This window comes from Pleurodeles waltl, chromosome 4_1 (genome assembly GCF_031143425.1).
Source record: "Pleurodeles waltl isolate 20211129_DDA chromosome 4_1, aPleWal1.hap1.20221129, whole genome shotgun sequence".
Classification (NCBI taxonomy): domain Eukaryota; kingdom Metazoa; phylum Chordata; class Amphibia; order Caudata; family Salamandridae; genus Pleurodeles; species Pleurodeles waltl.
Genome location: NC_090442.1, coordinates 113,470,383 through 113,758,740, shown reverse-complemented (window position 1 = coordinate 113,758,740; position 288,358 = coordinate 113,470,383). Strand labels below are relative to the sequence as shown.

At 45.8% G+C, this 288,358-nt stretch overlaps 1 protein-coding gene across 2 annotated transcripts; it reads right to left on the bottom strand.

Annotated features, from left to right (window-relative positions):
• Nucleotides 1–71,805: 71,805 nt before the first annotated feature.
• Nucleotides 71,806–187,795, bottom strand: LOC138287441 (C-type lectin galactose-binding isoform-like). Of its 2 annotated transcripts, none has more exons than XM_069227865.1 (7): nucleotides 187,685–187,795; nucleotides 156,727–156,771; nucleotides 128,965–129,122; nucleotides 99,140–99,280; nucleotides 92,006–92,120; nucleotides 80,412–80,487; nucleotides 71,806–72,234 (listed from the first exon to the last, which is right to left on the bottom strand). In XM_069227865.1, exons 2-7 carry the CDS (start codon nucleotides 156,764–156,766, stop codon nucleotides 72,210–72,212), a joined length of 555 nt encoding a protein of 184 aa, XP_069083966.1. In that variant the 5' UTR covers nucleotides 156,767–156,771; nucleotides 187,685–187,795; the 3' UTR covers nucleotides 71,806–72,209. The 2 variants fall into 2 exon arrangements, with proteins under 2 accessions (XP_069083966.1, XP_069083965.1); XM_069227864.1 differs by having other exon boundaries at nucleotides 156,706–156,771; nucleotides 187,685–187,794.
• Nucleotides 187,796–288,358: the final 100,563 nt, after the last annotated feature.

Sequence of the window (288,358 nt, the reverse complement as noted above, 5' to 3'; positions counted from 1 at the left end):
GCCTGCGGGTGGAGGAGGGCCTCGAACACGCAAACAGAAGCGTGGTCAGGGGACAGAGGCAGGAGGCAGCAGGTTGGTGCTGCGGTCGTGGGGGGCGAGCTCAGGACCTGAAACAGGTCAGAGGTCGCTCACTTGCGACGCGCAGCGCCAGCCATTAAGAAGGGAGGGGGGAGGGAGGAGCAGCTGGGAGGCGGGAGGCGGGAGGGAGCGGCAAATGGGGGCGCAAGGGGGGCGGGGCCGCAGGGAGGCAGCGGCAGGGAACGGGGAGCGCACAAGGGGCAAAACACTGAAAACAAGCAAAATACAAGCAGTTACAATAAGAAAAGCACACAATCAGAAAAACAATAATGGCACAATATACGATCGGGGAGACAGCAATCAGGGGGGCACAAAGGGGGCAGAAGCGCCGGCGGCGAGGCGCTGGAAAAAGCGAAAAAAACTAAAAACACTTACGGGACGGCAGAAAGCAGCACACGGGTCAAGTGAAGCTAGTCAGAGCCCACTAGACCCCAGGGATGAGGCGCAGGAGGATGCCTGCGGGTGGAGGAGGGCCTCGAACACGCAAACAGCAGCGTGGTCAGGGGACAGAGGCAGGAGGCAGCAGGTTGGTGCTGCGGTCGTGGGGGGCGAGCTCACAGTTATTCACTACACAAGTATACACATTCAGGCCACAAACTATGAGCACTGGGGTCCTGGCTAGCAGGATCCCAGTGAGACAGGCAAAAACAAACTGACATACATGTAAAAATAGGGGTAACATGCCAGGCAAGATGGTACTTCCCTACAATCACATGTAGTTCAAGTAATAGCATGTGTCCCCCTACATAACCCAGTGTCTGTCCCTACATGTCAGCTATTAATACCACTTTGCTGCACATCATCCCTCATCATATCCATGTGATGGCTGTGTGCATGCATGCTGTACATCTCATATGTTCAAGTATCTTGTGATGTAATTAGCAAGTGTTAGCCAAAATGTATTCCTGGGTGATATTTTTGTAGCAAGCCGTTATGGGTAACACTACCAGAAGGTGGATTGTGTAATGAACTGTTGGATGACAACACTGTGCAGACATACATTTGGTCAAATTCAACTTCAATATTCTGGTAATACGACGGCGCAAAGGTATGACTATGTATCCAATATGGATAATGGGGCATTAGATGGCATTAGGAAGGCCTTTATCTGAATTACCATGTGTGGAATGCTGACATCAGTGCCAGCTACCCTTACCTATTCTGTCTTCACTGAGGTGTGAATCCTCACATCCTGTCTGGACTTACCATGCAAAATGTACATAGAATGCAATGTGAACGACTAAAGTAGAAATGTGCAACTGACATGCATTTGTAAGGTTAGCCATCCCAATCCATGTTCACCTACAAAATCTCTCCCATATACTTTAACAGACTGTAGCATTTTGGTCCTGGCTTCTCTGCCATCCCATTGATCATGTGGGCCTGCATAGATCGGCAATATATTCACATTGACATTAGTCACTATCTAATGCACATGCAACGTTGACCTATTTCATTTATGATGTCTGGAACAAATTATTTCAGTGGAATTAGAATGCTCTTTGATCACGCCATTGCAACCATTATCTAATATCAAACACAATCCTTGCACAACACAGTAATCATTTAGGTGACATTCATTGTTAGCATTCGGATCCTTAAAACTGTCCACCTCAGCCGTAGTGTAGGATTCAGGTCCACCTACAAGACATAACATGGTACATTGCACTGTGAATGTAGGACACATACACTGTGGACATAAGAAGCACAATATATTGAATTAGCAAATGTCCATGTAAGTCTGCACGTTGAACTTGAAGCATATGGCACAGTTGGCATGGCCTAATGACAGAGGTAAAGGAGGTTGAAGTGTTCACAGATACGATGTGCCTAATCAGGAATCAGGGGCACTAATTGTGGTCCAAGTACAGATACGTTACTCCTTGCAAAACAGTGTAAGGGTGCCTGCCTTTCATGGGTCTGTGACCCTAATGATTTGACATACCACACTCTGCAAGGCATTACATTAGCTGAGCTTTTCTCATATCTATACATGTCCATGACAATGCTCTACAGATCAGACAGTAGCCATGCTTGTTCCTTGCCTTCACTGAGCCTAGTACATGTCAATGCTGCACAGTAAATAGACATTGCCCATCCATACCCTGTACAGGCACAAGGAGGAAATGGGAACATCTGCACATCAACATGCATGAGAAGTGTTTAGACATGCCACAAACAGCCTGTCAAACATGTGGGCATAACTACATGAGTTGGTTCACCTGTGACATTCAATTTGCTTCATTTACAAGAGGCCTGTGCCGCTGGAGCATCACTTTTTATGATGCTTCGGTGGCGCAGGTCTCTCAATTATATCTATGAGGCAATGCAAAGCCACCCCGAGTGGCATGGCCTCATAGATATGGAGTAAGGCAAGGCAGCACAAAGCGCTACATCAAGGAAGCGTTCCATGGGCAGAGCGGTGCCTTTTCCCATGCAACACCGATGGGATTTGGCACATTCCCAGATTCACAAGAATCTGTAAACCTGGGAAGGCGTTATAACTGTGCACCTCCCTAAGGGAGGCGTAGCGAGGAGAAACAACGTTCTCATTTTTTTTTCCTATTTTTATGTATGCAGCATTCTGCAGCACACATAGCAAGAGGAAAACAACTCCATTGATTGTTTTTGTGCAGAAAGGTGCTCCTTCCTACACAAACAAATTGTGCTAACAACACAGACACCCTTGTACCGTGGTGCATGGGGGCTTGCGCTGGTATTAGGCACAAATTTGAGCATCTGTGCAGACTGAAAGGACAGGAATGCACCATATGCACCATTAGTATTGGGCATTCCTGCCCCTTCATTAGACACAAGAAGCCTTGCGGCTCTGCCCTGCGCCAAAAAGTTATCAATGAGGCCCATATTGTTTGGTACACACATTTGATAGTCAGTAATGACCTGGGATGCCCAGTGACAACACTACCTGCACAGTGCTGGTTGGGCAAGAATGACGTCTGGGGCTGGCATGCACTACATGTTCTGTGTGGACTAATGCCAGCCCAATGTGAAAATGTCTCGGTGGCATGCCTCTTCTTATCAATCAATCAATCAAACAATCATTTGTTAAGCGCGCTACTCACCCAATAGGGTCTCAAGGCGCTGGGGCGGAGGGGTGCTACTGCTCGAACAGCCAGGTCTTGAGACGCTTCCTGAAGGTCAGGAGGTCCTGGATCAGACGTAGGTTGACGGGGAGGGAGTTCCAGGTTTTGGTGGCGAGGTGGGAGAAGGATCTGCTGCCGGTAGTGGTCCAGTGGATGCAGGGGACGGTGGCGAGGGCGAGGTTGGCGGAGCGGAGCTTGCTGGTGGGGACGTGGAAGTTGAAACGCTTGTTGAGGTAGGCAGGGCCGGTGTTGTGGAGAGTCTTGAGAGCTTGGATCAGGAGTTTGAAGATGATCCTTTTGTTGACGGGGAGCCAGTGAAGGTCTCTGAGGTGGGCTGAGATATGTTTGTGGCGAGGGAGGTTAAGGATGAGGCGTGCTGAGGTGTTCTGAATGTGCTGAAGTTTTCCTCTGGAGCTTGGCCATTATACCCTCGTAGAATGCGTTGCCGTAGTACAGTCTACTGCTAACAAGAGCGTGGGTGACTATTCTTCTGCTTTCAATGGGGATCCATCTGAAGCTCTTGCGAAGCATGCCGAGGGTATTGAAACATGAGGATGAGATGGCGTTGACTTGCTGGGTCATAGTGAGCCATGAGTCCAGTATGAAGCCGAGGTTGCGTGCGTGGGTGGTAGGAGTTGGAGCGGCTCCTAGAGTGGCAGGCCACCAGGAGTCATCCCATGCTGATTTGTTGGAGCCGAGGATGACGATCTCGGTTTTATCTGAGTTCAGTTTGAGGTGGCTTCCCTCCATCCAGTTGGCAATGGCGTGAAGTCCGTTGTGGAGGTTGGACTTGGCGGTGGCGGGGTCTTCGTGAGTGAGAGGATCAGTTGTGTGTCATCCCCGTAGAAGACGATGTTAAAGCTGTGGGATCGGACGATGTTGGCGAGCCGCGCCATGTAGACGTTGAAAAGGATGGGGCTGAGACAGGAGGCTTGGGGTACTCCGCAGATGGTCTTTGTGGCTTTCAACATGAACGGAGGGAGGCGGACTCTCTGAGTTCGGCCGGAGAGGAAGGATGTGATCCAGTCCAGGGCCTTGGGGCGGATTCCAGCATCGTGGAGGCGTGTGCGAAGTGCGTGGTGACAGATGGTGTTGAAGGCTTCCGAGAGGTCAAGGAGGATGAGGGCCACGATTTCACCTTTGTTGAGCATGAGCCTGATGTCGTCAGTAGTGGTGATGAGAGTGGTCTCAGTGCTGTGGTTCTTGCGGAAGCCAGATTGGGAGATATCAAGCAGGCAGTTGTCCTCCAAGAAGCGTGATAGTTGGCTGTTGACTATCTTCTCGATGACCTTTGCTGAGAAGGGGAGTAGGGAGATGGGCTGGTAATTCTTGAGGTCTTCGAGGTCTGCCTTGGGTTTTTTGAGCAGGGCGTTGACTTCTGAGTGTTTCCAGCTCTCTGGGAAGGTGGCGGTCTCGAAGGAGCTGTTGATGATGGTACGGAGCTGGGGGGGTGATGATTTGGCTGGCTTTATTGAAGACATGGTGACGGCAGGGGTCGGCAGGTGATCCGGAGTGGATGGTGCTCATGGTCATTATGGTTTCCTTGTAGTTGGTGTGGGTCCAGGCAATCAGGAGGTTGGTGTGGTTGGGTGTGTTGGGGTTTGCGTTGGCAGCGGTGGTCGGGGGATCGGGGAGGCGAAACTGCTGTGGATGTCCGTGATCTTGCAGTGAAAAAAGGTGGTGAGGGAGTCGCAGAGGTCTTGCAGGCGGGGGGGTTCGGCGGAGTTGGTGAGTTCTTTGATGATGCTGAAGAGCTCCTTGCTATCGTGTGTGTTGTTGTCGATTTGTTCTTTGTAGAATGATCTTTTGGTGGTCCGGATGAGCTGGTGATGCTTGTGGATGGCAGTCTTGAGGGCGGCGTGGTTGTTCTCTGTTTGTTCTTGGCACCAAATCTTCTTGGTTTTCTGGCACTCCCGCTTGGAGGCCTGAAGGTCGGTGGTGAACCAGGGTGCTTTCTTGCTGGTGCGGGTGTTGGTTGATTTCCTAAGTGGAGCAAGGGCGTTGGCACAGTCGTCTAGCCATTGTTTGAGGTTGAGGCGTGGGCGAGGGTGGAGATCAGTTGGTCCTTTGAGATCGTGTTCCAGCTGTGGTGAGGGGTCCATTGCTGGTGCTGGTGAGCAGTGGGTTTCTGGAAGGTAAAGTGGACACGGCGGTGGTCGGTCCAGTGGAGTTCGGTGGTATGGGTGATGAGGATGTGGCTGCTGGCGGAGAAGATGGGGTAGAGCGTGTGGCCAGCTGAGTGGGTGGGCGTCGTGATGAGTTGTTTGAGACTGAGGATGTCGAGGTTGTTGAGCATGGCTGAGGAGTTGCTGTCGTCGGTGTTCTCCAGGTGAAAATCCAGGTCACCGAGGAGCATGTAGTCCATAGAGGCGAGGGCGTGGGCCCTGATTGTGTTGGCAATGGCATCACAGAACTGTAGACAGGGCCCTGGGGGTCTGTAGACAAGGGTTCCTGTCAGGGTGGTGTTGGTGTTGACGTAAATCTGGAAGTACAAGTGTTCGCCGGCATCAATGGTGTCATGGGTGTTGGTTGAGATCATGATGGAGCTCCTGTGGACTATGGTGATTCCTCCTTCCGGTTTGTTGGTGCGGCCTCTTCTGGCAATCTTGTAGCCTTCAGGGATGGTTATGGTGATATTGGGTTCCGAGGAGGGGTTCATCCAGGTTTCGGTGAGGAATGCGATGTCTGGGGCGGTTGAGGTGAGAAGGTCCCAGAGTTCGACGGCATGCTTGTGGACGGAGCAGGTGTTGAGGAGGATGCAGCTGAGGTGGCTGTTATGGGTGGAGCTGTTGTGGTGTTTGGTGGCTTGGGTGCAGGTGAAATTGCACATCTGGCAGGAGAAGGGTCCGTGGGTGTGCCTAGGGGAGGTCTGGACGCAGGTGGTGGGGCAGCCAGGGTTGAGCGCGTGGAGCTCCTTGGCAGTGTAACAGCATCTGGTGGTGTGGGTGGAGCGTGGGACAGGTGGACTGGCACTAGGCGTGGTCCAGACGCAGACGGGCTTGCCTCTGGCACGCGGCCGCCATTAAGAAGGGGAGGTGAGAGGGAGGAGGAGCTGGGGGACAGGGAGCGGTGGGCAAATGGTGGTGCGAGGGGGCGGGACTGCAGCCGACGCAGCAGCAGGAACGGGGAGAGCAAAAAGAGCAAAAAATTGACAAAATGGGCAAAAAGAGGAGGAGAGGCACAAAAAAGAGTCAGAGACCAGAAAAGCCAAAAAAGAGGAAACACAGCAGAATTAACAAAAAGACAGGTTACAGGACAGACACACAATACTTACGGCAACCACTAGACACCAGGGATGAGGCGCAGGCGGGTGCCTGCGGGTGGTGGAGGGTCTTGAACTCGCAGCAGCAGCGAGGGCGGGGTCGGGGGCATGGAGGCAGACAGGAGGAGCTGCGTGGCGTGTAGAGTGAAACCTAGCCTTAAATGAGGTCAGGGGTTACTCTGTGCACCGCACAGTGGCCACCATTAACAAGGGGAGGTGGGCGGGAGGAGCAGCTGGGATTTGGGAGGTGGGGAGCGGTGGGCAAATGGGGGCACGGGGGCGGGGACAGAGGGGACGTAGCGGCATGAACGGGGAGAGCAAATAATCTTCGAAAAGGGCAAAAAGACGAGGAAAGGCACAAAAAAGAATCAGGGAACAGAAAAGGCACAAAAAGAGCAAAACAGCACAATACTTACGGCAACCATTAGACACCCTGGATGAGGTGCAGGCGGGTGCCTGCGGGTGGTGGAGGGCCTCGAATTTGCAGCAGCAGCGAGTGTGGGGTCAGGGGCACGGAGGCAGACAGGAGGAGCTGCACAGCGTGTAGCATGAAACCTGGCCTTTAGGTTGAGGCCTGGTATTCTGACCATAAAACATAGTTTATCCTTAGAGTCATTGAAGCAATATCATACATTTGCAAAGTCCACTCAGCTATAAACTTACAGCCTATCTGTACTTAACAACAGCTACCCCCACTTCAAGTATGAGGTGATTGATGAGGTCAGCCTCACAGCTGACCACATCTGCCCAGTTATGCTTGAGCTGATGCATTGTGTAGTCCACCTTAAAAGTCCTGAGAATGAGCTGCCACACCTTCTCCCATACTTCTTCTGGTCCTGGGTTCGGATAGCCATGGATTACACAACCCCAATCATGTTACGGAGGACACCTGGTCGGACATGTTGCACACTCCCCCCCCCAGACATATCTCTTCCCGAAAAATAAATCCCCTTAAAAATAAATAAAGATCTCCCAACTACCCCTAATAACAAAACCCTGAAAAGACAGACACCCAACAATGCACTGGACTAAACAATACACATTGTAATTACAATATACAAAACAGACTTTTGGGACACAACAGAGACAGCACAGACACCACCAAGACCTATAAACAGCCCAACACTCTCCAGCAGCCACAATATACAACCTCATTTACACTTCTGTCTGTTTAAATTGATGCAATGGACCAAATGTGTGTTTTACAGTGCAGTGTATTGTGCAATGCATATAAACAATTCAAGGGATCAGTGTTAATTGTCTGTGAATTTATGGGGTGACATGCTTGATGTCTTCGAATGTGTTCCATGTGTATGTTGACAATGCACACGTGTGAATTATTGAATTACTGGAGCTCTATTATTCATAGGGTGCACTTTCTCTGTTTCTGCCAGGGCGCCCCTTACAAGAGGTGCACCCTATTATGTTGAATGCACTGCCCAAGTAATCCTGTGAACTTGCGTTGCCCTTCGGCAGAGCATTCAATGGTAAAATAGAGCTGCTGTTTTAAAGCGATTCCATGTTTCACTGTGCAGGCGGAAACCCGTCTGTACTTTTAAGGGGGATTTGAGATTCCCTTGCAGGCGGGAGCAGTGAGTAACTGCACCCACTTGCAAGGGGATGTCTGGGGGGGTCCAATAGACGCCCTATTGGACCCCCTTTCCTCCCTCCAGAGAGCTGACATCAAGAGGTGCACTGCCACCTTTCAGAGCCATCAGTGCTCCTCCTGACAGCTTTTTTGTCTCTGTGTCCGTATCTATGATAAGTTGCAGATGCAGAGGAAAGGGATCCTCCCATTTGCATATGGCCACACCCCCTGCAAACACCCCCTGGTGATAGTGCTTGCATTATATATGTGGGCCAGCACTATTGGTATAAAAGAAGGGACTGCACAAGTGTTGGTGGCCCCCTCTGTGATGCAAAAGTGCCCCGGGGGCACGCAAAGCAGGTGCAAATACCCTTTGTACACCCAGAGCACTTCTATAATATGGCCCCTGGTGTGAATACTGAGGTACACAAAGTAGCAATGCCTGGCATGTTAAGGGCCTATTAACAAAATGTTTATGCAATGCAGGGCAGCAAGCCAAGTTGATGTGCTGCATTGAGTGAAAGGGAGAGAGCAGAACTGCCCTATATTTATAAAGCAATGGAGCATTTCTGCTCTCTGTTTGATGCACTTCAGGCAGCCTAGCACCAAGACAAATTGATAGCTTTGTTTGGTGTATGTCTTCCCAATAGACATCCATTTGGCACAGGTTGTTGACATGCACACATTTGTGGATTAACAATATGTTCTCCAGTTGTGTTTGTTACATATTGCTACATACCTTTGATATCAGCCAATTACTAGCGTGTGTGATGTGAGTGTTTTAAGGTTTAAAGTGACTGTGAAGTAAGATTTTGTACAATTTTTATGTATTCCATATATTTGTGGCCATTGATGTGGCTCATGCATCTGCAAAAATAAGGGGCATATTTATACTCCGTCTGCGCCGAATGTGCGTCAAACATTTTGACACACATTCAGCGCAAACGTTGCCCTGTATTTAAACTTTGACGCCAGAGCCCGCGGACATCAAAATTCCGCCGTGTGCGTAATTTTTGGGATGCGGCAACCCGCCTTGCGTTAATGATATGCAAGGTAGGGGTTCCCGCCCAAAAAATGACTTAAACGGCCGTGCGTCGTATTTATGCTTTCGGGCAAAAATGACGCACAGGCAGGAGGCGGAGCCGGAAAATGACACACAGCCCGATTTGAGTCAAAATGTAACGCCTGGGTCAGGGCAGGCGTTAAAATGGGGCAAACACACCTGTATTTAATCAGAACACACAGAAGCAACAGCAGAGCAGCAGATCAGCAAAAGGGAGACATGGAGGTGATTCTTATCCAGCGTGCACGCAGAAGCAGAGCCCAGCAGCTACAACAGCAGTTACAACAACACCAGCAGGGACCCCAGAGGCAGCGCAGAAGGCAGGAGAGGATATTTCGCCCCAGAACAACCCTTCATGGCCTCAGGGAACACAACATCATCCAGAGGTACAGGTTGAACTGGCAGGCCATTCAGCAGCTGCTGCGAAACATTGAACCGCAGTTGACACCCACTTTGCTGACACCCCGCACCATCCCAACAGAAACCAAGCTGCTTGCCGTACTTCACATACTGGCAAGTGGCTCTTTTCAAACAACTGGTGCCCTGGTTGCCGGAATATCACAACCATCATTCTCTGCCTTTTTGCCCAAAGTACTGGATGCCATCATTGGACTTACACCCCGCCTCATCTGCTTCCCTAACACACTGCAGAAGCAGCAGGAAACAAAACAGGCGTTCTACCTCATTAGTGGCTTCCCACACGTCCTTGGTGCAATCGACTGCACACATGTACGCCTTGTGCCACCTGCTGCAACTGAACACCTCTACCACAATAGGAAGCACACACATTCCATCAATGTGCAGGCCATAGTCGATCACCAAGGATTGATCACCAACATCGTGGCTAAATATCCTGGGAGTGTCCATGACTCCTTCATCTTCCGTCACTGCACCATCAATGAACACTTCCAGGATGGACGGTATGGCAATGGACTACTTGTTGGTAAGTAAAAAAAACTACTTATATACACACTGCACAGCAACTCCTAGGACACACAACACATACACCACAACAGCAACATTTGAACAGGAACACACTGAGGTTGTGACATCCCTAGCCATGTTTCTTAGGTCACCATTGAACCTGTCACAAATCTGAAATTACTGTACAGCCTAATGTTAAGACGTCAAAGATCACAACGTGTGGAGTGGGTTGCCTAAATGTCACCTTGGAAATTGTAAGTGTCCCAATGACGTTTACATTAATCCATTGCATAAGTCTAAAGGTATGGGATGTCCAGGGTACATTGATATGAACGTGTTAACAACACTGTCAAAATTATTCTGTGTATGGAACTATCATCTCACCCCCAGTGAAGACACATGGACACCTGTATCACAAGTCACAATGCTAGGGAGGGCACACTGTACTGCAAATCCCAAAACATACTGCTGACCCACGGTCAGCAGCCAAACACTCGTTCAGCCAAGGAAACACCACAATGCAGATGGTACATCCTACAAGTCTAGGATGTAACATAATAACACAAAAGAGTCACAGACAACACAAGACAACTACTGCCATGAAAGGTCATTTCAATGGGGCTAGCTACATCAATATGATCCCATTCATTTTCTCTTGCAGCTGATCAGGAGTATGGCATCCAGCCATGGATAATGACACCTATTGGCAACCCAAGTACTGCAGCAGAGCGTGCCTACAACGACGCACATAGGAGAACAGGCACCATAGTCGAGAGGACCTTCGGCATCCTCAAGTCAAGGTTCCGGTGCCTCAACATCATGGTGGTAGCCTCCTATATTACCCTGAGATAGTCTGTAAGATCATCCTAACATGTGAAATATTGCACAACATTTGCATAAAAAGGACCATTCCCCTCCTGGAACCAGAGACACACATGCCAGAAGAGGAGGAAGAGGAGGATGCTGGCCTGCAACATGAGGGGGAACTACAGAACACGGCCGCTGGTATACGCAGGCACCAACATATTGTGAAAAATGTATTTTAAATATAATCACCATCACCACTTTAATTAACTAATTTATATAAACACCTATAATAATCACCATATCATGGTCTGGCTAAACATTTTTGCACACCTTCATCTCTAACTATCAGAATAAGAGTGTTGCCTCGTGGAGCATTGCTGATATGCTGATTAGGACACTGAAAATCCCAGAGCTAATGTGATGCGTAACATACAATGGTCACATACACACACACTGTAAATGACATATATCATGTACATTTCTCCTTTGAAGGCCAATAGCAGAGGACCACACTTATTTCACACATACATGTTGAAATCAAGGTCCAACGCAGCATATGGCACACAACTAAGACACCATCACTCAATAAGGGGAAAACAAGCCTCATACATGAGGCAGTCGATGTGGTTTCGCATCAGTAACAGGAATGTCTGACCAGACCCTTGACCGCAGTTATTCCAACTGTATCCAATATTTGCAAGGAATATCTGTGAACAGAGTTCCATAGAAGCTGTACATAGGCAGCACAAGTGCCACACATATGAGCAGCATTGTGCACATGACATTCCATGTACATGTGATTCCATTTACTAACTCCTGACACACCCGTGCACCTGGTCACAACCCACCTGTCTGACGAGGTCCCTGGAATACTAAGATGTGTACTGTGATATTCCCTCCTCTACACACATAGCCTATCAATAGCAATCCAGTGTGCTACACCCTTTCCTATGGTATGCCATTGTCATAAAACATCTGACTGCATGGAGGTCAGGTCAATTAATACACTGGCTTCTAGTTTCTAAGCCCTGTTAGCACCTGTAGATTGCTTCCCGTGTGAAAATGTCTGTTGGCCATTAGAATGCAAATCTCACCTACAGGACTTGTGAGAAACAGATGCAGCCCACACCTGTGATCACCTCCATGCACACCACCCATTTCAACAAGCACTGCCCCTGCTGATGCCTGGAACAGCATAGGAGTTGCCATTTTGTCAAATACACTTTTAAGTATTGATACTAATTAAGCCGTGTAACACAGCCCTTGGGTTCATTTGTCACCTTCAAAAACACAGGACTTACACAGTTTGACATGTCAACTCTCTAGTTCATCCTCCAAACAGTCTTAGTCAGAACACTGATTATGTAACTTGTCAAATTGCTGGATCCTGATTCACCCTGCATTCTGTCAGCCTGACTGTCATCTGTCTGTGCATCACACTAAAGTATCCCTGTGTCTACATATGTACCACACTTGCGTTAGCAAACCTCTCATTCATCAGGGGGTATTTGGGCCTGGGCTTCTTCAATGCATACCCAAATACGTTGTATAGCATCATCTGCCTTTTAACTGTACCATATGAGTTAAATCCTCTGTGAAAAGCAAAATTCATGGCCCATCCCTTGTCTGGGTCTCATTTATGAAAGAATGACAAAGTGTGACAGTGTCCCAGGGCCGTATGCAGGGATTGGGTACGGGGCCTTCAGCAGAACCAGCAACCTCTGATAATGTCCATGAAAAATCCACACATGTCAGGACCCTGACAGTTCACACACAGAATCACAGTGCTCACAACATATTGATGGCCCGTGTGTGGTGAATAGCTGCGAGAATAATCAGCACATAGGCTATGATGTTCCCAGATGCAGTGGGAATTGCAGAGGCTAACCTGTGTATAAATGTTGTAATGACACCTGCTGGAACATGACACCTGAGACATTATCTCACTCAGCACACCAAGGTTGTCCTGTTGACTGTCTCATTACACGTTTTTAGTGACAGGGTGGGACTATCCCCATGTAGGTTCTCATGTCCACATCCACTTTACTCACATTGATCAACAAAGGATACTCAGCAGATACAGGAATAGCTGCCACTGACTCATGATGTGTCCTGGACCGAACTGTGACAAATTACACCCCAAAAAATATACAGGATCAACATTGGACCACACACAGGAACAAGACACCTTTGTGCAATTGATCACTGGAAATATGTGGACATGTGCTGCCTCGTCTGCTGGTCCACCACAGCCACTTGAGAGTTGTGGCTCACTTCTATGACCTCAACTGTGGTGTCATCATACATTTGTGATTCACCTTTGTCTGTCTGCGCAAACAACATGGTACCCACTTCCTCGATGCATGTGTATGACTCACTGTGGGATTCACCAACTAGTGCCTAGGAAGCTGTTACCAAAACTCTAGGACATAGGATGTTGAAAATGTGGACCATTGACATGAACAAGCGTCTGCCATCTATCTGGTGCATGCTTTGTCATATGTGGTGTCTACGTTACCCTAAATCTTGGAAGTCCACATTACGGATGTTGCTACATGTATGACTAACACATGAGGAAGCATTATTCTGTCCAACACAGCATGATGGCGTATGGTTTCTCACTTCATCAGATATGTCCCTCAGGAAGGGCAGAGTATGATGCAATCATGGCCACTGTGCAGATTTATCTGACTACATAATATCAGGACAGTTGTATTGACAAGCTACATAATTTGACAGTAGGCACATTTCAGTTATCTACTGCACAGTTGATATGTCACATTACCCAGAGACAAATTTGTTGTGTAAGTGATATTTATTGAAAAGTGCTGTAGTGCTATCTGTACATTGTCCATGATTGTGAGTCCATTAGAGTGACATCTTACATTGTGATCCTACACAAGGCGTTACAGAAATGCTTTTGACATGTTGGGGTGATGTTTCAGACAGGGCAGAGGGACAGGATTTGCCAATGAGTAAGAGAGAGACAATCACTGGGCAGGTTGACAAGTTATACAGTGGTAAGCAGAACAGTCATTAAGTAGAGTTATTGCAAGACTGGCATGTTACAAAGCGCAGGACCTTGGTAATAGTTGGCCATGTGGCAGGGACTAGTGCTTCCGGGTACTTTTCTGTGTGAAGGTGATCTGTTCCGTGTCTTCTTCTTCTGATGTGTGTGTTGCCTCCTCTGTTCTTGGTGGTGGTGGTTGTGAAGGGGCAACACACACCTCAGTGTTAGAAGACGTGGAGTCAGACATCCCGGTCGCTGGTCCCTGTAAAGGTCTTAAGGGCGGTACTGCAGCAAGGAGGATCTGCTGGTTCTTGAAAATAGCAGCCACATCACGATGGTAGGCAGCCAGGTCAGCCTTGAGGGGTTCAATGTTGCATTCATGCACGCGTTGACAGGATTGCTGTTGTAGGTGTTGGGTCAACTGTTTTACATCTGTGCTGATTTCCTTCTGGGTTTTTTGCTGTTCCTGCAAGACAAATGTTAGGGCTTGCATAGCTGCTGCCTGATCTGCAGATGACATCATGCACAAAAGCACCCCCTCTAGGCTGGCTGCCATAGTTTGCATCCCCACCCGCACCTCCTTGGCCAGCTCCTGCTGTAACCTAACTACAGTTCTCTCAAAGCTGGAGCCTGTGTCGTCTGAGTCCTCAGCTGTATTGGAGCTGGCAGGTCTTACAATTGGGGTGGTGGGAGGATCCTCTGCGATGGCTGCTTGTTCTGTGCTCTTCCTTGTGACTGAAGGTGGGGTCTGGAGGGTTTCAAGGACCTTTATGGATAGTCTCCTGGAAAATGTTTATCAGCTCGTCATCCATGTCATCAGGGTAATCTGGGACAGGCATATCCGCAGGGGATCCATCTTTCTCTGCAATGAGACAGGGTTCAATTAGTGTGTCTGTGTTGTGGCATGAGTGATGTGACATGCCTGCCTTGTGATGAATTCACATTGTGATCTTGTTTCGTGTTCATAGCTCCAGTCCTTCAGATGGGCATTCTCTCAGGCCTTTGGCCCACCTGCATGTCACATGTATGTTATTAAGTTATTAGACTTGTCGGCATCATCTCTTCTAGGTTTTGGTTTTGGCCAAATAGTGAATTGCCACCTTCTTGTCCTACTCAACCCTCCTTCTACATCCATTCTCATGGTGAGACCTTTCACTGGCTGTGGGTGTTTTGATGGCACTGGCAGCACACTTTACAATCTGGACCTGTCCCAATCTCTGATCTTTCACATCCACTTAAATGTATTTGACATGTGGCATATCCTAAGCATAGCAATGTTGTGACACAATATGGATGTTGGTATTGGTAATGTGTACTGCTGATGTCGGGGAATGTGTGCTACATTGGATTGCTCTGATTGTTGTAGCAGTGTCTTATTTCTTCCTCTGACTGTGCAGGTGTATGTCAGTGACCAGTTACATGTGCCCCCGCCCCCCCCCAATGTTGTTGTCTGAGCAGTATGACATTTGGGATGTTACATTGTGACCCAGGCACAGGATGGACCCTGACATATGCAGCATGGGTATGTCCTTAGTGCTGTGTAGCTCCTATTGTTGTTGAAATTGGCTGATATTTGCAACAACTATGGGCATTGACATTTGACAGTACTGGGGCCTTTGTCTTTTTTCAGGGGATTGTTGAAGTTGTCATCCTCAACCCCCTAATTTAGGTGTGTATGATCCATGGGGAGGATACTGCCATTGGCTACTTGAGCTGCACACAGAGCGGAAGTGGTAGTGGCAACTGTTGTCGCACTTACATTCCAGTTGTCGGTATGGCTAGAGGTTGTTAAGAGGGCCCTGGTTAATGTGGGGGGTATGGTGGCTGACGTGTGCCGGGATGTCAGTTTGACGTTGTGGCCTTCCCTAATGGCGTGGATTTCCCTTTGCTCCATTGTTGGCATGACAGCATGCCCCCATGGGACTGTTGTTGGTGTAGTGTAATAGTGTCCCGCAGCTTCTGTCTGTGCAGGCCATGCCCCCATGCTGTGCCCCTTTACCCATGCCACTCCATGTATATGATGACTTACATGCAATGTGTAGTAGGTATTCCCCCCTCGGTTGCAGTTGACATTAGTGCATTTCAATTCCCCATGCATCTTACCCTGCATGTGCGTTGTCTCCTGGTATTCTGCGGTGTCCTGTCATTGAATCCCTGTGACGATCTCCTCAGGGATGACGGCTGCGACCATCTCCTCCATGTGGTCCAGGGCCTCCTGGTGTGCTTGACTCCCACCTCCAGTCTGCAGTGCTGCCTTCCTGTTCCTGGCCATCTTTTCCTTGGTCCTGCACTTGCAGTCATGCCAGCGTTTCTTGCACTCGATGACTGTTCTGCGTACTTCTGCCACACTGTTAATCTTGTCAACAATTTGTTGCCATATAGCCTCTCTCCTACTGATTGGCAACTTTGAGGTGACAAACAGTTGGTGCTGGTGTTCCGTCACCTCTTTAACCAGAATTTCGGGCTCCTCTGCACTGAAGCGACGCTTTCTTTTCTTCTTAAAAGTGTCCTGGTTCTTGTGTGGGTCCTCCTGGCTGGTTCCTGGTAATCTTCCTGGGGTCTGTAGTAGCATCTGGGATCCATTTTGGCTCTCCTCTGGTGAAATAGCATTGTCTGCTGGGTTTTTTGATGTTATTGCACCAAAAAACGGTGCATATCCGGTTTGCGGGCCGTAAATCAATCCACAGTCATTTCCGCTGCGTTAACGTCATTTTGCTTTACGACTTGACGCTACGGTGTGCGTAAAACAAAATTACTCCAACCTGAGGTTTGCGCCGCCGTGCATCAAAGTATAAATTTGACTCCTGCATGGCGCACCAAAATGTCATTAGCCGGCGCAGTTTTGCGTCAAAAAGTATAAATATGGCCCTAAGTTTGTACTATATCGTCTCTCCACCGTGTCCCAGCAATTGCAGGTACATTTTGGAGTTAACTACTACCATGGAGAGATAACTGAGTGCATATCAATGTGGGACGTGATAGTCTGCACATGGCAGTTCACTATGTCCACTATGTTGACATAACACAAGGGGAGAGGTATATGGAAGTTTCGCACTGTACAGTGCAACTGGTAAACTATCAACACTGCACTGCCTCACTGATTGAGGGCAGTGTAGGACATTTTTTCAACATGATTTAGTGTTGTGGGTTTGCAGCCCGCACTGGTAGGCCATGGACAGCATTGCACTAAGACAGGCACATTTTCTAAATGGTGAATGTGTGGCTGCCTGTCCTATGAGATGCATTTTGTGCATGTGGATCTACCTTGTTGCACAGTCTGAACCCTTGGAGGACTGATAAATAAATGGACTGTACATACTATGCCATTACTATGATGACTAATATAAATTTCAATGGTACACATGACCTGGAGAGGGCCAAATATTTGAAACTTTCTCAGTTTCACAGGATTTAGATACATGACATGCCTTGTGATCATGGGAATTACCTGTGGACACAGACAACAGAAATGGATGCCCTTCTTTCAACATGGTGTTGTTACATAACATTTTACAAAGTGTTGCATTGTGGAGGATCTTTCCACCATTTTGAGACACACACAGGGCCTCATTTATGTGTTGGTTCTGCAGGGCAGCACAGGAAGTCACTTAGCTGTGCTGCCTTGTGTGTTTGTGTTTTTGCCTCAATTGTTTTTATGCAGTAAAGGACACCTTCCTGAACAAAAACAAGCAATGGAAGCTTTTTTCTCTTCCTATGTGGGCTGCAGAATGTGGCGCCTAAACAAAGAGGAACGAACAAAGAGAAATAAAGTTGGTTCTCCTTGTTATGCCTCACCTGGGAAGGCTCACAATTTGACACATTTTCAGGTTTATGTAACACTTGTAAGTCTAGGAATCTGTCAGAACCCATTGGTGAGGCATGGGAACATCCACCACAAGGCCCATGGAACACATCCATTGCGCTGCCTAGCCTTACTATGAGGCTCCATATCTATGAGGCCAAGCAAAAGCACTCAGGGTGATTTTGCATTGCCACATAGAAACGATTGAGAGACCTTCTCCACCAGAGTGTAATGGAATTTAACACTCCAGCAGTGCAGGCCTCTTGTACAGGAGGCTCATAGAAGCTTAGCAGTCTTAAAATGAGTGACTTGGAAGGTTATATTGCACGATTGCCATGTAATATGGTGAAAGTATGAGGCCCACACTTGCTATGTATGCACTGTATCATTCACCCAACACTAATATGGCTATTTGATGGAAATGGCCTCTTTGAACGGTCACCCCAAAACCTTTTTTGCCTTTTTCATCTTCTTTTTCTGACCTCATTTTTGCTGGCCTTAGGATTCCGGACACTTTATCACTGCTCACCAGTGCTAAAGTGCATGTGTTCTCTCCCTAAAAACATATTAACATTGGCTCATACCCAATTGGCATATTTAATTTACTTGTAAGTTCCTAGTAAAGTGCACTATATGTGCCCAGGGCCTGGAAATTAAATGCTACTAGAGGGCCTGCAGCACTAACTGTGCCACCCAAATAAGTAGCCCTTTAACCATGTCTCAGGCCTGCCATTGCAAGGCCTGTGTGTGCAGTTTCACTGCCACTTCGACTTGGCATATAAAAGTGCTTGCCAAGCCTTATACTTCCCTTTTTCTACATATAGGTCACCCCAAAGGTAGGCCCTGGTAACCCATAGGTCAGGGTGCTATGTAGGTAAAAGGCAGGAAATGTATGTGTGTGTTTTATATGCCCTGGTAGTGAAAAATCCCTACATTTGTTTTCCACTACTGTGAGGCCTGCTCCTTTCATACACTAGCATTAGGACTGCTCTCATATACTTTTTGAGTGGTAGATTCTGATCTGAAAGGGGTAACCAGGTCACATTTAGTATGGCCTGCATGGTAATAGAAAATCCTGCTTATTGGTGAGGTTGGATTTTATAAAACTATTTTAGAAATGCCACTTTTTAGAAAGTGAGAATTTCTCTGCAGTCAAAACCATCTGTGCCTTACAGCCTGTCTCCAATCAACGTCTGGTCTGTGCTGGTTGACAGCTCCTCCAGACAAATACAAACACAGGACACTCAGGCCAAAATTTACTCTTTTACACGCAAAACTTTGTTAGCAAATTTTTGCGTGTAAAAGTATAGCGCCGGCTAGCGCCATTTCTGAACACCGGCCGGGAGCCGTATCTATGGAATGGCGCTAGCTGGCGGTAATGCCCAGTTAGCCTCATTGTAGATGACACTAACCGGGTGGGGGAGGCGTAGGGGGAACCGGAGGTTGTGCGCCGGATTATGGCGCTACACTGTTTAGAGGCAAACAAATGCCTCTAAGCAGTGTAACGCCATTTCCTGACGCACAACCCCAATGGACATGGCTCCTGTCCTACTAAAGAAAGGAGCCATGCCAACCACCCCTATGGCCATGACCAGGGGACAAATGTCCCCTGGTTATGGCCATTGGGGCCAGCGCCCGGAAAAGGTGTTACACTACTTAGAGGCATTTGTTTGAGGCTGGATTTTTATTGTGTTTTGTATTTAACTTATTTACTGTTTTGTGATTTTTAAACGCTTTACACATTTGTCTCCTAAGTTAAGCCTTGACGCTCGTTGCCAAGCTTCCAAGGGTTGGCTTCAGTTTGATTACTTGCCTGCCCTTACCAATAATCCATTTTCCAACATTTTTGGTGGCAGTGGTGGGATCCATTACTTATGTTTAACGTCACAATGCAGTTTTGAGTGAAATAAGTTAAACATTCCTCTAAGTTGATCTAGAGAAAAAGTTTTTTTGTTTTCTCAAATTTAGACTAACTTTTTTTAATTACTTCATTTTTGTTTTTTTCTAAATTGTTCTGATCAATTGGTGCCAAAGTTTTTTAAGTGACACAAAACTTAAGGAAGACCATGGAGCTCGATCTGGCCAGCCTACCACACTTACTGTAGCTGAGTTTAGGGTGTTGTGAGGAAAGAGGGGATTACCTGCTGCTAACAACCTTAGGAGGGCTTTGATGGTCAAGTTCCTTGAAGCCTGGGTAGTGCAGAAAAAGACAGAGAAAACTTCAGAAGTAGGAAGAAAAGAGAAGATGTCCTCTCCAACGTCCAGGAGGAGGAGGATGACTGCCTCACTCTAATCTCAGCAGCTAGGGCCCCATCCAGAGCTAATGGGAGGGGAGGGTCTGTGGCATCAGACCAACAAGATGCAGAACTGGACTACAGGGAAAGGGAACTTGAGGCCCAGGTCCCCCTCATAGCTTTGGAGGCAGAGAAGTTGGCCCTAGAGAAGGAGAAGTGGGCAAGAATTGAACAGAGAGATGGTGGCAGGGACAGAGAAGGTGAGGTGTCCTTTGGTGGGGAGTTTGCCCCAGATTACCCAAGAGGGTTGTTCCTTCCTATGTAGAGGGGGATTATATAGACAAGTGGCTGTGGGCCTTTGAGAGGGCCCTCCAGATGAGGAGAGTGAAGCCTCAGTACTGGAGTTCACTTCTATGGGCTTTGGTCCCCAACTCTGGGAGGGATAGGCTTCTGACCTTAAGTGGGGAGAAGGCAGATTCATACCCTAGTATGAAGAAGTGCTTAACTAAAATGTTTAGTCTGATCCCAGAGCAGTATAGGATGAAGTTTAGGGAAACCCAGAAGGTCAATACCCAGTCTTGGGTTTACTTTGTAGACACCTTGTTGAAGGCACTAGAGGGCTGGGTACATGGCAACAAAGTGAATACTTATGAGGGGTTATACAATTTGATCATGAGGGAGCACACCTCGACCAATTGTATCCAAGAAAGGTTACGCCAGCATCTATTGGACTCTAACTTGACTAACCCCAGAGAGCTGGGGGAGGCAGCTGATGAGTGGTTGGTGAGAACCAGGGTGGTTGTCAAGCCCCAGGGGGAGACTCCAAGAAGTGGGGGTCAGGTCCTCCGAAACCTAAGGAGGGAGGTGGTAAGAGACTCCCTCTGTACCCTGGAAAACTAAGAACGAGGGGAGTAAATCCCCATCCCACTCTGACAAGCAGAGACAGGCACACCCAGGGTTAAAAAAGCTATTGGAAAGTAAGGCTTGCTTTGACAGTCAGCAGACAGGTAGCTTCAGAGTATGTTTTTCTTGCTTTTGGGTTCCCTAATACTCAACACCTCATATGCTCTATACTTGGAGGGGTGGAATTCTTCAGAACTGTCTGCTTGCTGTTTATGAATGGAGTGGCCTTTGTAAGATACACTCTTTAGAGATCACAGAATCATTTGCCACTTTTTTCTGTAACCGCAAATATTGTAGTAGCCAAGCCCCAATGTTGCCAAAGAGGCAACAGTAGTACTTGGTACCTGTCTATACCAAGGTTATCCAGAGAAGCTAGCTGAATCCACAGTCTTGACAGTCTGGATAAATTAACTGCACAGGCCATTGAGGATATGGTGCCAGGAAAGGGCCCATTTGTGGACTGAATGGGCGCTTCCCTACTGGATATTGAAATCAACCACAATTATCAGCTTTCCATAAGGAAATGTACTGTATTTTCTGTATGAAAATTGGTAAAGAGCTCTACATTTCGCCCGCGTTGAATGAGATACAGGATCCATCCCAGAGGTGATAGGTAATGATAAGGATACATTAAGTTGGCTTTATACCCTACATGTTTGCCAATTTCCCTGTCAGATCTACCACAATGTGATTTGCTCAAGGATATGTGAGTTACGCTAGTGTAATTCCTCACCCAGGTTCATGCAGGAATGACTAGCACAGGAGGAGACTGGGCTGGGCTACCCCCCCAAAGTTTGGTTTTTTGATACTTGGTCCTGGTATAGAGGTCTCAGGAATGCCCTTTGCTCAGTTTGTTTAGTCTTACTTGACCACGAGCTTCACTTGGCACCAAAGGGGCCAGTGGAGCAAGTCCCTATTACTTCTCGCTTCTTGGGGTTTCTTTTCTTCCTGATACCATTCGTACCTGATAGTAGAAACCAGGGCTGGGCCATTCTTTTTTTTCAGACGTATTTGAAATTATTTAGCTGTGCCATTGGATAGTCGATATGGGGAAGAGGAAGGCCGATGATGTATCAGCACCCCAGTCTCGGGTTAAAAAACCCAAGAAACGTTCTGTTGGGAAAGTGGAGGGATGTTCTACTACAAATCTACAGCAATTCAAAACAATTGATTCATTGTTTGAAGAGGTTGAGGCTATACTGAGGAGCCCTTCTGTTGCTGGCCCTTCTATACCGGGTACCATTCCTCCCAAAAAAATTCCTGATCTCTTTAATAAAAAAATACAGACGCATAGAGTAGAGGTCAAGGCTGATTTACACCCTCCCCCCCACTCCCAGGGTGTAATTCCTTCACTCTTGGAGATTTCACCATCCTTGGTGGAAACAAATGGATGTTTACCTGTAGAAGGTGCACCTCACTTGAGGTGCACGTCTCCGCCTCCTATTATCATTCCTTGTTCAAATAGGTTTTCGGTTTTGTCCTCTAATTCTGTAAGTCCTGGACTTTTACAAACCTTACTTGTAGAAGGAACTGACAAAGACTCTCTGGATGGAAAGATGGGCAACAACGAAGCTTCTCAGTTGGATATCATTTCTCAGAAATTAGATGACGTTAAGGGGCATATTTATACTCCGTTTGCGCCGAATTAGCGTTGTTTTTTTTTACGCAAATTCGGCGCAAAACTAACGCCATATTTATACTTTGGCGTTAGACGCGTCTAGCGCCAAAGTATGAGGAAAGAGCGTCATTTTTTTGCGTGAACGCCTTCCTTGCGTTAATGAGATGCAAGGTAGGCGTTCCCGTCTAAAAAAAAGACTGCGCCGCAAATGCGTCGTATTTATACTCCCGGGCAAAAATGACGCCCGGGAGTGGGCGGGGCAAAAAAACCCGCATTTGCACCGGATTTTAGCGCCTGGGTCAGGGCAGGCGTTAAGGGACCTGTGGGCTCAAAATGAGCCCACAGCTGCCCTCCCATGCCCCCAGGGACCCCCCCTGCCACCCTTGCCCACCCCAGGAGGACACCCAAGGACAGAGGGACCCACCTCAGGGACATTCAGGTAAGTTCAGGTAAGTATAATTTTTTTTTTTTTTTATATTTTTTTTTTGGCATAGGGGGGCCTGATTTGTGCCCCCCTACATGCCTCAATGCCCAATGACCATGCCCAGGGGACATGGCCATTGGGCAAGGGGGCATGACTCCTGTCTTTACTAAGACAGGAGTCATGTAAATGGCGTCTGGGCGTCGTTAAAAATGGCGCAAATCGGGTGGAGGCGATTTTTTGCGTCAACCTGACTTGCACCATTTTTAAGACTCCCTAGCGCCATTTTTCCCTACGCCGGCGCTGCCTGGTGTACGAGTTTTTTTTCCACGCACACCAGGCAGCACCGGTCTGCTTGCGCCGGCTAACGCCATTCAATAAATACGGCGCCCGCATGGCGCTTCAGAATGGCGTTAGCCGGCGCAAGTTTTTTTTACGCTAAACTGCGTTAGCGCAGTTTAGCGTCAAAAAGTATAAATACGGGCCCAAGTGTCTGTTGATATCTTTGATGAACAAAATCGCTGGACTCTATGTTCAAAAGTCTGGTTGTAATTGCATTGTGCCATATGAGTCTGTTCCTTCCTCTGATTTATTGATGGAAACTAAAAAACCTAGTCCTCTTACCGTAGGTGATAAATTGATATCTTCTTCTACACATAACCTCGCTAAGGGAAGTAACGGTAGTTCCCCAAGGCATGGTAGGTCTGCCTGTCAGACCATGTCTTCTACCCAGGAGCAAGTTCCAAAACTAGGTGTAAACAAGTGTGGATCCATCTTTGGACGGGGGGACAAAGGTATTCCTCGCCCAAAAATTTCTCAGTTAAACCTAGGAGGAACGCCCTCTGCAGCAAGTTGTTGTGTTAGTCCCCGTTCAGCCACTCACCCTGATTATTTGACACTCTCGCAGACCTGTGACCTCAAGGGAAGGTTAAGAAGGAGGAGGGAAGATGCCATTATTTATTTGACTAGGGTGCCAAAACTACCTCAGGGTAACAGAGAGTCGAGTGACTCTCTAATTAATAAAGTCATTCATTGGATACGCTCCCAGAGGAACTGTCTCTCTGTTATCTGGTCTGATATACGTGAGGCCCATAGACATAATCAGTTAGGGTCGGAATTTGATTATATTTCGATTCTTTTTAATGATAGTAGTCTAGTTAATGATCTCCTGGCCTTTGATACATGGACAGGTATATTACGTACAGGTAGGGAATCGAATCTTAGACTTAGTAGTCAGCCGCCTGGGGCCCCGTTATGTAGAGGATGTTGTACATCTGGAACTGGGGTTATTTCTTCTTCAGATAACTCTGCTACATCTAAATCCGTGAATCTTTCCCCCTTACTTCCTGAATTAGACTGACTGATTGCCCCCTGCACAGTACTTCCTAAAATAGTAAATGATGAGTGTCAACTTACAGGGACTCCATCTCCTGCCCCCCTATTGAGAACTAAGTCAATATCTACGCCTCCCAAAATTAATATTATATCTTGGAATGTTGCAGGAATTAAGTCAAAGTTGGATGACCCGGATTGGGTGAGCCTTCTTAATAAACAAGATATCTGTCTTTTTCAGGAAACTTGGTCTGCAGAATAGTTATCCATACAAGGCTTTACAACCTATTTTTTGGCTGCCCAACCTGCCTCTGGTGGCTTTGGAAGACAGATAGGAGGGTTAATGATTTTATTGAACAATAGGCTAGAATGTGACCACTCCATGATAAAGTTTAATTCCTATGATCTGCTGGGTGTCCAACTCATATTCCGACCTGGATTCAGGATGATAGTTCTGAATACTTATGCAAGATCCGTTCTCCGTGAGTCAGAATCAATTGTTCTCACCCAGCTGATGGATTATATAGAGCTTCTGCACCCTTCAGTTCTTCTGATTATAGCAGGTGATTTTAATTGTTCTTTTGTGTTGGACAACACCATCAGCAATCTGACTACTGAGGAGGACGAATATTGGGGTATTCCCCAATCTAAGGAAACGGCGTTTATGCCCGCTTCCCGTGTTGCATCTCAGTTGTCTTCCCTTTGTCTGAAATATGGCCTGAGAGAATGTAAAGGCCGCACTAAATCTGACTCAGAGCGAGCCATCACTTTCAAGCGAGGGCTTTCCTTTAGTACTATTGATTATATTCTGGTGGACATTAGGCTATGGTCAAGTTCACTGGACATGGAAATCTTACCTTGCTTGGATAGCGATCATAATCCTCTGTGCCTTGTACTGACCAACCATGCATTTTTAAGAGTCCAGCACATAACGACCACTAATGTCCCACTCCCTTATCTGAATCATAGACGTTCTCGGGTCTGCTAGCCAAAGGTGGAATCCAACCCGTATTTGATTGGGGAAATATATTCATCATTTTTAAAACTCTTTGCAGATTATGAGGAACAAGAAGCCTCTGATATTCCCATTATGGCTATCCACAATAAATTGGTGGATTCCCTACAGGGTATCTTCTATAGGGAAATCCCTTCCAAACCGAGACCTGCTGACACCCCTCGTAGGGATTGGTATAATCAGGATTGTGTGCGAGCAAGATCTAATTTAAACAAGGCTGTAAAAAACTCTACATAAGTGGCTATTAAAGAGGCCCGACGTAGGTATGTTAATGTCCTGAAACAAGCAAAAAAAGACTGGGATAATGAGATATGGCAGAAGCTGCTTGCAGCAGTCAAATACAAAGATGATACTTCCTTTTGGCGGCTGTTGACCTCTAGTTCAAAAAGGGGCAATGATGACATTGGTATGTACATACAGCTCGAAAGATGGGTGTCCTATTTTTCTGGAATTTATGCTCTGCCTGCACCACAATCTCTGGAGGACCCTGGATATGATGAGTGTTGGGCTGTTAACAAGACCTCAACTGAGAGCATTGTTTTTACCTTAGCCGAAACAACAGCTGCAATTAATTCTTTGAGGCCAGCCAAAGCCCCTGGTCCAGATAAGATCCCAGGGGACCTGTTTAAATCAGAACCAAAGATATGGGCATGGTACATCAATTTATTGTCTAATGCCACAGCAGCTGGTAGCCCTATTCCAGATTCCTGGCGTGGCGCAGAAATAATACCGATTCACAAAAAGGGTGATGTAGGTTCACCTGTAAACTATCGACCAATCAGCCTAATTGATATCCTTCAGAAGACGTTTGTTAAGCAAGTCTTAGATAGGCTTACCGATTGGATCCAAGACAACCAAATTTTATCCCCCTTACAGGCCGGTTTTCGGCCTAAAACTCAAATCATTAAATCAAATCATTAACATTTATAAAGCGCGCTACTCACCCGTGCGGGTCTCAAGGCGCTAGGGGGGAAAGGGGGGGTTATCGCTGCTCGAACAGCCAAGTCTTTAGGAGTCTCCGGAAAGCGGAGTGGTCCTGGGTGGTCCTGAGGCTGGTGGGGAGGGAGTTCCAGGTCTTGGCCGCCAGGAAGGAGAAAGATCTCCCACCCGCCGTGGAGCGGCGGGTGCGAGGGACGGCAGCAAGTGCGAGGCCAGCGGAGCGGAGGGGGCGGGTGGGGACGTAGAAGCTGAGGCGTCTGTTGAGGTATTCCGGTCCCTTGTTGTGGAGGGCTTTGTGTGCGTGGGTGAGAAGACGGAAGGTGATCCTTTTGCTGACTGGGAGCCAATGCAGGTGTCTCAGGTGTGCGGAGATGTGGCTGTTGCGGGGTATGTCGAGGATGAGGCGGGCCGAGGCGTTTTGGATGCGTTGCAGGCGGTTTTGGAGTTTGGCGGTGGTCCCGGCGTAGAGGGTGTTGCCGTAGTCCAGGCGACTCGTGACAAGGGCGTGGGTCACGTTTTTTTTGGTGTCGGCGGGGATCCAGCGGAAGATCTTGCGGAGCATGCGGAGAGTGAGGAAGCAGGCGGAGGACACGGCGTTGACTTGCTTGGTCATGGTGAGAAGAGGGTCCAAGATGAAGCCGAGGTTGCGGGCGTGGTCTGCGGGGGTCGGTGCGGTGCCGAGGGCCGTGGGCCACCAGGAGTCGTCCCAGGCGGACGGGGTGTTGCCGAGGATGAGGACTTCCGTTTTTTCAGAGTTCAGCTTTAGGCGGCTGAGCCTCATCCAATCTGCGACGTCCTTCATACCCTCTTGTAGGTTGGTCTTGGCGCTGGCGGGGTCCTTGGTGAGGGAGAGTACAAGTTGGGTGTCGTCGGCGTAGGAGGTGATGATGATGTCGTGCTTGCGTACGATGTCGGCGAGGGGGCTCATGTAGACATTGAAGAGTGTCGGGCTGAGCGATGAGCCTTGAGGTACGCCGCAGATGATCTTGGTGGGTTCTGAGCGAAACGGAGGGAGGTAAACTCTTTGGGAGCGGTTAGCGAGGAAGGAGGCGATCCAGTCCAGGGCCTGGCCTTGGATCCCGGTGGAGCGTAGGCGGGTGATTAGGGTGCGGTGACAGACGGTGTCAAAGGCAGCCAAGAGGTCGAGGAGAATGAGGGCGACTGTTTCACCGTTGTCCATCAGGGTTCTGATGTCGTCTGTGACTGAGATGAGGGCGGTTTCCGTGCTGTGGTTGGTTCGGAATCCGGTTTGTGAAGGGTCGAGCAGGTTGTTGTCTTCCAGGAAGGTGGTCAGCTGTTTGTTGACGGTCTTTTCTATTACCTTGGCTGGGAAAGGTAGAAGAGAGATGGGGCGGAAGTTTTTCAGGTCGCTTGGGTCAGCCGTAGGTTTCTTTAGTAGGGCGTTGACTTCAGCGTGCTTCCAGCATTCGGGGAAGGTAGCAGAAGAAAAAGAAGAGTTGATGACGGTCTGGAGGTGCAGGGTGATGATGTCGTCGGCTTTGTTAAAGATGAAGTGCGGGCAGGGATCCGAAGGGGCGCCGGAGTGGATAGAGTTCATGATGGATTTGGTTTCTTCCGTGTTGATGTGGGTCCAGTTGTTGAGGGTGATGTCCGGGGAAGCGGGTTCAGTGGTGTATGGTTGGGTCTGGTGTCCGAAGCTGTCGTGGAGGTCGCTGATCTTGCGATGGAAGAAAGTGGCGAGGGATTCGCACAAATCCTGTGAGGGCGTGACGGCGTTGGCGCTGGCGCTGGGGTTGGAGAACTCTTTGACGATGCTAAAGAGTTCTCTGCTGTTGTGGCTGTTTTTGTCTAGTCTGTCGGTGAAAAAGTTCCTTTTGGCAGTGCGGATCAGGTGGTGGTGTTCGCGTGTAGCGTTCTTGAGGGCGGTCATGTTGTCAGCGGTGTGGTCCTTGCGCCAGGCCTTCTCAAGGGCACGACAAGTTTTCTTTGATTCTTTGAGGGTGTCAGAGAACCAGAGAGGTTTTTTGGTGTTGGTCTGTCGATGCGTGCGTTTGAGGGGAGCAAGGTTGTCAGCGCAGTTGGAGATCCAGTTTGTGAGGTTGAGAGCTGCGTCGTTGGGGTCGGTGGTGAGGGTGGGTTGGTTGGCGGCGAGAGCGGAGAAGAGTTGCTCTTCAGGGATCTTGTTCCACTGTCGACGAGGGATGGGTTGAGTGCGGAGGTGGGAGGTCTCGCGTCGGAATGTGAAGTGGACGCAGCTGTGGTCGGTCCAGTGTAGGGCAGAGGTGTGGCTGAAGAAGACGTGTTTGCTGGCGGAGAAGATAGGGTCGAGCGTGTGTCCGGCGATGTGGGTGGCGGTGTTCACCAGTTGTTTGAGGCCGAGGTTGGCGAGGTTGTCGAGCAGGGTGGTGGTGTTGGGGTCGTTGTTTTGTTCCAGATGGAAGTTGAGGTCGCCTAGGAGGATGTAGTCCGGTGAGGCGAGGGCGTGCGGGGAGATGAAGTCGGCGATGGCGTCGCTGAAAGAGGCGCGAGGTCCGGGAGGACGGTAGACGAGGGATCCTCTGAGGGTGGTCCTTGGGTCGGTGCGAATCTGAAAATGCAGGTGTTCAGCGGCGAGGGGGGGGTCTTTGGTGGAGGTGGTGACGCTGATGGAGTCTTTGAAGATGATGGCGACACCTCCTCCTACTTGGTTGGTGCGGTCTTTTCTGGAGATCTTGTAGCCTTCGGGGATGGCGGGTAGCGATGTCTGGAGCAGAGGAGGCGTTCATCCATGTCTCCGTGATGAAGGCGACGTCCGGGGCTGTGGAGTCCAGGAGGTCCCAAAGTTCAACGGCGTGCTTGTGGACGGAACGAGCGTTGATCAGGATGCACTTGAGGTGGTTGATGGCGCGTGGGCTTGTGGTCGTGGTAGTTGCGTGGTGGAAGATGCGTTTGCAGGAGTTGCAGGCGAAGGGTCCATGGGTGCGTTTGGGGTGAGCTAGGAAGCAGGTTTTGGAGCGCCCTGGGTTGAGGGCGTGGAGGGTGGTGGGGTCGTAGCGGATCAGCGGGGCTTGGGGGAGCTGGGGACCAGGGGTCGTGGCGCTGGGCGCGGGCCAGGCGCGGACGGGCGCAGACGGGCTTGCCTCTGGCGCGCCAGCGGCGTGCCTGCTGCGCGCGCCCGCTGCGCAGTCGCGCAGCGGCCGCCATAAGAGGTAGGAGGGGGGGGGGAGGGGTCAGCTGGGGGCGAATGGGAGCTGGGGGGCGGGGGCGTGCAGGAGGTCGCGGCGGGAAAGCGCGAGGGAGGGGGGGGACAGGTAGAGTGAGAGGAGCTGGGGGAGGGGGTTTAGGGTGGAGGAGGGTGAGTGTTAGGAGGTTTGGAGATTAGGGAGAGAGATAGGAGTAGGGTTGTGAAGATAGGGGAGGGGGGGTTGTAGAGGTGGGTGAGGGAGAGAGGTAGAGTGAGAGGATAGGGAGATAGGTAGTAGAGGGGGTGGCGGGAGGGGGGAGAGATAGAGAAATAGATAGAGAAAATAGATAGAGAAGTCGATAGATAGGGAAATAGATAGATAGACAGATAGGTAGGTAGGAGGAGGTGGAGAGTGGGGGAGTTAGATAGTGAGATAGGGAGCTAGAGAGATAGGAAGATAGGAGGAGTGAGGGAGGTAGATAGCGAACGGGTTAGCTAGGGGTGAGAGAGGGGGAGGCGAGTGAGGGAGGGGGATGAGGAAGGAGCAGGAGGGCAGGCTCGGGGGAAGAAGACGGAGGAGGTAGAAGAGCCGAAGACAGGAGAACAGAAGACAGAAGAACAGAAGACAGAAGAACAGAAGACCGGAAGAGCAGAAGACAGAAGAACAGAAGAACAGAAGAACAGAAGACAGAAGAACAGAAGAACAGAAGAACAGAAGCACAGAAGATCGGAAGAGCAGAAGAACAGAGAAGAACAGAGAAGAACAGAGAAGAACACAGAAGAACACAGAAGAACCGAGAAGAAGAACACAGAAGCACCGAGAAGAACAGAGAAGAAGAACACAGAAGACCGGAAGAACACAGAAGAACAGAAGGGAAGAACAGAAGAACAGAAGAGAAGAACAGAAGAACACAGAAGAAGATTGCAGAGGGGGAGCGAGGAGGAAGAGACAGAGAGGAGGAAAAGAAGCAGGAGCAGGAGAGAAGGTGAGTGGCGCGGGGCAGGGCGAGGGGCTGGGAGGAGGGGGGTACTTACAGTTAGGTGGGTCTCAGGAACACAGGAACTCGGGAACTTGGAGGAGCTGCAGCGGCAGGGGGAGCGACCTACCCTTGGGTCAAGGGTCGCTACCACTGTCGCGCAGCGGCCGCCATAAGAGGTAGGGGGGGGGAGGGGTCAGCTGGGGGCGAATGGGAGCTGGGGGGCGGGGCGTGCAGGAGGTCGCGGCGGGAAAGCGCGAGGGAGGGGGGGGGACAGGTAGAGTGAGAGGAGCTGGGGGAGGGGGTTTAGGGTGGAGGAGGGTGAGTGTTAGGAGGTTTGGAGATTAGGGAGAGAGATAGGAGTAGGGTTGTGAAGATAGGGGAGGGGGGGTTGTAGAGGTGGGTGAGGGAGAGAGGTAGAGTGAGAGGATAGGGAGATAGGTAGTAGAGGGGTGGCGGGAGGGGGGGAGAGATAGAGAAATAGATAGAGAAAATAGATAGAGAAGTCGATAGATAGGGAAATAGATAGATAGACAGATAGGTAGGTAGGAGGAGGTGGAGAGTGGGGGAGTTAGATAGTGAGATAGGGAGCTAGAGAGATAGGAAGATAGGAGGAGTGAGGGAGGTAGATAGCGAACGGGTTAGCTAGGGGTGAGAGAGGGGGAGGCGAGTGAGGGAGGGGGATGAGGAAGGAGCAGGAGGGCAGGCTCGGGGGAAGAAGACGGAGGAGGTAGAAGAGCCGAAGACAGGAGAACAGAAGACAGAAGAACAGAAGACAGAAGAACAGAAGACCGGAAGAGCAGAAGACAGAAGAACAGAAGAACAGAAGAACAGAAGACAGAAGAACAGAAGAACAGAAGCACAGAAGATCGGAAGAGCAGAAGAACAGAGAAGAACAGAGAAGAACACAGAAGAACACAGAAGAACACAGAAGAACCGAGAAGAAGAACACAGAAGCACCGAGAAGAACAGAGAAGAAGAACACAGAAGACCGGAAGAACACAGAAGAACAGAAGGGAAGAACAGAAGAACAGAAGAGAAGAACAGAAGAACACAGAAGAAGATTGCAGAGGGGGAGCGAGGAGGAAGAGACAGAGAGGAGGAAAAGAAGCAGGAGCAGGAGAGAAGGTGAGTGGCGCGGGGCAGGGCGAGGGGCTGGGAGGAGGGGGGTACTTACAGTTAGGTGGGTCTCAGGAACACAGGAACTCGGGAACTTGGAGGAGCTGCAGCGGCAGGGGGAGCGACCTACCCTTGGGTCAAGGGTCGCTACCACTGTCGCGCAGCGGCCGCCATAAGAGGTAGGAGGGGGGGGGGAGGGGTCAGCTGGGGGCGAATGGGAGCTGGGGGGCGGGGGCGTGCAGGAGGTCGCGGCGGGAAAGCGCGAGGGAGGGGGGGGGACAGGTAGAGTGAGAGGAGCTGGGGGAGGGGGTTTAGGGTGGAGGAGGGTGAGTGTTAGGAGGTTTGGAGATTAGGGAGAGAGATAGGAGTAGGGTTGTGAAGATAGGGGAGGGGGGGTTGTAGAGGTGGGTGAGGGAGAGAGGTAGAGTGAGAGGATAGGGAGATAGGTAGTAGAGGGGGTGGCGGGAGGGGGGGAGAGATAGAGAAATAGATAGAGAAAATAGATAGAGAAGTCAATAGATAGGGAAATAGATAGATAGACAGATAGGTAGGTAGGAGGAGGTGGAGAGTGGGGGAGTTAGATAGTGAGATAGGGAGCTAGAGAGATAGGAAGATAGGAGGAGTGAGGGAGGTAGATAGCGAACGGGTTAGCTAGGGGTGAGAGAGGGGGAGGCGAGTGAGGGAGGGGGATGAGGAAGGAGCAGGAGGGCAGGCTTGGGGGAAGAAGACGGAGGAGGTAGAAGAGCCGAAGACAGGAGAACAGAAGACAGAAGAACAGAAGACAGAAGAACAGAAGACCGGAAGAGCAGAAGACAGAAGAACAGAAGAACAGAAGAACAGAAGACAGAAGAACAGAAGAACAGAAGAACAGAAGAACAGAAGCACAGAAGATCGGAAGAGCAGAAGAACAGAGAAGAACAGAGAAGAACAGAGAAGAACACAGAAGAACACAGAAGAACACAGAAGAACCGAGAAGAAGAACACAGAAGCACCGAGAAGAACAGAGAAGAAGAACACAGAAGACCGGAAGAACACAGAAGAACAGAAGGGAAGAACAGAAGAACAGAAGAGAAGAACAGAAGAACACAGAAGAAGATTGCAGAGGGGGAGCGAGGAGGAAGAGACAGAGAGGAGGAAAAGAAGCAGGAGCAGGAGAGAAGGTGAGTGGCGCGGGGCAGGGCGAGGGGCTGGGAGGAGGGGGGTACTTACAGTTAGGTGGGTCTCAGGAACACAGGAACTCGGGAACTTGGAGGAGCTGCAGCGGCAGGGGGAGCGACCTACCCTTGGACCATGGACCAAGTCTTCAGGCTGTCATTACTATTTTGGAAGTATGTCACCCTATCTCAGCAAAAACTTTATGTTGCTTTCGTAGATCTAAGATGTGCATTCGATTTTGTCCCAAGAGAGAAACTATAGGGAGTATTAAATAAAACCGGTATCCCAGGAAATTTAGTGCATTTAATTCAAAGATTACATGAAAAAACATTTGCACAAGTCAGATGGGGTAAGCAGGGGGAACTCATCGACAAAATAGATATTAGGAGAGGAGTACGCCAGGGTTGTGTTCTTGCCCCAACGCTATTTACATTGTTTATCAACGAGGTGGCGCAAGTCGTTACCAACTGCCAAAATGATGCTCCATCCTTGAACAACCATAAAATTCCAATTTTGCTATTTGCTGATGACTCCCTCCTGATCTCCAGAACTCCTATGGGTCTCCAGGTACTTGTGGATAAGTTTAGTTTGTTTTGTGGTGACTATGGACTTGAACTCAACCATAGCAAAACTAAACTTATGACCCTGGGTTGTGGCCCCACTAAGAGATACTCAATTTTTTATAATGGTACCCCCCTAGGTATGGTAAACTCCATAGATTATTTGGGGGTGAGAATTAGCAACAATCTGCATTGTAGGGCCCAAATCGATAAAAGTTGAGCTATTCTGGCACAGAGATCTGGGGCCATTTTACGCTTTCACAAGTCTACTTCTGAGAGAGTGATTACTCCAACTATTAAAATTTACCGAGCAAAGGCACAGAGCGCTGCGGTCTACGGGTCTGAAATTTGGGGGTCCTCGAACACTGGCAAGCTTGCAGTGGGGGAAAACAACTTTGTAAGGTCAACTTTGGCCTGTCCTCCCAGTACCCCACTGCTGCCTATGTTCTGGGACCTTGGCCTTTCACGCATCTCTGATGTAATTGCCCTACGACCATTGCTTTTCTGGGTCCGTGTATGGACCACCCCAGAGCTATCCACATACAAGGAGTCTATTCAAGACATTCTAGATAGACCAAATGTACTTACCATTCCCTGGTTTAACCACATCTCAAAATGGTTTCACAGATTGGGTCTTAGTGAGTTTTGGAGTCATCCAGAAAGTATAAGGAAGGATCAGAAGAATCATTTGAAAATTGTTTACTGGATATATGTCAGGGAAAACTACCTGCTGTGCTCAACACACGGCAGATTGACTTCACAATTTTTTGATTTCAAATGGTACCCGTATATGGAACCATTTATGGATACAATTCTTGACCCATTAAGTAAGAGTCTATATATTCAGTTCAGATATGGTTGTCTGCCTCTTAAATCCTATGGCAGTACACGGAGTGCGACCCCAAGTCCTGATATTTGTCCGAGTTGTAATCACATTTCAGAATCTATTGTACATTTTATGTTTATATGCCCTGCTTATTTGATTGCGCGACGGAAGTGGTTACGACCTGTGTGCAGGAATATGGGGGTAAGACATTGTATTGTTGCCTTAAGAATCATGATGAGGGAAACTTCTCTCCCTCTATCTTGTGCGGTTAGCAAGTATATTGTAGCTGCTTGGCATATACGTACTAATTTTCTGGGGAAAAAATGATGATGAGGACCACATTTAAAAAAAAAAAAAGGGTTTTAGTTGCTAAATTTTAACTACACACCTAGACTGAAATAAAACCCCATGTTTATTTTAAATGTTAGGTATTAGGGGGTTAGGTGCTTTTTCTAAGGAAAATAATTTTATGTGTTTTAAGGCTGAAATATATGTTTTTATTTTTCTTATCCTTTTTTAACTTAATTCCTATTTCCTTTTTCATTCAATTGTTGGTAGTTTTGCTTTTATGGTTGAAAGTAACCGAATAAAGCTATGTGTTGATGATGACTAGCACAGTCATGCCCACCCAGATATACCATGCACAATCAATTGAGAATTATTCAGGCCTAACACCTGGTCCAGGTCCGCACACATGTAGAATCCAGATGTGGCTTAGAATTACTCATGTCAAATGTCCTAGCTATCTTCAACAAGAAGTTATTAGCTTAGACAGGTCCATCCAGATGTAAGATTCAGAGGGAGAGCAAAACACCCAGGCCCGTATTTATACTTTTTGACGCTAAACTGCGCTAACGCAGTTAATTTTTAATTTAATTTTTAATTTTTAACGCAGTTAAAAATGTTTTGTGAAAGCAGAGCTGTAGTATCTGTCAATTGTTCACATAGTGCTGTCCAAGCGATTTGTAAATATCTTAAACTTTCTTGTGAGAACTGTCTGCTGAAATGTAGAATACCATCTATGAATACATTTGCATTCTTGATGCATGAGAAGCGAATGCTCCCAGGCCTGGACAATGACCGCACTGACAGGAGTTATGATTGCAACTAAAAAGCTACCTGATGAAATTGGTGATGGGAACGGGAGAAGAGGAGCCAATCATCGAGATGTGAAAGACTGTCTAGTTATATCATAGATTAAGAAGTTAGTGTTTATTGGTTCTGCTGTGAATGTATGATATTCTGACCAATGACAACATTAGAAAATACTTTATGGAGTTTTAACTTAGTCTGTATGCACTTAGGAGGGCTAGCCATTTTCCCTGTCCTTTACCAGTCCAGTCCGAGGAACAAGGCAGTTCCAGATGTCTTTTCTTCCTTTCCATAGCCTCATCGCTTAATTACTGTTATTGATTGCAAATGCTATTAATGCTGTTTTCCATGGTTTTTACTTGTTTCGGTTAACTTAAAGCCCAACCGTGGCTGAGCCAAACCCCTTCACTGTCCCATTGCTGACGCTGACCAGTCAGATGTCCAACTGACGAAGAAGTCTATGCTTGCTGATCCATACAGGAGAGGTATAACAACTGCAAATGTCTTTTGTTGTAGATTTTGTTCTTTTCTCTTTAGGTACCAACTGCTATTTTCGTAGAGCCATAGTCAGATGTCTTCCAAATTAACTTTTGTCTAAATTACTTTTGCATGAAGCCCAAACATGTCATTTGAATTGGAGGGCTAGCTAGTGTGTCCTGTGTTAATAAATGTTATTAACAAAGAATTGATTTTGTTCACCTGTTGAATCTAGATGTATGCCATCTCTGTTGTTCAGTTATTTATGCTATTTATCCACACTGTAACCCTTGAATGTTTATTGATTAATGCTTTGATTAAATTGAGGTTATTCCACAGCTTTTGTCAGCCTGTGTTGTTTGTATATGCTTATCATTTGGTTTTGAGATGAGTATAGTTATACTAGCATTGTTAATCTAGGGAAATAAACATTCAAATTTTACTAAAACGTGTGGTTATTCATAGCCGTAAGGGTCATGGCGTGTAAAGATTATTGACTCCTGAATAAAGATGGTGTTTTATTGACTATGTTGTTATATTGCTGATAGAGGTTATGATCAATGGTGGAATGACTCTAAGCGTAGTCAAAAGTTCCATCGAACCTCTAATGCATCCCCTTCTAAATACATTTCTAAAGACCCAATAAGTTCAGAAACGCTCACAATACCAGGACAAAAACCATGAGCTTAAAGTTCATACTTAAAGTGCTGTTCAGTGAGAGAGTGCTTGGCTTGTTTATCACTTTTGATTTCTCAGTTAAGGCCTGTATAATACAGATTGTGCTATCAAGTATATTGCGTTTGTCCTTTTTTGACCAATTTGGAGGATAGTCAAAGTTTATATGGTGTTTTATATTTTGCACAGTAACTAAACAGTTTTATCATAGAGCAGACTCAAGCCACTGCTTTGAAACGAATGTGGCTTAGTACAAACACTTTTGACCCATTGTTTTAGAAAAATGCTTAAAACCTGTTTATGTACCCCTCCTAAAGGAGAGGTGTAATTCAGGTTTAACTCTGTTCCTGTTCCAGCTTTGGAAGGTCAAGGCGTCAAGATAGCTCTCCGTAGTACTCGCGGAGCGCGGCACGACTGATAGCAGGATACGCTCGCTTGTTTTTGAGGGGCATTCACATTAATATTAGTTTTGAAACAAACTCTAAGATCAAAATTTAATAGTCATCCAATAATCATCAGTCAAAATATGAATTCTTAAAATCGACATCATTCTAATTGGGATGGGAGGGTCCTGAGGAAGTCAAAGGGGTATTCCCCAGACGAAACACGTGTTGACTGGACGATGTGAAAGGATTGTGACATTAATATTCTTGGACACAAGAATTACTAAGAAGAATAAAGAACACTGTGATTTAATCTACGGATGAATATTTCTTTATGGACAGTTATAATTTATCCTAATATTTGTTATATGGGTGCCGCTCAATTTTAGTACTGTTCCTGTTCCAGCTTTTGAAGGTCAAGGCGCCATTGGCATTTGCGCGTTCTATAAAACTATCATCACTATCATCGCCCGTTTAATAGTACATGAGTACCTGTCAAGCATTGGTTATCGTGTTTGCCTTGCGATAAAGTTTCACGTGCTTTTACTGTTTTCTCAGCACAACTACAGTGAGAATAGTACACTCTGAGGCAATTACTGTGTACCTTCATGCATGCAGGCTGCACTCTTGCGAGGGAAGCCTTCATCTTTCCGTCATAAGTGCCGGACAGATCCAGGTGAGATATATGATGCCCTCTTTTGCAGACCCGCAAAGAGGGCACTCATCAAGTCGCTGCCATGGTGATAGATTAGATCCTAGTTGGGTGATTCCAAATCTGTTTCTCACAAACCTTAGCTTCAGTGAAAGTGAGTAGGTTTCTCCAAAATAGTGTTGTGCTTTTAATATTGTATAATTGCAGATAATCGTTCAAACGTGCAATCTCTTCGCAAACCGCGATCGCAGATGGATTGCAGCTGTAGCCTATCGGGTGTCATGAACGTCATTTCATCTAAATGCCAGGGGTAGCGGAAGTGACATCAGACGCCATTAGACCTTTACTTTCATTCACACAGGCATGGTAACATATACCCACATATTCACACATACACACCTTCCCTCTCACATAACCACTTTCACCCACAACCATGCACACAGCACACTTTTAAATCTAATTTTTACTTACCTCTGCTCCCAGGAATGGTCATATTCCAGCCAATTATGCTCCATTCTTTTATTACATTGATATAGAAAAATGTAGCATTATTCACTATTAGTGTAATAAAAAAGTGACAGAAAACAAGAAAAGTGGAAGCCCAACAATGCCAATAAGGACAAGCTGCCTATTTGTTACTGGCACTGATTTGACACCTCTGGGCAGGGGTCGCAAAGGCAGTGCAAGGGGCCACAAGGGGTAAACCAGGGATTACTGCTGCGACCACTGGAGACCTCTAAATTACGTCCATGTTAGCTGGGCCAAGAGGGTTTTCTTCTATATCTAACCATAGAATTTAATTTCAGCACTAGGTGCATTTGAATGGGTGATGAGTATTTTGGAACCTCATCTTTTTGTTCCTTAAAATAGCCCGTTCTATTGTGGTAGCACTGCGGTGGTGGACTGCCTCCGGCCCATGTGCCAGCGTTAGGGCGAGCTTGGCGGAGATCACTTTCAAAACTAGCAGCATGCTAGGGCCTTTCAGTGAGTGCCAGAGCAGCACCCTTCCTGGTTATATTTTGTTTATGTGTTGCTGCAAATGTTACTTTTGAGTCCATCACTACCTGAGATACATGTAGTTGGTTACATTCTCTAGTTGCTGATCCTTTAGTTACCACTTGTGCAGCACCAACTGTTTCCTTATTATTGACAGAATATTTGATTTGCAGGGGCTGATCTCCATCACATGAGCTTCTGCGTGGTATGATAGTGTGTTAATAAGCTGCTGTAGACAATCTCAGTTTGGGCTGACTAGGACTAGGCTGGCCACGAACACATGAATCACATACGGAGAAAGTGTGCAGCCTTGTTTTCATCGCACTGTTGGAATTCTTCTTGATATTCTGTCTCCATCTTCCAATGTTATTCTGATCCATGTCTTTATATAGAGAAGCTTGGCCAATGTTAGTAGTGGCACCGGTATACCCCACTTGTACAGTTTGTCCAAAAGGATGTTCTTAATAACTGCTTGAAATGCACACTCATAGCCCCCAAAACAAAGACGTAGATTCTCATGTTTGTCCCTCATCTTGTCAATTAGAATGGAGATGTTCATGTCCCTTTTACAAAGTCCGTCCGGTTTATAGGGACCAGTTTGTTATCCTAGTTGCTTAACTGGTAAGATGGATTGTAGAAAGGTATTTAGCTTTAGCAACTAACAAGGCCATCGCTCATTAATTCACGAGGACTGACTTATCTCCGCTCATAAATATTGGGTTAATTATTGATCAGCATCAGGTGTCCAGGATCACTTCTGCTTGCACTGAGTAATTAAATAAGCTACACATTTTTCCTGCCCAGAACTCAGGATTGTTTTAGTACAGAGCTTGAGGGACAGCATTGGGCCCAGGCGCTCCAACTCACTGCACTAAAGATATCACTGTGCTAATATCTGTCCATCAATTGGGTATAAATTCCATTAATGTTTCATCCACTTTGTTTAATATGACCCTAAATATTGTTTACCAGTGTGTTTAATTGTTTTCCTCCAAAGGATAATGTTAGGAACACAACTCGAGTGGCTGGGTTGTTCTGGTAGCACAGTTAACCATACTTAACAAGATGTTAGACGTTGGTATTTTAATTAACCCAGATTAATTTCTGCCAGTGCAAACTCTGGTGTTGTCTCATTTCTTCCCATAACATTTGTTTTGGATGACCTCCTCAGATCACGGAGTTTCACTAACTAACATTGTGATGTCCCCTTAACTCTTATAACCTGTTAGAAATGGGGTCTTTGGTTGGCAGTCAGGTTACCCCCTGTCCAAGCAAGGACCCTCATTCTAGTCAGGGCAAAGGAGAAACAAACCTAGTTAACTCCGCTCATCCCCTTGGTAGCTTGGCATGAGCAGAAATGCTTAACTCAGAAGCAATGTGTAAAGTATTTCTACCAACACACACAGTAATACAGTGAAACACTACAAACACTACAAAATGGACACCACACCAGTTTAGAAAAATAGGTAAATTTATGTAAATCAAACAAGACCAGAGCGACAAAAATCCAACATGCACAAGTTAAAATATGAATTTTCAAAAGAAACAATGGAAACATTGATTTTACACAAAGTACCTTGTTTGCGTAAAAAATAAAACCACATGGGTGAGCGTGCGTCAGAAAAGTAAACGATGCGTTGATTTCTTACTTGCAAGTGAGGCCGTGCGTCGTTTCTTCTCCGGTCGGGTTGGCGATGTGTAATTTTTTGCCCTCGCAAGAGAGCGATGCGTCGATTTGCAGACAGGGTACCTCAGATCCGCACAGCTTCACCATCATTTTGATGCCAGGGATGATGCGTGAGAAATCCAGTCGCACTATGTTAAAAAGCAGTGCTGTGTGGGATTTGCTTTGTTATCAGCAGCCGTGAGCGGGTGTTGCGTCAGTTCTCCAGCTGAGATGCATCGATCACCCAGCTGCGATGCAAGTGGAGGGTTGATTTCAGCCATGAAGTGGGTGGCGCGTCGTTTATCAGCGACGTTGCAGATGGTGTGTTGAAAATTTCCCTGCATGGTGTTCTGTGCGTGGATTTCAGTCTTGATTCTGCCAGCTTCACCTCCCTAGGGCCCAGGGACTGGATAGGCACCACCTGGCAGGGCAGGAGACTCAGCAGAGAGTCCAGGTGCTGGCAGTGTCGTAGTTTCGACTCTTGCTCTGAGCAAGACTGCTGGTTTAAGGATGACAGTACTTTTGTTTGTAGGCGACTGCATCTTTCCTACAACAAGTCGCAACTGTTGTCCCAACCTTACCGGCTCACTAGCAGCACCTCACCAGAAACACAATAGTAAAAGGTGATTTATGGCAGCCATTTACACATGGACTCGAAAATAAGATATCTCAGGGAGTGTCGTGGTTAAACGGAGATTACCCTTTTTTCACAGATATATTATGTCTCATACAAACACAGGCAATGACACAGATGCAGTAAAGTTACAATAGTTTTTATTTAACATAACTGCAATTTGCGATAAGTTGCATGGGCTGCAATGATTAGGATAATGAATAAAGCAAGAAACAGTATTGTGAAGACGAGAGTCATTATTACAAAGACCCCACCATCTTGTAATACATAGAAAAGATATATGAGATGTAATATACCCTAATACCCTAATGTGAAAAGGCCTAACCTCCTACCTAAAGGAGAGCTGGGTTTGTTAAACCTAATCTGGCAGTGCCATGTCCATGAGAGGAGCCCCCAACCCTTGTTACCTTGGAGTGAGTTCTCTATCTCAGACTCGGCAGGGACACGAAGACTGGGTCAGCGTCAAGACTACTGCAGCATCAGTATTAGCGACGGTGGCGATGCCCTCTGGTCGGAATACCTCTGATTATCTGTCTAAAGTGTGATGTATTTATACAGATCTACAAGGTCCCCTGACGTAGGTGTGTTCCTAAACAATAGATAACAGACATGCTTGGGACGGCAACTAATATCAACAATCCCTCGAAAGTATAGAGAGGGAAAATCCCTAAGTGTGAACACCTACTGTTTGTTTGTCTTTGGTGCTTGATCTTGACGCCTTGGCGCGGTGACACTGATAATGTTACCCATAACAAGTGGCCTAACTATAAACAAGGCAGCCATCTTAGAAGAGATAAATAAATAAATGGGCTAAGACAGAGCAAGCTAAGTAGGTCAAAAGTCACTAGGTGACCGGGGCATGAGTCTACAAGCCAGAGGCTAAGCTAACTCCTGTTATCCCATTAAAACGAACTAGGAGTCACTACACCCTCCCCATTGCCGTAACAGGTATGACGAAGGTACAGGAACCCAAATGCTAAAACTTGCTTCTGAACTAAAAGCTAAAAGCAAAAAAACAAGCTAAAAAAGCTTTAGCATGTGTTAAAAGATATGTTAAAACAAATCTGTTAAAATACATACAGAGATCTTAATGTCAACTATGACAAGTATAGCGTGCAACAGCAAATGTCAATTTAAATGCATAATTTGGAATCGGGAATGACAAGTCAATTCATCAAATTATTTGTTATACGCATGATCTTGAAGAATGTCATCGAAGTCACCAACCAAGGACCTAAAAAATGAGTCAACGTCTTCTGATGTTAAGTCGAGTGCTGGGCGGACAAACGGATCCACAGAGCAGAAGTGAGCCTTATTTCCTGGTGTATCGTTATCCGTTCCAGTGTCCTCATCCATGGTAGATCTCAAAACGGAAGGCTCATAGGTGGCCTCACGGAGCAACCTCAGTCTCAAGGGGCATGACCGTGTATGAACCCTCATCGGGGACATCAGCAGTTCGTGGTCCACAGGAGATGTTGGTGCAACAGCAAGACAGACCATAGGCAGATGTTCAAAGAGACACCATATGCAGCGGAAGACTGGTTGTACGCACCAGAGAAGGGGCCGAAATGACAACGACCAGTCACGCTCCAGTTCCACCAGAAAAGGTGCACCGAAGATCCGAACCATGCGCTCACGGCACAGTGGAGTTGGTAGGAGCGGCTCCATTGCTCTGTGTTGCTGGAAAGAAACAACCACTGCGAATCAGAAGAAATAGCAGTAGCAGTCCGCCAATTAAAGCTAAAATAATCGGAAAGCCACCAAACACACTTGAAAAGAGAGAATGGATGGCTGATGGGATGACTCCGAAGACAGTCTGGAAGATGGACACGAAACCAGACCCGAAAGCCTTAAAGAGATGGACAATCCCAGTGGTGCTTGAAGCATTGAATATTCTGGATACCAGTTCTCCAAAGTGTTTGGGGAAATCGGTATATAAAAGGGATTGTATCTCGGCTGATGATCTCGCAATCTGGAGAGCATACGTCTCCTTTGCGGATGTCAAGGTGACCTGTTTTTGAAACAATATCGCCTTTAGCCTACTCATCTTGTCATAGTTCACATTAATAGTATCTATGTGGGGCCACATGTCAGATACTTTAATCTCTCATGTGGGTGGAAACAAAACATGTCCACAACACGTAACGTCCTTCGAGACCGAGATTGCGTAGGCAATTCCGGGTCGCATGCCGCAACAACTTTGATCGTTCAGTACAACATAACTTCCATTGGAAAGTACATGAAACACCGGACGAATCAAGGGGACGGCGGTACCCTTCAGAAAACAGGCCAAATTTGCGACCCCCGTATTGCAAAGACCGTGAAGAGACACCTGTTTGCATATCATAGAATGACGAACAGCAGTCTCACATTCGCTTCCGCTAAGAAAGACCTCCCTTTCGCCGTTCAGACATCTATAGTCAAAGGGCAACTCCCACTCTTCCTTAATAAAGCTATCCTAGTTGCTCGTATCGTCCCACTGCAAGATGTTTCAGGCAGCTCGAGAAACGAAAGGTCGAAATCGGTAAGAGCCAGATAGTTGAAGTACTCTCTGCTACCGTGAAGCGCAACTTATCTAATTTCTCTACTTGAAGCAGGGTGAAACTAGCCTCCCTTTTAGCCATTGTCTCTTGTTCCTTGGAAAAATGAAAAGCAGTGAAGAATTCACTCCCATTAATATACTTCCATGGAATGTGGCCACTTTTCAGTGTCTGTAATGTCCAACCTAGCTGCATGATGGTACGTAGCTGTGTTTGCCCATGATATAACCGGGACAAGTCTGTCTGAGTGATATCAATAGCAGACAACACTATATTTGATAGTGAATAAATCCTGTTGGACAGTGTATTCATGCCATTGTCGACAACAGATAATGTTTTTTCCAAATTTTCCTTATCTAGTTGCCTTAAACGCGCAGCAGCCTCAATTTGGGAAAGTTTCCAAATTTCATTGTACACAGCATATAAAAAACCTTTTCGAGCGCTGTTTTCTAGGACCCTGCAGAAAATCCTGCAAGTCTATATTTTCAGAAGGAGTGTTCAGGTGTTTCTTAACTGCGGCTAACGTGTTTGTTTGCATCCATTGCTGGCACAGTTTACCCCCACTGTATGTTGTAACTATACCTGTATGTTGATCCGATATAAAAACCCCTGAAGAGTTCAAAAAACGCCTTTGACACTCATTAGTGTCTGTGGGCCATACCAACCACCCGCCGGGACTGGAAAGTGAAGAATTATAGGTAACAGCCTTAACCATTGCATCTAGCCTTTCCTCTGTGATATTAAGGAAGTGTTGCCAATCTTTAAACCTTGCCGGAGTGAGTAGGGATACTGGGCGTGTTCAGATCTTTAATTTTTGCTAACCCCAGACAGGATGTCTACTCAATAGTGTCATTTAAGAAAATAATTTGCACAGGAATCAAGCATGCGCGAAACAAAGCCTCCCTACCCTGTATTTGCCAATCCTGTGTTCCCCATACGCTTTTCAAGTCAATAGTGCTCTTCCAGTATTCGTAACCCTCAATCGAGAGCCGGGAAACAAAGGAATCTGAATAAATCAGTTTTGTATCTGTTAGCAAAATTTTCCTAGTTTGTGCCAGGGGTATTTTAAAATAATATGACTCTGCTTTTCTTGTATCATGCCCAGAAAAGTATGTAAATTTATCGCTATAATACTTTGGACTCCCCTCCAGTGGTGTAGAACAGTGTTCCCACTGTGTGTAGTTCAAGAGAGGCCTGTATCTAGTGGCATGGTGTAGGTATTGATGTCCCCAATTGTTATAGCAGAACATTTCCCCATAATTCATTGTATAATCATATACATCATCACTTTCAAAAGCGGAATAGTCCTTCATTTCAGTTATCATGGAATCAACTGTTTGGACATCCCAATCATCAGAGACAACATCAGGTGTAATTACATCAGTCATTGAAATTTTGAACACATATGGTATTTGAATAATTTCTGTAGGCCCGTATATTTTGAATGGAACTTTGTCCTACACAATCCCATCAGTAATCGGTATCGCCGTAATATTTACAGGGGACAAATCCCTTCGGACCTTATGTGAAGAATGATGTGGTGTTAAAACTTCATCAACAGGCTCCACTGAGGAGCGATCGGGAATATAGTGACCATTTATGAGCAAAAAGAAAACAGTCACAAAACCAATCCATAAAAATAATGCAATAAATGTCAAACAGAACCACAAGTAGTTCCATGGGTATATCAAATAGTTCTTTTTAAGCCATCGATACAGCTTACTACTTTTTGAAATAACGTCAATCACTGTAGAGGATGAATCCGAAGAAAAATCATCAATGTCAATGAAATAGCCAGAGGTAGTCTCTGCAAACACAGGAGCCAGTGTATTCTGATCCACCGCACGTGGAGGCGCTTGGTAGACAACGTCATCCATCGGTGAAGTGTTCGTGTAAAATACAGCTAAATCTTGAACCAGGGTGGTCACTGAAGATGTGACTGGAACCAACAAGAGTTCATTTTCCGCCCTCCCCATGGTCGAGGACGTGTCCGGAACAGCAGTTGACATCGTTGCATAGCCTGTAGTAGTGATGTTCATCCTACTATGTAGATGGATGTCCTGTTGGGTAGTGAGAGGGGATCAGGAACCACCCAAGGGACCTCCTGGTCTATTGTGAAGGATCGGCCACATGGTGTAATTTGATGTCATCAATGAAGATGAATCTGTTCGTCTTAGAACCAGACAGTGGTGGTAAGATGCCATTCCTGGTGCCTTTTACTCCCAAGACCGGTACCGGTGCTCTGTATGATGGACCGAACTCCTTCTTCACAGCGATCTTCTCACGAACCAGATCCCCAACTTTAGGAATCCAGCCAGTTGCAGTTTTCGCCAATTCCCTTATTCCTAAGGTGGCAGCACTAGCAGATGATTTATCATCACAAAATTGTTGAAGGTCCTGTAAAACAGTGAGACGTTCTTTTATGTCAAACGGTGTTTCTGCTGCCACCATACCAGGGGCATCAAGATCTGGGACATACATAGGTATCCCAAAGAGAACCTCATATGGAGAACGTCCCCCCAAGGACCGTCTTGGCAGATTATTCAGTGCTCTCTGGACCCCATATAGGTGGTGTAACCAACTGCGGCCTGAACCTAATACTCGAGCTGTTATGGACTGCTTTAGATCACAATTCCGCCTCTCCACGACCGAATTTCCCTTGGGATGGTAGGGTGAGGAGTAATGAAGTTCAACACCCATCGTCCCCATGGTGTCCCTAAATGCCTTAGAGGCAAATGCAGGGCCCTGGTCCGAATGGAATGCTGCAACCGCATATGTACCGATAAAGATCAGCAAATCTTTTAGAACAGTCCGGGTGTCAGCCGACCGCTGTGGCCATACCCACAGGAATCTAGAACAGGAATCCACAGCCACTAAAATGTATTTGTATGCACCATCAGGCTGTAAGAGACCACAATGGTCTAGGTACACACACACTGAAGTGGCTTGTCGGACACTTAGAGGGATGTCTGCCATGGGCGTTTGATATTAGAGCCATTAATCTGCTGGCAAATGTCACAGCAAAAGACATACTGCTTTGTTCATCTGCATAGACCAAGCCACCAGTAGCGTTGCTGTAGAATTGTTATCGTGGCCTGTATACCAGCATGTGCAGAAGCAACACCCTCATGCGCTGCTGTAATCAGATCTAATCTCTGGACTTCATTGGGGATCACTCAATCTCCAACCCCAGGAATCGTTGTATAAGCAACATTCTGTGCACTGATATGGTAAGTATAGTTTGTAGGGTATCCTTTCGGAAGGGGCTTGCTTGCAGCCGAAGCTTTAACGGCAATCAATATTTCATTGTCCAATCTCGTCCGAGAACGAGTCACTGCAGCCACAGAAGCCGTAGCTACTGATGCTTTGGCCGCTTCATCAGCCAATGTATTACCGGCAATGTGTACTCCTACACGTTGGTGTCCTAATGTATGGACTACATGGACACACAGTAGCTTATCCTTAAGATCAGCCACCCTTCCCCACAATGTTTTGTGTTTAATGGTGTTCCCTTTAGAATCTCCAAACCCGCTCAGTTTCAAATGATTGAGATATTCATTGTATGACTGGACGAAGTAATATGAGTCACAGACTATCAAAGTCTGGCTTCCTGTCTCAGTATGTTCGAGCGCTAGAATAAGAGCTTTAAGCTCAGCCAACTGTGCTGTGCAGTCCCCCAAGGTCTGCGTGTGGGTATTGTGAGGGTGGAAAACTCCATCTTCCATCACTCCCCTCACGGCTGCGCAAGCTGCAGAGTATTGATGTTTAGTACCTACAGCCGGTTGTGCTGAACCGTCAGTGTATATGATAGTATGGTAGCTTTCTGGGTTTGTTAAAAGCTAATCTGCCAATGCCATGTCCATGAGAGGAGCCCCAACCCTTGTTACCTTGGAGTGAGGTCTGTATCTCAGACTACGCAGGGACACAAAGACTGGGTCAGCGTCAAGACGACTGCAGCATCGGTATCAGCGATGGTGGCAATGCCCTCTGGTCGGAATCCCTCTGATTATCTGTCTAAAGTGTGATGTATTTATACAGATCTACAAGGTCCCCTGACGTAGGAGTGTTCCTAAACAATAGATAACAGACATGCTTGGGATGCCATTTAATATCAACAATCCCTCGAAAGTATAGAGAGGGAAGATCCCTAAGTGTGAACACCTACTGTTTGGTTGTCTTTGGTGCTTGATCTTGACGCCTTGGCGTGGTGGCACTGATAATGTTACCCATAACAAGTGGCCTAACTATAAACAAGGCAGACATCTTAGAAGAGATAAATAATTAAATGGGCTAAGACAGAGCAAGCTAAGTAGGTTAAAAGTCACTAGGTGACGGGGGCACGAGTCTACAAGCTAGAGGCTAAGCTAACTCCTGTTATCCCATTAAAACAAACTAGGATTCACTACAGCAAAGGAAGCCTTTGATGGCCCTGGGACTTCAAAACACGAGGCAAGCTCAGTCCAAGCTCTTAGAGATTCTTCTCAAGCAGGAATGCACAACAAAGTCCAGTCTTTGTCCCCTTTCACAGGTAGAGGCAGCAATTGCAGGATAGCCCAACACAGCACAGGGGCAGCACTTCTCCTCAGCTCATTGGCAGAGGTTTGTCTTAGTTCCAGAAATGATCTAAAAGTCTGGGGTTTTGGGTCCACTACTTATACCCCTTTCTGCCTTTGAAGTAGGCAAACTTCAAAGGAAAGTCTCTGTTGTTCACAAGATCCTGCCTTGTCCAGGCCAGGCCCCGGACACACACCAAGGGGTTGCAGACTGCATTGTGTGGGGGCAGGCATAGCTCATTCAGGTGTACGTGACCACTCTTCCCTCCACTCTAGCTCAGATGACTCATCAGGATATGCAGGTTACACCACAGCTCCCTTTGTGTCACTGTCTAGAGGATATTCACAAACAGCCCAACCTAGGCCTAGGTCAGTCTGACCTAGACAGGAAATCCATAAACAGGCAGAGTCACATTATAGTTATAGCAAGAAAATGGCTACTTTCTAAAAGTGGCATTTTCAAACTAACAATCTAAAAACCAACTTCAATAAAATCAGTTTTTTAAATTGTGAGTTCAGAGACCCCAAACTTCTAATTTCTATCTGCTCTGAAAAGGAAGCTGCACGTTAAGGATATTTAAAGGCAGTCCCCATGTTAACCTATAAGAGAGATTGCACAGTGAAACACAAATTTGGCAGTATTTCACTGTTAGGATTTGTAACACACATCAGTACATGTTCCACCTTCAACATACACTGCACCCTGCCCCTGAGGCTACCTAGGGCCTACCTTAGGGGTGCCTTACATGTATAAAAAGGGAAGGTTTAGGGCTGGCTAGTGGGTAAACTTGCCAAGTCGAATTGGCAATTTAAAACTGCACACACAGATACTGCAGTGACGGATCTGAGTCATTTTACAGGCTACTAATGTGGGTGGGACAATCAGTGCTGCAGTAGCATTTGATTTACAGGCCCTGGGCACCTCCAGTGCACTTTTCGAGGGAGTTACTAGTAAATCAAATATGCCAATCATAGGAAACCAATTACACATACACTTTAAACAGCAGCACTTGCACTTTAGCACTGGTGAGCAGTAGTAAAGCGCCCAGAGTACAAAAAACAGCAAAAACAGAGTCCAGCACACAGTCAAAACATGGGAAGCAGAGGCAAAAAAGACAGAGGAGGCCATGCCAGGGATGCCAGGTCAAAAATAACCTATAAGGCTTGGTTGAGCTTCATATTTGCTGTAAAGGCCACTAGAGAACGACTCCTATAAATGGGTGCGTTGAGGAGAGGAAAATCTGGTCCAATTTTGCATAGTGAGACTCTTGTATACTTATTCATTGGAGTTGAAGGGAAGGCTATCCGTTCAGGGGGTCAAGCTGCCTGGGTGCCGGACATTCTATGATCTGTTTTGTCAGTGATTCAATAGTGTTGATTGATTTATGTGATCATTTGATTCTTTTGTAATTGACATTGTAGATGATGCCTAAACATTAATGTGTTTTATCATGCCTTGATGGACAGTGTGCCAAAGCGATTGTTTGGGGGAAATGATCACTGCCAAGCGGTGGGAATATTCCAAAGGATGTGACCACTGGAAGAAGAAACTGTGCCATGTTCGTATAAGTCGGTATTGATTCACAGAGGAGTGATATGTGCTTGATGTTAGAGGATCTAATGGTTGTCTACCATTTAGTGTTCACAGCCCCAGATGCTCCTCCACAAAGGCTTCACCTTGTTTGTCTCTCTTCTTCATGCTTGAGGATTGGACCATGATGTTCCAAACATTATTTTGTATGCTGATACCTTCTTTAAAGTCTGGGGTGTGAATTAAAATCACCTTTAAGATGCATTTGACATTGCAGGATCCTTCTTATTGATGCAAAAATTCTCACTGCTATTGTTTATGTTGTTTCTTCTTTTATTTTTGCGTTGGGTTGAACATAAACATTTAAAAAAATGAGTGAGATGTTGGACCCTGAAATTCATTTTGTTATTTCTAGAACCAGCATGCCTTGGTTCTTCTGTGAGTATAACTTCAAATGAGCCATTAATTGAGGCAGAGGTGTTGATTGCAAAGCCCCCTATTGAGTATCCAAAGTCTGCTGCCTTTGAAGTGGGTTTACTAAAAAGCCTGGCTTCTTGCTACTGGGACTCAGCTCCCAGTAGCTGAGCCCCGAGCTCGATCCTACTGCAGTGATCTCAAGGTCTCTTTTGCCCCTAATGCATATTAATTTGCTCTATTTCATTTGTTTTTATGGCTGTTAGCTCATTTAGCAATGGTTTTTAGGCTTTGATCTAGTTAGTAATTTATTTGGTATGTCAGTCACCGTTTCCTGCTCTTTCTCGTTCCTGCCTTTTTTCACCTTCCCCCGTCTCCCTCGCAGCCCCAACCACCTCCTGGATTGCTTATGGAGGCCGCTGAGCAGCTGCATTGATGGTGTGACAATGGCAAGCCCATCTGCACCCATCTTCAGCTGGACCATACCCAGCATCAAGACCCCTGGCCCCCATACCTTTCATCGCTACACAGCCAAGGACCTCCTGGTCCTAGACCCCGGACACCGCAACTAAAACTGCTTTAGGCATCACCACTTTCAACCAAAGGACCCTTCACCTGTCACCACTGTCACTTTGCCAGCCGCACAAAATCTCTGGCTTGCACCAGACCCTGCCCAAGTGAGCCCACGCTCATCCTGACACCTCTCCAGTCCATCCTGCTCTACACTCGTTCCCTCTGCAGCACTCCATAGAAATCTGGGACACCATCACCACCTCAGCTCTGAGGTGGCTCCGCCCTACCATGTACACCGACATTGCCATCGACATTTCCACCAGCTACAAGATGATACACAAAGACCATGCAAACAAACATGGTGGAGACATCAGCATGATCTTCAAGGAAACCATCCACACCCCTCATGGAGCGCCTCAATTTCCAACCCCATACAGACGCCCGGAGCACAATAAGAGGCCCCCCTGCCTACAGACCACTGGGACCCCGATCAGCCTTATGCAACACCATCCCCAACCTCATCACCCCCTGGCCATAGATTCCCAGCACTGAACATCACCAACACTGTCACCCTCCTAGAGAACTTCATCAACATCGGACTCACCCATCTAGTTACCACACCCCACACAAAGCTAGACACACTCTTAACTCCATCTTCACCTCCAGCAACAGACTCAAGTCTACCCACACCACAGAACTCACCTCGACCAACCATGCCATTGTACACTTTACCTTCTCAGGCACAGACCAACATGCATCCACCACAACCCAGAGGTTGGGGAAAAATTACCAAGACGCCATGGATGCAATCCCACAGCTCAAAACCTCAGCAGATCACAATCATGCCATCTGGAACTTCGCCACCTGGATCATCAACTGTGCCGATGAAGTACCCCTCTGAAACCTACCAAAACCAACTGGTAAACCCCAAGGCTCAGAACCACCAAGCGCAGCTGCTACCAACTCAAGAAGCAATGGCAAGCCTCCAAAGACCCCTCAGACAGAGCCACCTACAAGGCAGCCCTCTGTGAATACCACTGGCACATCAAGGAAGCCAAGAGAACTCCATCCACCCCTTCCAGGAACTCTGTAACTCCCTCTGAGACTATTTATCCAACAAGATAGCCACAATCTATAACAACTTTGACTCCCAACCCTCCACCCCCAGTCTCAATAACCGCAAGCAACCAGGAAACATTGACTGAACAGTCACCACCTGGTCCCTACTCACTGCACAGACCACCCTGACCATCATGTTCTCCATCCACTCCAGAACTCCCACTGACCCCTGCACCCACCACCTTTTCACTCTCAGCACCAATCATATCAGCACAGAACTCACCAACATCCTCTACACCTTCATCTCCTCAGCAGCTTTCCCAGACAAATGGAAACACGCAGAGGTTAAACCACTCCTGAAAAATCCTCGGCCAACCCCCGAGATCTCAAAAACTATGAACCGATCTCCCCACTCCCTTTCCCAGCCAAAGTACTAAAGAAAGCCATTAACAGACAATTCACAAAATACCTGGAACTCAACCAACTCCTCAACCCATTATAATCTGGATTCCATGCAGACTGAGATTGAGCTAATCGCTGCAACAGACAACACCAGAGCTCTTCTCGACCACAGAGAATACATGGCCCTGATCCTCCTTGACCTCTCTGCTGCGTTTGATACCGTCTCCCACCACAACCTCATTGGCAGACTCCACACCATCGACATACAGCAAAAGACCCTCAAGTGGATCACCTCCTTTCTCTCAGGATGAAAACAGAGGATCGCACTACCTCCCTTCTCCTCCTCACACAAGGATATCACCTGTTTCATACCCCAAGGATGCTCCCTCAGCCCCACCCTTTTCAAAATGTGCATGACCCACCTCTCAAAGGGCCTCTGATCCCATGGCCTCCTCATAATCTCCTATGCTGACTACACTCAACTCATCCTCTCCCCCACTGAGGTCCCAACCAATGTCAAAAACAACTTCCACAGCACCATGATAGATGTAACCAAATGGATGAGAGACACCTGCTTCAAGCTCAACTCCGACAAAACAGAAGTACTGATTTTCAGTAAGAACTACTCTATCTGGGACCACAGCTGTAGGCCAGCAGAACTCAGACCCATGCCCACACCAACAATCCAGGAATGCAACCTCAGCATCAGTCTTGACAGCCAATTGACAAAGAAACAAAAATTCAACAGAGTCATCTCCTCATGCTTCTATACCCTCTGCATGCTCTGCAAAATCTTCAGATGGATCCCCATCAACAGCAGAAAAACCATCACACAGGCCCTCGTCTCCAGCCACCTGGTCTACTGCAATGCTCTCTGCACCAGACTATCCACCCAACTCTTCAGAAGACTCTATACCATGCAGAACACCGCAGCCCGACTCATTCTGGACCTGGACACGTCTGGTCACCTCAAGCGTTATGCTCAGAGTAAAGCAGAAGAACCCATCAAATAAACCCAAGGCTTAGGCCCAACTTCAGGAGCACCTGCCACAGATATACCCAATTTAAGGCATCAAATGTCTTCTCAATGTCAAGGAGCGCCAAGGCATAGTAATCGACAGGAGTCATGGGGCATGGTTAATACCTGCCAGGCGTCGTACATTGTGGAGGGTGTTGCATCTCTGAAATAATCATAATCATGATCTGGATACATTATTAAAATCATCTGCTGGAGCAATCTGGCTGCCAGGACCCCACTTGGAATTTCATGTCTATGTTTTGGAGTGAAATCAATCTTTAAGCTGACCCCTTTGGGGGATCTCTGCCCGGCTTCAGTATCAAGACATCCAGTGCCTCCCTTAGGAAAGACGACAGTCATCCATTACTCAGAGCCTCTTTGTATACCTCCAGTAGGTTGTCAACTAAAGTTTCTGCATATTTATTATAGAATTACACGGGCAGTCCATCCCTACCCGGGTTCTTCGTTGTGTTGAGGCTCTTGATTGTGCACACGACTTCCGCTCTAGAAAGCGGGGCGTGTTTAAAGCTGGGGAGCCCAAATCAAAGTGTGGAAGCTGCACTCCAACTAGGAATTTCTGTAAGGCCTCCGCTGATGGGCACAACCAGTCAGTGTACACCTCTCTGAGGTGGGTAGAAAAAACACATTATTAATTGCTCTTTGAGTGTATACCATGGTCCCTGTGTGGGTATACATGGATAACTCTTTGGGCTCCCGATATTCCTGTCACACCAACCGGTGTAAGGTCCAAAGATCCATTGACCACTGTTGAAAAGTAAATCCCATACATTATTTATTGGGTCTACTGATGGACTGTTGTTTAAATAGGTGGTGGTTGTTGTTGCTCGGACTTACTCTACCTTAGGTGCTCCTCAGGTATGTTGAAAGGTTCACTCAACTCCATATATGTGCGAAATATTTCAGGGACATATTCGTGGGCTTGGGGAGAAGAGTGATCAAACTTTGGACGGGCACCACTGTTTTAGCTACCAGCGGGATTTCCTTGAATCCTTTTGGTGAGGTTATGTACCACAGAGTCAAGCTTGTTGACTCCATGGTTTTCATGGCCTTGCTGGTGTTAAACTGATTGCTGAGTATGCTTGATTTAAGTTGATCTGGGCTCTTTGAATTAATCCTTCTGGACAGCTACCTTATGCTTTTGTGATTATTCTGTGCACGTAGGTGGATCATGGGTTCTTGGTTTTGGAAATACCTTGCATTTTTACTAAAATGCTCTTTTTTGTTTACTTTTTTCTTCCTCTTGAGGGGATACATTTGCAGAGTTAGGCATTTTTCCATCGTCTAATGTTAGTGGGCTAAAAGTGTTTATAACCTGTTATGTCTCTACTTAGGGAAAAAATTACTGAAGACACAGATCTTACAGAAAGCTGAACTTGGTAGGAGAATTGCAGATTTTTTCAAGTACACAGATAATATCTGAGATCAGCAATTTTCCGTATCTTTACAGATCATTCTCTTTTGGACCAGATAGCTTATGTTTGTGCTCTGGCAATTGTGGGGGCAGTCAAACTTTTCCCAACCTCATTTAGACCAGTTTTGATCTACGCACTATGTGCACCATAATTGAACAATCAGCCCCAGTTCAACACTCCCCTACCACAGTAATTCTTACTTCTATTTACATATGGGATGGTGACTAGCTCGAGCCTGGGGACTTCAATCAAAGATGGGGAAGGCAACAGGGGGACTTGGCAGGTAAGGCTAAAAAATCTGGGATGAAGTTATATATGCCTTACCCGCTTGACACAGGCTTCTCTCCTCAGTTGCTCCTCCACTCTGCCCAGTAGCCTGCCCTAACATCCATGGCACTCCTATCTAGTGGGCACCCTTAAGCAGACCTGGCAGAATCAGGTGGATTCACCTGCAGCCACTCTGCTGTGTTCCTCTGTTCTGCTGCTCTCGTCTGTCCTCCTCCGCCAAATTCTTTTTGCCTCACAGTAGGGATAAGGGGGACCAACAAGGGCAGAAGAGTCAATCACAGGGCCTTACAAGGGCCTCATAAGCTAGTTAGCACTGCATACCAACTGCAGCCTCAGTGGCATCAACACAACCCTCTCCAGCCATGAACCTAGGCTCAGCTGAACAGAACCACAGCGAGAAAACCACACATCGAGGAGGTATAATTAGGTTGCTGCCCCGGGTTCAGAGCTCTGGAAGAATCGAGCCCCAGACAGTGTAGGCGCGGTCTTGCGCAGAGGGAAGCAAGCTGCACTGAAGGGCTAGCTCAGCCACTTCTGCTCCCTCCAGCTTCTACCCTCTGTCCGCAGCGCCAGCGCTGCAACCACAACTGCGCTGCCACCTGGCCCACCCTCTTTCTCTCCTCTGCAGTGAACTGACAAATTGTTAGAGAACCGGTAAAGAGGTCCGTTAGGTACAATGAAGTCTGCCGATTGGCCTCTCAGGCTCTGGTCCTCCTGCAGTCCTACATCTCCTGCTTCGCACTGCATCTCTAAAAGAAGCAAGCCTTTTAATTGCAACATCCTGACATGGAAGAACTATAGCAACACTATTATTATGTTTCGGAGAGGAAAAACTGCATAACTTCTTGGACTGGCTAAACAACAGGAGGGCGGACATAAAGTTTACAACAGGCTGGAGTAGGAATGAAATACATTTCCTGGCTCACACCATTAAACAGGAAAAAGGTGACATACTCACCACTTTACATACAACAGAAACCAATGGGAATACTGATGGAGCGTGATTTAAAATTTAATAATTAATATGAAAAGCTTGCAATATAGTGTTCAATGAAATCGCATAAAATGAGAAATGCTAATGCACGTGTATGAAATGTGCCCACGGGGAGTGAACACCACTGTATTCGATGACTAATGAAAATGACTAATAATTAATTAGTAATGTATTAATGTATGATTTTGTATTAATGTTAAGAATTATGTATTAGGATTGCTAAATTAACATTAGGCCTTAGTTAGCAAGGGTCTGGGCCTAACTGCCTGGTCTCATATTAACTGTGTTTTTCTGACGTATAATGTGCTGTTTCTTGAAGGACGTGAAGCTGTACTTTTCCAGGAGCTAGAGATGTGTGTGTAACGGTAGTAAATTCTTTCTCATGAGAACCCGACTTGCTTAAGGAGACATTCTTCGCGAGTGCAACAGTGTAAATCAAAACAGGTACAAGGTCGCCTAGACTAAGGGAGACAATGGAACTACTGACTGAAGTAACCAGTGTTACTTTCCCTCACCTCCCATTCTACCCGTTGAAGTCGTCAAACACAGGAACCAATGAGCTGCAAGAGAACTGTCTAAAGTGGAAAATTCTAGTAAGGTGACCGCCGGGCTATTGGATAGAGATAACGATGCACTAAATATTGACCAACTGAAAATTAGAAACTTGTCCGCCAAATTTGATATAATCCGTAGACACGAAGAGAAATCAGACTATTGCCATTTTGTCCTCTTTAGAAAGAGACACTCTTGCTGTTACTCTGATATCCCGTTTCTAGTTCTTCTGTTTGACTTTATGAACCATCCACATTTTCTTGCCTTGCCCTTTACTTACTTCTCCTCCTTATGAGGGAAGAGTTCCCTATGTCCTATCTTGCTGAGACTTTGCAGTTCTATCCTGGCCAATGGTGAATCGACTGCTGTCCTGAGGACGAAGACTGACTCTGTGTGCTGACCCATTACGGAGGGTAACTATATAATGCTGAATTGTAACTGTCTGTTTGCCTTTCCTTTCTAGGTACCAACTGCTCTTTTGACAGAGGCCATAGTTAGAATGTTTCCTAAATTCATGTTACTAAATTGTTTTGCATGAAGTCCAACATGCTGGTGCTAATTAGAGGATAGTTGAAGAGTTCACTGAATGTGGCAAATAGACAAATGACTGAGTCTTTGCTTTGTTGAATAATGTACTAATGATTACTCTGCTAAAGTCTGATTAATGCTGACTCCGTGGTTTGTGCTGATGTTTATGGTCTTTGCGTTGATAAAATCCTATTCCAGTTGCCATATAGTAGTTCTGCTTATGTGCTTGTTGGTATTGAGACTAATGAATATGCTAGTAGATTGTAACTAATAGGACATACATATTCATAATCTTGCTAATGGTGTGTTTTCGTTTCTTCTCAAATGTGCATGGATTAATTATATTGAATATTGGTTTGATTATTGATTGATTATTTGAGATGCCACATGATTGCCTTGTCCTATGGAGTCCTCAATCAGGGTAGAAAGATTCATGGGCCTAAAACGAGTCCCGTTGTAGAGATAATTATCAAAGCTGGGACGTGTTAACAGTTCGTTCTTGCATTATTCACCAGAGAAACCTTACGGACAATTTAGCATTTGGTCACTTCCTTTGAATCCTCAGAAATTGCTCCAAAAAGGTGGACTGTTTTTATAAGGCAGCTTTATTGATGTCACACCTCGAAGAACGCAAAATCCATCATACAGTGAGCCATGAAGCAGGCTTGGCATACATCATGGGCCTCTCTCTTGGAACCAACAAAGAAAAATAGTTGGAGAGGACAGTGTGTGTCAACACATTTACTTTGGACACAAATTACCTCAAAAAATCATTAGAAATGGAACCTAGTTTCAACATTAGTTGGCTTCAAGGAGGAACGGTTATACATCCTTAGGTGAAAAAAATCTTAAGGAGAACATGGTTCACTTGAATAAACAGATATAAAAATTTATAGAAAACCTAAGAATTATTTTAGGCTTACCACCAATACTTGGCCACCATTAATTGCGGAGACTGAGCCGTATGGGATAGCACTAATACATTTACAAGTGCGAAACAAGGAATGTAGTATACTGTGTAATATGCCCATGCCAATGGCATACATTAGTAAAATTAATCAGGTAGCTAAACACTGAAGCAGTTAACACAAATTAAGAATAATGTGCTATGTGATGTCAGCTCCCTCAGTGCACCAATTTTTTGTAATACCATAATTTGATTTGGGAATTAAAATGGACATTACTGAAAGAATTGGCAGCTAAAACAGACATTCTCTACTTAAAGAGGAGGCATTCATGATTATAAGACTATGGATAGTTAACTCTGGACTATTTGAACTGTTAGAAAATCAGAAATATAATTTGGGAAGTTTCTATAAAACATCTGCTATACAAAAAAGCTGGTGTGGGTTTTCCAGACATGAGAACTTAAACATATAAGCCCTCATGATGACATTGGTGGTAAATCCCACTTACCGCCACGCTGACTGCCACCAACATACCACCGCCGCTGCGCATATCCGTTCACCATATTATGACACACACACCAATCCATCACTATTCAGCCACAGACACAAGTCCGCCGCACCAAAGGTCAGTGATAAACTGGCGGTATCCAAACCTACACCATTATGCCAAGAGAACAACGCCCATCACATTATGATCCATGAATCACCACGGAGGACATTCAATGGCGGTAAACCATTGACGGTACATACCGCTGCGCTCAAAATACACACACACAAACAAAACAACACCACATTGGACAATTCAAACTACTCACACCTGACACCCATACACACACCACACCCACGCACCCACACCACTATAAGACACACACCCACATTACCCACAACCCTTTACCATTACAAACCATTGGCACAAGACAGACACCATGACTACAGACAAAACCAGAGCCACACACCACCTACACCAATACACCACCCACGCACATCACATCACACACCCCAACACATCACCCTACACACCCTCACCTACACAACTCACACAACACCCATGGCACCACAAAGGCACCCCGGATTCTCAGAGGAGGAGCGAAGGGTCATGGTGGAGGTAATCATCAGGGTACAGTTACAGCGATTTGGACCACAGGTGCAGCAGATATCCTTTGCTAGGAAGATGGAGCTATGGTGGAGGATCGTGGACAGGGTCAATGCCGTCGGACAGCACCCAAGAACAAGGGACGACATCAGGAAGAGGTGGAATGACCTACGGGGGAAGGTACGTTCCATTGCAGCAAGACACCTGCTCACTATTCAGAGGACTGGCGGTGGACCCCCACCTCCTCCGCCACAACTAACAACATGGGAGGAGCAAGTATTGGCAATCATGCATCCTGAGGGCCTGTCCAGAGTAGGAGGAGGACTGGACTCTGGTAAGTCAACTCTATACTACTATCACCCCTCCAACTGCATGCCATCACATACCTTCACCCTCACTCCCATCACTCCACCACCTCCCACACACCCCACCATCACATCTCACTTTCCCAATGCCAAGCCCTGCATGCACTACCAATGCATGGACATCACTCACAGCCCTGAATGGACACCTATCACCAAAGCATGCACAATAGAGAGAATCAGCTAGCCCACCACTTACCAACTTACACAAATTAAAGCTGCCAGGGCAAATACAACCAATGAGGGAAACCCACTGATGCACAATATGTCACACACAGAAACATTAACACAGCATTTACATCCCCACAGGTATCCCAGCCAATGTCAGCGGAGAAGAGGTGCCAGCACTATCTAGTCCCCCAACTGAAGAGGCCCACAGTGATGGCAGCAACTCTGGTCGCCTGAATCTGGATGAACAACCTGGCCCATCAGGGACCTCTGGACAGTCGGTTACCCAGGCACTGTCACACACTACCACAGAGCCTCCCCCCTTAGGAAACACCACCAAAGCACCCACCCAGCATACCCATACCTCTGTCCCCAGGACGCGTCAATCAGCAGTGTGTCCACCTCTACAGGGACCCCAGGGCACACCTTAAACCCATGACAATCAGGGACCTGGGGTTAGTAGCAGTGGGCACACGGATTAGGCGGCAGAGGCACAGAACAACAGGGAAACTGGGAGGTCTGCTGTACACCAGGAGGAGGACAGGCCCAGGAACCGACTCTCCAGGAGGCACTTGCAGAGATCCTGGAAACCTACCAACATTCCCAGGATATGCTGGGCCAGATCCTGGACAACATGCAGGAGAACAGGCAGCTGCAGGAGGGACAGTAACAAGGGATCAGGGAGGACTTGCAGGCCATCAACACCACCCGGGTCTCCATTGCAGGGGTTCTGGCAGACATAGAAAACATTATGAGGGAGGCAGTCTCACACCAGCGGGACCCTGCCACTAGCCAGACATCTGAACTGCCTATCAGCTCCGCTGCCGCTAGTGGACAGGAGGCCCGCCACCAGCACTCCTCCCCCTGCAGAAGGTGAACCACCCCACAAACGTTCCCTTCAATCCAGGCAGAAGCCAGAGACTATTGGCAAGACCCCCATCAGGAAATGAGACTCTCCTGATTGTCACCCTTGTGTCCCACTCTGTCACCCTGTCCACCTTGAACTGCCTTTGCTCCACTTCCTATGTCCCCTTGGACAATGCACCTGTTCCACAACCAGACTGGACCAATACCCTGGACTTTCCTCCATCATCACCTCATCCCAATGCGCTTGCCCCACTTCTTCTTAGCACTTCAATAAACACCCTTTGAAAAATACAAATATGGAGTATGTAAAATTATTTATGTATGTATTCATATAACCAGGTACAAACATTACAATTCAACTGTACAGTAATGTTCACATAGGAAAGACCTGTAGTTTTCTGCAGTGATCACACCAGGAGCGATAGGAGGGCACCAACATCTGCAAAATGAAGTCCCAAAGGGTACAGTGAGTGAGCATAGAAGTGAGAAATAACAGCATGCCAATGCCAAAGATAATCCAAATAATGACAATGAAATGTGAAGTTACACTGTCTTACCTGTGTGTCATTGGAAGTATTGTGGTATCACTGCTGTTCAGTTGTCCTCATCCTCATCCTCTGTCTCCTGATCCTCATTGTCCACAGGGTCCACTGCTGCCACACGGACATATCCAGCATCCTCCTCCTGGAGAAAAGGCACATGGCGTCTCAAGGCAAGGTTGTGCAAAATGCAGCATGCCACAATTATCTGGCAGACCTTCTTGGGTGAGTAGCACAGGGATCCACTGTCAGGTGGAGGCACCGAAACCTCGCCTTCAGGAGGCCAAATGTACCTTCTATGATCCTTCTTTTTCACCCATGTGCCTCATTGTAATGTTCTTCTGCCCTTGTCCTGGCGTTCCTCACAGGGGTCGGTAGCCATGATAGGTTGGGGTAACCAGAGTCACCTGCAAATATCGAGAGACAACATTTAGCCACACACTAACCTATATGGCCAACACCATACCCATACACCAACATATACTGGGTGGGAACCAGGCCTCACCTATTAGCCACACCCGGTGCCTCTGTAGTTGGGCCATCACATTTGGGATGCTGCCATTCCTCAGGATAAAGGCATCATGCACAGACCCAGGATGCTCTGCATTGACATGGGAGATGTACTAGTCGGCCAAGCTCACCATCTGCACATTCATGGAGTGGAAACTCTTAAGATTTCTGAACATCTGTTCATTTCGACAGGGTGGACAAATGCAATATGAGACCCATCAATTGCCCCAATGATGTTGGGTATATGTCCCACTGCATAGAAGTCAGCCTTCACTGTGGGTAGATACTCCACTTGGGGGAAAACAATGTAGCTGCACATGTGTTTAATCAGGGCAGACAACACTCTGGTCAGCACTATGGAGAAAATTGGCTGCAACATTCCTGCTGCCAAGCCCACTGTCACTTGGAAAGAACCAGTTGCCAAGAAATGGAGCACAGATAGGACTTGCACAAGAGGGGGGATCCCAGTGGGATAACGGATAGCAGATATGAGGTCGGGCTCCAATTGGGCACACAGCTCTGTGATTGAGGCCCTGTCAATTCTATAGGTGAGGATAATGTGCCTGTCCGCCATTGTTGCCAAGTCCACCAGGGGTCTGTGCATGGGCGTATGTCACCATCTCCTATTCATCCGTAGTGGTTGCAGTCTAAGGGACAAAAGAGTGAGAATCCGGTCACGAACTGAACATTGGAGCCACAACTGTACAATGCATGGTGTTAAATTGTAATGGTGAAGTGGGATTGTCCTGTATGTCCAATTTTAACTGTGACGCAGTTACGCAGTTGTTAACCAGGGCCTGCCCCACACACCTGAAATGGCGTCCGTCTGTCCTGTGTGGATGGACAGCTGCTGACGTTGCGCGCTGTTGCTGTAGGCGGTCGGCAAACTCCTCATTTGTTAACATTGGGCCCTATAGGGTAGAGTGGGCAATGGTGATGTATGCCGCCGGTAACGGTATGCACCACCGCGGACGTGACTTCCATTTTCTAACTGATCACTCACCTGCTACCTGGCCTTCAACAGGAGAGGACCTACACTGCATGTGCTGTCGTGACCTCTGTCTGGAACCTACAATGGCCCGTGTGACTGGGGAAAGGGCCCCTGCCTTCACCTCAGCGGAGTTGGAGCGACTGGTGGATGGGGTCCTACCCCAATACGGAGTGCTGTATGGGCCTCCAGACGAACAGGTGAGTACACTGTGGGCACCATGCATGTGGAATGAATGCATGGGGTGCTGTGTGTGAAGGCCTCATGTAGGGGGAGTGGGTGGATGTCACCTGGGTGGCCTACAGCTTGTGTGCTGGGCCATGTGTGTGTAAATGGTAATGTGAAGAGGTATGGTGGGCCATATGTGTAACAGGCTGGACGGTGTGACTGATACTATTTCCTGTGTATATTGCCTCTGCAGGTCAGTGCCCATCAAAAGAAGGGTATATGGCATGCCAACACCAAGGACTTGAGGACCCTGGGGGTCTACCACAGGCAGAGCACCCACTGTCAGAAACAGTGGGAGGACCTGAGACGCTGGGCACAGAAGACGGCGGAGGCCCAGCTGGGGATGGCCTCCCAATGGGGAAGGGTTGCCCATCGAACCCTGACCCCCCTGATGGCCTGCATACTGGCCGTGGCCTATCCAGAGCTGGATGGGCGCTTGAGGGCATCACAGCAACCACAAAGGGGTGAGCACAGTGCCCATCATCACAAATTACGCATGGTACAGTGGTATCTGGGTGGGGGTTGTGGGTCAGTGGGTGCCCCTAGGCCAGGCCTGGCATTGCAGAGTAGGTCCCCGGGTGGGAAGGGTCCAGAAGGGATGATCCTGCTTGTAGGCATCCAATGCTGGTCAGGGCTGCGTGGGTCTCAGGTGTCCTGCATTTGGTGGTGTGTGACCATGCCTTGGTGGCTAGCAATATCACTGGTAGTGCAATGCAAAGTGCGTAGGGATGTTCCCTGTGTATGTGAGTGTGCTGTGTACGCCAACGGCGGTGTTGGTGCAGCCATTGACCCAGTGTATCCTTTGTCTCTTCCCCCCCTTTTTGTTTTGTCACCCTGTCCTTATGTGCATTAGAATCATCTGGCAGAGGAGCAGAGGCCCTGGCGATGGAGGCAGCTACATCCTACAGGACCCATGAGGCATAGGCCACCGACGCTGAGGGCACCAGTGGGACGGAGGGCGAGGGGAGAACCACGGCGGAGACTGGAGGGGACAGTTTGGACACAGATACCTCCTCTGATGGAAGCTCCCTGGTGGTGGCGGACACCTCTGTGACCACCCCAGCTAAAGGTACAGCCACCACCCCCGTGCCAGCAACGCCCTCCCAGCAGCCCCTCAGTGAGTTTCCCATGCCCGCTCAGCCAGGAGGGTGGGCATCTCCTTCACCCCAGGCACCTCAGGCCCTGCCACAGTGAGCCCTGCTGCTCTCAGTGAGCAGGCTATTGACCTCCTGCCATCCATCTCTGTAGGGGAGTCAACCATTGTGAATGCCATCCAGGGGCTGGCTGCCCAGATGCAACAGACTAATGCATTCCTGGAGGGTTTTCACACTGGTTTGGCAGCCCAACAGAGATCAATCCAGGTTCTGGCCTCCTCTCTGATGGCAGCCATTGTCCATGGTCCCACCCTCGCCTCTCCAACTTCCTCTTCCCAATCCCAATCCCCTCAACCCCAACCTATCCCAAGCATACAGGCTGACGAGCATGCATACAAGACAACATACAAGTGGCACAGGCAAACACAGGCACCACACATCATCCCACAGGCACACAAACACCATCCAGATGCAGACATATCAACATCCACTATTTCCACTGTGTCCCCGTCCTCATCCTCCTCCACCTCCCTCCCAGTTGCGTCTATACTCACACCTGCATGCACTACATCCTCATCCACTACCAGCATCACCAGCACACCTAGCAGAACACACACCTCATTGGCAGACACCTCCACAACAGCCATGCACACATCAGCTGTGTCCTCTCCCACTGTGTCTGCCCACCCTCCCAAGGTACACAAACGCAAGCACTCAGTCACCCAACATCCATCCACCTCACAACAACATCCAGCCCAGGCACCTGCACCCAAACACAGCAGACAGACACCTCCTACAACCACTCCCTCTTCCCTCACTCCCAAACCTTCTCCCTCTTCCCACCCCAATGTCTCTAAGACGCTTTTCCTCTCCACCATTGACCTCTTCCCTACTCCCCGTCCTTCATGTCTGGCCAGGGTGGCAAAAACCTAGGCAAGCACCTCAGCCAACCAGTCCACAGGGCCAGTAGTCTCCATACGCACTTGTGGTTGGAAAGGATACAGGGCACATGCCCAGAGGTTGAAGGTGCATGCACCATGCAGCCACAAGGAAAGGGTGCCTGCCCCAACTGCAGGCCGGAAGACTAAGGAGCCAGCTCCAGCTGCTGCCCGGAAGGGCAAAAAGACAGGCCCAGCTGCTGCCAGGAAGAGCAAGGAGCCAGCCCCAGCTGCTGCCAGGAAGGGTAAGGAGCCAGAAACAGCAGGCAGGAAGGACAAGGGGCCTGGTGCAGGGACTCTGATGGAGCCCCCACCACCAACCATAATTGTGCAGCCATCCGAGGCTGCAGGGAATGGGCTGGAGCTTCCCCCCACCACCACCACTGAGCAGCCAGTCCTTCCTCCATGGGCTGCTGTGTGGCCTGGCCCCTGCAAGTCCAGTGGGTATGACACCCACCTGTGAGACTGTGACCTTGCTGTCCCCGGGATCAAGAGCACAGGGCACGATGCCCCCTCCAGAACCAGTGGGTAAGACACCCACCAACCCCAGCCTCCCCAGGATCAAGAGCACAGGGCATGTTGCCCCCTCCACAACCAGTGGTCTTCTGTCATCTGCCGGCTGAGGTGCCCCCCCGTTCCCCATCCCCCTGACGTGCCTGCCTATTTTCCAACTCATGCCCCTGCAGTGTGCTCTCCATGTTGCTGAAGGTGACAGGTGAGGCCCACGTACAATGGAGACTGGGCAGTGTCCCTTGAACTGTACATATGTATATACCAGTTGCATTGCATTTTCGTATTTCTACAGTTTTGTTCTTATTACACTCACTTTCATCAATTCCTGTTGTCCTTGCATTATTCCTCAGGGGTACGGGGTAAATATGTTTTATTACTGCATCTGATTGTGTATATGGTGTTAGGGGTGGGGAGGGGGGTGTTGCATGTGTGTGTCACTCTCTTTTTCCTCCCACCTCCCCTGTGCGTTGGGCAGCTGTACTCACCGTGGTCGTCTTCACCGTTGTTGGTGTTCGTGGTGGAGCAGGACGTAGAAGATCATTGGAAATATTTGCAGCTCGGGCTCCATGGCGGTGTGGTTGTTCCCTGTGTCTCCAAAGGTGAGTCCTTTCCCGCCTAAGGTCTGTTTCTGCCAGGCTTTTGATGTTGTTGGCACCACCCCAGAAAAGGTGGCGGTTTCCTGGGTCTTAATATGGTGGGCAGAACATTGACGGCTGTAGGCGGCTACCATCATGGTGGCTGCTGTTTCCGCTTTGGGGGTCAGTGTGGTAAAGTGGCTGTCTATCTGAGTTCTCACCGCCATGGTCATAATCTGGCGGTACTTACCGCCAGCCTGTTGGCGGTATTACCACCACTTTATCACCGACCGCCAGAGTTGTAATGAGGGCCATAGTCACTGTTAGAAATGTGGTCTCTAGTTGGCAGTCAGTTTGCACTCTGTCTAGTAGGGACCTTCACTCTAGTCAGGACAAGGGAGATACCCACTCAGATAACCCCTGCTCACCCCCTTGGTAGCTTGGCATGAGCAATCAGGCTTATCTCAGAAGCAATGTGTAAAGCGTTTACACATAACACACAGTAACACAGTGAAAACAATGCAAAAGGACACCACACCAGTTTTCAAATATAGCCAATATTTATCTATTTAAAAAAAAAACAAATACGATAAAAATCTAACATACAGTAATAAAAATATGAATTCTGCATGATTTACTCAAAAATAACAGTTCCTTGAAGTCAATAGCTCCACCTGGGGCTATCACAGTGTCGTGAGCAGCAAAACCAACAGTTCAAGCCAGCCACGGCGTCGTGGGCCAACTACGGTGTCAGGAAGACCTGTAAACAGTACCTTTGGTATTGCAGTGTCAGTTCCGGAGTCAGTTCTGGAGTTGCCAGGCCCTTGAAGTCACACGCGTTGCAGATCGAACTCCGGGCTGATGAAGTCAGCAGCACTGGTGTGGATGGCGTCGGTGCTGCAGTGTGAAGCGGGAAAGTGCAACGAGCGGTGTCCACAAGTCACGGTGAAGGCAGCAGCTCAGTGACGGTCGTCCAGCGGCATCGGTGACACCAGGGCTGCGGTATGAAGCGGGGCAGTGCAATGTGCAGTGTCCACAAGTCACGGTGCAGTCATTGTTGTCGTTGTTGCTGAAGTGCTGTCATCGATAGGCCCAAGCCAGCGGTGCGGGACGGATCAGTGCTTTGTGACCCTCACAAGCGGTGTTCACAGGCCACGGTGCATGCAGGGATGCCTGGTGACTACACTGGAGTCGATGGTGCTGGTGTCGGTGGACCGGGGCTGCGGTGCGGGACAGGGCGGTGCTTCGTGCTCCTCATGAGCAGTGTCCACAGTCCACGGTGCAAACATTGGCGCCGGTGTCAGCAGAAGTGGCATCATCGGGGATGCCCAGGCTGCGGTGGGAGCAGGCGATGCCGGAGTGTGAGGCCCATAGGTCGCAGTGCAAGCAGAGGCTCGGTGAAGTCATCCAATGTTGGCGTCGGTGAGACCATGGTCGTGGTGCAAAGCGGGACAATGCGACTCTGTGCAGCGTCGGCAGATCACGGTGCGGGCCAGCGGCTTCATTGGAGGCGTCGCTGTGGTTTTTCCTCTTAAACAGCACAAAACATGCAGTTCCTAGTGCTTTAGGTCGAGGAAACTGAAGTCTTTGGTGTCCCTGAGACTTCCAACAGGAGGAAAGCTCTACTCCAAGCCCTTGGAGAACTCTCTCAAGCAGGATACACAGCAAAGTTTACCCTTTGCACTCTTTTCAGGCAGAAGCAGCAACTGCAAGCCAATCCAGCAAAGCAACACAGCAATGGGACAGCACTCCTCCTCCAGCTCTTCAGCTCTTCTGCTTGCAGAGGTCCCTCTTGATTCAAGAAAGATTCTAAAAGTCTGGGGTTTTGGGTCTTCTTCTTATGCCCCTTTCAGCCTTTGAAGTTGGAAAACTTCAAAGCTAAGACTCAAGTGTTTGTGAGATCCTTCCTTGGCCAGGCCAGGCCCCAGACACACATCAGGAGGTTGGAGACTGCATTGTGTGAGGGCAGGCACAGTCCTTTCAGGTGTGAATGACCAGTCCTCTCTCCCCTCTAGCTCAGATGGCTCATGAGGATATGCAGGCCACAACCCCGCCCCCTTTCTGTCACTGTCTAGAGAGGTACAAAATAGCCCAACTGTCAAACTGACCCAGACAGACAATCCACAAACAGGCAGAGTCACAGAATGGTTTGAAAGAAAATGGCTACTTTCTAAAAGTTGCATTTTCAAACAGACCATTTAAAAAACAACTTTACTAAAAGATGTATTTTCAAATTGCAAGTTCAGAGACCCTAAACTCCACATTTTTATCTGTTCTTAAAGGAAATCTACACGTTAAGGATGTTTAAAGGCAGCCCCCATGTTAACCTATGAGAGGGATAGGCCTTGCACAGTGAAAACCGAATGTGGCAGTATTTCACGGTTAGGACATATAAAACACAGTATATGTATATGTATATGTCCTACCTTAAACATACACTGCCCTCTGCCCCTGGGGCTACCTAGGGCCTACCTTAGGAGTGCCTGACATGTAGTAAAAGGGAAGGTGTAGGCCTGGCAACAGGGTACACTTGCCAAGTCAAATTGGCAGTTCAAAACTGCACACACAGACACTGCAATGGCAGGTCTGAACCATGTTTACAGGGCTACTAATGTGGGTGGCACAACCAGTGCTGCAGGCCCACTAATGGCATTTGATTTACAGGGCCTGGGCACCTCTAGTGCACTTTACTAAGGACTTACCAGTAAATCAAATATGCCAATCATGGATAAACCAATCAACAGTACAATTTACACATAGAGAACATGCACTTTAGCACTGTTTTAGCAGTGGTAAAATGCCCAGAGTCCTAAAGCCAACAAAAACCGGTCAGAAAAATTAGGAGGAAGGAGACAAAGAGACTGAGGATGACCCTGCAAAAAAGGCCAGATGCAACAGTTACTCTACCTACTGAACATGTCTTTATATTATTAATTTTTTGAAGAGCAACAAGATCATGCTATACTCCTTCGGTCTCATAAAAATATCATCTCAAATACTGTAGCCTGGATAGTTCCTAAAATGACAGGAAAGTAATTTTCAGGGTCAATAACAAATGAGCTACATGGAGGAATTTATTCTGAGATATGTACATAAGCATCAACCATAATATGGCAAACAAAAACTTTGTTCAGCTGTCAGGGAAAATGAAACTACACTTCCCAGAAGCTCACACACCTATGCATGTTCCACACAATTTCTGATGTCAGACAAATATGATCGGCGAGCATCCCAGTATAAACAATGTTACTGCAGCAGGCTAACTTGAGAAAGAAGATGACCGGACAGTGTACCCTACAAAAAAGAATCCAAGTAGTATGTGTGCTGCAAAGAAATTGTCAGGCCCCAGAAGCAGAAGACATTTTGCAATGTAAACAACAATCAAGGAGACTCATGTGATGTCTGTTATAACCCGAGAACGCTACACTGGTAGCATTGGTGAAACATGAGAGTAAAAGATTTTCTAGCTTACTCGTCAAGAATTTTCAATTCTATTAAGGACACGGAGGGGAGGATTATGCTTCTCTCTCTCTTTACTGCAAGTTAACAGCAGCCAATTAAAACACTTAACATCAAAAAACGACTTTTCCCATGAACCCCAGCAGTCCATAATGTCCACCAATCACAGGTCTCCCCCCTGTATATCTGTCTCTGCCGACACAGTCCTTCCTCTTTCTTTGCTGCTTGCAGCCAACAGATAAGTGTTCAACTAAATTTCTAATTCATGTAGCAAACTGTATTATTTCAAAATATACTTATAATAGCAGTGTGGAGCGGGAGTGGAGCTCTAAGATGCATTGCAGTGCTCCAGGACTATTCACGGCTCTCCGTACGTCCGATTGCTTCAGATGCAATTACTTCATGAGTTTGGGCTTTAAGTGAAGTACATTTATGGTCTGTTGACTGAAGTGCTGTTACTGTCCAGGGCGCGCTTATTTGCAAGGGGCTTTGCCTGTTTTAGATGCTTGGGAGTCTGTGGGACTCCTAGACATGACTGTCATTAAAGAGAACTAGTCCTCTTTCTATTTCCACGGCACGCATGCACTCTCCCTGATCTCCTCCGTAGGCAGCTGAGAGATTGGAGAGAGCACTGCACGCTCGTGTGCTTGAAGTGAAGTGATTTATTAGGCCCCCTCTAATGCCCGAAGGGGCAGATAAACATTTTTAGGCTTTGCCTTTGGGTTTTTTTCAGCAGGAACTCCCTCCACTTTTTATCCTGCTATCAATAAATATATATTTGGTTAACTCATTAGTGAGTTTTGTCCTGCTGGGGCAGGATGAATACTGTCAAGTTGCAGTAGAGAGAGAAGCATAATCCGAAGCCTCCGGTCCTGACATAGAATACACGAGTTCCCTTTAATAAACTGTCAATACATTTCTTTCTTTTTGTCTTTCAAATCAAAGACAAACTATTCCCCTTTAGGTGAGCCATCTCAAGTAAATTAGGTGTTGGGATCCGAATGGGTTAGACATTAAATTTTACCCACACTTACCATTCTGCATCTCTTCTCTCTCACCCAGTCTCTAGATTATTTGGTTCACAGTGTCACAGTCTTCAAAAACATGACTTATCTATGGCAATAACTTATACTACTCAAGTGGGTCTGTACTAACAAATACCTCAAAAGATCTCTTCAAGAAATATAAATAAACCAAAGATTATTTCAACTCTTTTTTCAATTTAGAGTTGTTTAAAATGGAAAAACTCACTGATGAGGACATCATAGATGTAGTATCCTGCCCATTTGAGGTTGAAACGTGTTAGGGATAATGTCTGAGAGGAGTGCAGATGAGTGTCTCTTATAATAACAAACACATTTATGAGGAGGCACAGCGATTGAAATAATTTATATATTTCTGAGGTGAAAACAGACGTTCTAAAATGCTTCCCCGTCCCTGCCTGTGTTGTTGGTTCATTTTATAGCCTCGCTTGGGCACACATATTTTAGTTTAGTCCTGCGGCCTGTGCCCTTTTACCTATTTACATGCTTCGTTTGATTTATTCCTTTGAATTCATTTTAGCATGGCTTGCTTTTAGCAGGATTTTTTTTTTCCTAATCAGCTACTATTCTGTAAAAGTGTTGTTATTACTTTCATTGCATGACGATTTAACTTGTACCTCAGGCCAAGGCTCCTCCAGGCTGTACATGATAATCTATCTAGGGTCATGTATCTAGTATTGCTACCAGTAGAGTGCATAGCCAACTTCAAAACTTAAACAGATGATCGCCTCAGGCCTGTTCCTCAGAACACAACACGTTTTTTTAACTAAAATAAACATCATACAGGCCAAAGAAGGTTATAGAGGTCAATCCAGCCAGAGGAGCCATACTTGTCCTCAGCCCTGCCTCTGCAACTAACTGAGGAGATGGCCGGCAGACCCCTGCTTTCAGGTATTAGGGTGGGTGTTCCTGCCATGGACTAAGTACAGGCAGAGACAGGCTTTCATTGCCATTCTCTCACTAAGAGTGCAGGTAGGAAGTCAGAGGGCTTTGTAGACATATGCTTGTTCCAATATGTTAGGATTGATTATCTGCTTATCACTTGTTGCAACCATTTATATTGTGCTCTCTCATTATCCTAAAAATCGCAGCTCATATGTTTTATGATAGATTGCAGTCTTTTCTATAAATGCATTGAAAAGTGTCCTGGATTTCTTTGTCTGCCTATTTGTATGTGAGATTTGTGCTAATGAGTGAAAAGGACAGAATCTGCCAACCACAACTTGCCTGAGGAGTCAGAGAGTTCATGCGTCAGGTTGCCAAAAATCACCTCTACGTCCTAGGTTTGTTTGAGGTGCTGTTAGCTAGCTACCAGACGGTGTGGGAATGACTCAGTCCCCTACATGCAGTGGTGCTGCCGCCTGACACCAGCAGTCTTGTTCCCACGACAAGAGTCCTACGACACTTGTGAGACACCACTGATTGCTGACAACAACAATACATTAATTTCTAATTTATAGTCAACATTCTGGGTGCATGGTGATTAGAATTTTAATTGTGTGTCATTGTTTGGTGCATTCCATGCTTGGTCACCTGTAAAGATTGCATTTTTTGTCTGTCTTCTATTTCAAAAATGTTCTCTTGACTGCTTAAAAGTCACTAAATATAACTGGATCTCAATAAATAATTTAAAGATACACATGACTTAACTTCATGATATGTTAATCATTCTTGAATTTATGGCCAGTGAGGTTCCCCTTTTGTTGATTGCTTTACTGGATTCCTCCCCCATAAAACTTATTTGGTCAAACCTTGTGGTTCCTAAGGATGTAAGAAGCAGAAGCGGCTGAGACGTATTAAAGTCTAATACTGCAATAAGCCTCCCCAGCCAGGAAGAACATAGAAAACTGCTAAGCATTACTGAGGCTTTATACCTCCGTTAGGAACATCCAAATGTAAGATGCAAAAATTGCTCATAGTTACTCTAGTCTTACCCCTAGCAAGTTCTCTGAATGGTGAATATCTCAGTCAGGTTCACCCTGGTATAAGTTGAAGGTGGGACTGAGCATTGCTCAATCTAATACTCAGTTAATTTATACCTAGATGTTGGATGCACAGGTGGATAAGACTTATCTAGACCAGGGAGGATTCAATGACCCGGACAATTTGAGTGAGTGTCAGTAAGTTAGTGAGAGGGGAATGGAGTAAATAGAGATGAATATTGGGGTATCTGGAGCAAGCAGGGCATGTGATGGAGAAATTGGTAGAATGCAAGTGTGGTGACTAATGATAGATAAAGGAGAAAGCATGCATGACAAATTGTTATTTTTCAATGTATTCAAATTTCAAGAGAAAGTATATAATGATGACAATTACTATCAGTAAATCAATCAATGGATCAGGATGTATAAAGCGAAGCAAATCACCCGTAAGGGTCTCAAGGCACTAGAGTAGAAGCAAGGCTAAGTGAAGAAGCACATAACATTTATAAACATTTGAATTGTATAAGGTAAAGACACATTTAGAGACTAGAGAAACAACATTTGCATAGCAAGGCTTTTCTTTCTGCTAAGGATGTATCAAAATAAAACATATTACATTTTTTAATATAGCAGGCGTTTAATTTAAAGTTGCATGCACATCCACATTTTAAAAAACATTATTATTTAGAACAGAATCTTGAGTGATTTCCACTTCTTTCTATGATATGGTTCATGTTCATATCACTGCTCATCTCGTCCACAGAGTCTATAACAAAAAAGAACATAGAAATATGGATGATTAATGTAGAACATCAAACATGGGCCCAGACCTTTCAAGGTTTGGTAACAATAAGACTTGTGATCATCATTCTAAAATGTGTCTACAATTTTTCCATTTGAAAAGTGTGCATATTAGTCATATCTTTAGTTATTATCTTAAGATAGACGGGGAATGACCCCTCCCTACCTGCTTTGTCAGATATGAAAAATGAAATGCTGCAAAGGAGGTGTGCCACTCCACTCAGTGAAAGAGGAATGTTTCTAAATTGAAATTTGTATTTGTAAATCTTATTATTTTAACCATCCCCATGCATAATATAAAGTGAAACAAACCTCTCATCCCAGTAAACACAGAATTAGAGAGAAAACATGAAATATACAGATAAGGTTTGCATGCATTGTGATCAACCTTAGAACAGGCCGACCCATTTACCTGCAGATGTTGACATTCTCACCGTAGGCATTTGATTAGGGACACAACTAATGATAAGTCCATAGGTGCTGCTAAATATATTGAGGCTACTCAATCAATCAACCAAGGATTTGTAAAGCACGGCAAATCACCTGTGAGGGTCTAATGGCACAGTAGTTGCTGCTTGCTTCGTGGGCAACTGTTCATTCAAACAGCTGGGTCTTGAGTCCTTTTCTAAACTGCTGGAGTGTTAGTATGGTCCTGAGGTGCAAGGGGAGGTTGTTCCAAACTTTGGCTGCCCGCAGTGAGACGAAGCATCCTCCGCTGTGCCTTCGGCAGATCTGAAAGGTGTCTGTGAGGAAGAGTGAGGCAGACCTTAGGTGTCTGGTTGGTTGGTGGAAGGTCAGGCATTTGCTGATGTAAGTTGGTCCTTCACTATGCATTGCTGTGCATGCATTGGTCAACATCTTGAACTGGCATCTCTTCTGGACTGGGAGCCAGTGGAGCTTTTTGAGGTGGAGTGCAATGTGGATGTGTCTGGGAAGGTTCAAGATAAGTCTTGCCATAAAGTGTGTTCCCGTAGTCCATCTTGCCGGGGACGAGGGCCTGTGTGACAGCGGTTCTGGTGTTAACAGGAACCCAACTGAAGATCTTGTGAAGCATGTGAAGGGTGTGGAAGCAAGCAGATGAGACTATGTTTACGGGTTCTTAATGAAGAGCTTGCTGTCTAAAATGATGCTGAGGTTGCAGTGTGGTCTGTCGAGGCAGGGGACAGGCCGAGTTCAGCAGGCCACCATGCGTTTTTCCATGGAGAGGTGTTATTTCCAAAGACGGTGATCTTCTGTCTTGTCTGTGTTGAGTTTGAGGCAGCTGACCTTCATCCAGTCAGCAATGTTCATCATACTTATGCGGAAGTTAGCTCTGATGGTGGTGGGGGGGTCTTTTGACGGAGAGATGCTGGGCTGGACATGTCAGCGTAAGAAGTTGATATTGAGTCTGCATGGTCTGAAGATGCTGGCAGAGGGGGGTCATGTATGTGTTGAAGAGCGTGGGGCTGAAGGATGATGCCTGAGGGACACTTCAGATGATCTTCTTATGTCACAATGTGAACGGTGGGAGACTGATTCTCTTGGTTTGTCTGGTGAGGTATGAGGTGATCCATTTGAGAGTGTCTTCCTGGATTCCAATGTGGTGGAGTCTGTTGATCAAGATGTGATAGGAAAAGATGTTAAAGGTGGTCAACAGGTCCAGGAGGATAAATGCTGCCATTTTGCCGCATTCCAGGAGGGCTCTGATGGTATTAGTGGCTGCAATCAGGGCAGTCTCAATGGTGTCGCTCAGAATCTAGACTGAGTTGTCCAGGAGGTTGTTGCATTCCAGGTGTTTGGTGAGTTGTTGATTGATTTCCTCTTTGAGAACCTATATTGCTAAGGAGAGCAGGGAGACAGGCCAGTAGTTCTTTGGTTCTGCTGGGTCAGTGGATGATTTCTTCAGGCAAGGTCTCACTTCAGCATGTTTCCAACTTCAGTAAAGGAGGCCGAGTTGATGGAGGTGTTCAAGACATTCCTGAGCTCTACAGCAATGTTGCTCCTGAGGTTGAAGATGTGGTGGAAGCAGGGGTCCATGGGTGCACCCGAGTGCATGTTAGTCATGATGGAGATAGTAGCTTGAGTTGTGAGATGGTACCAGTGGGTGATCAGGTGTTCAGGAATTTGTGTTCATGGGTGTGAGCAATCTGATGCTGTCGGTGATGGTGAGTTGGGCTTGAGGATTTCCTAGATGACAGAGATCTTGTTGTGAAAGAAATCCTTCAGGGTATCATACAGTTCTTGGGAGAGGGTAATGCTGTTTCTGACAGTTGTGGGGTTTGAGAACTCCTTTACTATGGCAAAGAGTTCCTTGCTGCTTTTCCTGCTAGCTTCTATGTGGTCTGCTAGGGTGCTCTTCTTTGTTTCTTTCAGGAGGAGGTTGAGTACTGTCCTGAAGGTGGCATGGTCTGCTGTCCCGTTGCTGGTGTGCCACTTCCTCTGTTGTTGCCTTGAGTTGTATTTAGTGGATTTCAACTCTGCGGTGAACCAGCTTCTGGCACAACCTTTTGATTTGGCTGGCTTGGCAGTGGGGTGATTGTGTTGGTACATTCAGTGATCAATTGGGAGAAGTTCTTCGCAGCCTGTTCTAGAATGGATGTTGTGTCTGTGAGGTGAGAATGAGAGCCTTGTTCCACTGGTCTTTTGATAACTTTTTCCAGTTTCTGCATTTGGAGCTGGGGAGTAGGGTGCCAGTGTTGGTAGGTCCTGAGATGGTGAATGGGAAGCTGTAATGGTTGGTCCATGTGAGCTGAGAGACGTGGTTGTACTTGACTGTGTCGCTGGACGTGAAGATGGGGTCAAGCATGAGTCATGCGATGTGGTTAGGGTCGATGAACAGTTGCTTGAGACCAATGTTGCTCATGCTTTCTAGGAGGTCATTTGTGTTAGTGTCGCTGGGGACATGGAGGTAGAAGTTGAGATCTCCTAGGAAGATGTATGCTTGGAGTTGATACAATCGGGATGAAGAGGTCAGGAATGGCATTGCAGAAGCTGGGGTGTGGTCTTGGTGTTCTGTAGGTCAGTTTGCCTCTGATGGTGATTTTTCTGTCTTTGTGGAGTTGGAATTTGAGAGGATCCATTATCTGTGTTGATTTGTCTGGGGAGGTCATTCTGCAGAGCGTGTCCTTGTAGATGATGGCAATTGCACCTCTGTGTTTGTTGGTTTGGTCCAGGTGACATATTTAGTAGCCTCAGGCAGTGGCAATGGCGATGTCCATCATGGAGGCAGAGTTCAGCCATGTCTCTGTGAGGAAGTAATCATCCATGCTGAGGGATGAGATGGTGCCCCGGATTTCGGTGGCATGTCTGCTGAGTGATCATGAGTTGAGTAGGATGCACTGGAGTTGCACTGTGACGGTCTTGGTCAGTAAGGTGGAAGCAGATATATTTGCAGGGCCTCCGGCTTTGTTGGTTGCTCCATTGTTGCAGGAGAAGAGGCAGCCATGACAGGTGAAAGGTCCTACCATTGATCGTAGAGATGCAATTAAGCATTTATTGTTGTAGTATCTGGTCCCAGAGCTCTGCATTGGAGTATTGGCGGTTGGCAAAAGGGCCAGAGTTTCTGCTACTGTGTGTCATCCAGGTATGGACGGACACAGAAGGGCTTGCTCTGGCACGCCTTTGGCATGCCGGTGAATCAGTTGCACTGCAACATCTATTAAATAGGTTCTGGGAGGTGGAATGGTACCTTGGAGGTGGTAGGTAATGCTAATGAGTGGCGGGAGGGGGAAATAGCAGGAAGCGTGCGGGCAAAACAAGGGAAAAATGGAAACTAAGCAAAGAACCAACTATCCATATAAAATTGACAGATAAGACAACTAAAAAATACCAGAATGTACACAAGCAGAATCCCGGCAGCGACAATCAGTGGCAAGAAGGGATACGAGGGGACAGATACGAGGACCTGCTCAATGGGGTCACACTGCAACCTCCATTAGCTAAGTCCTAGGAGGTGGGAGAGTCATTGGGAGGTGATGGGGGATTGGTGGGAGACAGGAAGCAGGAAGGAGGAACAGCAGAAAACGTGTGGGCAAAACTGAGAACAAAATAGAAATTAAGCAAAGAACCTAATATCCAAATAAAATGGAAAGTAAAAACAACCAACAAATACCAAAATGTACACAAGCAGAATATTGGAAGCGACAGTCAGTGGCAACCAGGTGCAGCAAGTGGAGCCGATACAAGGACTATGAAAATGTGTGGTGAATATTCCATTAAAACAGATGTTTTATTGTTTATTTTAGTTTATTCAAATTTAGTTTAGCTTTTCTTTTTTCTTTTTTGTTTCTTCAATTATAAAGGTAATATCATAGTTGACTCAGAAGATGGAGTCTTAAACGAAATTATAGAGGAACTTTAGTTGTTATGAATGTAAATATATGTTTTTCCTGCTGCTAACACACATCAAGTCTGCATGCCATTGCGACAGATGTCTGAGTTCAAATTAAACATGTAAAAAACAGTCTGAAAATGTATGCTGTCATTCCCTGTAACACTGGACTTTATTGATAGGTTATTGTACAACATGATTTATGGCATGCTGAAAAAGAATCAAAGAACCAGTGAGTACAACAAACAGGTGCCAAACTGTGTGAAAGGTGTCAGCTCAGTGACCATCTTAGAAACAGCGTGAACCCTACAACTAAATATATCATTAAGCTACATACAGTGATTTCCTTCATACAGTGTCACAAATCCACTTATGCTGATATAATCATGTTAGAAAATTGTCCTTAATATAATATGTCATGATAAGTGTTGGACTGCCCACAATGATTTCATAGAAGAAATATTAGACCTCATCACATCTGCCTCTATACAACACTCACTCTCCACCTTCCTTGGAGATTTCAATGTGCCCAGCACCTACAGCACCAAAACCATTGAAAATGCCCTTCACTGTGTATTCAACCTATTAGAAACAAAACACCACAAATGACTCCAAATGCAACACACTGGACCTCATCTTCTCTGCATCGTCCAACACCCACTGCCAGTTCCCCATATTCCTGCCTGTACTGATCATTTTGCTGTCCCCTTGTCTGAGTCACCCAAAGCCACATCCTATAAAGATAATGAACTTCTGTCCTCCATCATCAATTCACTGCAGGGAGATTCTATCACTCTACATCATGTTGTCAATCCCTCGATAACCCACCAAACCTTCCCAGACAGATGAAGACCAGATTGGTCCTTGTCCTGCTGAAAAAGCCCACTCTTGATCGAGCCGAATTTGCCAGCTTAAGTCATATATCCCACCCCGTATGTGTTAACAAATCTTTGAGAAGGCAGTTGCCACCCGGCTACAGAAGCATATCAATGACAATAACCTACTTCAAGACTACCAATCGGGTCTCAGACCACATTGCAGCATTAAAACAGCCATGTTCCAGGTAGTCAACAACACCCTCTCCCCCTGAGACCAACAAATGACTCTTGTCACGTGATCCTGCTCAGATTTCTTCAGATTTTAACACTGGCAACCATCAGCCATTGATCCACACCCTGAAACTTTCAATACCTATAACAGCAGTATGGTGCAAATATTTATATCATGGCACATTTACTTAAAGCTAATTATTGAAAAAGGAGCTGCCAGATATCAGACTCTCCCCATATCCTGCAGAGTCCCTCAAGCCTCTATTCCTGTCACATTTTCAACCTGTATTGGGAACCCTTGAAAGCCATCCTTCCAGTCATCCACAAGGATATCCACCAGTATGCTGACAGCAACAAACTCTATATTGAAATATCCTCAACTAATCACATAGAAAGATGCAAAGTCTGTCTCAATCTCATCTAACCCTGTATATCAACAAACTACCTGATGCTAAACTCTGCAAAGGCATCATTCCTCCTATTTGCCTAAAGTACCAAACATTCTCTGATAGACTCATGGATCTCCAACTGAGACTACTGGGCTTCACACCATAACCGACAGAACAGGCCAAATCTCTTGGAGTAACCATTGATCCACACTTCTCAGTCAAATTACTCATTTGCAAGAATTTCAAACCAGGTCCCAACTCACTCATTTAAAAAAAGTGAACCCTTTTTCACAGGTCTTCATACTTCAGAATGACTGTTGAAGCCCTAGTCCTCTCTCACCTAGATGGTGGCAACACACTTTCCAAGAAACCACCCTTGCTTCCCTGAAAGACATCCTTCACACTGCTTGCTCACTGAGGGGGTGACAAAACCCAGCCACATCTCCCCCGTGTAAAATAATCTACAATGGCTCCCTCTGGAAGACTGGATCATTATTAAGATCAGCTACAGCACTTACAAGGCCTTCTACATCAGGACTCTGTCTATCCTGCTAACAAATTAAAAATATCTTATGGTCAATACCAGAGCATGATGTTCCTCCACCGTTTACAGGCCCTATAGAGCTGCAAAGGCTTGCCCATGTTATTGTTTTTGAAAAGTATAGGGTTAAATATACCATGAGTGACTATACTGTTCACTTTTAAATTATAAAATCATTTTATAATAAAAAAGCATGTACATCTTTACACTGTATGTCTGACATTTCTAAATTTTGTAAGGCTTAGTGCTTTTCCTGGTATTGGAGCTCATGACCTGGGGTTATTTAGTAATGTTTTACACCGATGAATCTATGACACAAAGCATTGCTTTGATTTAGTTATCATTGAAAAGGCTCATTGCCTTCCTGGAAGCTGAGTGTGAACAATAAATGTAAAATGCTTTATAAATATCAGATGCCCTTTTGTCATGTGGAGCTCATCTAGGAATCTGTTCCACGACCTTGCTGTTCAGGTTCTTATGGGCTCCAACTTCTTAAGACATTTTGAAATGTGAACATTGCTATGGTTTTGACTGTTCCCAATCCAAGGTTTTACCCAGTCACATAAATTAGAAGGGTCCCTCTTGACCAGTTTCCTGGAGGACTAAATAAAAGAGCTGACTCTCAATCCATGAAACCAGTCAGTGGTGTAGAGGTGCTAGGCAAAATGCTAACATGTGGTGTGCTCCTGTGGGACCTCTAGAAATAACCTAAGGTAGGGCAGCCTTCTGCAGAAGGGACTTGTGTCTGCTGTGTTGGACCTCTAGTACTAGCCTAGGATTCTGCAGTTTACTAACTTAGGGACTTATATTTGACTCTAAGGACCTCTTCTCTAGCCTAAGGTACTGCAGCCTACATTATGAACATTCTAATTGCAGCTTTTCAAGGAAATGTGAATGGCACCATTGAAGGAGAATTTCCTTGGCCTTCCTGTTTATTTAAATCTCAAGTCTTTTGTAGGTGCAGAGTATGAAAACAGTAGTTAGTGGGAAAGTGTGCAACATGAAAAGCAATGCCACAGCCAACAGTTATAACTAGTATTTTCACTTACAAGCCAAACCTACTGACGTTGCCAGTGCTTGTTTAAAAAAAAGTAAGACATATTGCCATTGCCAAGGGTTGTTCCAATTTAAGTTATTTCTAAGCAATATTCCTTATTGCATCACTTTATGTCTTGGTTGCTTTGCAAGATGTATTTTTGCATTATGGTGTTTGCTTTTAATATCCAATAAAAAACAAAAAACAGGACAAACATAAGGGGTAACCTCTGAGGCCTTTGACTAAGCCAAGAAATGAAGACCAGATTTAGATTTTGGTGGATGGAATACTCTGTCACAAATATGACATGTCCTGTCCTCGTTGTTACAAGTCCGTTATATCCAAAGGCACTTTAATGCAGCAGATAGGATATCCATTTAGTTTGTGATGGAGTATCCAATCCATGCAACTCTAAACCAGGCACTAGGATTTGAAGATGAAGTATATGAATAACTGTGGCGTGCTCACACAAACTGAGGGTGGTTTAGAATATGCTTCCTTCACCACCAACAATTGATAGAGCCGCACACAAACTGACGTAACAAGCTTATCAGTGGTGCTCCTAATGATTACAGAATCCAAACCTCTCTGGTGTATACAATAACCCCATTAACCCTCACATGAGATTAAAAAATAAACCCTAAAGGAAACAGTCATCGCAATACATGATTTGTGTGTAGTTTGAATTGCACTGTAAAAACATGATAAATAAAGGGACCACTATCACAATGAAGAATGTTTCAGTGTAATGAAATTCTATGCATTATAAGATTTCGCATTTTATTTTAGAACATTTTTTGAAAATAAAGAAACCTTACCGACTGCCCAGATAATATTTGCAGGCAAAAGGGTATGCGTAAGGAGTCAGAGGGTAATCATTCCAGGTCACATGCCCTATTGGAAGGGAAAAATATGATATTGATCTGGCAACCAAAAGCATGAAAAGTTATATCTTGATACTTACATTCATATACACAATTATTATGCTCAAGCTACAAGTTTGTTTCTACAAACGAATTCATTTTTAATGTTTTCACCTTTGCCTGTGTCATTTCTAAATTAATTTGTTTGTTTTCTATCACCAAGGGCCCGATGTACAAACAATTCTGCAGTTGCAAAAGGCGGATTTCGCCAATTGCGACCGCAAAATGGCCTTGTACAATGTACCATCCCTATTTTTGCATCAGTATCCCGTTACTGACTCACAAAATAGGGATTGCGACTCGCAATTAAGAAGGCACTCCAAGGGCATCCCTGACTCATAGGCCCATGTAAGGATGTTTTGAGACCATAAATCCAGTCCCAAAACAATCGCAGATAACACCAATGTCAAATTGATGTTAACCCTTTTTCATACAGGAATGGGTCTCCAGGGGACCTCTTCCGCTCTGTGAATGGTAGCAAAAATGTATTTTTAGAACAGGCAGTGGTCCCAAAGGAAAATGGGATGCATTTAAAAAAAATAAAAAATGAAACGTTTTAGTTTGATTTTTTTCAGAGTAGGCAGTGGTCCGTGGGACCACTGCCTGCTCTGAGAAAATATTTCTGCATCCATTCACAAAGGGGAAGGAATCGCTTGGTGACCCCTTCCCGTTTGCGAATGGGTTTCTACCAATTTGAAACTGATGGTAACTGTGATTGTTTTGCGACCGCATTTGCGGTCACAAAAACATCATACATCCTCCTGAGATTTGCTATTTGGAAGAGATGCCCTCGGCAAGCCCCTTCCAAATAGCAACTCGCAAATCTATTTTGCGATTCATTAAATAGATTACCGAATCGCAAAATAGGGTTTGTACATACCCACATTTTTTTTTTTTTGTCGCAGTTTGCGACAAGAAAAAAGCTACGTACATCTGGCCCTTATACACAAAAGTGTAACTAGTTACCGAATCGCAATTTGGGTTTTGCGATTCAGTATTAGGAAGGGACGTGTCCAGGGCATCCCTTCCTAATACCGAATCTAAATGGTATGTATGATTGTTTTGTGACCGTGAATGTGGTCGCAAAACAATTGCAGTTAACAGCAATTTCAAATTGGTGCCAACCCTTCTCCTTTGTGAATGTCTGCGAAAATGTTTTAAAGAGCAGGCAGTGGTCCAACGGACAATGGCCTACTCTTAAAAAATGAAACTGAAACTTTTAATTTCTTTTCTTTTTAAACGCAGCCTGTTTTCCTTGAAGGAAAAAGGTCTGTGTTAAAAAAAAAAGATTGCTTTATTTATAAAAGCAACCACAGACATGGCGATTCTCAGTGGGTCACAAATTGCGACCTACCTCATGAATATTAAGGAGGCAGGTCTATTTGCGAACCCCGGGAATCGCAAAAGAAACTTAATGGAGCTTCTTACATTTGTAATTGCGTTTTCCTAATTTTGATCTGCATGGAATCGCAATTAGGAAAGCGGAATTCCAATTGTTCGTACATGTGGCCCAAAGCTACGTTCCTGCCTAAGCAATGATTGTCAATGTGGCCAGATATTTATGTACATTAATGGCCCCGTGAAGTGCATGCCTGACCTTGCTGCTGTGCTGGCGAAAGTGCCTGTTGGAAAAAATTTGCATTTTCCCCCTAACCTGTGCAATGTAGAAAGAATAGTGGTGCAAATCATCCTGTGGGCTCATAAGCAAAGTTAGGCTTAGGATGTGTGCAGATAATGGAAACTATCAAATGTGAAAAAAATTTAATTGAGTGAAAAGTATCCTGTTCATCTTTGGGCCAGGCAGGAGACAGGTGAGGGTACAAACCACCCTCCAAGCCCTTGGGCAATGCCGGGACAGAGTGCACACACCAGAGGAGCTTGCAGCTTCCCAGTTAATTAGGCGGTCAATTTTGAAATGTCAACACATGTATGCTGTACTGAAGCTTGTTTAATAACAGCATACTGTGAGTCTCATTCCCAACATGGTTGATTGAAAATACACCAATTATGAAAAGATGCCAAAATGGAAGCAGTGACTACATTCTTGCCAAATAAGTTGCACTTTCAGTGATCTGTTTTATTGTTCTATGGAAATATCTGTGTTGAATCAGAAATTCACTTGTCGTAGGACCTGATAACATTGTTCCCCCCAGCCAGCACCCTTTCCTGCAATAAACTGTCAGGTGTAGTGATGAATGGCTACATTCTCTACTTTATTTTTACCCAAGTTTGGGGTGAATTGGGCAAATGTGATCAAACGTAGTAACAATGAAGAAGTGGGTTTTCCTTCACAGGGGCATATTTATGACCCCCCTTGTGCAGCTGGTGCGTCACTGTGTTGCAGAAGCAGCGTATTCTTTGCAACCATATCTATGAGGCCACGCAAAGCCACTTTGTGTGGCTTTGAATGGCCTCATAGATGTGGAATAAGGCAAGGCAGCAGAAATCTCTACATTGCCTTACCGTGCGCAAGGGAGGCATTCCATGGGCACTGCGGTGGGTGTTCCCACGCAACGCCCATAGATTTTGATCCATTCCCAGATTTACCAACCCCGGTAAACGTGAGGATGTGCCAATACCTCACGCATCCCCAGGTGAAGGGCAACAAGGAGAAATATCTTTATCTATATCATTATCTCTCCTCAATTTTTCATCTTTCTATGTGTGCTGCCCATAAAAAAGGGAAAAAGCCTCCCAGGTTTCCCTTCCAGTACAAAACCAATCATGCATGCAATGCAGACACACTTGCACCATGGTGCAAGGGTGCCTGAGTTGGCGCTAAGCAGCCCATTGTATGTCAGTGCAGGAGGAAAGGAAAGGAATGCACCATGTTCCTTAAACATGGTGCATTCCTACCCTTTCCAGGTCACGCAGTGCAGTCCAGCGCAACACAGCAAAGTGACTTGCTGTGCTGCTCTGCACCACTTATTTGTAAATCTGACCCGGAGTTGTCTCTAAACCTTCAGGATGCATGATAAGTTATTCTATTTAAGTGCTTGTTATTCATGCCTCCTATGTTATTAAGTTTCCTTGCAACTCACTCGAGATCTGTAGCATCCAAGCCACTCCTTGTGACTATTATGAGTTTTTGGTGCAGGGCAGCACAGCAAGTCACCTTGCTGCACTGCCCTGTGTCAAAGGGAAGGGGCACAAATGCACTGCATCTATCCAATGCAGCACATTCATGTCCTTTTCCCCTGTACTTGTCCCCTTTTGGCAGCCTAGCGCCAATGCAGGCATCCTTGCACCGTGGTGCAAAGGTGCTTGCGTTGCATGCAGGATTGTTTTTGTGTAGGAAGGGGCACCTTCCTGCAGAACAATAATCCTGGGAGGCTTTTCCTCTTTCTATGTGTGCTGCAGAATGCAGCACACATAGAAAGATCAAAGAATGAGGAGAATAGTAATATTTCTACTCATTTTGCCTTTCCTGGGGAAGTGTAAGGTTTTGGCATATCCCTAGGTTCACAAGGTCTTATAAATCTTGGGACATGTCAAAATGCATGGGGGTTGCGTGAGAACACTCACTACAATACCCATGGAATGCCTACCCAGGGCAGAGTAGCCCAACACAGTGGCTTGTTCCAAAGCAATCCATGGGTGCAGTATGGGCGTTCCTACGCATCCACCCATGTATCTTTATGCAATCTCATATTTACTAAGTTAGTAAACCTTGGATTTGCCCATAATGGTGCACCTCCCCAAGCCATGTGTAATAAGGTGAAATGTGTTCATTAATTCTCAATTACACATGGAAAGAGGATAATGCCTCGAAGGATGTTTTTTGTGCGGGAAGCGATATGGGCTGGATTGTTTTTATACAGGAAGGGATAACAGATGCACCTTTGTCGCAAGGCAGCAAACAGTGTGCCAACACTAGGAGGCAGCAGAAATGTGCTATGTCTTTGTAGATATGGCACATTTCTAATTTCCCCTCTTCATGCAGTGGATTCCAGCAGGTTTTCTGCTACATTGACCTGCCTGAGTTCTTAGTAAGTATGCATGTAGGAGCATGATTACGAAAGCCTTACATCACCTTTGTCCCACGCAAAGCTCCGCCATTGTGGGGCAAGCTGGGGCATCCCATTGGGAGAAGGGCTTCATGTGGTGTCTCTATAAGCAGATGACCTACTCCTTTATTTCAGAGCTATCTCCGATATTCCCACAGAGGTTGCGGAAGTGCTGCAACACTTCGCCTCCCTGTCTGGCCTGCATGTCAACTGGGGCAAATCATGCTTGTTCCCCTTTTACCCAGAGACGAGAGACCTGGCCTTTGTCCTTTCCGGTGTGCCAGTTCTCTGGCAACCTAGAACATTTAGATATCTCGGGATCCGAATGTATCATTCATTGTCCGATCTGCATGATGGAGACCTTCAACATGCGGTCACCTCTATTCCCACTCAAATGTCATTTTGGCAGTCTCTGTCTCTATCGGTGATGGGCCGAAGATGGTGGTGCTTCCTCGCCCTTTGTATTATTTCTCCACCCTCCCTGTTTATGTCCCGGCAAAGGTTTTCATGGAGTTAGAACCCAGGAACAGGGAATTCATCTGGAATAAAGGCCGCTGCCGTGTGGCACTGGCTAAACTATATACTCCGACAGAGGTGGCTTGGCGGTGCCTAACCTACAACAATATTACCTGGCATCCCAATTACAATGGGTGTCCGGTTGGCTCGCGGGCCAGCACTTAACAGATATAGCTACAGCGATGCCACCATAGACTTTAGCCAGCTTATCCAACTTATTCCACCAAAACACGCGAGTTAGAGCACCAGACTTCTTCTTCAAAGTGTGGCGCATTGATGCTACCACAGGAGCATTAACCACACACATTCGCTGACTCCCTATGTGCCAGCCCTAGACTTACTGGGTACTCCCAGGAGCACCACATTTACATCAGCAGCAGAGCTGGAGACCTGGCATTCAGTAGGACTACACACTCTGGGTGATCTGTACCAACATGGCACTCTGACTCCCTTTGACACATTGGCAGCAGAGACTGGCTTACCACCGGGACAATTCCTTCTTTACAACTCTTTGAAGGCATCCCTGTCACATCATTGGGGGGACATATTGATGGAACTGCCAACTCATTTGACAATACAATACATACAGGTCATGGGCCAGGGCAAACATTTAGTGGATTGGCTAGCTAGCTTGTTGCAAATACACACTACATCTGGGCATGCTGGTTGGCGTGCCAAATGAGAGGGTTACCTTACCTGGCCTTTTACAGACAGGGAATGCGAGGTGGCTCAGGAAAGCCTGTGAGAAAGTAGCCTCTTTCTCGCCTTGTTACCCCCACTTTTGGCCTGTTTGTGAGTATATGTCAGGGTGTTTTCACTGTCTCACTGGGATCCTGCTAGCCAGGGCCCAGTGCTCATAGTGAAAACCCTATGTTGTCAGTATGTTTGTTATGTGTCACTGGGACCCTGCTAGCCAGGACCCCACTGCTCATAAGTTTGTGGCCTATACGTATGTGTTCCCTGTGTGATGCCTAACTGTCTCACTGAGGCTCTGCTAACCAGAACCTCAGTGGTTATGCTCTCTCTGCTTTCCAGATTTGTCACTAACATGCTAGTGACCAATTTCACCAATTCACATTGGCATACTGGTACACCCATATAATTCCCTAGTATATGGTACTGAGGTACCCAGGGTATTGGGGTTCCAGGAGATCCCTATAGGCTGCAGAATTTCTTTTGTCACCCATAGGGAGATCTGACAATTCTTACACAGGCCTGCCAGTGCAGCCTGAGTGAAATAACGTCCATGTTATTTCACAGCCATTTACCACTGCACTTAAGTAACTTATAAGTCACCTGTATGTCTAACCTTCACCTGGTGAAGGTTGGGTGCAAGGTTACTTAGTGTGTGGGCACCCTGGCACTAGCCAAGGTGCCCCCACATCATTCAGGGCAAATTCCCCGGACTTTGTGAGTGCGGGGACACCATTACACGCGTGCACTATACATAGGTCACTACCTATGTATAGCGTCACAATGGTAACTCCGAACATGGCCATGTAACATGTCTAAGATCATGGAATTGTCACCCCAATGCCATTCTGGCATTGGGAAAATAATTCCATGATCCCCCGGGTCTCTAGCACAGAACCCGGGTACTGCCAAACTGCCTTTCCGGGGTCTCCACTGCAGCTGCTGCTGCTGCCAACCCCTCAGACAGGTTTCTGCCCTCCTGGGGTCCAGGCAGCCCTGGCCCAGGAGGGCAGAACAAAGGATTTCCTCTGAGAGAGGGTGTAACACCCTCTCCCTTTGGAAATAGGTGTGAAGGCTGGGGAGGAGTAGCCTCCCCCAGCCTCTGAAAATGCTTTGATGGGCACAGATGCTGCCCATCTCTGCATAAGCCAGTCTACACCAGTTTAGGGATCCCCCAGCCCTGCTCTGGTGTGAAACTGGACAAAGGAAAGGGGAGTGACCACTCCCCTGACCTGCACCTCCCAGGGGAGGTGCCCAGAGCTCCTCCAGTGTGCCCCAGACCTCTGGCATCTTGGAAACAGAGGTGTTGCTGGCACACTGGACTGCTCTGAGCGGCCAGTGCCAGCAGGTGACGTCAGAGACTCCTTCTGATAGGCTCTTACCTCTCTTAGTAGCCAATCCTCCTTCCTAGGTAGCCAAACCTCCTTTTCTGGCTATTTAGGGTCTCTGCTTTGGGGAATTCTTCAGATACCGAATGCAAGAGCTCACCAGAGTTCCTCTGTATCTCCCTCTTCACCTTCTGCCAAAGGATCGACCGCTGACTGCTCAGGACGCCTGCAAAACCACAACAAAGTAGCAAAGACGACTACTTCAACCTTGTATTGCTTCATCCTGCCGGCTTTCTCGACTGTTTCCTGGTGGTGCATGCTCTGGGGGTAGCCTGCCTTCTTTCTGCACCAGGAGCTCTGAAGAAATCTCCCGTGGGTCGACGGAATCTTCCCCCTGCAACCACAGGCAAAAAAAGACTGCATCACCGGTCCGCTGGGTCCCCTCCCAGCATGACGAGCGTGGTCCCTGGAACTCAGCAACCCTGTCCAAGTGACTCCCACAGTCCAGTGACTCTTCAGTCCAAGTTTGGTGGAGGTAAGTCCTTGCCTCCCCACGCTAGACTGCATTGCTGGGTACCACGTGATTTGCAGCTGCTCCGGCTCCTATGCACTCTTCCAGGATTTCCTTTGTGCACAGCCAAGCCTGGGTCCCTGACACTCTAACCTGCAGTGCACAACCTTCTGAGTTGTCCTCCGGCATCTTGGGACTCCCTTTTGTGACTTCGCATGACTCCGGTTCACTCCTCTTCTAAGTGCCTGTTCTGGTATTTCTGTGGGTGCTGCCTGCTTCTCTGAGGGCTCCTTGACTTGCTGGGCGCCCCCTCTGTCTCCTCATCCAAGTGGCGACATCCTGGTCCCTCCTGAGCCACAGCAGCATCCAAAAACCCTAACCGCGACCCTTGCAGCTAGCAAGGCTTGTTTGCGGTCTTTCTGCATGGGAACACCTTTGCAAGCTTCTTCACGACGTGGGACATCCATCCTCCAAAGGGGAAGTTCCTAGTCTTCTTCGTTCTTGCAAAACACCAAGCTTCTTCCATCCGGTGGCAACTTCCTTGCACCCTCAGCTGGCATTTCCTGGGCTCCTGCCCACTCTCGACACTGTCGCGACTCTTGGACTTGGTCTCCTTGTCTTACAGGTACTCAGGTCCGGAAATCCACTGTTGTTGCATTGCTGGTGTTGGTTTTCCTTGCAGAATCCCCCTATCACGACTTCTGTGCTCTCTGGGGGTTGTAGGTGCACTTTACACCTACCTTACAGGGTCTTGGGGTGGGCTATTTTTCTAACCCTCACTGTTTTCTTACAGTCCCAGTGACCCTCCACAAACTCACATAGGTTTGGGGTCCATTTGTAGTTCGCATTCCACTTTTGGAGTATATGGTTTGTGTTGCCCATATACCAATGTGCTCCTATTGCAATCTTTTGTAACTTTACACTGCTTGCATTACTTCCTTTTGCTATTACTGCATAATTTTGGTATTGTGTATATATATCTTGTGTATATTTGGCATCCTCATACTGAGGGTACTCACTGAGATACTTTTGGCATATTGTCATAAAAATAAAGTACCTTTATTTTTAGTATATCTGTGTATTGTGTTTTCTTATGATATTGTGCATATGACACCAGTGGTATAGTAGGAGCTGTACATGTCTCCTAGTTCAGCCTAAGCTGCTTTGCCATAGCTACCTTCTATCAGCCTTAGCTGCTAGAAACACCTCTTCTACACTAGTAAGGGATAACTGGACCTGGCACAAGGTGTAAGTACCTCTGGTACCCACTACAAGCCAGGCCAGCCTCCTACAAAGCCTGACCCACGTCCTGCAGAATGCACAATTTCGCCTGATTCAATTTTACATACTGCACAGGGCATATCTGACCCCGGAGAAGATTAACAGATATTTTCACCACATTGATGTGTCTTGTCCCGTCAAACTTTCTGTATATGATGTACTTGTGTCCCCCCTTGCGCATTTACTGGTAGGGAGTGACTTCCCACCTGAGTCTGCACGAAGCGCCCACCATTATCTACCTGGGAGGCATGCATATTGTGGTTATTCCCCAGACCTAAGAAATACAAGGTGAGCTTTTGATTCTATGTCTTGGGCCTTTTGACAACTATGTGCCTTATTACAAAAAAGTGGAAGGCATATGAACCTCCCTCCCTAGTGGTGTGGCTGCGGTCCATTTTTGGTGTGGGCACAGGCGGAGCGGATGGCGCTGCGCAGGGAGGATAACCTGGGGCTGCGCAAATACCCACTGTCCTCTAGCTGGGAGAACATGCTAACTGAACTGAGGACGCTGAAGGGTGAGTCTGAGGGCGAGCTGTGGCCTAGCAGGGCATGTTCAACAGATAAGCGGGGCGTGTAATCCCATTGAAGGGAATTGCAGAGCACCGGAAGTTTTAACTACTGCATGGCTTTGTCACCAGTTAGCAGGGGTATCTGAGTGGAAGAGGTGGGCTGGGAAGCAGGGAAACGAAACAGGAGTGAGATTATAGGCATAGGTTCTGGTTATAATTGTTGTACCTACTGTTGTTACCAACTGTTATTCCAAGTTAGGCCAAACAAGTAAATAATGGAACAGATAAATCTTCTTGTTCTGCCACAACTGCCCTGATGTGAACGGTTTATCATTATGGGACTACCAGGACTTACCTGACACTTTCCACCAGCACATGCTCTGAAAATTGACACTATGGGAGACCCCAGCTATCACGATCATGTCTCCCTCTAACTTATGTACAATGTAATTGAAGACATTGTAGACACTAGTATGCTGCGCGTTCATATGTGGACTGCTGGAATTAATATCTGCTGGGGATGGTTTTTTTCACTGTTCTTTCTTATTCCCAAAAGGTATGTTGTGAAGCGGATGAAGATGAAAAAAACTGAATAAAAAGATTTATGAAAAAAACAAATCAGACAGCACCAGCTGTGGATAAATGATAGCGCTGAACCTGGACAAAGTCAAAGGTTCAGGCTGACAGTGACTGAGCACAGGCTGGGCAAAGAACCAAGTTCGACACACCGGAAGTTGTACATTATGTCATGGTGTGAGGTCTACACATCTGGGCTTTGCGACGCTTCACGTTTCTCTGTGTTGGTTCAGAAGGAGGCTGTGCAATGAGGCTTTGCAAAGCTTTGCATCACTTTGGCAGTTCAGATGAAGCTCTCAGCTGTATGACAAGACTTTGTGTTGCTCTTGTTTAGTTCTGATAAAGCTCTTAGCTGTGTAGTTAAGCTTTGGGGGTCTTTACGTCACTCTGCGTCAGTTGCGATGAAAGTCTCAACTGAGTGACAAGGCTTTGTGCGGCTCCGCGTCCCTCTGCTTTCTTTCCATAAAGCTCATAGCTGTAATGGCGTGGTGTGGCAAGGCTTTGGCATACTCATGGTCAGTTCCTGTGAAGCTTCCAGCTGTGGGGTGAGGCTTTGTGGTGCTTTTTGTCACTTTGCACCAACTTTGATAGAAACTTCAGCTAGGTAAGGAGACATTCTCTCTCATGCCAGCTGGGGGGACCACAGGGGCACCTATTGGTGCTCAGGAACTCACTTCAGCAGAGGCTATCAGCAGGGCTCAGGTATGTCCAGTTGCTGGTCTATGCAAGCCCAGTCACAGCTGGTAGGCAGGTGCCTTCTGGCGACAGAAATGGGCCTTATTCTGTAACTTCCACAGGTCCATGGACTGTTCTGAAGAGGGACTCTGGGGGTACAATAAGGAAGGAATACATGAAGCCCAATAGCAGGACTATTAACGGTCATGTGACCCAGGACAGTGACAGATTTCAAGGATGGATAGGGCAAGAAAATGTCAACTTTCTAGAAGTGGCATTTTCAAATTTGTAAGTTAAAATCCAACTTCACCATTACAAAGAGTTGTAAATTGAAATTCATGTGAGTGTTAACTGCATATCTCTATCTGTTTACAGTGTAAAGTTAGCACTTATTGAATGTAACATGGTAACCGAGTGGTAGTCAATGGGAGAAATAAGCCTTACAGCAGTGAAAAATAACTTTGGGAGTTTTTCACTACAAAGAAATGTAAAACTTAATTATTCATGTCCTTCTTTTTAAATACAATGGCCCCTGCCCCATGAGCATTCAGGACGTATCCTAGGGGTGAATTCTAGTTATTAAAAAGAAAAGGATTAGGTCGGGCAAAAGGTTTATTTTGCTCGGTCAAAATGGCAGTTTCAAAACATCACTATGGACTTCAGTGGGAGGCCTGAGACGTTTTAAAATGCTACTTTGATGGGTGGCACAATAAGTACTGCATACTTACTAGTAGTATTTACTTTACAGGCATGGGTGCATATAGTACCAAATACTAGGGACTTACAAGTAAATTAAATGTACTAATTAGGTATCTGCCAATTGTAACGAGTTTTAAGTAGAGACCACAAGCACTTTATAACTTGTTATCAGTGTTAAAATGCACAAAGTGCAAAAAGCCACCAAAAGTGGGTTCCGCTAAGGAAGGGAGTGAAGGCAAAAGGTTTGGAGTGACCCTGCACAGACGGGCAGGTCCAAAATAGTTTAATAAATAAAATGATGCAATTATTTGTAGGCCGGTTTACACTTCCTGCTTTTGAAGTTGAACACTGTAATCCTTACGTAATTTGATGTCATGCAAGCAATATTGCAAATTAAATCAGATCAGTATTTTCTCATGAATAATGTTTTGACTTTATTAACAATCCATTAAAAAAAAATTGAATCACAAAAATTTATTTTTTAGAAAGCCTTAGGCGATAGCTGAAAACAATCCACAGCTATACATTTATTCAGAACAATCAATCTCATTTCCCCAAATCTAAGCCAAATTTTATTTAAATGTATAACACTATATAACTGGTTAGCCGATTGGATTGTCTTTTACATCTTTCAAGTGTTAAATCTGGTCCTTGTCTATCTGTTAATTTGAAATGATATTCGGAACCTGCTTACCATTCTCTACAAACCACGAACCGATGTAGTCTTCATTGCCAAGATTATCAGGTTGACCATTTCCAAACGGCAGAATTGTCATTCTAGATCCATCGGAATTCATATACACTCCCTCCTTCAAGTAACAAAAAAACTCACAGTGATGAATCCAAAATATTGTAGCTAACAAAGTATAATAGTGACCTGCACCTTAGCACAAGTTTGCTTTGTTATGTAGTCCAGTAAACTCAACAAGATGAGCTAATTAAATCAGACAAAGAAGTTTCAAGTATGCATGCAAGTCTGTTTATTCCATATATACATTTAATATGTTGCAATGAGTTTTATGTTAAGCTTATTTCTTAAGTTCATTAACCATATTAACACATTGTCTGGGCAATGACCTGGATTTTAGCATTGATTGCTTGCTCATTACAGAATAAGTTGCACGATAAATAGCCTAGTAACCCACTCTATGTCTTAAAAGCCCAAGGAGAGAGGAAGACCAAGTACAAAGTGCCAGCGATATTGTACTTGATATGAAAAGGAGTCCTGCAGAGCCAGCTACTACAGTTAACTACCAGAACATTGAAACCTAAATATTTACATGTCAAAATGTCCACTACTAGAATATTGTAAAGATCAGGATAGGATAACTATACTTAACTTCATATCGATGCACCTTGACATTATATCTATCATGAAGATAGGTAGATGCCATGGTAACAACAGTAAATGTACACTTATATATACATCCTTGCTTTTCCTTCAGGACACCCTGTCAGTCAATACTTTGGCATGTCAGTATTCTTGTCCTCGATATACTGAAATGCAAATTTAGGACCAAATTTAAGAAACTGGGGCTGCATTATATGCAGCGCCACTTTTCTTGCACCCCTCAGTGTCCCCCTAATGCCACCATGTGTGCGCCATATTGAATACACGGTGCTCCATGGCGCAGGTTAGGGACAATAGCGTCAACATTTTTGACGGTATTGTTGTACTTTGCGGGATTAGCGCAAAAAATGTTGGCGCTAATCCTGCACAGTACATGGAGGCCCAATATAAATAATGGTGTGCCTCATTTTAATGCCTGCTCTATGCAGGCATTAAAAAATGCCATCAAAAATGGCTCAGTGGAATCTGAGAGATTCCACTGCTCAATTTTTGCGGTCCCTCTAACGGTTGAACGCCCCCCTTGCATACATTATGCCTGGCCCAGGCATAATGTGGCACAAGAGGTTACAAAGTTCGCCACATTGTGGATATGATGCAGCAAATATGGGCTCGTTGAACCACATTAGCGTCATAATGTGACGCATGGCAGTCCAGGCCCTCTTAAATTTGGGCCTTAGTACCTCAGTCAGGCTCCTGAAAACTAATCCTCAATTTTGAGGAAGTACATCATTCCTCAACCTGTTCCAAAGAAGAGAAGTGTTGCACCCAAAAATAAAGGCTGGGATAATCGAACGTTTGTTGTTCACATAAAGCTATTTAACCTATGCAGTTTCAGGCTCTACATGAGGAGTTACAAATACAACTATGGAAAATATGTAGGGTTTAATATTAAGGAACAGGACTGCATGTGTGAATTATAAAGTTTTATTTGGAGGACTGGCATTTCTACAAATTGTGTTTGTTTTGAAACACTAGCTAAAGATTTTCAAACTGAGAGAACATGGGAAAAATTCCTCATGAAGACCACAGAGTATGGGGCACTGTAGGAAAGTCCTCTTTTTTGCCCTGGTCACCCCACACTTTTTGGATAGGTACTGGTGGTTTCTGACTCTTGGCTGGGTACTGCTTACCAGTCCCAGGGCCAGTGCTCTGTGTAAAGTGGATATGAAAATTAGGCTAATTACAATTGGCTAAGTTAACCTACCTATAAGTCCCTAGTATATGGTAGGGCATGTAGGTTTAGGGACCACAGCATAGGTAGTGAACCCATAGGTGCACTGCTGAGGTGCCCAGTGTCATTTTAAAGGCAGGCCTGCCTTGCTGGCTGCTTTTAAATTAAAGTTAAATGCAAATTCGACTTTGGAATTAAAAGTAGTTCCAAAGTCTTAAACTACCTTATTTTTGCATATAAGTCAACCCTAATGTGTGCCCTATGTGCCCCTAGGGCTGGGTGCCATGCAACTATATGCAGGGACCTTATAAAAGTAGTTTTATAAGCCCTGGTGAGGTAAAAAGAGCCAAATTCGTTTTTCCCTCATTGTAGTAAATGGCCTTCATAGTCTAGAATGGGGAGACTTTATTTTACTTTTTAAAGTCCCCTTAAATGACAGATACAAAGAGTTTGGTATCAAATTAATTGTTATAATAAATCCCACAACTTCCAGTAGTTGGATTTAATATAACTTGTTCAGGTAAAGATTTTTAAACTTTACCTGAAAAGTTGCCAATTTCAGCCCTGCATTGTTTTTGCTACTGTGCCCTGATTGGACAGCCTCTGGCAGCCTGGCCAGGCTGCCTTGATGAGGTGTGAAATGGCCTGGCTTCAAACAAAGAGATGTGCCTGTGGGAGGGAATTTCCCCTCAGCAGATGGTGAGGCAAGAAGGGGGAGGGCTGCCAAACTGGTCTTCAAAAGGCAGAGAAGGACATTTGGAACAACCCAGCAACACCCCCACATCCTGCAACCCCAGACAACTAGGTGCCCCCTTGATTAGATTAGGAGAGGACAGGAAAGGGGTGTGTTTATGATTTTTAGCCACACCAGTGGGTGGGCTCAGCCCGATGTAACCTCCAAAAATCAGATTCAGCCATGATGGATTTTTGAAGAATGTTGCCTCCTGGGATTGATTTTTGCCACACTTCCCAGGAAGTGGTCATCACAGGGGGAAGGACCGTGCACTTGATTGGAGAATCAGGACCCCCCTGTTTTTCACCCAGGAGCAAGGATAAAACTGGCAGACCTGCACCCACACCTCAGATCCCCATCAGATTCCAACAAGGAAGACCCAAAGGAGAAGATGGACTGCCCTGCTGGACCCCTGGCCTGCACCTGGAACCTGCACTCAGAAGGAGTGCACCATCTGCACACTTCGGCTTCACCACAAGAAGGACTTTGCCTGGCTTCAACTGGTTCAAGGAGGGACTCCCTGTTTGCTACAGGTGAAAAATTGCTAACCAGAGTCCCCTGCACCAACTCCTGAAGAAACCAACCAACTGACCACTGCTTAGTGACCAAAAAGGAGTTTGCGCCAGGTGCATTCTAGGAGTTGTAGTCTGCACCCCCAAGGATCATCTCAGAGCTTCTGGACCCTTGGGGTGAGCTGTGGACCCCAAAAGAACCTTAAAAGAACATCTGGGAGAAGCCCCAGAAGTTTTGGGAAGTTTTGAGAACTTTTGAAAAAAAGCTCCATAGAGGGACCGACTCCGCGCGGCAACTCTAGCCGGCTTGCCTGAACCGCAAACCGGCCTGATTTTCAGGTTAATCCCCGTAAAGAAAATCTCCAAAAAAGAGACTAAGGGGGTCATTCTGACACTGGCGGTCCATGACCGCCATGGCGGAGGGCGGCGGAAGCACCGCCAACAGGCTGGCGGTGCTTCCTGGGCGATTCTGACCGCGGCGGTAAAGCCGCGGTCAGAAAAGGGGAGCCGGCGGTTTCCCGCCAGTTTCCCTCTGGCCCAGGGAATCCGCCATGGCGGCGCTGCTTGCAGCACCGCCATGGGGATTCCGACCGCCTTCCCGCCAGCCTGTTTCTGGCAGTGTCCACCGCCAGAACCAGGATGGCGGGAACGGGTGCCGTGGGGCCCCTGGGGGCCCCTGAACTGCCCATGCCACTGGCATGGGCAGTGCAGGGGCCCCCTAACAGGGCCCCACAAAGATTTTCACTGTCTGCTGTGCAGACAGTGAAAATCGCGACGGGTGCCACTGCACCCGTCGCACCCCTGCAACTCCGCCGGCTCCATTCCGAGCCGGCTTCATTGTTGAAGGGGCTTTCCCGCTGGGCCGGCCGGCGGTCTTCTGGCGGTCGCCCGCCGGCCCAGCGGGAAAGCCGGAATGGCCGCCGCGGTCTTTTGACCGCGGAGCGGTCTTTCGGCGGGAACCGCTTGGCGGGCGGCGACCGCCGCGGTCAGAATGACCGCCTAAGTCCGAAGGTAAAAAGTTGACCGGGACCTCCCAGCCAGCGTATCCGAGGAGGGCTCCAGGAACGTCGGATCAAGATCCAGGTTTACCCCGGTCGAAGGATTTTCACCTCAAAAAAACTACTAAGTACGAAGGTAAAAATATCCACGAGGATTCCCGCGATGCGTATCCGGAGAAGGGCTCCAGGAGGTCGGATTGGACTGGCAGGTTCGTCCCGCTGAAGAAAATCTTCAGAAAAGAGACTAAGTGCGAAGGTAAACTTTTAACCGAGGCCTCTCGCGGCCTGTATCCGAGCAGGGCTCCATCGCGGTTGGCCTTAAACTTTTACTTTGCCCCGGTCGAGGTGCAAACAGATGACCCGATTGGCGCTTTTTGTTTCTAGACGCTAAAAAAAAGAAAATTCTTTTAAAATTCATATCTCCGGTTTACCTTATCCGATTTTATTTTTTTTGGTGTCATTTTAAAGATAAAAGTATAGTCTATTTTTGGAGTTTTTAAACTGTTTCCTGTGTTTTATTTAATTACTGTTTTGTGATATTTGAATGCTTTACACTCTGTCTCCTAAGTTAAGCATTGACGCTCATTGCCAAGCTACCCAGGGTTGAGCTGGGTTTAATTTACTGAGACCTAACTGGACCTACGTGGAGGTTAGTGGCCTATTGCTAAGTGTAGGTACTTACCTGCCCTTCCCAATAACCCATTTTCCAACAGCCACTATTTTGTGTATATGCCTCTTGTGGAGAATAACATGCTTGTATTGGTATTATCACAAATATTTCCTCATGATATTTCTGAAATCAAGGACTTTTTGAGGGTCTAATTGCACCTTAGTTTACCTAGTGAATTTGTACACAGCATTGCCCACAGTAATTCAGCATGATGTATAGCTGAGTATCTCACTACAGCGAGGTGGGCAGAAACTCATGTTACCTTCCAAATTGGTATTAAGAAGGCACTCATTTTGGGAACTATAAGGAGATATGAGACTGTCTTAATTTCTGGGCGTCTCGGCATCATTAGTAGGCTGCTGCTTGAATAGCCAGAGCATTTAGGGCCTGATTACAACTTTGGAGGACGGTGTTAATCTGTCCCAAATGTGACGGATATCCTTCCCACCGTATTACGAGTTCCATAGGATATAATGGACTCGTAATACGGTAGGTGGTATATCTGTCACATTTGGGACAGATTAACACCCTCCTCCAAAGTTGTAATCAGGCCCTTAGTCATTTGATGTCACACATTTCAGAAGCACTTGATTCAACATGAAGTGAGACCTAACTATGAATCATTTGCAACCCTGATTCTCTGCATCCCTCGAAATTTCAGGGATACAGAAGATAACATCAGAAAGACATTTGCATGCATCTTTTCCACATGCTGATTTTGCTGCGTTGAGGAGTGTAGCAATACGCAGATGTAGAGGGCACAGGAAGAGACAAGTGACAAAAACACAGTTGAAATTGTAGGAATTGTAGGTATGCAAATATGCATGACTGTGTTAACACATTGAAACCGGAGCCATTATCATTGTTAGTGGCTGTTATGTGTTTGGGGTGTAGGATTGCAGAGCTTGTTTTCTAAATATTTATGACAATGAAGCAACAAACAAATGTGGTAACTTTGAGTCACTCTGTGTGTGTGTGTGTGTGTGTATGTGGGAGAGAGAGAGAAAGAAAGAGAGAGAAAGAGATTGCACTTGTTTATATGTTTGTGAGAGAGAAAGAAAATAGGAGTTAAATAATGAGAACGAGATGTGGAAAAGGAGGCATGCAGGTCCAAGCAAGAGAGAGAGTCACAGTAAGTGGTAGAACTCGAGTGTCATATATTGCCTGTGAATTAATCCAGTGCTGGAAACAGTTCATTTTTGGTGGACCCTTGTTTAGAATATCATATATGGATAACCTACAATAAAATGTATTGTAATCTTCATGTGTCTGTCCATCCTTTCCATTCTTTCAGAGCGTTAAATAACCTCCCTGGAAAACAGTCAACTCACGCTTTAAATCTATAGTGATGTCATACAATAAAGGTGAGATGGTTGGCTCATGGTGCTTTTAGGAAAACGTCTGCCTTAAGCAAAATAACAATTTGGGTTAGATCTACTACATCTGGATCACATAAAAGCACAATTTCCAAACATTTTCATGACCAAAAACCTATTTTGTAAACTGACCTATGTACTAATAAGTAGGTTCACAAAATAAGGAATTGGAGAACATTGCAGTACGATCTGTCTCATTAATATTTATGAGGTAGGTCACAAATTTCAGATCACAGAGATTAGTGGCCTGTAAGGTTCATCAGACCACCAAGCAGGGCAATTTCCTTAAAGGGAACAAGGATGTTTTAATATGGTTTTTCACTGGTTTATTCATAGAATTGCATTTGCAAGCCATTGCTACATATGGTACAACTTTACAATTTGGAAGAGACATGCACAACATGCCCCTTACAAATACAGATTGTGGTATCTAGTCACAACTCATTCTAGGAGTTGGTAAAACCCAGTATTAAAATGGGTAAAGTATATGAGAACTACCCTTTCTGTGGTCATAAACACTCAAGTGTCATTTAAGTGTTTGAGGCCATATAATAGGTTCGGACACCTGGCCTTGTGTTCCATGACTGCCACTGCAAGGCTAGCCATGCCTCTCTATAAGAGAACCTGATCAAGGAGGCCATTGATCATTGCTGTTATATTTGCAATCTAATAGATGGATACAAGAAAGGCAGTCTAAGGTGAGAGTGAGCTTGTGGACTATAGCCCTGATTTAGATTTCGGCGGTCAGGTTACTCCGTCACAGCTGTTCCCGTCTGCCGAAATATAAATCCCATTATTTCCTATGGGATTTTTATTCCAGTGGACGAGATGTCTGTCACCATTGTGATAGAGTAACCTGTCCGGCGAAATCTGAATTAGGCCCCAAGAGACTAAATTAGCAATAGGGATCAAGCATCAAGCATGAAATAGAAAACTACATCTGCAATACATGTGAAATGGGCAGAAGGATGGGCACACACCATTCAGATATTAATTCCAAGTTAAGATAAAACTCACCTTGAAGGTGTCATGCGCTCCTATCCAGTAGGCACCTTTGTTAAAAGGATCCGCTGGTTTCCCCATCAGAACAAACACAAAATCATTTTCTTCTTCACTGTGAATGGAGGCCAAGTGAGAATTGTAGGAGAGGCAGGTTGACTTGAAGAGAGAAAAGAAGTGTACATCAGATCAGACACTGGGGATGTCACCTGATTCAATGTAGTGGTCCTATGTCATACTACAATACATCAGTATTTAGCCAGAAAGCCAGCTGTGTTGCTTTGGGTGCGATAGTGAAAAAAGAGGCAGCACCATATCGATGAAGATATGGTACTCTCTTCCAAAACTCTGATGAACTTTTAGACAGCATAGCACCACATAGACGCCTTTGCCTCATAGTGCAAGGCTGTGTGAGAGATGTCTAGCATAGATTTTGTACTGGAATGGTACCCTTCCAGTTAGACATACATTGTATGTGTGATTTACAGTACAGCACTTGATGCAGAATGTTTGAAACATGTAGGGGAAAAACATGTTTCTACTGCTTTGTGTCTAACATCATGAGTAGTTGTGTAGGAAAGTTCATGTGGCAGCCACAGGACGCCTCCTTGACGCAAAGTACACAAAGTAGTGCAAAGTGATGCTTCATCTCACTTTTAAGCAACTTTCCACCAGAAAATAAGTTTTGAACTGAAAGTAAAAACAAAATCAGCACTTTGCCCGTTTGCTTCACTTGTGTTTACTTTGCACTGGTATAAAGTGTCATATTTTAGAAACCTATGCAAGAATACCTTTCAATACAATAAAGGATAAGAAACTGGGTAACCACATATAAACATAACATGATACTACAAGAGGTCTGGAGGTCCTCCTTAAACACAGGGGGATGACGTGAATTAGTTGACAGTCAAGTAGAATACTTGCGATACTTAGCACTTATTTTATATGGCTACTGTGGTTTTCAGTATCTGTATGAATAACTCACAGCGCAGTGCGCACACTATAACATACACTACCATTGTGTAGCAATATTGATAGTTACATGATTTTATTGGTAAGCCTCCCATCGACGGATTTAGTGGAACCACTGGTCTCCCAATAACTAAATGAGGATCTCATGAGTTCTAGGGTAATTGGTAGCCATAGAATTTACAAAATTCAAGATGCTGATTTGAGCTTGAGTCATGTTACCATGAAATGTAGTTCAGGCAAAAGGGCACGGGGAAAGTGACAGGGCTTTTTGTTTACAGAATGCTCGCTACCAGGATTATGAGTGGCACGATGCTGTGATGCACAGATAACTAATTCCTTGCCACACTGTAGTTGATGTTGGAATGAATAAAGAGGGAACCTCAACAAGTGCAGAGAAACTGAAACCGGTAGATTGACTGGTAGATGAGCTCTAAATCCTAATTTCTCTGCAAATGTTCCACTTTGGAAGAGCGCTTGGAACATCCGCTCCCATGATCTCTGCAATGGGTAGAGTTATCAATAGTGCAGCACGTGCATTCACACCAGGGCTCAGCTATGGCTGTTTGGACTACCCAACAGGGGCACAGCTCCATTTTCATTGCTTTTATTCGGATTCATAACTCTCTTACTTTGCCAGTGGTCTCTGAAGAGGCGATCACTCCCACCTCTGATGTCGCCCCTTGCTATGTATATTTAGGTTGTTGGGCAGTCTAAGTCTAATTGTTCTGAGTCACGAAGAGGTGAGACAGCGCATCTTGGTAGGTATTATGCCTGAATAAATGGTGCCCAACAAGAAATCCATTCAGCTGCAGCACAATTTGCACATCTTGGCCAAGATGTAGAGCACTTCGGTAGCTCTTCATCACAAGTGAGTGCAGTTGAGCAGCAGGAAGCCACCTATTGCTACTGACACCTACATAGAGGTTTGTGCATGGATTGTACCAGCACATGTATGTCATCATCATGAGGTCCTGGCCTGCATTTGTGTGAAATAACCATGTTCAAGCATGTGCCGCTGTGTTTTTTGAGAATTCAATATCCTTTTTGAAATGTGACCAGAAACTGCCAAAGATCCTCTGGTTTGATGTGCATGTGCAGCCCCTGCTTTACCATCACCAGAGGTGGGGCTGCTGCTACCATGGTGAAGGACCATGAAGATATACATCCTTGATAAGCCACATATATTCCTTGTGAATTGGAGCATCACAAACCTTGAAGTCATGTTAGAACTGCATAATTATTTATACAATAAATTGTATAATGGAGTACTTTTAATTATTAGATGCTCTTCATACTGGGATATATGCCAAAAACTGCAGTCTAAATAACAAGAAGTAAAATAATGCAAAGGTAAGTAAAGATTTACTATTCAGAGCTCCACATGATTTACCATTCTGAACTCCTCATTCACCTACCTCCAGGATATATGGATCGTTAAAGTACATAGTAAATCTATGTTTACCTAAACATGCTTACCTTCACAATATTTTGATAGTTGTTATTTTGGGCACCATGTTTTCATAGACTGATATTCTTCTGGTGATATTCTAGTAGTATACAATCATCCTGATCTTCTTGCACTCTATATAAAGGCCCCATGGTCCAAAACCCCAGCACCAAAAAGCTAAAAAATCCTGTTATGTCAGGCTTTCGTATAGCTCTAAAATTGCATAGTTTCTCTCCACTGAATGCTACAGTTTAACCTCAATGTGTGTCCCAGGTTCCGGCATCATCCATTTTTCTGACTGCCTATTGTTTTGCCTTAGATCCCCAGAGCCTATGTCACAGTCTAGCCCATTGTGAATTATGAGGAATCACACAAGTCTCTCTCATTGACTGTTGCCATTCTTCCTAGCCTTCTTTACTGACCATGTTTTTAGCTTGTATTGAGAGATTAATTTAGATAGAATGGTCTTAATTCCTGATGGTTCAAATCCCAACCCATTTGGCAGAAATGTTTATGCTGATAGCACACAGATGTATAGTCTCAAAACACTATCAGCTTGGTGCTTGAACCCCAGGTTCGAACTGGCTTACAGCATCCCAAAACACTTATGAACAGTTCATCAAATAGGAAGCACTCAATAAGTCAACTTCATTCAATATTGGTTCATCAGCAGCACAGCAAACATTTCATGATGATGAGACCTGATCATTGATCCTAGGTCATTCAATACAGAAACCTCAATTGCATGAGTTTAAAAATATAGACTTCAGTATTTCTTCTCCTTTAAAACCAGACAATAACAGACTGTGCTTTGTGTCCCTTTAAGGGACTTCATCAGACCTGTAAAAGAACATATGAAACAAATTTCACAATCGACCCCTAGTTTACATTGTTACCTACATTCCCTCAGCATCTCAGCAACTACAGAATCAGAAATAATAAATGGTAGAGAAATTGATATAGAAGTACAAGATACAAATTTAAGGTCACTTCAAATCATCAATATATCTCGAAGGGTGTTGAAAGAAATTGAAATTGGTGTACTTCAAAAAGGATTGGGATTTTGTCCTCCCATATTGAAGATTGATGTGTTTAAAATTGCCAGAAATTTGGAACTGAACGGTTTTTGCAACACTAGAGAAAATATAAGAAATTGATAGTGTAACTCAAAGATTGGACATTGCCATAGCCGATGTACAAGATGTACAGACTATTCTCTCAACAAATGACAATGATGATAGTGTAAAAGATTTGCATGAGATGTTGGGGATAGTAATGGATTATAACTGGGATGGCCAATTCCACTCCAACTTCTAAATTTGCACCCAGGGTACACAATTCTTGAGAATTTATGTGTTTAGTCAAACGATAATGGACGATATATGTAAAAAGGAAGAGCAAAGCTTAAAATGTAAGACGACAGATTGGTTCAATAGGAAAAGGAACTTGACCCCTGGTGAATATAAGGCCCTGAACGATCTGAGTCAGAATTCTCTATTGTCACATGTGAGGCATATAAAGGGAGAAATCTCGTAATAATGCAAAGGTCTGACTACGAGCAACAAATTATTAGACAGTTAGAGGGCAAACAGTGTTATAAGAAAAATGATACCCAATCATATGGCGAAGGTGAAATCCATAATATTTGAGAAATTGAATATGTGGAATGAAACAGGGCTTATTACTGATCCAGATTATAAGGGTTTTAGAATTGAAAATTGCTGATTTCTTTTTATTTATGTACTACGTAAGATAAAAAAAACCAGTTACATTTCCTTCATTCTGAGGATAAGAAGTAATACTGAACACCTATCAGAATATGTGGGCCAATTTTTAAAATCGTTTGTGATGAATTTGAGTTCATAAATAAGGGATGCTACAGATGTTCTATAGAAACTAGAAGATGTGGTGCAGGATTACTCCATGTTATTTGTGTCTCTTTCTATTGTAGATTTATGCATATGAAAGGAATTCAGATGAGGGGAATTGGAACACTTTTTGATATCAAGGAATGCAGGTTTCTATGATTACTCGTAAATGTTAGTTGAAATGACTGATATAATTCTTACTAATAATTACGATATTTTTTATGGGGATTGGTAGCGGCAAATTCAGGGAACAACAATGAGCTCCAGGTTTGCTTCCTCATATGCAATTTTCCTCATGGGGTGGTTTCAGAGGAAGCATGCCTGGGCACCAGCAGCTGGAGAGTGGTCCCAATGTATACTTTTAGGGTCGCTTTATTGAAGATGTCCTTATTATTTGGACAGTAACAGAAGCCCAATTAAAGGAATATTTTGAGTACCTGAATCACAACAATTTCAATGTACAATCCACAATGTGCCATAATGAAAATAACATGACATTTTTGGATGTGGGACTTTATGTTGTGGGTGAAAAAGTTCATGGTAAATTGTACAGAAAACCAATGGGCACCAATAATATTTGAGGGTGGATAGTTTGCATCTTTGCTCTGTCATCAAGAGCATTCCAAATGGGGAAATGGTTAGGATTTTCTGCAAATGCATTGAAGGATGAAAGTTTTGACATTGTTATATCTAATTTAAGAAAGCGATTAAGTGCTAGAGGTTACAACGCAACCCTATTAGATCAAACAAAAAATAGAATTTGTAGAGTTGATAGAGGAACAATACTCAAGCGAAAATGGAAATGTATTGAACAAGAGAGGATAGCGCTACTTAGGACATTTAATATTGAACACAATGAAATACACAGAATATACATTGGTCACTCTTGTTGGGGGTACAAGGTCTTGAGGGAATTGTACTAAAGTATTTTATGTATGCTTAGATTGTAACACGTGTAAATTTGGGAAACATGGTTTGAAACTGTTTAGTTACAGTTATGTTAAACAGTGCTATAGTGATGCATTCATCAACTGTAACAGTACATTTGTTGTTTATTTTATTATATGTAAAAGTCCGAAAATCTGTGTTGGGGATACTGTAAGTACTCTTAACACCAGTATACAGGAACACAACAGGACAATAAAGAATGGTGATGTATGATATCCAATAGCGCAACATATCATGGAGTGGCATCCGGAAAATAGAGAGAGTCTATTTCATAGACTGCAAAGATTATTAATGGGACCACGGGGTGGGGAACCCAGGGGACTACCTACTACCTATGTCAAACGACGGCTAGAAGGATTAGCAGGCTATGAGCCTTGGATCATGGTTTTATTACTGAAAGTATATTACATCATTTCCTATGAGGTATAGAGACAGCGCACATAGCCCAGTGTGAGTTGAGAAGCAGGATATTTCACTGTGAAGTATTTGTTCCAATATGTAAGGAGGTATCCCTAGTAAGTTAAATATGCTCTGGAGCTTATGATATGGGAAAAGGAGGTAGCAATTTGTTATGGGTTAAAGTACTGTGGAAGATGCTATTGGTGATTATGAATGGATGCAAATGATTGATTACTTCGCTGTTGGAAGTAACCATACGACTAACAATAACCTGTGAAATAGAGATGGTTTGTAATAGTCACAGGTGATGCCAGTAAAGTTGCTATTATTAATCATAAGTTAGCACTGTAGTGTTTTGTAATAATTAAGTGATATGTCTTTGGTATAAGTGGATGTGCAATAAGTGAGTGTGCAAATAACAGGACTTAGTAACAGAAGTTAAGAGGACAGATGTGATCCTTTCATTTGATTTTCTGGTATGAAATATTGAGTTAAATGTGATTATAATTTCAATGCTACTTGTATTCTTACAAAATAAGGTATCCTGGCATCTGAAATACAGGTTAGTTGTCTAATTCTTTATGTCATTACTAATGGGTAGAACAAGTCCATGGAGGACAAAATGGCCTCCTATATTACCAAAGTCTATGAATCATAATATAATTAATGCTTCCCTTAAACTTTTGAGGGTGGAATTTAATAATCAAATTGCAGCTGATATATATTTCTCTGATTGAACAGTATTGTAACATCCAGGATATATGAGTGTATAATACTTGCAAGGTTATTGTTTTTAATTCCAAGATGGTGGGAAATTTGTACATGGGACTTAAAGTAACATTCTAATAGTTATGTCATAGTTAGGGGACTACGTAGTTACATAAGCTGGCAGAATTCAAAATAGACACTGGGACTATCGGGGAGAGCAACAGGCTGAAAGACAACCCAAACTTACCAAGGCAAATGATTGAAGTTATTATAGCTGCTAAATTCAGTTGCCACCCTTAGAACTAGATGCCTGAAAATAATATTTCTTTTGTGTATATACTTCAATAGGGCAGAGCTGGGTATGTGTTACCAAAGACTATTATGTAGGTCGGTAGCCAATAGGTGTTGTATATTGCCGCTCGGTTCCCTTTATGATTACTGTTATTATAGTGTCTTGGGTTTTATGGGTAATTTTGTATTGACTGCTCTGTTCCCTGTTATGATTAAGATGGTATGATGCATGCTTACATGCTTAATGTGAAAGCGGTTGACTCAGGAATTTTAAAGTAACAGTACCTCGCCTATGAACATGTGATGAATGTATTGGAAGTACCCCAATGAGACTTGTTAAGGAATGGAACAAAGTATGGGAGATATAGATTACATTACATTAATATAGGATTTGTAGATTGTCTGTATTGATCTGGGGTTACTAAAGTTTGTCCTTGATATTTGCCCACATGTTTTAGGCAATCCTGTTTACTGGACTCTAAAAGTGGCAGAAAATTGGTCCAGGATGCTATCCACAAGGGAATACTTTTGGAATTACGTGAGTACCGTTCCTAAAGTATAGGAGGTTGAGTGTAGAATAAGGTGGCAAGGTGGTTAATACATACAGAGATTTGTTAAAAAGGTTTTGAGATTTTCCAACCTCTGAAAAGCTACTGGTGTATCGATGGTGATTATGGATTATTTTGAAGTTGACTATAATATTGAGCTATGGGATATAAGCATTTTATGTTATTTATCCTTTATAATAATGCATATTTACTTTCATAAAGTATTGAACATTATGTAGTCATTTCATGGTAAGAATAATTGGAATGAAAAAGGTTCCTCTACCGATGTATATTGAAGCTTGATATTTTTTATAACGTGTAATAGATGTGCTATGGAGTGATATAATCAAATGTTTTTTTGATGTTGCTGAGGGGATGTGGGTAACAATGGGAAATAGTGGTTAATTGTAAAATTTGTTTTATATGTTCATTTACAGCACTGATGAAGTCCCTTATTGGGATCAAATGAGTTGGCTGGGCTGTTATTGTTTGTTTTTAAAGGAGAAGAAATTAAGAATGAAGGCTGAACTATATAATTTCTATACTGATGAGATTGGAGTTTCTTTATTGAATAACCTAGGATTGATGACCAGGCCTCAGCATCATGGACTTTTGAAATGGTTACTGTATTGTGTGAATTTGTTTGAGGAATGGTCATTCCCCCATGAGTACCATAGCTGGGTAATTGCTCAAGGGACTTGCCTTTTGTATATTAAACATTTACACTACATTACAGATAGTCTTAAAGCACAGAAACTGATTTTATTTTTTTACAAATGTGAACACTATCAGGGAACCTGTGCATACTATAACTTTTAGTCCTAAATATTTTAAATTGACGTATGTATGTTCCTAAGATCTTTGTGAAAGGAAAAAGTTTAAAAAATGTACTCTGTTTTTTTTACCATACTGGTACACTGATGACTGGCTGTTGTATCACTGGCATTGAAATGTGGGATACCATATTTGCTGACATGCCTGGACTATGGGCTTAAGACTAGTTGTCTTTGTTGGATGCCTGTGGCCTTGCGTCCCTTGTGAGGACTAAACTTGGACAGTGGTAATCAGTTTCCAATCTCAAGTACTTGCCCTTAATTGTCCTTAAGCCACAATTCGAGCGTCACTAATCTTGGGTTACTAACACTGACACTGTGGACAAATAATTTTTCATGACAGCCATTGTAAGACTGTTATTGGGTCACATCAGCCAATAGAATGAGCCTTAGGGATCTAAATGTGGGTCACCAACCTTAAATCACTAGCCTTATATTTATATTTTGCATTGCTTGGGCAAATAAGCCTTGTGACTGGCCATAAGACTCTAACTTTTGCTCATTACCTTTATGAGAGGCAGTAGGGGACAGGTATTAGATTTCCTAGATTGTCGAAAAGTACTCTCTCCTCCCATCTATGGAAATCAAACTTGCTCTCTAGAAGAGAAGCAACTCAACTGAAAATGTGAATCAAAACCATAAGTCATTGGTCGTTCATTCATCACAAGCAGAAAACAAAATAAAAACAAAGTTTTGTATATATCACAATATCAAGCTTCTACACAAAAAAATAATGAGCAAATTAAAGGTCAACAAAATGTAAAATAAATAGCACAAAATACTGACTAAACATGATGCTCGTATGCTACTGTACTACATCCTTTATTATTGAATAAGAGCATTTACCTGCGCAAACAAACGTGGGTCAAAAATGGAACACGTTTAAATCTTGACCACAATATTTAAAAACGTTGCAGTTTGCGAAGGTTGCAAAGTTTTTTGATAGAATCTCCAAAAGTGGGGTTTTGAGAGATGTTTTAAACACACCTTTCTTTGCATGATGTTGTCCTCAGATGTACATTTTGCAGCCTTTGCAAAGGTTCTAAAACTCTGAAAGTATTGAAAATTCCACAACACAAAGTTTGAGCAGCAAAACCTTTGCACATACGTTGTGTACAGGCTTCAGCAGATTCAGACCAGTAAAGTCCATGAAAGTTTCAATAAACTGCGGAAAGGTCAGTACGTTGTGTTATATCTTTAATCAGACTGATGTGCACAACATTCTAACACTGCTCAGAGACGTTTTTCAAGGGGTCTCCAAGCTTTTTTGTAATAGAAGGTATGTGTCCTCAATGCAGATCCTCCTAAGCTATCAATATTATTCTAGATGTAACAGTAACCACAGAACAAGCATTTGCAATGCAATGGGTCTCGCATTTGCTCAAGGTAGAGCTATTGGCGTTGCAAACTCCTAACTGGACTTTTCTTGCATGTACATTAAAAATGAAAAGGAACACAGTTTCACATAAGCGAGCCGACGGCTGCCATGAACATGAGTGTAAAGAAGACACACAAAAGGAAAAGTAAGTTCACTCACAGTCAAACATATAGGCAAAAGTGCAATTAGCCATGTAACAGGGGCGATAGCCAAGGCGGCAGTGGCGTAGCGTGGGGGGCACAGGGGGGGCGGCCGCACCGGGCGCAACATCTGGGGGGGGGGCGCGCTCGCACTCGCGAGTGCTAAAATCCACGGGTTAGGGGGCACAAATTACTTGCCTTGCCCCGGGTGCTGACAACCCACGCTACCCCACTGCAAGGCGGTAACCAAACCGCCCCAAGAAGGGACAAACGTAAAGCATTTGCCAATGATAACAAACGATTTTTGAACGAGTGAACGTGATGGGCGTGAGGTGGGCGTAGTTAAAAGCCCACATAGATAACTACACATTAGGAAAAGCAGCGCTTGCACGCTGCTATGCTCAACCTAAAAAAATACCTCCGAAAGCGCAAGCAGTGGAAGGTGGAACTTCAAAGTACTCAAAGAAATGACTAATTTGAAACTGTCCCCTTCTTGCTTGAGGAGCCATTAAGTGAACGCTGCTTAAAATCCACAAATAAAACTCAAATAAATTAGTTTTAAAGTTTGAACATTCAGCACAATATCCCTTGCCTTTATGCAACCAAATTCACTAGATTAACCATCTGCAAAGTCCACAATCTACCCACCTGCATGGGATGCAGTTGTACTCTTCTCACCACTTTGTTCAGTGATAACACGTTTTTAGTAATTCTTTCATGGGAATATTTTCATGAAGTTTCACGGTAATAAGAGAGGATATAGTCACAGGCCCTGACAACTAGAAACGTAAAGGAGAGAAAGTCCTATTGGCACTACAGCCATAGATGGATTTCGAATTTGACACATTCTGGTTTTGCAAGTAATGGAAACAGCTAATGTTGCAAACGGAGACGGTGACTCATGTTGGAATGCCTGACGTCCTGGCAGCAGTCAGGCACACCTGGTAAACTGCTGGGAAACTGTATATCCAGAGCCACACCCTGGCTGCAAGACTGCAGCAGGGGGTGGATTACTGCTGATGCACCCGAAGGCAAGAATGTGGCAACACAATCTAATCATTTAAAACTAAACGCCTAGAGAAGAAAGTGACATTCAAGATCCAAGGGCTCTGATCTGCCATCACAGGAAGCTACTAGTGTGAGAGGTTCACAAACAATACACCTTGCAACATCTCTAGACCGAAGGGGGGCAAAACATTAAAAAAAAAAAAAAGTATTTTAAAAAAGTGCTTGGTACCACTGTCTGGCAGCTATGTCGATGTGTATGTAAGAGGCATTACCTCCCGTCCCTCCCTCGCCTTCCTTTAAACCAATGAGGCTTCCTGCCTCCCACTAGACCCTCCCCTTCCCTTTTAAAAATCCCCCCCACCCCTACCCCCTCCTGTTCTTTTTGTCTAGCCCACGCTAGACTTTCCCTTTTCACTTACCTTCACGGCGGGGCCTGGAGGTCATCGTTGGATGCACTCCTCGGGAAGCGGAGCTCCGCGAGGTGTGCTTCGGCCGGGCGCGTCTTTTCTGAGCAGGCGGGGCTGCTCGTAAGACGCGTCCTGGGAGGCGGCTGACGGGGTCAGCCGGCTCTTGGTGGCTGGGGCGTTCAGTTCCGTTTTTTCTTCGCCGCGGAGCCGCGGAGGGATGCCGAAGAGTGTTTTTGGGTTTCTGTGCGGGTAAGACGGGCGTTCTGCCCGCATTTTGACTGATATTCTTGTTTTATCCTTTATTTGTATTGGTTCTGGGATATGGTTCCTGGGCCCTGTATATTTTATCTGTGGATGAGATCGTGCCTACAGATTCAGTTGATGGCCGGAATCCAGGTGCTAGAGCTCAGTGGCGAGGTCAAGTACCTTTGGTGCGGCAGGTTACCTGTGTACAGTGGTACGACTCCCGCCTACACCCTTAAAATGTCTTATGAGGATTATTTCTTCTTCCTCCTCAGAGGAGGGAGGTGCTGATGGCATTTCCACTCCTGGGAGCCCCCAGATTCAGGGTGGTGGTGCTGCGACCATCATGTCCAGGGAGGAGGTGCAGGAGGCTGTTTCCAGAGCTCTTCATGCGGGGATGGCCTGGCCTAGTGGGGCTAGGGCTACCCATTCTCCTGCAATTGCAGGGAAGTCCTCCTCTGAGAGTGTGGGAGGGGATGCTCCATCTACGTCCTCTGGGGGGTGATTTTGGCTCCTGGAAGGTGATGTGGGTTGTGATGGCACATGTACGGGACAATTTGGGGTTTCCTGTGTTTAGTCCCGCCAACGCTGGCTCTCACTTATTTCCACGATATCAGACGCTGTCTGAATTTTCCATGCCTTTTCGGGGACCTGTGAAGGATATGGTGTTTTGGGAGTGGGGATGTGGATATGGCTCAGATTCCACGGTTCATTCAGATACGTTCTTTACTTTAGGGTAAGGAAGTAAGGCCTCCCTCGGTCCTCCTGGTTTCACGTTTGGCTCCTCTGATTGGCAAAACAGCTGTCAATCCGGAGGATTGTGTGCCTGCTGATGCCAGGGCCCGTAGGGTGGACTCAGGGCTTAAGAGGGCTTTTGCGGCTGAGACTCTGGCTCTGAGGGCAGGTATTTCTTCTGCTTATGCGGCCCAGTCGTTGGTGCAGGACTTGGATGACCTGGCAGTGGCTGTTCAGGATGGGGCGGAGTGTTCGGAGCTCCTGGCTGGTATGGGGCAGCGGCCTGGTTGTTGGCAGATGTGTCTTCAGATGTGGTCCGTACTTCGGCTCTGGCTTCTGGGGCTTTGATTGGGGCTCGTAGGTCCCTCTGGTTGCGTTCCTGGAAGGCTGATTCAGGGGAGAAGGCGGCCTTGTTGAGACTGCCGTTTGAAGGCCGTAACCTATTTGGTGGGCATTTGCCGTCCATGCTTTCCAAGGCATTTAAGGAGAGGAAGCATGCCTTACCTTATAAAGGGGGTTCTTCTTCGGGTAAAGGGTGGAAGTATCGTTCCAGATCTTCTCCTACTAGGGATGCTAAATCCTTTTCATTCGGGAAACAACGTTTTCTGTCGCGTTTTTCGCCTAAGGAGTCTGCTCCTGCGACCCGGGGTGGTTTCAAGTCGGGGTCCTGACAATCACTGTGGGCCTGGCAGAGGGCTGGTTGGGGGAAGACTGTGTCACTTTCTGTCAGCTTGGGAGGACAGTGTAGACGATCATTGGGTAATAGACATTGTGACCGATGGTTATGTCATAGAATTTGTTGTGGTTCCTCCAGATTCAGGGGTACGTCCCACACCTCTGCCTTCAGGGGGGTCACGGAGAGGTGCATTGTTGAACGGAGTGCGAGACTTACTGGTCAAAGGGGCCATTTCCCGCGTTCCGCTAGACGAACGGGGTCAGGGCACTTATTCGGTCTTGTTTCTTGTACTGAAAGTTTCAGGGGGATTTCGGCCTGTGCTCAATCTAAAGGAGGTGAATACCTGGATCGGGACAGTGCATTTCCGCATGCTGTCCATTCAGACTATTTTTCCATTGATCAGACGTGTGGACTTTCTGGTGTCACTGGATCTGCAGGATGCTTACCTACACGTGCCTGTGGCAAGATCCTCTCAAAAGTTCCTGAGGTTTGCTGTGGATCGGGTGCACTGTCCGTTTTGTGTTCTGCCGTTCGGCCGCAAGACTTCTCCTCAGATTTTTTCGACGGTACTGGCCCCCCTGGTGGCTTTGCTACATTCAGAAGGGGTGTTTACTCATCCATGTCTGGACGACATTTGCTCCATTCTACCTCGCTGGCCCTATTTCGGAAGCAGGTTGCCCAAGTTCTGGTGTCCGGCAGTACCACGGTTTTTTTAATCAACGGGGGGCTATCGGTTTAGTCCTATCCCAGGATCTGAGTTTTCTGGGGTCTCAGTTTCGGACTCTTCTTGGCTTGGTGGCAGTGTCAGTGAAGAAGTTTGTGGTGCTCCGGTCCATGGTGTGGATGGTTGTGGTACAGACGGCCCTCCGTGCTTTTCTATGATTGCGGCTGCGAGGTCATTTGGTGGTTCTGCGGTGCTTGTTCGGGCAACGTAGTGGCCAGGGCTTATGTCATACTTCAAGGGGGGACCTGGTCTAGGGCTTTGTTCGGTCTGGCCTGGAAGATTTTTGTGTGGGCTCAGGAGTGGGTTTCTGCTCTCAGGGCTGCATACGTTAGGGCATTGTGTTACTTCCTCTCAACTTTTCTCCATCCTGAGTTCGCTGTTTCTTCATCTGGTTCGGCTCTGGGGTCTTCCAGTGCTGGATGTGTTCGCGTCCGAGAAAAACGCGTAGCTCGGTCACTTCGGCTCCCGGTTTTCGGTGTCCCCAAGCCTGGGAGGTGGACGGGATGTCGTGTCCTTGGCCGAGGGGCCTTTTTGTATGCGTTCCCGCCGTTTCAGCTACTCAGGCCTTTGCTGTTAGGGGTGCGGCTTCTGGGGGCCAGGGTTGTCCGGATTGCTCCCCATTGGCCTAGGGCGAATTGGTTCCCATTGCTGCGGCTGAGGGCATCCGGTCGGATGTGGCCTCTTCCTCTGTGTCCGTCTCCCCTGGAGTTTCCCGGCCTCTCGTTGAGGTCTTAGGGGAGGTTACACTTGACGGCCTGGGAATGGCCCGCCGAGGTTTGACGGGTCTGGGGGTGCCTGTGGCTTTAAGTTCTACTTTACTGGGTTCCAGGCGGCGTTCCACTTTACTTCCTTGGGGTAGGCTGTGGAAGGTTTTTTTCTTCTTGATGCTTGAGGCATGTATTGGATCCTACCGGCACGTCTCTCTTTGATGTGATGCAGGTCTTGCAGGACGGTGCACAGTTGTGGTTGTCTGGGGTGTGTCTGCTGGTACAGTGGGCGGCTATTCAGGTGTTTTGAGGTCCGTGGCGCAGCCTTCCGGTTAAGGGTCGTTTGTTGCCGGGATTTTTTCAGGGGCTTCTTCATTTGTTTCCTCGCCCTGTACGTTCTTTTCCTTCAGGGGATCTTTCTTTGGTATTGGAGGTTTTAACTGATTAACCTTTTGAACCTCTGAGGGACTGTGTTTACGTCTTCTTTCCTTAAGGACGTTCTTTTTGGTGGCCATTGCTTCGGCTCGCCGTTTAGTTGTATTGGGGGTCTTGGCCTGTTCCTTTCCTTTTTGGGAAGTTTTTCCGGATCGGGTGGTTCTGGTTCCGGTACCTTCTTTTATCCCGAAAGTCAATTCTTCTTTTCATGCTTGCCAGGAGGTCATCCTTCCTTCCTTTTGTCCGAATCCCGCTTTGGTGGAGGTGGTTCGTTTGCATTTGTTGGATGTACGCAGGGCTTTGTTGGAGTGCCTGAGGGTGGTGGCTCCTTTCCGTAAGGGTGATTCGCTTTTTGTAAATTTTGGGCCGGCCCGTAGCGGAGATGCCTTCCACGGCTTCCTTGAGTCGGGGGGTGAGATCATTGATTCTGTTTGTTTTTTTCCTTGATAGGGGTTGTTCCTCATCAAGGGGTTTGGGGTCGTTCTACCAGGGGTATGGCGGCTTGGGTGGCAGAGTCTCAGGGGATTTCAGTGGTGGTAATTTGCAGGGCCGCCACTTGGGCCTCGCCTTTGGCGTTCGTTCGCCATTCTGGCCGGTCGGACTTGGGTAGTTTGGAGTCGGTATTGGTTCACCGGGTCTTATCCTCTATGAAGTCTTAGGGGTGGGGTTTTGGTGGTCTTTGTGCATGATATTGAACTTCTTGCAACTCAGTGTCCGTCTCCTGTGTGCTTCTTGCTATGTCTCATTGGTTTAAAGGAAGGCAAGGGAGGGACGGGAGGTAATGCGTCCATTTTCTTGCGATAATGGCATTACTCCTAGTCCTACTCCCTCGCCTTCCTTTCCGTTCCCTCCCGCCCTCCCGGTACGGACTGTCTGAGTTGCTGCTTGGGCCTGGTTTTTGTACAGGAGGGGGTAGGGGTGGGGGGGGGTTTAAAAGGGAAGGGGAGGGTCTAGTGGGAGGCAGGAAGCCTCATTGGTTTAAAGGAAGGCGAGGGAGTAGGACTAGGAGTAATGCCATTATCGCAAGAAAATGGACGCAATACTATTAATAACACTGACACGGGAAAGGTGAATGGCTGAGTTGGCCCTTTTTTTCAGTTTTATATATCACATTCTTGGCCCAAATGCATCATGGCGCTTTAACTCAGCACCAGATGCATCACAGAAGGACAGGTTTCTTTTTTAAGGTACCGGTCTGTTAAGTGATGTGACCACAATCACAGGATATTGAGCAAACGCCGGGACTCGATCCTGGTTCCCCCAGGGCCAACGTCGGCTGCTCAGCCAGTTAGGACACACCAATTTAAAAGATTTAAACCTGTGACAGACAAAAGGCACACCGATCATTTAAAAAGATACGTGAACGCACGCCAGCATCTTAATGCTTGTCCACTTGTTGTCCATATGTCCAGACTCCTCACCTTCGGTGCGGACAGATCCCTGAAGCCCCCACAGATCACACAACACACGCATTGCGTGAGAAGCATCGCCCGTCGTGTCGAGCAGGATTTGCGGCCAGGCGTTGCTCCGGCCCACCCCGAAACAGTGGCCCACACCTTGCTTTAATAGCACTGGGTCTCCTGTCTAAAAAAAATATTTTAGGGTTGTAGCATCTCATCAGATGCTGTTACAGCTTTCATTCTGCTTGGAGGAATTACAGTTCAGATTAAATCAATCTCAAACTAACGAAGTGTGAGTATGTCTACATACAGATGCAGAGTCTCATCCTCCGCATACCAGCCTGACAGTGGAGCAGCGAGCAACAGTCCATCCTTGGTACATCGATTGTTTATTCGCCGATTATGTTACTAAAACTAGCCTCAGTAAGGCGAGGTGAGCAGCTATTTATTACATACACATGAGAGGTGAGAAATCATGCGAGAGGCTCTCTGGGAATTTGTCGTGGGGGCAGGATATGAAGCAGCAGTGCTTAATTTGTGCTTGTTGTTTCCGGTGCTGAGCACCGGCACTTATTTTTGAGGGCCGGGGCTTATTATTCTTCTGCCTCAAGCATTTGCTGCGAGCAAAAGACACATATGGGAAAGACGGAGGAAGTGAAAAACGAAAAAGCGTCACAAAGGGAGGAAGTAGAAAGCTGCAAGAATGAGCTGAAGGGGCAGGGAGTAGCTTTGTATGGATTGAAGAGGCCGGAGATGGCTTCAGGATTACGCCGCCTCAGTATTCCGTGTTCACACATTTAATTGCAGCAGACGCGTGTTTAAGAGGAGGGCTTTGAGCACCTGCACCTTTTTATTTACAAATTAAGCAGTGTGAAGGAGCAACCACACACGTACTTCTGCTCTGTCTGGAGTCACAGAAGCTTCCTGACCGGATAACCGCCATGAGAGAGAAAAGGAGCAGGAAACTCAGTGATGGGCAGACGGTAGTGGGAGCACGGCAACGCGAGTCGAGACAAGAGTAACGAGCCGACGGCCACCACGAGCATTAGCATGGAGACACACTCGCTCGCAGTCAAACATATAGGCAAAAGTTCAATTAGTGAGCAACATACGCTATATTATCAGCTGTGATCAACTCAGAAGAACAGGCATGGTTGCTAACAGTAAAGAAAAAAAATGTTATGTCAGTGTTAAATGCTTCTAGATGGGTAATGCAAAATAGATATAGCAGCAATGCCCCTTGAACTTATTTACTAAAATAGGTCGTAATCACACAACAGCATCTGATTTTTATCAGTAAAGAATCAACTTTAAACATATTCTGCAAATTCAAACATTTTTCTCCAAATAGCTTATGGATTCTTAAAATACACATAATCATGTCTCAAATACACATTTTCAATTTTAGTGTACATAGATTAATTGAACCAAGCTTCTAACCTAATTTACTAGGGTGCACAAAGGAGAGCTGCCTACAGGTAGATGGAGTGCTTCCAGTAGTTTACAAGCTGCTTTTTGTAGAAGTCTGGCCTAGATGTTTCTTTGAATGACCAGACAAATTAGTAACAAGGTAAATTTTCTCTCCTATGCTGTTATTTGTGGTTGTCTGACAATATGAGAAGTTTGGCAATATTCAAATAACATGGGTTCCCCAAAAAGTTATTTTTGCTAACACACATGGAGGATTTTACTGACATCTATGTTTTTCCAAAACAGATATGTCCCATGCTCCCATCACCCTACGAGGTTAGAAATATGTCAATATTATGTTTATTTCAACAGTTTCATATAGCAATGATGCAAGTGCAAAGTGTAGTAGTTTGCTGTACTATAGTGAAATAGACTTCCCTACATCCTCCCTTAAGGGGGAGGGTAGGGCTGAAGCCTAGTTTTATCCCTCCTTAAGGAACATTGAAATCAGAAGTTAGCCAGAATGTGCATTTCGTTTTGAGAAATGCATGTTTTAATTCATAAAACAGTCCTTAATTGCATGAATTAGTCAGATGAGTGATGGGCAACATGACCCTTCACTAGTATACTGGGTATCCATAGATATTTTAGGCAGGACCCAATAGGTGCTGGGGTTATCAAGTCTCCTCTGCCAATGGGAGGGCCCATTGATTGTTGAACTCTTGTGCAGAACTAGGTTTGTGTGTAGTTGCTGAACTATGAAAAAGGAATCCCCTCGCAGGCACTCATAGTCCTGAGGAAAATGAGTGTTTGTGGCAGGAAACCGCTAGGATTGCCTCGGTGTGTGACTCTTGCATGCATGAAGGGAAGTCCAAGCAGATGAGGTACCTGCACACTGTGGTTGCCACTATATGCAGTATGTGCGGGTGTTTACAGCTTATAATACTCCGCAAGATAAATACTATGAATGTCCTTATGTATTATACGTAAGTAGGAACATTCTAAGAGTAATTACAGGTTGGGCAGGAGTACTTTGGTGATCAGTGAGTGCTCCTAGGTGTGCAGTGACGTCCCCAGGACAATCAATGCGATATGAGTGTCATGAGATAGGTGACTGGACAAGCCTTGTACTTCCACAGGCCTTCAGGAACAGCGTCAGATGGTCAGATGACAGGCCTGTTCAGTGAGGCTATTGAGGTACAAGTACTCCCTGGAGAGCTGGCATTAGGACGTGACATGAAAGAGTACACAGGTATGCTGTTCAATACCATGGAAAAGGATCCCTCCTCATATTGTTGGACATCAGTTATGAATCTGTTGTAGACTTTGTAAATTGTAGATATTTAATATAAAGATGGGAGCTGTCTAGGTCCCTGAAGGTAGCTGGTAGCAGTCAACCCAGAGTGCAAGTCTGGGTGCCTCAATCCCATTTTGAGAGGGGTGGGGAGGGTTCAGCCACTGTGACAAGGCACTGGAGATGCAGTGTAGTCTGGGAGTCAGAGGCTCAGTTGCAGATGTTGTGACCATGATTGGTATCTACTGGGCTGCCACAACACGGGACTGCTGCAAAATCTGTGTGGATGAAGTTCAACACTTTGTTTTATCCAAGAGGGTGAGGGAGGGCTGTAGATGTTCTTTTTATGACTTTATTTTTTGGGGTTCTGTTCCAGAAATATGTGTGTTTCAAACCGATAATTTGCTTTGTGTAAGTTGGTCCTTTCGTTTTGTAGAGTCAAGTTTTATTTGTTCATTATTTGGGAACCACCTTTCCAGAAGAATGGGGTCAGGCAGTGATGTTACAAGTATTCACCATGTTTTTCTGATATGGCAACTTATTTAGTGGGCTTATTGGTCAGAAATGGGCATGGCAAAGGTAATTTTCTAAAATTAATTTTTCCTTATGGTAATTAGAAATGTAATTAGAAATGTGACTATTGAATTGGGGTTTTAATAACTGTTAAACCTGAAAGCCTTACGGTGGTCACCCTAAACTTTTTGCCTGCCTCCCTCCACTTTTTGACACCGTTTTTGCTGGTTTTAAGACTCTGCGCACTTTACCACTGCTAACCACTGCTAACCCCTACTAACCAGTGCTAAAGTGCATATACTCTCTCCCTTAAAACATGGTGACATTGGCTCATACCCAATTGGCTTATTTATTTTACTTATAAGTCCCTAGTAAAAGTGCACTACATGTGCCCAGATTAAATGCTACCAGTGGGCCTGCACCACTGATTGTGTCACCCACATAAGTAGCCCCTTAACCATGTCTCTGCAAGGCTTGTGTGTGCAGTTTCACTGCCAATTCGTCTTGGCATTTAAAAGTACTTGCCAAGCCTTAAACTCCCCTTTTTCTACATATAAGTCACCCCTAAGGTAAGCCCTAGGTAACCCATAGGCCAGGGTGCTATGTAGGGAAAAGGCAGGCCATGTCCTGTGTAGTTTATGTGTCCTGGTAGTGTAAAACTCCTAAATTCGTGTTACACTGCTGTGAGGCCTGCTCCTTTAATAGGCCAACATTAGGGCTACCCTCAGATACTGTTTGAGCAGTAGATTCTGATCTGAAAGGAGTAACAAGGTCGTATTTAGTATGGCCAGAATAGTAATACAAAATCCTGCTGACTGGTGAAGTTGAATTTAATATTATTATTTTAGAAATGCCTTACTATCCACATCTGGCTGGATTAGTTAACAGCTCCCTTGTGCATTTCACTTAGACAAACCCAAACACAGGATGCCCAGTCACACCTGCACACATCTGCATACTGAATGGGCCTTCCTAGGCTAGGAGGGTGAAGGGCTTGACACTTACATGTCAAAGGACAGTGGCCTGCCCTCACACAATGGACTGCCAAACCCCCTATTGGGACCCTGGCAGACAGGATGGAACTGAAAGGGGACCTTGTGCACTTCTAAGCTACTCTTTGAAGTCCCCCCACTTCAAAGGCACATTTGGGTATTTAAACCAGGTCTCTGACCCTACCAACTCAGACACTTCTTGACAAGATACCGACTGGGAAAGGAACTCTGAACCAGAAACTGCAACCTGCTAAGAGAAGCTGCCTTGCTGCCCAAAGGACTCACCTGACTGCTTTGCTGTAAAGGACTGCTGCCTTGCTGTTGCCCTGCTGCATTGCTGCCCTCTGGCTCTGCTGAGGAGTGCTCTCCAAGGGCTTGTATTGAGCTTGCCTCCTGTTTCCTGAAGTCTCAGGGCAAAAAAGTGACACACAGCCTGCCAGAATCGATGCACAGCCTGCCCTGCGGTGAGAAAATCACTGCATGCCAAACCGGAACAACTCAGCCTGGCTCCCCGAGTGGAGATCGATGCAGCGCCAGCGTTGTGACCGGCACTTCAATGTATGGCCCACTGGATATACGCATCGCCGATCCCGAACGATGCAGCCCAACTTCCTGCGAGAAGAATCGACGCAGCGCCTGCCATGCAACAGAAATTTCCCCACATCGCCCACCGGATTGTCACTGCTCCTGTGACTTCGTCCTGCACGCCCAGGATTTCTCTGCATCATCCCAGGGGCATCCAAATACCCCGCAACCCAAAGAGGATCCAAATCTGCGTGCTGGAAGTCGACGCAAAGCCCTTGTTGCATGAAAAAGCATCAATGCATCATCTGCGTGAGCCCGGAGAAACCGACGCACACCTCCCTGTTTTCCATGCACCTCCTCCTCTGCAGTCCTGTGCAGATAATTTAGACACAAACCAGGTACGTTGTGCTTGCAAGAGACACTTATTGCTTTTTAAGAACTAAACACTTTATTGATAATTTCAAAAGTGATATTTCAACTTGTATTTATCAAAACATGAGCATTTGGACCTTAATCTACTCAGATAAATATTCTATATTTTTCTAAACCTGTGTGGTGTATTTTTGTGGTGTTTATACTGTGTTATTGCATGATTTATTGCACAAATACCTTACACATTGCCTTCTAAGTTAATCCGCCTGATTGCTCAGTGCCAAGCTGCCAGAGGGTGGGCACAGGATAATTTGGATTGTGTGTGACTTACCCTGACTAGAGTGAGGGTCCTTGCTTGGACAGGAGGTAAACTGACTTCCAACCAAAGACCCCATTTCTAACAATAACTATAACTATAGTTGTATAATTATTTTTGTGGCTGGCCTAATTCTTGAGATACAGTATTAAAATTTGTTTCTGAACTCGGGTTTTCTACATAAGACAGCTAGTCCTTCCACAGTGAAAAAAGTGAAAAATATATTTTAGGTGCTAGTCACTGCAAGAACATGTTAACCCTAAATGTCTATACGTCCTACTTTCAAATACCTTGAAACCTACCTTGTGGGTATGAAAGTCTATATAGTGGTGTTCTATTATTATTTAAAACACAGTTTTTACCTGTCAGATTGAAAGCTGTCACCTTGACAGGTTGAATTGCAGTTTTTACTCTGCTACAGTCAGGCTCAGAAGCGATGTTTGCAATGCCACTGTAGCAGATGACACAATAGGTGCAGCAGGTAACTAGATGCATTTAACTTCCAGACCATGGGTACAATTTGTGCCATATATTATGGACTTATAGTCAAGGTTCCAAATAGACTTGTTTAAAGGAGGAGAATAGGCACTTTGCTAAAAGGGATAAAGTGCACAGAGCTCTAAAGCAAGCAAAAATATAGTGTCCATCAAAAGGTTAAATATTTGAAGTCACTACCCAGAAATGTGGATTTCCAACATGGATTCATAACAGAATTTCCCTTGTGTTTTCATAATACACACATTCAATCATACGGTTATCTTGGGGCTGAAAACCAGATGCTTATTGTTACCCAGCTCAAGTGTACTAATGTTATCAACCTCAAATAAAAGAAAGATTATGTTGACACAACAAGATCTGAACCTATAACCATGAAGTCAAACACAGGTGTCTGGAGTGGATACATTAGTCCATGTTGCCAATAAGACCTCTTTGCTACGTTATGAATAAATGTCTCCTTTTGGACACCCTTTAACATGATTATCACGCTCGACATTCTTTCTTCCACCAGTCGATCAACTAACATATTAACGGGGAGACCTATTAAAAATTAAGCAGCATATTTAAGGAAAATGGCGCTGCACCCAGTGCAGTGCCACTTTCCTTGTGCCCCTTAACGTCCCCCTACCTCCACCATGTGTAAGCCGTATCTAATATACGGTGCATCATGGCGCAGGGTAGAGGGCAATAGCATCCTTTTTATTGACGTTATTGATGTACTCTGCAGGAGTAGCGCCAAAATATTGGCGCTACTCCTGCCGAGTACATAGTGGCCCATTATAAATAAAAATAAAGAAAAAGTGCCTTAAAACTTAAAAACTGACTCATGGAAATTTCCTTGTGCCAGTTTTTCGGCCCCCCTAAAGGGGGAATGCCCCCTTTTGCATACATGATGCCTGGCGCAGGCATAATGTAGCGCAAAGGGTTACAAAGTGGCTCAATGCATGCATTGCGCCACTTTGTAAATATGGCGCAAGTATTTTGGCCTCGTTGTGCCACATTAGCGCAAAAAAAATGATGCTAATGTGGCACTAGGGTCTTATAACTATGCCCCGAAATTCCTAATTTTTTTATTAACCTATCCAGGTGGCATCCTCCGTCTTGGATCTGTAAGTAAAAAATCAAAGCAAATGGTCTACTCATCATTCCACTGGTGCAGACATATGGTATCACACATAAGCGTGCCATCTCATTGATGCTATTAATGGCAGTGATCGCATCATTGTACCCTTTTTTTTAGATACTGTACGGCATCTGGAAAATGCACTTTGCTCACTCCAGACTGTGTACTTGCATTTGCAAAGCCACTAGGTCACAAAGGTAAAAACTAATGGTTTTGTCATAGCTTGTTTCTTTTATATGTCTCCTTTCTTTCTCTCCTTCTCTTTTATGTAGCTACTCAGATAGTCCTGCAGGGTGGGCCCATTGACTATTGCCCCTCATTACATCTACAGTGTGTTGCATTCTATGTGGCCACAATTTCTAGGCTGTGCAGCCTTCTTGGAATGAAATTCTCATAGTATACCATTAGTTTACCATTCCAGGATAGACAACATATTTAGAAGTATTGAGTTAGCCACCATGGATTAGTACAGCAGAGGCTCACAATATACTTTAACATTCGAAGATGTAAGCATAGTGAAATATGTAGTGAGCAGCTGTTAGACCTGTCAGACTTAGGGTAGTCTTCTGCAATATGTTTGGTTCACTCCTCCTATTTTTGCTGAATTTGTTTTTGTTGGCCTTAGGACTCTGTGCACATTGCCACTGCTAACAAGTGCTAAAGTGCTTGTGCTCTCTAATTGGTTTATAAACAATTGGCACATTAAATGTACTTGTAAGTCCTTAGTAAAAGGGCCTGTAATTAAATGCTTCCAAGTGGAACCGGTAGCATTTATTGTGCCACCCACTTAAGTAGCACTACAGCATGTCTCAGGTCTGCCACTGTGGCCTATGCGTGCATCTTTTAACTGCCAATTCAACCTGTCAAAGTAGACCTGTAGTTTTATGTATTTGAAATTCACATGTCCTGGTAGTAAAAACTATTTGTTTTTAACTACTGTGGGGCCTGCCCCCCCTGTAGGATAACTTTGTGTTACTGTATTACATTTAATAATTGAAAACTTTCAATTAGGATCAGTACTAAGGCCATTGGGTGCTAAAAAATTGTAATTTAAAACCATCTTGAAAGGTAAAGTTGGATTTTCAGTTACTATTCAGAAAATGCCACTTCTAGAAAGTTGCCACTTTCTTGTCCTAAACATTTAGGCCCTCATTTTGACCCTGGCGGTCCGAAGACCGGCAAGGCCACTGTGGCAGTCTCACCACCGAAGGGCCAGCAGGGAAAACCAAACCGCTACATTATGAGTGTGGCAGGTTGGCCTCTGCCAACCGCCACATCCCCGCTTGTAGCGCCAGGGTGGTTGGACAGCCGGGCCGGAGATCAGCATCTCCAATCTCCAACCCGGCGGGCCACTGAAGACCGCCGGCGGTATCACTAGTCAGCTTTCTGCCAGGCTTTCCACGGCATTAGCACCGCCACAAAACCCTGGCAGAAAGGCTACCGGTGACAGGAAATTTATTTCCTGTTACCAGCAGACAACTCCCCCAAAACCGCCCGCAATCCCAGTACTCCCCATGCCCCCTTCCATACCAGCACCCTCCTCCCCCCTTCCAATACAACACCCCCTCCCACACCCCCCCTTCCGGTACAACACCCCCCTCCTCACCACCATTCCCCACATACACGCACACACACCCACATGCACACAACATACACTCATTCACCAACACTTACATACACGCTTTCACTCACAGGCATCCATACATGCATTCACTCACACGCATCCATACACACATTCACTCACACGCATCCATATATGCATTCACTCACACTCATCCATACACACATTCACTCACAAGTATCCATACACGCATTCACACAAACATTCAAACACGCACTCACAACAATCATACACGCATTCAAATACCTATACACACACACATACACACTTACATTCACGCATGCAGACAACACCCACTCACACACGCACACACAACACCCCCACCTTTCCACCCCCCTCCCCTGTCAGACCATCGACTTACCTTGTCTGGCGAGGAGGTCATCCGGCAGGCAACAGGAACAGGCACTTCCACCGCTGGCAGCGCCCCGCCATTAAGACACCGCCAGGTCGCAATATGGCTGGTGGAGTCCTTTTGGTGGGGCGGGGCTGGTGGTGGAACTGCCCCTGCGTCTCCGACCGCCAGCACAACAACTGGAGGATTTCCACCCAAATTGTGGTGGAAATCCTTCAGTACTCGTAATATGGTGGTCGGAAGACCTCCAGCACTGGTGGTCTTATGGCGCCTGTGGCCGCCGAAGTCATAATGAGTGCCTTAGTGCCTGTAGCCTTTATCCACATGAGATGGTGTAGCTGGCTGCTGGTCCTGATGTATTGCTCCCAGAATGTGAGACAATAGGTGTTGGCAGGATGGGCCATCTCTGTTAGGATGTGGGGGAGGAGCAGTTGCCTAACACACTTATACATCACAAAGGTCCTGCCCAGCATACTCAAAAAGCGTTTGGCACTTGTATTTTGTGTCAACAAATAAACTGGGGACAGGGCAAGGAGGAAGGGAATTTGTAATACATCTAATGGAGAAAACCTATAGAAACGTTGTGTACTTCAAATCTGGCAACAAGTATACAAATTCTACCCTCTGACCAAACTCTTCAGTATACGTCTGGACCTGTAGAATTGTCAGAAGAAGGACTGCTGTGCTGCAAAAAGGACTGCTACTGTGGTGCCCTATTATTCCACTGCCGTGTTGCCCTCCTGCCCAAGTAGAAAGGGCTAGATTGGCATCTTGACAACCAGGACCACTGTAGTGACTCCAAGGACTAGTTGGCTGGCCTCCTTGTTTGAGCCTCAGGGACAGAAAAGGCTTCACCCACCTTACAACCTGTGGCTGGAGTCTGCCTGCGGTATGTCTTTCCCCCCAAGTTGTGCCACCTCAGTCCTGGACCCTTGGAGTTTGGCCTGAAGTTGCTCTGCAAGCCCAACCCTGGTCACAGCATTACTAACGTAGCATGACCCATTGCCTTGCAGACCTGCATTGCTGAACTGGACCTCTGCAGCTCTTCAAAAACACTGCAATGTAGCGCATCCTTGACATAGGTCTTTGCATTGGAGTCCTGGAGCTTCCCAGACCTGTTGCTGCATGATGCCTCATCGACACTGGACTCTTCATCGAACCCACAGCTCCTCAGAACCGCTGCTGCGCAATTAATTCTCAAAGTGGGATCTCACAACAGTCCACTATCAGGATTTAACACACTTTGTTAAGCAGGTCTAATTTGGTCAAGTATGTGGCCTGCACACCATCCCAGTCGACCTGAACTTGTTACTTTGTTCCAGTCCAGAGTGAACAGATGACCACAGTTGGCGCTTTGTGCTTTTTGATGCTATTTTCATGTGAATCTTTCAAATTGCATATCTCTGGTTCTACTGATTTGATTGTTGTTGTTTTGATCTTAAATTATTTATTACATTTTTCTAAGTTGGTGTAGCACTTGTCTTGAAGTGCTGCATAGATACTTCATACATTGCTTCTAAGTTAAGCCTGATTGCTTTTGTGCGAATCTAACAGGAGTACCAAATTTGGGGTTTGCTTGTGGCTTCACCCCAACAAGGAATGTGGTAGTTGCATGAGTAGGGTTTCACTCCCTCGAAACAGTAACCCGATTACTTACAGCGGCTACCTTGGAATTCTATTTTGTTGCATAGTGTATATTTGTCTAATGCTCCAAAAGGACTAGCCAATGCTTCTAAATGTGGTAGCACTGTTGGTACTTTGAAGCAATGATGCATTATTTAGAATGTTAAGTTATGTTATGCTATGTTATGTTATGTTATATAAATTTGTGGAGTACACTGTCACCTGGGAGGGTATTCTGACACTGAGCAGGTGTGAATGTAGCCCAGTCTAAAGCCTAGTGGGGCTACTTGAAAACGCAGGCCTTCATTTTTCTTACAGAATTCAAGGCCTGAGGAGGAGCGTCTTCTGTGTAGCAGCAGGTTGTTCCTTTCTTTAAAAACAATGTAGGAGAAGGCTCAACCTTGGAATCTGATTTTTGGTATGTGTGGGATGTGTGCAAGTAAGAGTCTGGTTGAGTGGAGGTGTCAGGAAGATTTGTCAAAGCAGAAGCGATTGTTGAGGTATGTAGTGCCTTGAAAGAGAGAGTGTGGAGTTTGAATTGTGCTCAGTTGACTATCGGGAAACTAGTGGAGCTGATTCAGGTGTTGTGTAATGTTAGTGTGGTGTGGGAAGATGAGAGTGATTATGGCTTCTGAGTTCTGAAAAGTCTTCATCCTTCAAGGGAGGTTTTTGTTGATCCCCACACAGAGAGTGTTCCTGAAGACCAACTTGGTTGTGACCAGGGTGTGTGTGAAAGTTTTCCAGGTGCTGATTGGAAGCAATTTAAAACTTAGCATCTTTAGGACATGGAACCTTGAGGTGGTGACCAAGTTGTCTTAGGCAGTCATATCGGGGTTGCTGTCAATGATGATTTTAAGGCTTTTCGCACAAATGTTGGGGGTTTGACCAGCAGGCGGAGTCCCACTGTGTATTGATCTTCCCAAAGTTCATGATTTTGGTCATCAGTTTTCAGCTCCAGACAGTTGAATCTTTATCCAGTAGCCGATTTCAGACTGGGTACTCTGCATCTTGTCCATGCTGGACATAATGCGTTGAGTGTCATTGGGATAGCAGAGGACATTGATGTTGTGGGAGAAGATGATGTCAGCTAGAGGGATCATGTATGTGTTAAAGAGGCTCAGTGAGAATATTTTCTGAACTCTGCAAATATGGTCACAGGCATCCAAGGTTTACTGTGCCAGGGTGACTGTATGTCAGGAAGGAGCAGGTCTTTCAGAGTGCATGTCCTTGGATTCCGATACTATGCATGCATTGGGTAAGGATGGGGTGGGAGACTGTGTCCAATGCTGTGGACAGGTCCAGAGAGAATGAGTGCCACTATTTCACCTATGTCCGGAATCATGTGAATGTCATCCATGGTGGCAATGAGGGTAGAGTCTGTACCGTGGTGGATCTGAAACCAGACTGAGTGGTGCTGAGGCATTGTTGGTCGTTGAAGTATTTAGCAAGGCATCTAGTGACGATTTTCTCTAAGTTCTTGGTCACTGAAAAGATGGCCAGTGACCTCTTTGTTATCTTTTTTCTACTTCCATAATTTTAATTTATCTTCCATGTGCTTTAGGGAGTTTTTGTGTATGTATGCTTTATTGCACATGAGTAAATTGGTGAATTCAAGCATGAGTCAGTGACAGAATGAATGAAGGTATGTGTGCAAGGATGAGTTACAGGTTGCATGTATTCTTATAAAGTGGTGGCCGCTGGAAGGGGGGCATACATGCACCCATCTACATGCACACTGACTCACACCCACACGCTTTCACAGGTGTGCAAACATACACCCTCCATTCACAAGCACACATACACACACAAACACACACCCATTCACAGCACACACTCAAAAATGCGCATACATTCATACATACATATATGCATGCACACACTAAACATTAAAATAAAAATATCTTACCGGATGCAACAGAGATCTCGGCCTCAAGGCTGCTGCAGGACTGGTACTGCTGTCACCTCTTGTTGACTTTCCTTAACTCAGCCAAGAAGTCAGCAGTCCCTAATTCGTCACAGAGTGAGATATGGTCAGTGAGACTTGTTGACCACTCCTCACATTGTGACAAGGTGTTAATGATAGATGCTCGGCCTTGGGCACTTCAAGGCTTAATACTAAAATGCCCAGGTGCAAGGCTAAAAGTAACACTCCCCCTTGTCATGAGGGAAGGTACTTCCAGAACTTTGTCAGGCTGAAAAGGTCACACCCACAGAGTTGTGAGATCTTCAACCATGAAAAATTCCGCTGAGGCAACCAGGTGCCTGTGCATTTAGAGCATGTCTAACGCCTGGCTTCCTGACCTGAACATGAAGGGTATCTATCAGGCTGACCTTAGCTCATCCTTACAGATACTCTTCATGTCCGCCACAAGGTGAGGGGTGTGGCCCCACAGCCCTTAATGACGGGCTGCTCCTGATCTTAATATTGGCTCTTGTCATTGCCAGTCCTTGTTTACTGAAGATGCTATTGTCATAATGACGAGTGGTCTGAAGAGTAGCTTGAAAACGTGTATAAAAATTAGGAGTGGGTATAACTCGCAGAATTCAACTAATTCTGCTAACAGGTGGAAAGAGGCATGTTTCGTTGCTCATGCTGTGATTTTGTGCTGAAAGCAGGTACTGCACTGAAAAATCTATAGGCGGACGGCACCACACAATGAACCAGAGAGTACAACTACTTGACTTGATTTTGCTGCTGCGCATGTACATTTTGCTACGTTAGAAAAATCTTGCCAGGTATCCTACTAGCGATCAGAACTCCTGCTAGGGGATGCAGAATCTCCCTTGCGCTCCCCAGCTTTTCATCTTGGACCCGCACATGAGAAAAAAAGTCCGCCACTCACCAATTGGTGGAATTCGGCTGTAACTTTGTTTTACAAAAGGATCAATGAGTCATCAAAATTCCACAAGCTGAACGGAATGTTTTATTCATCCTTAATCAAAATTACTCCTATATACAGGACATAATGAATTGGTCACATAAATCCTATCATAATAATGGCAGTGGTGGCCATCACTAATATGCCTATGTGGCATACAGATGGAACATTGATAAGATGCCATAATTATTAATTAAACATAAGTATAGCAATGTAATAATTTCATGGCATTATGTAAATGACATGGAGATGTGATCAGCACAGAATATCATCCTCAATAGATTATAATAGCCCATTTCTGCTAAAGCTTGTACATTTAGTAAACATAATTTAGCACTGCGTCTGCAAGCCTTTAAAACGGTTAGTACATTCATGGTGTGTTTTGTGTCATGCAAGAACGCATGTAAAACCTTAGTAAAGAAGGTTTGCATTTATTAGAGCATGCAAGGCACTCTTACCTCTGCTTCTGGCCAAGACACTATATTATCAAATCGCTTGTAACAAGCATTCTTATACTGCACCCATCCATGATCACAAGCGCCTCGAGCACAGAGACAGGTTTCTTTTGCATTTATTCCTGAAATTAGTGTCAGCTTAGACACGTTCTGACAGTTACCTAGTAAATTAAAAAAAATAAAGCAGAGATCTTACAGGAGGGTCTTACATTATAGAACAACATTATTCATTGAATGTACTCATCCAATAATAGGAAAATATGAAATACCCACCCAAGTCTCTTAATTACATCCACATTTTGTTGCACCCTATCCACTTAAAACACATATTCAGCCCTCATCCACACTTCATAATATAAACAATTCACATTTAGTGAAATATGTTAAAACCAATGCAATGGTTTGCAATCTTGCAAGTCTTCCTGATGGCATTAAAAAATGGCCCATTTGGTCAGCAAGTACTTTTGTATTTGTTTAGAAAATTACTTCTCTCTCCACAAACAGCAAACTTTGAAATTAGCCTGTTGGACTTTTTTTGCTTATGCAGGGTCATCCCCAATCTTTTTGCTACCTGCCTCCTATTTTGTCTGACCTGTTGCTGTTGGCTTTTGAACTCTGAGCACTTGACCACTGCTAACCAGTGCTAAAGTGCGTATGCTCTCTGTATAAATTGTATGTAATTGGTTTATCCATGATTGGCATATTTGATTTACTAGTAAGTCCCTAGTAAAGAGCACTAGAGGTGCCAGGGCCTGTAAATCAAATGCTACTAGTGGGCTTGCAGCACTGGTTGTGCCACCCACATAAGTAGCTCTGTAATCATGTCTCAGACCTGCCATTGCAGTGTCTGTGTGTGCCGTTTTAACTGTAAATTCGACTTGGCAAGTATACCCACTTGCCAGGCCTAAACCTTCCCTTTTCTTACATGTAAGGCACCCCTAAGGTAGGCCCTAGGTAGCCCCAAGGGCAGGGTGCAGTGTATGGTTAAGGTAGGACATATAGTAATGTGGTTTATATATCCTGACAGTGAAATATTGCTAAATTCGTTTTTCACTGTTGCAAGGCCTGTCCCTCTCATAGGTTAACATGGGGCTACCTTTAAATCTGATTAAAGTGTAGATTCCCTTTGGGAGCGGATGGACATGTGGAGTTTGGGGTCTCTGAGCTCACAATTTAAAAATACGTCTTTTAGTCAAGTTGATTTTGAGATTTTAGAAAGTGAGCATTTTCTTGCTCATACCTTTTCTGTGACTCTGGCTGTTTGTGGATTCCCTGTCTGGGTCAGTTTGATAGTTGGGCTGGTTGCACCTCACACTAAACAGTGACACAGAAGGAGCTGGGGAGTAGTCTGCATTTCCTGATGAGCCATCTGTGCTAGGAGTGAGGAGAGGAGTGGTCACTTACACCTGAAAGGGCTCTGCCTGCCCTCACACAATGCAGTCTCCAGCCCCCTGGTGAGTGTCTGGGGCCTGGCCTGGGCAAGGCAGGATTTCACATTCAGAAGAAACTTTACTTTGAAGTAGGCCTACTTCAAAGGGGAAATTGGGTATAAGAAGGGTACCCAAAACCACAGACTTTAGAAACACTTCTGGAACCAAGAGGAACCTCTGCCTGGAGAAGAGCTGAGTAGCTGAGGAAGAAGAGCTGCCCTGCCTGTGACTGGGCTTTGTGGAGCTATCCTGCAGTTGCTGCTTCTGCCAGAGTAAGAGGGCAAAGACTGGACTTTGTGTGCCCTCCATCTTGAGAAGAAATCTCCAAGGGCTTGAGCTAGAGCTTGCCTCCTGTTGTTTGAAGTCTCAGGGACAGCAAAGACTTCTCTCTGCCAGCACCTGGAGTCTCTGGAGAGACTCCTGCTCTTCCCTGTGGTGCCCATCCAGTTCCTGGGACCCAGAAAGGAGAAGCTGGCAGCCTAAAGACAAGAAAATCCACGCACAGAGCACTGTGCAGGGAAAAGATTGACGCAACTCTGATCTGTGGCTGAAAAAAGGACGCACCGCCGGCTCCGCAGCTGAGAAAACGATGCTTGCAGGAAAGGCGTCCGAAGAATCAAGGCATGGAGCAGGAGAAACAACGCGCAGCTTCGCTGACGGAGGCTGGGAGATCACAACCTGCACTGCGGGGATTTCGGATCATCGTACGGCTGGATTTCCGACTCACATACCGCCGTGAGGAGTTATTTTTGAGGCACACCCGCCCGTGAGGAGTTATTTTTGACGCACACCCGCCCGTGCGGTGTTATTTTTGACACGCACCAGGTACATTTTCATGCTAGCAGCGCTAGTGTGTGTTTAAAACTACTTAAAGACTCTTTTCGCATTTGTATTGATAACTTGACTTGTGTATGGTGGATTTTTGTTGTTTTGGTCTTGTTTTGTTTAGATAAATATTTCCTATTGTTTCTAAACTGGTGTTGTGTCATTTTGAAGGGTTTTCATTAAGTTACTGTGTGTGTTGGTACAAATACTTTACACCTAGCACTCTGAAGTTAAGCCTACTGCTCTGCCAAGCTACCAAGGGGGTAAGTAGGGGTTAGCTGAGGGAATTCTCTTTTACCCTGACTAGAGTGAGGGTCCTTGCTTGAACAGGGGTAACCTGTCTGTCAACCAAAGACCCCATTTCTAACAGAGCCCTACATAATGTTAAACGAAAGAGGTTATTATTGACTCAACGGATAGACAACGAGCTGGAATGTCAGCCCTATACTTTTTATGCTTTGAAGTTTATGTTGTATTGCATTATGTTAGTAGCAAGATTAGTTTCATTATGTCATGTGATGGACACTATCCAACTAAACTAATAATCCACTTTCTCAAAACTAGGCGCATGATACATTGATGGAATGGAAAGTTGAAAGGATTTATAGATGGATAAAGAGATGGATGAGTAAATGACCTACACAACAGATGATTAAAAGGTTAAAGGAACTCTTCTAGGTTAAATCAAGCTACACTAACATGAAGTCACTGGAAATTTGATTCAAAGTGAGAGCAAGGGGTTTTCATTTTCTAGTGATTCCTTTCAGAATGATTGTCATGGAGCAACCAATTTATAGTATGGACAATGTTGGAAATGACCCTTTTTTGCAGGGTCATCCCTGAACTTTCTGCCTCCTACCTCCTATTTGTTCTGACCAGTTTTTGTTGGCTTTAGGACTCTGGACACTTTACCACTGCTAACCAGTGCTGTGAGAAGGTAGCCTCTTTCTAGCCTTGTTACCCCCACTTTTGGCCTGTTTGTGAGTGTATGTCAGGGTGTTTGTCACTGTTTTCACTGTCTCACTGGGATCCTGATAGCCAGGCCTCAGTGCTCATAGTGAAAACACTATGTTTTCAGTATGTTTGTTATGTGTCACTGGGATCCTGCTGGTCAGGACCCCAGTGCTCATAGGTTTGTGGCCTATATGTATGTGTCACTGGGACCCTGTCACACAGGGCCCCAGTGCTCATAGGTGTGCATGTATGTGTTCCCTGTGTGGTGCCTAACTGTCTCACTGAGGCTCTGCTAACCAGAACCTCAGTGGTTATGCTCTCTCATTACTTTTAAATTGTCACTAACAGGCTAGTGACCAATTTTACCAATTCACATTGGCTTACTGGAACACCCTTATAATTCCCTAGTATATGGTACTAAGGTACCCAGGGTATTGGGGTTCCAGGAGATCCCTATGGGCTGCAGCATTTCTTTTGCCACCCATAGGGAGCTCTGACAATTCTTACACAGGCCTGCCACTGCAGCCTGAGTGAAATAACGTCCACGTTATTTCACAGCCATTTTACACTGCACTTAAGTAACTTATAAGTCACCTATATGTCTAACCTTTACCTGGTAAAGGTTAGGTGCAAAGTTACTTAGTGTGAGGGCACCCTGGCACTAGCCAAGGTGCCCCCACATTGTTCAGAGCCAATTCCCTGAACTTTGTGAGTGCGGGGACACCATTACACGCGTGCACTACATATAGGTCACTACCTATATGTAGCTTCACCATGGTAACTCTGAATATGGCCATGTAACATGTCTATGATCATGGAATTGCCCCCTCTATACCATCCTGGCATAGTTGGCACAATCCCATGATCCCAGTGGTCTCTAGCACAGACCCTGGTACTGCCAAACTGCCCTTCCTGGGGTTTCACTGCAGCTGCTGCTGCTGCCAACCCCTCAGACAGGCAGCTGCCCTCCTGGGGTCCAGCCAGGCCTGGCCCAGGATGGCAGAACAAAGAACTTCCTCTGAGAGAGGGTGTGACACCCTCTCCCTTTGGAAAATGGTGTGAAGGCAGGGGAGGAGTAGCCTCCCCCAGCCTCTGGAAATGCTTTGTTGGGCACAGATGTGCCCAATTCTGCATAAGCCAGTCTACACCGGTTCAGGGACCCCTTAGCCCCTGCTCTGGCGCGAAACTGGACAAAGGAAAGGGGAGTGACCACTCCCCTGACCTGCACCTCCCCTGGGAGGTGTCCAGAGCTCCTCCAGTGTGCTCCAGACCTCTGCCATCTTGGAAACAGAGGTGCTGCTGGCACACTGGACTGCTCTGAGTGGCCAGTGCCACCAGGTGACGTCAGAGACTCCTGCTGATAGGCTCCTTCAGGTGTTAGTAGCCTTTCCTCTCTCCTAGGTAGCCAAACCCTCTTTTCTGGCTATTTAGGGTCTCTGTCTCTGGGGAAACTTTAGATAACGAATGCATGAGCTCAGCCGAGTTCCTCTGCATCTCTCTCTTCACCTTCTGATAAGGAATCGACCGCTGACCACGCTGGAAGCCTGCAAACCTGCAACATAGTAGCAAAGACGACTACTGCAACTCTGTAACGCTGATCCTGCCGCCTTCTCGACTGTTTTCCTGCTTGTGCATGCTGTGGGGGTAGCCTGCCTCCTCTCTGCACCAGAAGCTCCGAAGAAATCTCCCGTGGGTCGACGGAATCTTCCCCCTGCAACCGCAGGCACCAAAAAGCTGCATTATCGGTCCCTTGGGTCTCCTCTCAGCACGACGAGCGAGGTCCCTTGAATCCAGCGACGCTGTCCAAGTGACCCCCACAGTCCAGTGACTCTTCAGCCCAAGTTTGGTGGAGGTAAGTCCTTGCCTCACCTCGCTGGGCTGCATTGCTGGGAACCGCGACTTTGCAGCTACTCCGGCCCCTGTGCACTTCCGGCGGAAATCCTTCATGCACAGCCAAGCCTGGGTCCACGGCACTCTAACCTGCATTGCACGACTTTCTAAGTTGGTCTCCGGCGACGTGGGACTCCTTTGTGCAACTTCGGCGAGCACCGTTTCACGCATCCTCGTAGTGCCTGTTTCTGGCACTTCTCCGGGTGCTACCTGCTTCAGTGAGGGCTCTTTGTCTTGCTCGACGTCCCCTCTCTCTGCAGGTCCAATTTGCGACCTCCTGGTCCCTCCTGGGCCCCAGCAGCGTCCACAAATGCCAAACGCACGATTTTCGTGTAGCAAGGCTTGTTGGCGTCCTTCCGGCGGGAAAACACTTCTGCACGACTCTCCAAGGCAAGAGGAATCTGTCCACCAAAGGGGAAGTCTCTAGCCCTTTTCGTTCCTGCAGAAACCTCAGCTTCTTCTGTCCAGTCGAAGCTTCTTTGCACCCGCAGCTGGCATTTCCTGGGCATCTGCCCATCTCCGACTTGCTTGTGACTTTTGGACTTGGTCCCCTTGTTCCACAGGTACCCTAGATTGGAAATCCACAGTTGTTGCATTGCTGGTTTGTGTCTTTCCTGCATTATTCCTCTAACACGACTCTTTTGTCCTTAGGGGAACTTTAGTGCACTTTGCACTCACTTTTCAGGGTCTTGGCGAGGGTTATTTTGCTAACTCTCACTATTTTCTAATAGTCCCAGCGACCCTCTACAAGGTCACATAGGTTTGGGGTCCATTCGTGGTTCACATTCCACTTCTGGAGTATACGGTTTGTGTTGCCCCTATCCCTATGTTTCCCCATTGCATCCTATTGTAACTATACATTGTTTGCACTGTTTTCTAAGACTATACTGCATATTTTTGCTATTGTGTATATATATCTTGTGTATATTTCCTATCCTCTCACTGAGGGTACACTCTAAGATACTTTGGCATATTGTCATAAAAATAAAGTACCTTTATTTTTAGTATAACTGTGTATTGTGTTTTCTTATGATATTGTGCATATGACACTAAGTGGTACTGTAGTAGCTTCACACGTCTCCTAGTTCAGCCTAAGCTGCTCTGCTAAGCTACCATTATCTATCAGCCTAAGCTGCTAGACACCCTATACACTAATAAGGGATAACTGGGCCTGGTGCAAGGTGCAAGTACCCCTTGGTACTCACTACAAGCCAGTCCAGCCTCCTACAAGTGCTAAAGTGTATATGCTCTCTGTGTAAATTGTATTGTTGATGGGCTTACCCATGATTGGCAAATTTGATTTACTAGTAAGGGCCAAATGCAGCAAAGTTCAGATTTGCGACTCGCAAATTGCGAGTCAGAGCGTCTCGCAATTTGCGAGTCGCAAATCCAAATGTAGGGCAGTGTCCTTGACACTAATTGCGACTCGCAAGGGGGTCGCAAATGCCCACCTTATGAATATTCATGAGGTAGGTCGCAATTTGTGACCCCCTTGGGAATGGCGGCCTTCACAGTGATGGTGGCCTGCTGGAGACAGCAGACCACCATGTCTGTGACTGCTTTTCAATAAAGCAGTTTTTTTTTTTGTAATGCAGACCATTTTCCTTAAAGGAAAATGAGATGCATTACAAAAACAAAAAATGAAACGGACCACTGCCTGCTCTGAAAAATGTTTTCTGTAGCATTCACAAAGGGGAAGGGGTCCCAGGGAGACCCCTTCCAGTTTGCAAATGTGTTACCACCAGTGTGTTGGAGACTGCATTCACTGTCACAAAGCAGTCCCACATCGCACTGCGAGTCGCAATTAGGAAGGGAACACCCCTTCCTAAAAGCAAGTCGCAAACCTGTTTTGTGATTTGATAACAATATTGCTGAATCACAAAACGGGGAGGTGCAAAAAGCTATGTACATGTGCCCCTTAGTCCCTAGTAAAGTGCAATATAGGTGCCCTGGGCTTATAAATCAAATGCTACTAGTGGGCCTGCAAAACTGGTTGTGCCACCCACATGAGTAGCCCAATAAACATGTCTCAGACCTGCCACTGCAGTGCCTGTGTGTGCAGTTTTAATTTGCCAATTCGACTTGGCAAGAGTACCCACTTGCCTGGCCTAAACCTTCCCTTTTCATACATGTAAGGCACCCCTCCGGTAGGCCCTAGGTAGCCTGATGGGCAGGGTGCAGAGTATGTTAAAGGTGAGACAAGTACTGATGTGTTACATGTCCTAACAGTGAAATTCCGCTAAATTCAGTATTCACTGTTGCAAGGCCTATCTTTCTCTTAGGGTAACATGGGGGCTGCCTTTAAATATTATTAAGGTGCAGATTCCCATTGAGAGCAGATATAAATATGGACTTTGGGGTCTCTGAACTCACAATTTAAAAATACATATTTTAATGAAGTTGCTTTTAGATTGTTAGTTTGAAAATGCCACTTTTAGAAAGTAGGCATTTTCCTGCTTAAACCATTCTGTGACTGAAAAGTGCTATAAAGTGTCTTAAGTCTTTTAAAAGCAAACAAAGTCTCTTTCAAGCACAAAGTACCTGGTTCGCGTGAAAAACCTCTGCAAAGAACTTCAGAGGAGGAGAAGCATGGAAACAAAATGGTGTGCATTGAATTCTTGGGCCGCACACAACGATGCGTCATTTAGTTTTCACGCTGGGACGGCTGTGTGTCGATTTCCGGTGCTCGGTCGTGGATCATCTTCAGGTTGTAGGGTTTTCAGACACCCCGGGGACGCGGTGTGGATTTCCTGCGCAGGCAGGATGAAGTCACAGGAGCCGCGTCAATCCAGTGAGCGTTGCGTCAAATTTTCTACCGCACGGCAGGCGCCTCTTTGGAAGTCGGGCTGTGTCGTTCTGGGTCGGTTGTGCATCGATCCAGTGGGCCGTGCGCCGAATTTCCGGTCGCTATGCTAGCGCTGCATCGATCTTCTCTTTGTGAAGTCGGGCTGCATTGTTCCGATTCGGTGAAATTTTCACTGCGGTGCAGGCTGTGCGTCATTTCTGGCAGGCTGTGCGTCGAATTTCGCCACACAAGGAGTCCTTCTTGAAGAGATGAAGTCTTTTTGGTCCTGAGACTTTAGGGAACAGAAGGAGCGCTCTATCCAAGCCCTTGGAGAGCACTTCCTCACCTCAGCCAGAGAGCAGCAAGGCAGCAGGGCAACAGTAAGGCAGCAGTCCTTCACAGAAAGCAGTCAGGTGAGTCCTTTGGGCAGCTAGGCAGTTCTTGGAAGGATGCAGGTTTTGGTTACAAGTTTCTTCTCCAGGAAGTGTCTGAGTTGGTAGGGGCAGAGGCCCTGTTTATATACCCAAATGTGCCTTCACAGAGACTTCAAAGAGTGACTTAGAAGTGCACTAGGTCCCCTTTCAGTTCAATCCTGTCTGTCATTGTCCCAGTAGGGGGGGTGGCAGTCCTTTGTGAGAGAGCAGGCCCTCTACCCTCCCAGCCCAGGAAGACCCATTCAAAATGCAGATGTATGCAAGTGAGGCTGAGTACCCTGTGTTTGGGGTGTGTCTGAGTGAATGCACAAAGAGCTGTCAACTAAACCCAGCCAAATGTGGATTATAAGGCACAGAAAGATTTAAGTGCAGAGAAATGCGCACTTTCTAATCCATCTTCACCAGTCAGCAGGATTTTATATCACAATTCTGGCCATACTAAATATGACCTTCCTACCTGTTAGAGAACGGTTCTGACCATCAGGACTGCCCTGATTTTTCGATTTTTGACCACCTGGTTTTTGACTGTTTACTGTGAGGAAGCCTCCTAAGAGGTGACTCCCGCACAATAAACACATGGTAAAATGGACAGCACGTGTTTACCGCTGGTGTCGTCGTGCTAAGGAAAGGCTGCTGTGGCGCAGCCAGGCAGGAGGCCCCGGGCAGGTTACATGTGATCATGTGTGCGCATGGATGTGCACCATGTGAGGGCTGTGGGAGGAGGATTCCTAGTGTGCGCAGCCCTAGAACTGCGCTTAGGTAGTCCTGGTGCAGGAGGAACTATGCAGAGTGGGTGGTGACCTGGAGTAGGTCTCATGAGAGGGGTGTATACATGTGAGGGAGAGTCAGTGTGCTTACTGTCTTTTCACTGTAGGGACACCCAGTTCAATGCCAATGTCAGGGTGCTTAAGATATTTGCATTGGGGGGATACTCCATTGAATGTCAATGGGAAAGGAGGGCCTAGGGTGCAACTCCAGTTCTCTGGGGTCCACCGAGACCAGAGTCACACCAAAGTATACTGTAACCTGTAAGAAAAGAATGATGCAGTAGGTTACAAGTGCATAGTTGTACAACTTACGGGTCATCCAGGGATGTCATCCTTCTCTGCCTCAGCTCAGGATTAGGGCCAATTACTGCTCTGTCCAGTTGCTGGAGCAGGGCCTAACATCAATCAGCCAGCTGTCATTCCGTGCCAGGACCCGGCTGGAGAAGCCCTGGGAGGAATGTCAGGTAGGAGGGGCTGAGACTTTCAGAGCACATGTGGCAACTAACTCCTGGAGGATGCCATCTTGAGCTATCCCAGAAGACTGTGCAAGAAGGAGGGGATGGGAGCAAGGAAGTGATGTGGCACATCTGGATAGGCCAGAGGGGCAGACCTGCTGGACACTTCCGCCCCCACTTAAAAGGTCCTGCACAGGGGAGAGCTCTCTCTCTTGGCTGTGCTTCACTGCTGGACACTGGGACTGCAGACGGGCCTCATGGACAACTGGAAGGAAGAACCTCCTGACTGCCCTTGGGGCAGGGACTCTGCCCCTGAAGGATCCCAGGCCAGCGAGGAGAATGCCAGGGCCAGGCAAGCTGGCCCCCTTAGCCCCCAAGAGGACTAGTTGGGGGAAGAACTGGGCTAGCGCAAGGAGAGCGCGCAGCCCAGAAGGAAAAGAGGGAACCCAGAGGAAAGGTTGGCGCAGGAGTCAGTGGAACTGGCTCCCTGATGATCTGGGACCCTTCCAGGCCAGGAGGCCTAAGGAGAGTGCTCCTGGTGGCAAGGGCTTGTCCCCGGGAGCGGAACGACACAAGAATGAAGAAAATCGGCCCTTGGGGGCCCGAGATATCACAGGACAAAGAATGGTGACCTTTGACCTTTGAGAAAGCAGCTACGAAGCGCGTGGAGCTCGGCAGCTGCTTGCGACTGTGCCCCCAGGGTGGGCCAGGGCATGGGGGCTGCCCAGGAGAAAGAGGAGCAAGGGGGGTGCCATCGCACTCCCCCTAGCAGAAGAGAAAGGGACCCCGGACCCCATCCCGGGGCCCCGTGAAGCCTGGTCCTGTGTTGGATGTTGAAACGGGGGGCGCCGTCGCGCATCCCCTGCCGCTGTGGAAAGGGGACCCCGGACCCCATCCCGGGGCCCCCAGCGGCGAAGACCAGCCGGGGAGCGCCGTCGTGCTCCCTGTGATCAAAGGAGTAATGGGGGGGCGCCGTCGCGCACCCCCCAGCAGAAGAGAAGTCGGGGAGCGCCGTCGCGCTCCCCGTGAAGATGGCTAAAAAGGGGGCCCTGGACCCCATCCCGGGGCCCCGAGAAGAGGCAGGAGTGGGGGTGCGCCGTCGCGCACCCCCAGCCGAAGAGAAGTCGGGGAACGCCGTCGCGCTCCCCGTGAATGTGGCCATCGGGGGGCCCCGAACAGAGGAGGACTCCGGGGAGCGCCGTCGCGATCCCCGTTACAAGGAGGAGGGGCCCCGGACCCCATCCCGGGGCCCCGACGACGCGAGGAGGAAGGGGGAGTGCCGCTGGAGCGGGCAGACTCAAAGTCAGCTGGCCGGTTCCCGCGGCAGCACCCGGAGGTGCTGGCTGTGCGGGGAGCCGGTGGGAGCGGCCAGGGGTGGGCTCCCTGAGCCGCCCTCCAACGAGTGATCCGCTTTTTGATGCAGGGGGTGTCCGGGTGGGACCGGCACCCCCAAAATCAAAAGGAAAAGCAGAAAAGAAAAGGAATCGCGGCTCTCCCCTCGCAGCGGGAGAGCCGCTAATCATTTATGCAGCCGCCCCAGCATGCTTTGCAGGGCAAGGGCTGCTTATTGAGCCCCTAAAACGCCTGTGGTGGTCCCAGGGAGATGGAGGCCACCAACAACGTAGAACTGTGAGACAGGGGGAGCTGCAGGAGCAGCCCGCCTCCCCACAACATATGTTGGTGTCCCCACCCTAGTTAGGGTGGGACACCTGAGAGATAACCCCTCAAGGGTAGGATGGACTTTTGAAGCACAAGCTTCAGTGAACTTTTGTTCCTGGTTGTGCAAGGATGCCTACCATAGTTGTAGGTTGGTATGCCCCCATGTATTCTATTGTTAATTCATGGTTAAGTAGGAGTAATCTAAAAGTAATCTAAAAGTAATTCTGATGGTTATAATGCTAGAATTTGGTCTCTTATGTTTCCTGACTATGCTAATTTGAATAATGATACTGACAGTCATTTCTTAGCAAGATGAAAGTATTTAATTGCAACTGTAGGTGGCATCATTGCACTGTAGTGTTGAATACTGTCAAAATGTTCAAATGTCGCAAGGGGGGCCCTGGGATTGTTTTGCCATGTGTATTGTTGGATTATATTTTTCCTTAAGCAAACCTGAAAGATTACCTACTGTTGGTCCAGAGTGATTTTTATCACTTTGTATATATTTGTAGATTGTTGCATAGTATTGAGTAGTGTGTGTGAATAATAAATGTACTTTTACTTTATCAAAAGAAAAAGCACAGACTGGACATTCATGTATTAAGAGTCATGCTTGCGTGCTTGTGAATTGGGATTACTAGCCCACACCACCTCCCTTGAGTAAGCCTTGGACTGCTCTGCAACACTACCCTATGAGAGTCAAGCGCTACAATTGGGTGTTGGTTCCCAGTGGCGGTCGTGTGCGGACTCGTTACTTGTGCAGGCCACACAACTAATGACCCACCTTCCAACACTACCCCTTTCAGATCAGCAGCTACCACTCAAACAATGTATGAGGGCAGCTCCAATGTTAGCCTTCGAAGGGGGCAGGCCTCACAGCATTGTAAAAACGAATTTAGGAGTTTTACATTACCAGGATATGTAAACTACACAGATGCATGTCCTGCCTTTTGCCTACAGCGCACCCTGCCCTATGGTTTACCGAGGGCATACCTTAGGGGTTTCATATGTAGAAAAACTGGAGTTTTAAGCTTGGCAAGTACTTTTAAATGCCAAGTCGATTTGGCAGTGAAACTGCACACACAGGCCTTACAATGGCAGTCCTGAGACAAGGTTAAGGGGCTACTTAAGTGGGTGGCACAATCAGTGCTGCAGGCCCACTAGTAGCATTTCATCTACAGGCCCTGGGCAGACATAGTGCACTCTACTAGGGACTTATAAGTACATTAAAAAGTCCAATTGGGTAAGATCCAAGGTTACCTTGTTTAAAGGGAGAGATCATTTGCATTTAACCACTGGTTAGCAGTGGTAAAGTGTGCAGAGTCTAATAACCAGCAAAAACAGTATCCAAAAAGTGGAGGGAGGAAGGCAAAAATTTAGGGATGACCACCCTAAGGCTGTCAGGTCTAAGAACTACTATGCAGAAATGGGCATAACAACAGTTAGAAAACAGTGCAATTAGTGAAAATCACAATAGCTAGAAATGGGCCTGGGGGAGTGCAAACTATATACTAAGAAAGTGGAATGCGAATGTCGGCCTCCCACCTAGGCATGTGTAGTGTGTAGAGGGGAGCTGGGAGTACTTAGAAAGCCCCAAGGTAAGTACCAGAACCCACCCCAGTGACCGGAAAAGCAGGAGTGAATCACAGTAAGTTTTCTAGAACACACAGAAAGAAGAACAGAAAAATATTGCAAAACCCAAAAGCGACTGCAAGACACCAACAATGGATTCCTGGAGTAGAGGACCTGTGAAAAGAGGGGACCAAGTCCAAGAAACACAGGAGAGTCTAGGAAGGGCAGGAGCCCCAACCCACTAGGAGTGAGATGCAAGAAGTGAACCACTGGTGAGGATGAAGAGTCAGCACTGCACCCAAGAAGACGGAGTCTGGTTCCTGGAGGGTGCAGGTGATGTCCCACACCGGATGGAGGATTTCACTCAGGTTTGCATTGTCGGAGTCCACCAACAAACCTTGGCCAACGCAAAGCTTGCGGTTAGTGGAAAATGATGCTGCTGGGGGCCAGGAAGGACCAGGTCGATTCTATTCAAGAGGGGGAGTCAGAGGAGGCCCTCAGCAGTACAGGGAGCACACCGAAGAACAGACAGTGCACACAGGAGTTCCACAGGTCGGGACAAAGAAGTTGCAAAAGAGGCCTATGCAACACTACGACAAAGGCTCCCTAACTGCCTGGGAACCACTCAGGAAACTATGGCCCATATTTATACTTTTTGACGCACAACTGCGCCAACGCAGTTGTGCGTACATTTTTTTACAGCTGGCTAACGCCATTCCAAAGCGCCATGCGGGCGCCGTATTTATTGAATGACGTTAGCCGGCGCTGCGGACTGGTGTGCGTAAATAAAAATTACTCGCACCAGGCGTAAAAATTTTGGCCTCAACCCGATTTGCACCATTTTTTTCGACGCCCAACCCCCATTGGAATGACTCCTGTCTTAGCAAAGACAGGAGTCATGCCCCATCGCCCAATGGCCATGCCCAGGGGACTTATGTCCCCTGGGCATGGTCATTGGGCATAGTGGCATGTAGGGGGGCACAAATCAGGCCCCCCTATGCCACAAAAAAAATACGGAAAAAAATACCTACCTGCACTTACCTTTCTTTCCCTGGGATGGGTCCCTCCATCCTTGGGTGTCCTCCTGGGGTGGGCAAGGGTGGCAGGGGGTGCTCATGAGGGCATGGGAGGGCACCTCTGGGCTCCTTCCGAGCCCACAGGTCCCTTAACGCCTGCCCTGACCCAGGCATTAAAAAGCGGCGCCCATCAGGCTGGGCGCCGTTTTTTAAGGCCTGCCCCCTCCTGTGCGTCAAAATGACGTCACAGTGTAAATAAGGCGCACAGGCCTTAAAGTCATTTTTTAGAAGGGAACGCCTACCTTGCATATGATTAATGCAAGGCAGGTTCCCCCTTTTAAAAAATGGCGCACATGGTGGACCTTTGACGCCCGCTGCGTCGGACTTCAAAGTATAAATATGGGGCAGTGTTTGCGCCGAATGTGCGTCAAAAATTTTGACGCACATTCGGCGCAGAGTATAAATATGGCCCTATGTGTCACAGGTTGGAGTGCTGGGGCCGGAGCTTCCAGATGCATGAAAAACGTGGAGAAAGGATGCCAACAAGCCTTGGCAGCTGCAAATGACGCAGAGTACAGAGGTACTGTCCTGTGTGGGGAGGCAAGGTCTTACCTCCACCATAGTTGGGCAGCTGGAAGAGAGGACCATTAAGACCACTTCAGTCCACCACCCGTGATGCAGGATCAGCAGGAGACGGGATCCACGCAGCCAGTCGCCATCGCAGTTGGTGCCTGCAGAAGCAGGGGAGTGACTCCTTCACCCCAAGAGAGATTCCTTCTTCCTTCTGATGCAGGCTGTCGTCAGAGGATGCACAACCAGGAAACTGTTGCAGTTGCTGGTGGGAGCCAGAGATGCAATGTTGCAGGAGGCATCTTGCTTCTTTCTTGCAGCTTGTAGGGTCTTGAAGAGTCCAGAAGCAGTTTCTTCGATGAGAAGTCAAAGTGGAGAGTGCATAGGATTCCTGCTGGAGTATTGCAATCTGAATCTGGGAACCACCCAAAGGAGAGACCCTAAATAGCTCTAAAAGGGGGATTGGTCACATAACTAGGTAAGCACCTATCATGGGAGGGCTCTGACGTCACCTGCTGGGACTGGGGGTCCATGCACTGTGTGTAGATTGGTTTATGCAAGGAGGGCACCAAATGTGGACTTCAAAGCATTGACAGTGGGTTGGGGAGGCTACCTATTTCCAAAGGGAGAGGGTGTAGCACCCCTCTCCAAAAGGAAATCCTTTGCTCTGCCTTCTTGGACTTGAGCTTCTCAAGCAACAAGAGGGCAGAAACCTGTCTGGGAGGTGGCAGCAGCTTTGGCTGCCGGGAGACTCTCAGAAGGCTGAAATGGCAATACTGGGGGTCCTCTAAGGAGCCTCAAGAGTGTATGAAATCATACAAACAATGCTTGCAAAAGCCTTGGGGAATGATTCCAACATGTTTGATTATGTAGCTGGACATAGGTAGTCACCTATGTCCAGGACACGTGCAAAATGTTGTCCCTGCACTCACAAAGTCCAGGAAAATGGACCTCGAGTTTGTGGGGGCACCTCTGCTAATGCAGTGGTGCCCTTACACACAGGTACTTTGCACCCTGCTCTCTGGGATGGAAGACCTGTCATAGGGGTGACTTATAAGTGACCTGGTGTAGTGAGAAAGAGTACTTGCACCTTTTCACTCAGGCTGCAATGGCAGTCCTGCAGAAGCTTTTGCATTGGCTCGCTATGGGTAGCAAAATATATGCTTTAGCCCATGGGGATCCCCTGGAATCCCAATGCACTGGGTACCTAGGTACCATGTACTAGGGAATTATAAGGGGGCACCAGTATGCCAATTGTCGGAGAAATACAGACTTTTGGCAGAGACACCATAATCACTGGAGTCCTCATTAGCAGGAACCCAGTGTACACAGTAAAGCACACTGACATCAGACAGAAAAAGGGGGTAACCATGCAAAGAAAAGAGGTACTTTCCTACACTCAGTCAGCACCTACACTTTCTGCTAAGATTCCTGCCCTGCCAAGTGGTGCCCTATCTAGTCCCTGGGCCCTTGAAAGGTGAAGTTGCCAGAGTAAGAGCTGAAAATCCACACACACAATGCCATGCCGGGTCATTTTTGACCCACCATTTGCAACGCTGCTGATACATGACGTGGTGCCGGCTTGGTGGCTAAAATAGCCGCTCCACCTGCATCACGGCTGGGAGATCAATACATCGCGGCTCGAGAAACGACACGCAACACCCGCTTGCGGCTGCTGATAATGAAGCAAGCCCAACTCAGCACGATTTCGAACACCATGCAACAGGATTATCCAAGCCTCGTCCCTGGGCGTCAAAGTCAACCCAGGATTTGAGTGCCCCATCCTGAAATTGACTCACCGCTCTCTTGCGAGGGAGAAAAACAACGCATCGCTGAACCGACCGGAGAAGAAACAACACACGGCCTCCCTTGTGAGGAAAGAATCAACATATTGCTACCTTTTTCGACGCATGCTCGCCTGTGCCGCTTTATTTTTGACGCTTACCAGGTACTTTGTGCAAAATCAATGTTTTCATTGTTTTCGATGAAGTAGGACTCTTAGGCCCTCCTTACAACACTGGCGGTCGGTGAAAAAGTACACAGAAGTCAAAGGACTCACCTCTGAAGATTCATGGAACAACCACACCGCCATGGAGCCCGAACTGCATGTGTTCTCCATGCTGGTCTACCTCCTCCTACACCAGGAATACCAATGCCGGCGACGACGACCACGGTGAGTACTGCCGCCTAGAACACAGGGGAGGGGGAGGAAAAAGAGAGTGACACACACAAAACACCCCCACCCCCAACAACATACACACAAACAGATGCAACAACATTACACATTCACCCCGTACCCCTCAGGAATAATGGAAGGACAAAAGGAAGTGATTGAAGTGAGTGTATTTAGATAAAATACGAGAAACGTCCTCAAAAATCAATTCAGTATTTACATAGGTACATATGGAGGGACACTGCCCAGTCCAGAATGTCTGTGGGCCACAGGGCCACATCACATAGGCCAAGGTCCCACCTTACTCCTGCATCAAAATGGAGAGAACACTGCAGGGGCATCAGGTCGAAAGTACACAGGCACCCTAAGGGGATAGGGAGTAGGGGGGCACCTCAGCCAGAAGACAGTACAATACCACTGGTCCTGGAGGGGTCTACATGCCCTGTGCGATGTCCTGGGGAGTGCAAGGCCACAGTCTCTCAAGTGGGTGGGCTGACCACAGCTTGGTCCTGGGGAGTGCAAGGCCCCAGTCTCTCAAGTGGGTGGGTTGCCCATTGCTTGGTCCTGGGAGTGTAAGGCCACAGTCTCTCAAGTGGGTGGTCTGCCCACTGCTTGGTCCTGGGGAGTGCAAGACCACAGTCTCTAAAATGGATGGCTTCACCACTGGTTCTGGAGGAGGCCTTGTGCCCAGTGTGCTTCATCCTGGCAAGGATGGGGTGAGTGGATGCCTTCTTCCACTGGTTCTGGATGGGCCTTGTGCCCAGTGTGCTTCATCCTGGCAAGGAGGGGGTGAGTGAATGCCTTCTTCCACTGGTTATGGAGGGGGCAACATGCCCTGTGATGCAGATCTTGGTGAGTCCAAGGTCACAGTCACTCACCTGGGTGTTACACCCACATGGTTTGCAGTGGTCAGGATGCATTACAGTCCATGGAGGCAGGAATAACACTGCCCGCCGGCAGCGACGGCTGCTCAGTGGCAGCAGTGCCAGCGCTGGTGTAGGCCCTGCCAATGGTGGGGAGAGGCTCCAGCCCTTCCCCTGCAGCCTCGGATGGCTGCCCACTGGGGCTGCTGCTGGCGGCGGTGCAGGTGGCAGTGCTGCTGGCGGTGCTGGTGGCGGTGCTGCTGGCAGTGATGCTGCTGGCGGTGATGCTGCTGGCGGTGCAGGCTGTGGTGGGGTGAGGCTCCAGCTCTTCCCCTGCAGCCTCGGATGGCTGAAGCGCCACGGTTGCTGTTGGTGGTTCAGATTCAGTCCCAGCACCAGGCCTCCTGTCCTTCCTGCCTACAGGCTCTTTGCTCTTGCCCTTGCCATGTGGTGGTGCCTCCTTGCCCTTGCCATGTGGTGGTGCATCCTTCCCCTTGGCAGCTGGTGGTACATCCTCCCCCTTGGCAGCTGGTGGTACATCCTTGCCCTTCCTCTTGGCAGCTGGTGCAGGCACACTGGCAGTGCTGATGGGTGTTACCTTGGAGCCTCTCACACCTGCAGTAGCTGTCGAAACTGCTGTGGCCGTGGAATGGGTGGCGGAGGTGCTAGCCTGGGTTCTGCCCACCCGGGCTCGCTGTGAAGGACGGGGGGGAGAGGTAGGGAAGAGGTCAACGGCGGAGAGGAAAAGCTTTTTAGGGACACTGGGGTGGGAAGAGGGTGAAGGTTTGGGTGTGGAGGAAGAGGAAGCGGTTGTTGGAGGTGTCTGTCTGCTGTGCTTGGGTTCAGGTGCATGGGCTGGATGCTGTTGTGAGGTGGATGGCTGTTGTGTGTCTGAGTGCTTGCGTTTGTGTACTCTGGGAGGAAGGGGAACAGACACACTGGGAGAGGACATTGGGGAAGTGTGCATGGATGTGGGAATGGTTACTGTCAGTGAGGGGCGTGTAGTGATAGGTGTGTTGGTGGTAGTGGATGAGGATGTAGTGCATGCAGTTGTGAGTGGAGATGCTACTGGGAAGGAGGTGGACGACGAGGATGAGGGGGACACAGTGGAAGCAGTGGATGTTGGTGTGTCTGCATCTGGATGGTGTTTGTGTGAGTGCCTGTGGGATGATGTGTGGTGCTTGTGTTTGCATGAGCCACTCCTGTGTGTTGTCTTGGGTGCACACTGGTCTGAATGTGTGCTTGGGATAGGTTGAGGTTCAGGGGAACGGGTCTGGGCAGAGGAAGTTGGAGGGGGGAGGCTAGAGACAGGAACAATGGCTGCCATCAGGGAGGAGGCCAGAGCCTGGATTGATCTCTGTTGGGCCGCCATGCCAGAGTGAATGGCCTCCAGGAATTAATTGGTTTGTTGCAAATGCCCTACCAGCCCCTGGATGGCATTCACTATGGTTGACTGCCCAACAGAGATGGATCGCAGGAGGTCAATAGCCTCCTCACACAGGGTAGCAGGGCTAACTAGGACAGGGCCTGAGGTGCCTGGGGCGAAGGAGATGCCTATCCTCCTGGGTGAGCGGGCACGGGAAACTCGCTGACGGGCTGCTGGGAGGGAGGTGCTGGTATGGGGGTGGTGGCTGTACCTGTAGTTGGGATGGACACAGAGGTGTCCGCCACCACTATGGAGCTTCCATCGGAGGAGGTATCACTTTCTGAACTGTCCCCTCCTGTCTCCGTCGTGGTGCTCCCCTCGCCCTACGTCCCACTGGTGCCCTCCCCATCAGTGGATTCAGCCTCCATGGCCATGTGGGATGCAGCTCCCTCCATCGACGGTGCCTCTGCTTCTCCGCCAGATGTTGCTAATGCACATAAGGACAGGATGACAAAACAAAAGGAGAGGGAATAGACAGAGGATACACTTGGTCAATGGCAGCAACAACACCACCGTTGGCGTACACAACACACTCACACACAGGGAACATCCCTACGCACTAGGCAAAGCACTACCAGTCACAATGCTAGTCACCAGGCCATGGACAGGAATACCTAACCCCAATTGCAGCATACCTGAGCCCCACAGAGCCCTGCCCAGTAGTGGATGCCCACTAGCTTGGTTGGAGTTGGAGTCCACCAGCCCCTGCCCAACATGGAACCTACCCTGCAATGTCCGGCCTGGCCTAGGGGCACCAACAGACCCACATCCCCCACCCGGAGACCACCCCACCATGCGCAAGTAGTATATTGGGGCCCTGTGCTCTCCCCCATGTGGCTGCTGTGATGCCCTCAAGCGCCCATCCATCTCTGGATAGGCCACCGCCAGTATGCGGGCCATCAGGGGGGTCAGGGTTCGATGGGCACACCTTCCTCGTTGGGAGGCCATCCCCAGCTGGGCCTCCACCGTCTTCCATGCCCAGCATCTCAGGTCATCCCACCTTTTGCGACAGTGGGTGCTCCGCCTGCCGTAGACCCCCAGGGTCTGCTCATCCTTGGCGATGGCACGCCATATACCCTTTTACTGATGGGGGCTGACCTACCGAGGAAATACACATAGAAAAAAGGTATCAGTCTTACCGTCCGGCCTGTTACACTAATGACCCACCATATACCTCCCATCCCCTTACTCACATACATTGCCCACGATATATGCAGCACGCTGCCCAGGACCCCTCAACCACCCCCTCCTTACACAAGGCCCTCTCATACAGCACTCGATGCATTCATGCCCCATGCATCATACTCACAGTGTACTCACCTGTTGGTCTGGAGGCCCATACAGCATTCGGTACTGGGGTAGGACCCCATCCACCAGACTCTCCAACTCCGCAGTGGTGAAAGCAGCAGCCCTTTCCCCAGTGACTCGAGCCATGGTCAGTACCAGGCACAGGTCACAGCAGCACTTACAGTGTAGGTCCTCTCCTGTTGAACGTCAGGTAGCAAGTGTGAGAACAGATAGAAAATGACAGTCATGCCTGCGTCGGTGCAAACCTTCACCACCGGCGTACATCTCCATTGGCTACTGTAACCCATAGGGCCCAATGACAATCAATGAGGATTTGCATGGCGGTCCTGCAACGGCGCACAACGTCAACGGCATTACCTCATTTCCACATGTCCATCCACATAGGACAGGCGGGTGCCATTTCAGGGGGGGCAGGCCATGGCACCTAACTGCGTCACTGCACACATAGGCACCATTTTGCCTCATACAACAACATCCTGTTTCTGTCACAACATGCAATGCACTGTACAATTTGTAAATGTTGAGTACTGACCAGATGCTCATCGTTTTATCCCCTAGATTACAACCGCTGTGGATGAATAGGAGATGGAGACATCCCCCCATGTACAGGCCCCTGGTGGACTTGGCAACAATGGAGGACAGGCACATTATCCTCACCTACAGACTTGATAGGGCCACAATCCAAGATCTGTGCACCCAATTGGAGCCAGACCTAATCTCTGCTATCTGTCACCCCACTGGGATCCCCCCTCTTGTGCAAGTCCTATCAGTGCTCCATTTTTTGACAAGTGACAGTGGGCTTGGCAGCAGGAATGTCTCAGCCAATGTTCTTAACAGTGCTGACCAGAGTGTTGTCTGCCCTGATGAAACACATGCGCAGATACATTGTTTTCCCCCATGTGGAGGATTTGCCCACAGTGAAAGCTGATTTCTATGCAATGGGACATATCCCGAACATTAATGGGGCTATTGATGGTACACATATTGCCTTTGCATTTCCCCCCCCCCCGGGAAAAATGAACAGGTATTCAGAAATCGAAAGAGCTTTCACTCCATGAATGTGCAGATAGTGTGCCTGGCAGACCAGTAAATCTCCCATGACAATACCAAGTATACTGGGTCTGTGCATAATGCCTTTAGCCTGAGGAATAGCAGCATCCCATATGTGATTGCTCAACACCAGAGGCACAGGGTGTGGCTAATAGGTGAGCCCATGGTCCCCACCCAGTATCTGCTGGTGTATGGGTATGGTGTTGGCCCGAAGGGTTAGTGTATGGCTAACAGGTATCCCTCGGTATTTGCAGGTGACTCTGGTTACCCCAACCTGTCATGGCTACTGACCCCAGCGAGGAATCCCAGGACAGGGCAGAGAAACATTACAATGAGGCACATGGGCGAACAAGAAGAATTACAGAGCGAACCTTTGGCCTCCTGAAGGCCAGGTTTTGGTGCCACAATCTAACAGGTGGCTCCCTGTGCTACTCACCCAAGAAGGTGTGCCGGATCATCATGGCATGTTGCATGTTGCACAATATTGCCTTACGTCGCCAGGTGCCTTTTCTGCAGGAGGATGAGGCTGGAGAAGGGCATGTGGCAGCAGTGGAGCCTGTGGACAGTGACGAAGATGAGGCAGAGGATGAGGATGTGGACAATAGAACAGCAATCATTCAACAGTACTTCCAGTGGCACACAGGTAAGACACTGTAACTTCACCTTCCATTGCAGTATTGTATTGTAAATGTTCACTGGCTGGCTGATATTCCCACTACTTTGGCCACTTACTGTACCCTTTGACATGCCTATTTACAGATATCTGTGCCCCACTCTGGCTCCTGGTGTATTGACTGTAGCAAACTACAGGTCATACATATGTATACATTGCAGTACAGTTGAATTGCAAAGTTTACAGATTGTTAAACAAATACAGTGTTCAATCACTTGACAGACTCAATGCATTGTACAAGGGGGCATAGGAAGGAGAGCAATGGCAGTTCAAGGTGGACAGGGTGACAGAGTGGGATACAAGGGTGACAATCAGGAGAGTCTAATTTTCTGGCGGGGGTCTTGGCAATGTTCTCTGGCTTCTGCCTGGATTGCAAGGACCGTTTGCGGGGTGGTTCTCCTTCTGCAGGTGGGGAGTGCTGGTGGCCTGTAGTTCCTGTGGCTCCTGGGGGGGGAGGACTGGATGTTGCTGGCACCTCCTCTCCGGTGACGTTGAGTGGGGGACCTGTGGGATGTAAATGCAGTGTTATAGTTCCTGTGTGTGCCATCTTGTGCATGGGTGTGTTTCCCTGTTAGGTTGTGATTGCCCTGGCAGCTTAGGCTTGTGTGAGTGGTGATTTGGTTGGCTAGGTGATTGTCTCAGGTGTGCATGCTTTCGTGATGGGTTTCCATGCAGGTGTGTGATGGGTGTCCATGCCTTGGTGTTGCATGCAGGGTTTGGTATTGGGAGAGGTGGGTTGTGATAGTGGAGTGTGTGGGAGATGATGGAGTGATGGGAGTGAGGTTAAGGGTGGGGGTATGTGATGGCATTCAGGTAGGGTGGGTGATAGTAATAGAGATTTGACTTACCAGATTCCAGTCCTCCTGCTACATCTGCCAGGTCCTCAGGATGCAGTATTTTCTAGACTTGCTCCTCCCATGTTGTAAGTTGTGGGGGAAGAGATAGGGATCCACCGCCAGTCCTCTGTAGAGCTACCTGGTGCCTTGCAACCACGGAATGTACCTTCCCCCATAGGTCGCTCCACCTCTTCCTGATGTCATCCCTTGTTCTGGGGTGCTGTCCCACAGCACTGACCCTGTCCACGATTCTCTTCCATAGCTCCATCTTCCTAGCAATGGATGTCTGCTGCACCTCTGATCCCAATAGCTGTGGCTCTACCCGGATGATTTCCTCCACCATGACCCTCCTCTGAGAACCTGGGGTGTCTTTGTGGTGCTATGGGTGTAGTCTGAGTGGTGTGTGTGAGGGTGTGTGGGTTGATGTGTTGGGGTGTGTGCTGTGAGGTGCGTGGATGGTGTATGGGTGATGGTGGTATGTGGTTCTGGTTGTGTGGGTGCTCTTGCTGTGTCTCTTTCTAGTGGCAATTTGTATTAGTTGTAAAGGGATGTGGGTAATGTGGGTGTGTGTTTTATAGTGGTGTGGGTGTGTGGGTCTGGTGTGTGTATGGGTGTCAGGTTTGTGTTATTTGAATTGTCGAATGTAGTGTTGTTTTGTATGTGTATGTGTATTTTGAGCGCAGCGGTATGTACCGCCAATGGTTCACCGTTGTTGAATGTCCGCTGTGGTGATTTGTGGGTCATATTGCTGTGGGCATAGTTCTGCTGGTGTAACGGTGTGGGTTTTGGTACGGCCAGTTTAACACTGGCCACTTATGTGTGTGGCTGTATAGTGACGGTTTGCTATGTGTGTGTCATAATAATGTGGCAGCGGTATGTTGGCAGCACTCAACATGGCGGTAAGCAGGAGTTACCACCAATGTCATATGGAGGGCCTTATTCTTTTGACAATTCATATTTGAACTTGTGTATGTTGGATTTTTGTCATGTTGGTCTTGTTTGATTTAGATATATATTGCTTATTTTTCTAAACTGGTGTGGTTTTCACTATATTACTGTGTGTGTTGGTACAAATACTTTAAACATTGCTTCTGAAGTTAAGCCTGCCTGCTTGTGCCCAGCTACCAAGGGGGTGAGCGGGGATTAACTGAGTGTGATTCTGCTTTACCCTGACTAGGGTGAGGGTCCTTGCTTGGTCAGGGGGTACCCTGACTGCCAACCAAAGGAAAGGCCCCATTTTTAACAGACAAAATATTTCTACAGGGCATATGAGTCTGCAGGATCACAAGAGGGGCCCGGGGGGGGAGCACGGTGTTCAGGATAGTGGCTGGTTGGCCTCAGGACTAGTCTGGCTTACATGTGGCAGACCTGGCAACCTGCAAAACTATTTTGCAGTGTGAGGAGGGGGCGGTGCCTTGGCTGGGAAGGGACCTCATACCTACAACTACCTAAGAAGCACTGGGCTATCCACAAAGCCCCTCATGACCTCTTCACACTAAAAAAGGGTCACTGAGTCTGTCACTGATGCCCTTGGGTGTTCTGACACCCCTTTTTGGGCATCGGATGCTTACAGCCACCAAAATAGAGTTGGAACCCCGCTCTGAGCAGTACTTTCCAGCTGTCTTTCCTGCCCCCATGTGTATTCAGCTCCTGTCATAAGGACTCTCGCATAGCAACAAGGCTGCTGGATTTGGGGCATCAGCACCTCTGTGCTGTAGACGACTGAGTCACTCCCTTACCAGTTCACAGCTGTCGGCCCACCCTCCTGGCTCACCTCAACAAAACCCAACTGGTAATGATGATTTGTGACAGCCTTGCATGGAACTCTGAAGACCCCTCAGGGAAATTTTGGTGTAAACAAGCCTTACCCTTTTCTCTCCACATACAAGACTCATACACACACATAGGCAAGTAAAGAGATGGAAATGGTTTTCAATACATTTATTAAAAAGATTGCAATCTATGGTAAAGTGCATGAACTGAAATGATTAGGATAATGAAGAAAAAAAAATACAATTCTTACCTAAAAGCCTAATCATTTGCCACTAAGCGAGAGCATGGCAACATAAGCCAAATCTGTCCATACAGTGTCCATGAGAAGCATACCCCACCCCTGTTACCTTGGTACAAGGACAGGCCACCAGTCTCCAGATCAGGATCCATGGAGACACAAAAGCTCAGGTGTGCTGAAACCCAGCATGCAGCATGGATCAATCAACCATGGGATTTGTAAAGCACAGCTTATCACCCCGGAGAGTATCCAGGTGCAGGATGGAAATTCTGTCTGGAACCCCCCTCTAATGCCCTTGTCCTACAAGATGTTTTTATAGGAGACATGTTTATGTTCATGTTCAGAAGACTGGCGTGAATATGCACCTAAGCACTGGACTGTTAATGCAATCTTGGAGCCGCTGATAGAAAATATTATACTGTGTGTCTCGCATTCCGCTCTTTTGATTCCGAAGAAAAGAACATGTAAAGTATGTCATCCATAACGCAGATAATGAGGCTTTCGCAGAATACCGGCTGATAATGAAATTAAAACAATACCACTAAAGGTGTTGGAAAAATAAAATGAATAAAAACAACAAAGCATGATAACTGGGTAAATGGGCACAGACCGCAAGCCTAAGCTAAGCTACCACTGTGCCAAAGTGACTAACTAAAATGGACCCACAACACTTAAGGCGACGGTGAATGGAAACAAAATCAGTTGACACACAGTGGCTTCGTGTGAGTTGGCAGGTCAGGTGAGCGAAGTTGCAAACGTTTTGCAATTTTATTTTAACTATTGGAGATTTGGAGGGTAACAACATCTTTGTAGTTTTAAAAAGTGAGGACCAGCTTCAAACGCACTCTGCTTCAACAGGAAACTGTTCCCTGTGTTTAGAGGGGCTTTCAAATCTCAAAATATCTTCTTCTATGGCTTCACTTCCACCTTAGACATTGTAAGGGAACAAGGCAGCAGTAGGGACTATCACAATTTGTCATAATTGACAAATTCTGATTATCTGGCCTTGGTGCATGCCACCTCTGTTCGTGTTTGGGACTAGGCAGTCGCCTCAGGCATTAAGCAGTTGAGGGAGTGCTGTGGAGAATACTTGAATGTGCAAGTGTGAGAGCAAACCTCTTTGCTTTTCATGAATAATGCTGCCATTGCTCCATTACATTTACACTGCATGTGGAAGAACAGTGATTGCTCAGGCTCCCTCCAACACATGACATGCACATATGCCAAGCATACCATTAGCCAAGGTGAGAGCTTGAATTCAGGCCCTCACTCTAGCTAATGACTGTATGAGCAAGCATTTGCATAACTGACAGTCTTCATCTTAAATAGAAAGGCAGTGCCTCTGTTTAAAGAGGCAGGGCTTGCAGGACTTGGTAACACCGGTAGCTCCCCCAACCAATCAACATTTAGAAAGGAGGAGGAGGTGAGGTTATAAGAATGCATCTGTTCCAAAAAAAACTCAGGGGCATATTTACAAGAAGTAACTCATTGCTGCCTTGTGGCAGTGGTGCGTCAAAAACACTTGACTGGACTATGACAGAATCTAGTGAGATGTGTGCACCATTTTTATGGCATGGTGCATCATTACACAAGCTTTCAAGGAGCATCATAAATTCTGACGCATTTGTAAGATGGATGCTGTAACACATCTGCCCCAAAAGAGGTGCATTGCGGAACCTGGGCTTACTGAAAGCGCAACTTTAACAATGCATAAAAAAACAGAGGTGATGTGTCGGTTCTGACTGCTGCAGCTGGCCTAATTTGTGGGGACTAATGTAATAGAGTGTGAAATGATGGAAAACGTACCTTGTGAGTAGATAGAAGTAAATGCTGTAATGTAAAGTGGCAATTCATTTGTTACCTACCTTTTGTGTGTACTTATCTTTTGTGGTTTGTAATACTCTTGGCTGGACTTGGGGATCCATTCTCCTATGGATTTGTGGCTATCCTGCACTGTCCCTTACATTGAGTACACAGTGTCATATTGAATTGCTGCAGTGGATGATGATAACATAGGTGCCATGGTCTCAGTTTGGTCAGGGGGTCACACAACAGGATTGTTACATGTGTAGGCCTACTACTAGTTGAGTGACTGTTCCACTGTGTCACTTTCTATGCCTGGGAATTGTGACGCTTTACAGACTTATCCTGACACATCTAAAAGATGCATCACATTATGCCAAACTCGTAAATATCACTGCGCCAGTTGTGAGATTTTACAAAGGCATGTCTACCCTCCATCCATTAAAAGCGTTGTGAAGCCGGTTAATGTGCAGGTATTTTCCGACACAGGCGTACAAAAAGTGATGGATTGGGCAAATTCGTTGCTTTGTAAATATGGAGTACTGAATGCGCTGCCAGGGCCTAAAAAATATTGGTGCAATGGTTGTGCCATTAAATCAAGGGACCTGTAAAAAGAGAGACTGCAGAAGTGCCACACTGATGACTTTTCAGGACCCTTATCACAAGAGGAATATGTTTGACTGGTACAACCCCACGCTGGAGTTCTTTGTTATGGTGATCCAGAACTTGGAATCGCAAGACTATTTTGAGTTTACAGTCCTTAATATCTAAACATCAGTGTATTCTGTATCGTTGAATGCTTCAGCTACAAGCGCAGTATACTTCTAATAGATACATAATGCAATTTTTGTCTACACATGCCCAAAAATGAACTTACGCATCACAGTTTAACCCTCAGGTGCCACTGATTAGTTACATAATGAAAAATCATAGGGCCCGTCTAGAATGTGATGTGTGGCCCCAATACCTCACGGATAGCCATAGGTTTTAAACTGAATGGGGTCCCTCTGAATGGCATCATTGATCCCACCCCTAATGACACTGTGGAGACAGTCCTTCCAGGGCAATATCTGCGTTAGACTTCATGGAGAAATAGAAGAGACACTCAGCCTAATTGTGACGAATTGTAACACTTTCCCATACTTCACAGTCTGACACCCATGTTACAGATAATATCTGCATACAGTTGTACCTGAAAGATGTAATATTTAATTCAGCAAATCAGTTGATAGAAAATAAACTACATTTTAAAATGTACAACAAACCTCCCACAGCCAAAAACATAAGTAGCAGGAGAAACATCATGGTTTCTGAAAAGGAAAAATAAAGGAAAGCGATTTGTAACTTTTTATGGTTTTACTGTGCAGTACAACAAAGATGTAGGACTTAAAAAACAATGTCATATCCTCAGCTATAAAGAAAGGAGACTAGTTCACAAATCATTTTACATGATAGCGCAGTTTGAGGAAGAACAAGGGCAGGAAACTAGAGTGAGGCATTTTAGAGTCTTGTTCACTTTTTCTTTTTGCCTCTGCTTTCATGACCATAAGAACAGTGATAGCTAATGCAGGGCCAGGGATAGCAAGCACAAGACATAGGTAGTATCTGCTGCCCTGGTCTCTAAATGACAGCTGTGTTTATTTGGTGTAAACGTGGACATTTATAAATCAGAAAACATCTTTTGAATCTACACTTACTCAACACAGGTCTGACGTCATTTGTTACCTAGTCAAAAGAATCAGTCTGGAGTAAAAAGCGTATATGTCTGACCAGTAATACTTGAAGCAGGAAAAGGACAATTGGCCTTTTTGGGTTGAAGGTAATTGTGTGATTGTAGTGAGGAAAGCTAATTGTAGCCATCTACCAGAAAAGGGGCATAAAAGAAACATCCCATTTTGGGCTGGAATAAGTCTGAAGAAAACTATAAGAAAAATGACAAACAAAAACATTCAAGGCGTGAGAGGTGAGGGGAGTGACTGCAGCTAGTTGCTGAATGAAGATATGGATTGAAAGAACAACTGCCAGAGGTTGTAGAAAAGGAGCCAAGGTAGCCTGAAGTGTTGGTAGGAGAGGAGGTGTGGTAGCTTGTAGTGGTGGTACAAGACTAGGTGTGGTAACTTGAAATGGTGGTCGAACAGCAGGTTAGGTAGCTTGAAGTAGTGGTAGGAGAGGAGTTTGGTAGCTAGAAGTGGTAGTAGAAGAGGAGGTAAGATAGCTTGAAGTAGTGGTATGAGAGGAGGTGCAGTAGCTTGAAGTGCTGCTGGAACAGGAGGTGTGGTAGCTTGAAGTGGTGGTAGAAGATGAGATAGGGTAGCTTAAAGTAGTGGTAGGAGAGGAGGTATTGTAGCTTGAAGTGTGGGGTTTGCAAGGACAAAACAGTTACAAGACAGTGATATTTGCATGTGGCAGCCATGGCTGGAGAATATTGGAGTAGTATAGTAGGTGCTGCTCTGGCCTGAGACTATGGCTGCCCAACGGCATCTGGGTTGGTGCTGTAATTGTTTTTTTAAAACATTTGATAAAAAATATAGTGCAATTCTGTTTAATTTGATGAAGGCCTTAGCAAAGTCTCCACATGGTCCATTTGGTTGTCTACAGTGCAATTCGATGCACTACAGTGCATAACCTGGGTGTTGTTCATATGTTGTTCGTATGATTTGTGGATACATTTGGAGGAGGGGCTTAGAGAGCCACATAACTGACAAGACTGTCCAGTCACTGCTTTGGTTAGTATATTTCATATGAAAGATTCATTTTTTCAGAAACTGTTTTCATATTGTTAATATAAAAGTCTACATCCCGCATGTCACCCAATCCCAGATCACTTTAATTCAAATTGGATGTCGACCTCGACCTAAAAGAACACATCACTGAGAAAACCAAGATGGCTTGATGCTAGCTCTCACTAAGGAATTTATAAAAATCAAGACGCCCAGAAGATTGACAGGACTCAGGGAGAGACTAAGGTTCACAAATATGCACAACATTTCTGAATTACGTCATAAAAAACATTATTCTACTAATTTTAATGCTGGGTGTTCCATATTATTTTTCTTAACAGGATGCTCAATGCAAAATGTTGGGTAATCGTGGCTAAAACAAAAATGTTTGTGCGAATGCCAGCCAGTCACAGCACAGCAGATTTGTGAATCCACTATTAATGACAGGATATACATCTCCGGTCCCATTTAGAAAACTGAAACTCTGACTAACCAAAGCTACACATATATCTATACATTGGTTTGTTCAATTGCCATATGCCTTGAGGTATGGCTAGATTTTGTGAAGATGTGTTAAACAATGCCACGGTTATTAAGAAACCAAAAACACTACTTTTCAATGGGTATTCTGGCCTAACTATTCCTAAATATACTTAGAGGGAATTTTGGTTGGACCATTTCTTTCTCTGATATGTTCAGCTGTTGTTAGACTTTTCATCCTTGGCGTGGTTTCCCCTAAATTGTTGCCTCTATTTCCCAGGTTGTTGATGTGTGCTGGACTCTGTTTTTGCTGTTTTTGTTACTCTGGTCACTTTACCACTGCTAACCAGTGCTAAAGTGCATGTTCTCCCATACAAAACATGTATGTAATTGGTTTATCCATGATTGGCACATTTGATTAACTAGTAAGTCCCTAGTACAGTGCATGTAGGAGGCTGGCCTGGTTTGTAGTGAGTACCAAGGGGTACTTACACTCTGCACCAGGTCCAGGTATCCCTTATTAGTGTAGAAGAGGTGTCTAGCAGTTTAGGCTGATAGAAAAGGTAGCTTAGCAGAGCAGCTTAGGCTGAACTAGGAGACATGCAGAGCTCCTACTATACCACTGGTGTCATATGCACAATATCATAAGAAAACACAATACACAGATATAGTAAAAATAAAGGTACTTTATTTTTATGACAATATGCCAAAAGTATCTGAGTGAGTACCCTCAGTATGAGGATAGCAAATATACACAAGATATATGTTCACAATACCAAAATTATGCAGTAATAGCAATAGAAAGCAATGCAAGCAATGTACAGTCACAATAGATTGCAATGAGAGCACCTAGGTATAGGGGCAACACAAACCATATACTCTAGAAGTGGAATGCGAACCACAAATGGACCCCAAACCTATGTGAGCTTGTAGAGGGTCGCTGGTACTGTAAGAAAACAGTGAGGGTTAGAAAAATAGCCCACCCCAAGACCCTGAAAAGTAGGTGTAAAGTGCACCTAAGTTCCCCAGAGAGCACAGTCGTGATAGGGGAATTCTGCAAGGACGACCAACACCAGCAATGCAACAATGATGGATTTCCAGACGAGAGTACCTGTAGAACAAGGGGACCAAGTCCAAGAGTCACACTCAAGTCGGGAGTGGGCAGATGCCCAAGAAATGCCAGCTGAGGTTGCAAAGAAGCTGCCACCGTATGGTAGAAGCTGTGGTTTCTGCAAAAACGAAGAGGACTAGGAACTTCCCCTTTGGAGGATGGATGTCCCACGTCATGAAGAAGCTTGCAGAGGTGTTCCCACGCAGAAAGACCACAAACAAGCCTTGCTAGCTGCAAGGGTCGCGGTTAGGGTTTTTGGATGCTGCTGTGGCTCAGGAGGGACCAGGATGTCGCCAATTGTGTGAAGAGACAGAGGGGGCATCCAGCAAGACAAGGAGCCCACTCAGAAACAAGCAGCACCCACAGAAGTGCTGGAACAGGCACTACGAGGAAGAGTGAACCAGAGCTCACCCGAAGTCACAAAAGAAGGTCCCACGACGCCGGAGGACAACTCAGGAGGTCGTGCACTGCAGGTTAGAGTGTCAGGGACCCAGGCTTGGCTGTGCACAAAGGAAATCCTGGAAGAGTGCACAGGAGCCAGAGCAGCTGCAAATCATGCGGTACCCAGCAATGCAGTCTAGGGTGGGGAGGCAAGGACTTACCTCCACCAAACTTGGACTGAAGAGTCACTGGACTTTGGGAGTCACTTGGACAGAGTTGCTGAGTTCCAGGGACCACGCTTGTTGTGTTGAGAGGGGACCCAGAGGACCGGTAATGCAGTCTTTTGGTGCCTGCGGTTGCAGGGGGAAGATTCCGTCGACCCACGGGAGATTTCTTCGGAGCTTCTAGTGCAGAGAGGAGGCAGACTACCCCCACAGCATGCACCACCAGGAAAACAGTCGAGAAGGCGGCCGGATCAGCGATACAAGGTTGCAGTAGTCGCCTTTGCTACTTTGTTGCAGTTTTGCAGGCGTCCAGAGCAGTCAGCGGTCGATTCCTTGGCAGAAGGTGAAGAGAGAGATGCAGAGGAACTCTGATGAGCTCTTGCATTCGTTATCTAAAGAATTCCCCAAAGCAGAGACCCTAAATAGCTAGAAAAGGAGGTTTGGCTACTTAGGAAGGAGGATAGGCTAGCAACACAGGTAAGAGCCTATCAGAAGGAGTCTCTGACATCACCTGCTGGCACTGGCCACTCAGAGCAGTCCAGTGTGCCAGCAGCACCTCTGTTTCCAAGATGGCAGAGGTCTGGAGCACACTGGAGGAGCTCTGGGCACCTCCCAGGGGAGGTGCAGGTCGGGGGAGTGGTCACTCCCCTTTCCTTTGTCCAGTTTCGGGCCAGAGCAGGGCTGGGGGATCCCTGAACCGGTGTAGACCGGCTTATGCAGAGATGGGCACCATCTGTGCCCATCAAAGCATTTCCAGAGGCTGGGGGAGGCTACTCCTCCCCAGCCCTGACACCTTTTTCCAAAGGGAGAGGGTGTAACACCCTCTCTCTGAGGAAGTCCTTTGTTCTGCCTTCCTCAGCCAAGCCTGGCTGGACCCCAGGAGGGCAGAAACCTGTCTGAGGGGTTGGCAGCAGCTGCAGTGAAACCCCGGGAAAGGTAGTTTGGCAGTACCCGGGTTTGTGCTAGAGACTCGGGGGATCATGGAATTGTCTCCCCAATGCCAGAATGGCATTGGGGTGACAATTCCGTGATCTTAGACATGTTACACAGCCATGTTCGGAGTTACCATTGTGACGCTATACATAGGTAGTGACCTATGTATAGTGCACACGTCTAATGGTGTCCCCGCACTCACAAAGTCCGGGGAATTTGCCCTGAACAATGTGGGGGTACCCTGGCTAGTGCCAGGGTGCCCACACACTAAGTAACTTAGCACCCAACCTTTACAAGGTAAAGGTTAGACATATAGGTGACTTATAAGGTACCTAAATGCAATGGTAAATGGCTGTGAAATAACGTGGACGTTATTTCACTCAGGCTGCAGTGGCAGGCCTGTGTAAGAATTGTCAGAGCTCCCTATGGGTGGCAAAAGAAATGCTGCAGCCCTTAGGGATCTCCTGGAACCCCAATACCCTGGGTACCTCAGTACCATATACTAGGGAATTATAAGGGTGTTCCAGTATGCCAATGTGAATTGGTGAAATTGGTCACTAGCCTATTATTGACAATTTGGAAAGCAAAGAGAGAGCATAAGCACTGAGGTTCTGGTTAGCAGAGCCTCAGTGAGACAGTTAGTCATCACACAGGCACACTTATGAGCACTGGGGCCCTGGCTGGCAGGGTCCCATTGACACATACAACTAAAACAACATATATACAGTGAAATATGGGGGTAACATGCCAGGCAAGGTGGTACTTTCCTACACAACCCCCCCCACCCCCCCAAACGAAGGACAATAAGACTAGCCATGACCTAATGAATCTTCATTGTCTAAGTGGAAATATCTGGAGAGTCCATCTGCATTGGAGTGGGTACTCCCAGGTCTATGTTCCACTGTATAGTCCATTCCCTGTAGAGATATGGACCATCTCAACAATTTAGGGTTTTCACCTTTCATTTGTTTTAGCCAAAGTAGAGGTTTGTGGTCTGTCTGAACAATGAAGTGAGTGCCAAACAGGTATGGCCTCAACTTCTTCAGTGCCCAGACCACAGCAAAGGCCTCCCTCTCTATGGCAGACCAACACTTTTCTCTAGAGGTCAACCTCCTGCTGATAAAAGCAACAGGTTGATCCTACCCCTAATTCAGATGCATCAGTTTGGACAATGAATTCCTTGGAGTAACAGGGGCTTTTAGGGCAGGTGCAGAGCACATGGCCTGTTTCAGCTCCTCAAAAGCTTTTTGACAGTTAGCTTTCCACAATACCTTTTTAGGCATTTTCTTTGAAGTGAGGTCATTAAGAGGGGCTGCTATGGAGTCATAGTTCTTTATGAACCTCCTGTAATACCTGGGTCTTAGTTGTGGGGGGAACCCAATCTATAATAGTTTGGATTTTCCCCTGAAGTGGTGCAATCTGTTCTCCACCTACAGATAAACCACTTTCCCCTGCCCTATCTGGCACTTTGAAGCCTTGATAGTGAGGCCTGCCTTTTGCAGGGCCTCCAAAACTTTCCACAGGTGGACCAGGTGATCATCCAAGTTGGAGGTAAAGACAGCTATATCATCTAGATATGCTGCACTAAAAGCCTCCAACCCTTGCAGGACTGTATTCACCAACCTCTGAAAAGTGGCAGGTGCATTTTTCAAACCAAAGGGCATTACTGTGAATTGGTAGTGCCCTCCAATAGTTGAAAATGCAGTTTTTGCTTTAGCATCCTCTGATAACTTGATCTGCCAATACCCTGCAGTCAAATCAAAGGTGCTTAGATACTTGGCAGATGCCAGTGTATCTATTAGCTCATCTGCCCTGGGTATAGGGTGAGCATCAGTTTTGGTTACCTGGTTGAGACCTCTGTAGTCTACACAAAATCTCATTTCTCTTTTCCCATCTTTGAAATGAGGCTTGGGTACAAGTACTACAGGAGAGGCCCATGGACTTTCAGAGTGCTCAACCACTCCCAGTTCAAGCATTTTCTGAACGTCTTGTTTTATGCAGTCTCTGACATGGTCAGGATGCCTATAGATTTTACTTTTGACAGGCAAGCTGTCTCCAGTATCTATAGTGTGCTCACACCAAGAAGTGGTGCCTGGCACAGTAGAAAAGAGCTCAGAAAACTGACCCAGGAGATTTATGCAGTGGTCTTTCTGCTCAGCAGTAAGACAATCTGCCAACACTACACCTTCCACTAGAGCATCTTGTTCTGTGGAAGAGAAGAGATCAGGGAGAGGGTCACTCTCTTCTTCCTGTCCTTCATCTGTTGCCATGAGCAGGGTGAGATCAGCCCTGTCATAGTAGGGTTTCAGGCGATTGACATGGAGCACCCTAAGGGGGACTCCTGGCAGTGCCTAAGTCAACCAAGTAGGTGACTTCTCCCTTTTTCTCAACAATAATGTGGGGACCACTCAATTTGTCTTGGACTGCTCTTGGGGCCACAGGCTCCAAGACCCACACTTTCTGCCCTGGTTGGTACTGAATCAGAACAGCCTACTGGTCATGCCATTGCTTTTGGAGCTCTTGGCTGGCCTGAAGGTTTTTGCTGGCCTTTTTCATATACTCAGCCATTCTGGATCTTAGGCCAAGTACATAGTCCACTATGTCTTGCTTAGGAGCTTTTAAAGGTTGTTCCCAACCCTCCTTACAAGTGTTAGAGGACCTCTTACAGGGTGTCCAAATAGGAGTTCAAAGGGGCTGAAGCCCACTCCTTTCTGGGGTACCTCCCTGTAAGCAAAAAGGAGGCAAGGTAACAGGACATCCCATGTCCTCCTGAGTTTTTCAGGGAGTCCCATTATCATTCCTTTGAGAGTTTTATTAAACCTCTCAACCAGTCCATTTGTTTGTGGATGATAGGGTGTGGTGAATTTGTATGTTACACCACATTCCTTCCACATGGCCTTTAAGTAACCAGGCATAAAGTGGCTACCCCTGTCTGATACTACCTCTTTTGGGAAGCCAACCTTGGAAAAGATTCACAGTAGGGCCTTTGCCACTGCAGGAGCTGTAGTGGTCCTTAGAGGAATTGCTTCAGGATATCTTGTGGCATGGTCCACTACCACCAAGATAAACCTATTGCCTGAAGCAGGAGGAGGGTCAAGGGGGCCAACTATGTCAACCCCTACCCTTTCAAAGGGAACCCCAACCACAGGCAGTGGAATAAGGGGTGCCCTTGGGGTGCCACCTGTTTTGCCACTGGCTTGACAGGTAACACAGGACTTACAAAATTCCTTTGTGTCCTCTGACATTCTAGGCCAATGAAACAAGGGAACAAGCCTGTCCCAAGTTATCATTTGTCCCAAATGTCCAGCCAAGGGAATGCCGTTGGCTAGAGTTAGGAGGAACTCTGTATTGCAAGGGAATAACCAATCTCCTGGCAGCTCCAGGTTTTGGGTCCCTTGCCTCTGTATACAAGAGGTTGTCCTCCCAGTAAACTCAGTGAGAGTCACTGACATCCCCATTTTGCTGTTTGACAGCTTGCTGTCTTAGACCCTCTAGTGTGGGACAGGTCTGCTGTGCCACACTCAGCTCCTCCCTGGCAGCCCCCCCTCCACCCAAAAGCTCAGCAGTATCTGCTTCCAGCTCCTCTGGTGTAGGTTCTGCACAGGGTGGAAATTCTTCTTCCTCAGAAGTTGAATCCACTGTAGAGGGAGGGATAGTAGGTAGTGTTTTACCTTTACTAACCCTAGCTTTCGGGAGCACTTGGTCCATTGTTCCAGGATCCAAGTCACCCTGTCCTTTTTGCTTTTTGGCCTGAGCCCTGGTCAAAGCAAAAATATGCCCTGGAATGCCCAGCATTGCTGCATGAGCCTCCAACTCCACTTCTGCCCAAGCTGATGTCTCTAAATCATTCCCTAATAGACAGTCTACAGGTAAATCTGAGGCAACCACAACTTTCTTTGGGCCAGTAACCCCCCCCCAGTTGAGATTCACAACAGCCATGGGGTGGCTAAGGGTGTTGTTATGAGCATCGGTTACTTGGTACTGGTGACCAAGTAGGTGTTGTTCAGGGTGGACCAGTTTCTCTATTACCATTGTAACACTGGCACCAGTGTCCCTGTAGGCCTGAACCTCAACACCATTTATTAGGGGTAGCTGCTTGTACTTATCCATGTTAAGGGGACAAGCAACCAAGGTGGCTAAATCAATAGCCCCCTCAGAGACTAACACAGCCTCTGTGGTCTCCCTAATCAGACCAACCCCAACTAAGTTACCAATAGTGAGCCCAGCTACTCCCTTGGATTGGCTATTAGTAGGTTTGCTCCCACCACCACTGCTATTAGTAGGGACACTAGGTGTAGCAGTAGGGGTTGTAGTGGTAGGAGGCTTGGTGCTTTTCTTTGGGAAACTGGGATCTGATGTCTCTAAATCGTTCCCTAGTAGACAGTCTACAAGTAGATTTGAGGCAACCACAACTTTCTTTGGACCAGTAACCCCCCCAGTTGAGATTCACAACAGCCATGGGGTGGCTAAGAGTGTTGTTATGAGCATCAGTCACTTGGTACTGGTGACCAAGTAGGTGTTGTTCAGGGTGGACCAGTTTCTCTATTACCATGGTAACACTGGCACCTGTGTCCCTGTAGGCCTGAACCTCAACACCATTTATTAGGGGAAGTTGCTTGTACTTATCTATATTAAGGGGACAAGCAACTAAGGTGGCCAAATCAATGGCACCTTCAGAGACTAACACAGCCTCTGTGGTCTCCCTAACAAGACCAACCCCAACTAAATTACCAAAAGTGAGCCCAGCTACTCCCTTGGATTGGCTATTAGTAGGTTTGCTCCCACCACCACTGCTATTACTAGGGGCACTAGGAGTAGCAGTAGGGGTTGTGGTAGTGGGAGGCGTAGTGCTTTTCTTTGGACAACTGGCATCAGTTGTCCAATGGCCTTTTACTTTACATAAATAGCACCATGGGTTCTTTACTTGATTAGAAGAGGATTTGGACCCACTGCCCCCACCAGAGTGTTTTTGTGGGCCTGATGAAGACTCATTTTTAGATTTGTCCCCACCCTTGTCTGAAGACTTACCATCCTTCTTCTTGCCATCCTTGTCACCCCCTGTATGAACTTTTCTGTTCAATCTTGTTCTGACCCATTTGTCTGCCTTCTTTCCCAATTCTTGGGGAGAGGTCAGATCTGAGTCCACTAGATATTGGTGCAACAAATCAGACACACAGTTATTAAGAATATGCTCTCTCAGGATTAAGTTATACAGGCTTTCATAGTCAGAAACTTTACTGCCATGTAACCACCCCTCTAAGGCCTTCACAGAATGGTCAACAAAGTCTACCCAGTCTTGTGAAGACTCCTTTTTGGTTTCCCTGAACTTGATCCTGTACTGTTTAGTGGTTAAGCCATAACCATCTAGGAGTGCATTCTTAAGAACTGTAAAATTATTGGCATCACTTTCTTTTACAGTAAGGAGCCTATCCCTACCCTTTCCACTGAAAGATAGCCATAGGATAGCAGCCCACTGCCTTTGAGGGACCCCCTGTACAACACAGGCCCTCTCAAGTGCAGCAAACCACTTGTTAATGTCATCCCCCTCCTTGTAAGGGGGAACTATCTTGTGCAGATTCCTAGAATCATGCTCTTTTACAGGATTACTATCTGTAATACTGCTGCTGCCACCATGGGGTCCAACCCCCAACCTCTGCCTTTCTTTTTCTAAGTCAAATGCTTCCCTGTCTAGATCCAGCTGTTGCTTTTTAAGCTTCAGCCTGGACTCTTCCACTCTCAATCTATTGAGTTCCCTTTCTAACACTCTGCCATCAGGGTGGGTGGGTTGGGCATGCTTAGACACAGAAGAAGGGTGTGAATGGACAGAGGGAGACCTGTCCCTAACAGATGGCACTCTAACAACCTGGCCTAAAGGAGTGACCTCCCTACTGTGATGAGAACTCATATTAGTACCAGCCATGCTAGGTGGCCTGCTAAGGGGCAGGTTGGGAAGGTTCCCATCTAACACTTTTGCTGGGGCTACCCCAGAATCAGAGTGTGAACCATCAGCTAATCTGTCACCTGATGTGCCAGCTATGGCCTTATCATTTTCTATGAGCATATTAACTAACAATTCTCTAGAGGGATTCTTCCCTACCCCTAAACCTCTATCAATGCAGAGACTCCTTACACCTTTCCAGTTAAGGTGGTCATAAGCTGTGCTGGCCAGATCCAGAGTTTGACCTGTACCAGACATGATAGAAAAGGTTTAAGGGACAGAAAAAGAACGAAAAAGTTTCAGAACTTTTTAAGGAACAGAAAAAAAAAACGTTTTCAACTTTTAAGAAACTTTTTGAAAGTTTAGAGGTACTTTTCAGCACTTAGCAATAGAGTAAGAGGAGAAAAGCAAAACTTTTTGGTTAGGTGTACATACACTGAACTTGTTTTGTATATTTTTCTCTTACGAAAAGTACAAAATGACAAAGTGGTAAGTAGTTGCAAGTACTTATCCCACCGCTGCGCAACCAATGTAGGAGGCTGGCCTGGTTTGTAGTGAGTACCAAAGGGTACTTACACTCTGCACCAGGTCCAGGTATCCCTTATTAGTGTAGAAGAGGTGTCTAGCAGTTTAGGCTGATAGAAAAGGTAGCTTAGCAGAGCAGCTTAGGCTGAACTAGGAGACATGCAGAGCTCCTACTATACCACTGGTGTCATATGCACAATATCATAAGAAAACACAATACACAGATATAGTAAAAATAAAGGTACTTTATTTTTATGACAATATGCCAAAAGTATCTGAGTGAGTACCCTCAGTATGAGGATAGCAAATATACACAAGATATATGTTCACAATACCAAAATTATGCAGTAATAGCAATAGAAAGCAATGCAAGCAATGTACAGTCACAATAGATTGCAATGAGAGCACCTAGGTATAGGGGCAACACAAACCATATACTCTAGAAGTGGAATGCGAACCACAAATGGACCCCAAACCTATGTGAGCTTGTAGAGGGTCGCTGGTACTGTAAGAAAACAGTGAGGGTTAGAAAAATAGCCCACCCCAAGACCCTGAAAAGTAGGTGTAAAGTGCACCTAAGTTCCCCAGAGAGCACAGTCGTGATAGGGGAATTCTGCAAGGACGACCAACACCAGCAATGCAACAATGATGGATTTCCAGACGAGAGTACCTGTAGAACAAGGGGACCAAGTCCAAGAGTCACACTCAAGTCGGGAGTGGGCCGATGCCCAAGAAATGCCAGCTGAGGTTGCAAAGAAGCTGCCACCGTATGGTAGAAGCTGTGGTTTCTGCAAAAACGAAGAGGACTAGGAACTTCCCCTTTGGAGGATGGATGTCCCACGTCATGAAGAAGCTTGCAGAGGTGTTCCCATGCAGAAAGACCGCAAACAAGCCTTGCTAGCTGCAAGGGTCGCGGTTAGGGTTTTTGGATGCTGCTGTGGCCCAGGAGGGACCAGGATGTTGCCAATTGCGTGAAGAGACAGAGGGGGCGTCCAGCAAGACAAGGAGCCCACTCAGAAGCAAGCAGCACCCGCAGAAGTGCCGGAACAGGCACTACGAGGAAGAGTGAACCGGAGCTCACCCAAAGTCACAAAAGAAGGTCCCACGACGCCGGAGGACAACTCAGGAGGTCGTGCACTGCAGGTTAGACTGTCGGGACCCAGGCTTGGCTGTGCACAAAGGAAATCCTGGAAGAGTGCACAGGAGCCGGAGCAGCTGCAAATCACGCGGCACCCAGCAATACAGTCTAGCGTGGGGAGGCAAGGACTTACCTCCACCAAACTTGGACTGAAGAGTCACTGGACTTTGGGAGTCACTTGGACAGAGTTGCTGAGTTCCAGGGACCACGCTTGTCGTGCTGAGAGGGGACCCAGAGGACTGGTGATGCAGTCTTTTGGTGCCTGCGGTTGCAGGGGGAAGATTCCGTCGACCCACAGGAGATTTCTTCGGAGCTTCTAGTGCAGAGAGGAGGCAGACTACCCCCACAGCATGCACCACCAGGAAAACAGTCGAGAAGGCGGCCGGATCAGCGATACAAGGTTGCAGTAGTCGCCTTTGCTACTTTGTTGCAGTTTTGCAGGCGTCCAGAGCAGTCAGCGGTCGATTCCTTGGCAGAAGGTGAAGAGAGAGATGCAGAGGAACTCTGATGAGCTCTTGCATTCGTTATCTAAAGAATTCCCCAAAGCAGAGACCCTAAATAGCCAGAAAAGGAGGTTTGGCTACTTAGGAAGGAGGATAGGCTAGCAACACAGGTAAGAGCCTATCAGATGGAGTCTCTGACGTCACCTGCTGGCACTGGCCACTCAGAGCAGTCCAGTGTGCCAGCAGCACCTCTGTTTCCAAGATGGCAGAGGTCTGGAGCACACTGGAGGAGCTCTGGGCACCTCCCAGGGGAGGTGCAGGTCAGGGGAGTGGGCACTCCCCTTTCCTTTGTCCAGTTTGGCGCCAGAGCAGGGCTGGCGGATCCCTGAACCGGTGTAGACTGGCTTATGCAGAGATGGGCACCATCTGTGCCCATCAAAGCATTTCCAGAGGCTGGGGGAGGCTACTCCTCCCCAGCCCTGACACCTTTTTCCAAAGGGAGAGGGTGTAACACCCTCTCTCTGAGGAAGTCCTTTGTTCTGCCTTCCTGGGCCAAGCCTGGCTGGATCCCAGGAGGGCTGAAACCTGTCTGAGGGGTTGGCAGCAGCAGCAGCTGCAGTGAAACCCCAGGAAAGGTAGTTTGGCAGTACCCGGGTCTGTGCTAGAGACTTGGGGGATCATGGAATTGTCGCCCCAATGCCAGAATGGCATTGGGGTGACAATTCCATGATCTTAGACATGTTACATGGCCATGTTCGGAGTTACCATTGTGACGCTATACATAGGTAGTGACCTATGTATAGTGCACGCGTGTAATGGTGTCCCCGCACTCACAAAGTCCGGGGAATTTGCCCTGAACAATGTGGGGGTACCCTGGCTAGTGCCAGGGTGCCCACACACTAAGTAACTTAGCACCCAACCTTTACCAGGTAAAGGTTAGACATATACGTGACTTATAAGTTACTGAAGTGCAGTGGTAAATGGCTGTGAAATAACATGGACGTTATTTTACTCAGGCTGCAGTGGCAGGCCTGTGTAAGAATTGTCAGAGCTCCCTATGGGTGGCAAAAGAAATGCTGCAGCCCATAGGGATCTCCTGGAACCCCAAAACCCTGGGTACCTCAGTACCATATACTAGGGAATTATAAGGGTGTTCCAGTATTCCAATGTGAATTGGTGAAATTGGTCACTAGCCTGTTAGTGACAATTTGGAAAGCAAAGAGAGAGCATAACCACTGAGGTTCTGGTTAGCAGAGCCTCAGTGAGACAGTTAGTCATCACAAAGGGAACACATACAGGGCACACTTATGAGCACTGGGGCCCTGGCTTGCAGGGTCCCAGTGACACATACAACTAAAACAACATATATACAGTGAAATATGGGGGTAACATGCCAGGCAAGATGGTACTTTCCTACAGTGCACTATAAGTGCCCAGGGCCTGTAAATCAAATGCTACGAGTGGACCTGCAACACTGGTTGTGCCACCCACATAAGTAGCTCTGTAATCATGTCTCAGACCTGCCACTGCAGTGTCTGTGTGTGCAGTTTTAACTGTAAATTTGACTTGGCAAGTGTACCCACTTGCCAGGACTAAACCTTCCCTTTTATTACATGTTAGACACCCCTAAGGTAGGCCCTAGGTAGCCCAGAGGACAGGGTGCAGTGTATGATTAAGGTAGGACATATAGGGCCTCATTGCAACCCTGGCGGTCAAAGTGGCTGGCGGTACAATCTCGGGATTACGACCGTGGCAGAAGCACCGCGGTCTCACCGCCGGGACTAGCGGTTTACCGCCATGGTTGTCCCGGTGGTTTTAATCCACCAGGACAGCGCTGCTTGCAGTGCTGCCCAGGGGATTACGAGTTCCCTTCCCGCCAGCCTGTCCATAGTGGTAGAGACCCCCCATGGAAAGGTTGGTGGGAAGGGGAGTCGCGGGGCCCCTGGGGGCCCCTGCACTTGGCATGGGCAGTGTAGGGGCCCCCAGGCACAGCACTACACTGCTTTTCACTGACAGTGAAAAGTGCGACGGGTGCAACTGCACCAGTCGCACGGCCGCAACACCGCCGGCTCCATTAGGAGCCGGCTCCCCAGCGGGGATGTCAAAATGGGCACGGCCGCCCGCCAAGGTTGTAATGAGGCCCATAGTAATGTATTTTATATGTCCTGACAGTGAAATACTGCTAAATTTGTTTTTCACTGTTGAAAGGCCTGTCCCTCTCATAGGTTAACATGGGGGCTACCTTTAAATATGAATAAAGTGTAGACTCCCTTTGGGAGCGGAAAAACATGTGGAGTTTTGGGTCTCTGAGCTCACAATTTGAATAGATCTGCCCTGCCTGTGACCGTGCTTGTGGAGCTATCCTGCAGTTGCTGCTTCTGCCTGTGCTGGAGGACAAAGGCTGGACTTTGTGTTGCCTTCCTTCTTGTGAAGAACTCTCCAAGGGCTTGATTTAGAGCTTGCCTCCTGTTGCTTGAAGTCTCAGGCACAACAAAGACTTCTCTCTGCCAGCAGCTGGAGTCTCTGCTGAGACTCCTACTCTGCCAAGTGGTGCCCATCCAGTTCCTAGGACCCTAAAAGGAGTAGTTGGCAGCCCAAGAGTGAGAAATCCACGCACTGACCGCCGTGCAGGGAAAAGATTGACGTGACTCCGATCTGCGGCTGAAAAATCAATGCTCACCTGCAACGCAACAGGAAGGTCGATGCCCGCGGCTGGGGAAACGACGCGCAGCATCGCTGATGGAGGCTGGTGAGATCGCAACCCGGGCTCCATGGTTTTCGGATCATCGTGTGGCTGGATTTCCGAAGCAAACACCGCTGGGCGTGTAAAAACGACGCAAGGCCTGCCTGGATCCGAGAGTGCGGTTCAAATCAACTTATCGCTCTCCTCTGGAAAGTGGAAATGGCGCACGCAGACTCGACTGAAGGAGAAATGACGCAAGGTATCGCTCATGAGTGAAAACAATGCATCGCAAGCCCTTTTTGATGCACACTCGCCCATGCGGGGTTATTTTTGACGCACCCAAGGTACATTTTCACGCTAACAGCATTAGCGTTGTGTTTTAAACTACATGAAGACTCTTTTTGCTGTTTAGTTCATAACTTGACTTGTGTATTGTGGATTTTTGTCATTTTGGTCTTGTTTTGTTTAGATAAATATTTTCAATTTTTCTAAACCTGTGTTGCATCATTTTGTAGTGTTTTCATTAAGTTACTCTGTGTGTGTGTTGGTACAAATACCTTAAACCCAGCACTCTGAAGTTAAGCCTACTGCTCATGCCATGCTGCCAAGGGGGTCAGCAAGGGGGTAAGCAAGGATCAGTTGAGAGTGATTCTCTTTTACCCTGACCAGATTGAGGGTCCTTGAGGGTCCTTGCTTGGACAGGGGGTAACCTGACTGCCAACCAAAGACCCCATTTCTAACAGCTGTCCTTTGCATTTTATTTTGACCCATCACAGCATACAACATGGATATTAGACTTGACATCCTTGCCATGGTTCTCCCATAACTTGCCTTCCATCCTGCTGTTTTGCTGACTTCAATTTTTGCTGGATTTAGGACTGCTAACCAGTTCTAAAGTGTTTGTGCTTGCTCCCTAAAACATGGTAGAATTAACAAATGCCCAAATGGCATATTTATTTTACTTGTAATTTCCTAATAAAGTGGCACTACCTATGCCAAGGGCCTGTAAACTGAATGCTACTAGTAGGCCTGGAGCACTGGTTGCGCCACCCACTTAAGTAGCCCTTTAATTATGTTTAGGTCCGTGTGCAGTTTTAAATGACCATTTTAACGTGGCAAACTAACCTTTTGCTAGGCCCAAACCTTTATTTTTAATGCACATGACCCACTCCTAGAGTAAGCTTTGGACAGCCCAGAGGGCAGGGCATAGTGAATATAAAAAGTAGAACATGTATTTTTAAGTTTTAAATGTCCTGATAGTGAAAAAACTCTTATATTTGTTTCTCACTACTGTAGGCCTGCCTTTCCCAAGACCTCCTTAAGGCATTTTATAAGTGATCATTTCCAAAAGGGAGCAGGTCACCAGTTCATGTTCAGTGTCTTTAGAATTGTAATAAACAATTCTCTTTCATGATGAAGTCCAATTTTAAATTACAATTTTGAAAATGCGACTTTTAGAAAGTTCCTCCTTGAGAGCCACACATAAGAGAGACCTTAGGTGTCCTAGATGGGTCATCACTGTCAGGATGGGAGTGCACACTTGGCCCAAGCCCTACTTACACTTCAATAGTCTGTGTCTGCATACACCCTGTAGTTAGTCTGGAGCCAGGGCAGGGGAAGCGGGAACCATCTACACATCAAAGGGAAACTCTCAAAAAGCTTCTCTCACTTCAAAGGAAGACCAAAATATTAATATTGGACCTCAGGCACCAAATCTTTAGTACTCTTCTATACATGTGAAGTCTCTGCCTGGAGGAAGGACTGCTGTGCTGCTGAAAGTACTGCAACTCTGCTGGATGGTTGCTCCTTGGACAACTGCCTTGTGGGTCAGCTGCCCTCCTGATATGCTTCCCTGCTGCCGCCCTCCTATCCAAGTCAGAGGGATTTGGACCTCAAGCTGAACCCAGGACTCCCAGGGGAATTCCAGAGCTAGTCTACTGGCCTCCTGTTTAGAGCCACAGGGACATAACAACCTTAAAATGTCCTGGACTAGCATCCAGATCCAGCTGGAGCCAGCCCTTGACCTCCAAGTGATGACCTCATACACTGGACCCTTGCTGTGGTCTCAGAGAGGCCAAAATTAAGTTTTTAAACTGTTTGTGACTGCAAATGGCACCCTTGGCACCAAAACCTTGTTGCTTGCACAGCCCACCAATGCGAAGTTCTGTCAAACCAACTCTTTGCGCAACAGCATTGACTGCATGCGGGGAGAATTACCGTGAAGCTCCAGGGTCCGTACTCGTGAAGACAACAGGCTCTTCATACTACAGCGATGACCATCCTCGATGTAAGGCCTGCTCTTTGTGTCACATCGATGACCGTCCTTACCCTTCTCTGCTCCTCAAGGCCCTTTCCACTTTGAACTGAATACTTTGCGTTAGGCTGAGAACGTAACTCTAACTCTTTAGTGGGACCAACCTGGTCCTTTATCTGACCTGCACTCCATACTGGTTGGCCTGAATTTGTGACTTTCTCCTGGTCTTGCACAACCAGATAGCCCTGAGTAGCACATTGGGCTTTTTTGGTGCTTTTTTCATTTAAATGTTTAAAATTGCGTATCTCCAGTTCTACAGATTTGATGTTTGTTATTTTGGTTGTCATTTTATTTAGCAAAGTTTTCTATATTTTCCTAAATTGGTGTGGGTTTTTTCTTGTGCTGTGTTTTTACTTTATTACCATTTAAAGTGCTCCCTAAATACTTAATTCATTGCCTCCAAGTTAAGGCTGAGTTCTCTGTGCCAAGCTACCAAAAGGTAGAGCAGATGTTGGTTTGGGGTTTGCTTGTGCCTCAGACTGACAATGATTGTGGTTGCTGCTTGAGTAAGGATTCAGCCCCCTCAGCCAGTAACCCAATTTCTCACAATGGGACAATTGGTCTGCCAATTTAGCCACTAGAAATTATGCCATATTTGCTCAACATATGTACACATATGCCTAATAAGTGCATTTCATTGCCAATACGTTACTTTGCCAATGTTTTTTCTGTCCCTTTGTTACCTTTCTATTTAGTCATTTTGATGTGTTTAAGTATACTTTCACCTTACATAATTTTGAAATCAGAAGTACTTTTTTGTGCAAAAAATAATCATATTTTCATGTTAATTGCATTTAAAGCTAAAAAGGTTTCCTTACCTGCCTTCTTGCCAGGGAGTACCCATACTATTCTATTAAAATCTAATGCCTTTGTTTTTTAAATGCAAATGCTGTTGTTTGAAGCATATAGCTTCAACATTTAGACACAGCATGTTTTTTTCCTCTTTTTTATTTTTGGAGAGTATGATCAGCAAACTAAATGCACATACAGCAATCTTGGAATTCAAAGATTGCTGATAATGTGTGCTCATACATGTGCAGGTGGATGTCTTAACATGCTTTTTGTCAAAGTATAATAAAAACATTTCAAGATGGCCTTGTGTGCATATTTATACACAGATATAAGCAGCCACTGTTAATTGTTTTATAAATAGTTTTTAATAGTAAAGAATAGGAAACCCCATTCAAAGATGGCTTCTCACATCAGAGCTTTTGCAGCATGCAGGTTATTGCTGGTAGCGGAAGTAGCTACAGGACCTTGCAAAAATAAATATATGAAAAGAGTAACATTTTTTTCAAAAAAGAATCAAAGCATTGGTCCACCTGCTCTAACACTGAAGGGAACTGTGGTTAGAAGGATGTGCACATCAGCAACGTCATCCCCAGCTGCTACAAACGGCACCGCAAGGACCAACATTCTCGGCCAGGCGGCGGCATAGCAATTGCTCATCATGGACACCTCCATTTCCAGATCCACATCAAACCAAACTCCACCTTCCACGGCAACCTCTTTCTACAAGCCATCCGGCCCTCGCCCAGCCTTCAGCGACTCCATAGTCTACATAATAGCCCCCCACGCACCCACCTCCAGGAACTACTTTCTCCTCGATCACCACACCTATCACATCGACAACTGAAATGACCACAACGCTGCTTACGTGCTTGAGAATCTCGCTTTCATCGGCCTCAAGCAACCGGTCACCTTGAGTACACACATTGTCGGACACACAATTGACCCCATCCTCTCCGCCAAAAATAACATCACCTTCGGCAACACCTCCACTTTACACTGGACCGACCACCACTGCACTCTTCTCCATCACCACACCTACCGTCCTCCTCCTCACCCTCCACTTCTGACATAGATAATCGAAATAGGTCACCGAGGAGCAGCTTACCAGCAACCTCACCAAGTCACCACCTTCCCCACCACAGACACAAACATCTTGGCATGGATCTTCCACCAATGGATCTCCGAATGTGCCAATACCCTACCTAGTCTCGCAATGACCCACCAGATGAACTGTGTCACATCCTCCTGTTTCCACACACTCCGACTTCCCCGGAAAATCTTTAAATGGATCCCAAACGACTGCCCCAAGACCGTAACCTATGCCCTTGTCACCATCATGCTAGAGTTTGGCAATACCCTCTATGCCGGCAGCACCCAGAAGAATATGAAGAAACTACAGCACATCCAGAACACCTTCACCAGACTCATTCTGAGCATCTCCCGCCGTGAACACATCACCAAACACTTGGAAGACCTCCACTGGCACTCCACAACTTAGAACCTACCTACCTCAACCATCACATCACCTTCTACTTCCCTGCCAGACATTTTCCGCTCCGCTCAACAGGCACTGCCACCATACCCTGCATACAGAAGACCTCGGCTGGAGGAGGATTGTTCGCCTACCTTGCGTCGAAGAGCTGGAACACCTGGCCTCTTCACCTCAGGCAGTCACCATCATTACCTCAATTCAGGAAGGACCTTAAAGACCTGGCTCTTTGCCTGAATCACAGAGTACCCAACCCCCACACAGTGCCTTGAGACCCCTATGGGTGAGTGGTTGTGCTTTATAAGATTTGACTGACTGAAGTACACTGGCAAACTGTCATCATTCACAGTGAGGGAAGGCAATGGGCTGAAGAGGGCTAACTCATCACAAAGACATTATGGTCCTCATTCTGACTTTGATGGTCTTTTCCTAAGAGTGCCGAAACCACGGGCGCCAGAAGACCGCCAGTGCTGGCAGTCTTTCAACCAACATATTACGAATACTGAAGGATTTCTGCCACAATTTGGATGGGAATCCTCCAGTAGTCGGGCTGGTGGTCGGAGGCTCAGAAGTAGTTCCATCGCCGTCACCACCACATCAAAAGGACTCTGCCCGCTGTATTACGAGCAGTAATACAGTGTGGTGGTGTCCTGATGGCGGGGCACTCCCAGCGGTGGAAGCACCTGTTTCTGTTCCCTGGCAGAAAACCACCTCGCTGGTTAAGCTAAGTCAATCGTCCGACAGGGGAGGGGAGTGGCAGGGTGGGGGGTGTTCTGTGTGTGTGTGAGTGGGTGTTGTTGCATGTGTGAATGTAAGTGTGTATGCGTGTGTGTATGCATGTGTGTACTGGTGTTTGAATGCATGTTTGAATGCAGGTGTGTGTAGGTGTTTGAATGTGTTTGTGTATGCATGCGTGTATGAGTGTGTGTATGGGTGTTTGAATGCGGGTATGATTGCTGAAGTGAGTGCATGTTGGAATGTGTGTGTGAACGTGTGTCTGTTGGTGCGAGTGAAGGAGTGTTTGTATGCATGTGAGTGAATGAGTGTATGTATGCGTGTGAGTGAATGCGTGTATGTAAGAGTTGGTGGATGAGTGTAAGTGTTTGTGAATGAGTGTATGCGGGGAGCGTGCCGGTGTGTGTGTGTGTGCATGTGGGTGTATGCGGGGAGGGGGGTGCTGTCATGGAAGGGGGTGGGGGAAGGTGGTGCTGCCATGGAAGGGGGTGGGGAAGGGGGGTGCTGTTATAGAAGGGGTAGGGGTGCTGTCACTGAATGGGGTGGGGGGGTATTGTGATTGCAGGGGGGGTGTTCGGGGGGGGTTGTCTGTCAGCGACAGGAAATAAATTTCCTGTCACCGGTAGCCTTTCCACCAGGATTTTCGTGCAGTGCTATCGCCGTGGAAACTGATGGAAAGGAACCTTGTGATACCGCCGGCTGGACCTGGAGGTACCAGCGGGGATGTGGTGGTTTGTCAGAGGCATGTCGGTGAGACCACCCTCGCGCTCTTTCGACCACCAGAGTCGGAATGAGGGCCTATATGCCAGGTTGTGACAATAGCATTTTAAAGTGATACATTACGAATAGGGTACATGCTCAACACAGATTAGCAATGATTAGCACCTTTTCCTCTTATCACGAAGACCCAGACCCTCAGACTCAGGATGTCTGTGAATAAGTGTCTGAGTCTTCAAGATAAGAAAACAGCAAGTTAATCACTAATCTATATTACACACGTTCCAGACTGAAATCATCATAAACATAATTGGCATCTTGTACATGGACAGACACTAGTAACACAACACCAGTAAGATTAGCGAGACGTCTGGGTGGAGATAGGGTCTGCACCTAGAGCAGCTGACTTGGCACCTGGCCCCCGAACAACATCCTGTGGTTTGTACAAATCACTCAATCACCCCAATCCTAAACAAGTGCGTAAATACTCTGTCTTGAAAAGCAGATCTGATTTCCTGGAGGTAAGAGCTCGCTATGCCTAACAGCACAAACCAGCTTGGGTGCATTCCTTATGAACAAAGAAGTCAGAGGAGCAGTCAGAGGTGAACAGCTTGAAGCTCTATTGGATTAGCCACTGCACTGGCCAAAGAAAAAATAGATACATAAGATATTGTCCTAATCAGGGCCTGGTCTAGGGCAGTGCGGCCTGTGCCATTGCACCAGGCGCTGACTTTGGGTGCGGGCGCCTTTTTGCAAGTATATTATGGATTTAAAAGCAGCTGCTCCCACATTCCTTGCCTACAGCAATTGTCAGGCAACAATAAAAATGTCAAAATAACTCTGGTGATTAATGTTCTTTCTAGAGAGAGATCGTAGTTTTGTCTAGTGGAAGTTTTTACTCATCATAAAGTAGGGGAGAGGGTTAATATGCCTGTTGCAAACAGCGTGTGCCACGTAGATCACAAAAGCACATTTCATGTAGAAAGGTTTTGCTTATAAGTTGTACTGGTTATTGTTTTTGTCAGAGAGATTCTTTTGTTACTTGCAGCTAATCAGTTGAAATCCTAATATTGAACAGTGAGCTATTAACTATCTTCAAGCGCTGCATGCGAACTATATAGATAAGAGCATTATCATTTTCCCCAGTCTTTCATTCTTCTAACGTTGCAAAAAGGTATAATTTGGGTAGAACTAAATTAAATGTATTAAAGAGAACCCCCAAACGTGTAGTTACCTTTAAAATCTGAGTTTGCACCTTAACAGACTAAGCACTTCTAAACTATAATGCCTACCAGTAGGGATGACAGGTGGCGCCTACAACTTGCAGTCCTCTGTCCCTTGTAACATTGCCTATACCCTGACTGGCACACACAATTGATTGTCTCTGTGTAACGTGTAGAATGTAAAGTGTTCTGACATCCTGGACTGTTATGAGAGGTGTTATAAAACTAATTAAATGCATCTGAGAGAGAGTGATTATGGAGACTTGAGGGCCACTGTTAAAGGGTGGTAGTGATGGAATCCGTGGCAGAGGTGGTCATGGGGGAGTGCCAACAAATAGTGCTGCAATGGGCGCCACCAGTGCTAAAGCCAGCTCTGGTCCCAGTAGCCATGTCACTGTAATGCACTTCTTTTCAAGCAAATGTGAATGATAACTGGAAGATTAATTGTCTGACAAAAGGTTAAGACCCAAAAATGAAACAAGGCTTCAGGGGGACTCAGTGCGTGTGGAATGCCAACGTCATATCCCCTAAAAGGAGTCCGAGAAGCATTCATATTCTGTGCACATCTGCACCCTAGACAGCTCCTCAAAAGGCTGCAAATCCACCCACCACGACAACATACCCACTAGGTCTACCCAGTCCACATGGACTTCGCTCCAGGTATGAGGCTCTCTCAATCTCCACCACCTCTTAGGCGGCAATATGCACTTTATAATCCCATCTTAAAAGTATACTTTCAGCTAGCAAACTTTTTCAGCTACATGCATGCCTTGATTGAGTCACCAGGGTAAACACGGAAGATTTCCCATTCATCCCATCGGGGCAGTACAGTATTTCATCACACTTCTGCACTTTGAGCTTCAGAAGAAAGCGCAGCCGGTATGTTTTCACTACTTATTTTGAGGATTACACTGTTGGGTTTTGCTCCAGTCCAGAGTGAAGGGCATTTTTTGTTTTGTTTCAGCTGCTGATAAAGCAATAAAGAAGTAGTCAGTAAAACTGAGCAAATAAAACCTTTTGTAACTTTTTGGACCCTTTAGATCATCCACCAAAATCACTCTTAAAGGGATCTTGTTCACATTTCTTCGACTAAAGGCATTATTGCTGAAAAATATAGAGAGCTAGTTTCATTATTCATATCTGACTGAAATGTCATTTTTCATAAACATAGGTTGGGGTTTGAAGAGTCAACATGTTGCTGGAGTGCAGTACCACACACATATCCCCTACTACTGTCTTAATGTGCCTAGTCTTTGTGTTGCTTTATGCCTCTTTCACGCATGAAAGCATTCTGTGCAGTTCAGAGGGATTTAGGTTGACGACTAGCAGGCAGCCATGATACAACCATAGCCAGGGATTCATTGTGGTATCTTGGAGGTTTCACTGCCCAGGCACCCGGAAGTATTACTTGTGTATTAGGGTCTACGTTGGCTATTCAGAAATATTAAGACACCTAGCACCAAATGTATCAGTGTTTTACATCACCCTTGTGCTATGCAAGGCGAGACAGGGCAACTCAATACTAATATTCAGATCTACCAAACCAGGCAAGGCCCCTTTGCATGGCCTGGTAAATCTGGGGTAAGGAATGGTTGCATCATTTGCTGCCTTGAGTTACACTCCATGGTTGCGGCATTACATTGATGGAATGTGGGTGTGCCCACAAATCAACTCATGTCTTCACATGCATTTCCAGATTTATCAACTCTGGTAGACCTGGGAATGTCCTTTTACTTACCGGTAATCTTCATTACTTCTGGTCCTGATGTCCTCGCCCCATTTATTATTAGTGAGATATTCTATCTCATGCACATAACAAAAAAGAACAGAGGAATGTTAGTGCCATACTAGAATTTAGAAAGTGTATTAGGTAGAACTAACTTGAATTTGGTGTTGCAATAATGAACGAGTTATGTTACTGCTGCAAGGATCACAGCACTTTTCTGAGATGTTTAGCGAAGAGACAGGACCCCTCATAGTGGTTAAGGCAAAAGAACATATTAATTTTACTTTGTTTATTTCGGGTATGAAAGAGATGCAACTATTGCACATCTGCTTTACTGATGCAGGTGTAGGTCACATCACGCTCAACCATTCAAACGCTTTCAAAGCACTTACCATGAATTAAAAACCTGAGGGTCTGAAAATGTCTAATTTCTAGCATTCTGGTTCTTAGGACTGAAATGGTTTCCAAACATTTTTTCATTCATACACAAAAACGATGGGGAATATGTACTAGGAATTGGCGTAGGGCAGTGCCTCAAGATTTTCTGCAGTGCTGCCCTACTCCAATTCGGAAGGGCAGAAACGCACAGTGGGGCATATTTACAAGCCCCTTGTGACGATGGAGGGTCACTTTTTGTGTATGCCCCAGTGGCGCAAAGTACAGACCCATATCTAAAAGCCCATGTAAAGCCACTTTGTGTGGCTTTTTGTGGCCTCATAAATATGGAGAAAGGCAGTGCAGCGCACATCACTGTGTTGCCTTACACTGCATCAGGGAGGCGCACCATGGGCGTTGTGGTGGGTGTTCCCAAGCAGCGCCCATGGGTTTTGGCACATTCTAGTTTTACAAGAATCTGTAAATCTGTGAATGTTTCAAAACTGCATGCCTCCCTAAGGCAGGCACAATAAGGAAAAATATCTTTATTTCTTCTAATGTTTTCCTCTTTCTATGAGTGCTGCATGTACAACAGTGTCTCAGACACTGTTGCGATTCTCAAATGGCTGCAAGGGACCTGCATCATCAAAATTCATGAGGCAGATCACAATTTGCAACACATTGTGAATGGCCTGCACTCACAGGGAGGGTGGCCTGCTGGGGTCAGAAGACCACTATGTCGGTGATAGCTTTTTAAATAAAGCAATTTTTTTAAAATGCAGCCCATTTTCCTTAAAGGAAAATGGGATGTATTTCAAAATTAAAAATTAAAAGAGTTCTTTTCATTTTTTAAGTGTAGGCAGTTGCTCTTAAAAAATGTTGCTGCCCATTTTCACAAAAGCGAAGGGGTTCCTTGGGGACCCCTTCCTGTTTGTGAATGGGTTACCACCTCCTTCACAGAGTCAGTAAAAGATTAATGTTTTGTGACCGCATTCTGGTCTCAAAATATTCATACATGGCCCTGCAACTTGCTATTAGGAAGGGACGCCCTTAACACTCCCCTCCCTAATACCGACTCGCAAACCCTATTTTGCGATTCAGTAATTGGTTACTGAATCGCAAAATTGGGTTAGTACATGTAAAAAGGCTATTTAGCAGTGCTAAACAAACCCAATTCGCCATTTGCAACTGCTGAAAGCTTCCGTACAGGTGGCCTATGGAAACCTCTCTGGATGGTTTTGTGCAGGAACGTGTCCCTTTTGCACAAAAACAATCCTGCCAACAACGCAGACACCCTTGCAGCATGCTCCAAGGGTGCCTGCATTGGCACTAGGCAGCAATTGTGCGCTAGCGCAGAGGGAAAGGACAAACATGAAGTTTAAGTACGCCACTTTAGTATATCTTAATTTCATTGTATAGTTTTACAGTTTAATGATAGTGACTATAACAGGTGAAATACGTTCCGCTTTTTCAATAGAAACGGGTTTTCTATTTGAAATTGTATGATGCTGCATGTTCACTGCTTTCCAGGCATTCAAGGCATTCATGCAATTATTGTGCCCTACCATAGGTAGCAGAAGAGATTTTAATTGCTTGGATTCAGAGTAAAGATCAAATGGGCTGCCCTTGTCTCTTTAATGTGCCCATAATAAGGGTTTAACTAATATTTTAGTGTGACCCAGATTCTACACAGGGAAACCATGCACTAAAGTTGCATTCATTTTGTCCTCTGCTGCAGTTTGTACCCGTATGCTTTGTTACGTCATCCAGTGCCCTTCCTCCCCATTCCGCTTTCCTTTCTCTGCCCTTTTCTGCACAGTCTTCCTCACTGCACTCTCCTGCTCAGTCTACTCACTAGTGTACCCTGTCCCTTCCCTGTGCAGCTCTTCCTTGTTTTACAGCTATGCATATCCTCTTACACAGTGCTTAATTTATAACTAAAAACTTGCCGGTGTCCAAAGCTCTCTGAAACACACAACTCCTGCAATTGAATGTGTGAGCACGAAATACTTAGACAGCGTAATCCTGAAGCCACCTCGGTCTCTTTAATCCACTTCCAGCCACTTCAGCTCACTCCTGCACCTATCTGCTTTCTACCTTGTGACGCTTTTTCGTTCTTCTCTTCCTCCATCTTTCCCATATGTATCTTTTGTTCACAGTAAATGCTTGAGGCAGAGAAATGAATGTCCGACGTCAAAAATAAGTGCCGGTGCCCAGCACCGGAAACCACCCACACAAAGAAACACTGCTCTTACATACGAATACACATGTATATGACTGAGTGAAGCTCTGCATTGTCTGTAAGTGGAGGCTGGTTTCAGACGTTATCAAAAGGCACTTGCACTGGCTGAATGCATCACACAGGCTCTGGAAGGAGCTCGGGTGCCAGATTTAGCGTTTTGCCAAGTGATGTGCATGAAGCATGAAGGTCGCTAATTCTGGATCTGGGCAGCGAGGGGAATGCTTCAGAGGTGAGTTTTAAATCCTAGAACTTAAGATACGAGATTTGAACAGATTTGCACTGGTGCAAAGTCTTGTGAAGTGACACAAACAGTGCTTAATTTGAGCAGGTGGTTGTCAGTGGGGGCCACAGGCACCTACTTTTGGTAACCGGCACTTAATACACAGCTTTGGTTTTCTGCGCACTGACATCTAATTGCACCATTCATTCTTTTATATGTTAAGCACTGGACACAAAGGCCCTCATTAGGAGTCTGGTGGTCTTTAGGCCGCCAGACTCATGGTGGCGGTCCCACCGCCGACGGGCCAGCAGTATGGACCGCCATTTTACAAGTGTGGCTGTTTGGCCTGTGCCACTTTCCCGTTCCTACAGCCAGGGCGGTCGGATCGCCGGGCCGGAGATAAACATCTACGACCTGGCGGTCCACCTAATACTGCCTGCAGTATTACGAGTCCCCTTTCTGCCATGGTTTTCGTGGCAGTAGCACCGCCACGAAAACCCTGATGGAAAGTCTACCGGCGACAGGAATTTGCATTCCTGTCACCGATAGAAGGCTCCCCCACACACCCTACATCCAAGAGCCCCCACTCCCTTCCTTTACAACATTGTCACCCCCAGCTCACTGTAGTAACCCCCACCCGCTCCGCACCCCGTATTTACACCCCACCCCGCATACACACACGCATCCAAATGAACAAACATTCACATACTGACGCGAACACTCTGACACTCAATCACACTCACAACACCCTTACACCCAAGCACATACCCACACACACACACAACACCCCCCAAATCCATACACACACTCACAGTCACATGCACACACACAACACTCCCGCTCCCCTTTCAGGGGGTCACCTTACCTGGTCATCGAGGTGGTTGTCCGGGACAGAAAGGGTCCTGGCGCTTACATCATCGCCAGCCCCCTGCTAACACAACCCCGTCATGCCATTTTTCGAATTGAAATACAGCAGGCGGTGTTTTTTTGGCGATGCGGTGTCGGCAGTACAACCGCTACTAGACCGCCGACCGCCAGTATGACTGCTGACGGATTTCTGCTTGGAAAATTGCAGAAAGCCACCAGCAGTCGTAATATGGCAGACTGAGGACCACCATGCTAGAGGTCTTTTGGCGGCCGCCAGCACAGCAGTCAGCGGTGTTCCCTGCCGAAGTCATAATGAGGACCAAAGTCTTGCAAGGTCATTTACTTTCCAGTGCAAAACTGGACCAGGTGTTTGCCTGGCAAAATAATACTTCATTGTATGTGTGGAATGTTTCCGAATTTTTCTATGCATAGGATAAACTTTCAGTACAAATCTTGTGCTAGACAGAATGCACTTCTGTGTGGCACAAGGCACCCTTTATTGAGCACCACCACAAATTATCACAGCAGCAGGCCATTTTTTAATAAATATGTCTCGACATTGCTTCCATCCACTTGCATCATGCAGCACACCAAGATTTATCAATATTTTGGGTAGTGCAACGCAGCAAGACACCTAGCTGTGTTGCACTACATGCAAGGGAGAAGGCAGGTATGTGCCATATTTATAGGACAGATTCAAGCACTTTTCTTGCACTTGCACACTTTGGATGCCTAGTGCTAATGCAGGCACGCTTGTGTCAGGGAGCAAGGGTGCAGGCGTTGTTTTTGCTCAGGAAGGGACACCATTGTACAGACAAACAATAAGGAGAAATAAAGGTATCTCCTCTTGTTACTCCTCTCCATGGGAAGTGGTAGCATTTTGACACACTCCCGGTCTACCACCCATGGTAAATCTGATAATGTGCCAAAATACAGGGAGCTGATGCATGGGAACACCCACCACCCACCCATGGGACACCTCCCTGGGGCAGAGGAGTGCAAGGCAGCGACTTACACTGCCTTGTGTTAGTCCACATTTAGTAAGCACCGCAGGAAAACGCATAGTGGCCTTGACTGGCTTGATAAATCTGATTTTAGTGTTGCCTAACCCTTGAGTTAACTTTCTTGGCGCAAGGGCAACACAACACATAGATAAATCTGGCCCCAACTTTGGTTACTGTGCTACACTAAATAATAATATTATGTGTTGGTTATGGTTTAGCTGACTGGACATATAGAGATGCTTGGTAGACTGGGATTTTGATGTTAGGAATATAAAAACTGGTACCATAAGACTGAGATCACACTCAGAAATAAGAAATATGCATTTGACGAAACACGTAATTGATGCTCTGAGTGAAAGCTGACAACTAGGAAACAGGACTTCAGTTTAGAAATCATGAATCTGCTTGATTAAAAAAACTGAAATGTACCTCTCTGATCTTAAACTTGTGCTAGAGTATTATATAATTTTTAAAATTCCAAGAACATTTCAAGTATAATTCTATAAAGCTGTGCAAATTTCCGTGAGCATTTCTGGAAATCTTTCTAACTTCCAATTCACTAACTTGGAAAAGAATAGTCAACTTTATACATTTTACAAGTGTGCACCATGCTTAATCACTTTACAACAGTATATTTGAACTTTAAAACCTTTATCTTCTTTTTTGGTGGTATTTATGACCATTCTGTGAATAATTGATAATGCACATCAAATAATAGATAATGGTAACCCTTGCCTTTTATTTTCTTAATTTCTCGTCGGCTTTGGATACCATCAACTATAACATCCTCATCCTTACCCTGAGAGATCACCTGGGATTCAGTAGAACAGTACTTAACTAGTTTGTATACTACCATGACAACCGATAAGAAATAGTGAAGGTGGACCAGGCCCAATCAAATCCTGTAGCTGTCCCCATGAGGCCCCCAAAAATCTATGCAAGCCCCCAACTTGAACTTTTGTGTACTCTCATACAAAACTCTGGTATATCATACCACCTTACCCTGGACACCACATTTTTCTATAAGTTTCATCTTCCTCTTACATATCGTGCCTACTCAAGAGTGAGTACAGGTCCACAGAAATCCTTGACTGCTCTCCTTCAGTTGCTCTGAATGTCAAATCCTTTGGTTTCTCTCTGGGTTGGAAGCTTAATGTTATAGACCACATTAACCTTGCTATGAAAAATCCAAACTATCACCCTAATTGTATCCGTGAGATCTCTACCTTCGGAATCTAACCCTTCCTTCCTGAGCAAGGCTACTCTTCCTGGCATAGCCAATACTCACACAGTCCCCATGGAAGCCTCATTGAATGCTGGTGGCTGTCTGTCCAGAGCGGCTGGTTGGTGATGCCATGTCACCCCAGTCATATCAGCCCCTACTACGTTGGGCTATTGGAAAAAGTATTCAATCAACAGAGCCAGAAGAGGATTTGTTGATGAAATGCAAGAGTTCTGGCCACATTTAAATGAGGTGGGCAGACTTAGGGTTTGACGGGCAGGGATCTCTGTCGCATTTGAGATTTCTAAATACCGTTTTTTCTTAAGATAGCTATTCCGGGTGGAAGTGTATGGTGATGATGTGTGTAAAACCAATGCTGAGTTGATTCAATAGTGATAAGCTTGGGAAGAGTGATGCACACCACATTGTAGTAGAGTCTGATACAGCACTTATTTTATGTCATCCTCATCCATCATCATTCACTCCTCATTTCTTAATGCAGATTAGCAAGACCTGGACAAAAACTCATCCCAATATGTAGCTCAACAAGGCTTACCAAGCTGTTTTGAAGCAATCTGAGTAAAAAATTGAATGGGTTTTGTGAAAGGGCCGTTAGCAATGAGTATGTTAAAAGTCTCACATGCAGACACACGGCCACACTCCTGCAACGCAGGTGCACAGCCGCCCCCCCCCCCCCCCCCCACAAAGACAACATACTTACCTTACACACTTGTCTGTGCAGTGCTGATTTAGGAACTCAGAAGAGCTCAGCAGTCCTTGGTCGCAGAGCTTGTTTGATCTGCAACTCTCTCTCCCCTCTTATATTTACAACTACTTCCTTGTTCATGAATTGCTCAGTTCCCCGCCCCTTAGCCAAAACCTAAAAGCAATCATTCTTAGTTTTGTTTCATCAGTGACAGCTGGGCCACATAGTTGCAGTCAGGCGATGTTCAGAGCTCATAACCTGAGAATGGGGGTTTAAGTGACTGCTGTTTGGCATTTCCTGAAATACAAAATGCCTTTTATTCTTCAGTGCTTGAGCTGTCCCCCTATTCTTACCCTTTCTCCTCCTTACTTCCTCTTCTGAAGACTCCATGTTGAAGGCAATTTTCAATTAAGATTTACCCAAATTCGAAAATGACATTTCCTTGATGTGTCTCACAATTAAACTGATACACAAGCACTGGCATATGTGCAAAAAGAAGCCTCGCCTTGCAGTGTGAGATTGGACGTGAGAGCCACACAAATACAGAAAAAGGTTTTCCCAGACAATCATATCTTTTTGATGTGAGATTGGATGTGAAAGTTGCTGGCATTTGACTACTTGTGCTCAGCACCACTACCCACAGCTTAAACAGGTCACCCTCTTGCCCAAGCTCTGACATATGCTTCAACTAAGCTCCTTAGAGATTGCTGTTTTCATTTCCTTATCGGGCAAAACACCTGCTCTGCTGTCTTTTCAAGTCACAAACATAGAACTCCTTGATAAGATCAAATACGTTCCAGGAAGCCATATATCATTGTGAGGTGGAGTAGATTTACTGATAGAAGCCACACTAACACCAGCCAATTCAGGACGCAGCAGGCAAGTGAAATCTGCCTGTGGATCCAGAACCATGCATGGTCCATTGAGGTCACAGTTCCAGATAAGAACACAAAGATGAGCAATAAAATATTGTTAACATCAAATAATACTTAACTACAAAATGTATAATTAAAACATGTGTTTATGTTTAATCCAAGCACATGGTTTTTTCTATAGTAGCCAACCCCATAACTACCATAATTCATGGGTGCAACTCATTACTCTTTTGGACCATGATAGCTATATTTGTTCATAGCATTAATAGGATGAATCTGGGTAAATTGCATCATACAGTCACCACTGATACTAACCACCATTTTGGGGCCCACCACCTACCTTATTCCCCTCATCATCCCACATCTTGTAACAATGCTCCCATCCACCACTCCTAACTCTAAGCATTTCAGTTTTGTGTCACAAGGATGCCACAGAAACGGCACTGGAATCTAGTAGAACTGTGACCAGCCTAACTGAGCGATGAAGGATTGTCTTGGTGGCATTGCTTGACCACCGGCACCAGTATGGGCAGCCTAGTTAATTGCCGATGCCACGTGAAGCCCTGAGAGGATCGAGGCACGACGGCTGGCTGGTGGCAGGCGATGCTGTGGTGTGGTGAGGACCATGGGAGAGGCGGGCCGCAGCCCACACGAGGGCTGGGATTTGGAAGTTGGGCCGGCCCGGGAGTGCGCCCTGGTGGAGTACCTTGATGGGGTCTGCACCGCCTCACTGTTGCCGCTGTGCTGAGGGGCACCTGGCCACGCACCAAGGGAGCTGGGATGAGACAGCGCCTGCGGGCCTCGAGAAAGGAGACAGCCTTGCCGGAGAGTGTAGAGGTGAGATGCTGTGGTGGTGCCTCCTTCACTTGGTGTTGATGAAGTCCGCCACAAGAGGATGAGGAGCGGCAGACTAGCCTGGTCGGCAATGTGAATAGAAGCCTTCCCCTACCTGATTCCAGACCAACACTGCGGCTTGGCAGTAAGTGGAGAGGTGGTGGCACAGGGGGCTGAGCGGACTTGCTATCCTCGCCCCTCCAATTGGTATCATCACTGCCGTGGATGCAGCCCTACCTGTCGGCTTGGGCTGAGTGGGCATGGTGACTCGCTCTGTGCGCTGCAGGTTGTCCCTCTTGAGGCCTGTAAGGAAATGGCTCCCTGTTGCAGTTACCCCCCATTTTTTGCCTGATACTGATGCTGACTTGACAGAGAAGTGTGTTGGGACCCTGCTAACCAGGCCCCAGCACCAGTGTTCTTTTACCTAAAATGTACCATTGTTCCCACAACTGACACACCCCTGGCACACAGATAAGTCCCTTGTAAAAGGTGCCAGTGGTACCAAGGGCCCTGTGACCAGGGAAGGTCTCTAATGCCTGCAGCATGTGTTGTGCCACCCTTAGGGACCCTTCACCTAACACATGGACACTGCCATTGCAGATTGTGTGTGTTAGTGGGGAGAAAGAGGCAAAGTCGACATGGCACCGTCCTCTGGATACCATGCACACAAAATGCTGCCTATGGCATAGGTGAGGCACTCCTCTAGACGGCCTTACAGTCCTGAGGCAGGGGTGCACTATACCACGGGTGAGGGCATAGCTGCATGAGCAATATGCCTCTACAGTGTCTAAGTCTATTCTTAGACATTGTAAGTACAGTGTGGCCATTTTAAGTATATGGTCTGGGAGTTTGTCAAAAACGAACTCCACAGCTCCAGAATGGCTACAATGAATACTGGGAAGTTTGGTATCAAACCTCTCAGAATAATAAACCGACACTGATGCCAGTGTTGGATTTATTAAAAAATGCACACAGAGGGCATCTTAGAGATGCTCCCTGTATTTTACCCAATCCTTCAGTGCAGGACTGACTGGTCTGTGCCAGCCTGCTGCTGAGAGACGAGTTTCTGACTCCCTGGGGTGAGTGCCTTTGTGCTCTCTGAGGCCAGAAACAAAGCCTTCACTGGGTGGAAATGCTTAACACCTCCCCCTGCAGGAACTGTAACACCTAGCAGTGAGCCTCAAAGGCTCAGGCTTCGTGTTACAATGCCCCAGGGCACTCCAGCTAGTGGAGATGCCCGCCCCCTGGACACAGCCCCCACTTTTGGCGGCAAGTCCAGGGGAGATAATGAGAAAAACAAGGAGGAGTCATCCACCAGTCAGGACAGCCCCTAAGGTGCCCTGAGCTCAGGTGACCCCTGCCTTTAGAAATCCTCCATCTTGGTTTTGGAGGATTCCCCCAATAGGATTAAGAATGTGCCCCCCCCCCACAGGGAGGAGGCACAAAGAGGGTGTAGCCACCCTCAAGGACAGTAGCCATTGGCTACTGCCCTCCCAGACCTAAACACACCCCTAAAATGAGTATTTAGGGGAACCCCAGAACCTAGGAAACTAGATTCCTGCAACCTTAACAAGAAGAAGGACTGCTGACCTGAAGCCCTGCAGTGAAGACGGAGACGACAACTGCTTTGGCCCCAGCCCTACCGGCCTGTCTCCCAACTTCGAAGAAAACTGCAACAGAGACGCATCCAACAGGGACCAGCGACCCCTGAAGCCTCAGAGGACTGCCCTGCAACCAAGGACCAAGACACTCCCGTGAACAGTGGCCCTGTTCAACAATCTGCAACTTTCTTGCAACAAAGAAATGACTTTGAAGACTCCACGTTTCCCGCCGGAAGCGTGACTTTCCACTCTGCACCCGATACACCCGGCTCGACCTGCGGAAAACCAACACTACAGGGAGGACTCCCCGGCGTCTGCGAGCCCGAGAGTAGCCAGAGACAATCCCCCTGAGCCCCCACAGCGACGCCTACAGAGGAAATCCAGAGGCTCCCCCTGACCGTGACGGCCTATAACAAGGGACCCGATGCCTGGAACCAACACTGCACCCGCAGCCCCCAGGACCTGAAGGAACCGAACTCCAGTGCAGGAGCGAACCCCAGGCGACCCTCTGCCTAGCCCAGGTGATGGCTACCCAGAGGAGCCCCCCCCGGGCCTGCCTGCATAGTTGAAGAGAACCCCGGGTCTCCCCATTACTTCCTATACAAAACCCAACACCTGTTTGCACTCTGCACCAGGCCACCCCTGTGCAGCTGAGGGTGTACTTTCTGTGTCTGCTTGTGTCCCCCCCGGTGCCCTACAAAACCCCCCTGGTCTGCCCCCGAGGATGCTGGCAGACTGGAACCGGGGCACCCCTGTTCTCCATTGAAGTCTCTGTGTTTTGGGCACCTCTTTGACCTCTGCACCTGACCGGCCCTGAGCTGCTGGTGTGGTAACTTTGGGGTTGCCTTGAACCCCCAACGGTGGGCTACCTTGGACCCAACTTTGAGACTTGTAAGTGTTTTACTTACCTGTGAACTTAATCTCTACTTACCTCCCCAGGAACTGTTGATTTTTGCACTGTGTCCACTTTCAAAATAGCTTATTGCCATTTTTACAAAGACTGTACATGATATTGTGATTATTCAAAGTTCCTAGAGTACCTAAGTGATGTACCTTTCATTTGAAGTATTACTTGTAAATATTGAACCTGTGGTTCTTAAAATAAACTAAGAAAATACATTTTCTATATAAAAACCTATTGGCCTGGAGTAAGTCTTTGAGTGTGTGTTCCTCATTTATTGCCTGTGTGTGTACAACAAATGCTTAACAATACCCTCTGAGAAGCCTACTGCTCGACCAGACTACCACAAAATAGAGCATTAGAATTATCTACTTTTGCCACTATCTAAAGGTAAGTACTTTAGGGACTTTGAATAATTACAGTAGCATATATACTTTTCATATAAAACACAAATAGCTGTTTTAAAAGGGGACACTGCAATTTTCACAGTTCCTGGGGGAGGTAAAGTAATGTTAGTTTTTGCAGGTAAGTAAACCACCTACGGGGTCAAGATTGGGGTCCAAGGTAGCCCACCATTGAGGGTTCAGAGCAACCCCAAAGTCACCACACCAGCAGCTCAGGGCCGGTCAGGTGCAGAGTTCAAAGTGGTGCCCAAAACGCATAGGCTTCAATGGAGAGAAGGGGGTGCCCCGGTTCCAGTCTGCCAGCAGGTAAGTACCTGCGTCTTCGGAGGGCAGACCAGGGGGGTTTTGTAGGGCACCGGGGGGGACACAAGTCCACACAGAAAGTACACCCTCAGCAGCGCGGGGGCGGCCGGGTGCAGTGTGTAAACTGGCGTCGGGTTTCCAATGGGAGTCAAAGGGAGACCAAGGGGTCTCTTCAGCGGTGCAGGCAGGCAAGGGGGGGGCTCCTCGGGTAGCCACCACCTGGGCAAGGGAGAGGGCCTCCTGGGGGTCACTCCTGCACTGAAGTTCCGTTCCTTCCGGTGCTGGGGGCTGCGGGTGCAGGGTCTTTTCCAGCCGTCGGGATTTTAGAGTCAGGCAGTCGCGGTCAGGGGGAGCCTCGGGATTCCCTCTTCAGGGGTCGCTGTGGGGGCTCAGGGGGGACAACTTTGGTTACTCACGGTCTCGGAGTCGCCGGAGGGTCCTCCCTGAGGTGTTGGTTCTCCACCAGTTGAGTTGGGGTCGCCGGGTGCAGTGTTGCAAGTCTCACGCTTCTTGTGGGGATTTGCAGGGGTCTTTAAATCTGCTCCTCTGTAACAAAGTTGCAGTCTTTTTGGAACAGGGCCGCTGTCCTCTGGAGTTTCTAGTCTTTCTTGAAGCAGGGCAGTCCTCTGAGGATTCAGAGGTCGCTGGTCCTGGGGAAAGCGTCGCTGGAGCAGGTTTCTTTAGAAGGCAGGAGACAGGCCGGTAGGACTGGTGCCAAAGCAGTTGGTGTCTTCTTTCTTCTTCTGCAGGGGTCTTTCAGCTCAGCAGTCCTCTTCTTCTTGTAGTTGCAGGAATCTAAATTCTTAGGTTCAGGGGAGCCCTTAAATACTAAATTTAAGGGCGTGTTTAGGTCTAGGGGGTTAGTAGCCAATGGCTACTAGCCCTGAGGGTGGGTACACCCTCTTTGTGCCTCCTCCAAAGGGGAGGGGGTCACAATCCTATCCCTATTGGGGGAATCCTCCATCTGCAAGATGGAGGATTTCTAAAAGTTAGAGTCACTTCAGCTCAGGACACCTTAGGGGCTGTCCTGACTGGCCAGTGACTCCTCCTTGTTATTCTCATTATTTCCCCCGGCCTTGCCGCCAAAAGTGGGGCCGTGGCCGGAGGGGGCGGGCAACTCCACTAGCTGGAGTGCCCTGTGGTGCTGGAACAAAGGGGGTGAGCCTTTGAGGCTCACCGCCAGGTGTTACAGCTCCTGCCTGGGGGAGGTGTTAGCATCTCCACCCAGTGCAGGCTTTGTTACTGGCCTCAGAGTGACAAAGGCACTCTCCCCATGGGGCCAGCAACATGTCTCGGTTGTGGCAGGCTGCTGGAACCAGTCAGCCTACACAGATAGTCGGTTAAGGTTTCAGGGGGCACCTCTAAGGTGCCCTCTGGGGTGTATTTCACAATAAAATGTACACTGGCATCAGTGTGCATTTATTGTGCTGAGAAGTTTGATACCAAACTTCCCAGTTTTCAGTGTAGCCATTATGGTGCTGTGGAGTTCGTGTTTGACAGACACCCAGACCATATACTCTTATGGCTACCCTGCACTTACAATGTCTAAGGTTTGGCTTAGACACTGTAGGGGCACAGTGCTCATGCACTGGTGCCCTCACCTATAGTATAGTGCACCCTGCCTTAGGGCTGTAAGGCCTGCTAGAGGGGTGACTTATCTATACTGCATAGGCAGTGTGAGGTTGGCATGGCACCCTGAGGGGAGTGACATGTCGACATACTCGTTTTGTCCTCCCCAGCACACACAAGCTGGCAAGCAGTGTGTCTGTGCTGAGTGAGGGGTCCCCAGGGTGGCATAAGATGCTGCAGCCCTTAGAGACCTCCCCTGGCATCAGGGCCCTTGGTACCAGGGGTACCAGTTACAAGGGACTTACCTGGATGCCAGGGTGTGCCAATTGTGGATACAAAAGTACAGGGAAAGAACACTGGTGCTGGCGCCTGGTTAGCAGGCCTCAGCACACTTTCAATTCAAAACATAGCATCAGCAAAGGCAAAAAGTCAGGGGGTAACCATGCCAAGGAGGCTTTTCCTTACACTGGCTCTAGTGACTATGGCAGATTGGCTGTGGGGGCCGCCCCTTCAAGGGAGAAGTTTGGGAAGTATTCCTCATTGGGCTGATTCACACAGCCCATTTGCAGTACAACCTTCAACTATATTTACCATGCTGACACCCTCTGCATCATTGCAGACAGAACTGGAGCGAGTGCCGGGTAGGGTATCCCTATTGCTGTACTAAACCTCTTCAGGCACAATTGATGATCGGAATGGGGAAAACCGACCACAAGCAGTCAAAGGTCTTGTTTGGTGCCCACAAAAAACCAGGATCCCTCTGCAGGGGGAGCTTGTAATAAAATGTAAAGGAACCTGCCCATGAAGAGGAGTCGCAGTTCGCATCAATAAAGGCAATCGTAGACTTAAAGCAGAGCCTGGCTGGCATAAATGCTAAACTGGACCACATTACAGACTACATAGACAGACTCAAGGACAGAGTTGATGATCATGACTCTGGACTCGACCGCTTTGAGCGCAGCACCTCTGACCTAGATGATGGTAGACACACTTCTGATGAGCAGTTACTCCGGATGGAAAAGGTGCTTGACATCATCAGGAATGAAAAAGAAGACCTCCAAGCTCGTTCTAGGAGGAATAACCTCCGGAGTCTACAGCCATGGGCTGAATGGAGTACTATGTGGAGGGTATAATGAAATCACTGTTCCTGCGTGAGCTGACAGCGGTATTGGTGGTGGAGCGGTCGCACTGATCGCTAGGCCCAAGGCATGACAATGACTGAGCAATATGTGGAACGTTACCTTGACTACACTAAAGGATTCTTTTCTCATTTATCTCTATGTGGGCTGCCTGACCAGTCTGTTGGCTTTCTGTTTTTTCCTCCTATCCTTCCCCCTGACCACTCATCCCCTCACAGGGATGGGAGTTGTCGGCCTCTTCATTGCCCCCTAGGGTGAGTCCGTGGACAGTGAAATGCTCCCTGTTAGTGGGGATAGTTGTGGGTTGTTCATGGGGGGTTCCGGCTATGAGGCTTGGTTGGGGGCCCAATGTGGGTGTCGGGTGGTTTGTTGTGGAATTACACTTTAATTGTTAATGTTACTATGTTGTCTCAATCCCTCCCTCCCTTCCCTCCCTGCACTATTGCACACTGCTTGACTCCCACGCGTTGGTGCTACATAAACATGACACATGCAAGATGGCTGGATGCCCCACACTGTTGGTAACACATTGAATTGCTTGTCTTTGAATGTTTGTGGCCTGAATTACGCCGGCAAGATACGTCAGATGTCAGCGTATTAGCGTCGCCATGCTATTGATATCTGTATGCTCCACGAGGTCCACCTCACAGAGGTTTCTAAATCGCGCTTTGCCCACAGGATGGATTGGAGAATGCACATTGCCCCTTACTCTTGCTCTGCTCGCAGTATGCCGATCCTTATTCGGAGAGGACTACTGCAGCGCATCAGGGGGGTGATCTGTGACCCATCAGGTAGATATGTCATGTTCTCAGGTGTCCTATTCAATTGCCCCTTTCAGTTGCTGTCTATCATGGCCCTAATGTGGAAAGCCTGCAGTTCTTCACGGAGGTATGGTGCATTGCTAGCACACTAGGCACCTGGAACTGTACCATTGGGGGACGATTTCAACGTGGTGCTTAACTCAGACCTGGACCCCAGCAGCATTACCCCACCCCCAGCTGCAGCAAAAGTGCTACACAGCATCATGGCTGAGCATGAACTTGTGGACCTGTGGCATGCTAGACATGGTGACCGGGGGGGGGGGAGGGTGGCAACTGCTTTAACACTATTCACAATATCTGGTCACTCATCGACATGTGGATAGGAAACAAAGATGCAGAACTTTGGACTGTGGTGATAGAGCACCACCCACAAACACTCCCCAACCATTCCCCTGTGTCCTTGGAGATCTGAATCCCTGGCCATGTACAGAAGGCATTCATATGATTCCTCCCTGCAGGTGCTCTGCTCGACCAAGTCTTTAGAGCAGAGGTGTGAGAGGCAATCATCAATTATTTTGCCTGCAACAAGGCTATGTGCAGTCTCCCAGTATGCTGTGGGAGGCATTTAAAGTGGTCATTCGAAGGATTTGCATGGCTAAACAGCATGGGATACTCCACATGTTCGTTTTCTTCTCTAGTTGTGTAGGGGATGCATCGTTTTTCTCTCCTGCAAGTGAGCAATGCGTCCATTTCTGGTTGTGCACCTCAGGTCCGGGCAGGTTCACGTTGAGGTTGATGCCCCGCGACGATGAGTGCGAATTCTGAGGAACCGCGCTGCACAGGGTTGGCGTCGATTTCAGCAGCTACAAGCAGGTGTTGCATCGTTTCTCCAGCTGCAATGCAGGTGATGCATTGATTTCTCAGCCGCAATGCAGGTGGTGGAGCGATTTCTCAGCCACAATGCAGGTCATGCAGCGTTTTTAAAGCCGCGTTGCAGATGGTGCGTCAATTCTTTTTTGCGTATGGGTCCTGTGCATCGATTTCAGTCTTGGTTCCACCAGCTTCACCTTTCAAGGGCCCAGGGACTGGAGTGGGCACTACTTGGCAGGTTAGGAGTCTCAGCAAGAGAGTCCAGGTGCTGGCAGAGAACGTCTTTGATGGCCCTGAGACTTCAAAAAAGGGGGGCAAGCTCAGTCCAAGCCCTTGGAGACACTTCACAAGTAAGGATATACCACAAAGTCCAGTCTTTGTCCTCTTTCAGGAAGAAGCAGCAACTGCAGGGCAAGCCAGCAAAGCACAGTCACGGACAAAGGGGAAGAGGTACCTAAATAAGTAATCTAAAAATCTGGAATTTTGGGTCCACTACGTATACCCCTTTCTGCCTTTGAAGTAGGTGTACTTCAAAGGAAAGTCTCTGTTATTGACAAGATCCTGCCTTGCCCAGGCCTGGCCCCAGACACACACCAGGGAGGTTGGAGACTGCATTGTGTGAGGGCAAACACAACCCTTTCAGGTGTAAGTGTCAGCTCCAGCCTCCCCTCTCTAGCCCAGGAAACTCATCAGGACACGCAGGCTACACCCAAACTCCCATTGTGTCACTGTCTGGAGGAGATTTACAAACAGCCCAACTGTCAGTCTGACCCAGACATGGAATGCACAAGTAGGCAGAGGCACAGTATGGATAAGCAAGAAAATTCCACTTTTCTAAAAGTGGAATTTTCACACTGATAATCTAAAAAACAACTTTACTAAAAGATGCATTTTTAAATTGTGAGTTCAAAGACCCCATACTCCACATCTCTATCTGCTCCCAAATAGAAATTGCACTTAAAAGATATTTAAAGGCGGCCCCCATGTTAACCTATGAGAGGGATAGACGTTGCAACAGTGAAAACCGAATTTGGCAGTATTTCACAGACAGGCCATGTAAAAAACATCAGTACATGTCCTACCTAAAACATACACTGCACTCTGCCAATGGGGTTACATAGGGCCTACCTTAGGGATAACTTACATGTACAAAAAGGGAAGGTTTGGGCCTAACAAGTGGATACACTTGGCAGGTTGATTTGGCAGTTTAAAACTGCACACACAGACACAGCAGTGACAGGTCTGAGCCATGTTTAGAGGGCTACTTATGTGGGTGGCACAATATGTGCTGCAGACCCAGTAGCAGCATTTGATTTCTAGAGCCTGGGCACCTCTAGTGCCCTTTACTAGGGACTTACTAGTCAATCAAAAATGCCATCATGGAAAAGCCAATTACACATACAGTTTACACAGAGAGCACTTTAGCACTACTCAGCAGTGGTAAAGTGTCCAGAGTACCGAAACCAGCAAAAACAAAGTTCAGCACACAGTCAAAAACATGGAAAGCAGAGGCAAAAAGACAGGGGAAACCACGCCAAGGATGCAATGTCTAACAACGAGTTTCCCAGCAGCATAATGGCCACTCTGAACCCTGGGTTGTTTGGAATCAAACAAGAACGAATGATAAATCCAAACTGGTCCCAGTATTGGATTTATCCCTAAATGTACCCAGGGGTCACCCTAGACCTTGCATGGTCTAACTACCCTGGCATGGTTGCTAACTGGTCCTATACAGCCTACCACTGCCAGACATCCAATCTACAAAACTTTGGGGTGAGATCTGTCTTTCTGGTTTGTAAAATAAAGCCCTTCCTGGGTGGAGGTACCAACACCCCCTCCTTCGTGAATGTGCACTGCCCTGGCAGCGAGCTTCAAAGGGCTAACTGCCTTTGAAACTTGACCCCCAGGCCTGATGCTACCAGCAGATGGTTGCTCCCATGCAAACCCCTACTTTTGGCAGGAAACTCAAACAAAGAGAAGGAGGAGTGGGCCCATCTGGCATGCACCACCCCTAAGGCATTGCATGTGAGCTGGGCCCACCATTTCATTTTCCTCCATCTTGTATGAAAAGAAAATAGCCAATCAGGGATAGGGAAGTGACCCTGCCCATAGGAAGTGGTCACTTTAGTGGGTGTAGCCACCCAAAGGTAGATTACCTATTGGTCACTACCAGGTTTCCCCTAAAATGCCCTCTAAATACAGTATTTAGAGGGCACTGCTAGACCAGGAAATTAGATTTGAGGGTCAAAAGAAGACCAGCACCAAGAAGATCCAAGGCATGAGAACTGAGGACCTGCTGCAACAAAGAAAAGTCGCCAAACCCTGCCTGCTGCACCCAGGACCCGACAATCGCCGCTGAGGAGCTGCTGGACATCTGGAAAAACTCTAAAGAACCCCAGAGGACCACCAGGCTTCAAAAATCACCATAGAACTACCTCCATAGTGGAGGTATCACTCTACAACAGCATGAAACCAGCAAGCAAGTGAGAGCCACTTCACTGACCAGATGCTAATTCCCGAACCGGATGCCGCAGCGGTACCAAACAACACACCGACAATTGCAAGGACAATCCCTGCTAGTGTGCCAAGATTGGTGGCATTGCACCCTCCAGTGGTCAAACTGTGCCAATACTCTGCACATTAGTCAGCTACCATTGAACACCAAGAAAACCAGCCCGCCTGGGGCTGAAAAAAGACCAGGAGGAAGCCCCAGTTGAGGGACTTCAGGAACAACCTGGACCTCCTGCCAGAGTTTCCCTGTTGTCTTGCAAACGACCCTTGAACCAAGTTACCTCTTGCTCCTGAAGGCATCCTTACACACAGCTCCTGCCTCATCGATTTGCTCTGCACCCAGCTGTCCTGTGCCCTGCACCAAAGAACCTACTGTGCCCTAAGGGTTCCCTACCCCTTGCAACCTCAACACTCCAAAGGGACCCAAAGGAACCATCTTTAAACTTCCCTTGCACCAGCTCCAGAGACCTTCTACCACTGCTCCCGCCCCCAAACCGCGAGCCACCCAAACTTCTCCAGCTGGCAAGTGTGGCCACTGATGACCTCGACCAACCTGCAAAAGAAGAACTTGACAAACCAACTGTATGATTTTATATGTATTTGTAAAGGTGATTGTTAGAAATGGGGTCTTTGGTTGGCAGTCAGGTTACCCCCTGTCCAAGCCAGGACCCTCACTCTAGTCAGGACCAAGGAGAAGGACCCCTGGTTAACCCTCACTCAACCCCTTGGTAGCTAGGCATGAGCAAATAGGCTTAACCCAGAAGCAAGTGTAAAGTATTTGTACCAACATACACAGCAATATGGTAAAAACACTACAAAATAGACACCACACCAGTTTAGAACAATAGGCAATATTTATCTAAATCAAACAAGACCAGAATGACAAAAATCCAACATACACAAGTCAAAATGAGAATTTTCAAAAGAATAAGAGTCTTACTTCATAGATACCAACAGAAACGTAGATTTTACACAAAGTACCTGGTTTGCATAAAAAATAAATCCGCACTGGTGAGCGTGCATAGGAAAAATCAGCAATGCGTCGATTCCTCACTCACAAGTGAGGCCCTGCATAGTTTCTTCTCCGGTCAGGTAGGCGATGCATCATTTTTCACCCTCGCAATCGATTTCCAAATGGGGCACCTCAGATCTGCACAGGTTCACAATGACTTTGACGCCAATGAATGATGTATGTGAATTCCATTTGGATGGTGTTTAAAACCCGCGCTGCGTGGGGTTTACGTCGTTATCAACCCCAGCAAGCATTCTGTCTTTTTTCCAGCCGCGATGTGTCGATCTTCCAACCGCAATGCCGGTGGAGCGTCGATTTCACCCACAAATCGTTTGGCACATGGTTTTTCAACTGCGTTGCAGGTGGTGCATCAAAAATTTCCCTGCACAGTGTTCTGTGCATGGATTTCAGTCCTTGTTCTCCCAACTTCACCTCTCAAGGGCCACGGGACTGGATAAGGCACCACTTGGCAGGGCAGGAGTCGCAGCAGAGAATCCAGATGCTGGCAGAGGAAGTCTTTGATGGCCCTGAGACTTCAAAACAGGAGGCAAGCTCAACCCAAGCCCTTGGAGATTCTTCTCAAGCAGGAATCCACAACAAAGTCCAGTCTTTGTCTTCCTTCAGGCAGAAGCAGCAACTGCAGGCCAACCCAGAAAAGCACAGTCACAGACAAAGGGGCAGTACTCCTCCTCCAGCTCTTCAGCTCTTCTCCTTGGCAGAGGTTCCTATTGATTCCAGAAGTAATATAAGAATCTGGGGTTTGGGTCCACTACTGATACCCCTTTCTACCTTTGTAGTAAGCAAACTTCAAAATAAAGTCTCTGTTGTTCACAGGGTCCTGCCATTCCCAGGCCTGGCCCAAGACACATATTAGGGGGTTGGAAACTGCATTGTGTGAGGGCAGGCACAACCCTTTCAGGTGTAAGTGACCACTCATCCTTCCACTATAGCCCATCAGGATATGCAGGTTACACCCCAGCTCCCTTTGTCTCACTGTCTAGAGGGAATTCACAAACAGCCCAACTGTCAGTCTGACCCTGACAGGGAATCCACAGACAGAGTCACAGAAAGGTGTAAGCAAGAAAATGCCCAATTTCTAAAAGTGTCTTTTTCAAACTGACAATCTAAAAAAGAACTTTACCAAAATATATATTTTTAAATTGAGAGTTCAGAGACACCAAATTCAAAATTTCCATCTGCTCTCAAAGGGAAACTTAACTTAATAGTTATTTGAAGGCAGCCCCTATCTTAACCTATGAGAGGAATAGGCCTTGCAACAGTGAAAACCGAATTTAGCAGTATTTCAGTGTTAGGATATGTAAAATATATCAGTACACTGCACCCTGCCCACAGGGCTACCTAGGGCCTACCTTAGGAGTGCCTTACATGTATAAAAAGGGAAAGGTTGGGCCTGGCAAGTGGGTAAACTTGCAAGGTCGAATTGGCAGTTTAAAGACTGCACCCAAAGGCACTGCAGTGCCAGGTCTGAGCCATGTTTACAGGGCCACTCATGTGGGTGTCACAATCAGTGCTGCAGGCCCACTAGTAGCATTTGATTTACATGCCCTAGGCACCTTTAGTGCCCTTTACTAGGGACTTACTATTAAGTAAAATATGGCAATTATGGAAAAGCCAGTTATACATACAATTTCACATAGGGAGCACTTGCACTTTAGCACTGGTCAGCATTGGTAAAGTACCCAGAGTAACAAAAACAGAAAAAACAGAGTCCAGCACACAGCAACAACCTGGGAAGCAGAGGCAAAAAGTTAAGGGAGACCACGCCAAGGATGCCAGTCTAACAGTGATCTTCCATTGATTCCTAAGGTGCATAATTACGCACAAAAAGACTATTTTTATTAAACTTCAAAAATTCATATCTTGAAAAGTACTTAACCAATTTTGATAATCTTGGGTTTAAAAATTACATAGAAATCTGAGGTATTATTGTAAATTGGTCTCAAGTTAGTCCTTTAAGTGTATGAGTTGCAAGATTGATACTGTGAGTACAACAAATGCTTTGCACTTCTCCAAGATTGGCCTAACTGCTCGACCAAGCTACCTTAAACATTAGAATATTAGGTGACCTAGTTTTTAAACCTGTAAACCAACATAGGGTTTCCTGGACCCCCTGCACAGTGTGCCTAGCTTTGCACACTACATAGAGGGCCAACCTCCTACAAATGGCAGTGTTGTATAAGGACTATGTGGAGCTTTTGACCCCACACCTCCTCGAAATGGTTGCGGAGTCCATTTAGTGCTAGGAGTTGTCCCCTACGTTGCGTGAGGCACTTATTGTGACAGTGCTCAAGCCTGACAAGGATCCCAGCAACTGTGACTCATACAGACTGCTTTCACTAATATAGATAATATAGATAACAAGATCCTGGCAAAATTGATTGTACTAGACTCCTATCCCTGTTTCCCACTATTCTGCTGCCAGGCCAATCTGGGTCTGTTCCATGAAGGTCCACTAGATGCAATCTGCGAACTTACTTTCCAGTGACTCAGTCTGTGGATCCTGACACCGAGCTGCAGCAATTTTCCTAGATACTACCAAAGCATCCGATTCTTTAAAATGTCCTTCTTCTTTGCGCTGCTTGCCCACCTGGGTCTCAGCCCTATATTAATCCTCTTAATTGAACTAATCTACGCAAAGCCGATAGCTAGATCATGAATAAATGGTTGCATCACTGAGCTGGTTCCAATATCCTGAGGCACCTGGCTCCTCTGCTATTTGCCATTGCAATGAACCTCTGGCCACGTCTTAGGCAACATGATAATCACCGGGGGCTTGCCTTTAGATCGCATCCAGTTCTTGTGTGAATGTATACGGACAATGTTACACTCTATCTTTGGGACCAGCACATGGATCTTGACCCTACCATTAAAGAATGTATCCATTTTGGTGAACTTTCCGGCATCAAAATAAACTGGGCAAACTCCATTAGTCTCCCCTTCATGGCCGGCACAATTCCACATGTGTATGAATACCTCCTACACTGGGCAATGGAACTGGTTCACTATTTGGGAATGTGGACAGCGAATTATGGCCGAGCAGTGTCCTGGCTGGAGGATAAAGTTGACTCTTGGCAATATCTCTCCTTGTGGCCCACGGGCAAGATTGCGGTGGCTAAGAGGCTGGTCCTACATTTTTATACTTATTCATCACCCTTCCTATGTCACTCATGTGGTAATTGAAAAGGAGACTTTGTTCACTGTTGATCTCCCTGGTGTGGTTGGGCATGCAGCCTAGGGTAGCATGGGATTTACTTATTCAGCCCTTTGAGCTGGAGGACTGGCAGTACTAGAAATGGACCTATATGACAATTGTGCCCAGGTGCACTTTGCACACTTCTGGATCCATCCTATACAGTATGTGTCCCACACTGCACCTGGGCAGGACTCAATATGACCCTGCAAGCTGTTGAGGGCGATATACCTCCCCTTGCATCGGCCACTCTCTGGCATGGACACGGTGGCATGCACAGTTCTGGCATAGCACACGCTGCAGAGTTGGACCAGCACACATACTCTGCATGCACCCTCCATTACTAGACCAGCCTACAATACCTATAATATGCAAGGCGTAGGTGCACATGTGCCTCAGCACCATGCAGCTAACTAACATGGGTATCCTGTACCCAGAGGGATGATTTGTGAGCCCAGAAGTCGCACTACATGAGCCTGGCAATACCCTCATACACAGATTCACATATTGTCAAATGAGGGCAGCTCTTCGTGTGCAAAACAGAGATCCTGGGTTCCAGGCCCTAGAGCTGTGGTACACCACACAGGACCCCTTATAGGCTAATAACCCGGTTGTACAACACCATGCAGGACTATGTCTTCCCTAGATGTGCTCTCCAAGGGCTAGGATTGAGCTTGCCTCCTGTTTTCTGAAGTCTCAGAGCCAAAAAGACTTCATCTCTTCAGAAAACTCCTTGTGCATGGAAAATCGACGCCCTGTCTGCCAAAAGTGATGCAAAGCCTGGATTGAGACCGAGGAATCACTGCACAGCTGACCGAAAGGATGCAGCCCGACTGGCCGATAGGAAATTTGATGCATCGCCTGCCTTGCTACTGAAAATTCAAGGCATTGCCTACCGGATCGAGGCAGAGCCTATGCCTTCTTCCAGCACATCAAGGATTTTTCCTTGCATCGTCTCTGGGAGTCCAAATACAAAAATACTTTACACAATGCCTTCTAAGTTAAGCCTGACTAGTACCAAGCTACCAGAGGGTGGGCACAGGATAATTTGTATTGTGTGTGACTTACCCTGACTAGGATTGTGGTCCCTACTTGGACAAGGGTGTATATCTCTTCCAACTAGAAACCCCATTTCTAACAAGTACTTATTGTATTTATACAGAAATATTGTGGGCAATGTGAAAAAAATTGATATGGAACATCATTATTTTTCTTCCTTTGTTCCTCGGGACAGAGATAGCTGTTTCTCTACTGTGGGCTCCATCTGACATGAGGAAGAACAAGGGCATCATGCCATTTAAAACCCATACTCAACTCAGCTTTTTACTCCTACCACTAATAAACCATGGTTTACACTGCATCATTTGACCAAGACCCACAGCCAAAAAACGGCCCCATTCACAAAATTGAAGATTTCCTTAAAAGTGTGTGTTTCATGGCTGTTCTGCGCTTCCTCACCACAGCATTAAAATGTAGTTTTTATGTCTGACCTTCATGACTACCCATCAACTCCATATTTTCCAGCCTATGGGGGTTATTCTAACTTTGGAGGAGGTGTTAATCCGTCCCAAAAGTGACGGAAAAGTGACGGATTTACCACCAGCCGTATTACGAGTCCATTATATCCTATGGAACTCGTAATACGGCTGGTGGTATATCCGTCACTTTACCGTCACTTTTGGGACGGATTAACACTCCTCCAAAGTTAGAATAACCCCCTATATCTCTGCAGCTATCTCATGGTCTAAAACCTGTGCCTTTCATGCATGATTGAATTTATCACAGCAGCAGCAGTTGCCAGAATGTTTTCCTTCCCAACATGTTCCTAATGTGAAAAGGCAATTGAATAGAATGTCTTGGCATGCCTGTTGGCAGTCTTTGGTCCTCATTATGAGTGGCCCAGTTTTATATGCTATAATTTTCGCACACAATAAGGACCATCACTGGGTTATGTCTAATTTATTGTATGTGATATTTATTCCCTATTCTAAGGGTTGTCCTTTGAAATGGGGTGTAACAGCCTATTGTGATGCTTACTATAACAAAATCTGCATGCCTCGGAATTCACTATCACAATAAATTTTGGCAAGTTTCAACTGCCAAAATGTATCTTGGAATGTGTTTTTCCACACTCAGTACATAGCAGGTGCAATAAAAACCGCAAGTCCAAGATTCTAATATGTGTGGTAACAAGAGTTACCCTCATATCAGAATTTATCAGGCCATTTATAATAAGGGCCATAGTTCCAGTTTGGGAAGTGTCATCGTTCACTCCTTAAGGGACCAGTTTAAGAGATTGCAAGTTGCTCTGAGAGCGATGTAAACATCCTCCAATCTTGGCTAATTGCACACTATAACATACTGAGTTCAAGAGAACTGACAGAGGAGCGCATTCGAGCTTCCAACTTATCAGACTCCTTACACTGATATGAGGAATAAAATAAAGTGTGCCCCCTACAGAAAACTTAAAGCACATCTCATACCAAATTAATGGAGGTTGAGTCAACGTTTAACTCTAGATAATCCCTCATATGACTATTCAAAAAGTGGAGATACTCATCGTTGAGAGGACGTCTCCAATCAAAAATCCAAGTACGAGCACTGTAGGCTTGAAAGGATTGCGTAGCTCAAATAAACAAAGATAATGAATTTTTATCCCATAATAATCTCAGATTCACCTAAATATTAAGATGGGGTACCAGAGAGTGGCTGGTGAAAAGCATATCAATCTGCGAGAATGAATTATGTGGAGTAGAGTAGAAGGTAAATCCAAACTCCCTGGGATGATAGCTATGCCAAACATAGACAAGAGGCTATTAGTTGTTTCAAGGCATTCCACTCACAGCCGAGCTCAGCACCCCAAGATGCTAGGGGTCAATATTAGGATGAGGTGAAACATTAAAGTCACCACCCAGTATCAGAGGCTCAGGCCATCAGTGCAATTCAGCCAACAAGCAATCAAAGACTGTAGGGTCTTCCCCATTAAGGCCATTTACTACACAGATAGTGAATTGAACCTTCTCCTTCGCAATATGCGCGATGAGCCATTGACCATTCGAGTCTGACTTATGCCCCATAACAACCCGATTCTTAGCCCATACCAAGAAGGCACTTCCCCCTGAGCAGGAGTAAAACTAGCAGTATACAAGACTCGTTAGCCCAGGTAATCCAAGAACTGGATATGAGCCCTGGATAGATAGATATCCTGTAAGCAGATGATATGTGACCACAAAAAGTATAATTCTTCCCTCATTAGTTTATGTTTATCAGGCACCTTAATGTTGCTTTTATTCCAAGAAAGAATTGTAGATGCTGATCATGACTAAAAATGAGCTAATATTATGGTCTATCCACCCTACATAAAAAACAAAGAGCCTGCCTCCAAAACCGCCCACTGGAACCATTAATTTCATTTATTTTATTTTATTACGCTTTACTGCAAAGCCACCCAGCCTTCACACCTTGTTGTAGCACACTTACCTATACTAAGATCATGACCCCATCCATCCCCAAAAACCCTCCCACCACCCTCGCCTCAATAAGACCCCCATTCCCCCAAACCAAGATCTCAGAATTGGGCCATCAGGCCCCAATGAAGGTCTACAGTGCTGCAGGAGACTGTGGTGACCGGCACCTTCCCAAGGAGCCCTGATAACAGAAAGATGAGAAAAGCAAAGGAAACATGAGCGTGAGAAGAGACTCAGCAATCAATGCAAAAAATAAGACCAAAAAAGAGAGAGAGGAAATCAGAATCTACCCTTCAAGCTAACCTAAAGGCAGAAAGGCAATTGAAACAACATTTTAGGTCTCACTACTCTAAACCCCACAAAGAGAAACAAAAACACACCAAATGACTACTATCCACTACCCATTACCCAAGCAAAACAAATCCAATAGAGTATTGTTTTTGCTGACCGCTACTTATGTAGCAGCTCAGCAACCTTTAAACTTCAAAACAAAAGTATAATTGGCCCTCATAGTTGATCCGCAGTGTGGAAGGTTCCATTAAAGAAACTGGGGCCCTGAGTTTTTGAAGGGCTAGGATGTGCTGACGGAGCTGCCACTGAAATACAACTGTTTTGTAACAAAAATCAGAGTGAACAAAAAAATCAAATCAGCTAGCTTTACTGAGTGGTGTTGGATGAGGTATCTGTAAGATCTCCCGCCCATAATGAAGCTGCCAAAGAAGGATGACCCATGGATAGCGAGCCCACCCACCCTTATTAGATGGGAGAAAAGCGAAGCAATGAGCTCTTTGAATCATATTAGCCATTTCTCAATTGCTTAGAGCAGGAAATGACTCTCTGAAGAGACAAACAATGTACCCTTCAGGGATCGTCCCCCTCAGCCTCTTCAGGAATACTGAGGGCCCTGAAATGTTTCCTTTGACACCTGTTTTCCAAGTCCTTAACACTGAATGAGAGAGTAAACAGCTGATATTCATGCTGCTGAGTAGATGATCTAGTATCCCCAACAGCTGCTTGGATGGGAGGCTGAGTTGCGGATGTATGGCAGAACACACATGCCTTTAACCCCTATTCTTTTACAAAGCAAACTTTATGATGAAACTACCACACATACAACTACCACGCATGTCACTACCACAAGCATATATAGGTGTACGTTGTAAATGCCCTTACCACAAATACCATTACCATGCATACTGATACCACGCATACCTTTAAATCACATTTTTAAAACATATTAAAATATACAGTTTTAACTTTAAAAAGAATACATTTAAGTGAACTATGTAAATGAAGGCAGCACAGTAATATTTTTCAAAACAAATTTTCAAATAAAACATTCATAAAATAATCTTGCTATACAATTACACCTAAATCATTATGCTTAATTTTTTTTATTTTGCACTGTAGTCCTTCTTTTATTTGAACCCTCTGTCTGTAACTAGTCCCCCGATCAAAATGACTGCCATTGCCTGTGAGAAAGGTTAATAAAATGTATTTTTTCACTAAACCAGAATAAATATACATTTCATCAGAATATAAATCATGTTTAAAAATAGATTCCAAAACATATTTTATTTTATTTTGAAATATGGAGTGCCACTTTAAAACATATAAAATGCACCATCCACCATTTTGTGCCCAGTCATAACCACATGCTTCAGAGACAGGAGACAGGAGGAAACCAGTAACAGTTTGCTCTTGACATAGTGCCATCTATCTGCTCAAGCAAGTACAACGGTTAGAATAAGCACCTTTAAAAATTTACCACATAAATTCCAATAACATATTTTAATTATTTCTTTTTAAAAATTTTCATTGATTATTTGCAGATTATCTGTGCACTTTATTTTGAGGACATTGACTAAAATCTTACAAATGTAAGTCAGTAAAAAAAGCATTTTTTGGGAAATGTAATTCTGAATTAAACTGCAGCTTTTAAATAAAACATTTTTTCAAAATGAATTACTTATTTAGACATGGTACATTTCTTCTCTCAAAGCAGGTGCTTTGAATCCTCCTGGTGCCTACCTCAGGGCAGGTGCTGGACAGTGACTTGGGGGAAAATTCACTATTCTTACAACGCTAGGTGCTTAACTCAGGGCAGGTTCTGGAAGTCACTAGGAAGCAAAACTGCTATTCTAACTCTGCCGGGAGTTTACCTCAGGGCAGGTTCTGGAGAGTAACTGGGTGTCAAAATTGCTATCCTAACTCTGCTGGGTGCCTAGCTCTGGGCAGGTGCAGGAGAGTGACGGGGGCAAATTTAGTATTCTAACTCCACCAGGTGCCTACCTCAGGGCAGGTGCTAGACTGTGACTGGTGGCTAAATTACTATTCTATCTATGCTGGGTGCATACCTCAGGACACCTCAGGGCAGGTGCTGGATAATTAGTGGGGGGGGGGGCAAAACTGCTATTCTAATTCCACTGTGTCCTTACCTCAGGGCAGGTCCTAGACAGTGACCTGGGGGTGAAATCACTAATTTAACAGTGTGATTTACTTTTCATTTTTTTCTATTTTACAGACCTCATAATATCTGCAAGACATTTGAAAATCTAACAAGCGTTAAGAACCTTGACTGCACAACGTAACCAGTCCATGAAAGGACAAAAACCTTGTCAGGTAAACATTCTTTGAAAAAATTAAACTTAATCAAATCTAACATTTTTCTTTCAACACACAATAAAAAATTAAAATAAAAATCTCTTGTTTTTGCAGAGATAATAAAAATGTTTTTTACCATAAATACTTTGTCGGAAATAACCATACAAACCCATTTACCCTTGACAGGTATATTGCTCACAATAAGTTACAACACAGATTAACACTTTTCTGTTCACAAAAGTTATTTTCTTTCAAAATATATTAGAGAACACACAACAAAGCTACTGATTCCAAGAATCCATTTGCTTGAAAAGCAAAGAACAAATAATTAGACTGCCACAAACCAGAATACAACAGAATAAAAAACATTTCAGGTAAAAGTTCTGAAAATGGAATGCATAGCGAAATCTTCAAACTTTCCTTTCACAGGCACTAAGGGCCTGATTTATATTTTTTTAGTGCCACATTTGCGCCATTGGTTTACGCAAAAGCGGCGCAATCTTAAAAAAATTCAATTATATTTTGTAAGTTTACACTGCTTTTGCATCAAAAAATGACACAAATGCAGCGTTAAAAAAGTATAAATCAGGCCTCAAATTCTAAAATAAATGTTTCTCTCAATTTTAGCAGAAATGAAAAAACATTTCATTTTCTTAAAACAACAGTGTCTCAACTAAATGTAGAAAACCTGTTCTCTTTTGCAGCTGCATTTTAAACAAACATATTCAAACACTTTTTATCAATCAAACTTTTCACCAAAAAATATTTAAAATTTTTTAACACAGATAATCCAACAATGGTATCAAGCAAACAACCAAACTACGAACAGTCCCAGAGAGGCAATAGACTACTCAAGAATGTTAATTATTTTATTGTAATGAGACGTTACCTGAGCCCAGGAGTCATTGGAGGTGTGTGCAATATTGTCCATCTTATCGCAAAGGCAGAGCAGTTACTCTGGGTGACACTGTGGAAAGGAACACCAAGCATATCCACTCTGCCTCTGCAATAGAGATTGAAGTGCATAAAGAATTTACAGCAGATAAACATGCTTGCATCCACCTCCAAGGAGCTCAGTGTCTAACTTTTGAGGGAGGTAGCCCAAAACATTCCCATGCACATAGCTAGTAGCATGTCCACAATACCCAATTTGTGGATGTGAGAAAAGACCTCATTTTGACATGGTTAGCCCCCACCTTTTGCCTGGTGTATGTAGCCTAGAAATTGTAGTGGCCAGGGCCAATGCTAACCAGGTTCCCTGGGTCAGAGCTCTTTCTCTAAAACTGTTGTGATGCATTGGTACAATTGGAGACACTTTTAGTTGCCACTATAAGTCCCTAGTAAAAGGTACTGAGGTACCCAGGGCATGGGGTACTAAAGGTAGGCCCCTGAGGGCAGCAACACTGATTGTGCCACCCTCTAGGGCCATGCACCCAGAGGCACCCAGACCTACCATTGTAGGCTAAGTGGGGCAAATCTAAAACACAAACTCGACGTGGCACACTGCCTGTGTGCCCTGTCCATTATGCACTGCATGCACTATGGGTAACACTCCCCTCTGGCAGGCCTCCCAGTCCTAAGTGAGGGTGCACCATAATGTCTATGAGGGCATAGCTGCATGAGCAATGTGTCCCCACTGTGTCCTTGCCAAACCTGGCACATAGTGAGTGAACAGAGCAGCCATTTTAATACATGTGCTGGACACTGGTCAATATGAGTTTTAAAGCAACATGATGGCCATTCTGAACCCTGGGTTGTTTGGTATCAAACAACTCAGAATGATAAATCCAAACTGGTACCAGTATTGGATTTATTTCTAATTGTATCCAGGGGCCACCTTAGAGGTGCTCCCTACAAAAGCTAACTACCCTGGCATGGCTGCTGACTGGTCCTAGCCAGCCTGCCACCACCAGACAACTAATCTACAACCTTGGAGTGAGAGATGCTTCTCTATGGGTTGCAGAACAAAGCCGTTCCTGGGTGGAGGTGCTAACACCTGCTCCCTCAGGAATGTGCCCTGCCGTGGGGGTAAGCTGTAAAGGGCTTACCACCTTTGAAACTTGACCCCCCAGGCCTGCTGCCAGCAGCAGATGGCTGCCCCCATTGCAAACCCCCACTTTTGGCAGGAGCAATGGTGGTAAAACACACAAAGTACAGGAGGAGTGGCCACACCTGGCACGCACCACCACTAAGGTGTTGCCCGCAGGGTGGACCCTCCATTTCATTTTCTTCTTATCTTGGATGGAAGGCAAATATGCCATCAGGTGTAGGGAAGTGACTCCTGTTGAAAGGCACCCCTAGACCAAGAAATCAGATTCAACAGACAGAAGAAGACCTGCACCAAGAAGATCCAAAGCACGAAAACTGTGGACCTTCTGCGCGAAAGAAAAGGTGCCAAACCCTGTCTGCTGCAGCAAGGACCCAACAATCGCTGCTGAGGAGCTGCTGGAGAACTGGACAACCCCAAAGGACCTCCAGGCTTTGCAACTCACCAGATAACTCCCTCCAGAGTGGAGGTACCACTCTAAAACCACAAGAAACCAACAAGCCAGTCAGGGTCACTTCACTGACCTGGCACTAACTCCAGGACTGGACACTGCAGCTGGACCAGACTGCACCATGAAAACCGCAAGGACAAACCCTGCCAGTGTGCCAAGTTTGGTGGCACTGTACCCCCTAGCGGTCAAACCGTGGGTGTTGGTCAGCCCACATCGGACATCAAGATAAACAGCATGCCGGGGCTGCAAAAGGACCAAGATGAAGCCCCAGTTAAAGGACTTCCAAAGCAAACTGCACCTCCCACCAGAGTGCCCCGTTGTCCTAGAAACAATCCTGAAACCAACTTACCTCCTGTTTCTGAGGGTATCTCTGCGTACAGCTCCTGGATCACTGCTTCGCTCTTCAACCGGCCGCCCTGTGCCCTGCACCGAAGAACCTGCTGTGCCCCAACGGTCTACCACCCCTTGTGACCTCAACACTCCTAGGAGACCCTCCAGGATCTAGCTTAAAACTTACCTGTGCAGTGACTTTCCAAGGTCCCCAGCAGTGGTCCTGTACCAGCTCCAGAGACCTTCTCCCACTGCTCCCACCGGAACAGGGAAATGCGCAAACTTCTCCAGCTGGCAAAATGTGCCCACCGAATACCTCGACCAACCTGCAAAAGAAGAACTTGGTAAACCAACTGTATGATTTTATATGTATTTTTAAAGGTGATACTCCATCGATTCCTATGTTGCGTAATTATGCATAAAAAGACTATTTTTTATTAAACTTCAAAAATTCATATCTCAAAAAATACCAAATCATTTTTGATGATCTCAGTCTTAAAAATTACATAAAAATGTGAAGTATTTTTATAAATTGGTCTTGAGTTATCCATTTCAGTGTGTGATTTGCAAGATTGATGCTGTGAGTACAACAAATGCTTTGCACATCTCCAAGATTGACATAAGTGCTCGACCAAGCTACCTTAAACATTATAGCTTTAGGTGATCTCGTTTCTACCCCTGTAAACCACTGTATGGTTGTCTGGACACCCTGCACAGAGTGCCTAACTTTGCACACTACAATAGAGGGCCATCCTCCTACAGAGGCTAATGGTTCAGAGGCAAAAACAGACAAGTAATCCCACAAACATATTCTGAGATTAACAACCCGCTTGAAATAACCATTGCTGAAACTAATGAACTTTCCCTTTTGCATGACAATGAAAACCCTCCGAAAAGAATACTAATATTCAGCACATGCCATACCCTGGTTACCCCAGAGAATAATGAGATTTGGAAGATGGTTGGGACTTTTAAGTCTATGCCCCATCCATTCATCCAAAATTACATTGTTCATGCAAACATAAAAAACACAACAGTCCCATTAGTTTACTTCCTGAAAAGCAATCCTCAGTGCACATTGAAATTTTAGTAGTGATGAAAACCAAAAGAATGAATAAAAGGCTTTGGAAAATCATAATTGCCTGTGAATTAACAATGGTTAATACGATTATCAAAATGTACGCCAAATTCTAGGATCTATTCCAATGGTGCTGAGCAGGGGGGCCCCCAGCACTGGCTTTCCACCAGCCTTTCCATGGTGGAGTACCAGCTATGGAAAGGCTGGCAGAAGGCATTGTTTTAATCACCACTGCATCGCTGAGTTTAGCGTTGTCGTGGCTGAGTACAACTCCGACCTCTGTCTACCCATCTGGACCATTGTTCCCGGTGGAAATGGTGGTCCCCTGGCAGGTTCACCCACCAGGATTTGTAATGGGGTAGTCGGACCACCACAATTGCAGCTGTCCGACCATCACCACATGGCTGGCAGTCCTTGGATCGCCAGCCTCGTAAAGAGGCCCATAGTTTCCACGAAATGAGAATGACACAATCATTGTCAGGTAGCAAGAACCCTCGTGTTTCCCAAAGAAGTGAACAGATGTCTCAGATTCCTTGGACACTCTTCCTTACCTTCTACACTTCTAGCACACACTAAAAACATTTAAAATGACTTGCCTGTTTTGACAACTCTATCTAATTAAATTGACATTCATGAAATTATTTGTTAAAAAAAATAGGACTTTTGGGGTACATACCTGTAGTTGCCTTCTTTCTTGAAATGTTTTTTAAACCACCTGTCACCAAGAGTCTTTAGTAGTCTAACAATCCAAACAGGGATACCAACCTCCAAAGAAAGGAGAAGGGCCTGAATTAGAGTATGGCAGATGGGGTTACTCCATCACAAAGTGACAAAAATCCCGTCCACCATATTGTGATTCCATTGTGTACTATGGAAATCACAATAGGGCAAACAGAATAGTCGTCAGGTTTGTGACAGAGTAAAATGTCTGACAAACTCTAAATCAGGCCTCAAGTTCCGAAAACTCTTTTTTTGCAAATTAAAAACCATCTGCTACAGTTCAATAGTCAGACATTAAAAAAAAATATTCAAAAGCAGCAGTTCAAAAAAGTAAGAGTCCAGAAAAAAAATGATGGTAAACAATTGCACAAAAAAGTCAATTTTCCAAAATAAATCCTTTCCAAATAAATATTCACAGTAAACAATCCATCCACTAATTCTGAGTTTCGGAGATGGTACGTCAACCACATGGTATTTGTCCTGCAAAATCACCAAACAGTTTGATAAAACAAAAAGATTTAAAAAAGTAATAACTATTTCTTTTGCAACTTTTATAAACCTACTTTGAAAAAAAAATAACCATCCCGACAGGGGAATTCAAACGCTACCTGCATGGGAAAGAAAAAGTGGTAAACACTGTACAAACATACATTTCTATATTATTTGACATCTAACTACCCCCTCCTTACAATATTAATATCTACCTTAAAATTTAAAGTAAATTGTTCTTAATTGACCAGAACTATTGCTTGATTCTGATCTTGAGAGCAACGCTCCACCAACTGTAGAAACAGGTGCAAAACCATGACCATCAAGCCTAAAAGTAAAAAGTAAAATTTTCCCCATTGAATTCAGTAGAGTATAAAAATGTTTAAAAATATGTTATATATTTTGTAAAAAATGTTTTATATTTTTATAAAATAGGTTATATATTTAACTATCCAGTATATTTTTCTGAATTAAAAAAATGCTTTAACAATTTTTTAAACAAAAATACTTGGTAAAGACATATACCTGGTAATGTCTTGCATGGTAAAGACGTATGCATGGTAATGACTGTGTTGTAAACGTATTGTTTTGTAATGGTTGTTTCCCCTGAGTTGCATCAAATTACCAAGACTTGAATGGATATTCATATTCCTTCAAGGCTTCCTCAAACCCACTTGTGTCTTCCAATGTGCTATTTTCAATGTGAGAGAGTGCTTTCGTATTCCTCCCTGACCTGCTGAAGAAGATCATAGATGGCAGATAACGTGAGGGAGCCAGGATCAATTGAGGTGATGCCAGTACTGCTGCACCGAGGCCTGTGTTGAATGAGGAACCGCTAAAAAGCTGTCTGTTTCTGCAACTGGAGGAAGAGTGAGATTTCCTCCTCTGATAGAGTTATTAAGGGGTCAAGGATCCCCTAGGTAAAAACTGACGTGACTAGGTCTTCGAGTTTAGTGGTTGTAATAAAGCCAGACCCGGTTTCTGGTCTGCTGATGAGCCATATCAGACTTTTCGTCTTTAGTAGACAACAACACCTTAAGGCTAGCCGCCACCATGGAACCTGAGAATACATGGTCACAATCGTCAGTGTCAGACTGGCTCACACAGTCCAATAGATAACAAAAAGCTTTAGGGGGTTCCTGTAGGATAGGGACATGAGAGGGGGCCTGGTCAGCAGCTGAGGTAGTTTTGATGTTGTGGCAGCCTGTATCTACCGTATCCACTGAGGCATCTGACAAAACAGGGAGAAGACTCTTTTTTTGATACCATTGGCACTTTACCACTGCTAACCAGTGCTAAAGCGCAAGTGCTCCTTTGTAAAATGTATGTGTAATTGGCTTTCCATGATTGGCATATTTGATTTACTAGTAAGTCCCTTGTACAGTGCACTACAGGTGCCCATGGCCTGTAAATCAAATGCAACTAGTGGGCCTGCAGCACTGGTTGTGCCACCCACATTAGAAGCCCTGTAAACATGGCTCAGACCTACCACTGCAGTGTCTGTGTGTGCAGTTTTAAACTGCCAATTCGACTTGGCAAGTGTACCCACTTGCCAGGCCTAAACCTTCCCTTTTCATACATCTAAGCCATCCCTAAGTTAGGCCCTAGTTAGGCCATGGGCAGGGTGCAGTGTATGTTTAAGGTGGGACATATACTAATGTGTTTTATATGTCCTAACAGTGAGATACTTCCATATTCGGTTTTCACTGTGCAAGGTATATCTCTCTCAAAGGTAAACATGGGGGCAGCCTTTAAATATTATTAAAGTGCAGATTCCCTTTGGGAACAGATAGAAATATGGAGTTTAGGGTCTCTGAACTCACAATTAAATAATACATCTTTTGGTAAAGGATGTTTTTAGACTGCATGTTTGAAAATGCCACGTTTAGAAAGCAGCCATTTTCTTGCTTAAACCATTCTGTGACTCTGTCTGTTTGTGGATTCCCTGTCTGGGTCAGTTTGAAAGTTGGTCTGTTTGCACCTCTCCTCTAGACAGTGACACAAAGGGAGATGGGGTGTAGCCTGCATATCTTAATGAGCCATCTGTGCTGGGTCGGAGGGGAGGAGTGATCACTCACACCTGAAAGGGCTGTGCCTGCCCTCACACAATACACTCACCAACCCCCTGGTGTGTGTCTGAGTCCTGCCTGGGCAAGGCAGGATCTTACAATCAAGACATACTTTCCTTTGAAGTTTGCCTACTTTAAAGGCAGTAAGGGGTATAAGTAGTAGACACAAAACCCCTGAAAATTAGAACACTTCTGGATTCAAGAGGAATCTCTGCCAAGGAGAAGAGCTGAGGAGAAGCGCTGCACCTGGCCTGTGACTGTGCTTTGTTGGGCTATCCTGCAGTTGCTGCTTCTGCCTGTGAAAGGGGACAAAGACTGGACTTGTGCATTCCTGCTTGAGAAGAATCTCAAAGGGCTTGAATTGAGCTTGCCTCCTGTTGTTGTCTCAAGGCTATCAAAGATTTCCCCTGCCAGCACCTGGAATCTCTGCTGAGACTCCTGCCCTGCCAAGTGGTGCCCTATCTAGTCCCTGGACCCTTGAAAGGTGAAGTTGGCAGAACAAGGACTGAAATCCATGCACAGAACACCGTGCAGGGAAATTTTCGAAACACCACCTACAACACGGTTGAAAAACGATGTGCTAACCGTTTCGCAGCCGAAATCGAAGTTCCACCTGCATTGCGGCTGGGAGATCAATGCATTGCGGCTGGAGAAAAGATGCAATACCTGGTTGCTGCTGTTGATAATGACGTAAACCCCGCGCTGTGCGTTTTGTCAACACCAAGAGCTGAAAATCCATGCACAGAAAGCTGTGCAGGGATCATTTTGACGCACCTTCCGCAACGTGGCTAATAAACAACGTGCCGCCAGCTTCACGGCTAAAATCGACGTTACTCATGCATCACGGCTGGGAGATCGATGCATCGTGGCTGGAGAAATTATGTGCGACACCCGCTTAACAACGCAAACCCCACGCAGCACGGTCTTTTCATACTGTACAACTGGATTTTCCACTCATCGTCCCTGGGTATCAAAGTCAAACCGACTCTGCATGCATACGACGTGGCCTGTATGGAAATCGACATATCGCTCTCTTGCGAGGGAGAAAAAAAACCGACGCATTGCCGATCCAACCAGAGAAGGAAACAAGTACAGCCTCAAATGTGAGTAAGGAATTGACACATCGTTACCCTTTTCCGATGCACACTTGCAGCTTTATTTTTTACGCTAACTAGGTATTTTGTGTAACAACAGCATTCTCACTGTTTTCTATGGATTAAGACTCTTAGGCCCGTATTTATACTTTTTGACGCTAATCTGCGCTAACGCAGTTTAGCGTCAAAAAAATTAGCGCCGGCTAACGCCATTCTGAAGCGCCATGCGGGCGCCGTATTTATTGAATGGCGTTAGCCGACCGGCGCTGCCTGGTGTGCGTGGAAAAAAAACCACGTACACCAGGCAGCGCCGGCGTAGGGGGAAAATGGCGTATGGGCGTCTAAAAATGGGGCAAGTCAGGTCGAGGCAAAAAAATCGTCTTAACCCGATTTGCGCCATTTTTTTTCGACACCCATCCCCCATCAACATGACTCCTGTCTTAGCAAAGACAGGAGTCATGCCCCCTTGCCCAATGGCCATGCCCAGGGGACTTATGTCCCCTGGGCATGGTCATTGGGCACAGTGGCATGTAGGGGGGCACAAATCAGGCCCCCCTATGCCAAAAAAATAAATAAAAAAAAATACTTACCTGAACTTACCTTAATGTCCCTGGGGTGGGTCCCTCCATCCTTGGGTGTCCTCCTGGGGTGGGCAAGGGTGGCAGGGATGTGTCCCTGGGGGCAGGGGAGGGCACCTCTGGGCTCCTTCTGAGCCCACAGGTCCCTTAACACCTGCCCTGACCCAGGCGTTAAAAAGAGGCGCAAATGCGGGGTTTTTTGCCCCGCCCACTCCCGGGCGTCATTTTTGCCCGGGAGTATAAATACCACACACATGCTTCGGAGTCATTTTTTAAGACGGGAACGCCTCCCTTGCATATCATTAACGCAAGGGAGGTGTTCACGCCAAAAAATGACGCTAACTCCATGAACTTTGGCGCTAGACGCGTCTAACGCCAAAGTATAAATATGGAGTTAGTTTTGCGTCGAATTTGCGTCGAAAAAAACGACGCAAATTCGGCGCAAACAGAGTATAAATATGCCCCTTATTATTTTAAAAATTCATATCTTGACCTGTGTATGGTGGATTTTTGTCATTTTGTTCTTGTTAGATTCAGATACATTTACATATTTTTCTAAACGGGTGTGTGTCCATTTTGTAGTGTTTCACTAATTTACTGTGTGTGTTGGTACAATTACTTTACACATTGCTTCTGAGGTTAAGTCTGTCTGCTCGTGCAAGCTACCAAGGGGGTGAGCGGGGGTTGACTGAGTGTGATTTTCCTTTACCCTGTCTAGAGTGAGGGTCCTTGCTTGGACACGGGGTAACCTGATTGCCAACCAAAGACCTCATTCCCAACAACAGGCAAAGGAGTGGGCTAAATGATCCTTTATCTTTGAGCTTTTATCTTTGATGTTTTATCACAGAAACTATAAGTATTTTTGAGGATGCAGGCATCAGAGGGGTTGATGTACTTCGTCAGGGGGAGAGATGGCTGCCAGGATCTGTGTAGGGCTGAGGACCCTTCAGCATTCCTCGCAAGTGGGCTCACTTAAAGATTCATTACACCATTGGTGCTCCAGTCTTTTACCTACTCTCAAGAAAACAGAAACAGGATAATTATCACATTTATGCTAGCTTTGACAATGTAAAACAAAACTCTTAAAAACATATGTTACCTTCAGCAAAATCAAAGTGTATTGCTAACTCCTATGTACCACAGCCACCAATTTCATTTAGTACACCCTCCCTTCATGCACCTCTTACACTATGCGTGCCCAGTCACAAGCCTGCAGTTACACCAGAACAACAGTGCTGCATCAATTGCAGAAGGGTACAACAAAGATAAAAATACCTCAGTAGACTCATTCACTCGTTTTGCCACTCTCTCCACAACTCACACACTCTCTCATTAAGCTCATTTCACATCTCAGCACCTCACATTCATCACCTAAACAATTAAATATGAACCAGGAGAATCTCCTTGGCCCTCAGGCAAGCAGAGGTTTGAACAAATGTACCAGCTTTAGCAGGAGAGACAGAAAGTCGGTTAACCATGTATCTTCCACAACTTAGTTCAAGATAATGAGGATTTGGCCAGTGATCAGATCTGTCAGAGTTAGTCAGCAATACATTTTATTTTCTTGTGGTTTACTAAAACACTGAAGAATGAATGCACAAAAAATCCCACTCCTAACTGATTTAGTTATTCTCCTCCTTTCATTAATATATTTTCAGTCCAGTGTCTGCTGTGGGGCAATGCAAATTTCAAACTTTATTTTGTCAATGTTCTGCAGAGAGTCTCATACCACATGCTAGTGTGACCAAATCACAGATGCTCCTGCAAGAGTGTATGAAGCTCATCCCCAAGATGCTTGAGCATAGGTTTTATATAATATTTTTCAATAATATTTTGAAAACATCTAAACCCATGATCTGTGATCATTTGCAAATTACATTTACCCAAATATTTAAAAAGCCAAATTACTGTAAGGTTCTGTCAACTCTACAAGCATGACTAAACTGATGATGAACCATGAATATTTCTGTCAGCTATGCATTACTAGACAACATAGTTCTTGTCAACAATCAGCTACGTCATATCAATGAGTGTGGTGAAAAAAATATTTTCCTACTGCTTTGGATCAACAGCCTTTGGGCTCACTCCCACTCAGGCTCTATTTTCATCTCCTGTATTGTATAAATCAACACCATGGGACAAGTCCAAATGTTTGAATACACAGCCACTCCCTTACACCTGACATTTCAAGACAACTAGATAAGAAGACACAGAACAGTTTAGCTATTCACCGAGAATTCAGCTGAGTCATCGATGCCATGAGAGATTACTCCTATTTCTCAGTCACAGAAATATCCAGACCCACCAAATGGTGCTGAACCACACTACATCCATGTTAAAAAGATTCCAAACCAGAATATTGGACCCGAATTTTGGCTTCAAGAATGATGGTCACTCTCAGCAACTTATGTTGTGTTATGTTCTCTTATGTTATCATATGTTATCTTATGTTACACTGATTTACAGAGCACACTAGTACCCAGGAAGGTATCCTGGTGCTGAACAGGTGCAAGCCTAGCCAAGCCAAGTCAAGAACCTAATGGGACTACTTGAAAATCCAGGTCTTTAACTCCTTGCGGAGTTCAAGAAGTGAAATGGAGGTTCTTATGTGTAGTGGAAAGTCGTTCCACTCCTTAGGAGCAACCACTAGATTTGATTTTAGCATGGGTGGGATGTGTTTAAGTAGAAGTCTAGATGAGCAGAGGTGTCTGGAAGGTTTGTGAAAGCAGATACAATTGTTGAGGTATGATGGGCCATTGTTTTGTAGTCCCCTGAAAGTTTGGGTGAGGAGTTTGAATTGTGCTCATTTGTGCTCCTTTTTCTATGGGGAACCAGTGGCGCTCCGACAGGTGTGGTGTGAGTGCGCTGTGTGATTCTGGCTGCTGAGTTCTGAATGGTCTAAAGCTGTCTGGTGAAATCAGAGAGGGTGTCCCATAGTCCAGCTTGCCTGTGACTAGGGCGTGTGTGACGGTTTTTTAGGTGCTGATTGGGAACCGTTTGAAAATTTTCCTCAGCATATTCTAGGTATTGAACCATGAGGCGGTGACAGTGTTGGCCTGGGTTGTAATGTTGAGTTTGCTGTTGATGACAATCCTGAGGTTCTTGGCATGGGTTGTGGGGGTGGGTGTCAGTCCTAGCTCTGTTGGTCACCAGATGGAGTCTCACAGTGAAGTGCTCTTCCAAATATCACAATTTTGGTCTTGTTGGTGCTCAGCTTTAGAAAGTTGAACCCAGATTTATGAGCTGTTTGTACCATGCTTGCACCATGCAACATGGTATATGCGTGGTGCAAACCACTAAGTCATATTTTTGAAGCCATGCTAAGCCACTATGAGTGACTTTGGATGGCTTCAAAAATATTGTAACTAGTATGGCAACACAGCGCAAATCAATGCATTGTCGTACTCTTCCCTGTGGTGGCCCTCCATGGGTATTTCATGGAAGAGCCCACACAACTTCCATGCTTTTTGATGCATTCTCACATTTGGTAAACCTGGGACTGCGCCAAAAAGATGTGCCTCCTCTGGAGAGGTGTAACAAGGAGAAAAGTCTCCTCATTTTTGTCTCTTTCTACGTGTGCTGCATTATGCAGCACACGTAGAAAGAGAAACAAGCCTCACAGGATTGTTCTTGTGTAGGAAGGTGGCCCTTTCTGTACAAAAACAATCCTGCATGCAACACAGGCACAGAAATGCACTGTGTTTGATAAAAGCAGTGAATTCCTGCCATTTCCCTGTGATGCAGCACAGCACAGGAAGGTGACTTGCTGCACTCCCCTGTGCCTCTATTTTAAAAAATCTGTCCCTTGGTCTTCATACAGTGGGAAATTTCAGTCATACAAACACTGAACTCGTTTACGATGCTTAACGGTGCTGGTACTTTATCCATGATGAAAGAATGAGTTGTGTGATTTCCATGTAGGAAAGGAGAGTGGACGTTGCTGTCTAGAGGGATCAGTCATCCATTGTTGGGCTCAGAGAGGATCCTTGCGGGACTCCACAAATGAGGTCACGGGTGTCCGAGGTGTGCAGTGCCAGGCTGACTGAATCCTTCCTTGCAGTCAGGACGAAACAGATCCATCAGAGTACGTCTATTTGGATTCTGACGTTGGACAGGTGTTGGACAAGGTTGGGGTGGGAAACAAGTGCCATGTGTAACTTGCTTTTATCACTGTCCCATCAGATAAATATACAACGCAGGTGAGGTGGATGATAGAAAAAAGGGATGTCTACTGGTGAAACTATTGATGAACAAAATGCTCTAGAACAGCAAAGTGGTACTTCTCACATATTTTACTTTGGGGTGCTATGATCCTGCAAGCCAGTATGATCAAGCTGTGGGTTTCTGGAAAGCTATGTTTATTTCCTCTGCAGGAGCCCCACTGCTGCATTGTAGAGTTTGTCCTGTGGTGAGAGATGCTATGTGTTCAATGAGGCTTACAACAGCTCACTTTACCTGACTCAGATATGAATACAAATATTCAACACATTGTCTTAATGGCATGGTAAGTGTCTGCATATACACACCTATTAGGTGAAGGCCTGTATTGCCGGGACATTCCACTGAAGCAGTACACAAATTGGTTTCCTTTCTATTTGCTGCATCATATTTTCCACAGCCACATCCTAGCTAATGTATGTTCATGACCCCACAATGACTACTGTTGCATAACTTGCCTCACCTTCCAGCTATATGTCATTGGGCATTCCGTACTGTGCACTGGGCAGTACAGTCAGCCTCGACCTGCATATTTTCCTGTCATTAACCATGCCTCACCTCTCTTTTTTTATTATGACCGTGCACTGTGCTTCAGTATATGTTCCTAAAAAAGAGAAGACCCCATATGAGCCACCTGCTTGAAGACCTTTCAGAAACCAAAGGGACTTTGATTGCTGCAAAGACACATGGTTGAGTGGAAAGACAGAAGCAGGAGCAGTTCTACAGAGTACCTAACAATTCCGAAAAGATGGACATTATTCAGTTCATCATTGGCTTTCGTCTGGCCCTGTGTGGATCACGTCTCATGACCACTGCAGTTCCAGTGATCACATGTAACTGAATCATAACAAACAGAAAAAGCCCACCAAGTCCCATAATCATCTTCTTCTTGCATAATTAATAAACTGGTGACTGTAGCAAAGACACATGGAATGTTCTTTGAGGTATGATGGTTCCATATAGCTTCATTCCTCTCCCATTCACAAATGTTAAGAGATAGAGATTTCTGCCGCCCCCCCAACTGTTCAGGAAGTGGGGCATTTGCTTCAGTTTGCTCAGCCCAGACACAATGATTGTCACAGTGGATAGGGAAACTTAGGAATTATTTGATCACAAAGATTATTACAAGTTCTTGAACTTTCCTGAACCAGCAGGCATTGACACATCCAAGAACAGAAAAATAACTTCACCATGGGGTCCTGGCACCATTCAGAAAGACAGACAGAACATGTGCCTCTATAACCCACAGGACTGGCCTTCATGCCACAGGTCCAACAAGGATTCCTCAGTAGTGTGCCGCTGAGACAGTGTCAATTCTTCTTCGCCCCAAAGACAACAATGGTAAACATAGTGGAAGCCCTCTCCACAGACATCACAGTGATATATCTGTGACATGCTTCTCTTTCCTTAGTTGTTTTTTTTATATGAAAGATTCTGTCTCATTCACCTGTACTCACTTGTAGGAGGTTTGCTTCAAAGACTATATATCTCAGCTAGTACGTATCCCACCTCACCCTACACTCCAGCTTGTTTTCACTGCATAGAGTTTTAGCTGTTGTTGTATATGATCAAACCATGTTAGGAATGCAGACAGTGAACATTGCGACGGAGCTGTCCTGCAGCAAGGGCCACCCTCAGGCCCCCTGCACCCCGAGGTAAGTCGTAACCCCCCGGGTGGTGTTGTGCTGGTGTATTCGGATTGCCAGCACCGCCAGTCTGTCCTGTGGTGCAAAGGTGGCGGTGCTGGTGGTCCAACCACAGCGGTAGTGCCACAGTAATGTGGGCTGTGAGACCACCACATTGGCGACGGCCCGACCTCCACCACGACTCTGGTGGTCTAAGGTTTCCAGGGTCATAATGAGGGCCTTAGTTATTACAAGTCAACTCCTAATGATGGGATACCTTGGTTGCTGGTACCAATTCTCCTACAGCCTATATACCTCATATCCTAAATGATGTCACCTTTTACATCATTGCTGCATGAAGATGGAAATGGCCATGAAGGCAAAGAGGATAGAACACCTCTCAAAGCATTTTTACTTAGGCATCCCTCTTTTACACAGAGTCCATTCCATCCTAACAGGAATTGAGACCACACAAATACCTTCTCACCCCTATTTAATTCCCTCCTCTATTCTATATTCACCACTAGTACAACTCACCCTCATCACTCTGCCCCCCTACTGGCCAGAGGGCAAATGTTACATCTTTCTGATTCCGTATGCATATTACACTTGATTGTGCCTCGTGTGGAGATGCACTTCTACTCCCATATTTACTCCCTCACTGGCAATTGTTCACCATTCGCACTCATTATGACTATCATGGCTTCTCACGTTGGTTGCCCAAAAATCTCAATGTACTATTTATACATTTGAATTGACTATCAGACTATATCACACGGCAAAAAGTGTGTATCTACTTGACCACTAAGATCACTTACATAACAACAATAAACACCCATTACAGCACTGTACTCTCCAATGCAAATCTGCCAGTCTAGCCACTTTTCTGGACACAACTAATGTGAGGTAGTCTTTTTCTTCGGGAAGTCCCTTTCTGTAACAATGATAACAACATAAACAAGCCCTGGAGACAGATTTTGTATCGCCAAAAATGTACTCCCAAGGTTCTAGGCTGATTATTGGCTCAGTGCATGCCCCAAATTGAGCCAATAGCCAAATAGGTGTTGACCTCTCATGACTTCTTCTATATATTGACAGATACCACAGGGGTAAGCATGAAAAAATACTGGAGGACCAGACGTTGCTGGAACCCTGAAACTAGAAAATTCAAGTGACAAATCTTTCTCAGGGTGTAGAGTATGTTTTTTCTTGCTTTTGGGTCCCCTAATTTCTGACACCTCATATGCTCTACACTTGAAGGGGTGCAACTCTACAAAACCATCTGTGATGCTTGCTGTTCATAAATGGAGTGGACCTACTAAGATACATTCATTAGGAATCAGAGAATCATTTACCACTTCATTTTATAATATCAAACTTTCTGATTACCAAGCACTACTGTTGACAAAAAGGCATTCTTATAACAGCTACATAAGAGGCTAGCTGAATTCTCCATGTTGAAAGTGTAAATAAAGAAGCTGCAGAGGCCATAGGGAATATGGTGCCCGGAAAGTACCCGACTGGGGGCTGAACTGGCGCTTCCCTACATGGTAGGTTTATTCTTTTAGACCATTTGGCTCAGTGCTGGATGTAGAAAGCAGCCACAATTATCCGCTTACCAGAAGGAAATTGTGTTTTATCTTCTGGATAACAACTGTTAAATAACTCTTAATTTGCAAGTGTTGAATAAGATGCAGGATCCATCCCAGAGATGATGTGTAATGTTAAAGATGCATTAAGGTGGCTCAATACCTTACATAGTTGCCAATTTCCCTGTCAGATCTACCAAAATGTAAGGTGCTCAAGAGTCTGTGAGTTACATTAGCCTAATTCCCCACCCAGAGTCACTGAAGAATGACTACCTCAGTCATACCCACCCAGATGTACCATGCACAGGCAACTGAGAATTATTCAGGCCTAGCACCTGCTTCAGGTCCAAAAATTCTCCAAAATCCTTTATGGGGGGAGAACATGGCAGCTGCTTACGGAGCAGCCCGCTGAAGCACCTACCGGCTCCTCGGCGTCGGCACGCTGGACGGCGTCTTCAGCGATTCTTGGCGTTTGCTTAGCTCCCGTGAATGGGAGCACCGCTGCAGTACTGTGGGAATGTCTGTGGGCCCCCCGGCGCCTCCCCTGGGCTGTATTGGTTCAGGGCGAGGTCTGAGATCGGACGCTCCAGATGACTCGCGGCCCGACTTCCCTTCTAGGTTAAGAACGGCAGAGTCAGCACTGAAGCTGACAGGCTGCCGTTTGAAGGCAGAGAAGTTCCAAGTTTGAAACCGGCAGGAAGGTGGTATAGCAGCAGTACTATTGTTCACTTTTTCCCTAGCAAAGCAGCACTAGATAAGGTAGGAGGCAGTGGGAGCGAAGGGAGTCAGCCGGGCATTGTGCATTGTAAGTTGGACTCTATGAGGCGCCATAATCTTCCTGATAGGCAAAGTTTGCCACGTGTTAAACCTGAAATTGGGGAAGGAAGCAGAAAGGGTGGCTTAAAGCCCCCAAAAAACATTAAAATCAGGAAGAAAAATGCAAGTTTCAAGTTGACTCCATTGGTGAAAACTTTTCTTAAAGTTAAGTCCCCAGATAAGTTGGTTATTATGGAAGATGGGATGAATGGTAGTGTTCCAAAGGCATTGGTGTTGGAGGCCGAGGGGGAAGGTGGCTGTCAAGGTGGGGGACATCCTCATGATTTGCGACAACCATCTTTGATGGCGCCCCAAGAGACACTGGTTTGCCAGGAGAAGGTTGTAGAAGCTATGGGTAGTGAAGAGATAGTCCCTAAATCTGAATTTCCGTTGGTTGCGACGCATTGGGGAGTGGGGCTCCTGTTGCCCCCCCTCTGACCTCCATTTCTGGATCAGTAGTATTTGGTAGCAGCCCAGTTTCCCCTATTGAGATAGCGTTATCAACTTTCTCGAAGGATATTAAAAATGGTTTTGCTATCTCTGAGAATAATCAAGGGGAAATAAGAGAGGCCTGCAGAGCTCTGGAAAAAAATCTGGAGCTTTTGGTATCAAGAACACAAGCATTGGAGAAGGCGGTGGGAGAAATGCAAGTGGAAATCAAAGATCATAAAAGAGAAATTGATATATTAAAGGGAAGTGAGCAGTCCTTACAGAACAAGCTGGAACAGCTGGAAAACAATTCTAGGAGGAACAATTTGAGAGGGCTGAATGTTCCGGAGAGTGCAGAAGGTGAAAATTTAAAAAAGTTTTTGAGTTCTCTTCTTAAAAGCTTGCTTTCATTGGAAGAGTCTCCGGAAGAAATAGCAAGGGATATCCAGCTGATTCATAGGGACCCTTTCAAGAAGAGGCCAGATAATCTCAAACCTCTGAAGATTTTGATAAACTTCCAAACATATTATTTGAAAGAGAAAATCCTGACCTTAGCACTTAGACAGAAAACTTTAAAGGGGGATCACTTTACGTTTGAGGTCAGGTCTGATTTGTCCAGTGCAACTATAAATAGGCAGTGGGATCTGGGGAGGCGGATAGAAGATTTTAGGAAACAAGGCGCCTCGGTTCAGATGAAATTCCCTGCAACCCTCAAGATTATGTATAATAATAAAATGTATAATACAAGAGAGGTGAAAGTAGCGGATGAGCTGCTGGAGACTATTAAAGATGGAGGTATTGAGAATTAATTTGTGCCCGCCAAAGGATGGCCAATTGGTGCTTCAAAATTGGGTCATAGACCCGAACAAAGGGAGGGTTCTCCTGGGAGGGTTAGGTGGGCACGATTGTGGGGGGACGTGAGGGGAGCACAGGGTGGGGAGCAGATGGGGAAAATATTGAAAAACAAAAAGTCCTGTACACTTCAGCCCATTAGACAACTCGTAAGGGATGTATAAGAAGGGGGCAGCCCAAGGTGTTAGTTGTAATCAGAAAAAAATTATACTATTGTTCTGAAACGGTCTGAGAGTGAGAGGCAGGAGAGAAAGGATTCTACAGTATCTGAGGGACACTTCTGCACAGGTTTTGATATTGCAAGAAACGCACCTAACTGGGGAAGAATGCAAAGCCTTTTTTAGAAATCAGAATTGGGTCAGCTTCTGTGTATGTACTGAACAGGGCTTTCATACTAGGGGTGTGGCAATATTGTTTAAGCATCAGTGTGATCCAGTAATATTAAAGGTCAATATAGGTACTACAGGTAGATGGATAATAATTAAAGTTAAGATACTTGGTAGACCTATCACTCTGGTAGGATTTTATGGTCCCAATAGTGATGATACAGAGCCTCTTAAGAAGCTGTTTTGTCAGCTGTTTGATTTTTCTGATCCAGTGTTAATGGCAGGAGATTTCAATATAATACTGGACAATAAGCTGGATTGATCAACTACAAGCAGATCAAAAAATAATTCAAAATCTCAGCAGTTTCTGAGAAGGATTATGAAGGAAAGGGCATTGGAGGATTGGTGGAGGGATAGAGCAGGTCCTGAGCAGGTTCTTCATATAATAATAAGAAACATAGCCACTCTTTGAGGATTGATTATTTCTTGGTGGATCAGCTATGGAGTAATGCGATAGTTAATATAGTGTATCTTCCCCCTCATTTGTCTGATCATGGAGCGGTTTTATTAAAAATGAATTTACTAAAAGAGAGGGAGGTGAGTCGGTGGACGTTAGACCACTCCTTATTGTTTGATGAAGAAGTGGGAACCAGGCTGCATGTAGAAACTGAGGAGTGTTTTTTAAACAGAACTTGGGTACAGCCCCATGTCATGTGGTTTGGGATGCCTATAAGTCAGTGTTATGAGGGATTCTTATGAGCATTGCCAGCTATAAAAACAAGTTGTATAGGGAAGAATTAGAGCACCTGGAAATAGAAATGAGGAATTGCAGAGAGCAGTTATTTAAGAGTACAGATGAAGGGGGGAGGCGTGCAAGGCAGCAGAGATTGGACACTTTTAAACAGTAAGTTGAAGCTCTTTTGCAATCAAGGGTCGTAAGCGATGGGAGGCAAGCAAGTTGGCGCATTTTGAATATGGGGAAAGCCCAGGGAAACTATTGGCATGGAAAGTTAAAAGGGATCAAGTAAGGAATTGTATTAAGGAAATTGAGGTACAGAAGGACAGAGGACCAGAGCGAGTGGGGAAATAAACAGGGCCTTTTTGCAAAAAAAATTCCAACTTTATATGGAAGAGATTAAGGTTACAGAATCGGCTGTTTAAACTTGGTTGGGGGGAAGATACTCTCCCTTTTCTATCCTCAGAGCAGCAGCAGTTGAATAGACCTATCACTTCAGGTGAAATTACAGCTGTCTTGAGGTGAAGCAAGGGGGGTAAGGCTCCAGACCCTGATTGTCTCCCGGGTGAATTGTGTAAGGCTCTGGAGCATGTATTAACGTTTTTCCTGTTAAAATTGTTTTCTGAGGCTTTTACAAACGACTCCCCTATTCCGGCGTCTTGGAATGAGGCAGTCATTTCACTGATTCTGAAACCAGGTAAAAATCCGGCTAGGTGTGAGTCATATAGACCTATTTCGCTATTAAACTCGGAATACAAATTATTTGCAAAGTGTAGGAGGCTGGACTGGCTTGTAGTGAGTACCAAGGGGTACTTGCACCTTGCACCAGGCCCAGTTATCCCTTATTAGTGTATAGGGTGTCTAGCAGCTTAGGCTGATAGATAATGGTAGCTTAGCAGAGCAGCTTAGGCTGAACTAGGAGACGTGTGAAGCTACTACAGTACCACTTAGTGTCATATGCACAATATCATAAGAAAACACAATACACAGTTATACTAAAAATAAAGGTACTTTATTTTTATGACAATATGCCAAAGTATCTTAGAGTGTACCCTCAGTGAGAGGATAGGAAATATACACAAGATATATATACACAATAGCAAAAATATGCAGTATTGTCTTAGAAAACAGTGCAAACAATGTATAGTTACAATAGGATGCAATGGGGAAACATAGGGATAGGGGCAACACAAACCATATACTCCAGAAGTGGAATGCGAACCACGAATGGACCCCAAACCTATGTGACCTTGTAGAGGGTCGCTGGGACTATTAGAAAATAGTGAGAGTTAGCAAAATAACCCTCCCCAAGACCCTGAAAAGTGAGTGCAAAGTGCACCAAAGTTCCCCTAAGGACAAAATAGTCGTGTTAGAGGGAAAATGCAAGGAAAACACAAATCAGCAATGCAACAACGATGGATTCCTGACTGAGGGTACCTGTGGAACAAGGGGACCAAGTCCAAAAGTCACAAGCAACTCGGAGATGGGCAGATGCCCAAGAAATGCCAGCGGTTGGTGCAAAGAAGCTCTTACTAGGCTGAAGAGCTGTGAATACTGCAGGAACGACAAGGGCTAGAGACTTCCCCTTTGGAGGATGGATCCCACACGCCTTGGAGAGTCGTGCAGAAGTGTTTTCCCGCCGGATGGACGCCAACAAGCCTTGCTACACGCAAATCGTGCGTTTGGCGTTTTTGGACGCTGCTGGGGCCCAGGAGGGACCAGGAGGTCGCAAATTGGACCTGCAGAGAGAGGGGACGTCGAGCAAGACAAAGAGCCCTCACTGAAGCAGGTAGCACCCGGAGAAGTGCCAGAAACAGGCACTACGAGGATGCGTGAAATGGTGCTCGCCGAAGTTGCACAAAGGAGTCCCACATCGCCGGAGACCAACTTAGAAAGTCGTGCAATGCAGGTTAGAGTGCCGTGGACCCAGGCTTGGCTGTGCACGAAGGATTTCCGCCGGAAGTGCACAGGGGCCGGAGTAGCTTGCAAAGTCGCGGTTCCCAGCAATGCAGCCCAGCGAGGTGAGGCAAGGACTTACCTCCACCAAACTTGGGCTGAAGAGTCACTGGACTGTGGGGGTCACTTGTACAGTGTCGCTGGATTCGAGGGACCTCGCTCGTCGTGCTGAGAGGAGACCCAAGGGACCGGTAATGCAGCTTTTTGGTGCCTGCGGTTGCAGGGGGAAGATTCCGTCGACCCACGGGAGATTTCTTCGGAGCTTCTGGTGCAGAGAGGAGGCAGACTACCCCCACAGCATGCACAAGCAGGAAAACAGTCGAGAAGGCGGCAGGATCAGCGTTACAGAGTTGCAGTAGTCGTCTTTGCTACTATGTTGCAGGTTTGCAGGCTTCCAGCGCGGTCAGCGGTCGATTCCTTATCAGAAGGTGAAGAGAGAGATGCAGAGGAACTCGGCTGAGCTCATGCATTCGTTATCTAAAGTTTCCCCAGAGACAGAGACCCTAAATAGCCAGAAAAGAGGGTTTGGCTACCTAGGAGAGAGGAAAGGCTACTAACACCTGAAGGAGGCTATCAGCAGGAGTCTCTGACGTCACCTGGTGGCACTGGCCACTCAGAGCAGTCCAGTGTGCCAGCAGTACCTCTGTTTCCAAGATGGCAGAGGTCTGGAGCACACTGGAGGAGCTCTGGACACCTCCCAGGGGAGGTGCAGGTCAGGGGAGTGGTCACTCCCCTTTCCTTTGTCCAGTTTCGCGCCAGAGCAGGGGCTAAGGGGTCCCTGAACCGGTGTAGACTGGCTTATGCAGAATTGGGCACATCTGTGCCCAACAAAGCATTTCCAGAGGCTGGGGGAGGCTACTCCTCCCCTGCCTTCACACCATTTTCCAAAGGGAGAGGGTGTCACACCCTCTCTCAGAGGAAGTTCTTTGTTCTGCCATCCTGGGCCAGGCCTGGCTGGACCCCAGGAGGGCAGCTGCCTGTCTGAGGGGTTGGCAGCAGCAGCAGCTGCAGTGAAACCCCAGGAAGGGCAGTTTGGCAGTACCAGGGTCTGTGCTACAGACCACTGGGATCATGGGATTGTGCCAACTATGCCAGGATGGTATAGAGGGGGCAATTCCATGATCATAGACATGTTACATGGCCATATTCGGAGTTACCATGGTGAAGCTACATATAGGTAGTGACCTATATGTAGTGCACGCGTGTAATGGTGTCCCCGCACTCACAAAGTTCAGGGAATTGGCTCTGAACAATGTGGGGGCACCTTGGCTAGTGCCAGGGTGCCCTCACACTAAGTAACTTTGCTCCTAACCTTTACCAGGTAAAGGTTAGACATATAGGTGACTTATAAGTTACTTAAGTGCAGTGTAAAATGGCTGTGAAATAACGTGGACGTTATTTCACTCAGGCTGCAGTGGCAGGCCTGTGTAAGAATTGTCAGAGCTCCCTATGGGTGGCAAAAGAAATGCTGCAGCCCATAGGGGTCTCCTGGAACCCCAATACCCTGGGTACCTCAGTACCATATACTAGGGAATTATAAGGGTGTTCCAGTAAGCCAATGTAAATTGGTAAAAATGGTCACTAGCCTGTTAGTGACAATTTAAAAGTAATGAGAGAGCATAACCACTGAGGTTCTGGTTAGCAGAGCCTCAGTGAGACAGTTAGGCACCACACAGGGAACATATACATGCACACCTATGAGCACTGGGGCCCTGTGTGACAGGGTCCCAGTGACACATACATATAGGCCACAAACCTATGAGCACTGGGGTCCTGACTAGCAGGATCCCAGTGACACATAACAACCATACTGAAAACATGGTGTTTTCACTATGAGCACTGAGGCCTGGCTATCAGGATCCCAGTGAGACAGTGAAAACAGTGACAAACACCCTGACATACACTCACAAACAGGCCAAAAGTGGGGGTAACAAGGCTAGAAAGAGGCTACCTTCTCACACAACCCCCCCCCAAACGAAGGACAATAAGGCTAACCTTGGCCAGTTGAGACTTTATTGTCTAAGTGGTGATAAGTAGAGAGTAGCTCTGCAATAGACTGGTTACTCCCTTTATCATCCACTATATGGTTACTTCCCTGTGGGGATGTAAACCACCCTGTTTGAAGTTTTTTAGCTAAGCAACAATGTGAAGATGTATTTTCAGAGTTTCTATCAGTAAGTTTTAGTTTAGAGCAGTGGGAATTGTCCACTGAACCTATTTGTAGTGATGGAAATGCCAGACAGGGATGCTGTCTCAGAAAAGCCATAGCTGGGCAAAAACTTTGTCCATATGGCTGGAAGAGAGAACAGGGATGCTGTTTCTCTTGGGTTGGAGCAGGGCAGGGATGCTGTCCTATCAGCTCCACACTAGGGCAGGGATGCTGTCCTAAGTGTTGTGAGGCAGTGCAGAGTTTCTGCACTAAAGTTTCTCTGGGAGGGTTGGAGGGATGCTCCATGTTAACTAAAATGGTGCTCTTTTTCTCACCAATGTTAGTTATCCCACAGAGAGGTACTTCCACCTCAGGGAGTCCAGCTTTGCCAGCTGATGATTCCCTTGGAACAGGTGCCACCCCAGGAGAGGTTTCTCCCACCACAGGAATAGTATCCTGAATGGTAGGGTGGTTAGGGGATACTGTGATACCCTTTTTACCTGTTGATGGAGAGGGATCCTGAGTTGTCAGGCCTTCTCTCCTTTGCTTTTTCATTTCACTTGAAATGAGAGGGAACAATTCCTCAGGGATGCCCAGCATGGCTGCATGGGCATAAAACTCTACATCAGCCCAACCTGAGGCCTCTAGGTCATTACCGAAGAGACAGTCTACAGGTAAGCTAGGTGATACCACCACCTGCTTAGGGCCAGTAACTCCACCCCAACTAAACTGAATTATAGCTAAGGGAAGAAACTTAGTGGAGTTATGGACATCAATAATCTTATACTGTTGTCCAATGATGTGTTGTTCAGGAGGCACTAGGTTTTCAGTCACCAAAGTGAAACTGGCACCTGTGTCCCTGTAGGCCAAGGCCTCAACACCATTTATTGAAACTGTCTGCCTGTACGTATCCATTGTAAGGGGACAAGCAGCCAGTGTGGCAAGGCCAATGCCACTAGGTGTGACAGAAACTGTCTTGGGACTGATTACATCAGTTTCCACTATGGACCCATAAGTGAACCCAACTACACCCTTTGCTTGACTGTTGCCAGCAGTCCCACCACTAGTACCACTACTGCTAGGGGCACTAGAGCTTGATGTATTAGTGGTGGTAGGCTCAGGGGGTTTACCTGGACAGGACTTATCCCCTGGCCTATGGCCTCTGTTTTTACACACAAAGCACCAAGGCTTTTTAATGTGTGCAGGTTGGGAAGAAGAGGAAGAATTTGTTTTATCCCCACCCTCTGAAGAGTGTTTAAGATTTGAAGTGGGATCTTTGGTTTTACCCTTATCCCCATGCTTATCTTGAGATTTTTCACCATCTTTCTTCTTATTGCCATCTTTGTCACCCCCTGTATGAACTTTTCTGTTCACCCTTGTTCTGACCCATTTGTCTGCCTTCTTTCCCAATTCTTGGGGAGAGGTCAGATCAGAGTCCACCAAGTACTGGTGCAACAAATCAGACACACAATTATTAAGAATATGCTCTCTCAGGATTAAGTTATACAGGCTGTCATAATCAGTAACTTTACTGCCATGTAACCACCCCTCCAAGGCCTTCACTGCCTGGTCAATGAAATCAACCCAGTCTTGTGAAGACTCCTTTTTGGTCTCTCTGAACTTTATCCTGTACTGTTCAGTGGTTAAGCCATAACCATCCAGGAGTGCATTCTTAAGAACTTGGAAATTATTGGCATCATTTTCTTTCACTGTAAGGAGCCTATCCCTACCTTTTCCACTAAATGATAGCCATAGGATAGCAGCCCACTGCTTTTGAGGGACATCCTGTACAGCACAGGCCCTCTCAAGTGCAGCAAACCACTTGTTAATGTCATCCCCCTCCTTATAAGGGGGAACTATCTTGTGCAGATTCCTGGAATCATGCTCTTTTGCAGGATGACTATGGGGAATACTGCTGCTGCCACCATGGGTATCTAAACCCAACTTCTGTCTTTCCCTCTCTATTTCTAAAGACTGTCTATCCAAATCCAGCTGTTGCTTCTTGAGCTTCAGTCTGGTTTGTTCCACTCTCAATCTATTGAGCTCCCTTTCTAACAATCTGTCATCAGGGTGGGTGGGAGGGACATTTCTAGATACAGAGGTATGATGGGAATGAACAGAAGGAGACCTGTCCCTTACAAGGGGCACCCTAACAGCTTGGCTACCAGCATAATGTGAGAGCACATCATCAGTATGATGTGATTCAACCTCTGTACCAACTATGCTAGACTGTCTAGTAATGGGCAGGCTGAGAAGTTTCTTTCCTGAACCTTTTCCTGGGGGAGTCCCTGGATCAGATTGAGAACCATTAGCTACTTTTTCTACAGATTGGGCACTTATGGCCTTATCCTGTACTCTAAGCATATTAATTAACAGTTCTAAGGAAGGATTCTTCCCTACACTCAAACCTCTCTCTATGCAGAGACTCCTTGCTCCTTTCCAGCTAAGGTGATCATATGCAAGTTTGGACAGTTCAACTTTTTGGCCTGTGCCAGACATTTTTAGAGAGAGTTAAAGTGATAGACAAAGAGAAAAAAGTTTTCAGAACTTTTTGGAAAGACAGAAAAAAACTTTTTAAACTTTTAAGAACTTTTTGAAAGTTTAGAAGTACTTTTCAGCACTTAGAAAAGAGTGGAAAGAGGAAATGCAAAACTTTTTGGCTATGTGTATATACACTGACCTTGTTTTGTATATTTTTCTCTTATGAAAAGTACAATGACAAGAGTGGTAAGTAGTCTCAAAGCACTTATCCCACCGCTGCACAACCAATGTAGGAGGCTGGACTGGCTTGTAGTGAGTACCAAGGGGTACTTGCACCTTGCACCAGGCCCAGTTATCCCTTATTAGTGTATAGGGTGTCTAGCAGCTTAGGCTGATAGATAATGGTAGCTTAGCAGAGCAGCTTAGGCTGAACTAGGAGACGTGTGAAGCTACTACAGTACCACTTAGTGTCATATGCACAATATCATAAGAAAACACAATACACAGTTATACTAAAAATAAAGGTACTTTATTTTTATGACAATATGCCAAAGTATCTTAGAGTGTACCCTCAGTGAGAGGATAGGAAATATACACAAGATATATATACACAATAGCAAAAATATGCAGTATTGTCTTAGAAAACAGTGCAAACAATGTATAGTTACAATAGGATGCAATAGGGAAACATAGGGATAGGGGCAACACAAACCATATACTCCAGAAGTGGAATGCGAACCACGAATGGACCCCAAACCTATGTGACCTTGTAGAGGGTCGCTGGGACTATTAGAAAATAGTGAGAGTTAGCAAAATAACCCTCCCCAAGACCCTGAAAAGTGAGTGCAAAGTGCACCAAAGTTCCCCTAAGGACAAAATAGTCGTGTTAGAGGGAAAATGCAAGGAAAACACAAATCAGCAATGCAACAACGATGGATTCCTGACTGAGGGTACCTGTGGAACAAGGGGACCAAGTCCAAAAGTCACAAGCAACTCGGAGATGGGCAGATGCCCAAGAAATGCCAGCGGTTGGTGCAAAGAAGCTCTTACTAGGCTGAAGAGCTGTGAATACTGCAGGAACGACAAGGGCTAGAGACTTCCCCTTTGGAGGATGGATCCCACACGCCTTGGAGAGTCGTGCAGAAGTGTTTTCCCGCCGGATGGATGCCAACAAGCCTTGCTACACGCAAATCGTGCGTTTGGCGTTTTTGGACGCTGCTGGGGCCCAGGAGGGACCAGGAGGTCGCAAATTGGACCTGCAGAGAGAGGGGACGTCGAGCAAGACAAAGAGCCCTCACTGAAGCAGGTAGCCCCAGGAGAAGTGCCAGAAACAGGCACTACGAGGATGCGTGAAACGGTGCTCGCCGAAGTTGCACAAAGGAGTCCCACATCGCCGGAGACCGACTTAGAAAGTCGTGCAATGCAGGTTAGAGTGCCGTGGACCCAGGCTTGGCTGTGCACGAAGGATTTCCGCCGGAAGTGCACAGGGGCCGGAGTAGCTTGCAAAGTCGCGGTTCCCAGCAATGCAGCCCAGCGAGGTGAGGCAAGGACTTACCTCCACCAAACTTGGGCTGAAGAGTCACTGGACTGTGGGGGTCACTTGTACAGCGTCGCTGGATTCGAGGGACCTCGCTCGTCGTGCTGAGAGGAGACCCAAGGGACCGGTAATGCAGCTTTTTGGTGCCTGCGGTTGCAGGGGGAAGATTCCGTCGACCCACGGGAGATTTCTTCGGAGCTTCTGGTGCAGAGAGGAGGCAGACTACCCCCACAGCATGCACAAGCAGGAAAACAGTCGAGAAGGCGGCAGGATCAGCGTTACAGAGTTGCAGTAGTCGTCTTTGCTACTATGTTGCAGGTTTGCAGGCTTCCAGCGCGGTCAGCGGTCGATTCCTTATCAGAAGGTGAAGAGAGAGATGCAGAGGAACTCGGCTGAGCTCATGCATTCGTTATCTAAAGTTTCCCCAGAGACAGAGACCCTAAATAGCCAGAAAAGAGGGTTTGGCTACCTAGGAGAGAGGAAAGGCTACTAACACCTGAAGGAGGCTATCAGCAGGAGTCTCTGACGTCACCTGGTGGCACTGGCCACTCAGAGCAGTCCAGTGTGCCAGCAGCACCTCTGTTTCCAAGATGGCAGAGGTCTGGAGCACACTGGAGGAGCTCTGGACACCTCCCAGGGGAGGTGCAGGTCAGGGGAGTGGTCACTCCCCTTTCCTTTGTCCAGTTTCGCGCCAGAGCAGGGGCTAAGGGGTCCCTGAACCGGTGTAGACTGGCTTATGCAGAATTGGGCACATCTGTGCCCAACAAAGCATTTCCAGAGGCTGGGGGAGGCTACTCCTCCCCTGCCTTCACACCATTTTCCAAAGGGAGAGGGTGTCACACCCTCTCTCAGAGGAAGTTCTTTGTTCTGCCATCCTGGGCCAGGCCTGGCTGGACCCCAGGAGGGCAGCTGCCTGTCTGAGGGGTTGGCAGCAGCAGCAGCTGCAGTGAAACCCCAGGAAGGGCAGTTTGGCAGTACCAGGGTCTGTGCTACAGACCACTGGGATCATGGGATTGTGCCAACTATGCCAGGATGGTATAGAGGGGGCAATTCCATGATCATAGACATGTTACATGGCCATATTCGGAGTTACCATGGTGAAGCTACATATAGGTAGTGACCTATATGTAGTGCACGCGTGTAATGGTGTCCCCGCACTCACAAAGTTCAGGGAATTGGCTCTGAACAATGTGGGGGCACCTTGGCTAGTGCCAGGGTGCCCTCACACTAAGTAACTTTGCTCCTAACCTTTACCAGGTAAAGGTTAGACATATAGGTGACTTATAAGTTACTTAAGTGCAGTGTAAAATGGCTGTGAAATAACGTGGACGTTATTTCACTCAGGCTGCAGTGGCAGGCCTGTGTAAGAATTGTCAGAGCTCCCTATGGGTGGCAAAAGAAATGCTGCAGCCCATAGGGGTCTCCTGGAACCCCAATACCCTGGGTACCTCAGTACCATATACTAGGGAATTATAAGGGTGTTCCAGTAAGCCAATGTAAATTGGTAAAAATGGTCACTAGCCTGTTAGTGACAATTTAAAAGTAATGAGAGAGCATAACCACTGAGGTTCTGGTTAGCAGAGCCTCAGTGAGACAGTTAGGCACCACACAGGGAACATATACATGCACACCTATGAGCACTGGGGCCCTGTGTGACAGGGTCCCAGTGACACATACATATAGGCCACAAACCTATGAGCACTGGGGTCCTGACTAGCAGGATCCCAGTGACACATAACAACCATACTGAAAACATGGTGTTTTCACTATGAGCACTGAGGCCTGGCTATCAGGATCCCAGTGAGACAGTGAAAACAGTGACAAACACCCTGACATACACTCACAAACAGGCCAAAAGTGGGGGTAACAAGGCTAGAAAGAGGCTACCTTCTCACACAAAGGTTTTATCGGATAGATTAAATCTGGTGGCAAAGGATTTGATCAACAAGATCAGAAGGAGTTTGTTAAGGGCAGGTATTTACACGAGCTCACGCATACTCTAATTGGGGCAATGGATTTGGCAACTGCTTATAAGAACCCCTTGGGGGTTATAGCTTTGGACGCTATGAAAGCTTTTGATAGGGTCAATTGTGGTTATGTAGCTCAGGTTCTGAGCAAATATAATCTGGGAAATAACTTTTGTAGAGCTATAAAACGGATTTATCATGACCCCTCTGCTAGAATTCTAATCAATGGGAAACTAACAAACTCTTTTAGGATATCGAGGGGAACTAGGCAGGGATGTCCGCTGTCTCCACTTTTGTTTGACCTGTATATTGAACCTTTTGCCAGGAGAATAAGACAGCTTCCTGAAATAGCTCCTTTCAAATGGGAGCAGTGGGAGAGGAAAGTAGCACTTTATGCAGATAATTTAATGGTATTCACCGCAGACTTATCGACTCCCAGGCCTACTAAGGCTAGCCGAGGATTTTGGCTCTGTCTCTGGCTATCAGGTTAATTCAGAAAAGTCTGAAATTATGGCATGGAACCAGGAAGGGGATGGCTGGCAAGGGAAGGCTGAAATGCATTATTTAGGTTTATTAATTACACAAGACATTGAGAAATTGGTGGTGAAAAATCAAAAAGCATTGTTAGAAGTGTGTATCAATTTAATGAAGGGCTGGGCCTATCTTCCGTTGACAGTACTGGGAAGGGTAAACCTGGTTAAAATATTTCTTCTCCCCAAAATTAATTTCATCCAGAATGCTATTCCGCTACAAATGAATGGTAGATGTCTCAATAAACTTCAACAGGCTATCACTTCATTTATCTGGGCATGTAAGGGTCCCAGGATTGCGTGTAAAAAGTTGCGGAGGTGGAGAGAGAAGGGATGCTTATCATTGCCGGACCTACAGTTGTACGCTTGGGCCTTTCTGCTGAGGAACTCAAGGTTGTTATTTACCTCCCTGGACAATACAGCTTTAGGCGCAATGTTCAAAGCAATGACACAAACTATCCAGGGGGTGGCAAATCACTTTCTTTTTAAGTTTGGTGATCCAAAATTCTTTAAAAAAATAAGATTACAAATGTTGAGGGAGGCAGCAATGTGTTGGCATCAGGTGAAATCCATCATTAAGATCGACTATTACAATCAGCGAGCTCCTATCTGGGACTCTCCGGGCACTCCAGAATGTTTGAAAGATGTCTTCTCCAAACCAATAAGAGAAGCTGATATGGAATACTGGGGTGATCTTATACAGGATACTGTGCTACTCTCCTGGGAAGAATTGAGAGATATGACAGGAGGTACTTTTTCCAGGTTTAAATATTTCCAACTGGCAGCCTGGGCACAGTCTACTCGACGAAGCCGGTTGGGGGAAAATCCCCTTTCAGAAGACCTTTTCAATGGCTCCCCCAACTGCATTAAGGTTGCAAAGTGCTATTGGGAGATTCTGGAGTCGATTGATGGCGATTTTAAGCTGCCGGAGCAGCTATGACAAGGCACTATGACAAAAGAAATAGCGCAGTCGGCGTGGCAAGAATCCATAAGAATGTGTTTTGAGGTAGTTAAGGCTGCCCGCTGAGGAAGAACCACTTGTATGTGATAGACAGAGCTGATATCACCCCAGCAAAACTCATGAAAATAAAGAGAGGGGAAGTGGTGAATTGTGTTATATGTTGCGTTCCAAACGTCTCAGATGTTCATATGTTTATGGAGTGCCCAGGAGTTGTTTCTTTTTGGTCAGAGGTGGTGGGAACATTGTTGCAGATTATAGGGAAGGAATTGACTGTAAATCTCCCTCCTATTATTTTCAGCAAACCGTATGACTCAGTAGGGTGGTCGAGAAATAGTAAGAGCTTGTTGTTTTTTGCTATAGCCAGAAGGGAGATTTGTTTGAAGTGGGTGATGGCAGCCCCCCCCCCCTTACATAGGAGCTGGCTGGACATGCTCGTGAATACAGCCAAATTAGATCTTAAGGTGGGTGGCCCTGAACAGAGGTGGAAAAAAAGGAAACTATGGGCTTCGCTCCTGAAATGGGCCCCTTCCTAGGGGTATATTGTCCAGTGATTCAAAAACCCCTCTTACATCTGTGCCAGCCACAGGGGGTGACCCCAGGCAGGCTGAGCAGGTGATATGGGGTCCTCCTTGCGTGGTATATCCACTTTTATTTTGGATACAGAAGTGAGAACCCGGTGGAAATAAGGTGTGATTTACCGGTGAGGTGTATGAGGACAAAAAAAAAAAATCCTTTATGTCCACCTAACGTCCAATTATATCAGAAGTCAGTTCAATATTAGAACCTCTTGCAAAATACGTGGTTGTCTTCCTAAAGCCTTTGATCCACCAGATACACAGCTATCTAAAAGACACTATGGATGTTTTGAACAAAATGGACCAAATGGAATTGTAGACTACAAATGATATATTTGACCCCTTAGACATTATTAGTCTGTATAGCAACATTCCACAAAATGCCTGCATCAAAGCAATGGAGTGTTTCTGGACAACAGACCAAGACCACAAGAAGTTCTTACATAGATCATTGTGGAGTTTGCACATATCTGCTTGAATATGAATTTCTTCCATTTCAATCATGAATTCTGTACAAGTGAAGGGGACCGTAAAGGACTGTCCCTTCACTACTGAAATGGCCTTAATGTCTATGCCAAAGTGTGAGTAAAAATTGATTTGTGGCGACAAACAAATCAGTCAAGTTGTTTATTGTTTAGTTGAATAAAACCACAAAAATGCTTTACACTTCATGAAAAGCAATGTTAAAATTGCCCAAGAGTTATGTTAAAGATTCATGACAGGACAAATAGCGTTGTACATTCAAAAGTGTATTGACTGCTAGCGAAAGTGAACACTGATAAGATAAACATGGCTAACAAAGTGACAAATATAGAATCTAAAGTGCAATAAAACGACATAGAGAGTGATTGAATCATGTAACGGAAGTTCTTAAAGTGTATACAAAGCGTCCAGTATTGTGAACTTATCAGCATCCCATTGGGTCTTGTGTGCAAAGTCTGTGATGACTTGATGTCCAGGAGAAAACACCAAAAAACACACAAAGAAGTACAGGGTTCTATAAAGAAAGACGTCAGGGGCACGATTTGTGCCCTTGGTTATTCGTGTTCCTATTTGGATAGGTGAGGTCAGTGAGAGGTCAGTGAGTAGCTGTGAGATGTGGAGGGAAAGCGGGGGAATTTCCTTTACGGACTAGGTGGTCTCACACACTATCTAGTGTCATGCTTCCTAATTTGACCACCTAGCCCCACCCAGATAGGACAGTGCCACCTGGGCGGACTCAACCTCTCTGTTAAAGGAACAGGAGGGAGTGCGTAAATAAACTATTGGCCTGGAAAAGTCGGGATCCAGCTAATCTAGTCAAGAAATAAAAACACCTAAGCAGACACCTGTAAGGAGTTCCAATTTAATGATGGTGTCTGATTGGTGTGGTTAAAACAAGGGTTGGGACACCTCTGTGAGAACAAGGACTCACAGGGTCGCCTATCTATCAAACAGTAGCCAACATGTTTCTGCCCTCAGGAGTGAGCCAAGGAAGGTCGCGGGCATTCATCAGGGCCTAGGATCCCTAAAACTCATGTTAAGAGTTTAAAGAAGGAAAACTCTTAAATATTTAAGAGGTGTAATGTAAACAGCCTACCTTACCCAAGGGATTACCTTGAGGTGGCCAGTAGAGTATAAAATAAAACACAGGTAATTAGGGCAATAGTGACACACAACACTGCAAAGGCAAACCAAAAACACATGTGTCAGAGGGATGCACTCATGCACAAAATACATATGTTCATAGTAGGCAATGTTCATGCACAATGTGCATATATGAGCACATATCTCTAGAGAAACAGGTAGGCAATATTGCCAATGCAGGGAATTACATAATCTTACCCTATCCCTAGAGGCAAAAGGCCTCTGGTATCCAGGAGGGGGAGTGTCCCCTTATAGTCAAACACTAAGGAAAACAAGGGAGGAAACAAACAGGGAGGTAAGGTGAGGTAGACCATATATAGGAAGGGAATATAACCCAAGGTTAGGGCAGATTCTAAGGGGAAGAGAGTCAATCAGAAAGGCTCCCACTAGGAACCCGTATTCCATAATAAATCAGGAGATACTGCATTGTAAAGATGGCAGTCCCACGAAATAGTTGTAAAAACAGATAATAAATATAAAGGAAAAGGGGGGAGGAGAAGAAGAATCTTATCTGTGCTGCCTGTGGTCCATTCATTCACTCACTACATCAAAGGGGGCGCTCGCCGTGTGCCTATGCGGTCCTCTCCTTTGACCGCTTGGTAGAAGTGGTCAAGGGGAGACGGTCTTTTTATGGTAGCACAGGACGTGAGGGGCACGCAATTAGCGCGGTCATTGAAGATGGCCGTTGTAGCAGGTGTAAAGATTCACCACTTCGGGCCCGCGGTGCGTGTATGGCCTCGGTACGACGGCCGGTAATGTGTATACCCCAGCTGTGTGAGAGCGCCGGCTGTAAGAAGGCGCATGTCAGAGGACGCCGGGGCTGAAAGCCTCTGGGCGTGGCGCGGAGCCCGGAAACCTTGTGTGCCGCCCGGGGGTGCTGCGAAATGTAGTTCCCAGCGGTTTCGCTCCGCAGTGCAGCAAAGGGAAGACAGGGGGAAACAAAAGAAAAGAACGAAAAGAGAGAGTGGGGGGGTTGTGGAAAAAGGGGAGGAGGGCAAGGTTGGGGGGGGAGAGACGGGGAGGTGGGGGAAATGAGAGGAAAAGGAAAACGAAACACCAAAGAAAGCAAAAAGGAGAACAACAGAAACAACAGGGATAAAAGACAATAACACACGGGGGTTGTTTGAAAGAGGGTTTATAGAACCCCGTACTTCTTTGTGTGTTTTTTGGTTATATAAATAGGGAGCTGAGTACGGTTGCGTCCTCCTAAACGTCCCATCCTCTCCATTATACTCTCTCCATGTGTGTTGACAGGAGAAAACACCGCCAAGTTAAAGTTCATACATACTTCTGTACAGTGGGAGGCTTGGCCTGTTTATCACTTTTGATCTCTCAGTTTAGGCCCCATCTTATACAGATCGTTGTTATCACGTATATTGCATTTGTCCTTTTTTGGCCAATTTGGTGGATAGTCAAGTTTTACATGGTGTTTTATATTGTGCACATTAATTAAACAGTTTAATTGTAGAGCTGGCTCAAGCCTCTGCTTTGAAACAGATATGGCTTAGTACAAACACTTTGACCCATTGTGTGACCCATCGTTTTAGAAAAATGCTTAAATCCCATCCAAAAGGAGAAGTGTAATTCATGTTAACTCTATTCCGGTTCCAGCGTTTGACGGTCAGTTTGGTAGTCCCTTAGCGCCAAGAAGTCATTGGCATTCATGAGCTCTATAAAACTATCATCATCATCCTCACCCGTTTTTGCACATGCGTACCGGTTAAGCATTGGTTATCGTGATTTGCCCTGCGATAAAGTTTCACATGCTTTTACTGTTTTCTCGGCAAGTGTCAACATTTTTGAAAACGTGGAGCTGAGAAGAGTACCGTAGGAGGTGTGGGGCATCCGGGGATGTATCACCCCCATTTTGGAGTGGGACACGGGGGACGAGGGTGGGAGGGACAAGGGGACAAAAGAATTTCTCCTCTCAGGGCCATTTCGTCCCGATGTATTTTGACATTTTCAGAAGCACCTGCACACACGTTCAGAAGCGCTTTCATTCCTTCTGGGCAGCATGAAAGAGGTCTTTCTGATTGTAAATTTCTCCTTGCCCAGGACAAAGGTTGTCATTAAGGGGCCATCAGGCCTCCTTTTGTTTGATTATTCTAGCTGGAAGCTGTTTGGAGCCTCACACCTAGCTGCTATTTAGGAAACAAAATCACTCAGCTTGCTATTACTTCACAGGTATCCAACAGAGACATGGTTTTCATTTTGTTCATTCCCCCCATATATAAGAGATAGGTATGCGCTCTAAGAATGTCAAATGTGTTGTTCTGACCCAATATTTACACAAATAACAATTTAAATACCACTATTTTGTTTTTGTTCTTTTATAGCGCTACTTAATCCAAAGCAGGGTGTCCAAGCGCGTTACATCATATACATTATTATTATTCCCTGAGATATACTGGGCACACAAAGATCTCTTCAGCAGATGCCTTAACCCCCACAAGATATTTTAAAATGCAGACATTGCACCAATTATGAACCGATTTACTGCCACATTTCTCCCTTATGCCAATTTCTTGGTGGTAGAGCCTCAAAAAATAAATGTATAAATTGAGGCCCAGATTTTGTGTCAAGGTTGCCTAACTTTTTTGGCACAACCCCAAAAGCAAAAGCTAATTTGTTAAATATAGTAAAGAACTCAAATATACTCATGATAGACCTGCTAAACATATGCCTTGAGGAGTTAAGGTCTGATGTTACCTTCTTTGAGGTCATAGAATGTGATGCCAAGTGCAGTGTCACACACCATGATGTCATGCATTGTGATGTCACTTGCATACTGCCTAACTTGTTTAGTCCCCCCCCCCACTTCTTTTTTTAAGGGCTTCTGTCCTGAGTATTTATAGTTGCCTAGGATCACACCATTTACTGAAACAGGGAAGGCGAGATTTTATCTTTTCACACTATTCAATTTAGCTACTAGAAGGGTATCTCTTTCTAACATTTACACATAACAGAGATCCACCCCAAGTGCAGACGTAAAAATACTATTTGTAAATGCCCTTTATGAATTCCCAAAAATCCTAAAATGAGACGTTTGGTCTAAATGTAGACCAAATGTTTAAGTTTACCTTTGTGAATCGGGCCAAATGTTTTTTATCCAAGTAATAAAGGGTTGGATTACAGCGTGGCTAACAGGGAGAAGCCACGTTTCATTTTAGGCTGTTTGCCTATCGCTATTAGTTTTGTTGTTGTTATTGTCACATGCTTAAGCATATTGAAGTATATTATCTTTTCTGTATTTAACATTCTTGTTTGACTTGTATTATATATTTTTTAAATTCATTTTCAATGTTTATGAGACAGAAAAAAGTGGCAAACAAAGAATAACCGTTACATCAGGATACATTGGTGATAGGGCAAATAGAATTATGCATCAAGGAAGGGCCAAATTATGTGGCAGGGTTGACTAAGTTATGCAGGCAGAATAGGCACATTATGCAACATAATATGACACATTTTGTGATAGTATTTCATTAGTGTGTCATTGTTACACTTGTTAACACTCTCTGGGCTTAGGTTGTACCTCATTAGTACCAGCTTAACACCTGAATATATTAACAAGCAAAAGAAAGGATAGCAGTCAACTTTTGCAAAGGGACCTTCCACTGTGCACAAACGTGTTGCTGCGCTTTTAGTAACTTTTGAACTGTGTTTGTTTAAATCTGCAGAATATGCAGCAGATGTTAGATTTTGTTGCATATGCGGCAAATCCATAACTAGGCGAAAAACACTGCAGCGCACAATTGCGCACAATCGCATAATTCCAGTGGCCCTGGTGATAGCCAACCCAGGCATCAGAAATACAGTGTACGTACCAATGCATTTGCATAAATCTGCACAACTTTCATAATGTTACAAGACAATACAGCGGTCCTGGCCCATAAGAGCATGTGTAAAAGGCCCTAAATAGCAAGATACAGTTTGACCTTAGCAGTCACAGAGGAGTTCCATAAAAATATATAGGAACTAGACTGAAGGCTGAGTTCATTAGATCGAAGCTGTCTGGTTTGTCAAAGTCATTTAGAGGACATTTGGAAAGCTTCACTGGGAATGTATTCCACCCACTGCTTACCTTTAGCTTTGAAACTTACATTTGCTTGGTTTCTATTTGCTAGCTGTATCTGATTCAGGCTGTCCACTTGAGTTTGTCCTTCCTGTAGAGCATCACTTGTATACTGTATCCTTCCACCAGTGTTCAATGTCTGTAAACAGGCCTTTAAATATAATTCTTATCTTGCTGTGCATTCAAAGACCAAGGTCAAATTACAGCCTCTGTCTTCCCATGGAGATTGGCTTTTATCTTTCTTTCTCTGATTTGATAGTGAGAGAACATATATGATAATCATGCTAGGTACTGGGGGTGTGTTGGAGGAAGGATTTTGGATGCTATTTTTATTTAACACACAACAAACTTCAAATGTTTGTGAATGAAATTTGCAGATACTTAACAATGTAAGTGTAGAAACAAATATTTTAAGATGATCAAAACAAATCAATACACTAGGTAATGACATTTACACACATTAACATGTGTGTTTCTGTATATTTGTATCAGTAAAACTGTATGTCTTTGTAAATGTAATGGTCATTTCAGTTGAAGATGTGTTGCCTGTAATGCAGTGTGCTACCACATTACGCATACTCCACTTTATGTCACTCCACTCTACTCTGGATCACTCCATGCCACTGCAATCTACTCTGCACCACTCAATTCTGCAACTCTCTATACTCTACTCTGTACCACTCTACTCTAGGGCAATGCACTCTACCCCACTGTATTCTAGGCCACTCACCCTACTCTGCACCACTGTAGACTACGTCATTGCACTCTACACTGCTCTATTATACACCACTGTACTTTACCTCAGCACACTACTCTCTGCCACTCTATTCCACTCTGCACTGCTGCACTCAACATCACTGCTCTCTACATCACTCTACACCACTGCACTTTATGACCCCCTTTGCACTGCAACACTAAACATTACACCACTCTATTCTACTCTGCACCACTGTACTCTATGCCACTCTATACAACTGCACTCTACATCAATGCACTCTATTCCACTCTACTCTACACCACTGCCCTTTATTACACTCTAATCTGTAACAGTGTACACTTTGCCACTGAACTCTACACCACTGTACTCTGCACCACTGCACTCTACTCATCACCGCTCAACTCTGTGCCACTCTACTGAGCTCTTCACCAATGCACTCTATGCCACTACACTCTACACCCATCTATGCTGCATCACTGCACTCTATGCCACTCTATCTTGCTGCACTCCACTCTACCATGCACCACATCACCCTACGACACAGCACTCTGCACCACTGCACTCTGCCACTGTAATCTATGCTGTACCACTCCACTCTGCTGCTGTACTCTTCAACACTAGAGTAGTGCACTCTACTCTAAACCAGTGCACTCTACACCAATGCACTCTACACCACTTTACTAAAAACCAATGCACTCTATGCCAATCTACTCTGCACCACTGTACTCTGCACCACTTCACTCTAGATCACTCTACAACATTTCACTCTACGACATTACACTACATAATACTCCGTTCCGACACTCTACTCCATTAAACTTTACTCCAGCCTGTGCCACTATACATCACTTTACTCCACTCTGTGACTCTATACTCAATTGCCTCTACACCACTCCATGCCACTTTACTCCACTCTATTCTATGACATGCTACTCCACTTTATGCCACTCCATGACATTCTATTCCACTTCAATCTACGATACTCCACTCTATGACAATCCATGCCACTGCACTATACCACAATGTACTATGCTCAACGACACCCTATTCAACTCTCTCTATGGCACTCCACATTACTTTACTCCACTCTATGCCACTGCACTCTTCTTTATTCCTCTCCACTCTACTCCACTCTGACACTACTCCACTCTATGACACTCAACTCACTCCTCGACACTCTATGCCACACCAATCAACAACACTTTATGATATTTCATTCTCCTTTATGTCATTAACTTACAGACATGCTGAACAGCAGCCATGCTAGTTTACAACTTGGCTAAAACACGCTAGCAAAGCCAGTAGCTCTGCATAGGTGAGACATATTGGCTTTGCCAATGCTTGTTTATAAAGTATGGAACTCCAAGATGACTTGCAGTATCCTTATCATCTATGCCAAGGGGTACACTAGCCCATATAATACGCCACATCAACATACCCACAAGCCACTTAAAACCTTAGTACAGCAGTTCCCAACTTGTGGTCTGAGGCCCCCCATGGGTCCAGGACACATTCCCAGGGAATTTGCACACCTGGGCCAGCAGAAAGGCACTTCTCAAGCTGGGGCATCTAGATACACATGTGTTTTTATATTTATTACTTTCTTTGCGCAGCAGTTTTTAAAGCACTGCAAAGTTCCTTGTACATCCAGCAGCAGCGGCTCCTCCACTAAAGGGGAGGATCGTTCCCCTACTGCTCTGAACAGTGCATAAAAGGAAAAATAAAATGATAATAACACAATTATATTATCATTTTATTTTTCAGTGCAGAACCAAGTTAAGGCGGGGTAGGCTGGGCTGTGTCATATGGAGGAGGAGTGGAATGTGCACCATAAGTGAGCATGACTATTTAGAAGGCCGTCTTGGGCTGGCCAAAAAGACATGTGCACTTAGTATTTCCCAACCTGGCTGTATTTCACAGCCAGGTGGAGAACATGAACAGGCTCCCACTCCCTGTCTGGGTGCTGAACCAGGCTGCTCAGACAAATCACTATGCTGCTGTCATGCTGGTGACAGCAGCGTTTTGATTGGCTTAGGGGAGTCTGGGAGACTGTGTGCTTCTGTGCTGCCGGGACACAGGAAAAGAAGAGGACGGAGGAGAGATGGCAGCCATACACAGATTAAGTGCTCTTTTTTTATTTTTCATCCCCCTGCTCTCCACCCCCGTTTCTTAGCAGTCACCAGAGGATTTCCGGCAAAAATAAAAGCATCAAAATAACTCTAGTGATTAATGTACCTGTGGGAGAGAGGTAGGGATTTTGTCTAGTGGCCGTTTTGACTCCTCTAATGTAGTACAGATAGTTAATATGCCTGCTGCAAAAAATGTGTATCATGCAAAGAACAGTATTTTATGTACTCCAACACCTTACACTGGTATGAGAGGTGCTATTAAACAAATGAATTATACGTGACAGAGAGGGTATGGAGAGATGCGAGGCCCTTATGGTTTACGTCCTTTCCCCACCACATATTTATGTAAGAAAGCCTTTTCAGATCTTAAGTACCTAAAAAATAAAAACAGAAATCGCTTGGGAAATGTAGAATCTGGTCTGAGGATTTAGCTTTCCTAAACAAAACCAAACATTGAAAAGTTAGTCACCTGAGATGCAACGCCAACCTTCTATTTCTATTCTTGGATATTTTTTCAATATAAAATAATTATATCTTTAGTAATTCAAGTATTTGTTTAGTGTGAACTTGTTTGTGTAATTTTTTGTGAATTACTGTTTTAAGATTTGAAATTTAAATTATACAAATTGCTTGGGGGTCCCCGGCTTCCAGTAGTGATTCAGTGGAGGTTCTCACGAGTCAAAAGGCTAGGAATCACTGCCTTTGTGCATAGCTTCTGTAATTTTAAGCTATTAAAAAAGAGCAGAAGAAAGAAAAGGAATGTTCCATTTGTTGCTTTGAAACGTTGCTTTAATTATGTTTCAAAATCGAAACTGGACTATAATAACCTTATAATAGTCGAGTTCTGACGTCTTTTCTTTATAATCTTTGACTTGATGCATCACAAGTAGCCGATCATATATAAATTAATAACTGCTGTTTATTCAGGGATCACAGAATCCCATATATTAAATAGTCTGTAACACCAAGAGCTTCTTCAGTGTAAATGCTCCCAGTTTTGACTGATGTGGAGCTGACCTGCCCAAGATCGCACAGAAGAGCAGAAGTGTTATTAGAACTAGAGTTTCAGAACACAATTTAAAATTAATGTACCTGATCGCTTTTGATTTGATATCTCTAGTGCGGTTTCAATTTGCATGAGGTGAGAGGCATGATCGGTGAGGGGCACAAAAGGTATGTTCTTCCTTGTCTTCCTCCTACCTTTATTTACTTGGTGCATCAAGATGCAAGGGTAATCAACATGTTTTTTTCATATTTGGTCTAAATACTTTGTGAATGTAAATAACAATAAAACATACTTTGAAACTGACAACATGCCTTCTTTTCTCCCTCTTTCACGTTCAAACTATATGATCATGTACATTTATCGGAACCTACATTTCGCAAACAACGTGCAATTTGTGTAGGGTCAATTGAGAAGTCCCCAAGGCTGTCACTGTCCCCCACAGAAATGTATTGTCTCCTACGCCCCTGCGCAGTACCTCAGTTAGGCCCCCACACCCCCCATATGCGGCGCGCCGTCAAATCGCCGCGAGCCACTCATGAATAGGACCCTCTGATGCAATTACTGTTTTCCTTCATGTACGCAGGCTGCACTGTCTAGATGGACGCCTCAGTCTTTCCGTCATAAGTGCCGGACAGATCTAGGTGAGATGTTTGATGTGACAAAAGCGGCACTCATCAAGTCCCCCACCTCCTGTCATGGCGATAGATTAGATCTCAGTTGAGTGATTCCAAATATGTACCTCTTAAACCTTAGCTTTAGGTAAAGTGAGTAGGTTTTGTGGTTTTAATAATGTACAGTTGCAGATAATCGTCCAAATGTGCGATCTCTTGGCAAACCGCAATGTGAGATGGATTGCAGCTGAACCCTATTTACTGCTTCCAACATACTTTTAAATCCATTTTTTACTTAACTATGGTCCGAGGAATAGTAATTTTTCGACCAATTATGGCTATAGCTTCCTGGCTATATTTTTTTTCTATTGTTGCTGCAAATGTTACTTTTGAGTAATCATTACCCCGAGATACTTGTAGTGGGTTACATTCCCTAGTGGCTGATCCTTTAGTTGCCACTTGTGCAGCACCAACTGTTTCCTTAATATTGACATAATGTTTGTGTTACAGGGGCTGATCTCCATCACATGAGCTTCTGCATGGTAGGATAATGTGTTAATCGGCTGTTGTAGACCAATCTTAGTTTGGGCTGACTTGGACTAGACTGGCTAGGAACACATTCATTAAATAAGGAGAAAGTGTGCAGCCTTGTTTTAATCCTCGCACTGGTGGAATTTTTCTTCATATTCTGCCTCCAACTTCCAATTTTATTCTGATCCATGACTTTATATAGAGAAGCCTGGTCAGTTTTAGTAGTATCACTGGTATACCCCACTTGTACAATTTGGCCAAAAGAATGTTCTTAACAACTGCTTGAAATGCACACTTATAGCCCCCAAAGCAAAGATGTAGATTCTCATGTTTGTCCCTCTACTTGTCAATTAGAATGGAGAGCAACATAATGTGTATTGACGTTCATGTCCCTTTTACAAAATCCATTTGATTTATAGGGACAAGTTTGTTCTCCTGTTCACTTAACTGGTAAGATGGATTGTAGGAAAGTATTTCGCTTTAGCAACTAACAAGGCCATCACTCATTAATTCATGAGGACTGACTTATCTCCGCTCATAAATATTGGGTTAATTATTGATCCGCATCTACTCCCTCCTCATGCTTCAGATGGATCCCCATCAACACCAGAAAAATCATCACACAGGCCCTCCTCTCCAGCGGCCTGGTGTACTGCAATGCTCTCTTCACCGAACTATCCACCCAACTCCTCAGAAGACTCTAGCCTATGCAGAACACCGCAGCCAGACTCATCCTGGATCTGGACATATGTCTGGTCTCCCTTAGTGTTATGTCCATTGGCCCATTGCTCGACTCAGGGTTTCCTCTAAGGGCTCCATAGCGAGGGTGAATAAAAGCAGTGAAAAGGAGCAGATACCACCACCCAAGCATAAAGATAGGAGTAAAGCAGAAGAACCCATCAAATAAACCCAAGGCCTAGGCCCATTATCAGGAGCACCTTACACAGATACACCCAATTTAAGCAATCAAATGCCTACTCAGTCTCAAGGAGTGCCAAGGCATAGTCATTGACTGGAATCATGGGGTATGGTAAAAATCTGCCAGGCGTCATATACTGTGGAGGGTGTTGAAGCCTGATGATCTGAATGCATTAATGTAGTCATCTGTTGGAGCAATTGGGCTGCCAGGACCCCACTAGGATTTTCATGTCTATGTTTTGGAGTGAAATTGGTCTGTAAGCTGAGGCCGTTGTGGGATCTCTTCCCGGCTTTGGTATCATGACCACCAGTGCCTCCCGTAGGAACGACGGCAGTGAGCCATTGCTCAGAGCCTGTTTGAATACCTCCAGTAGTTTGTTGACTAAAGTCTCTGCATGTTTATGATAGAATTCCGCAGGCAGTCCATCGCTACCCGGGAGTCTTCACTGTGTTGAGGCTTTTGATTATGCTCAAGATTTCCTCTATAGAGAGTGGGTTGTCTAATAGCTCTTGGGAGGCCAAATCATAATGCGGGTGCTGCACCCCAGCTAGGAATTCCTGTAAAGCCTCTGCTGATGGGCTCCCAATCTAACATCCCATCCATTACACAGTTAAAATCCTTGTGAGCACCATGAAGGCACTCGTGTAGATGGATGCCACAGTTTTGACCCTGTGGACATTAATGAAACACATCTCACAGTTGTCAAGGGTCCCTTTTCAGATAACATACCATCCCTCTGGGTCCACAACATTATTCCTGTGCTTGAACGGAGTCCCAGGTGCAACCCAGATAAGTGCAACCCACAGTTTATGAGGTGGTGTACATTTGCCCCCTCAAGCACTTGTGCAAACTTGGATTACAGTTACCCCAAATATGTGTTTCCTGGAGAAATGCAACATTTTAAGTAAGCAAAAACACATATGTGCTTTTCAAATTGAGCAATCTCACTGATGTTTCAGGTGATCAGTTTCATCTTGCAATCAGCCATGTTTTCTGTAGCTTACCAGCATGTCTCCTAGAAAACAACATGTCTCCAACACTTCACCCATGTCAGCCCTTTCCACAGGCTCCATCCACAGAAAAGCAGAGTCATCATCCCCAACTGTTCCTCAACTGGGAAGTTCAGAACATTGTTCAAACTGCCCTCTCCCATTGGGCATTGACACCAACCCAACCCCATCCAAACAGAGACAAAGTAGAAGTCAACAACCCACGCACCATACCACTTCCTAAATGAGCAAGTGAAAAGAAACTGTATAAAATGATATCCGTGCCAAACCACTTCCCAAAACTTGTGCTTCTCAAGAGGCTAGGACATCAGGGAAGGTGCGAGGCTGAGGCACTCAAGCCTCCTCCTGTGGCTACTAGCCTCTAGGTGTAGGCATCACATCAGTTAACATATCAGTTAACATGATACACGTAGGGGAAAAGAACCCCAACCACTCATCCTCATTACATTTCAAAGTCATGTAGGTTACAGTGCATCATACAGAAGTTCACTGCGAACCCCTAGCCAAGAGACAACTCGCCGCTGGACAGATCCTTATCCCCACCTCCACACAGAGCCTCATCTCTTGCAGGCCTTCTCACCCCACACGGTTTGATTTGAGTTGCCGGTCCAGCAGCACCCTGGGCCTCAATTCTACTGTGTCCTCCTCGGGGATCTCTGTTGGTAAGGACTCCTCACTGCTGGACTCCAGGTGCAAGTGTCACCCCTTCCCTGCACCTCAGGGTCTTTAAATCTGGGGCACAGAAAAGGCAGCTGCCCTTGCTCGGAAGGCCGTGTTCGGATCCGGCTTGAGTAGTTGTTCAAACTCTTGGGTGAGGACCTCCACACAGTGTGGATGATTGGAAGTACTGTACCCCATCTCATAAGGCTGGGTGAACCAGGATTATGTAGGATCTGGGAGCATCTAATAGGCCATTTTGGCTAGCAACAACCCCCCTGAAAAGTCATTTAGAGTGGTCATTGATTTAGATTGATAACTTAGACGTAGGTGGTATTGAAGTATAATTAAATGCTTGAAGGATTCAACTGGATTAAACTGACAGTATGCTATTTTTCAGAATCTAAACTAATAGTCTGTATTGAAACAGTATTGGATTTCTAATAATTAATATTTTAAATATGTGTAAAAATAGAGCAATGCAGGCATGCATTATATTGACTGTAATGTATTAGAGTAATTTCAATTAATGTTATTGCAACATGAATGCTAATAGAAAATTATCACTGCAGAATTTATAGTTTGCACATTAAAATGTGTTTTAGGTAATGTATTAATGTGCATTTTTAATTTACTTGCATTAGTCTAAGTGAGCCCTGCCAGTCCCTGTATTTTCTGACTGTGCAGAAAATTTTAAGTATTCTTGCTAATGTGTACTTTTCTTTCATACATTGTTCTCATGAGAAGGCTAGTTTGGTAATAGATGTCTATTGTTTTACACATAGAGTGTTGTAAGAATTCGACATTAGATGTAGAACATCCTGGCCTCTGGGCTAGAAATGTAAACATTTGTTTCAATCTCGTATGGAGCCACCCAGATGGATGCTGTTCTCATGACAGACGTGGGAAAACCTGAAGATGTTTCAAGTTCGAGTTGCATGATTAATTGCTATTAGATGATGCCATTTTAAGGTCAAATTAACTATTTCCCTGACAAATAGGATTTCCGTATGAACTTTAATATGTCAATGACTCGCAGGATTTCGGTCAGAGAAGAATCCAGACACATGCCTTGCAAAATACTAACAAATGAAGAACCCCGCATGCTGAGCCTCTTGGAGAGGTATCTTCCTCACTGCCTTTGCCCGTTTGAAATGCCTTGCTAAAACTTAGAGACTTTCTTCCTAACCCTTACAAAAGACTCTTGACCGAGCTTCTGACAGGCTGATGATTTCCTTTTTTTTTAACCTACATTTTGCCCACCTTGGTTAGTAGCTTGTTGCCTGAGATTACCATTTGCAAACTCTTTTTGTCCTTTTTATTCTTTTTGTCTTTTGCTAGTTTGTGTTTCACCCCACAAATGTTTTTCCCTGATTGGCTAAACTGTAGGGTTACCCTGTGCCGGCTCAATTGTAATTTGATGACTTTAATTGCCTTAATGCTTGTTAAATCTGAGCAACATTTGTTTTCAGTCCATCAGATTATTTTATTGATATTTTGTATTGTCTATGTAGAGTGCCTAGTTCTTCTTATGTTAGTCTACCTAAACTTTCTTTGTTGCATTGGTCAACCCTTGGTGATCTTTATAACTTTGTCTTGCGGATTGTCTGCCTGACTCTGAGCTTAAGTTTGTAATAAAACTCTTAGGTCTAATGAAGTCTGCTGATTGGCCATTCTGGCTCTGGTCCTCCTGCAGTCCAAAATCTCCTGTTACTCACAGCATCTCTAAAAGAGGCAAGCCTTTTAATCACAACACCTTGACATGGAAGAGCTATAGCAACACTATAATCATGATTCGGAGAAGATGAACTGCACAACTTCTTGGACTGGATAAACAGCAGGAGGGCGAACATAAATTTTACAACACACTGGAGTAGGAATTAAATACTTTTCCTGGATCTCACCATTGCACAGGAAAAAGGTAACATACGTACCACTTTATATATAATAGAAACCAACAGGAATACTTTCTTGCATTATTCAAGTCATTACCAGATAAACCTAATGGACAATTTACCATATGGTCACTTCCTGCCAATCCTCAGAAATTGCTCCAGAAAGGCGGACTATTTTTATAATGCAGCTTCATTGATGTCACAGCTCGAAGAACACAGCATCCATCAAAAACTTCTAAAGTGAGCCGTGAAAGGCTTAGCATACATCGTGGGACTATCTCTTGGAATCAGCAAAGAAAAAGGGTTGGAGAGGACAGTGTGTGTCACAACATTTACTTCATGCACAAGTTACATACAAAAAATCATTGTAAACCTTTGGAACCTAGTTTCAACATTATATGGCTTCAAGAAGGAACCGTTATTCATCCTAAGGTGAAACACAAACCTTACAGAGAACCTGGTCCACTTGAATACAGAGATGCAAAAATTAAAACAAAACCTGAGAATTATTTTGGGATTGCCACCAATAATTGGCCACCATTGATTGCGGCCGTATGTGATACCACTAATGAGGGCTCGGAATTCATGTACAAAACATTACAATTAAAGATAATAAATTTACGACTGCGAAACAAGGAATGTAGTAAAACTGTATTGTATAATATGCCCATGCCAAAGGCGTATATTGGTAAAACTAATCAGGAAGTTAAGCACTGAATCAGTTAACACGAGTCAAGTGCAGTGCGATGTCAGCTCCCTTTGTACACCTATTTTTTGCAACACCATAATTTGATGTATTAATTAAAATGGACAGTACTGATAAAATGGCAACTAAAACAGACATTGAACCCTCTCTACTTAGACAGGATACATTCATGATTATGAGACTATGGGTAGTTAACTCTGCACTAAATGAAGTGTTGAAAAATCAGTAATATATTGCGGGTAGTTTCTAAAAAAACTTCTCCTCTACAAAAAAGACGGCATGGCTTTGCCAGACATGAGATGCACACATAATATTCGCTCCTTAAATTAAACACATAAAAACTCTTCCCACTGAACATGTGTTTATATTATCAAATCAAATCTTTTGTTCAAAGAGAGCAACAAGATCATGCTTTACTTGTTCGGTCTCATCAAAATATCATCTCAAATAATGCATTATCAGGGTCAATAACAAATAAACTACATGAAGGAATTTATTCTGAGATATGTGCATAAGCATCAATCATAATAGGACAAACGAAAATTTGATTCAACTCTCAGGGAAAATGAAACTACACTTCCCAGAAGCCTACAGACCCAAGCAAGTATCACGCAATTTCTGAAGTCAGACACATATGATCATTGGGCATCCCAGCATCAATAATGTTACTGGAGCCGGCTAACTTGAGAAGGAAGATGACCAGATGGTGTCCCTTGCAAAAAAGAATTCAAGCAGTAAGTGTGCTGCAAATACATTTTCAGACCCCAGAAGCAGAGGAAATTGTATAATGTAAACAACAATCAAGAAGTAGACTCGTGATTTCTGGTAAAAACCGAGAACACTACACTGTTCTGTGGAGCATTGGTGAAACATGTGAGTACATGAGTTTCCTTCATTAAAATGTCAATGCTTTTCTTTTGTTTCGTCTTTCAGACCAAAAATAAACTATTCCATTTTAGGTGAGCCATCTGAAGTAAATTACACATGTGTTTGGATACAAATGGTTTAGACATGAAGGCCCAGATTTATATTCTGTTTGCGCAAACCTAACTCTATATTTATACTTTGGTGCTAGACTCGTCTAGCTCCAAAGTTATGGAGTTAAAGTCATTTTTTGCTAGCGGAAATCTACCTTGCGTCAATGAGAAGCAACGTAGGCGTTCCTGGGCAAAAATGACTCTATTGCCCAGGCGCCTTATTTATCCTCCAGTGCAAAAATGGTGCAGGGGCCTAAATAATGGCACTAAGCTTGCTTAGCGCTATTATTAAACACCTGGGTCAGGGCAGGCGTTAGGGGACCTGTGGGCCATTTCCATGGTGGAACACCATGGAATGAGTCTACAGGTGCCCGCCCCAGGCCCCAGTGACACCCCCACCCACACCAGAGGGACAGCGGAGGACAGGAGGACCACATCCCAGGTAAGTATAGGTAAGTAGAGGTAAGTATTTTGCATTTTTTTCTAAATTCCATTGGGGGCCCTGAAAGCGGCCAGCTTACATGGCAGTGGGTGCAATGGCCATGCCCAGGGGACCCTTGTCACCTGTGCTGGGCATTGGGGGGTAGGCATGACTCCTGCCTTTTATTAGACAGGAGTCATGTGGTATGGTAGGTTTAGTTTCAAGAAATGGAGCTAGGCTGGTTAGAGTCATCTTTTTTTGACTCTAACCAACATAACATCATTTTTTGGTGCAAAATCCCCTTCTCCCATACCGCCACCCCCACCCGGCTAACGTAATTTTCCTCAACCTTAGCCCACCCTTTGCATCGGATTGAACCATTCCATAAATAAGATGCCCTGTCGGTGTCTTGGAATGGCGCTAGCCGGCGGTAAACCTTTTCACACAAAACTTCGTTAGTGCAGTTTTGTGTGAAAAAGTATAAATATGGGCCTAAATTTTACCAACACATATTCATCTATATCTCTTCTCTCACCCTGTCTCCAGGTTACTTGGTTCACAGTGTCACAGTCTTTGAAAAACATGACTTATCTATAGTAATAACTTCTATTACTCAAGTGGGTCTGTACTAACTAATACCTCAACTGATCTCTTCAAGAAATATAAATAAACCAAAGTAGTATTTCAACTCTTTTTTCAATTTAGAGTTGTTTAAAATTGAAAAACTCCCTGTTGAGGACATCATACAAGTAATATCCTGCCCATTTGAGGTTGAAACGTGTTGGTGATAATGTCTGACAGGAGTGCAGAGGAGTATCTCTTATTATAACAAACAAATTTATGAGGCACAGAGATTGAAATAATTTATATATTTCTGAGGTGAAAACAAACTTGCTAAAAAGCACCCCCTTTCCTGCCTGTGTCGTTGGTTCATTTTAGAGCCTTGCTTGGGCACACATATTTTGGCTTAGTCCTGCGGCCTACGCCCTTTTACCTATTTACATGCTTCATTTAATGTATTGCTTTGAATTCATTTTAGCGTGGCTTGCTTTTAGCTAGGATGTTTTTTTTCCTAATCAACTTCTATTCTGTGAAAGTGTTGTTATTACTTTCATTGCATGACAATTCACTTTGTACCTCTGGCCCTGGCTGCTCAAGGAGGTACATGATACTCTATCTAGAAGCAGCAAAAGAGAGCATACTCAACCTCAACACTTAGGCACATGATCACCTCAGGCCTGTTTCTCAGAAGACAAAACATTTTTATTTAAACAAAAAAAAAAACATGCAGGCCAAAGAAGGTTATAGGGTTTGGCAGACCCCTACTTTCAGGTTTGAGGATGGGTGTTCCTGCCCTGGATTAAATACAGGCAGAGACAGGCTATCATTGCCATGCTCTCACGAAGAGTGTAGGTGGGAAGTCAGAGGGCTTTCTAGACATATACTTGTTCCATTACATTGGGACTGTTTATCTGCTTCTCACTTATGGCAACTGTTGGAAATGGGGTTTTTGGTTGGCAGTCAGGTTTCCCTCTGTCCAAGCAAGAACCCTCACTCTAGTCAGGGTAAGTCACACACAATCCAAAATCAGCCTGTGCCCACCCTCTGGTAGCTTGGCACGAGCAGTCAGGCTTAACTTAGAAGGCAATGTGTAAAGCATTTGTACAATAAATCATACAATACCATAATATAACACCACAAAAATACACCACACAGTGTTTAGAAAAATATATAATATTTATCTGGGCATTTGCAGGTCAAAATGATCAAAGTTGCAATATGAATTTGTAAAGATATCACTGAAAAGTGATATAAAGTGTCTTAAGCCTTTAAAAAGCAAACAAAGTCTCTTTCAAGCACAAAGTACCTGGTTTCTGGTGGAAAATCTCCACAGAGGGCCGCAGAAGAGGAGATGCGTGGAAAAATGGTGTGTGCGTCGGTTACGCCCCTTCACACACGGACTTGCATAGTTATTTTTCACGTGGGGAGATGTGCGTCGTTCTACAGGAGGAAAAATGGTGTGTGCGTCGGTTGCGCCCCTTCACACACAGACTTGCATCGTTATTTTTCACTCGGGGGAAGACGTGCGTCGTTTTCCGGCACGCGGACCGTCTCCTTCTATGGATCGCAGGAATTACCAGATGTCCCGGGTCTATGCGTGGATTCTCCTGCTTGTTTTCTGGCTGTGCGTCGTTCCGCGGGGCTGTGCGTCGAAATTTCACTCTCACGGCAGGCGTCGCGTCGATTTCTCCTTGGAAGTCGGGCGGCGTTGTCCTTGCGAGGCCGTGCGTCAAAGTTTCGGTCGTCCTGAAGGCGTCGCGTCGATCAGCATCGGTGTGCGGCGTTTTTCTCGCCGCGGAACAAGCTGTGCGTTGAAAACTTCGGCGCACGAAGCATCCAAGTGAAAGAGAGAAGTCTTTTTGGTCCTGAGACTTCAGGGAACAGGAGGCAAGCTCTATCCAAGCCCTTGGAGAGCACTTTTACAGCCAGACAAGAGTTCAGCAAGTCAGCAGGCCAACAGCAAGGCAGCAGTCCTTTGTAGAAAAGCAGACAGGTGAGTCCTTTGAGCAGCCAGGCAGTTCTTCTTGGCAGGATGTAGTTTCTGGTTCAGGTTTCTTCTCCAGCAAGTGTCTGATGAGGTAGGGCAGAGGCCCTGTTTTATACTAAGTTGTGCCTTTGAAGTGGGGTTGACTTCAAAGAGTGTCTAAGAAATGCACCAAGCCCCCTTTCAGGTTAATCCTGTCTGCCAGAGTCCCAGTAGGGGGTGTGGCAGTCCTTTGTGTGAGGGCAGGCCCTCCACCCTCCCAGCCCAGGAAGACCCATTCAAAATGCAGATGTATGCAAGTGAGGCTGAGCACCCTGTGTTTGGGGTGTGTCTGAGTGAATGCACAAGGAGCTGTCAACTAAACCTAGCCAGACGTGGATTGAAGGGCACAACAAGATTTTAGTGCAAAGAAATGCTCACTTTCTAAAAGTGGCATTTCTAGAATAGTAATATTAAATCCGACTTCACTAGTCAGCAGGACTTTGTATTACCATTCTGGCCATACTAAATATGACCTTCCTGCTCCTTTCAGATCAGCAGCTGCCACTTCAACAATGTATGAGGGCAGCCCCAATGTTAGCCTATGAAGGGAGCAGGCCTCACAGTAGTGTAAAAACGAATTTAGGAGTTTTACACTACCAGGACATATAACTACACAGGTACATGTCCTGCCTTTTACCCACACAGCACCCTGCTCTAGGGGTTACCTAGGGCACACATTAGGGGTGACTTATATGTAGAAAAAGGGGAGTTCTAGGCTTGGCAAGTACTTTTAAATGCCAAGTCGAAGTGGCAGTGAAACTGCACACACAGGCCTTGCAATGGCAGGCCTGAGACAAGGTTAAGGGGCTACTGAAGTGGGTGGCACAACCAGTGCTGCAGGCCCACTAGTAGCATTTAATCTAAATGCCCTAGGCACATGTAGTGCACTCTACTAGGGACGTATAAGTAAATTAAATAGCCAATCATGGATAAACCAATCAATAGTACAATTTACACAGAGAGCATATGCACTTTAGCACTGGTTAGCAGTGGTAAAGTGCCCAGAGGTCAAAAGCCAACAACAACAGGTCAGAAACATTAGGAGGAAGGAGGCAAAAAGTTTGGGGATGACCCTGTCAAAAAAGCCAGGTACAACAGCAACCATTTTTATTGTGCTCTGTCTCATTATCCTAATAATTGCAGCCCATATATTCTATGATATATTGCAGTCTTTTCTATAAATACATTGAAACCTGACCTGCATTTCCTTGTCTGCCTATGTGTGTGTGTGTGAGACCTGTGCTAATCAGAGAAAAGGGCAGAAACTACCAACCACAACTTCCCTGAGGAGTCAGAAAGTGTCATGCGTCAAGCTGCTAAAAATCACATTTACTTGCTGGGTTTGTTTGAGGTGTTGCTAGCTAGCCGAAATGGTTAGACTGACAGCCACCAGACGGTGTGGAAATGACTCAGTCCCTTACATGCAGTGGTGCTGCCGCCCGGCACCAGCAGTCTTGTGCTCACGACAAGAGTCCCACGACACCTGTGAGACATCACTGATTGCTATGTAAATAAGGACAGCAACAGCATATTAATGTCTAATTTATAGTCAACATTCTGGGTGCATTGTGATTAGAATGTTATTTGTGTCTCACTGTTTGGTGCATTCCAGTGCTTGGTCACCTGTAAAGATTGCAATTTTGTGTATTAGTATATAGAAATGTAGTATGTCACACTTGTTTGTCTTTTGTTTCAAAAATCTTCTCTTGAGTGCTTAAAATTCATTAAATATAATTGAATCTCCATAAATATTTTAAAGATACACATGACTTAACTTCATGATATGTTAAATGAATCATTCTTGAATTTATGGCCAGTGAGGTTCCCCTTTTGTTGATTGCTTTACTGGATTCCTCCCCCATAAACCTTATATGGTCAAACCGTGTGGTTCCTAAGGATGTAGGTACCAGAAGCGGCTGAGAAATATTTGAGTCTAATGCTGCAATTAGCATCCCTAGCCAGGCAAAACATAGAAACTGATAACCATTACTGAGGCTTCATATCTCCGTTAGGACCATACAAAATGTAAGAAATTGCTCTCATAGTTAATCTAGCCTTACCTGAGGCAAGTTCTCTGAATGGTGAATATCTCAGTCAGGTCCACCCTGGTATAAGTTGAAGGTGGTGCTGAGTATTGCTCAATCTAATACTCAATTAATTTCTACCTAGATGTCAGATGCACAGGTGGATAAGGCTTATCCAGACCAGGGAGGATTCCAAGACCTAGACAATTTTAGTGAGTGTCAGTAATATAGTGAGAGGGTATTATGGGATGGAGTAAGGAGAGTTGAATATTGGGGTAAGTGGAGCAAGCAGGGAATGTGATAGAGAAATTGATAGAATGAGCGCAAGTGTGGTGACTAATGGTAGATAAAGAAGGAAGCATGCATGACAAATTGTTATTTTTTTAATGTATTCAAATTACAAGAATAAATATATATTGATTACAATTACTATCAGTCAATCGATCAATAGATCAGGATGTATAAAGCGAAGCAAATCAACTGGAGTAGAAGTAAGGCTCAGTGAAGAAGCATGTAACATTTATAAACCTTTAAATTGTATAAGGCAAAGACATTTTAGAGACTATGGAAACAACATTTGCATTGCAAGGCATTTCTTTCTGCTAAAGATGTATCAAAATAAAAACACATTACATTTTTTATTATAGCAGGCATTTAATTTAAAGTTGCATGCATATGTATATTTAAAAAAACAGATGTATTTCGAAGAAAATCTTGAGTGATTGTCACTTCTTTCTATGATATGGTTCATGTATTTATCAGTGCTCATCACCTCCACATAGTCTATAACAAAAAAAGAACATAGAAATATGGATGATTAATGTGAAACATCAAGCATGGGCCCATACCTTTCAAGGTTTGGTAAAAAAAAGACCTATTATCATCATTTCAAAATGGGCCTGCCATTTTCCCATTTGAAAAGTGGACAAACTAGTCATATCTTTAGCCATTATCTGTAGATAGACTGGGGGATCACCCCTCCCAACCTGCTTTGTCAGATGAGAAAAATGCTACAAAGGAGGTGTGACACTCCACTCAGTGAAAGAGGAATGTTTCTGAATTGAAATTTCTATGTGTAAATCTCATTATTTGAACCATCCCCATGCATAAGATAAAGTGAAGCAAACCCCTCATCCCAGTAAACACAGAATTAGAGAGACAACATGAAATATACAAATATGTTTTGCATGCGTTGTAGTCAACCTTAGAACAGGGCGACCCATTTAACTGCAGATGCTGACATCCTCACCGTAGGCAGCTGATTAGGGACAAAACTAATGATAAGTCCATAGGTACTGCTAAATATATTGAGGTTACTCAATCAAACAATCAAGGATTTGTAAAGCAAGGCAAATGACCTGTGAGTGTTTCATGGCACTGCAGTTGCTGCTTACTTTGTGGTGAACTGTTCATTTGAAAACCCAGGTCTTGAGTCCTTTTCTGAATTGTTGGAGTGTGGAGTTGGTATGGTCCTGAGGTGCAAGGGGAGGTTGTTTCAAACTGTGGCTGCCAGCTGTGAGACGGAGCATCCTCCGCTGTGGCTTAAGTAGGTCTGAGGGCTGTTTGTGAGGAAGAGGAATGCAGGCTGTAGGGATCTGGTTGCTGGAAGGTCAGGAAATTGTTGATGAAAGTTGGTCCTTCATTGTGCTAACATCTTGAACTGGAATCCCTCCTGGATTGGGAGCCAGTGTAGCTTCTTAAGGTGGAGTGCAATGTGGGTATGTCTAGAAAGGTTGAGGATAAGTCTAGGCATTGTGTTGTATATTGTCTGTAATCTCTTTAGGATGCATGCAGGGATTCCTACATAAAATATGTGCCCATAGTCCATCCTGCTCATGACGAGGGCCTGTGTGACAGTGGTTATGGTGTTAACTTGAACCCACCTGAATATCTTGTGAAGCATGTGAAGGGTGTTGAAGGAAGCAGATTAGACTGTTTCTTAATGAAGAGCTTGCTGCCTAAGATGATGCTAAGGTTGTGGGTGTGGTCTGTTAGGGCAGGGGACGGGCCACATTTAGCAGGCCACCATGCGTTTTTTCATGGAGAGGTGTTGTTCCAAAGATGGCGGTCTTCTGTCTTGTCTGTGTTGAGTTTGAGGCAGCTGCCCTACATACAGTCATCAATGTTCATCATATTTATGCAGACGTTAGCTCCGGTGGTGGGGGGGTCTTTTGACAGCAAGATGCTGAGCTGGGCATGTCAGCGTAGGAGATGATGTTGAGTCTGCATGATCTGAAGGTGCTGGCTGGGGAGGATCATGTATGTGTTGAAGGGGGTGGGGCTGAAGGATGATCCTTGAGGGACACCACAGATAATCCTCTTATGTTCCGATATGAATTGGTTTGTCTGGTGAGGTATGAGGCAATCCATTTGAGGTTTCCCAGGATTCCGATGTGATAGAGTCTGTTGATCAATATGCAATAGGAAATTATGTTAAAGGTGGCTAATAGGTCCAGGAGGATCAATGGTGCCATTTTGCCCCATTCCAGGAGGGCTCTTATGTCATCAGTGGCTGCAATCAGGGCAGTCTTAGTGCTGTGGTTGGCTCAGAATCTGGACTGAGTTGTCCAGGAGTTTGAGGCATTCCAGGTGATTGGTGAGGTGTTGGTTGATTGCCTTCTTGAAAACCTTTGTTAGTAAGGAGAGCAGGGAGACAGTCCAGTAGCTTTTGGTTCTGCTGGGTTGGTGGATGGTTTCTTTAGGAGAGGTCTCACCTCAGCATGTTCCAACCTCAGGGAAGGAGGCCGAGTTGATTGAAGTGTTCAGGACATTCATGAGGTCTATGCCAATCATTTTGTTCCCGAGGTTGAAGACATGGTGGAAGCAGGGGTCCGTGGGTGCACCTGAGCGCATGGTGTTCATGATGGAGAGAGTAGGTTGAGTTGCGAGATGGTCCCAGTGGGTGATCAGGTGTTCAAGCATTTGTGTTTATGGGTATGAGCAAGCTGATGGTGTCAGTGATGGTGAGTTGGGGTTTGAAGTTTTCATAGATGACAGAGACCTTGGGGGTCATTATGAACATGGCGGGATACACCGCCGACCGCCGTGGCGACGGGAAACAGAAGACCGCCATTGGCGGTGAACAGCACCCTTGATGGCAGAAAGGCTGTACATACCACCCCGCCACCGCCAAGCAGACAAAATCCTCCGCCCTCCAAATAATGATGCACAAATCACCGCTGCAGATAGTGGATATCGAACGTCCATTGGCGGTACGGACCGCCACGGCCAGCAATGGGACCCAACAGCAAGAAATGCACACATTGGCAGGTTGGAAACTCACACACCTGACATACATACACAACACTTTAAAACACTCACATACATACCCCACAATCCTTTGCAATGCCAATAGCACGACAGATATTGACAACACAACACACATACACTGAACTCAACATCACACAAGTCACACACCCAACCACATAACAGCACCCTCACCAATAATCCTACAACACACCACCCACAACACACACTATGGCACCCACTAAGCACCCCCCCTTCACAGATAGGGAGCTAAGGACCATGGTGGACGAAATACTGAAGGTCGAACCACAAATCTTCAGGGCACAGGTCCAGCACACATCCATTGCCAGGAAGATGGCGTTATGGGAGACGATTGTAAACAAGGTCAATGCAGTGGGAAACCATCCACACACAAGGGATGACATCCGCAAGAGATGGAACGATCTGTGCGGGAAGGTGGGGTCAATGGCATCCAGGCTCAACATTGCGGTCCAGAAGTCTGGGGGAGGACCCCCACCTACACCCCCCCTGACCACAATAACTGGGAGGAGAAGGGCTATCCTGCACCCTCAGGGCCTCACTGGAGGACTGGACTTGGGTAAGTCATCTACAATTACTTCATATCGACCACACCTGTAATGCATGTACCACTCCACCCCCCCAACTACCACTAGGACCACTACCCCACCCAAGCCACAACAACTACATCCAGTCACCCTGCATGCCCAGAAACCCACTAACAGGCCCACATCCCTCCCCCTGTGCACAGTCACCTACCCCTGCAAGGAATCACAATGGCACTACTGCACCCACAATACACCTCCGTATCCCATGCAAAATGTAAGGACAACCCCACAATAGGTCCCTGCATGGCCCAACAGGGGAATAAACAGCACAAAATAGGGCAGAGCTGTGCATCCTTATTCGAATGAGTACATGTAACATACATGTCCATTCCCTCCCACAGGCACCACCACCTATACCACCCTGATGGAAAGGCCAAGGAGTGCCAGCACCCCACACAAAGACAGAGGCCCCATTCAGGAGTCTGGAGAGTGAGGATTACTCTGGTCCGTCACACAGTCCTGGGCAGTCACCGTCCAGCAGCCCTACCCAGGATACCACTGACACCGTTACCACCCACCCACCACAATCAGCTCAGGCCAAATGACCCCACACCAGTGTCTCCAGGCCACAGACTGGTGGACCACAATTACAAAGGCCAGAGTCACCACCAACTAACAGGCAGGATGATGATGGCCCCAGTGCAAGTGGGACTGCCAGACCTGTGCAGGGGACACAGGCACAGGGGGCTAGGCCCAATGGGAGGGCATCAGTGCACCAGGGGGGAGGCCAAAGGATGGATGCTGCAGCCCAGGAGGTGATCTCTGAGGTCCTGGGAGCATACTACCATACCCAAGACAGGATGGGCCAGATCCTGGCCACCCTGGAGCAGAGTCAAAGGCTGCAGATATCCCAACACCAAGAGAGCATGGAGCAGTGGAAACAACTCAGTGCCTCCATGGCCACTATTGCAGGGGTACTGCTGCACCACGACCCAAGCCTGCCTTAGACCCTCACAAACCTGGAAGCCCCTACCACTGCCCAGGACACAGACCTGCCCTCTACATCTGCAGCAGCAACTGGGCTGGTGGCACTGGCAGAGGACACACAAGAGACCAGCCCCCCAACCCGTGCAGGCCAGCACCAGACACTCAAATGTGACTTCAGAACCAGATACGCCAGTGGAACACCTGCCAAGACCAAGGCCCCCACTAAGAAGTGACTTTGACCTGAAATGTCTCCCAAGTGTGCCACTGTGCTACCATCCTCACCCGCCAATAGCAGCATAACAACTTGCAAGGGTCATATGGACCAATACCCAGTCCCACCAATCACTGAGCCCATGTACCTCCACCATGGGCCCACTCCCTATCACTGTACAGCGCACCTATACAATTGTGACACGTAATATAACACATTTACACCAATTTGTATGTCCCCTGTCATTTTGAATATTCAATTGTAAGTGCGAATGCCTTAGGCAGTCAATTCCATATTCATACCTTTATTGCAGGAATGGTACCCCACGCACAACATTGTCTGGAGTAAACCAAAATGTACACCATGTTTGTTTCCATGGCACATGCCACCTTAGTCTTCAGGTAACAGTGTCAATGACTACAGACACCACATCTCCAGACAAATGAGTCAGACAAACATTATGCAGTGCAGACAACATCATCAGTGGACAGTACCTCATAGTCACTGGAAGTATAGATGGATCAGCTGGTTCCTGGAGTGGACATCTTCCACCTCTTCATCCTCACCATCACTCTCATCTCCTCTCAGAGGTAGCAGGTCTAGATGTACAGCACCCTCCTCCTCTAGTAGGGGGATAGCTCTCCTCACAGCCACATTCTACACACCTTTTCAGGGCCATAGCACAGGGATCCCCCAGAGAGGTTGAGGCAACAAAATCTAGCCTTCAGGAGACCTATAGTGCACTCAATCACCCTCCTAGTGCATCCATGGGCCTCATTATAATTCCTCTCTGCATCTGTCCTGGGATTTCTCACAGGTGTCATGAGCCATTGCAAGTTGGGGTAGCCAGAATGACCTGCAAAAGTGGGTGAAACAGGACTGTAACAAACTGCCATTACTTGCATACAGCCTGGCTGACAGCTATGTACAGATCCAGTGTCATACACATTCCACTTGTAGTTGTTCCATCATGTGTGGCACATTGCTGTTCCTCAGGACAAAGGAATCATGAACTGATCCTGGAAACCTGGCATTAACATGTGATATGTACTGGTCAGCAGTACACACCAATCGTATATTCATTGAGTGGAAGTTCTTTCTGTTCCTGTACACCTGTTCATTCACTCTTGGGGGGATGAGAGCTATGTGGGTGCCATCAATTAGCAGAGGCATAAAATTAAGACCTGATGGCAGGGAGGTTAGCCCTTTGGGGAAACTTGCCATATGTCTGTATGTGTTGTACAAATGCATCCAGGAATTTGGACAGGACGAGGCTAAACAGTGGCTGTGAGAACCCTGCACCCATGCCCACTGTCACCTGAAATGAGCTCGTAGCCAAGAAATAGAGTACAGAGAGCACTTGCACTTCAAGTAGGGATGGCATGCTGATTCCAATTAGCCGGTCTCAGTACAGGACCCAGTAAAGCACATGGGTCTTCGATTATTGTACGATTGAGTCTGTAGGTGACAATGATGTGACGTTCCACCATGGTATCCAAATCAACAAGAGGTCCTTACACAGATGGGCCCTCCCTCGCCACATGGGTCTGTACCTATGGGGAGGAAAGAACACATCTGAGGGACACACATACACATGCAAAACATGCTGTGTATGAATAACTGGTGTATAATACGTAGGTTACACAAACAAGCGATGTATGATGTACAACTTTAGGGACATGTATGCAGCGATACCTCTGGTCTGATGTGAGGAATAGACACTCATGTGGGCAGGCGACGAAGGGCTGGTATCTGAAGGCCCTAATGGGGCCCATGTCCAGGAAATATGTACGTGGAGCTAGCAAAATGGCAGCCTCCTGCCATCCAGATATGCAGGAGTGGAAGTGACATCGTTCCGCTGGCGGTAGTTGTCATGGCGGAAGGCGATGTTCACCACCGTGCACCCATTCATTGGTTTACATGGTTGTCAATGGGGAACCTGGGCCTATCATGATTGCCGCCGGCGGTGATGGTGCACACCGCCGCAGAGCGTACGCCATGTCGTCACCCAATTTCACTTGACTCCCAAATCCTGTGCATGCAAGTACTCCACTGAGTGTGCTGCTGTGTCCTGACTCTGGTTACTCCAATGGCACGTGTCACTGAGGAAAGGGCCTGGGCCTTCAACAAGGAGGAGCTGGAGAAGCTATTGGACGGGGTCCTACCCCTGTATGCCAAGTTATATGGGTGACCAGAGGAGCAGGTGAGTTGGCGGAAGTCTTGCATGGATGTGTGTGATGGTGGTGGATGCCTGTATGGATTTGTGGTCGATTTGTGGGGGTCTACAACCGCCGGTGCACCCACTGTAGGAAGCGGTGGGGGGACCTGCAGCTCTGGGCCAGGAAGACCTGCGAGGCCCAGCTGGGGAAGGCCTCCCAACAAGGAAGTGGTGCCCGTCAGACCCTGACCCCCCTAATGTCCTGCATTCTGGCGGTGGCATATTCGGATTTGGATAGGCGCTTAAAGGCAGCACAGCAGCCACAAGAGGGTGAGTACCAACACTGTTTCATACCACTTTGATGGATTTGTTCGGGTGCTGTGGTATGTATACTGTCTAGTGCCAGGCACTCTGACAGGTGTGTTCCAGCAGTCGTGCCCCCCATGGGCACAGAAATGGTGTGGGTGGGTGAAAACAGTCACATGAGGCCCTTGGGGATTGATCTACCTGTACTGTAGGGTTCTTTCTGGGCACATGGACTACTGAGTGCATTGGCTGGCCATGGTCCCCCATGTGTGTTTCATGTGGGAAAGGGGTTATATTCTGGGGTAGTGGCCACTAGTCAGGGGCATAGTCATGACTATTGTTGAAGGTTCTGAGTGTAGGTGTGTAAGCTGGCTGGGAGTGTGTGTGCATCAAGTATGTACATCCACTCAGGTATTTACAGATTTCTCTCATGTTTTGTCTCCCCACCCCTGTGCTCTTGTGTTCTTTGTGTACATCAGCATCGTCTTTGCGAGGGAGCAGTGGCAGGGGCGAGTGGGCATGCAGCAGCCCATGGTTCCAAGGCGGCAGAGTCCACCAACGCCAAGTGGACCAGTGGGTTGGAGGGCGAGGGGAGTATCACAGGGGAGGCAACTACCACTGGCAGTAGTGACTCTGATACCTCCTCCGATGGCAGCTCCCTGGTGGTGGCAGACCCTAGTGGGCCCACCCATTCTGTGTCATCTTCCGCCACCCCCATACCATCACCACCCTCCAAGTTGCTCCCCATCCAGTTGCCCGTGCTTGCTCACCCAGAAGGGTGGGTGTCTCCTTCGCCCCAGGCACCTCATTCCCTGCCCCAGTCAGCCCTGCTGCCCTCATGGAGGAGGCTATTGACCCTCTGGGCTATTGTCCTCTTGAGGACCATCTCTGTAGGGCAGATAACCATTGTGAATGCCATCCTGGGGCTAGCGTCCCAGATGCAGCAATGCAATGCATACCTGGAAGGCATTCACAGTGCCATGTCTGGCCTGCAGAGATCTTTTCAGGCTCTAGCCTCCTCTTTGACGCCAGCCAGTGTCCCTGGTCTTTCCATCCCCCCTCCAACCACCTCTACCCAGTGCTTAATTTGTAAATAAAAAGGTGCCAGTGCCCAAAGCTCCCCCTTAAACATGTGGCTGCTCCAATTAAATGTGTGAACACAGAGTACTGAGGTGGCGTAATCCTGAAGCCATCTAGGGCATCTTCAATCCATAAAAAGCCACTCCCTGCCCCTTCAGCTCACTCTTGCAGCTTTCTACTTTCTCCCTTTGTGACACTTTTTTGTTTTTCCCTTCCCCTGTCTCTCCCTTATGTGTCTTTTGCTCGCAGGAAATGCTTGAGGCAGAAGAATAAGCCTGGGCCCTCAAAAATAAGTGCTGGTGCTCAACACCGGAAACAACAAGCACAAATTAAACACTGCCTCTACCCCTTCCAGAACCCCACTTCCTTCACCCATGCCAAACACACATTCAGACAGCCATGCACACACCACAACACAAAAGAAGGACAGGACACAGATAAACATGAGCACCACACTTCCCTCCACAGGCATACACACAGCCAACATACAAAGACACACACCACAACATCCACTTCCCCGAATGTGCCACCTCTCCCGCATCCCTGTCTGTCACCTTGACATGCTCACCCACAAGCACTGCAACCTCAGTCACTGCTGCTGGCCCCATTCTTGCAGACACCACAGCATCTGACAGCCAGTCATCCAACCCAGACACCACACCTACACTCACCACAACGACAGTGACTGACACATGCAGCACCCAGACAACATCCATTTACACTGGCAGCCTATCTTGTCCTACTGTGTCCACCTCCCCCCTCCTCCCAAGATACTTAAACATTCCCAGACACCCACTCAACACACATCCACCACACATCTGCATACTGTACATGCACCTGCATCCACGTCCAGCACACTTACACCTATTAAAAGAACTCCCTCTACCTCCACTCCCACACCTTTCTCCATATCCACCCCAACTGCCCCTAAAAAATGTCCTGTCCCGTGTTGACCTGTTCGAACCCACTGGCCCACCCATCTCGTCCCTAAACGTCCCCCTCTCCTTGCCCTATCCACTCCTTCCTAGTCTGAGTCTTTTCCAGTCCGCCCTTCCCATTCCCATGCCCCTTCCCCAGAGAGGAAGAAGCCCTGTGCTGCCCCAGGTCCCTCTGCCACCCCCCAGTCCAAGCCCGCTCCCCCACTTTCCAAGGGCAAACCCAAACAACCTCCACCTCCCAAAAGTAAGCCCAAGCCCTCCCCCTTCCAGATGTAAGTCCCCGCCATCCCCTGCCCCTGTTCCCTGAGGTGCCTGGCTGCCCCATGGAGATCCCTTCACGGTGGAGCACCCTGTGCACATGTTGGAGTCAAGTTCGGCCCATCTGGGCCCTTAAGGCTATTTATCATGGACTGTCCAATGGCCTTATTTTGACATGAATATATTACTTTTGTAATAAAGTTTGTGTGCCCATTGCTGTTGGCACAATATGGAGACATGGTTCATTGTTTCATTGTGGGGGTGTGGTGTGCAGATGTGTGTACAGTGGGCAGGTTTTATTTGCCTGGTGCCGGGTAAGTACCTCTTATTCTGGTGTGTATGGCTTGTGATAGTGTGAGGGGTTGGGAGTGCGTTGCAGGGTGGGTGGGGTGAGTGAGTGTAACTGTGCCCTTTCTTCCCTTGTTTACTAGGTTGTGGTACTTACCGTCATCGTCTTCGTCGGCGGTCGCGATCGTGGAGTTATATTGCAAGGAGCAGGACTGGCATTATTTGCAACTCTCACTGCATGTCTGCTTAGGCATGTTGTGTGTACCTACGATGAGTATTTCCTTTTATTTGGTGTGTTTTGTGGTTATCGTCCCAGAACTAATGGCGGTCTTGTGCTTCATTATTTGTTGGGCGGGTGGGGCCTTTCCGTCGGCCTGCGGGTGGACTCCTCCATCATTGTCAGCACTCCAATTCTGGCTGTGTGTGGATGGCCCGCTGGCTGTTTCTCATGTGCTTCATTATTTGGCGGTCCGGATCGCCAGACTGTTGGCGGTAGTTACCGCCACCGCCGGCAGAGTGGTGATTTCCGCCATGTTCATAATACGGGTCCTTAAAGTGAAAGAAATCCGCCAGGGTGTTGCACAGTTCTTAGGAGGGGGTGATGCTGTTCCTGACAGCTGTGGGGTTTGAGAACTCCTTCACTATGGCAAAGAGTTCATTGCTGCAGTTTGTGCTAGCTTCTATGTGGTCAGCTAGGGTACTCTTCTTTCTTTCTTTCAGGAGGCAGTGGTACTGATTGAGTGCTGTCCTGAAGGTAGCATGGTCTGCTGTCTCTATGCTGGTGTGCCACTTCCTCTCTAGTTGCCAGGAGTTGTAGTTAGTGGATTTCAACTCTGCGATGAACTAGCTGGTTCTTTTGGCAAACCCTTTGGAGTTGACTGGCTTTGCGGGGGTGATTGTGTTGGTACATTCAGTGATCACTTGGGAGAAGTTCTTTGCAGCCTGTTCTAGAATGGATGTTGTGTCTGGGAGGTAGGAATGAGAGCCTTGTTCCACTAGCCTTTTTGTAACTTTTTCCAGTTTCTACGTGGGGAGCTGTGGAGTAGGGTGTCAGTGTTGGTAGGTCCTGAGATGGTGAATTGGAAGCTGTAATGGTCAGTCGATGTGAGCTGAGAAACGTGGTTGTATTTGACTGTGTCCCTTGACGTGAAGATGGGGTCAAGCAGGAGTGCTGCAATGTGGGCAGGGTCGATAACAAGCCGATGTTGCTCATGCTTTCCAGGAGGTCATTTGTGTTAGTGTTGCTGGGGACATCGAGGTGGTAGATCTCCTAGGAAGATGAATGCTCGGAGTTGATACGAATGGGGCAAAGAGTTGGGAATGGCATTGCAGAAGCTGGGGTGTGGTCCTGGTGTTTTGTAGGTGAGTTTGCCTCTTATGGCGATTTTTCTGTCTGTGTGGAATTGGAATTTGAGATGCTCCATTATCTGTGTTGATTTGTCTGTGGAGGTCATGCAGCAGAGCGTGTCTTTGTAGATGTATGTCACAGTGAGCTATCTTGTCGCCCCTGGGAGTGGCAATGACGATGTCCAGCGTGGAGGCAGAGTTCAGCCATGTCTCTAAGAGGAAGATATCGTCCAGGGAGAGGAATGAGATGGTGCCCTAGATTTTGGTGGCGTGTTTGCTGAGTAATCATGCGTTGAGTAGGATGTACTGGAGTTGTACTGTTGCAGTCCTAGTCTGTAAGGTGGAAGCAGATCTATTTGCAGTGTCTCTGGCATTGTTGGTTGCTCCAGTGTTGTAGGAGAAGACACATCAGTGACAGATGAAAGGTCCTACCATTGATCGTGGAGATGCAATGAAGCATTTGCTGTTTCAGTATCTGGGACCAGGGCTCAGAGATGTGCGGTGGAGTATCAGTGGTGTTGGCAAGAGGGCCAGAGTTTCTGGCACTGGGTGTGGTCCAGACATGGACTGGCACAGAAGGGCTTGCCTCTAGCACGCCTTCGGCATGCCAGCGGTACGGTTGCACTGCGACCTCTATTAAGTAGGTCCTGGAGGATGGGATGGTAGGTAGGATGTGGTGGGCATGGCTAATGAGTGGCGGTAAGAAGAAACAACGGGAAGCTTGTGGGCAAAACAAGGGAAAAAAACAGAAACTAAGCAAAGGACCAACTATCCATATAAAATTGACAAAAAAGACAACAAATACCAAAATGTACATGAGCAGAATACCGGCAGCGACAATAAGTGGGAACAAGGGATATAAGGGGGGCAGATACGAGAACCTTTTCAATTGGGTCAAACTGCAACCTCCATTAACTATGTCCTAGGAGGTGGGAGGGTCAATGGGAGGTAGTGTGGGGTTTGTGGGAGGCAGGAAGCAGGAGGGAGAAACAGCAGGAAGCGTGTGGGCAAAACAAAGAACAAAATAGAAATTAAGCAAGGAACCAAATATCCAAATAAAATAGAAAGTAAAGACAACTAAGAAATACCAAAATGTACACAAGCAGAATACTGGAATTAACAGTCAGTGGCAACCAGGTGCAGCGAGGGGAGCAGATACAAGGACTATGGAAATTTGTGGTGAATATTCTATTAAAACAGATGTTCTATTTTAGTTTATTCAAATTCAGTTTAGCTTTTCTTTTTTAATTTTTGTTTCTTCAATTATGCAGGTAATATCATAGTTGCCTCAGTAGTTGGAGTCTTAAAACAAAATTATAGAGGAACATTAGTTGTTAGGAATGTAAATATACTTTTTCCTGCTGTTAACACACATCAAGTCTGCATGCTATTATGAAAGATGCCTTAGTTCAAATTAAACATATCAAAAACAATCTGAAAAAGTATACTGTCATGCCCTGTAACACTGGACTTTATTGATAGGCAGGAGTTATGGCATGCAGAAAAAGAATCAAAGAACCAGTGAGTACAATAAACAGGTGCCAAACTGTGTGAAAGGTGTCAGCTCAGTGACCCTACAACAAAATATATCATTAAGCTACATGAAGTGATTTCCTTCACACAGTGTCACAAATCCACTTATGTAGATATAACCATGTTAGAAAATTGTCCTTAATGTAATATTTCATGATGAATGTAGGACTGCCCACAATGATTTTATAGAAGAAATATCAGACCTCATCACATCTGCTTCTATACAACACTCGCTCTCCACCTTCCTTGGAGATTTCGATGTGCCCGGCACCTACATCACCAAAACCATTGAAAATGCCCTTCACTGTGTAATCATCCTACTAGAAACAAAACACCACAACTGACTCCAAAAGCCACACACTGGACCTTATCCTCTCTGTATCATCCACCACCCACTGCCAGTTCCCCATACTCCTGGACTGAAGAGATCATCTTGCTGTACCCTTGTCTGAGTCACTCAAAGCCACAACCTATACAGTAAAGATAATGGACTTCTGACCTCCATCATCAATTGCAGGGAGAATCTATCACTCCATCTCATGTTGTCAATCCCTTGATAACCCACCAAACCTTCCCAGACAGCCTGAAGACCAGACAGGTCCTGCTGAAAAAGCCCACTCTTGATCCAGCCAACTTAGCTAGCTTAAGTCATATATTCCACCTTCTATGTGTTAAAAAATCTTTGAGAAGGCAGTGGCCACCCAGCCACAGAAGCATATCAATGAAACTAACCTACTTTAAGACTACCAATCGGGTCTCAGACAATATTGCTGCATTAAAGCAGCCATGCTCGAGGTAGTCAACAACGCCCTCTTCCCCTGAGACCAACAAATGACTCTTGTCTCATGGTCCTGCTCAGATTTCTACATATTTTAACACTTTCAATCATCATCCATTGATCCACACCCTGAAACTTTTAATACCTATAACAGCAGGATCATGCAATAATGTATATCATATCACATTGACTGACAGCTAACTATTTAGATAGGAGCTGCCAGATATCAGACTCTCCCCTTATCCTGCAGAGTTCTTCCAGGCTCCATCCTGTCACATTTTCAACCTGTATTGGGAACCCTTGAAAGCCATCCTTCCAGTCATTAACAAGAATTTTCACTGATATACTGACAGCTCTGTATTGAAATATCCTCAACTAATCACATATAAAGACTCAAAGTCGTCTCAATCTCATCTAAAACCGTATATCAACAAAAAACGTGATGCGAACTCTGCAAAGGCCGCATTCCTTCTATTTGCCCACAGCACAAAACATTCTCTGGTAGACTCATGAATCTCTAACTAAAACTTATTGGGCTTCACATCCTAACTGACAGAACAGACCAAATCCCTTGGAGTCAGCCTTGATCACACCTCCCACTCAAATAACTAATTTACAAGAATTCCAAACCAGTCTGGTCCCAACCCTATCTCTTAAAAAAAAGTGAAACCTTTTTCCCAGGTCTTCATATTTCAGAATGACTGTTGAAGCCATAGTCCTCTCTCACCTAGATGGCAGCAACACAACACTTTCCTAGAAACCACCCTCGTTCACCTGAAAGGCATCCTTCACACTGCTTGCTCATTGAGGGGCTGACAAAACCCAGCCATATCACCCCCACATAAAATAACCTACAATGGCTCCCTCTTGAAGACTGGATCATCATTAAGACCAGCTACAGCACTTACAAGGCCTTCTACATCAGGGCTCTGTCTATCCAGCTAACAAACTAAAAATATCTGGAGGTCAACACCAGAGCATAATGTTCCTTCACCGTTTACAGGCTCTATAGAGCTGCAAAGGCTTGCTGTGTCATTGTTTTTGAAAAGCATAGGGTTAAATATACCATGGGTGAATATACTGTTCATGTTTAAATTATAAAATTCATATAATAATAAAAAGGCATGTAAGTCTTAACACTGTATGTCTGACATTTCTAAATTCTGTAAATTATGGTACTCAATTCCTCCACCTCTGAAGGATGGAAGGCTGAGAGTGCCTTAAGAACACTGCTGGGGATTATTTAGTAATGATTTACACCAATGCATTTATGGCGCAAAGCCACACAACGCATTGCGTTGATTTACTTATCATTGAAAAGGCTCATTGCCTTCCTGGAAGCTGAGTGTGAACAATTAATTTAAAACGCTTTGTAAATATTAGATGCCCTTTTGTCTTGTAGAGCTCATCGAGGAATGTGTTTCACCGCCTTTGCTGTTCAGGATCTCAAGGGCTCTAACTTACTAGGACATTTTAAAATGTGAACATTGCTGTTGTTGTGGCTGCTCCTAATCCAAGGTTTTACACAGTCACAAAAATTAGGAGAGTCCCTCTTGACCAGTTTCCTGGAGGACTATTCAAAAGAGCTGACCCTCAACCCATGAAACCAGTCAGTGGTGTAGAGGTGCTAGGCAAAATGTGGTGTGCTCCTGTGGGACCTCTAGAAACTACCTAAGGTAGAAGGGACTTGTGTCTGCCTTCTTGGACCTCTAGTAGTGGCCTAGGGTTCTGCAGTTTTCTAACTTAGGGACTTATATCTGACTTTTCTATAGCCTAAGGTACTGCACCCCGCATTATGAACATTCCAACTGCAGCTTTTCAAGGACATGTGAATGCCACCTTTGGAAGAGGATTTCCATGCCCTTCCTGTTAATTTAAATCTCAAGTCTTTTGTAGGCGCAGAGAATGAAAACAATAGTTAGTGGGATAGTGTGCAACATGAAAAAGCAGTTCTAGCTAGTATTTACAGTTGCAAGCCAAACCTACTGACCTTGTCAGTGCTTGTTTAAAAAAAGGAAGACATATTGTCATTGCCAACGGTTGTTTTCTTTTAAGTTCTTTCTAAGCAATAATCCTTATTGCATCACTTTATGTCGTGGTTGCTTTGCAAGATGTATTTTTTGCATTAAGGTCTTTGCTTTTAAAAACTACAAAAAAATAGGACAAACACAAAGGATAAAAACTGAGGCCTATGTCTAAGCCAAGTAATGAAGTCCAGATTTAGAGTTTGGTGGATGAATACTCTGTCACAAATATGACATATCCTGTCCTCGGTTTTACAAGTCCATTATATCCAAAGGCACTGTAATGCAGCAAATAGGATGTCCATTATGTTTGTGATGGAGAATCTAATCCATGCAACTCTAAATCAGACACTAGAATTTGAAGATAAAGTCAACGAATAACTGTGGCTTGCTCACACAAACTGAGGGTGGTTTAGAATGTGCTTCCTCCTCCACTGACAATTCATAGAACCGCACACAAACCGACCTAACAAGCTTATCAGTGGTGCTCCTAATGATTACAGCATCCAAACCTTTATGGCAAAGCATGTGCAATAACCCCATTAACCCTCACATGAGATTAAAAAATACACACTAAATGATACAGTTATCACAATACATGATTTGTGCGTAGTTTGAATTGCACTGTAAAAACATGACAAATAAAGGGATCACTATTACAATGAAAAATGTTTCAATTAAATGAAATCCTATGCATTATAAGGTTTTGCTTTTTTTTTTTTTTTTTTTGAAAATAGGGACGCCTTACCGACTGCCCAGATAATATTTGCAGGCAAAAGGGTATGCATAAGGAGTCAGAGGGTAATCATTCTAGGTCACATGTCCTATTTGAAGGGAAAAATATGATATTGACATGGCAACCAAAAGCATGAAAAGTTATATATTGACATTTACATTCATTTACAAAATTATCATGCTCAAGCTACATTTTTGTTTATCCAAACATATTCATTATTAATGTTTTTACCTTTGCCTGTGTAATTTCTAAGTTAATTTATTTGTTTTGTATCACCAAGGGCCTGATGTACAAAATGGCCTTGTACAATGTACCATCCCTATTTTTCCGTCGGTATTCTGTTACCGACTCTCAAAATAGGGATTGGGACTCGCAATTTGGAAGGGGCATTCCAAAGGCATCCCTTCCTAATTGTGACTCATAGGCCCATGTAAGATTGTTTTGAGACCATAAATGCTGTCCCGATTGCAAACACCAATTGCAAATTGATGTTAACCCTTTTGCATACGGGAAGGGGTCGCCAGGGGACCTCTTCCCCTTTGTGAATGGTAGCAAAAATGTTTTTCCAGAGCAGGCAGTGGTCCCAAAGCAAAACGGGATGCACCGCAAAAACAAAAATGAAACATTGCAGTTTAATTTTTTCATAGTAGGCAGTGGTCCGTGGGACCAGTGCTTGCTCTGAAAAAATATTTTGCCATCCATTCACAAAGGGGAAGAAGCGCGTTGGTGACCCCTTCCCATTTGCGAATAGTTTACTACCAATTTGAAATTGATGGTAACTGTGATTGTTTTGTGACCGCAATTGCGATCACAAAACAATCATACATCCACCTGTGATTTGCTATTTGGAAGGGTTGCCCTCGGCACTTCCCTTGCAAATAGCGACTTGCAAATATTTTTTGCGATTCACTAAATAGATTACCGAGTCGCAAAATAGGGTTTGTACATAGCAAAATGCTTTTTTCTTGTCTCAGTTTGCAACAAGAAAAAAACTATGTGCATCTGGCCCTTATACACAAAAGTGTGTTAGCCTGCAAAGCTTTTTCACTGCCATTGCAATTGCAGTAAGTTTTAGGAAATCTATGTTTCGCAACCCCTGAATCAAAATGACTAAGGGCCACATGTACAAATATATTTCTAGTCGCAAAAAAGGTTGATTCGCAGAATCAGCTCGTTTGCAACTAGAAAAATGCTTTTTGGGATGTTCAAAGCCCAAACTCTGATACAGTAACTTGTTACCGAATTGCAATTTGGGTTTTGCGATTCGGTATTAGGAAGGGGCGGGTCCAGGGCATTCCTTCCTAATACCGAATCTACCAATTTCAAATGCTAACCCTTCCCATTTGTGAATGCATGCAAAAACTTTTTTTAAGAGCAGGCACTGATCCCATGGACCACGGCCTACTCTTAAAAAATGAAACTCAACGTTTAATTTCTTTTCTTTTTAAATGCAGCCTGTTTTCCGCTAAGGAAAACGGGCTGCGTTAAAAAAAAAAAGTTTACTTTATTTTTATTTCAAAGCAACCACATACTTGGTGGTCAGCTGGCACCAGCAGGCCACCATCCCTGTGATTTTTGCAATTCTCAGTGGGTAACAAATTGCGACCTACCTCATTAATATTACAGGGAATCGCAAAAGAAACTCAATGGAGTTTCTTACATTTGGAATTGCAATTTCATAATTGTGATTCCCATGGAATTGCAATTAGGAAATCACAATTCCAAATGTTCATACATGTGGCCCAAAGCTACACCCCTGCCTAAGCAGTATCAATGCAGCCAGAAATGTATGTACATTATTGGCCATGTGAAGTGCATGCCTGGCCTTGAGGGTACAAACCACCCTCTAAACCTGGGAAAGAGTGCACACACCAGAGGAGTTTGTATTTGCCCAGTTAAAAATGCAGTCAATTTTGAAATGGCAACACATGTATGCTGTACTGAAGCTTGTGTAATGTCAGCCTACTGTCAGTCTTGTTTCCAACATGGTAGATTGAAAATACACCAATTATGAAAAGACACCAAAATGGAAGCAGAGACTACCCTCTGGCCAAATAAGGTGTACTATCAGTGATCTGTTTCATTGATTTTCTATGGCAATATCTGTGTTGAATCAGAAATTTACTTGTGGTAGAACCTGATAAAATTGTTCCTTCCAGCCAGTACTCTTTCCTGCAATAAACTGGCAGTTGTAGTGATGAATGGCTACATTCTGTACTGTGTTTTTTCCAAAGTTTATTGTGAATTGGTCTAATGAGATCAAACGTAGTAACAATGAATATGTGGGTTTTGTGCCCTCATTGCGTCACCGTGTCGCAGAAGGAGCACATTCTTTTCAACCATATATATAGGCAATGCAAAGCCACTTTGCATGGCTTTCAATGGCCTAATAGATGTGGAGTAAGGCAAGGCAGCAGAAATCTCTGCATTTCTTTACCCTGTGCCAAGGAGGCGTTCTATGGGCATTGCGGTGGGTGTTCCCATGCAACCCCAATAGATTTTTATGCATTCCCAGACTTACCAACCCGGTAAACCTGAGGATGTGCCAATACTTCACGCCTCCCTAGGTGAAGGGCAACAAAGAGTGATATCTTTATGTATATCATTATTTCTACTCGATTTTCCATCTTCTATGTGTGCTGCATTCTGCAGCACATATAAAAAGCGAAAAAAGCCTCCCAGGTGTCCCTTCCAGCACAAAACCAATCATGCATGCAATGCAGACACCCTTGCATCATGGTGCAAGGGTGCCTGAGTTGGCGCTAGGCAGCCCATTGTATGTCAGAGCAGGAAGAAAGGAAAGGAATGCACCATGTTCCTTAAACATGGGGCATTCCTACCCTTTCCAAGTGACGCAGTGCAGTGCAGCGTAGCACAGAAGAGTGACTTGCTGTGCTGCACTGCACCACTTATTTCTAAATCTGACACAGAGTTGTCTCTAAACCTTAAGGATGCATGATAGTTATTCTATTTAAGTGTTTGTTGTTCATGCCTTCTATGTCATTAAGGCCCATATTTATTGTTTTTAAGCACCACATGTGCATAATTTTTTTGTATTTTGTAAGTTTGTGCCGTTTTTGCATCAAAAAGCGGCCCAAATGAGGCGCTAAAAAGTATAAATATGAGCCTAAGTTTCCTTGCAACTCACTCGAGATCCGTAACGTCCATGCCATTTCTTGTTTCAAAAAACAATTATAACATAGACACTACAGGAATATTATGAGTTTTTGGAAAGGGCAGAAATGCACAGCATCTATCCAATGTAGCACGTTCCTGTCCTTTTCCCCTGTGCTGGTGCCCTTTTGGCAGCCTAGGGCCAACGCAGGCACCCTTTCACCATGATGCAAGAGTGCCGTCGTAGCATGCAGGATTGTTTTTGTGCAGGAAGGGGCACTTCTTTCCATGTGTAATTCAGAATTAATAAACATATTTCACCTTGTTACGCATGGGTTGGGGAGGTTCACCATTATGACACAATCCAAGGTTTACTAAATATGGGATTGCATCAAAATCCATGGGTGGATGCATGGGAACGCCGAAGCTGCACCCATGGAATGTCTTTCATAAGTAAGGTAACGCTGGTCAGCACTATGGACTGCTTTCCTTTTTCTTTACAAAGCCACTCAAGGTGGCACAAATCATCCCTTCCATGGCTTAGTAAATCCCAGCCTTGCGTCAGTTTGCATCATGCAAGAAACTAAGCAAGTCCTTAGTAAATCTGTACCTAAAGATCGAACTGTCCCCTACTGAATACTACCTCTGTTTACCGCCTTTAACCTCAACCAATGTGAGTGGCTTATGCAGTGTTAGTATGAATCTATGTGGCTAAGTGTTGAAGGCAACTTTGTATGTACAATGTACTTGCCCAGCGAGAGGTACAAGGCATAGACCACAATACAATTGCACTCTTGCAAAATTACATGGATATGTTACGCAATAAGCACATCGAAGGAGATAATAAAATAAAAATAATTTTAGAACTTTAAAATTTTCAATATTTTTTAATGACCTTACACCTCTTTTCCAGCCCCACAGAGTGTTTTGTGTGCTAAATAGTCTAGAAATATGTGGATGACTGTCTTGCTCCCATTGGAGTTACCAATGAAGAAGCTATATTTCTCCCAGAATACAGATAATAGCTTTTCTAAAGAGTGTGGCTGTTTCCATCCTTTAAGGAAGTGACAGTGGTCTCTTAGACACTTTAAAGAATGTATCCACAATCTAGGTCAGATTTTATTTTAATGTATAACACTATATAACAGGTTAGTCGATTGAATTGTCTTTTACAGCTTTCAAGTGTTAAATCTAGTCCTTGTCTATCTGTGAATTTGAAATGGTAATAGGAACCTGCTTACCATTCTCTACATACCAGGAACCAGTGTAGTCTTCATTGCCAAGATTATCAGGTTGACCTTCACCAAATGGCAGAATTGTCATTTTAGATCCATCGGAATGTATATGCACTCCCTCCTTCATGTAACAAAAAAACTCACAGTGATGAATCCAAAATAGTGTAGCTAATGAAGTATAATAGTGACCTGCACGTGAGCACAAGCTTGTTTTGTAATATATCACCATAAACTCAACAGGGTGAGCTAATTAAATCAGACAGAGAAGTTTGAAGTATGCATAGAAGTCTGTTTATGCCATATAACATAGTGTCTGGACAATGACCTGGAGTTTAGCATTGATTGCTTACTCTTTACAGAATAAGTTACACGTTTAATAGCCTAGTAATCCACTCTATGTCTTAACAGTCCAAAGAGAGAGGCAGAACTAATACAAAGTGCCAGCGAGATTGTACTTGATATAAAAAGGAGTCCTGCAGAGCCAACTACGAAGGTTAACTACCAGAATATTGAAACCTAAATGTGTGCATGTCAAAATGTCAACTACTAGAATATCGTAAAGATCAGGATAGGATACTTAACTTCTCATGTATGCACCTTGACATTACATCGCGGACCCCTAACGCCACCAAGTGTGCACTGTATTAAATATACGGCGCACTGTGGCACAGGTTAGGGACAATAGCGTCCCAATTTTTGACGATATTGTTGTACTTTGCAGGATTAACACCAAAAATGTTGGCGCTAATCCTGCAAAGTACATGGAGGACCATTCTAAATAATGGTATGAGTCATTTTAACGCCTGCTCTGTGCAGGCTTTAAAAAATGCTGCAGAAAATGGCGCAGTGGAATCTCAGAGATTCCTCTGCTCAATTTTTGCAGTTCTCCTTACAGGGGAACACCCCCCCTTGCATACATTATGCCTGGCACAGGCATATGTGGTGCAATGGGTTACAAAGCGGCACCACTTTGTGAATATGGCACAGCAATTTTGGCCTTGTTGAGCCACACTAGCATCATAATGTGGATCATGGAGGTGCTAGGCCCTCTTAAATTTGGGCCATAGTACCTCAGTCAGGTTCCTGAAAACTAATCCTCAATTTTGATGAAGGTCATGATTCCTCAACTTGTTCCAAAGTAGATGAGTGTTGCACCCAAAAATAAAGGCTGGGATAATAAAAGGTTTGTTGCTCACATATAACTATTTAACCTATGCAGTTCCAGGCTCTGCATTAGGAGTTACAAATACAACTATGGAAAATATATCTGGTTCAATATTAAGAAGATATGAGGCTGACTTAATTTATGGGCTTCTCAGGGCTATTTGTAGGCCGCTGCTTGAATAGCCAGATCATTTGGCTACTTGATGTCACCCATTTCAGAAGCACTTGATTCCCCGTCGAAGAGAGAACTACTTATGAATCATTTCTAAACCTGATTCTCTGCATCCCTCGAAATTACTGGGACATCAGAAAGACAGTTGCATGCATCTTTTCCACATGCTGATTTTGCTGCATTGAGGAGTGCAGCAATAAGCAGATGGAGAGGGCACAGGAAGAGACAAGTGACAAAAAACACACCCGAAATGGTAGGAATGCAAATGTGCATGACTGTGTTAGCACATTAAAACCAGAGCCATTGTCATTGCTAGTGACTGTTACGTGTTTGGGACGTACACTTGCAGAGCTTGTTTTGTAAATATTTATGACAATGAAGCAACAAAGCATGTGGTAAGTTTGAGTCGCTGTGTGTGTTTGTGTGTGTATGTGAGAGAGGGAGAGAAAGAGATAGAACTTGTGTACGTTTGTGAGGGAGAAAGAGAATTGGAGTAAAATAATGAGAAGGAGATGTGGAAAATGAGACCTGGAGGTCCAAGCAAGAGAGAGAGTCACAGTAACTGGTAGAACTTGAGTGTCAGATATTGCCTGTGACTTGATCCAGTGCCGGAAACAGTTCATTTTTGGTGGACACTTGTTTACAATACTATATATGGATGAACTACAGTAAAATGTATGGTAATCTTCATGTGTCTGCCCATCCTTTCCATTCATTCAGAGCGTTAAATAACCTCCCTGGAAAACAGTCACCTCACGCTTTAAATCTATAGTGATGTCATACGATAAAGGTGAGGTGGTTGGCTCATGGTGCTTTTAGGAAAATGTCTGCCTTTAGGAAAATAACAATTTGGGTTAGATGTACTACATCCTGGTCCCAAACAAAGCACAATTTCCAAACATCTTTGTGACAAAAAACGTATTTTGAAAACTGACCTATGTAGTAATATGTAGGTTCACAAAATAAGGAATTGGAGAACGTTGCATTACAACCTATCTTATTAATATTTATGAGGTAGGTTGCAAATTTCAGATCACATCGATTATTGGCCTGTAAGGGTCAGCAGACCACCAAGCAGGCCAATTTCCTTAAAGGAAACAAGGATGCTTTAATATGGTTTATCTGTGGTTTATGAACAGAATTGCAGTTGCAAGCCATTGCTACATATGGTACAGATTCACAATTTGGAAGAGACATGCACAACGAGCTCCTTTCAAATGCAGAATTTGTATCTAGTCATAACTCATTATAGGAGCTAAAACCCAGTATTCAAATGGGTAAAGTATATGAGAATTACCCTTTCTGTGGTCATAAACACTCAAGTGTCATTTAAGTGTTTGAGGCCATATAATAGGTTAGAACACCTGGCCTTGTGTTCCATGACTGCCACTGCAAGGCTAGTCATGTCTCTCTATACGAGAACCTGATCAAGGAGGCCATTGATCATTGCGTTATGTTTGCATTCTAATAAATGGATACAAGAAAGGCAGTCTAAGGTGAGAGTGAGCTTGTAGACCATGTCCCTGATTTAGATTTTAGCAGTCAGGTTACTCCGTCACAGCTGTGATGGATATCCCGTCGGCAGGATGTCCGTCACTACTGTGATGGAGTAACTTGTCCGGCGAAATCTGAATCAGGCCCCAAGAGACTAACTTAGCAGCAGGGATCAAGCATAAACTAGAAAACTACATCTGCAATACATGTGAAATGGGCAGAAAGATGGGCACACACCATACAGATATTAATACCAAGTTAAAATGAAACTCACCTTGAAGGTGTCATGTGCTCCTATCCAGTAGGCACCTTTGTAATAAGGATCCACTGGTTTCCCCATCAGAACAAACACAAAATCATTTTCTTCTTGACTGTGAATGGAGGCCAAGTGAGAATTGTAGGAGAGACAGGTTGCCCTGAAGAGAGAAAAGAAGTGTACATCAGACCAGACACTGGGGATGGCACCTGATTCGATGTAGGGTCCTATGTCATAATACAATGATAACGTTTTGTCTGAGGACTTCAGTATTTAGCCAGCTGTGTTGCTTTGAGTGAGAGAGTAAACAAAGAGGCAGCGCCATCTCGATGAAGATATGGTACTCTCTTCCAAAACTCTGATGAACTTTTAGACAGTATAGCCCCACATAGACGCCTTTGCATCATAGTGCAAAGCTGTGTGTGAGATGTCTAGCATAGATTTTGTACTTGAAGGTACCATAATATACTATGCTTAGACATACATTGTATGTGTGATTTACAGTACAGCACACACAGAATGCTTGAAACATGTAGGGGAATAATTATTCTACTGCTTTATATCATACACCATGAGTAGTTGTGTAGGAACGCTCATGTGGCAACCACAGGACGCCTCCTTGACGCAAAGTACACAAAGTAGTGCAAAGTGATGCTTCATGTCACTTTTAAGCAACTTTCCACCAGAAAATAAGTTTTGAACTGAAAGTAAAAACAAAACCAACACTTTGCCCCTGTTTGCTTCACTTGTGGTTACTTTGCACTGGTATAAAGTGTCATATTTTAGAAACCTGTGCAAGAATACATTTCAATACAATAAAGGACAAGAAACTGGGTAACCACATATAAACATAACATAATACTACAAGAGGTCTGGAGGTCCTTCATAAACACAGGGGGATGACGTGAATTAGTTGACAGTCAGGTAGAATACTTGTGATACTTAACACTCATTTTATATGGATGCTGTGGTTTTCAGTATCTGTAAGAATAACACACAGTGCAGTGCGCACAGTAAAACGTACACTACCATTGTGTAGCAATAATAATAGCTACATGATTTTATTGGTAAGCCTCCCATGGATGGATTTAGTGGAACCACTGGTCTCCCAATAACCAAATGAGGATCTCATGAGTTCTAGGGTGATTGGTAGCCATAGAATTTACAAAATTCAAGATGCTGATTTGAGCTTGAGTCATGTTACCATGAAATGTAGTTCAGGCGGAAGGGCACGGGGAAAG

Excerpts from the sequence above, each read along its gene's own strand:
- LOC138287441 (XM_069227864.1), bottom strand. The coding sequence starts at position 156,766 with ATGATGTTTCTCCTGCTACTTATGTTTTTGGCTGTGGGAGGTTTGTTG. Across the intron at positions 129,123-156,705 it reads TTTGTTGTACATTTTAAAAT|GTAACTGTCAGAACGTGTCT; the intron begins GTAGTTTATTTT and ends TTAATTTACTAG. Across the intron at positions 99,281-128,964 it reads TGTCTTGGCCAGAAGCAGAG|TCAACCTGCCTCTCCTACAA; the intron begins GTAAGAGTGCCT and ends TCTCTCTTCAAG.